General features: G+C 40.3%; 12 protein-coding genes and 1 long non-coding RNA gene across 23 annotated transcripts; 7 read left to right on the top strand and 6 right to left on the bottom strand.

The window, feature by feature from the left end:
• Positions 1-26,410: 26,410 nt before the first annotated feature.
• Positions 26,411-42,019, bottom strand: kiss1ra (KISS1 receptor a). Its single transcript, XM_058068746.2, has 5 exons — positions 41,463-42,019; positions 36,968-37,092; positions 29,260-29,395; positions 28,930-29,168; positions 26,411-27,388 (listed from the first exon to the last, which is right to left on the bottom strand). The coding sequence occupies exons 1-5, from the start codon at positions 41,749-41,751 to the stop codon at positions 27,002-27,004; spliced, it is 1,176 nt and encodes a 391-aa protein (XP_057924729.2). The 5' UTR covers positions 41,752-42,019; the 3' UTR covers positions 26,411-27,001.
• Positions 42,020-50,543: 8,524 nt separating this feature from the next.
• Positions 50,544-54,718, top strand: atp6v0b (ATPase H+ transporting V0 subunit b). Its single transcript, XM_058067203.2, has 8 exons — positions 50,544-50,822; positions 51,492-51,540; positions 51,831-51,914; positions 52,045-52,122; positions 52,191-52,260; positions 52,355-52,406; positions 52,869-53,059; positions 53,690-54,718. The coding sequence occupies exons 1-8, from the start codon at positions 50,738-50,740 to the stop codon at positions 53,714-53,716; spliced, it is 636 nt and encodes a 211-aa protein (XP_057923186.1). The 5' UTR covers positions 50,544-50,737; the 3' UTR covers positions 53,717-54,718.
• A 1,106-nt stretch (positions 54,719-55,824) lies between these two features.
• On the top strand, positions 55,825-153,867 carry b4galt2 (UDP-Gal:betaGlcNAc beta 1,4- galactosyltransferase, polypeptide 2). Its single transcript, XM_058066147.2, has 8 exons — positions 55,825-56,143; positions 77,084-77,852; positions 108,227-108,345; positions 110,027-110,143; positions 130,640-130,827; positions 131,784-131,906; positions 136,431-136,535; positions 149,422-153,867. The coding sequence occupies exons 2-8, from the start codon at positions 77,504-77,506 to the stop codon at positions 149,570-149,572; spliced, it is 1,152 nt and encodes a 383-aa protein (XP_057922130.2). The 5' UTR covers positions 55,825-56,143; positions 77,084-77,503; the 3' UTR covers positions 149,573-153,867.
• Positions 153,159-156,726, bottom strand: LOC131125035 (von Willebrand factor C domain-containing protein 2-like). Its single transcript, XM_058066152.2, has 3 exons — positions 156,250-156,726; positions 155,051-155,180; positions 153,159-154,970 (listed from the first exon to the last, which is right to left on the bottom strand). Exons 1-3 carry the CDS (start codon positions 156,577-156,579, stop codon positions 154,792-154,794), a joined length of 639 nt encoding a protein of 212 aa, XP_057922135.2. The 5' UTR covers positions 156,580-156,726; the 3' UTR covers positions 153,159-154,791.
• Positions 156,713-173,937, top strand: ccdc24 (coiled-coil domain containing 24). 2 transcript variants are annotated; one of them, XM_058066150.2, is made up of 9 exons: positions 156,713-157,055; positions 157,572-157,733; positions 162,347-162,531; positions 166,474-166,569; positions 166,664-166,768; positions 168,569-168,623; positions 169,852-169,915; positions 171,597-171,693; positions 172,268-173,937. In XM_058066150.2, exons 2-9 carry the CDS (start codon positions 157,584-157,586, stop codon positions 172,605-172,607), a joined length of 1,092 nt encoding a protein of 363 aa, XP_057922133.2. In that variant the 5' UTR covers positions 156,713-157,055; positions 157,572-157,583; the 3' UTR covers positions 172,608-173,937. The 2 variants fall into 2 exon arrangements, with proteins under 2 accessions (XP_057922133.2, XP_057922134.2); XM_058066151.2 differs by having other exon boundaries at positions 157,569-157,733.
• A 200-nt stretch (positions 173,938-174,137) lies between these two features.
• LOC131125036 (protein THEM6) lies at positions 174,138-176,922 on the top strand. 2 transcript variants are annotated; one of them, XM_058066154.2, is made up of 3 exons: positions 174,138-174,238; positions 174,929-175,431; positions 175,501-176,922. In XM_058066154.2, the coding sequence occupies exons 2-3, from the start codon at positions 174,931-174,933 to the stop codon at positions 175,606-175,608; spliced, it is 609 nt and encodes a 202-aa protein (XP_057922137.2). In that variant the 5' UTR covers positions 174,138-174,238; positions 174,929-174,930; the 3' UTR covers positions 175,609-176,922. The 2 variants fall into 2 exon arrangements, with proteins under 2 accessions (XP_057922137.2, XP_078647625.1); XM_078791499.1 differs by lacking the exon at positions 174,138-174,238 and having other exon boundaries at positions 174,914-175,431.
• Positions 176,923-177,636: 714 nt separating this feature from the next.
• Positions 177,637-183,886, top strand: LOC131125037 (protein THEM6-like). Of its 2 annotated transcripts, none has more exons than XM_058066156.2 (3): positions 177,637-177,897; positions 179,316-179,820; positions 183,586-183,886. In XM_058066156.2, exons 2-3 carry the CDS (start codon positions 179,320-179,322, stop codon positions 183,691-183,693), a joined length of 609 nt encoding a protein of 202 aa, XP_057922139.1. In that variant the 5' UTR covers positions 177,637-177,897; positions 179,316-179,319; the 3' UTR covers positions 183,694-183,886. The 2 variants fall into 2 exon arrangements, with proteins under 2 accessions (XP_057922139.1, XP_057922138.1); XM_058066155.2 differs by lacking the exon at positions 177,637-177,897 and adding an exon at positions 178,819-178,968.
• Positions 183,887-185,608: 1,722 nt separating this feature from the next.
• ftr67 (finTRIM family, member 67) lies at positions 185,609-191,277 on the top strand. Of its 2 annotated transcripts, XM_058066048.2 has the most exons (9): positions 185,609-186,001; positions 186,262-186,348; positions 186,436-186,856; positions 187,259-187,354; positions 187,428-187,661; positions 187,932-188,091; positions 189,362-189,460; positions 189,754-189,855; positions 191,169-191,277. In XM_058066048.2, exons 2-9 carry the CDS (start codon positions 186,263-186,265, stop codon positions 191,234-191,236), a joined length of 1,266 nt encoding a protein of 421 aa, XP_057922031.2. In that variant the 5' UTR covers positions 185,609-186,001; position 186,262; the 3' UTR covers positions 191,237-191,277. The 2 variants fall into 2 exon arrangements, with proteins under 2 accessions (XP_057922031.2, XP_057922030.2); XM_058066047.2 differs by having other exon boundaries at positions 186,262-186,856.
• Positions 188,170-192,372, bottom strand: LOC144898624 (uncharacterized). The gene is made up of 3 exons (XR_013627531.1): positions 191,912-192,372; positions 189,349-189,439; positions 188,170-189,256 (listed from the first exon to the last, which is right to left on the bottom strand). It is a non-coding gene; the product is annotated as an uncharacterized LOC144898624 (long non-coding RNA).
• Positions 191,929-195,801, top strand: LOC131124989 (tripartite motif-containing protein 16). 2 transcript variants are annotated; one of them, XM_058066043.2, is made up of 8 exons: positions 191,929-192,424; positions 193,150-193,308; positions 193,510-193,596; positions 194,166-194,402; positions 194,470-194,629; positions 194,710-194,760; positions 194,831-194,893; positions 194,961-195,801. In XM_058066043.2, the coding sequence occupies exons 1-8, from the start codon at positions 191,981-191,983 to the stop codon at positions 195,485-195,487; spliced, it is 1,728 nt and encodes a 575-aa protein (XP_057922026.2). In that variant the 5' UTR covers positions 191,929-191,980; the 3' UTR covers positions 195,488-195,801. The 2 variants fall into 2 exon arrangements, with proteins under 2 accessions (XP_057922026.2, XP_057922027.2); XM_058066044.2 differs by having other exon boundaries at positions 194,169-194,402; positions 194,961-195,800.
• On the bottom strand, positions 195,632-204,490 carry LOC131124991 (elongation factor 1-delta-like). 5 transcript variants are annotated; one of them, XM_058066049.2, is made up of 8 exons: positions 202,378-202,906; positions 201,732-201,855; positions 199,157-199,213; positions 196,958-197,039; positions 196,351-196,445; positions 196,075-196,284; positions 195,805-195,999; positions 195,632-195,720 (listed from the first exon to the last, which is right to left on the bottom strand). In XM_058066049.2, the coding sequence occupies exons 1-8, from the start codon at positions 202,884-202,886 to the stop codon at positions 195,682-195,684; spliced, it is 1,311 nt and encodes a 436-aa protein (XP_057922032.2). In that variant the 5' UTR covers positions 202,887-202,906; the 3' UTR covers positions 195,632-195,681. The 5 variants fall into 5 exon arrangements, with proteins under 5 accessions (XP_057922032.2, XP_078647618.1, XP_078647616.1 ...); XM_078791492.1 differs by lacking the exon at positions 202,378-202,906 and adding an exon at positions 204,334-204,490 and having other exon boundaries at positions 196,075-196,445; XM_078791490.1 differs by having other exon boundaries at positions 196,075-196,445; positions 202,378-202,912.
• A 142-nt stretch (positions 204,491-204,632) lies between these two features.
• On the bottom strand, positions 204,633-210,366 carry cfap300 (cilia and flagella associated protein 300). The gene is made up of 7 exons (XM_058066054.2): positions 210,178-210,366; positions 210,009-210,090; positions 209,027-209,090; positions 207,825-207,982; positions 207,569-207,741; positions 205,343-205,409; positions 204,633-205,247 (listed from the first exon to the last, which is right to left on the bottom strand). Exons 1-7 carry the CDS (start codon positions 210,285-210,287, stop codon positions 205,116-205,118), a joined length of 786 nt encoding a protein of 261 aa, XP_057922037.2. The 5' UTR covers positions 210,288-210,366; the 3' UTR covers positions 204,633-205,115.
• A 452-nt stretch (positions 210,367-210,818) lies between these two features.
• Positions 210,819-223,326, bottom strand: amph (amphiphysin). 2 transcript variants are annotated; one of them, XM_078791488.1, is made up of 21 exons: positions 223,193-223,326; positions 221,867-221,947; positions 221,610-221,664; positions 221,244-221,338; positions 221,062-221,157; positions 220,892-220,999; positions 219,503-219,588; positions 219,098-219,173; positions 218,930-219,012; positions 218,505-218,643; positions 216,082-216,201; positions 215,918-216,001; positions 215,648-215,674; positions 215,509-215,526; positions 215,019-215,246; positions 213,160-213,201; positions 212,950-213,063; positions 212,585-212,638; positions 211,900-212,088; positions 211,733-211,834; positions 210,819-211,658 (listed from the first exon to the last, which is right to left on the bottom strand). In XM_078791488.1, exons 1-21 carry the CDS (start codon positions 223,259-223,261, stop codon positions 211,554-211,556), a joined length of 1,971 nt encoding a protein of 656 aa, XP_078647614.1. In that variant the 5' UTR covers positions 223,262-223,326; the 3' UTR covers positions 210,819-211,553. The 2 variants fall into 2 exon arrangements, with proteins under 2 accessions (XP_078647614.1, XP_078647615.1); XM_078791489.1 differs by having other exon boundaries at positions 210,820-211,658; positions 216,082-216,192.
• Between the last annotated feature and the right edge of the window lie 358 nt (positions 223,327-223,684).

Raw genomic sequence — 223,684 nt, 5'->3', positions numbered from 1 at the left:
ACCAGGAAGTGCGGGAATCGGTGTGTGTGCTGTGCTCTGGTGGTGGAAGTGTGAAAAATAAAGTTGACTGGAAGCAGCCGTTCACCGTGTTCTTTTTTGGTATTGAAATCCTTGAGCAAAGATTGATTTAAGCTACTCAACATTGTTCTATACTATAGAACAATGTCGAGTGCATTATTGCCCACTTTAAATGCAGTGAGGCGCAGGATCGGATATATGGATAGTCTGGTTATATCGGTATTTTTTCCGACTCCCGAGAATATCGATATAACGAGACTTTACTGTATTTCCATTTTGTCATGAAATAACAGTCGAAGAAACAGATGCGTGGAAAACACTTATTTCTATAGTAGAAGTAGAGTTCATGACGCAAAGCAAAGCCATCAAACCATACAATTTTTTTTCCATACACTAACAAGCTGCTACAAGTGAACAAATAACTTTCATTATAGATATAAGCATCTTATCACTGGGTTAGTTTATCTGTAATCAGAAAAATAAAGATGAACGTCGCATCTCCATGTGTAGCACTGCAGAGGATCCAGAGCAGGGGTCTCAAACTCAATTTACTTGGGGGCCACTGGAGATCGGGTCTGGGTGAGACTGGGCCGCATCAGGTTTTCGAAAAAAACCGCATTAATTAAAAACAAAAAAATTTAAAAAACTTTGCTTTGGTTCCAATTTTCTACAAGAAAAGCTCTGATAAAACATTCTACTGTTCTCAAATATCTTACTTTTTATTTTTCTACACAAAATAGGATGAAAAATAAATAAAGAAAAATCAAGAATAAAGAAAATCAATCAATCAGTAATAAATAAATAAATATAATAATAATTATAATAAAACTGCAAATAATAAAAACTTAAGAAACCACATATAGTTGGTGGGTAGACAAATTATTTTTTTTTCAGATTAAAATGAACAAAGCATTATTAGAGCCCTGTTGACATGACAAAACACGACTATAGTCACATTTATACTCTTTTTATTTACAACATATTGCGCAACTGCAGGGTCTTGAGACACATGCTAACTCGCAAAGTAGAGAGCTAGCGACCTAAACGGTAGCCTTCAAGTTATTTCCTTTAAACTTAAATAGCCAAAAACTTACCACTTCCACACGGATAGGGAGGATAACTATTAACAGTTATTTAACCTTTAACATGAACATTAATCAAACGTAATAATTTTTTCTGGGTACATGATACCATACAGCATCCATATCAAACTTGCGCACAAACATTAAACTTTCATATCAAGGCGGGGGCCTCAAACTAGTGTCCGGCGGGCCACATTTGGCCCACGGGCCGCGTGTTTGAGACCCCTGATCCAGAGCAAATCAGAAGGGGAGCCTAATGTCATATGACATCTACAAAGGGATGTTTACACAATGGACCCAAATTACCTTGCCAATCTACCAGGTGCTCGTGATCGACATAATGGGCACCCCTGATCTGAAACATAAAGGGTGTACTGACTTTTATGAGTGTGTTTTTTTTTTTTTATGAAATGAGTGTCCAAATGTGAATAAGAAGTGCACTCCTGGAAACATAATAAAATATTTGATCCAATGTGAGTACACTACAAAGCTACATAAAGGTGCCGGACACACAATCACACTTGTATCTTCCCCCCTTCCAGGTCCAATCATTCATGAAAAAAATGAATAGCCACTGAAACCAGAAGCGGCTTTTGGATGGCGTCCAAGCTGACTGATGTTTGCCTATTAGTGTCTATTTAAGGACAAATATTATGTTGCTAGGTAACAAGTCTCTTTATCTGACTTATCAAGTTCACATTAACAACTTGGCAGGAATCATGTCCACCGAATCTCATTTGCTCGCACCAGGAAAAGATGTCTAGTCACTATCTCTAGGGATCTAAATAGACTGATAAAGCCTTTCGAGGTAAAGTGTTAACTCTCTTTCACACAACCACACACACACACAACATGAAATATGAGTCTAATGAGGTCTGGCATTGTGCAAATAAAGACTAGAATCCACACTGTAATGAACAGAATGCCACTCCCAATACAGCTGACAACCTATTTGGTCACCAGTCATTCAGGGACCTTGGAGTCCAATATTAGGGTAGACCAGAACCTCAAATGTCCAACAACCTTTACACAAACAAATAAGTGAACTTTAGGGTGTTTGCTAATTTTATCATGAGACTGTACTTGCAACAGACAAGAATACGATAAGAGAAGAAGATGGAAATTTTGAAGTGGTGAAGTCTGGTCAGCGGCATAACACCAAACAAGAATACATCATTCATTTCAACCATGGACAGTGCTCACTAGTTTGGCTGAAATTGTGCAAAAAAGGATACACCACTCAGGATTAAAACTTTTACTTTCACGGTTTACAGAGAGTACCCCGTTTATTATATGCTACACTGGACTTTTCACCTCGTTTTTTTATGCCAGATTCTACCAACCAATAAATGACGTCGATCTTATGCCAACATTGAAGCAGCAAACAAATGATACTTTATACTGTGAATATGGTGGCCAATTCAAATATCCAGCTAAGGTAATACTGTGTACGTTACCTAACGCTAGCTTTAGCCAGGAAGTTGACTGGACCTTGCCTTAAGTGTTACTCCATTCATCTTACTTGTTTACAGCGGTGAACTTTGGAGACTTTGTCTCCGTCGCTGTTAATTTCACATAGGTAGTTGGATGTATGGCTCCATAGCAACAATGGTAGCGCTGTTGCCATGTAGTTCCCCCTAAAATATTAGGGACCGTCAATAAATTATTATTGCCTTGAAGAGAGTTAGTTTTAAAAAAGCGATATATTCCATCAATACCTCCACGCAGGTTAGTCGGAACTCAGTAACATGGTAAAGTTACACTTTGTCTATTCTGCATCATAAGACGCTGTCCAGCACATAAAAAACAGGATATGTGCCATTGTTTTTTCATAAGATTTGCAAAAATAAAAATAATTTGTGAATGTGTACTCCTATATAAAGAGTCTTCCAAATATTTATGTTCATTACATCCAAGAACTTTGGTTAGCGCCCTCTTTTTAACCATGCAAAATTTTTATGACCCTACCTTTGATAAGAATACAAATTGAGCATCATTAGGACACGGAATTCAAACGACGAATCAGAATCAGAACCGGAATGGCTCAAATTCAAACAATGCCCAGCCCTAACTGTAAGCTACTGATTGAAATTTGAAAAAGTTAGCTACAAACTAAAATGTAGCACCTAACATTGGCTGTTATTTCATATATAGGCAATCGTAACAACAGCATGAACATTGTTAAGAATACTTTTATGTGTGTGTACGCGCCATGGACATGGCAGTGGAGGACATGCAGATATGCCATTTATTTAATTCAATTTACAACAATTTTATGCAGTTTAATTCATAATTGTCGAACGATGTAGACATTTTATTTTGTACAATCTGTTCTTTTAATCCATTGCTGTTTTTGCTTTCAAAAACTTTAATTTGGAATGAGTTGCATACAGTCGCAACAGTCACCAGCTTATTTTTACACTTTACAATTTGGCTTCCTTATTTGACACTTTTCCAATAAACATATTTTATAACCTATTTAATAACCTTCCCATGATGGCGACCGTGTCAGTGCCTCTGCATGCATTTGAGTGAGTCATCCCACAGTGGCCCCACCCTACGTGGGTGGTGAATTTGACGGGCCCTGGCCAGTATTTGGACTGTCCCGGAAAAGAAAGACTCAAATAACTGGCCCCTTTGTTCCAAATGTCACTCCTCTGCAGGAGTCATCTCATCGCTTTGCTTTCTTTCCTTACATCTTTCTCTGCCCAGTCCTTGAACTACTGGAGATACCTTCTATCCTTGCCGTTGAAAGCCTCAATAGAAACGCAATAATTCCACTGAAAGCCATCTATGTGAGAGTGGTTACTTAATTATGTGTTTGACGCAAAAAATATTTGTGTTCTAATAGCCTTACATAAAATCCAAATATAACCAAAGCAATTCAGACCTTCCACCGCACATAATTGTTAAAAGCATCATCTTGTTGGACTTCCGAGCATTTCATAACAACACCCATTGGCTTACAAAATAGCTACAATTTGGCTACTCTATGAATTTAACATGGTTACATGACTGCAGCGACGGTCCATTAAAGGACTGGGATTTTTCTCGCAGACCCGGCCTGCACTCAAACAAAACTAGCTTTGCGTCAAACGTGAATTGATACAGTTTCCCTTTCTCAACTGAGTGTAAACTGTTGATGTTTGCTAAATACAAGGATGAAGAGTCTTGAACCAGTCATGATGTGCTATACATATCACTATATTGACACTTACTATGGTACCCATTATGTCATTGTATGGTCATATCACCTCGTACTTCGGTACGAGGTGCATTATTAAAAAAAAAACAAAAAAACAAAAAAAAAACCTTGAACTGTATTATGGAAAGCAGGAAGTGAACAAATATAACAGTTACTGATTGTAAAAGTACCAGATGGAAGGGTAGGATTTAATAAGCTTTGCTTCTTCCTACTCCTTTTGGACATGTGGAACTGTGAACTGATTATGTGATGCATTCAATTGTAATCTGATGCATGTTCAAATGAAATAAAACCATTACCATTACCATAAATCGGTTTTATCACTGTGGTCATGTTTACTTTTAAAGTTTAACACGATAAATACTATTGTTACGATCTCTTCCTTTACTGTATACCCTATAGATAATTTCTAATTCAATGTATCACATATTATTATGGCAACAAGCTATTAAAATGGATAGCTGCTATTAAAAGGCCAGCAATTACTTGAAATTATACTTTGTTGTTAAAAATAATTTCTGTTGTTTATTTATGAGATTTTGCTAAGACAACACGTTAAAATTAGCTGGCTAGCTACCGTAAATTACGTAAATCTACAATTTCAAACTGTAAGATTGAGAATTATGTATGCAAAATGATCTTAAAACATTTTTTTACACTTTCTAATTTTGTCAAAGATAGTTCTATCTGTTTATGTGTTATTGTGTTACTGCCTTCACCTTGGAGATCCCGCCTCCTGCCCGATTGTGCTCAGGTGTCCCTCATCACCTGATTTCCTGGTCACTATTTAGTTTCTCTGGTTCCTCCTGTTAGCTGCAAGTTTGTTGTACGCTCATGTCTCGTTCTAGCGTTCCTTGTTATTACCGCGTGTCCCAATGACGTGCATTGTTAGCTATCTTGTATTAACTCGTTTTCTGGCGTTCTACTGCACAGAAAAGGGAAATAAATTTGTGTTCATGTTTCACATCAGGATTGTAAATGAAATTTCTCCCCCAAAAGTGCACTTTCCCTTTAAGCCATGAGGTTTGTACTTGTGCCTGTCATAAACCATAGCTAATTTACATCGTCTACGTTTTGAACTGATGTTTTTTTTTTTGTCTATGAGGTATTGTTAAAGCAACAAGCTACTTTTTGCTGGCTAAATACAAATGTTTAGTGCAAATGTGGAATCTTAAGCCACAAAATGTTGAAATATGTGCAACAAAAACGACTCTTAATCATATTAAACCTAACTATGGGTTTTTTTACGTATTACAAAGGTAACAAAGGCTGTAACATTTAGAGTTGTGCATCTAAAAGTGCATATGAACTGTTTATATTACATTATTATAATTATATTATTATATATTATTATATTGTTTTATACTGTTTATATTTTAAACCAACATATAATATAGCCCTGTTGTTTTTAAGGCAAAAAACATGGAACGCAAGGATTTTTCTACAGCTAGCCTTTTGTTTATTTGAATTTTAATGTCAATGCACAATGTCATGACATCGTCATGAGGTTTGTTCGATGCTCAAGTGACTGCATAAACACTGCCAGAAGTACAGCCATAAGCCAATAAATCACCCACGTCAGGCTTCTGCACACGCTGACATACAAGTGCTTCTAGCACGTGGAAAGAATGGAACCATTTTATTCAGCATGTGCCAGGGAGCATTAAGCCTTCAAAGTATTTAATGGCACATGAGTTAAGTCTGACTTTAAGGCAATCGGTCAATATGGAAACACTTAGGAAAAGAGTTGCTGCACAACTGCTCAGGGCGGACACCGTCGGTTCATTGATCTCTTTTTTGGGGGGGGCGGGGGAGGTTGGAAGGAAAATTAGCGTTGTCACCTGAAGCGGTTAAGTGTAATCAGCGCAGAGAAAATTTATCACATTAATGAACAGAACACAACTCAAAGGGTAATTTTGGTGTCATGTCATTGTCAAGAACAATCAATAATTCTGTGCGATTTTTAACTTTTTACCTAGATTACACAATGGTTCAAATTTAACATCAAGCATGTTTTATTATGTCCTGTTAGTAGCTCTTTGTTCATTATCAAGAGAACATACAGAAAACAAATACAAATATTGACTTCATGTTTTTTTCAGAACCGTTCCATGCAATAATTTCCTTTGTTAAACCTTCCTTCCTTATATGGGCGTGCGCTGTTGGCTGTGTTTCTCTGTTTACGAGTCAAGCTCAGGCAGAAGTTATTGTAGTTGGTGATTCCCAGCAAGAGTTTTAAAAATATGTAGTTGATGTTGTTGAACCTTTAAATCAGATTTTATCTGTTGGGAAAACCAAAATAACTTATTTTAAAGTGGATCTATTATACTCATTTTTCGACCCTTTGTATTGAGTTGTGGTCTCCTATAGAACAGCTACACACAATAACCAACACACAGAAAACTTTTTAGATTTTGCAGAATCTGCACCTATTCCATTTCCTTTGATTTGTGCTTCCTGCCAAAACAGTCTGTTTGAATTTATTCCACCCCACACTGGTCCAGAATCACGAAAAAGTCGATCAAAACTGATCTCTCCGATTTTCGAAAAAAGGGGTATTTTTCCTTTTTTTAGTTCATGAGGAACTGGGGTGTGCTTTTACTTTGGTCCCCGAGCCCCCTGATTAGGAGCAGTGCGCGTTCAAAAGTAAGGTTTTCAGTTTCCTCTTTGTACCGCTTCCCAGCAAGTGAAATGTTGGGCACTTGTGCTCACTCGTGAACGTGCGTGTTTCCAAGTTTTTGTGGTACCTCCAGTCACCCAAGGATGGCAACTGCCCGACCAGGTGGTCGTTTCTCCTTTTGAGCCAATACTGGGAGAATTCCCTTTGGTTTGAATCACATGTTGTCGAGCAGTCATTTAGTGTTTGTTCAATGGGTCATATAATACAGAAGAAGGGCCAAGCACAGACTCAAATCAACATCATGTGATACCTACGACATCACTCTTTACTTGGTTGGAAAAGGTTTTGCCACTTTTTGCAACTTTAGGAGTAAACTGGATTTTCCCGTTTCATATCCACTCCATGAGATGACGTCCCCCACCCGTCGGGGGCTTCTGGAGGCGATGCTGGGAGCCGGTTTCCTGATGTCGGACGCGGCATTGAAAGCTGGTGTCGAGTTCCTGTGTCTCTCGGTTCCTCCTGGACGTGTGCCTGACCGATCCGTCATCCGGGACGTCGTTCTTTATCAACGGAAGATGATACTTCAACGCTGGGATGCTCCAGGAATTCGACGGTCATTCGCGAAGATGCTCAACAAACATGAAGTCTGGCTTCGCGAATCTGTTCCAGTGGCGAGCCTGGAACCTCCAGCTCCCGAGCAGGACAACACGATGGATGGCCGCAGGGGCGGACGACCGTCGCAGATGCCGGCTGCCTTCTCCCTCGTCTCCTCCCCCACCCGGCGCCGCAGCGTGTCCCAGCTCCTCGACCAAGGATTTACCGGCGAGCAGCTGGCGTACGCGTCTCAGATGACTCTGAGGAAGGAGGGGAGGCACACCGAAGCCGACATCATCAAGAAAGTGATGGCAGCAGATGGCCCGGACCCTACAGTGGTGCAGGCATCGTACCGCGCACCCCCTCCATCGCTTCCGAAAATGCTGTCGGCCGACGAAGCTCTCGTGTTGCTCTTCAACACCAACATGACGCGAGCTGCGTACCAAGTGGTCCGTGAGACATCGAAGGACCACGTCGCCGACATCTTCCCGCCGTACAACTTCGTATTGGATGCCAAGAAACGATGCCATCCGGCTGGAGTTGCTGTCGACGACCGCGGCGCTTCTGTCCCCGTGCAGCAGTTGGTTGACCACACGGCGTCAAGGCTGTGCACGCTCCAGGCGTCGGTCATCCAATCGTCGGCAGCTCAAGGCTCCTTGATCCTGACCTCTAAGTACGGGTTTGACGGTGCTACCGGTCAACAAGTCTACCGCCATCGACAGTCAACGGACGTCGACGACTCTACCATGTTCCTGGCGAGTATGGTCCCTCTGCGGCTCCGGACCGAGGATGGCCGAGTGATCTGGGCAAACCCGAAGCCAAACTCCACTTTCTTCTGTCGTCCGATCAGCTTCATCTTCGAAAAGGAGTCCAGGGAGTTGACCACCTCCACCTACGTCCAACTCAAGCAGGAGGTGGAGTCACTCACGCCGTCAACATGGCCACGACATGGCATTAACCATGATTGACGGCAAGGTCCACAACGCCATCCAGGACATCCGGTCGCAACAGGTCTGCAGCATCTGCCTGGCCAAGCCTACCGAGATGAACGATATCGACGGAGTTCTGGCCCGGCCCACTGGAGACCGGACCCAGCACGGAATCTCCACCCTCCACTGCTGGATCCGGTCGATGGAGATGCTCCTTCACATCGCGTACAGACTCCCGTTCTGCGAGTGGCAGGCCCGTGGAGAGGAGAAGCAGCGGATTGTCAAGGAACAGAAGCAGCGGATCAAGACCGAGTTTCGTCAGCGTTTGGGGCTCCTAATCGACCAACCCCTTCCTGGCGGATCTGGAACAACCAACGATGGGAACTCTGCCCGCCGCTTCTTCTTGGAGCACGAAACGTCTGCGGACATTCTGGGCCTTGATTCCACCCTGATCCGCCGCTTCAGCCACCTCCTCCGCGCTGCGTCCTCCAACTTCAACCTCGACGAGGAGCGGTTCGGCGTGTACGCGGTTGAGACGGCCAGGATGTTGGTCAGCCTATATGGGTGGTTCAGGATGCCACAGTCGGTCCACAAGCTCCTGATCCATGCTCCCGCTGTCTCCGCCGGCATGCTCCTTCCCCTGGGGGCGATGTCAGAGGAAGCCCAAGAAGCAAGAAACAAGGACTTCAAGGCCATCCGGGAGCACCATTCGCGCCAGATGTCCCGGGTTCAGTCGAACACCGACCTGTTCCACCGTCTTCTTGAGAGTTCTGACCCCTTGATCAGCCCCCTCCGGATGCGGAAGCTGAAGACTCCGACGAACAAGGCCACGGACCAGTTTCCGCCAGAGGTCCTGGCCCTCCTTCGAGCTCCATCGGTAGAGCTGTAGACCCTGGGTGATGGTGGTGGTTGTCTTTCAGGTCGCGGGGGATAAACTTTTAGTGTGTGATATGATGTGAAGTGGAAGGCGTTAAGTTACCAACTTTCAGTGTGTTTTATGATGTGACTTATAAAGTTTTGGTACAAGTCAGTGTTTTTGTGAAAGTTGGCCAACTAAAGTCATTCGTTATTTTCGGTTTTTGAGGTAAAATGAAGAGATACGGTCATGTTTTTGCTTATAGATCATTTTCATGCTGATTTACAATGAATTCACTCAAAAATTAGTTTTGATCGACTTTTTCGTGAATCTGGACCAGTGTGCACCCACGTGATTGGTCACACGCCAAATTGCTTCCTAACTATGAACCATATAAGGAATTCCGCCTCTCTGTGACATCACAAAGGGTTCAGTTTTACCACGCCTTTAGAAACCAGACTTTTTGACTCATCCCAAACTTCTTCAGGGCTCACTTCCAAATGTGCAAACCTCATTATCTGAAACTTTGGCATCGTTTAACACGAGAATACAACATTTATAGGTCAGAAAAATGGAAAAAGCATAATAGGTCCCCTTTAAGAATTATTTAAGAATTATTTGCTCAATTTTAAGATTTTTGAGCTAAACTCGAAAAAATTTAATCCCTAATTCTTAAATTAAGGTTATACTACAAAGTCAATGAGTAAATAGAGTAAATTATCTAACATGTCGAGAAATATGATTTGAAATCTTGGCAAGTGGCAAATAATGTGACAGGTTTGTGCATTATCTTGTGAGTTCAGTGTACTTTATTATATTAATTCATTAAGCCAACAAGTCAAAGCGACTAAGCCAGACAAGTTCAAACAATGGTGACTCCCACGCTGTGAATTAGTGATAATTGACATTAGCCGCAGCCAAACACCTTCCACCGGTCCCTTTCAGCAGCACAGACAAGAATGCGGCTGACAACACTGAGTCATGACACAACCTGAGAAACATGACAAGTAGCGACGGCGTAGCGCTGCTACGGGTCAGCGACTCAAATCGGAGCCATGTTGTTTTAAAATAACCCCATTGTAACGCCTGTTAACCTGATAATGGATAAGGATTGGGTTACTGATGTCCAGGTGGCTAATTTTCTAAACGATACAAGTTTGAGAAGCAGCGAGGGTTTGAATTACAGGCCCTTTTATTGGCTAAGTCACTTTGTGCTTGAGAAAAGCTGTCAGCTGACGTGATCTGGATACCGTCACCTTCAATGAAGACAGACAAGGTCCACCCGTTGGACTTAAACAAAGCACACTGACGCTCATGATGCTACTATAATATAATTCCTTTGGATGAACATAGGGCGGCACGGCGGTCGAGTGGTTAGCGCGCAGACCTCACAGCTAGGAGACCAGGGTTCAATCTCGGCCATCTCTGTGTGGAGTTTGCATGTTCTCCCCGTGCATGCGTGGCTTTTCTCCGCGTACTCCGGTTTCCTCCCTCATTCCAAAAACATGCTAGGTTAATTGGCGACTCCAAATTGTCCATAGGTATGAATGTGAGTGTGAATGGTTGTTTGTCTATATGTGCCCTGTGATTGGCTGGCCACCAGTCCAGGGTGTACCCCGCCTCTCGCCCAAAGACGGTTGGGATAGGCTCCAGCACCCCCGCGACTCTTGTGAGGAAAAGCAGTAGAAAATGAATGATGGCCCAAAAAGGCCGTAGTACCATGTTCCCTGGTTATGTTGCATTGGTAATCCGCACTACACAGCTTCCTGCTCTGTTTGTCTTATGTATGTAGTATCTAGTATCTAGCATCTAGAATCTACCACTTCCTTGTATTATTGTTAAGACTTAGTGTGCTCTTGTTGTCTTTTTAAGGCAGAATATTCGATTCAGACCTGGATGTCATTAGATTCTGAGTTTGTATGTACGTTGTGTATAAAGTAGGCTGACTAGTATACCGTATCATGCCTTGTCAGGGTAAACATGGGATAAACAAAGAAAGCCATAAAGCCCCATTTTGTTGTCCTGTTTTGAGACATCTGTGAGAATAGTTAACACATTGAGGAGACTTTGACTCAAAGGCGGCACTGGAAAATTTCTCACGTCCCACCTGAATCCTGAGTGGAACTGCCAGGCACACACATGCCAACACACACACACACACAGAGCAGGTTCTGTTGCGTGAACCATGTGCTTGTGGATATCTTTTGGCATCTGGGTCTTATTTCCTTTTTCTCCTTGTCACAGGCGCAAACGTTTCAAGCATGAGTCACGGGCCTCCGGGGCATCCGAGACACAATACACCATCACTGGGAATGTCACAAAGCTTTTCGCCCAATCGCTCCAACACAAATGCATAAAAAAACCAACATTCTCACACCACTGATGGTTTATGTCTTTAGCAGATGTCATAAATCATCGCATTCAGTGGAACCCAAAAAAGTCGAGCACAATTCATTCAGAGTGTTGTGCAGTTAAAAAACAAATTCCATATCCATCCATAAGTGCTGCTTTAGGAGGATACAGTTTATGCCTGGGAGGCGAGTCTTTTTAGATTAACACTAAACATACCTGTATGTTACGGTACTTACTGCCGTGATAGTGTACTGAGCAGCCAGCTTATATACATGTTGCAAAACCCAAGACCTTAGTATCCATGCTAAGAGGGTGCGTACGGCCAAAAGTTGAAAAAGGCGTATGCCAAAAAATATTCCAACTTATAAAACCATGCGTAAGGACTATATGTACACTATATGCAATCTGACTCCACACAGAAGAAAAAGTTCTTGAGGGAGTCTAACTTGTGTGAATGAAGCAGGCAAAAAAAAGGTATGGTGTATTATACATGTTTTGGAAAAGGTGTATGTGGAACAAAATACTGTATAACAGGAAAAAAAACAACACGATAATTTAACAAACAGAAAAGTACAGCTGTTACTTAAGTTTCTGAGGTTTTTTTTTGAAAAAAAAGAAACCCAATAAAACTTTTCTAATAATAATATAATAACAATACTATATATAATAATATATAATAATATATAATTAATACTAATAATAATACAAACTCATTCACTGCAAGCCATTTTCAGAGAAGAGAGATCCACACTGCTGGGGTTTGGGGAATTTGGGGGGGAGTTTTTGCTGAATGTTCAAGACCCACTGAATTTTGAGTTTTGAAACTATGTAAAGAAACTTCTTGTTTCTTTAGAAAAAAAGAGTTTGTTTCTAGCCTTTTTGTGTCTTTATAAATCGGCTGTAGAACATAGGGTGGTTTCAGCAAAAACACCTGATTTTGACCAAAAACAGAGAAAATTAGCTTCTTTTTTTTTTTACCCCTCCACTTTCCAGTCCTACGGTTGTTATTGCATTTTTCCACTCCTCTTCTGTGGTGACATCGTAAACAACATAATCAATAATTAAAACATAAATTCAATATATATAACCGATATATGGTGACTGCAATATTAGTTGTGTTGGGGTATTTTTGTTCTTTATTGCAAACGTCTGCAAGTTGATCAATTTTGCAAATAAATGAAATTTAAAATGAAATTCAAAAAGCTAGGTCAGCATTGTGGGGCACTGTGAACTTGCTACTTTTTTATTTAGCGCCCCATATATGACCACAAACAAAGCACGCTGTAGACCAGATACAAATGGATCTTGAAAGGATGACACATGATCTTCTCTCAACATGTTGTATTGATTTATCCGCATGTTGCCTCCTGAAAATGCTGTTTACTCATATAAAAATGACACTGCTCTCATGCAGCTGCAACAAGGACATAGACGTTCCTTTGTGTGTTTTTCGGCTTCGCATGAACGCGGAAAAACATTGTCCTTTGCAGCCAGGGGTCATGCTTTGTTCTCTCCACAATTTGGTCTATCGGGGCCATTTCGAAGGCCGTCGGCCGTAACGATCCATTGAGCCGCTGACTCACCAGCGAGATACCACACTGGCAGAGGCATGCGAGGCATTCCGGGATGCATCCAAACTTGAGTCATGATGCTGGAGGTTGACGAATACAAATATATTATATAAATAAAGAAGCGAGGCGTTGTAGCCAGGCACAGCAAGACTACGAAGGATTTAAGGAGCTTGGCCGTCCTGGAGGATGTGGCTCATCTAGGACTACTTTGAGGAATTAAGGGTCCTATTCTCCCACATGTGCGCAGCTGTACAGATTCTGGCTGTGTGGGATTCTCCCCGTCTACGTAGGTCTGCCACTGTGCACTTTCATTCAAGGCACACACTTTGGGTGAAGCGACCGTAAAATGTGGGTGTTCTCTATTAAATCTGGCCTTGCACACGTTCTCCCATCGACTTAAGTTCTTTGCACCTGAGTGCTTCTCAGGCTGCAATAAGTCCAGCACCCCAGGAATGTGACAGATATTGCACTTGAAGTACCGACTCCAACCTCGTCGACTCTAGAATTTAGACGGTTGAGCCCAGGGGTGGGCAAACTACGGCCCGGGGGCCACATCCGGCCCGCCAAGTGTTTGAATACGGCCCGCCCAATCTTTCCAAAGTATTTCATTTAAACTCAACATACAACCTGGCATCATGGCCTGAGCCAACCTTTTGATGGTTTTATCAATTTCGTTTTTTGACATGGTCTGTTGTTTACAAAGTGCTCCTGAAAAAAGGGACACAAGCACATAATAATAATAATAATTATTATTATTATATAATTATTAGATTATTATAATATTATTAGAACTATTATGATTATTATAATTATTATATTAATGCTAATTATTATATGAATTATATATAATATTATCGTTATATTTGCATATTTTACATAATGATAATATAATAATTATTATTTTAATTTTATTGTAATTATAATATTTTATTATTTTTAAAATATTTAAATATAAATATAAAATAATAAATAATAGCAGATTGCATGACAATTTTACAGATACAATAATACCAGGTGGACTGTTACGTGTAAAATATATAGTGCCCCCCCCCCCCCGGAAATTTTGTCATATCAATGCGGGTCAAAAAGTTTGCCCACCCCTGGTCTAGCCTTCCTCATGTGTCCTGGTTGTGTCACATGTTCTTATGTTTACCCTCACGTCATGACAGAATGGTGATGATGTCATCTAGCATCACTAAGGGAGAGCCAAAAAATAACACGAATGAATGACAAATAACTGATTGTGACATTGTAGAAGTCAAGTTAGTATATTTTTTAAAGTAAATGTAAGTTTTACAGAAGGGAAATGAGAACTTGATATACAGTAGTAACGGTAGTAATATAAATAGCAAGTTGATTTATTATTTTCTGGCTCATTTGTACAACACACATTATTTTTTAAATGTGCTTGAGTTTTATAACTACATAACACACTGATAGGAGTAGTCCATCCTCCAGTCCAGTGGTGCACACTGACGTACCTCAGTCGACCCGAGGACGCTCTGGCTTTCATTTCAAAAACAAGGAAAGCACTCTGAGCAAGAAACATGAACTCCGCAGTGAGGTCACTTCTAAAAAAGTGACAAAACACTGTGGCACGCACATGGGCCACAAGGTAATGTAACAATGGCATCACAATGCTAGGATACTCATGATGTCATTTAACACAAATTGTCTTTTTTGCTGCTGCCATTTGTTGTTTGTACCCCTTTTTCACATCAACAATCATTCAGGATGATGGAGTTGAAAAGCTAGGGCCCACCAAACTCCACATTCACACATTTTATGACATTATTTCACTATTAAACAGCTATTACAAATGTGCTTTTAAAAAAAATATTTTGTAAACATAATTTAATATGTTCTTGTTATTAATAAATATTGCAATCCTATTTTCTGGAGTTTTAAATTCAGGAATTTAAATCTTTCACTTTTGCCCTTTTTTATTTAAGATGAAGCAGATTAAATAAAGAAAGAAAATAAAAAGTATGTTCTGTATTAGTTTACTTTTATAAAATGTCCCTTCATGCATATTTTCTGCTCAACCCATAATGTGTCATTTCTTTCAGCGTATCAACTAAAATGCATAATTTCTGTATTTTGTCTCAAGCTGCTGCAGTGGGACTTCAGGTAGGGCGCAGCAGCTTGAGAAAAACAAAGAAACATTTGAAAAACTCACTTTAAAACAACGAAACACTTGTGGCAAAGGGTGGATTTAAGACATTTAAATGTGTATTTCAGAAATCATTGGTGGATTCTACAGGATACAAGGATAATCTGTCCTTTGATATGTGTTTCATGGTGTTAAAACACATGGCTATTTTCCCTGCAAAGCAAATTATGTTGTGTCATTTCCTTTTTGACCGTTTATTTCTCGATAGTTTCTTCTAAAGGCTATCCTTGCTCTTAATTTTGTATTTGTTTCCATCTGCCTAGAAGGCAGAGCAGTTTGGCCGGCCGTGATGTTGTATAACGGACGTTAATGCCCTCAAATGAAAGATGAATTTGCACTGCCGCGAACCGTGTTTGCAGCCACTATCGCCTCATATTCCTGCGTCATTACTCACATTAATGAAAGGTTATGAAAGGGCCTTTTGCACTGCGCTGTTTGATCAGCTGAACCGTACGCTTTGTTCCCTTACCAACAAGAGGAACAACTGAAAATGCAATGATGCTGAAATCTTGTCTGGTGACATCGTGCGAGTGGCCGATAAAAAAAATGTAATAAAATGCTGGTTGATGAGAAAATCGTCCGTGTTTCTGTGCATGAAGCTGCGCTCGGTGCCTGTGGCAGAGCGAATTGGCAGTCGGCTGCTTTTCAACTGCAACCAGCTGCAAGAGCTTCCAAAACACCTCAACTACTGTTTCCTTCTTCCTTTTTGTTGCTCGACAACCCGGCTTGTTTACCCCTTTGAAGTTGATGGGTGGTAGCAGTAGGTTTTGGTGACATGGGTTCTATTGGGTCTCAGGTTTTGTCACGGAAATGTACTACAGAAGAAAAAAAAAATAGGCTACATTGAAACAACGCTAATAAACAACAACAATAGAAGAACCTTTTCTACTTCAATGTTGACTATAATAAGGAGGCAAATTTTGTCCAAGAGGAGAGAATGACGACAGTGGACATTGCGGGGTCAAACTGAATGCATCATTTGGAAGGGCACATGCTGACAAACAATGGAATAGAACAGTCTCCTGTATTTATTTCCTGTTGTCCTCGGGAAGAAAATCGATTTTATCCAAGAAGAGACTGAGGGCAGTTTTGGACGGTCAGTTTTCCATGTCAAAAACAGAATGCATCAATCAAAAGGAAACAATGAACTAGGGTTTCCTGTATTTAGTTCTCTGTTGGCCTTGGGAAGAAAATCGATTTTATCCAAGAAGAGACTGAGGGCAGTTTTGGACGGTCGGTTTTCCATGTCAAAAGCAGAATGCTGCCTGCGGAGCCTGCGGAGTATAATCCTGTAGCATCCAGAGCTAAGGCACTACAACAGGGAAAGTTGGTTTTAGCATATGTTTATTTTGGTACTGTAGAGCTGTGTATCCTCAAATGTCAACAAATCTCTTTGTCTAAAGACGAAATTACCGACTCAGTTTTGGGTGGTAGTACAGCAGCAACTTTAGGTATCCCCCCTTCTCTCACCTCTTTTGGAGGATCATAGCGGGACCACCCTCTACAGCATCGTTTTGTTTTTCCAAGCATGCTGCGCTGATTGCTCTCCAGTGCCCGCAAGCAAGCAGCCTTGTTGAAAACATTCTCATCCTACCACAAAACCTTTATCCACAATACCCCTCCCCCTTTGCAGCTCATTTACCTGTGAGTCATAGCTGAGGTTTGGACGGCGGATCAAGAAAGGGCAGACGGATGAAACAAAAATGGAAGTTAAAGCCCAGGGTTAAGGGGAGCAGGGATGAAAAAGTCCACAATGTCTTGATTTAATTATGTGCCAAATTTGCCGTTCTTTTTTTTCTTCTTCTTTTAGAGGAGAAAGTGAAAAACCGGTCTGAGTCCATCATAACAAAATCCCTGATCCGTCGTACACCCACCGCAGTTGAGGTTAGGCTGTAAAGAGACAAATTTAACTTGCTTCAGAAGAAGTGGAACAGATGTTCTTCCATTAAGATTATGCTAACTTCATAAAAACAAATAGGAGGGAGGTCCACAACCACCCACCTCACGGTCTATCTTCTGGGGGTTAACACAAGCCAGATCGCTATTAAATGCCTCTTCTCGTCAGCTTTCATTACCAGGCATCGGTGGAGAGACGTCGCAGAGACTCCAGTCTTATATTGGGAGCTCCTTGCCGTCTGGATGTGTTTGATGTGGGAGCACTGGTACCACCAGGGATATGCTGCTACAATGAACACACTACTACTACTTTTCTATATAAACCATCCATAGGGGTGGGTGTGGCCTCCTGGGTCATAGCTAATTACATACTTGTAGAGTGGAACCTCTGTTTTCATTATTAATCCATTGCAAAGTGTTCATCAACAGAACAGTATGAAAACTAAAACTATTTTCCCCATATGGTGTACAAGCATCCCTCACAATATTGCGATTTGAGTATTGCATTATATTACATTTTTCCAGAAATTTATTTTGTGGTAGACTATGGTATATTATTAGTCAAAAACATTATAATACAAATACAAAGTGATATATAGTATAACATTATAACGTTTAACAGGTTATAAACATATTTTCCAGGCACCCAAAAATGTTAAATTATGCTTTTTCCACTTTTCTGACCTGTAAATGTATTAGAATGTTGCATTCTCGTGTTAAACGATGCCAAAGTTTCAGATAATAAGGTATGCGCATTTGGAAGTGAGCCCTGAAAGAAGTTTGGGATGGCTCAAAACGCCTGGTTTTAAAAGGTGTGGTAAAACAATTCCTTTGTGATGTCACAGAGGACAGACTTCCTTATATGGTTCATAGGAAACACCTTGGGCGTGTGACCAATAACAGCGGGGTGGGCGTGCTCAGGGGCTGGCTGTGGGTGGAATAAATTAAAACAAACCGTTTTGGCGGGAAGCACAACTTCAAGAAAATATAACTGGAATAGGTGCAGATTTTGGAAGATCTAGAAAGTTTTCTGTGCGGGTTATTGTGTGTAGCTCTATAGGAGGTTATTGGGATGAATATAAATGATGAATAAAAGACATAAATGAACATTTAACTTTTACCTTGATTGAAGACTCTTGTTTACATTGACGGGTGGCATTGACTGGCGAGACAAGAGGGGAGGAGGGGACAACTCACACTGTGTAACATGACAAGACTGGCACCAACACAGATTTTATGTTTGGGCGCTCGAGTCCACGAAATATGTGGGGAAACATGGCTTTGCATACGTTTTATACATACCCTAACCACACTTTAGATACCCCTGTTCTAATCAGTGATGTTAAACTATATTTGAAAGCAGGAAGTGAACAAATGTAACAGTTACTGATTGTAAAAGTACCAGATGGAGGGGTAGGATTTAATAAGCTTTGCTTCTTCCTACTCCTTTTGGACATGTGGAACTGTGAACTGATTATGTGATGCATTCAATTGTAATCTGATGCATGTTCAAATGAAATAAAACCATTACCATTACCATGTGTGGTGAAGTTCATGACTGGTGGCCCACTGACTCCTTTGGAGTTATGTTAACTCATGTTAACTCAGCTTACTCATTTAGAGGACAAGAAAAAGAAGAAAATAATTCACTTTTGTTAAAGCATATTTTCAAATACTTCTTATTCCCATTTTTTGTTTTACATTTGTGTTCTTATTGTTTTTGTTTTGCGTTGACAAATGTATTTGGTTAGCATCTGTTTCAGTTAGAGTCGGACGTTCTGGAGCAATAATTATGCTAAGAAAGGTTTCAGTGTATATGATTGTATTATATGGTAGCTAATTCTAATGTTTAAAGTTCAGTGGGTTTGTCTGTAATTTCAATTTATGGTTGCATCTTAGATGCTATAAAGAATGTCTGTTCCACACCCACTTCGTAGAAAGTATTCCATCAGGTTATTAGTGGCAGCAAACCAAATGTTGCATCCTTTACAGTTTGTATTTTTGACTATTTTCTCCTTTTTGTTTCGTTCATGAAGCCAAAGTCGGTGGGAAGATTTTCTCTGAATCTAAATTTAAATATTGCAGGAACAAGATAAATCGTATTTGATGCTGAGACTCGTTATGTTTTTGTGTGTGTGAGCTCGAGAACCGGTTGAGTGACGACAAGGTGTGTGTCGGGGTGTGACCTGCCTGACTCAGCCGCCAGCGACGTTCTTCTCAAGGTGAATTAGTCACAGCTTCCCGTTGTTTCTCTCTCTCCAAATGAGACACAACAAAGTTTCAGGGGGGGCTTTTTTTTTTTTATTGAAGTGATGTATGTCGGCTTTAGAGTCAGGGGACTAATGGTTCAAATCTCTGCGTGGAATTTGCATGTTTGTGTATGTGTGCTTCCTTTTTCATAATAAAAACATGCATATTCAGTAACTGGAGACTATAAATTTTGTGCGAATGCTTATTTGCGTAGATGTGTCGTATGATTGGCTGGCGACCGGTCTACGGTGTTTCACCCTTCAACTGGGATAAGCTCCAGATCACCCACGACCCTGATGAGGTCAAGTAAAGAAAAAATGTCAGGCAAAGATGCACCATAAGCAGTCCCATTTAACTCCACATTGGAATATTCAGGAAGCACCCATGTCTGAATATTTCCTTTCTCTGTAGCATTAAACCTCCCACCAATCTCCTCCTGAATGCAATATACACTATGCGACTTTTCAATAACAGCTTCCAAATCAATAATAAGGAAATTAGCAACACCTGTTGCCATGGCGACCTGGGATCGCCTCCAATAGTACATTACTATTGATAGCATCAGTGCTAATGCTACTGTTTGTGTTTGTAGCTGGTTTTGATGCTTTTTTTGGTGTATTACATACTACAGTATAATGGACAAAATAATGTTTAAAAGATGATGTTAAGTAGCGAAGGTTCAACAATAGTTTATTGGTCTAAATCTAACTTTGATGCTGGAATTTAGACAGTTTAAATGTGCATTTCGTCAGCCCTACTGTGAACGTGCCATTATATGTGTCTGTATCTTAATGCTAATGAACTGCTTGTGTCCTCGGAGTAGTGTATGTCTCCACTTATAAACATGGTGTTACATTTGTAAAAAATAATGCTATTGTCATCTAAAGCAACCCTTTTTTGTATTGTTTATGTTGTGGCATCATTTTGGCAAAATATATATGGTTAAATTTGTGTCAAAGTGAAAGTTATGATTAAAGAACATTAAACAAACCTGTTTTTCTGATAAAAGATGAGCATCTAATCTATAAGAACACAATGTTCTTGAAAAATCAGTCAAAATCATCCAAAGTGACCGGTGCAGAGACGGATGTCTTTTGAAAAATTGCTATGATTGAATGAGTTAAGTTCCCTCTGATGCAAAGATAAAGTGGTAAAAAGACGTCAGAAGGTACACACAGAAATGCAACTTTCATCTTTATTATTCAGATTACGCATAAACTAACTCAGGTGAGTTCAAAGACTTTTGTCCACTACACAATCACTGAATACAAATCCATTCCCCAGAGAGTGTGCGTATTTTGCATTTCAGTGTTAACAGAGGACCTCCATTTCGAGCAGGATGCCTGTTTCAACACGTCAATCTGGCGTTAAAACTGGCCACTTGTTGAAAGCAGCACAATGCAGCAATGAGAAAGGACAGGAAGGGTGCAAACAGAAGCGACGAATGCAGTTGACCTGGCTGCCATTGTGGGGGGGCACCTTGTTTGACTGGAGGCCACGCCGGGGTTTAGTGTGATTGGTGGCAAGTTGACAGCCCGTCTTGGTCTCTAATGAGCCATAGCATGGGGGTGCTGGAGGATGACAATAGTGTACAGACTAACTCCTGATCTATACATGTATCATGTACTGCTGTCATTTTAGTATTTGTTATGTTTGAGTGCACGTTTTTATTACTCTTGTGTTGTCTATTCCTGACATTTATGCCTGACTGTAGTTTGTTGCAGCAACAAAATGACAGTTAAAAATAATAATGAGTGGAAATGGTCCAAGTGCTATAAGTGAGGAAGAGGTTCTTCCAATTAAATACACCTGACAGCCTGGGAATGTGAATGGTGGAGCAAAAATCACTTTCATATACGTACACTGTACACACACCATGATTTAAATGCATGGAATTTCTTCTTTCCATAATTTTGTAATTTTGCCGCACAGGCGAGCGAGAGTGGAGCTTCAACTATGTAAGTATCAAAGGTACATATATGATAACAGTCTAAAAGCTGCATAAACCCCTCGACATTGCAACCCAACCGCTGACCAGCAACAGATCCAAGAAGGCGACCTTGGACACATAACTCCTCCTTCGTTGCCTGGCAACACCTCGCCTTCCGCAGTGTGGAACGTGGCTTATTGCAGAAATAAAATGAGCAAAACCCCAGCAAAATTATTATTTTTAATGCACCTGCACTATGTTGTGTTGCAGTTTTATTAACATTTTTGTCATATTTTTTCATTAATTAAAAAAATTTATGTTTAAATATCGTCTTGTGGACCCAATCTCGTGCATTGTGTTGTCTCGTGACACCCTTAATAGTGGCTTATTTTCTCTGATTATATATACTATATTGGGTATTACAAGGGTAAAGGTGACTGTAGGGATGTTATTTCATGTCTCGAGGGCTCTAATCATATTACAAGAAACTTTTTTAAGGTGTGTACCCCGCTACTTGCCCCAAGAAAGCTGCGATAGGCTGCAGCATGCCCATAACCCTCCTGAAGATAAGCGATACATAAAATGGATGGATGAATAGATGAGAAATACAAGTGCAAAGGTAACTATAGGGATGTTATTTCATGTCTAGAGGGCTCTAATCATATTAAAAGAAACATTTTTGTATACTGGTAGAGTGGTTAGCGCGCAGACCTCACCGCTAGGAGACCAGGGTTCAATTCCACCCTCAGCCATCTCTGTGTGGAGTTTGCATGTTCTCCCCGTGCATGCGTGGGTTTTCTCCGGGTACTCCGGTTTCCTCCCACATTCCAAAAACATGCTAGGTTAATTGGCGACTCCAAATTGTCCATAGGTATGAATGTGAGTGTGAATGGTTGTTTGTCTATATGTGCCCTGTGATTGGCTGGCCACCAGTCCAGGGTGTACCCCGCCTCTTGCCCAAAGACAGCTGGGATAGGCTCCAACACCCCCCGCGACCCTCGTGAGGAAAAGCAGTACAAAATGAATGAATGAATTAATTAATTTTTGTATACCCTGTCTCTTAGCTTGGATAGGCTCCAGCACCCCCGCGACCCTTGTGAGGAAAAAGCGGTAGAAAATGAATGAATGAATACCCTGTCTCTTGCCCAAAGACAGCTGGGATAAGTTCCCACATACCCTGCGACCCTAGTGAGGATAAGCGGTATAGAAAATGGATGGATTTTTTTGAATGTTGTAAACAGGTTTTCTATGCTCTAAGAAAATATTGCATTACAAATAAGGACTCAACTTCACAGAAATGTACACGGTCGATAAATAATGGCTTACCATATACGATATATGAGGCAAATGGTGGTCACACTAGAGACTGCTTTTCGGAACTACCCATCAAAATTAAACTACACACTTGGAGAGGCTTTTTATTTTGGCCAGCTGAAAGCACACCTGTGCAATGATCATGCTGTCATCAGCATCTTGATATGCCTCACCTTGAGGTGGATGAATTACTATTTATGAATGCTCGCTAACACCTATTTAGACAGATGTGACAATATTTCAGAGAAGTGTGCATATAGGAATGAATAGAGTTCAGCTCATGACAAATTGGAACGTTATGTATATATTTTTCAGTATATTTATTATTTTATTTACTATTTATTTCAAAATATAACATATTTATTAATGCACAATTTAATTGATTTAATTTATTCATGTTTATTAATGTTGTTTTTTATAAAAACTATAATTGTTTTGTAATCAATCATGCTTTTTATACATGTTTACATGCAGTTTTTTCAGTCAAAATGCTTGCATGGTTGCATAGTACAATAAGATTTACCAAAAGCAGATTTTTCAAAATATTTCAAAACAACTTATAAATATGCGAAAAATTATGACATGCTTGTTTTAAAGGAAACACCTTTTGCTTTGCATGTTGGGGCGATGACTTTTACGTTCCTATGGTTTCATTCGTCTAATTGCAATTTTAAAAAGCCCAGACTGATGTAATTATGCTCCACAAAGTGCACACCTTTATATACACCTTTACACAAGGACAAAAATGCATTCCTATGCCTGACCTCAACACTAAATCCCAACCCATTTCTAACATAAAGCCTGTAAAAGACGTCGTAACCCTCAAATTGCCCTGCATATGTGTGTGCGTGTGTGATTTTGCCTTGACTTGTACCTGAGACATGGAGGCTGCGTTTTAAATGTCTCCTGGCACTCTCCATAATAAAAGATGCTCGGATCCAGGTGGCTTGGCATGCTTTGTTCACACACACATACACACACACCGAAAGGAATACTAAACATTGTCAGTAACTACTTATTAAAGCACTCATCACTGATAGCACGTCCCTTCTAGGCACACGCCATTGAGCCAAGTCACCTGATCATGCTCGTAACACTTGCCGTGCATCGCATGTGTGTGTTCATTGTCTGCATACATAAGCGGGTACGTGCGTGTGTGTGTGTGTGTAAGCATCATTTTTGAAAAGGTTTGAATTACATGATATACACCAATCATGTCACTGAAGACACACAACGCACACACGCAAAAACCTGACAGTTGGGGTTGCATGTAACATGAGCATTCAGCCGTGATGGTGCCACATACCACAAATATTCCACACATCAAGTTCAAACGGTAGCATAAGTTAGGTCATTTGTTATTTAATAAAAATAGCAGGGCTACTTCTTGGTTCAATTTAAAAAGAATAAAATCAGATAGACTGTGCTAGTTTAGCTACCCATGTTGTATCACGGTTTAAACAGAGAATCATGTCAATAAATTCCACAAAGGGAACCCTAACTAACAAACTGATGAAAATTATAACTTATACATTATAAGTCTCCAAGAGAAATGCAAAAAAAAAACAGGGGAGGACAAAAACATGACACTCACATTATTGGAAACAGCAAGTTAGGTTAACCTATTTGCTCAAACTTAAAGCTCCCACATGTGTAGCTAACTGATGGACAATTGGCAGATCTGCACTTTATTTTATTTTTTTTTTTTTTTTTTTTTTTTTTATTTTATTTTATTTTATTTTATTTTATTTTATTTTATTTTATTTTATTTTTAAAGCACTTCATACTTTACACTTTATACTTTATTTTAAAGTGGAACCTATTATGCAGCTTTTTGGCCCTTTGTATTGAGTCGTGGACTCCTACACACAATAATCCACACAGAAGGCGTGATAGATCTTCCAGAATCTGCACCTATTCCAGTTATATTTCCTTGAATTACCAAAATGTTCAGTTTCAATGTATTCCAAACATAGCCTGTCTCCGGGCACGCCCACTTTTGCTGTGATTGGTCTCACTCATCTTGTACGGTTTGTACACCAAGGATCGCTGTGAGCTCAGAGTCAGCTGGTGTTTGAAAAAACTCTCTGAAATCGAGCATTCAGAGCCATCCCAAACTTCTTTCAGGGCTCACCTCTAAATGCGCAAACCTCATTATCTGAAACTTTGGAATAGTTTAAAACAATAATATCACATTCTAACAACATTTAAGTAGAAAAAACATACTAGGTCTACTTTAAGATATGTAGGGAAGCCCAAGAGAGTGAAAGTTTTTTTTTTTTCAAAAGTGGAGCAAACAAGTGAGGGAGATGATAGCTTTTTCTCACGTTTTTGCACTTATAAACTCCAGGAACACTCATTACTGTTCGAACGCCATTAAAACACACAATAGGAGACCTTTTACGCATCCGTGAAAGCCCTTTGACCTTGTTCGGCATGCTTTACAGCAACCAGGGAACAACACTGAAAATGTTGTGTCTGTGTGGAGTAGCTGTGATGCTATAAGTTCCAATGTTCCTATGGCGAATGCATACACACACAGTTACACATTGAAAAAAAATTCCAGTAAAAGCTATAAAGGCATACTTTTTCCGTGATCAGCTCACAACTCACACACAGGAACCATTCAGTCTAGCACTCAATTACGTGTGCAGTGTCGAGTTTGTGTCGCCCCCATTCTTTTTGTATGCACCTCCATCATTTAGCAGTACGTCACATCATTTTTTGTGCGTTGAGTTTCCCCAAAAACCAAAGTCCTTTCCCTCTGCCTCCAGTCTCACCAGTGGTGGTGGTGGTGGTGGTGGTGGTAGCCCTGGTGTGGTTTCCTGCATGTGTCATGACGTCATGCGGTTCTGCTCCACGATAGAAAGGACTCTTTGTGTCTTAAATGTCTCCCCCTAATGTCCACCCCCTACCCCCGCCCCACCATCAGACTCCTCTGACAATGATTTTCCTCTCCATTCCTAAACAGAAAGATTTGTTCACCACCACCACATGTATCACCAATTTGGGGTGCTTTCCTTGTACTAAAAAATTCTATTAAAAAAAGATGTGTTGATTCTGGTGCAAATTTATGTTTTTGTGTATTGTTGCACCCCTAATATTTATAAAAAATATATATTTTTATTTAAATTGCCTCATAGGTAATAATGGAAATTAAGTGTATTTGTTGCAGTCTCAAACTGTGGTCATCATAAAGGCCTTTAATTTATGTCACATATTATCATTCTTAACTGTCATACAGGGCGGCACGGCGGTCTAGTGGTTAGCGCGCAGACCTCACAGCTAGGAGGACCAGGGTTCAATTCCACCCTCGGCCATCTCTGTGCGGAGTTTGCATGTTCTCCCCGTGCATGCGTGTTACTCCGATTTCCTCCCACATTCCAAAAACATCCTAGCTTAATTGGCGACTCCAAATTGTCCATAGGTATGAATGTGAGTGTGAATGGTTGTTTGTCTATATGTGCCCTTTGATTGGTTGGCGACCAGTCCAGGGTGGACAGCTGGGATAGGCTCCAGCACCTCTGTGACCCTTGTGAGGATAAGTGGTAGAAAATGAATGAATGAATGAACTGTCATACAAGAGTAAAAATAAGATAAACACACCAATGAAACACTCACATTTATTGATGTATGGGGAGGGCGTTATTAGTTAAAGCGCTCCTGAAATGCCAGATCAACTGTTGTACTACATAATCATGTGAAAATAAAGCAACAAAAACATGTTAGAATGCCTTTAAATTGGAGACAAAGTCAACATAAGTGTGGATACATGATAGACAAATAATCAGCTCCTTTTACGTTCACATAGGCTTGCTCACTGCAGAAACAACCCTTTAACCATGGTCCACGGTATCCATGGTCTAGTCCTACAACATCCAGATGCAAACCACATGAACACATAATCCATATTTGTGTGGCAACCTTGTGGAAAGACCCATCTGATCTGATGTAAGATCTCCTAATGTTCCTTATTGTTTGACAAACCAAGTATGTCCAACACTACAGAGTAGCCAAATCCCTCTCTGCTGCTTATTGAGTTGTAGATGTGCCAACAACAGCCTGCTTTGGCAGGGTCCCGTCGGCAAATGATCCCAGTGTCCTTTGTGCATGACGGCTTGTCTCATTTTTGGATTAAGAGGCTTTACTCCATGTTGAACAGCGTTATCTCTCATTTGGAAATCAGCCAGTTGTTCCATTATCGGGCTCCTTCAGTTGACTTGGTTGTCATTGTTGTTGTTACCGACCTCTGCCGCCACAAATTTGACCTCAGCGTTAGCCGTCCTCGATGCCATGCTGCTATCTCTCACTTTGTGCCTGTACAAGAATGGGAATGTTTTCCGGAAGGACTTCTGGAAGCTGGCACCCATGAAGCCGTACACGATGGGGTTTACTGAGGAGTTGACGTAGGACATGCAGTTGGCCCACGTCTTGATCTTGTAAGTGGCGTAGGTGGCTTGGAAGTTGGGGTAGAAGGACTGGAACAGGACAAAGATCTGGATGGGACCCCAGCAGAGGGCAAAGAGGAGGACGATCACCACCACCATCTTGGAGACTTTGCTCCTGATGTTGATGGTTCTCTCGGACAGGAGGTTGACCTGAGAATGTAAGCAAAGAAGTTCATGGAGTTCCTCCTGTTTGTTCATGGTGCTTTGAAGAAAAGTGGGAAGTCAGATTGATACCACTCGTAGATTGAGGATACTGCTCTTTGACATTTATTAAACACCTCAGTCGTAGTACGACTTTGTGTCTTACTTTGAGGTGTTGATGTTTATTTCTAATTTACAAAGTGTTCCTGTGCTCTTGCATGGGTTAGTGTACTGTAGGCTTTAATTGTGTTGCTTATTTTGAGTCGTTCTGTTTATTTTTGTTGTGCCAGATGACAATAATCATGAAGTAACGGTGTGCGATACCACTGAATTTTTTTCTGATTCAATACTGACTAAGGTAATGACTGATACTCGGCTGGTATCAGCAATACCGCTCCGATACCAATATTTACATACTACAAATTCACCTCATGTGTCTGGTAAATTTAAAAAAAGTGCCTTCATATTCTATAAATATAAAAAAAATCAGTAAAATAAAAAAAGCATTAATTACAAAAATAATGAAAACATTATTTAAAATTCACACAATAAGTAATTGTTTCAACAGACAATTTTTTCAGACAAACATTACCTCAAATGACTGATGTATAAAAAGTATTAATATTTGCACTTGTGGATCGATTTTAGAGCACAAAGTGGCGGTACCGGAAATGTCGATAGTTCAGTATTGATCCATACATCAATATCATTAATTAAAAGGTGGGAGGAGCAATTCCATTGATTATATATATGACTCATTATACATTATACATGTTATATTAATTAATATTATATATATATATATATATATTAGTATGAATAATATATATATATATTAATATTAATATATTAACTCACTAGCAAGATCTCAGTGTATAGACTGGTCATATATCTCATCTCGTTTCATATTATATACATACTGTATTGTATATAACTCTGGGAAATACTGTTGATTTTGTTAATACTTGGGTTGTTTATATTGTTTATTTTTCTATATTGTGTATTTTGTACTGCTTAACTGATTCTGTACTCTTGCTGCTGTGCAATGCAAATTTCCCCACTGAGGGACGAATAAAGGCATATCTTATCTTATCTTATCTCTTATACGCTATGCAGGACCACCTGTACTTTCCTTTATTTCTATTGCCATGATGACAGTTATCATTAATAACTGTCGGGAGGAGCACTTGCAGTCATGATACAATTAATCTATGTTGCACGTGTGCTCGTACAAGAGCGAGTGTATTGTGGTCTTTGACTTTGTGGATTATTATGAGTCATTTCAATTGTGCAAGGTGGTAGTTATCATGGTTAACTGCGGTGATGAGGAGAGGAGCAATCGCATTGACAACATACGCATCAACATTGTCGTGCACAAGGGCTTTGACTGCTATTACGTCATACGACTCTTCGACATTGCTCACGCACCAGTGAGTATACTGACGGTTTTGACTTTGTGGCTTTGTCGGAGTCATTCTGTTTACCGCTGATAACCGATAGACGGAGCCTTTGTTGCCACGGTGATGCATCCCAGAGCCATTGATCCATACCTGATAGTTATTGTCTCCCGGCTCCACGGTGGGTTGGCCCACCCTCTTCACCATCAGGCTGTAGCAGAAGGTGATGGTGAGGACGGGCAGCAGGTAGGCGGCGATGAACTGGTAGAGGATGAAGGCCCTCTCATGAGTCTTGGAAGGGAACCTCTCCATGCAGTACTGCCTTGGACCATACCAGTAGCCCTCCTCGATGCGCTGGTACATCAGGATTGGGGTGGACAGGATAAGGGAGCCTGATAAACCATAACAATGTTAAGTTCTAAAAGTTCTAAAAGTACATCTACAGTAATACCAGTAGAGATAATAAACACTGCACGGACGGACCGATCCAAATGCAGACGCTGACAATTACAGCGACCTTGGGCGTGCGGTGGCGGAGAGATTTCAGGGGGTAGATGGTGATGTAACAACGGTCACCGCTCATTGCCATCAGAGTGATACAGGTGGCTTGGACGGTCACCTAAAACACAAAAAATGTCCATTGCTTATTCCGTGTGGAAGTGGTAAAGGTTTGGCTCCTAAAGTTTGGAAAAAATTATTTTGAGTCTTGTTAGCTCGCTATTCTCGAGTCCTGGCTGCATATCAGTTGTGTAATGTAGTGAAAACAGTATTTTCAAAGTTATTAACAGGTTTTCTGACATTATTTAAGGCGTCCGGTCTGGAACCAATTAAACATATAAATGAAGGACGACTATATCTGTATCTGTATGTACATGTATGCTAGTAGCATATGTTTTCCAAAGTATTTTGACCACAACCCTACAAGGCGACACAAATGAAATAAAAAAATAGGACACCTCATATATTGTTTCTTGAATTTGCACAACGATGAGCCAATTCAAGAAACAATACAAGCAGTTGATGTTTGCTAAATACAAGGATGAAGAGTCTTGAACCAGTCATGATGTGCTATATATATCACTATATTGATACTTACTATGGTACCCATTATGTCATTGTATGGTCATATCACCTTGTACTTCGGTACGGGACAAAAATAAAATAAAATAAAAAAACTTAAACTACATTAGGAAAGCAGGAAGTGAACAAATGTAACAGTTACTGATTGTAAAAGTAGCAGATGGAGGGGTATAGGATTTAATAAGCTTTGCTTCTTCCTACTCCTTTTGGACATGTGGAACTGTGAACTGATTATGTGATGCATTCAATTGTAATCTGATGCATGTTCAAATGAAATAAAACCATTACCATTACCATATGACATCCCTCTTCTCTCTTATTAGCTGCAATAACGAATGGAGCAAAATGGTGCAAAATGATCTCAACTTGAACTGTCTGACAAATTTTCACCTTAAACTTTTCACAGGCTATTGCCTTGTGAAATAAACCATTTTGTGGAACAAACCAACCGAGCCATAATATGATGAAAAACTGACAAATGCTGCCCCCCTACTTACCTGCGGGAATGCTGAAATGCAATCAGCACTCTCCCCACTAAGGCAAATAACAAATCTTTGCTGCTGTTATAAGGTCGTTGAGCATTTCACTGTCGAGCTCCAGCACACAGATTTCATCCAAAGTTTGCAGGTGACTGATTTACAGTATTTACCTATCTGCTGGTGTCTTGTCTGTTCAGCGTTTTTTTTTTCCTTCGGAATGAGCTTTCCAAAGATACAAAGTAAGAGGAGGCAGAGAAGGAAAAAAAGGAAATGCATGAATGCATCATTCAGTACGTGTCGTCTGATATGATTTATTCTGCTGAAGTTTATGCAATGCCACATTTTTTTTTCTGTTTCAAAAAAATCTGAAAGCATTTACAGCAGAATGTTCCAACAGTCTCAAAGCCTGCAGTTAAAACCATCAACAGCTAATTTATGGTACTGTCATATGGTACCGGTAATGGTTTGATTTGTTTAGCACATGCATACAGTTTACATTGAATGCTTATGTTCCAATTCACAATACGAAAAGGAGTAGTCAATAGCTAATACATATGTTCCCTTCCTGTATTCAATATGCACTAATTCACACACCCATCCATCTAATATGCCAATTATCTTCATGAGTGTGGCGGGGTGCTGGAGCCTATCCCAGCTGTCATCGGGCACCCTCGACTGGTTGCCAGCCAATCCCAGGGCACATACGTATAGACAAAAACCATTCACACTCACATTCATACCTATGGACAATTTGGAGTCACCAATTAACCTAGCATGTTTTTTGGAATGTGGGAGGAAACCGGAATACCCGGAGAAAACCCATGCACACACGGGAAGAAGATGAAAACTCCACACAAACGTAGATTCTAACCCAGGTCTCCCTGACCTCCTGACTGTGTGGCCAACATGCTAACCACTCGGCCCATGAATTCACAATTTATATTATTCTTCAATACACTCAAAGAAGTAACAATTATTATTATTATAATAAGTTCTGCCTTTTTCCCTGTTCTTATCCGTCTTTTGTGCTGTATTGCCATTGAATGTAGATATCTGGGTTCCTAATTCCGGTCCTTTGTTGAGCAGGCCCTGCATGATTAATCAAATATTATTGAACATAATCCTTCTATTTGCATGGGTCTTCCTTTGTGGGTTGTATCCGCCATTTTCTTTGTTGTCATAGTAATATGATGTATAATATGTATGCAGATAATTGATATCTTTCACATCTTTAGCTTGATTTTGCTGTTGGTGCTCCGAGTGCTTTGTTTCTTTCTCTGCCTTTTCAGGTCTCGATGTTGCTACAGCGTTTTGTCAGATGCTCATTCGTGTAGACCTGGACTGGTCACCAGCCAATCACAGGGCACATATAGACAAACGACCATTCACACTCACATTCATACCTATGGACAATTGCATGTTTTTGGAATGTGGGAGAAAACTGGAGTATCCAGAGAAAACCTGCAAAGGGTGGAATTGAACCCTGGTCTCCTAGCTGTGAGGTCTGCAAGCTAACCACTCATCCGCCGTGCAGCCAGCTTCTTCCACTTTTTCAGCAATTCAGTTTTTAATTCCCTGTTGATGAACTTAACAATGATGACGGGTTTGGTGTTGTTGCCGCCATATAATGGGATGCAAGTATCGATAGTGTCGATATCTACATCCACCTTTTTTGATTGTCGGAAGTTGGCAATTTGTTGCTCTTTTGAAGGAACATCCATTCCATCTGGTTTTCCTCTGTTTTGGACTTTTGACCTGAATATATTTTGGAGGCCTGTCAGGATCACATTGTTCATTTGTACGTTCTGATCCAATCAATTATATTTTTCATTTGCTCATTGATGTTTTCCTTTGCTTTTTTCTCTTCCTCAAGAGTAGTGTGTGAGACAGCTTCCAATCGTGCCTTGATAGCATCCTGTAGAACCTTACTTGAATTTACTTACTAGCGGGGGTGCAAGACCCTGTGGTCTGCTGATGAGCCATCATCATCATCAGTAAAAGACCTTGGAACAGAAGCGACTACGAATCAAATGATCAGCACAGGAATTGTCGGAGTAACACCACTGGCAGGACACAAGCTGCAAAGCTTCATATGTGGCTGGAAGAAGATAACATCAGAGAAGGGTCTCAAGAGCAAGAAAAAGTGTCCGAGAGAGCTTAGCGAGGGGCCTCGCATTGTCGAGTCAGTCGAGTGAAGCCCAACGGCAGGATATTCACCACAGGCCACATGGTATCAAAACCCCAGACGAAGCTCAACCAAGCACAGATCCACCTTGGAGTCCAAAGCCCAACCAGCCGCATACAGCAGTCGAGTGGAGGAAGAATGAACTAAAGCCCCAAATCCTGTGGTCCTGCCAGAAAGAGGAGTGGGAAAACATCCTTCTTCTACGTAGAAGGACTGAAAGGCTGGACAAGATTGGAGAAATCATCTATAGCTATGGAGCACAGAGGTTCGGAGTGACAAGCGTGACCATCCGGACACAGAAGGAACCGCCACCCCATCTAAAGTCCAGGAGACAACAAGAGATTGGGAGGTATTTGTTATCAGTAGCCATGTTTACATGAGGAGTTTTTCTCTTTCCGAATGGAATCTTTCCATGACCTTTCCGAAAGCAATGGTATACATGGAAAGGAATATTTCAATCGCGTGTCTACATGCGGCGCTATAATCAACCAGAATAGTCAATGGGGCATGCGCAGTAAAGCGTAAACACCAACATCACGTGATACCGACTTCCTCCAGTTTTTCTTTCACTTGTTGGAATAACTCCGTATTGCCAGTTTTTCGTTCGTACAGTCTTGAAATTTAGTTTGAATCAAAAACAAACTTTCCGCAGCAGTCCAGTGCCGATTGCTCGCCTCCATTTTTTTAAATCGAAGAACATCTGGAGCTGCGTGTTACGTCATATCTCAGCATTCGCTGAAAGAACACACCCGGGAACAGGAAAAGATAAAGTTCAATCTTGCTAATATTTTATAATTAAGTTCGGCACATGTTTTATATAGATATGTATTTTCTTTTTTTAATAAAACTGGACTTGTGAATGGCGTATAGAAGGGTTTCGATTCTGTTCCACAGATGGCGATAATGCACACGATTAGTGGTTGGCTGCTTGCCAACCACTAATAAACAATAGAAGAAGAAAAACACCACGAAGAAGAACGCAGTCTGACAACTTTCCGATTGAGCGGGTACAAGATACCTCAATCGGATTGGGGAAAGGAATATTCCACCCCTGGGAATCCGATTATATATTCATTCGGATTGGCACTTTTCTTTCGGAATGAGGTGTATAGGTTACATTCTTTCCATTTGAGCAAATAACCCGAATGGAATTGGAATAATCGGGTCCATGTATACGTGGCTATTTATAGCCATATTCATTGGATATTGCTTTACATTCAATGTGAGCTTTCCCATTTTGAGAGTTCATAGTAATAATTAGTTTTACCATAATTATATAGAAGGTGATTTTTTTTTCCCCAATTTTTTGGCACACCTGGAGGCCACGCCAAGCTTAGCATCTGCCTACATTGCCTACTGGACCAGCTGCTTCTAATTTCAGCATTGCCTATACCGTTGATTTTACATTTTTATTATTCACTGAATTTACATGATTTCCTATGGAACTATAAGCCATATTTGATATATTTCATGCTGCCAAAGTCATACATGTGTTTTCAAAAACACCTTCAGCAGCAGCAGATGCGTGGAATCAGAGGTCAAAAGTTCTCCTTTCTCCAAATAAGCTCTAATGTCGTCCCTCTAATGTTTTTTTTCTCTGACAAGATAAAGCCAGCAGCCATTAGCCTCCAGTGGCTTGCCAGCACCAAATAAGTATTGGGAAAAAAAAATCATGAAAGGGGGGTCATGATGACAGTACAGTGATGAGACCTGCTGAGAAATGTGGGCACAGAACTCCTCTCCTTTCCTTTTCCTTTCCTTTCCTATCCTCACCTCTCCGCTCCATCCTTCCCACACCAACCCAGCATAACTACGCCATCTCTGTGTAATTTACTCGTCCATTTGAAAGAGAATTAATGATGTTTTTGATTTGTTTTATGTCTCACTGTATGAATGTGGGAAAACGCAGTATGGACTTAATAATTAAAAGGCCTTCATATTTAATTCACATTGATCCCACAGCCTTTGGCATCCAACCACTCACCTTTAGAAGTCATTCTGGTTCCGCTTACATGCAATCCAATGTAAGTCAATCTTACGCTCGTAATTGGACTATTTGTCAACTGTCTGTGCAGTTAAACTTTGCAACAATGTTTACTACATTTAGTACATTGCACCACACAGCAGCAACAGAACCAATGTTGTAACATAATAATAACATTCATACCTATGGATAATTTGGAGTCGCCAATTAACCTAGCATGTTTTTGGAATGTGGGAGGAAACCGGAGTACCCGGAGAAAACCCACACATGCACGGGGAGAACATGCAAACTCCACACAGAGATGACCAAGGGTGGAATTGAACTCCTGTCTCCTAGCTGTGTGACATGCGCGCTAACCACTCCAACACCGTGCAGCCTCACTGGAAATTGTTAACAAATTTCTCATTATTTTTGACCTCAGAGCATCTACTGCTCTTTGTCAAATCAAGTCCCAAAATACATCTTCTTCTCCTAATTACAGGTACTTTTTGTACAAAATCCAATTAAATTGAATAAAATATCTTGAAATCCAGCACAGAATAGTTTTAAAACTAATATGTCATTCTGTAACACTCATTGACAATGCATCGCCTACATCCACATGCCACCCATAATAACATAGAAGAATCCAATTAATTTTTGTGAAAGATATGCACTAAGAAGCCTGAATGGGAGAATAATATATTCTGCAAAAATAAGCCACAAATGTCCTTAAAAAAAGCTGATGCATGGTAATTGGTAAAATTGCAGAAGAAGGATATTTGTAGAATGAAGAATGTAGCGTGGTATCTTTCAGCATAGCACAGAGAGACGTCTCGACTGATGCTTTTTAGCAGACACTTATCAAGGCCGTGGCTTCAAGCGCTGCTTCAACTGCCTTAACAAACCGCCTGTTGATTTGTGGTCAGCCAGGTCAAAGTTGAGATGAAGCTGTGGGTTTTTACTGATCCACAAATTGTTATCTCCAGGCAAGCTTTCATCGCTTTCATACTTCTTATGTTGCCTGACACTGCAGGCAAGCTTATACATTCTTTTTCAACACTTCTGAGATTAATGTGAGGGCATATTCAACACATACATATTTATGAGCAGATAGAGTAGATAGTAATATCTTCACTCCTGCCCTCTGCGGGTTGTTGCTGATGTTACACACTCACATTCATACCTATGAACAATTTGGAGTGGCCAATTAACCTAGCATGTTTTTGGAATGTGGGAGGAAACCGGAGTACCCGAAGAAAACCCACGCATGCGCGGGGAGATCGCATACACAACGTTATTCTCGTGAATATATTACTTTTGGATTCATTTTTTTTTTCTCTTAAATTAACAACTTTATTCTCATAAATGTATTACTTTTGGATATTTTTTTTTCTCATAAATTAACAACTTTATTCTCGTAAATGTATTACTTTTGGATTAAATTTTTTTCTCATAAATTAACAACTTTATTCTCGTAAATGTATTACTTTTGGATTCACATTTTTTTCTCATAGATTAACAACTTTATTCTCGTAAATGTATTACTTTTGGATTAAATTTGTTTCTCATAGATTAACAACTTTATTCTCGTAAATGTATTACTTTTGGATTAAAATTTGTTTCTCATAAATTAACAACTTTATTCTCATAAATGTATTGCTTTTGGATTACATTTTTTTCTCATAAATTAACAACTTTATTCTCATAAATGTATTACTTTTGTATTAAAATTTGTTTCTCATAAATTAACAACTTTATTCTCATAAATGTATTACTTTTGGATTAAAATTTGTTCCTCATAAATTAACAATGTTATTCTCGTGAATGTATTACTTTTGGATTAAAAGTTGTTTCTCATAAACTAACAACTTTATTCTTGTAAATGTATTACTTTTGGATTAAAATTTTTTCTCATAGATTAACAACTTTATTCTCGTAAATGTATTACTTTTGGATTAATTCTGTATTTTTTTCTCTTTTCTTTCTAAGACTAGTGTCACCTGATTGGCTGGCTCCTACACACTTCAAGAGTTCAATAGAAAGAGTGGTCATTTCCTGGAAATGTACTACAGTATATGTCATTTTGCATCAGGAAATATCTTTGCACTGAATTGTGATTGAATGAATCCTTTTGTGTGTGCGTGGTACCAGCATCGCAGCGATGTTGCCTCTCCAGCTTGTCCAGCCTCCCCAGCAGGGAGTCGATCTTGGTATAAAAAAATAATGAGGATATTTTGTGCGTAATTGCAGGGTGGCAACATAACATGACATTCTGACCATCGTAGCACCTGCTGTAATTCATTACGCTTTGCTTTTAATTGAACACTCATGTAAGTAGAGTTGTTCCTGGTCGCAACAGGTCACGGTCTACACCTGCACGCCATCTGCGCTAATGGTGACCATGTTGGTGTGGTTTGGTGTTTATGCAGAATTGTAAGAATTATGCAGAATTGCACAGCACTTGTTGTTTTGAGTTGTTACCTGCTGCAGGAAGGCCACAAATTTGCACATAAAGTTACCAAAGATCCACCCAGGTAGCGGATAGAGGGTGGCCGTGAAGGGGACGCAGCAAACCAGGAAGATGATGTCAGTAGCAGCCAGGTTTGCTGCATAGGGAATAAACAGAACAACACTAAGAATGCCTGGTGTTCATTAATATTCACTAATTCTAAAGTCAGACAAGAATGACAAACATCACAGAAAGAGTACATATTGCCAGGTACAGACCTCTTGCCAAGGCTTTATGAAATTAATGAGCAAACGTGATTTTAATTACTAAACTTAACAGATTGTTTTGCTCATGTTAAATTTTAATACAATTTACAACCTGTCAAAGTGAACAGAAGTTTCTTTTGATCAAGTGTTTTTTTTCCTTGATACAAGCTGTTCTCAGCTGATTTTCTGCTTTGAACTATGAGCTTAAATTTGGGTACCAGCTGCTGGTTAACGTTAAGCATAGCCGAGGATAGCTACTAGGGGGCTTATGTCAATGTGACCATCGCTGAAGAGCTCGCAGCGCTAGCATTAGCAGTGCAAGTACATTATAGCAATGTAATTTATCTTAATTATTAAAAGTATGACAGGGACAACATCAAATTTAAAGCACAAAATCAATACAGACCGACAATCAATAAGGTAACCAATTCTTACCTTGATGCATTCCCATATAGTATCAGAAATGGGGACAATAGTATAGTATAGTATAGTATAGTATAGTATAGTATAGTATAGTATAGTATAGTATAGTATAGTATAGTATAGTATAGTATAGTATAGTATAGAAAAGTATAGTATAATATAGTATAGTATACTATAGTATAGTATAGTATAGTATAGATATTAGGGCTGTCAGTCGATTAAAATATTTGATCACAATTAATCACATTTTGACCACAGTTAACTCACAATTAATCGTATTTAATCTCAGCTGTAAATAATTTTTTTTTCTATAATAACTAGGGGAAATCTCTTTGTGGTAAAAGATTTGATCTACAACTACAATGATAACTACATCAAATTTTATGTAAAAAGATATCAATTTCGGAATGCGTCATCAACGCCTTAACTTTGACAGCCCTAATATATGTGTATATGTATTTTTTAATATGGAGTTTTATTAATTTTACAATGTTTATAATTAACAGAAATTAATAAAAATGGACGCTATGGATTCTTTGCTACATTTTTTAAAAATAATAATTGTTACATTTGCTTTTTTAAAAAGAAATACCAATTACTATTAAGAATTCCATTCTAATGCATTTTCACATTTTTTATTATGAATTTAAAACAGATTTTTTTTTAAATGAAATTACCCTTGAAAAATCTGACAATACACATGAATTCATGGAAAATTGAATTCATATTATTAATGGGCTTTTTTGTTCAAGTTTGACAGGACATTTAGCAAAAAAAACATGACAATATCATTTCTATGATTTTTGGGGAAAAAACTGTCTATGGCAACAACCAGGTTAAAATTTTTAAAGGGATAGTTCATATTTTTTTACATGAATTTGTATGACATACCAATGAGCAATGTACTACAGCATTAGTGACTTCCCCTCCTCATCACATGTCAAAAAATACGAACTATCCCTTTAAGTAGAACCCATACAAAGCATCACCAAGTTACTGTAAAAGTCAAGGAAGGTCACTTTCCTCTCCGATATTTCCTTTTATATGAAGCCATGATTCATTCTCTGTCTTTATTCTCCAATCACATGTCAGTTGTTTCCTCCTCTTCTCCTCTATTCTGCTCTGTTCATTCTCTTTTTGTTTGCCTGCTTGCTTCTTTGTATGCTCTTTTGTTCCATCCTCTGCTCTCATTATTCTTAATAAATAAGACATCCAGATATTTTTAAAAGCGGTCCATAGTGGACAAAAAAAGTGTTACCGGGTAATGAAATGTGATGGCAAACCACAGAAACAGCAACAAAAAAACAAGTTTTATTGAACACATGTATGCAATAGGTGGAAAAGAATGCCATACAGTGTTGTGATCTAATCAGAGTGTCGTCACAGAGGTGCAGCGCAGATGTTACACGGTTGCTACGATCCAGTGGTTCTCAATTATTCTCTGTCATGCCCCCACTGGAGGACAAAAATGTTGTCGCACCCCCCCCTGACTTGAAATAGAATAGCCAAACTGTGTTTTTCTTCTATTTATTTATCTGTACTGTACAGACTGAAGTTAAAACTGAAACCAGTGATGCATCAGAATTGACTAATGCACTAATATTAAAAGTCTTCCCTGCCCTTTCCAACGGTTCACAGTGTCCTCCCCCCACCCCCGAGGGAGACACACCCCACAATTTGAGAAGCACTGGTAGAATTCAATGATGTTGAATATTAAATTGCTGGCCTTGGGTATGTTATTCCAGATGTCATCCGCAATACTCACAACAACCTCCCTAAGGATGCCCTTCTTGCACACTTTACATGCAGTGTGGAGTGTCACTGCTTGTTACTATTCTGCTTCCATTCCTTTCTGGTGTGCAACAGTAACTGGGGTCAAAGGTGAGATGATGGAGAATGTCATGGCATCACCTTTAGCAGCCAATCAGATTGTAGTAGCTCTCACAGCCACTACAGTGCATATTTGCTTGGCGTCTGGAAATTAGCAATGATCGGCTGTCATGTAGTACACCTTTACCAGCTCTACTTTAGGGGCAGTGCCCCACCAGATCAGCAGATATTAATGTTTTTTCATATTCCAAAAGGTGAAATGCATGTTTGACATATATTATTGCCAGGCTTTCGTGGGCCACATAAAATGACCCATCTTAAGTACAGTGTTCACAAATCGGATACTTCTTAAAATAAGCAAAATAGTCTCCCATCAGCCATACAGTCAGAAGATTGGGAAGACCTAGGTTCGATTCTCTGCTCTGTGTCCTCTGTGTGCTCCTCTCTCCTCTTCAAACAACATGTTTGAAGCGTTTTTGCAAGTTATATTGTCTGTTGGTAGACTATTTTGCATATTTTATTGTAGTTTTTTTTTATACATAACTGTATTTGTTTGAAGGCGGCACGGCGGTCGAGTGGTTAGTGCGCAGACCTAACAGCTAGGAGACGAGGGTTCAATTCCACCCTCGGCGATCTCTGTGTGGAGTTTGCATGTTCTCCCCGTACATGCGTGGGTTTTCTCCGGGTACTCCGGTTTCCTCCCACATTCCAAAAACATGCTAGGTTAATTGGCGACTCCAAATTGTCCATAGGTATGAATGTGAGTGTGAATGGTTGTTTGTCTATATGTGCCCTGTGATTGGCTGGTGACCGGTCCAGGGTGTACCCCGCCTCTCGCCCGAAGACAGCTGGGATAGGCTCCAGCACCCCCCGCGATCGAAAGCGGTAGAAAATGAATGAATGAATGAATTAATGTATTTGTTTGAGCGTTCTGGACTTTGGAGCAGACACCTTGGGTTTGAATCTCCACTAGTAAGCACCAACGGTATTCATCAGGAAGGGCATCCGGCTCAAGCCAAAAATCAGTGGCGACCTCGTAATCAAGGAAAAAGCCGAAAGAAACAAACGAACAAGTCTTGTAAAATTACTGCTCGAGCCCGCCGTGGTCTAGTGGTTAGCATTCTGGACTTTGGTATTCGTCAGGAAGGGCATCCGGAATATAAAGGGCTCAAGCCAAAAATTAGTATGCGGTTCAAAAAGATCTGTGGCGACCCTGTAATCAGGGAAAAAGCCAAAAGAAACAAACAAACAACATAACTGTATTTGTTTGTGTAAGCTATCTCATGCAAACTCCACACAGATTGTGTTATTATGTTTTTGACATAATCACCACACGGTGGCGCTCTTATGAAACCCTGTTAGCTAAATTTCTCACACTGCTCAAGGCACAATACAAAACACGCACTGTAGCATTAGGGCGTTTAGCTGAATCACGGGGGAATTTGTTTACTTGTTTATTTACTTGTTTTTATATTCAGTATAGTTACTCCAGACTCCATTCTCTGTGCAGTATTAAGGCTCCAAATGCAATATATTAAGTTCTATGTGAAGTATTTCTATAATGCCTCATATTAACTCACTAGCAAGATCTCAGTGTATAGACTGGTCATATATTTCATCTAATTCCATATTATCTGCACACTGTATTGTATATAACTGAGTAAAACTGTTGATTTTGTTAATACTTGGGTTGTTTATATTGTTTATTTTTCTATATTGTGTATTTTGTACTGCTTAACTGATCCTGTACTCTTGTACGCTGCTGTGTAATGCAAATGTCCCGACTGAGGGACGAATAAAGGCATATCTTAATCTTAATCTTAATTTGGTACACACATTTAGGGGACTGACCAGAACTAGAGATGGTAATTTATGACCGAGTTGTTCAAAACTTGCAACTCTTTTACTGAACATTTTTTATAAATGTATTAACTCAGTGGAAATAGCAACAGACCTGTGTGATGAAGAAGCACATTAGATGCTGATCTTCCACCCAAACATTGCTCACCTATGTAAAAGTTGGTGGCTGTCCTCATCTGCCTGTGCTTGGAGACGACATATATGACCAGAGAGTTGCCCACCAGGCCCACCAGCATGATGAGGGAGAAAAAGAGAGGCACCAGCCAAGCATCTGTAAGGAAGGGGTGCTGATGCTGCCCTCCTCCATCCTCCTCGTGATACTGTTGCTGCTGATGCTCTTCATGGTCGTGTCTTCCATGCTGCGAGAAGTTTGCGTCTGTGGTGTTGATCCACAGATTAGACTCGGTGGAGTTGCTCTCGGAGGACGGGTACATCATCAGAACGTGAGAGGGGAGACGATAAGGAAGAAGAAGTCAACCCTCCAGGCTAATTGTAAAATATTCCATCAGAATTGTAGCTTCCTCGCATCTATACGAGCCCCATGGTGTCACTGTCCTCCTTAAAAAGTAATATGTGGTCAAACTATGGATGGAAACATGTAGAAAGGAGGGAAAAGGCAACATCCAGCTCGAGGCGGAACATCCTGGTCTGTACTGGAGAGCACAGCCAAGTCCATCCAGCTGCTGCCGCTGCTGCTGCCGAGTCTTTATAGTATGAGCAGACAGTGAGGGAGAGCAGGCATGCACACACTTCAACATACACTCTTTTATACACCTGCAGGGAGTCTCAATGCACATGCTGCAGGATTCCGGGAAAAATAGCCGATGACGGGGTCTCCTAGCAACCTCATCCCTCAATCAGTGAAACAATTCACGTGAAAGACACTTTATTTCTCTGATTTGCCGAAAGAAACCATCCTGACCCAGCAGCACTGCTGTATATGACATGGACAACATATTAGAAATGGCTCTCAGTCGTTAATTAATATACTGGTACATGAATTGTATGTTTTTTAATACCTCATCGACTCCATATGACAAAAAAGTTGAACACAACCGACTTTCCAGTTGTGGTCAAAACCATTTGTGTGGTAGGAAATAATGTAAAATGAAATTATTTGTTCTAGAGTCACACTACTGCCATCATAAAACCTTTATTAAGGCCACAGCAAAAGCTGGTGCAATTGTAATTTGTTTTGCTTTTCTTTTTTGCACTTCTCGCCACTTTTGACTTTTGAAGTCAAATTTTTGAAGTCAAATTGTAATTGCCATGCAAGTGTAAAATTAAATATTACTGTAGTATACAACTAAATCAAACTAAAATTAAGTAAAATTACTCCTGACTTAATTTTTTTAGTTAGTCCATGAGATGGCGGTAGAAAGTCCCCTACTGCCTCTCTGCTCTAAATGTCATATCCTGCTATAGTAGGTATGTGATTGATCAACATTGGCAGTATTACAGGGCCCCAAAATGTAATTTTGCTTAGGGACCCATGGCTTGGTGCCTGATATGTGCTCTGCGTAAGTCCAGAGTGTACCCAAAGCCAGCTAGGATAGGCTCCAGCTTACCCACGAGAATAAGTGCAATAGAAAATGAATGTCTAGTTTTAAAAAAAAGCATTTTGAGGTGCTTTTCTCTGCAAATTTATTTGAAAATTTCACCAAAACCATCATCCGAGTGCTAACAAAATACAGCCAAATGTGGACTATCCCACACAGTTGAATAGTGCATAACTATGAACTATGGCAGTGGTTCAAAACATACGGTACGTCAATTGCCATAGGGGGGTACATGAATAAGAATGAAAAACAATTAGTGCCTAACACTCAAAATTCAGAGTGCAACCTTATCATCCCACAGTGAGCAGCAGGAAGGAGACAGAGCGGCAAGTTGTTCCTCGCTCTGTGTGCATCATATCAACAAATAAGTTTGAATGATCACTTTGTGCATTAAGAGTGTTTCATCTTGAAGATTTAATCCATATTGGCGTTCCAATTAAAACCTGTCACTGTTGATTGGAGATTGGAAAATGAGGCATTATTGACAGTTGTATGTATTTTTGTATTTTCGATACTATTAAGTCATGTTTTTTTTTTAGAGTTGGGACACCATGGAATGATTCCAGTCAGATAATGGACACTTCATACTCAACAAGGAGGCTCAAAACTAGCAAACTGCTCTCAGTGCTGCTCGAGCTTTTTCTAAAATATTGCATTCAGGAACGCCTGGGACACAAGTTTCCGCTGCATTCAGGGACACTTGTAAATCACAGCAAACACACCCACACAAATGCAGCGTAAGGCAGGTGATATTTACAAAAACAACCCCCTGTTGCTCATACAACAATAAGACAATGTTATAAAATATTGTACTCATAACAGACATCAATGTTAAACAAACCTGCTTTATCATGATTGGTAAACTTTCCCCTTCAATTTGCTATGAAATGAATATGCAGACTTCTTAAAGTGTGCAGAAGGAGGGGGTACGTGGCTTCAGGTTCAACTGTCTGAAGGGGTACGTGACTGTAAAAAGTTTTGGGGCCACTGCTCTATGGCAAGTGCTTGAGTGGCCACAAGTGAAATCCACTCGAGAGAACAAGTTACAGGAGTAGGTCACGTTTGTCCTTTAAATACTTGTTACATAAGCTGATCTTTTGTACCACCATTCCAGCATGTACACTGAGGGAGGAACTGGGTTACAAGTGCAGATGTCAAAAGTCATTGTTTTTCACTTTGGGTGATACAACACTTCACTGGAAATAAAGAGTGTGACTGGAGTGGAAACCTTCTATTGTAGCTGACAATGAGACCAGATAATAGAGTGTGAAGTGCAGCCTCTTGTACTGCATCATGTGGGTGTTTCAAATACTGGCTGCTATTAAGAAGTTTTTTTTTTTACTTTGTAGTGTTTCCTCTTGATAAAATGAAGTTATGTCACCCTGGGCTGGTGTCGAATGGATCATGTAAAGCTCAGTCGCTTCTACAGGATTTTAATATTCATTAAATCACACATTAAATGGGACATATAGGCTGGAGCCTATCCCAGCTGTCTTTGGCAAACAAAGAAATAGTCATAACATGCACACTCACTGTGTTTTGTCTTTGTTATTATGTATTCATCAATTTTCTATGCTGCTTAGCCTCACTAGGGTCGCAGGGGTATGCTGGAGCCTATCCCAGTTGTCTTTGGGCAACAAAAAATAGTCATAACATGCACCCTCACTGTGTTTTGTCTTTGTTATTACCCATTCATCCATTTTCTATGCTGCTAATCCTCTCTAGGTTCGTAGGGGTATGCTGGAGTCTATCCCAGTTGTCTTTGGGCAACAAAAAAATAGTCAAAACATGCACCCTCACTGTGTTTTGTCTTTGTTATTATGTATCCATCTATTTTCTCTGCTGCTTGTCCTCACTAGGTTTGCAGGGGTATGCTGGAGCCTATCCCAGCTGTCTTTGGGCAACAAAAAAAAGTCAAAACATGCACCCTCACTGTGTTTTGTCTTTGTTATTATGCATCCATACATTTTCTATGCTGCTTATCCTCACTAGGGTCGCAGTGGTATTCTGGAGCCTATCCCAGCTGTCTATAGGCAACAAAAATATAGTCAAAACATGCACCCTCACTGTGTTTTGTCTTTGTTATTATGCATCCATACATTTTCTATGCTGCTTATCCTCACTAGGGCTGCAGGGGTATGCTGGAGTCTATCCCAGCTGTCTTTGGGCAACAAAAAAAATAGTCAAAACATGCACCCTCACTGTGTTTTGTCTTTGTTATTATCCATCCATCCATTTTCTATGCTGCTTATCCTCACTTGGGTCACAGGGGTATGCTGGTATACCCTGGACTGGTCACCTCTTGCCCAAAGACAGCTGGGATAGGCTCCAGCATACCCCCCACCCTAGAGATGATAAACAGCATAGAAAATGAATGAATGAATGAAATAAATACGAATGAACATATAAGGTTTGTCAAGCACTAATAAATATATTTAAATATGAACATGAAAAAAATGAATGCATTGTTATCAAATAAATAAATTAGTGTGTAGCTAGCGGCTACACAGAAAGTTCTGAAAACATCTTCATACAAGACTTTTTAATATTCCACATATCCTATTCCTTTTTACCCCACATGCATGTGCCGTGCATTTGAGATGAAGCTACCTTTGTGATTGGCTGCTATTCATTTAAAGCTTCAGTGATGATATACATTATTAATATACATGATCAAATACCCACTCAATGAAACAATGTCGCGTGGAGAATTTTAACAAGGTGCATTGAAGTGTTGCCCTTTAAAGGTGTCCTAAAGGGCTTCTTTTCCACATCTAAAATAAATGCAGTAGTTGTTGTATGCTTTCTCAAGCGGGAAGCATGAGCTCCTCTTTGACTGCATTATTCACTTTAGTTGACTACAAAAGCTGTATCATATATGGAAATATGCTGTTATGTGCCATTTATCCCGCCTGCAGAACTGTTTGAAAAATAATATTCAGTTGGCCCACCCGGCAGACCTGATCAAACAATTCCTTCAGTATAAACTACTTCACTGAAATTTTCATTTTAAAAATAGAAACAATATTCTCTATTGCACCAAATTAATAACCATTCTTGGTACGGGTGCCAGATTCAGATCAAAAGTCCAAATAATTGATTTGTACACGACTAAAACCGGCACGGCGGTCGAGTGGTTAGCCCGCAGACCTCACAGCTAGGAGACCAGAGTTCATTTCCACCGTCGGCCATCTCTGTGTGGAATTTACATGTTCTCCCCGTGCATGCGTGGGTTTTCTCCGGGTACTCCGGTTTCCTCCCACATTCCAAAAACATGCTAGGTTAATTGGCGACTCCAAATTGTCCATAGGTATGAATGTGAGTGTGAATGGTTGTTTGTCTATATGTGCCCTGTGATTGGCTGGCGACCAGTCCAGGGTGTACCCCGCTTCTCGCCCGAAGACAGCTGGGATAGGCTCCAGCACCCCTGCGAAAAGCTGTAGAAAATGAATGAATGAATGAATAAAACCGGCAGCACTTTTAGAGCACAATTATGCAACACCTTGAAAGGCACAAGACAGTCAAAAGTCATCATTTTTCCGAAAGCAAAGCATGCTGGGAAACACAGCATCTAGCCATTCCACAGCTGCAAAGTAAAAATATTGTTGCTTTTGCCTGGGCATTGTAAGAATGAGGAAGAAGTGGTCCATCAGAATCTATCTATCTATCTATCAATCTTAAATGCAGGATGACTGCGTTAGCAAGTATTTATTAATTATTATCAATTTAGGGTGAATGAGAAAAATGGCTGTTTTAAGTTTTTTTTTACCAAAAATAGCAACATTTGCAGTACTATAATTGCTAAATTGTCAATGTACGAGGATCCACTCAGGATCCACTCTACAGCCAATGAAAGCTTACCAGGAAGCGAACACTGACTAAAGAAGAGCCAGCTTTTGTGCTTGATGACTATTGTGTACATTTTATACTAAGCTAATGTAGCTAGCATGCCTGGTCTCTGTGCTACATTTTGTGGCATTGGACTGTGTTTAAAATGGTGTTCATGTGTTTCATCTAGTCAGCTTTTTTCAGTTAATTAAGTACCTTCCGAGATCCAATGTACTCATTTTTGTGCATTTAATGAGCGAGCGCCATCGCCATGCAGACCCGAACGGATCAATAACTGTGCCTGCTGATGTCAAGCACCAGCGCTCAGGTAGGTTATTTATCATATAGCGTGGAAACAGATCATTTCATGAGGATATTTCAATTCTTCACAGTGGTTTATTAAAGTTTAACACTTTTCTACCGATGCCTTTATGCTCTGTGGTGTAGAAACGATCAATAATAGCTCACCAATACAAGAAATTCTGCATTTTCTCTGACAATATTGTTTCCTCTCACAAGTAAAGGCTGAATATAATAATAAATAATAATATTGGCCTTTTTCGGTCAGGTAATGCTCCCAAAAAACAACACAAGCTTGTTATTTCTGTGAATAGTCAGCCTGCCAAAGTAACTCCATGTACTTTTTGAAAATGACATAATTCATGCAGCCCATCCGCAGACACAGTTATTGGCTGAGCACTAACTCATGCAATGCATTGTTACTGTCTACTAAACAAGTGCCTTTATGCGTGGCAAAAGCGCGGCAACCTTTGACATCGGCAGGCCTAATCTTCGTGGGATATGACATCATAACATTCGCGTGATCGATGGCGTTCTTTAATGGAGATTAATGCACTGAAACAGAACAAAAAAACATGCTCTTGCCTGTGTTGTTAACCCTAAGAAAGATCAAGCATATTTATTTAGGTTGCATACAACTTTGTGTGACAGAGCGAGGCATATATCCCACATGTTTTACAGTACATCATAAAATCACAGAAATCCTTTTTATTACACAATATCTTCTCAATACAAAACTATTATAAATTCTGGTATATAAGACACATCAGTGTTTAAGCCACACCCACTAAATTTTGAGAGAAAAACAATATTTTTTCATATAAATGTTATGTTTTTGGAATGTGGGAGGAAACCGGAGTACCCGGAGAAAACCCACGCATGCACGGGGAGAACATGCAAACTCCACACAGAGATGGCCGAGGGTGGAATTGACTCGGGTCTCCTCGCTGTGTGGCCTGTGACCACTAGACCACCATGCAGCCTAGATTAATATTAATTTTGGAAAAAACACACATTGTTTAGTAATTAATTAATTCATTCATTTATGTATATATATATATATTATGGATATACATATACAGATTTTATATAATTTTTTTAATGTCTTGACTACTCCTCTTCGTCTTATGGTCCCATGTGTTTACCCAAACAACACTATGCCTTCAAGCAACCAAGATTATGTTCTTTGTGTTGCATGGTGGTATCAGCATCCCATGTTCCCATGGAAATGTTTTTCATGCTCGTCTTTGCTTGAGGGTGTATACAAATGTGAATACCATGTGTATTTTACACAATACAACAAGCAAGTAAACACATTTTTAAAGACAGCAGCCTCTGGCTGTCTATGTAGCACTAGCTGGACAGTTGCCCACTTAATTACAAGAATATTAGAATTGAGTAGGACTGTTAGCATTGACTTCCATATTATAGCCACCATGATGGTGAGCGGAATCCAGAACAATTCAGCCATTAATTGCTCCTATAAACAGTCCAAAAAAATTGATTTGATTCCCCATGAACAAAGACAGTTGACACGTGTGTGTGTGTATGTGTTGCTGTAAATAAACAGGACAGTGGACAACACTCACAAAGTGCATATTGTGGGGGGATTAAAATGAAATTAAATTTTCTAGGTGATTACTTGAATTACTGAAATAAATGTGCCCTGCGATTGGCTGGCGACCAGTCCACGGTGTACCCCGCCTCTCGCCCAAAGACAGCTGGGATAGGCTCCAGCACCCCCGTGACCCTCGTGAGGAAAAAGCGGTAGAAAATGAATGAATGAATGAAATAAATGTTACAACATGTAAAAATGTCCAATTAATTATCAGTAGGATAGAAAAAAATATTTTATATGTTGATTATTAAGCCTTGGTAATGCTTTGAGGAAGGAAAAAGTCAAATAAAGCTACCAGCATGACCAGCATAGGTTGTGTTTTCATGCTGGTATGCTGGTAGGCTGGTAGCTGGCCTATTATGGTCTGGAGGACCAACACAACTATGCTGGTCAGACCAGCATACCAGCATGAAAACACAAAATATGCTGGTCATGCTGGTAGCTGGTCTATTATCCATTTCATGAAAGTGTATGCACAACTTATAATGATGACTATTGTGTACCATCCACATCTCTTGCTCAGTGTCCGCGGTTACTAGTGTCTCTAACATGTATTAATTAACTAAAAGAAAAGCCATCCATATTATATTTTATTATGCCAGTAGCTGAACAGTCAACAGGAGTATCATTACAAAGACCTTGTACTTGGCGTGACTGAATACTAATGACTAAATACTAATGAATGAACTGGGCTTGGGCTTGAATTGACGAGGGCTTTAATTTTGAGTCCCTATTCATGCATGCAGGCTAGGAATCTCTTGAGGATCAAATTCTGGCTACGAATGAATCATGTCATATATATTCATGATTCAAGCGAGAATGCTTTTCAAAACATGTGTGATGTAAGTTATCATGTCAGGCTAATTAACTTGCAGTATTTCAGATCATCTGTCTTTAGCACAAAAAAATATTTGTAACTATTTGGTGGAGAAGTATAAGGTATGTCACCGGTAGACATGCACAATTGATGAGCATGCCTTACTAATGAGTAATAATACTTTTTGAGAACAGCCGCTTGGTGAGTTTTTTGACAATTAAAAGATATTTTCAGGTAAAAAAAAAAGAACAGGTAAATATTAAATATACAAATTGTTTTCTTCTCGCTGCTCCTTTCCAATGATGAAGGTGCTGATCTGAAAATGTCTAGTGCAATTATGCAAGAATGATACTACCCACTTTCATGAAAGGAACAAAATAAATGAAATTAAATATAAAACCCAACAACAAAAACAAATTCAGTTTTCCTGAGACTGGAACAATAGAATTTTAGAAGACAGGGGCTTAAGTGGCTAATTTTATTTGGCTAAAATGCTGTAAATGTCAAAGCTCTTCAAAACAAGTTCATTGGATCATGGTATTGTTTTCTCAAAGGCCTTTTTGGCATCAATCTTTCTGCATACTATTGTATAACTAGGCTTAGACCTTCCATTTCCATTAACTCCTGGTTTTGCTTAATTTAAGTAATACATAACTAACCAACAGTGGACTACTCAAAAAGTTTCATCACTGCACTGCAATTAATTAGTAACTAGTACTATTGTTATCATTTTAACTTTAGGTCTTGAACTCGAACATGTAACTTTATGGCCAAAAATGTGGAAAATGTTTTTTTTATTTTATTTTATTTAGTTTCATGTGTACTTCCATGAACCATAAACTAAAGTAATAGCGACATCTAGTGTCCTCTACACGCACTGCAAAAACGGTCCAAAACCGTTTTGGAAGGTCGCCTTCCTTGCTATGCTCATTTTTAACACTTACAATGGTTCTAAAAGCACACAGTCCACCTTTAGTATCTTCTGGAGTGTTTTTTTTAAATAATTGTGATTGAAAAGCCATACGAATAAACTGGAAATAGAAAGTCAATAATTAGTGGGGAAAAAAGGACGCGGAAGGGAATCTAAATGGAACGCAGCCTTATGATTTCCTGGTCACATGCTATGCAGCTGGATCAGCTGATACTGGCTGGCTAGCTAGCTTCTCTTTGGCACTTCATTTTGTTTCTTTTGATATATTACTACTCACTTGGCTTAAATAATACATTTTCAAAATTCCCTGGAGTTTTTTTAGTATTGGACCAGGGGTTGTTTGCTTGTCTGCTAGCACACCGCCGAATCGATGCTGCTAGAGTGGATGATGAACGGACACGCCATTCTTTACACGGGGGTCACTTTGGCCTTCTGGAGCACCATACTCATCGTTGGTAAGAACATATTGAACTGGACATTAGATGGATATAAGTTACATTTCCCAGCAAACCAATCAGGAATAAAAATCGAATCACTTTAAGAATTAGATTATCTAATCGTCGTGTGTATGTAGCAAAACGGATCAGGCTAAATACAGGCACTGCGACAGGCTGCAGTAGTCGTGATAGCGATTGTTATTATAGAAGCGTGCAACATGGTTATAAAGTATACATCACTATAATTACTATTGGAGGGTATTATTGCAAAAACATGACATTGCTTTGTCTCAATTCAGTATGTTTTAAATGAATGGCGAGCGCAGTTAGCATCATATCACTAGCGATACGTTAAAGTTAATGGTTCGCTTGTTGCTAATTCTTGCTTAGCACCCAATGGGACATGCTGGTCGGTCATAAATAACAATATATGGTCATATATATTGCATAGAAAGAAGACATGACTTGTTTATAGTTAGCTGTAACGGATTTAAAGAAGCTGCTCAAAACCGGAAGTATAGCAATTCTCACGACAGAGTGAGCTATCACACTAAAGTAGGATATCTTGGCCTTGCTGGACTACATGAATGGACTTCCTTTTTTTCTTAATAGGACAACAACACCGTGGATGTTTTTAGCAAGTCATTTTCGCCTCATATACTAATTTTAACAAACAATTTCTTACAGGTATATGCTACACTATATTTGATCTAGGATTCCGTTTTGATGTGGCATGGTGAGTACCTCAGCAAACACCTGACATTGAATCATCGCAAATGGATGTTAAGGTTCTCTATAAAGTTTGGCCTACCATTTTTATCGGATCATGCTCAAGACTAGATAGGACAGCTGTAGTTTGAGGGGATGGTGCAAAAAATATAAAATAACTGATGTTATACTTCTTCCAACCTTTATCTGTTGGTTGTTTGGCGTGAAGTCCGTGAAATGGGCAGATGGCCACCACACACCAAGTAATGATTATCATAAATATTTCTTTGTGCATCACAGTTTTGTATTTTCCTGCAGGTTTCTCACAGAAACGTCGCCCTTCATGTGGGCCAATCTGGGCATCGGCCTGGCCATCTCACTGTCTGTTGTGGGAGCAGCTTGGTAAGCTGTGACACATTCTGGAAATGTTTTTCTTGTCATCGCTTCTCCTTTTTTTTGTTGCAGAAAATCCTCTACATAGCTCTTATATAGCCGTGGTAGACTTAGTAATGCTTTTTGTGTATTTTTGAAGGGGAATCTACATCACTGGTTCAAGCATCATTGGAGGCGGTGTCAAGGCTCCCCGAATTAAAACCAAAAATTTAGTCAGGTGGGCACATTAAATTACTATTTTTTGACTGTCTAGTGCAAAAAACAAAATTGATTTTTTTTTTCCAGCATCATTTTCTGTGAAGCGGTTGCTATTTATGGCATCATCATGGCTATTGTTATCAGCAACATGGCTGAGGTAAACCAAACACAAGCTTTTTTTTTCCTTAATTACCTCAAGTTATGGTTTCGTATTATTTTGTTGTATGATCACGGTCACTGTTATCTTTTAGAGTTTCAGTGGAACAACTCCTGAGACCATCGGGGCAAGGAACTACCAAGCAGGTAAGAACACGGGAAGGATACACTAAGTTACTGATGGTTTTGGAATAATGTGGGATAATGTTGCCTGGCGGCGCTGCACAGCGGAGGAGGGGTTAGTGCACAGACCACACAGCTAGGAGACCCGAGTTCAATTCCACCCTCAGCCATCTCTGTGTGGAGTTTGCATGTTCTCCCCGTACATGTGTAGGTTTTCTCTGGATACTCCAGTTTCTTCCCACATTCCAAAAACATGCTAGGTTAATTGGCGACTCCAAATTGTCCATAGGTATGAATGTGAGTGTGAATGGTTGTTTGTCTATATTTGCCCTGTGATTGGCTGGCGACCAGTCCTCTCACCCAAAGACAGCTGGGATAGGCTCCAGCACCCTCCGCGACCCTCGTGAGGATAAGCAGTAGAAAATGAATGAATGCATGGCCATTGTTCTAGTAATTAACTGTTGTTTGTCTTCCGTGTGTCCTCAGGCTACTCCATGTTTGGGGCAGGTCTGACCGTGGGCTTCTCCAACCTCTTCTGTGGCATCTGCGTGGGTATTGTGGGCAGCGGGGCGGCGCTGGCCGACGCTCAAAACGCCAGCCTCTTTGTCAAGATTCTCATTGTGGAAATCTTTGGGAGCGCCATCGGTCTGTTTGGAGTCATTGTAGCCATTTTGCAGGTGAATTAAACTGTTATTGTTGTGATTCCCTTTAAAGATCCCACATAGAATATTGGAAGTGTGTTGTCTAAAATGTAGCCTTGATGCTGCAATGTGGACATTTTGAGTAGTAAGTCTTACTGGAAACACACTGTTAGCTGTGTCTGTAGCTTTAATGCTAATAAGCTGTGTTGGTCCACTCCTCACATCCATTGTCCATGTTCACTATTGTGCTCTTCATCCACTTTTTACACATACATACACGCAAGCTAGCGAGCTATCCAGTTGGCCTCAAATTTATTTCTTCTAAACTTAAGAAGTCAAATAAATTGGATGCAAACTTATTTTTTGACTCAATCTTGTTGGACATGCCATGGCTGACTTCATGACTTTATACAGGGTTAAGGTAATGTAGCGTCTCATCAATGTTTTGTGTCGTTACTGCCCCCTGGTGACCAGAATACTACATACCACTTGTATTTCAGACTAATGATAGACCACAATCTATCACATAACAGCAATTAATTTATTTTGAAAAAAACTGATATCATGAGGGAGTGATAATGGGACTGTGATATTGCATGAGATGACTTTAAATCTAATATATTCCCGTTATATAACCACATCCGCTTTCTTTCTCCCCTTTTGAAGACATCAAAAGTAAAGATGGGCGACTAGAAGACGCATTGGCGAGACCAGAAGATGGACACTTCTGCTGGAACCAAGGTGGAATATTGTGTAAATACAACGTAAATTATTTAAATGTTCTATCTGCCCGGTATTGTTTTTAACCATCATTTTAAAGAAAGGAGGCACATAATGACAAAAGACAGAAGACAAACGGCCTGCCTCCCATTGTGTTCCCTCTAAGTGAATGATGGTTAAAAAAAATTACACTAGAGTATTTGAAGGTGTGTGTGTGTGTTTTCTTCCTGTGAAGCATGTTGTGTTTGTTACCGTTGCCTGGTCTGTCAATTTTATTTCCTGTTGAGCCTTCATCCATGTCTGCAGACCTTCTGCAGGGAACATGACTAAATTAGGGAAGCTTAAAGTAGCCAATGCGGAGTTGTTGTGATTGTTTACAGCTATGTCCAAATTTTCATTGCATAGCGACTGATGGGAGTTTAAATAGTTGACTAAAATAATGTAAACATTGATTTTTTTTTTTTTAACCTCTTTCTTTACAATTGTACATCATTGTATGAGGACTGTCATTGTTATCTATAATCATTCCTTGTGTACATTGGGCTTCATTCTACCTTCGTCATGCACATTATTTTCCAATATTGTCAAATGAACGGAATTGTTGCTGCTGGAATTATAACACTTTCCTCGTTTCATCATGATTTTCTTATAATTTGACAGACCAAGCTAGCTAACTAACGTATGAGTCTCCCCTTCACGTTATTGGGAAATACATTACATGAACAGCAGGGAAACTTGGAAATGTTCTCCAAAGTATGTTCCCAACCACCCAGCCTTTGATTGGTTTAATATTAAACTAACTGCTAAATAAAGTTGTGTACCGTACTAGTCGCTACTGTGCGTGTGCGTGTGTGTGTTTATTTTGACGTGATGGTGATGATGAGAAAGTAACTGTAAAAACCACAACAACAAAAACAATCTTCATTTTGTCTTTGTAGATGTCTGTGGATGTGAAATAAAAATGTCCAAACAAAATGTAATTTCTTGTTTTGTCTTCTGTAATTATCTGATTTGTAAATTAGGGCCGTGAATATGCAGTGTTCCCCAGCGTCCTCTAGAGGGCGACCACTACCACATACAATAGGGTGTCCATCACTACGTTGTTAAATTCATAAGATTAATGCGTATTAAAACATACATAAATACTATTATTTTTCGTATTTTAACATTGCGTTTTTTAAACCCATATTTATCATCTATGGTAATTTAATAATAGATTAATTAAATAGAAAATGAAAGCTTTAAATATACCAGCAGCTTAACTATTTTAAACAGCATGTGTACTATTTTAGCATATTAAAAATATTGGACAATCCAGCCTGCAATGTTTTGATAAATAACGTGCAATTAAAAAAATAGTTAAAAGTAATTATTCTAATATCTTTTTCTAAAATTATAAGAAATAAAAATACAATTGCTTTTCAAAAATAAGTTATCAAATAGTAACATTGTAATGTTCAAACCCATATGAGTTTAAATCATACGTCTTTAAACCAATCGAGTTTTATGTAAATAAAATCAAAATAAAACGTGTATTAAAATGTAAATCTATCTATTGGTAAACACGTCTAATTTGTAGCCATGTATAAACATGTAAATATATACAATCATTGTTTTTTTTTTTAGAAAATTATAATATATTCTAAGTTCTAATACATGTAGCGATATATAGACGTCTAATTTTGAAAGATGAAATGTTAAAGAGCGAAGCATTTTTCAAACCTACATGACTTTACAGTAAATCTTATGTAAACTCATACAACTTTTATTCCATAATAAATCGTATTTATTATTTATGTAAAGTTTTAAAATCATGTATTATGCTATCAAGCTACCAATGTCTACATACAGTATTTTACCATATACATTGGCACGGCATTGGAAAGTGTGTTTTAACATTGAATTAAAAATACCCAAAATAACCAAAACAATCATATAATATTTATCCGCAGGACAGTATAACAGATATTATATGCTATGTATGAGTTATTTTACGATAAATAATGCATAAAGCAGTCATTTGTGTCTCAAGCGGGCTTCCGTAGTCAGTGAAAGCCAAGAGGGACCTGCTGGCAGCTGGAGAGAGGAAGAAGAGGAGCATCCTTCTTTCGCTTCACATCAATATACAGGGAAATGGGAAAAGGGAAAAGAACGAAGAGGTGTCTTTTTTAAAAACTTACTTGAATGTTCTAACGTCGACAGGGCGGGGAAGCTAGCTAAACAACACTGCTACTTTTATTTGATTTTTTTTTCTACAGAATTGACATTTTACGAGCGAGTAGCTATAGGCTGTTTGGGATATCTTCCATACTGTCTTTCTTTTGTTGGGAAATATCTGCTCTGTTTTAAATGATAACTATGTGAGGCTCCTGCAAAGAAGATCAGTCTGACAGCTTCAAGGTAAGCAGCTCTTGTGTGTCTTCTCCACGCGTTCCCTTTGTCTCCACACCAGCCTCCATACGTGCCTTCTGCTTAGCTCCATTTTACAGTGTATGATTCAGTTTTATGTGGCTCCTGTCGTAATTCTGTTGTGCATTTTGTTCCCCAGCCGCCATGCTAGCCTCCCTCCCTGTTTCCCTGCAAAAACACCCATCACAGATTCCACCAAGTGGGGGTGAAGCTCATGAAAGTCACTCTGCAGCGACATTTGCATATGCATGCTTGCAATGTTGGGCTTTAAAGATGTGTGTGTAGGGGGACTGTATCATGCCCGGCGTGTACATGGGGACTGGTGGGAGTCCAGCCAGCTTCTGTCTCAGTTTTGGGAAGGGGAGGATGATGGTGATGATGATGATGACGGTGAGGAGGAGGGCTTCCTGATGATGAAGCTTAACCTAACCAGGCAGTCCACACAGGCAGGGTACCTTAGATGGTAATCCAATCTGACGTGTCTCTCATTTCAAACACAGTATCTCTTCAGGGCCAGGACCATGCAAAGCGTGACACCATAACTATGGTTATTATTGTCATCGGTGGCTCCAAAAAAAGGTGCAAAACACAAGCAGAAAATGGCCCACGAGTCCTTCAAATGCTTTAAAACCTTTTGAAATTTTAAGTTAAGTTGCGTTTGTGCAGCTTGAAAACTTGTACTTCGGTTATTTCGGAAGTGGACACATGTCGGAAGGTGAACGCATTTTTATGACATGTCTTCACATATCTTAATACTATAGGAAGTAAACTTGCTTATACAGTCACATGACCAACATTTTTGTGAGTGACACAAGTATTGGCTTTCACAAAGTTTGCTCAGTTGTTACTATCATATAGTGAGGTACTCTACTATCGTTATCATTATCATTTCATACCTGTTCAAGACCTTTATTGAAAGTTACACTAAGTTTATGGAAAGAGTCAATATTTCTCAGTGTTGACACATCTTTTCCAATTCACTTCTGGGCCACATCCTGACTTTGGGTAGCCCATGACTGCATTCTGGAATTGGGAGCAATTTGTCAGAATTTGCAGGTTTTTGTTATGTTGTGTACAAGTTCTCAAAAGTTGGGGAATTTCCTGACCCAAAATGAACCCAAAATGTTGATGTTTTGTTCTCCGAGCCAGTCAGCTATCACCTTTGACACATGACATGCTGGAAAAAGCACTATTCGCCACCAAACTGGTTGATTCTTGGTTGATTGGTAGAAGTTCCTTGCAGAGGATGCTTTGGTAGCACTCTTTATCCATGGCTGTGTTCTTTGGCAAAGTTACGAGCAAGCCTGCTCCCTTGGCTGAGAAGCAGCCCGACTCATGAATGATTTCAGGATGCTTTACTGTTGGCAGGACACACCTTCTCCTCTTTGGACACGTTTTTTCTGGATGTTCCAAACAAAGAAATGTGATTCATCAGAAAAAGCCCCGTCTTTAGAAGTCCAATAACCGTATCTTTTGCAGAATACCAGTCTTCCCCCTGATGTGGATTCTTTGCGCCCTTCTTGAGACCAGGTCATCTTCCAAAAGTCTGGAAGAACTGTGCATGCAAATGCCCTCACACCTGCCTGCTACCATTCCTGAGCAAGCACTGCAACAGTGGATTAAGCCGTAATCTTTCTCGCAGCACTATCCTTGCCTGTGAAGCCTTTTTTGTGCAAAGCAATGATGTCTGCACCTGCTTCCATGCAGGTCAACAGAAGAACAAACATTTGAAGCACCACCTCCTTTGAAGCCTCAAGTCTGTTATTCTCACTCAGTCAGAGTCTTTTTCCTTGTCAACACTCTCACTTATATTGGAGAATCACTCACATGATGTCAGCTGGTCCTTTTGTGGCAGGGCTGAAATGAAGTGGAAATTTTTATTTTTTTGCAATTAAGTTCATTTTCATGACACTTTTATCATTCTTCACAAGATTCTATGTGGATTGACATCGTAAAAACTAAAGCATCAGACTTTGTGAAAATGTAATATTTGTGTTGTTTTCCATTTTTTTGGCCATAACTGTACTTAAGAGTAGTCTGTGTATAGAACGTAAAGCTGATAAATGTATAGCTGACTATGCACTGAAAATTAGTCAACACACAGCCATATCTGGCAAAGCAAGTGAGTAGCTAGATAATTGTGTCCGGTGGTGGTTGTGCTGTCATGAGCTAGGGCTGCACGAGTGCTGCAGGCAGTGGCGAAGTTGTCCATTGAGGGAAAACATAAATCCCAACATGTACTGTGACATTTTGAATCAGAGCACCATCTCCTGCCTTGGGAAAGGGCATGGCAGTTTTAAACAGTATGTTGTAGGCGTGGAAATAGAATTCCAGTAAGAACATGCACAGCTTTCGTGAATTTCATGTCAAGGTAGTTCAAGATTTAAATATTCACACCAAGGACACAATTTGGACATGTTCACTGTGAGATGTACTCACTTGTGTTGTCAGCAATTTAGAGTCTAATGGCTGTGGTGATAGTAAACTTATACCGCTATAAAAGTTGCACACCGACTACTCTAAAGTACACCCTCTAAATTTGTCCCTTGAGAAGATATTATAAAATGATTGCTGCAATATGAGGGCTGTACTGTGATAGTGTACATAATATTTAGTTTTCTCACGTGGCAAGGCATTATCGGAACTGGTCTTCTGTGTTATCAGATAACAAGAGAGGTGCTTGTGGCACCCGGGTGTTTAATTACATGGAACCATGGAAGCAGAAAGGTCACAGATTCAGTTCTCTATGCGAAACCCTGATACCTGATAGACAAACTTGATTGTGGAGTCTCTCAGTGTCTGATAGGTGGAAATGAGACAATTAACTCAGAGAGCAATGAAAGATGGTTTTATACATCAGCAAAAAAAAATCTAAATGCACTACAGTCATTCCTTGTCACTTTGCAGGATGAATTTCTCAATTTCTCAATCAATTTCACAGTTTTAAAAAAGTATTTAAATGTTAAAAATTATACAGTTTTGTGTTTGAATATGGCCTCCAATTAGTCAAAACTATTCACCTTGAATGTATTCTGTAAGTATTTAGTGTATTTTTGCCAAAATGAAGCATTATCAAGCATAGCAATGAAATGAAATACTGTATAAGACATTCAGAAAACACATCCAAAGACACTGTGAATGATATGTAGTGTTGTACATTGGTCCATAGGTGTCAGTAATGTTACTGTAATGTTCAATGACACGCACAACACAAGAGGTGATTGCCAGAACAACAGGCTTTTATTGCAGGCAGGCACAATAATATGTAATAAAAATCTCTAATACAAACACTACTACTACTTTTGCGTCCCACATCACTTCCTGTACAACCACCACTAAGCTCCCCTAGGGGACACACTTATATAAATTCACATAAACATGAGTATTATTTATATCGTAAAAGGCGTATTTACTGTTATTTTGTCGACTATATTGGGTAATACAAGTATAAAGGTGAATATAGGGGTGTTATGTTATCGTTATGACTAGACCTCTAATGATGCTAAAAAATATTTAGAGGTCGTAAACAGATGCTCTAACTAACTAGGACCAATTAACCGAAGTAAATGAAAGATTGCTGTATTGCAAAATGTAACATACAATAACCACTACAAAATTTGGTTTTCTTATTGGTATTTACTGTGTCCGCTTTCCCAAAGAATAATGAAGCAATGACCAATGCCGATGGGTTTGCCCTTTTAGCTCCACTTGCATGTGGTGACTAGAGATGAATGTGTCTTTTTAAGTTTGGCTTTGTTGTTACCCTTTACCCTTTGCTGTAGCTTGTTTCTGATGCCCTCACTATAATAACGTCTCCATTTCAAGGACTATTCTAACTCATTCTCTTTTTATTGTTGTATTATTTTGTATTTTTTAAAACTTTGCATTTATTACAAGTTTATTTATTTTATGTAATAATGATTAGTGCATGACAAAGTGGTTTCAATCACAAGGTCATTTATCAGGGCTGTACAGTGCGAACATTTTACCCGTATATGTACCTAAATGTAAATCATGCGAGTATGAAAAATATAAAGGGAGCACCTGTGCACGTACGGCTTTCAACCCTTTCATTTTACATTTTGCTCATAAAATAAGCCCATACAAAGTGAATCAAACTAGAGTACAATCTGTTAACAACTTTTTTTTTCACATCGGCGGGCTCCAAAACATAAACTGTCGTTTTGATACAGGAAGATGTCATTCCAAATTGTCCATAGTTATGAATGTGAGTGTGAATGGTTGTTTGTCTATATGTGCCCTGTGATTGGCTGGTGACCAGTCCAGAGTGTACCCCGCAGCTGGAATTCAGTATTGAGTACAGTTGCTCTTTAAAGGTTAATTCGCCTTTCTTCCTGTGTAGTGTGGCCATTAGTAATGTACTGTAATTGTACATGATGGGATGTCAGTTATATTATGTGACTGTCTGCGCAGATTAGCACTGTAGTTCCCACGCTTTGTATTGTGGCATGGTTGCATTTTGATCAAGTTTGACATGATAAATAATCCTCCTACATATATTTTATTGCAGTCTGATGTTAGCATCCTTCTGTTTGAACGGCTTTTGTTCTGCTCTGGTTTAAGTATGCATATTCATTTAATACCAAATTAATGGGGGAATTTTAACAATCATGATAGAGCGGTATCCAATGTAAAGAAAATAACATACAACCAACAATAAAGCATCATTTCCGGGGGGAAATTCCGCTAACAGTGACAGGTTTTCACCATTGCGTGGAGGGTTTGGAACACCAATATAAATGAAATCTTCAAGATGTAACATGCTTAATGTATAAATTAATGATCAAACTTACTGATTTGGTGATATGATGCAGACAGAGAAATGAACAACTTCATGCTCTCTCCATCGTTGGACAAATGTATGAATTTTTTTTATGCAAAAGATATGTATGAAGCCTATGAATGTGAGTGTGAATGGTTGTTTGTCTATATGTGCCCTGTGATTGGCTGGCGACCAGTCCAGGGTGTACCCCGCCTCTCGCCCGAAGACAGCTGGGATAGGCTCCAGCACCCCCGCGACCCTCGTGAGGAAAAAGCGGTCGAAAATGAATTAATATGTATGAAGCCTTGAAACACACACATAAACACACTCGAGTTAAATTAAAAATGCTTCGAGTCAGAAATTTACCATGAATATTTTCACTAAAGCCAGGTGAAGTTTTCACCGTTCACAGGTCAAGCAGTCTTCCAGAAACACCGTTTACATGTTACATTTTCCATTCAGCATTTTTTTAAAAAACACACCTGAAAGGCCTTTTCACCCATCAGCTATTGAATGCATAGCGTAAAGGACAAAGGTTGATCAATTGGACATACACAGAGCGGATAATTGGACAGCAGTGGCCGCAAGCTTTCAAAAACAAACAACAACCCAGAAAGATCGCATTTGACCAAATCGTCATCTTCTCCTCCCCCTTTCGACCCACAATCCTGTTCTCAGTGTCTTCTTCCTCCTGCTGAAGCAATTAATTTGTTCCTTTGCTCCTCTGCCAAATGAGCAACTGGATCAGAAGCAGAGACGCCAGGCGGCGTTTCATCAGCGGACTTTGCATTTCTTGGCAAGTATATTGCACAACACTGCGCAACAAAAGAACCAATGTTGTAAAATTGATTATCTCTGACCTTGTCTATGCCACTGAAAGTCCTCCTAAGCTTTTAGGAGTGTGACCAGCCACAGCAGAGTGGACGTGCCTGGAGGCAAGCCGTGGGTGGAATGAATTAAAACAGACCGTTTCCGTGGGAAGTAAGAAATCCAAAGAAATACAGCTGGATTAGGTGCAGATTCTGGAAGTTTGAGAAAGCTTTCTGTGCTGGTTGTTGTGTGTAGCCGCTCTATAGGAGTCCTCAACTCAATACAAAGGGCCGAAAAATGAGGTCCCCTTTAAATAGGGGTGTCATGTTGTAATAGAACACATATAAAAATACTATAGTATAGCTATAGATAGCATCAGTATCTCAAAGGGGAACTGCACTGTTGCACAAATTTTGCCCATCATTCACTAGACTGGACAGGTGTACAGAGAGATAAATTGTAAGGTGAAGTAGAGGTGGCAAAGGCCAAACAAGAGGTCTATGATGACTTGTATGCCAGGTTGAACAGTAAGGAGGGAGAGATGGATCTCTACAGGTTGGCAAGGTAGGGAGACAGAGATGGAAGGACGTGCAGCAGGTTAGGGTGGTCAAGGATAGGAATGGACGTGTACTGACAGATGCCAGTAGTATTTTGGAAAGATGGATGGAAAGAGTATTTTAGAGTAGAGTAGAAGAAGTGTCTCCTGTGGACCAGGAAGTAGCAAAGATTGATGAAGGGAAAGTGAGAAGAGCATTGAAAAGGATGAAGACTGGGAAGGCAATTGGTCCTGATGGTATTCCTGTGGAGGTATGGAAGTGTCTAGGAGAGATAGCAGTAGAGTTCCCGACTGGGTTGTTCAATAGGATCTTAAGTGGTAAGAAGATACCTCAGGAATGGAGGAGAAGTGTGTTGGTGCCCATTTTTAAGAACAAGGGTGATGTGCAAAGCTGTGGCAACTACAGAGGTATAAAGCTAATCATCCATACATGGAAGGTATGGGAACGAGTAGTTGAAGCTAGACTAAGGGCAAAAGTCAGCATTTGTGAGCAGCAGTAAGGTTTCATGCCAAAAAGGAGTACTACAGATGCAGTATTTGCTTTAAGCAGTGTTGGGCACGTTACGTTAAAAAAGTAATTAGTTATAGTTACTAGTTACTTCTCCAAAATAGTAAATGAGTTACTGAGTTACTCCACTACAAAGTAACTACTCACCAGTAAAAGTAACTATTGCATTACTCGCCCTGGAAAGGAGAGGGATGAAGATTAGCCACAGCAACATGAATGAAAGGCGCCCAAGTGGAAGAGTGAGGTTACAGGGAGAAGAGATACAGAAGGTGGTGAATTCCAAGTACTTGCGGTCAACAATTCAGAACAATGGAGATTGTGAAAAGGAGGTGAAGAAGCGTGTGCAGGCAGGATGGAACGGGTGGAGAAAAATGTCAGGCATGATGTGTGATGGAAGAGTTTCAGCTAAAATGAAAGGAAAGGTATACAAAACTGTGGTGAGACCAGCCATGTTGTTTGGTCTAGAGACAGTGCCACTGAGGAAAAGACAGGAAGCAGAACTGGAGGTTTTCAGAGATGAGGATGCTGAGGCTCTCATTGGGAGTGACCAGGATGGATAGGATCAGAAACGAGTACATCAAAGGGACATTACATGTTAGAGATAAAGTCAGAGAGGCCAGACTGAGATGGTTCGGACAGGAGAGATAGTGAATATAATGGTAGAAGGATGCCGCCAGGTAGGAGGCGTAGAGGAAGACCAAAGAGGAGGTTTATGGATGTAGTGAAGGAGAACATGAGGGTAGTTGGTGTGAGAGAGACAGATGCAGAAGACAGGGTTGGATGGAGGAGATTGATTTGCTCTGGCGACCCCTGAAGGGAAAAGCCCAAAGAGAAAGAAGAAGAAGAAGAAGATATGGCGAGGGACTGGGGGCGAGACACGTCCCCAGTACTGATGTGTGCATGGCTGCAACGTGTTTGAGCATGTTAGCACATGTTGTTGTGATCTATATGGGCACTGCCAGATAGGAGTGCTGGAGTGGAGTCTGGAATAGACTTAATATTAGAGGTGTTAGATGCAGCCCGATAGAATACGATCCATTTTCTTGCTGATATTGGACTAATACCCAATATCAATATGAGATTGGGACACTCATGCAGCTATTGATTCAGGCTAAGTAGTTAGTGTGCTAGCGACATTACAACATTAGTTCTGTTACTACTGTTTGTGCAATATACTTGTTTCACTGCGTTTTCTCATGCACTCCAAATTATTATTAAAGTAAAAAGTTTTACGTATGAGTACGCTACATTGTGTCGCTCTGTTTTCGTTATTGTTGTTTGCGTAGGTTGAGCGCTGCTGACATTCGTCTGGTGCACATGAGGGATGCTGGGATGTGCTCGGTAAACCGCTGCTTTAATGAACACTGAAAGGTCAGGGCAGTGTGTCGAGTGGGGCTGAGTATCTGATTCATGTATCTTCACGACAGCGCGTCTTAAAGCTCGCTGGCTGGGAAGTAAAAAAAAAAAAATCATTGCTGTCATGTTGTGCTTCGAGTCACACTGGAGTGTCGGCGCTTACATAACTGATGGAATGCTTCCTGTTGGGCTTGATGGCATTAGCACATAAAAGCTGCTAACCAAATCAGAAGCGTGGAAAATGAAACTACATTTTCTTATTCCACTTGACTTCTATAAGAAATCATTGGTGTTCACATGGATTTTGAAAATGGAAATAATAATTACAGGGTCAAACTATTGCCATTGCAAAAAAATTGCATTATACATACAAGTGTAAAAAGAAGTGCTGTGTAGCAAAACATAAAAACACTGTGCACTCACCAAAATCTCTGATGATGAGGAGGATAACTGGGTTTGTGATGTCAAAGAGGCGGACTTCCTTATATGGTTCATAGTTAGGAAGCACTTTGGGCGTGTGACCAACCACAGCGGAGTGGGCATGCTCAGAAGCGGCCCGTAGGTGGAATAAATGAAAACAGACCATTTTCGCAGGAGGCACAACTCCAAGGAAATACAGCTGGAATAGGTGCAGATTCTGGAAAATCTAAGATGTTTTTTGTGATAGTTATTGTGTGTAGCTGCTCTAGAGGAGTCCACAACTCAATACAAAGGTCCGAAAATGAGCATAATAGGTCCTCTTTCAAGTTGTTGTGTGATGAGTTTAGTGATCCTTGAAAGATGACACTGTCTGTAAGACTATTATTATTATTGAATAATGACCTCCCAGGGCTGTACACTTTATTTTTTTTTATTTACTTAGCATTTTAACTAGGAGCACCTGTGCTCCTAAATAAAAATAAAACAGGAGCACATAAACAAATTATGAGAACAGAAAAACATATCGGAACAATGTGAAATGTTTTAATAATAAATAAACTCAAGCAATGTACATGCTAACCCACAGTGCCATCGTAAGGCCTACATCTCCCTGGTACTATGTATGACTATGTACAGTATAATATGAATATGCAATATCATACATAGCCTGGCACACTACATCCTGTGTACAAATATACTAAGCTACACATATAGTTACATAACATGACTGACATCACATCACATTAAATTACTAATGGGCGTTGTCCGTACGGCCAGCAAGTGTCTTTCACTGGTTTCACTGGCAAAATGTCAACTTTTTCACAGTCATACACTTTTTCTTCTTACTTTATGCATTATGTTTATTTTTCTCTTTGGTTATTACAATGTGCTATTCTGCAGGCTGCACTTTGGACATCCCTGGTTTACATATTTCACAGAGGGGGGGAGTGTTGAAACTTGTGAAGGCACGCTCCAGCCGAGACCCTCTAGTAAATGCATGACGAAAGAAACACTTAAAACCTAGCGTTTTTAATGCGTGCCGCGCGGGAATTCAGAGTGAAGTTACGGTGCACAAATTTTCAAAAAGTATTTTAGTGCATGAATGGGACAGCACTTATATCACAGAGCAGTGGTTCCCAGAGTGGGGTATGTCAATTGCTGTGGGGGGTAGGTGAATAAAAATGGAAAAACAATTAGCGCCTAACGCTCAAAATTGTGCGCCTGAACACCTCAAAGTGCGAGGAGACCGCAGCAAAAAGGAGACAGCGGCAAGTTGTTCCTTGCTCTGTGTACATCATATCAATAAATAAGTACGTTTGAATGATTCCTTTGTGCATTAAGAGTGTTTCGTCTTGAAGATTTCACTTATATTGGCGTTCCAATTAATCCCCGTACGGCGCAGCGATGAAAGCCTGTCACTGTGAGTGGAGATTAGAAAATGAGGCATTATTGATGTTTGTTAGTATTTTGGTATTTTAGATACGATTAAGAAGGAGGTAGTGGTTCTTTTAGAGTTGGGACACAATGGACAGATTCCAGTCAGATAATGGATACCGTATACTCAACAAGCAGGATCAAAACTAGCAAACTGCTCAAGCTCTTTCTAAAAGCTCTTTCACTTACATTTAACTTCTTGACCAATAAAAAGCTTCATTGCAGCAGAGTTGGAAGGCTAACACAAAGCCACATCTGACGTAGCTTAACGTCATGTATATTAGAGCCTTAACATACATACCATTGTGACTTTGATCCTGTGAGATATTAATGTTTTATGACCATCAAATGACCCCATTCTTTAGTGACATGACCCAGATCTTTCACAATGACAAAGTACAGCCGTTTTTTTTTTTTTTATCCTCCCCTTGGCTTCATTGTCACAATGTCAGCTGGTAATCCTCAGTGTACAGCTGTATAAAAGATGGGCCATTCAAAGACATTACTTTGCTGAGTTTTTTATCCTTCAATTGCATGCATAAACGTGATGTATCATAGGTGAGGTTTTTTTGTAATATAATGGCGGGATTGTGACACTTGAAGAGATCTTTGGGACGTGTTGTGCCATTCAGTTTTTTCTTTTCAAGTCATTCTGGCTGCATTAAATGAATAAAAGTGGAATTTTCCAGAATAGTCATTTTACGTAAAGTAGCACAGCTACTCCAAAAAGGTTGACCAAAAAGGTTCCATTGAAAACCACTGAAATTATTATCTGACCCCTCAACATGAATTAATGCAATCTTTCATATTAAGAAGAATACAGAAACATTTTTTGCAAGGGACCTTGCTACTGAATTAATAGCGGTGTGGAAATTGATGTTGGGTAATGGTGTATATGACAAAATAACCAAAAATTGAACAAATACTCCTGAAAGGCGTAACAAAAGCATGGCATTGCAAGCAAAAATTAGAACTATTATTTTCTAATCGATTTGCATTATAAAGTATCACATCGAGAAAACTTGCAAGCATTTTGGTATATTTCATGGCAGCAGGGCGCTGTTTACAGAAACTGTAGTATTTACTTATATTATTTTTATAAATGCAGCTCAGTAAAAAATGGACAATATACCATATTTCTGTTATTGTTTGAATTGTTGACTGAAAACCCAGAGCAATAACACACATGTTCATATTTTGCTTCAATGTTGACGTCAGCTCCTTTGCATATAGACATCCTCCATTCACTTTTAGTGACTACGCTGTTTACGTTTAACAAGGTGTAAACAAGGTGACAAACATTGCATGTCACAAAATGGCATGAGCAGGTCGTCTTTTATACACAACAGACAATGAAAGTATTTGACACTTTCTCCTGCTTATTAAATATGATTGGAGTTGATTTTGATATGGCTTCAAATCATTGTACAGTTGTCCCTCGTTAAGCGGTTAATTGGTTTCAGACCCGACTGTAATAAATGAAATAGATTTGCAATTAGAGCATAGAAAACCTGGTTATGACTTTGTAAATACAATTTTATAATGTTATTAAAGCCCTGTAGACATGAAATACCTTACCACTTCCACAAGGAATGAGAGGAAAACTTTCTTTTTCACTCTGTCAAGTCGGACAGGCCATGGCTGACCTCATGCAGTGTTACGTAGGGCCGACCGATATGGGATTTTTGGGGCCGATGCCGATATTGAGGGCTGAAAGAAGCCGATGGCCGATATATCGGCCGATAGCCGATACATTAGCCGACAACTAACACATCGGCCAATATACAGTATATAAAAAGAGCATTGATATACACAGGATATACATTCTACACAAAGATAAATTTTTACTCTACATAAAATATGATTGAACGCAAGAAGCAGAAGACTACCAAATGAATATAAGGAAGTTTATTTTGTAAGACTGTCAACATAAGGACATGCCTCTGTCATTCACTTTTAGCTGTTGCCCTGGAGCCCTGGCTACTACTGCACATGTGCACATTTTCAAATAAAAACAAGTGGCTGCATTGGGCTGAAAGTGATCATATGTAGGCAAATGTCAGGTGTTTTTCAATCAATGAGACTGTATGTATATAAAAGGCTTAGGGCGTAGAACATGGATGGATGGATAGATTCACATAAACATCTAATTTACTAAAGCTACAGAAAAATGTGCAAACAGCTGCCGAAAACAATTGCTACATAAAGCATACTACATAAAACAAATCATGCATAAAACATACTAATCATACATAAAAATAATTGGGTATAAAACTGCATTTTATGTTACAATGTCGCTGCTTTCGAAAACATGCATATATCAGTATAGCAGTATATGAAATGACAACTAAATACATGACTTGGAACATTTTCAAAATGATTTTAATGAAGACATTGTTGTTCCTATTTGATGTCATCTATTTATTCTCCACATTGTTATTATTATTATTTATTAGTATACTGGAGCCAGGCAACGACATTTCGTTGGCAATTTCACTGCTGTGTATTATGCAATGACAATAAAGGAAGTCTATCCATCCATCCATCCATCCATCCATCTATTGTGAATGTATGAGCCCCTGGATATCCTGCATGGAAGTACAGTATGAAATGAAGTAGTAGACTGTGTATACCTTCATATACCTTCACTTTACTTTACTTCATTTTAAAACGCTCTACAAGAGTCTTAGATAACAGTTGCATGTATTTTTAACTCACAGAGATGCACGTTATATGACATTAAACCTTCTCTTAAAGCTTCACCTTGGCAGCATGGCACTAAAGTGAAGTGTTATATTGTTTTACAAAGTCACAGCTTTCTATGGTGGAAAAAATTGAGTGAATGAGTTAGTGACAGCACAGACAGACACTAAGACAGAGTTGCGGCACAGTATAGAAAAAGCTATATATCGGAAAATATCAGTTATATTTTCACCGATATTGATTAATCTGCCATATGCCATAATCGGTATATACTGTATATTGGACCACCGATATCGTGTATAGCAGATATATATGTTAAGGTAAGGTAATATCTGTATGTTGTGTGTTGTTACCTCCGCCTAGTGACCACAGTACATTGTTACTACATACAGTACTTGTATTTCACTATGTTTGGACTAATAATAGACCATAATCTACCACAAAACAGTGATCATTAATTCATTCACTGCAATCTAGCAAGGGAGCGGTAATTAAAAAGATATTTTACCGGTGACCCTCATGAGAACAACTTCACAATAATATTCACAATAACTGCGCTAAATAATATACACATGGGTCATACACATGTTAACTATTAATGGATCCAACATTGTACATCGTCGTTATTATTAAGGGTCCCAAAACTGTATCATCCAACCTTGTTACAACCCTCAAAGATTCTAGTGTTCTTTGGATAATGTTTTTTTTTTACAGACCATACTTCTGATCCTTCTATATTGTCTGTCTGTCCCGCCATGCCGTGCTGTGCTTAGGGGAGTTGAACTTGCCTCCAGCAGGATGTGCTGCATTCATGAGAACTGAAAAAGCTCCAGACGATCAGGTGTAACATGGCCGATGCATTTTTGATGAAGAGCTGGAAGAGCTGGTGGGAGGTTAAGAGAAAGAGAGGAAGAACATCTGACTAAATGTTGTCTTTCTCCACAATCATTTTTTTCATGCGTCCTCCAGCATACTACTGGCCGCGGTCATGAGCCACAACTTGAAAACAATTTCACATTGTTGCCGCTCCAATGAGACAAAATGTCATCTTCCACATGAGCTGCTGGTGTACAATAAAGCCTGAGGGCTCTGCTGAGAACATCTGCAAAGTAAACATATAGGACACAACTTTAGGGACACACCTACACTACTCTCTAAGGAGATCCAATGCAAGCATTTTGTCTTTGCAAAGAATATAATACTACTTTTTTTACACTATGATCATGATTATAGTGGTCTATATCAGGGGTTCTTAACCTTTTTGATGTGAGGCCCGATTTTTTTCAGTGCAGATTTAATGGGGCCCATTAAATATTAACACCGTCTAGATTTAATTGATCACATTAATTTGTTTTCAATAATAAATCAAATCCACTCACAGTTGAACAAGCTAACAAGCTAAAACTAGATGTTGCTCTTCCTTCATTTACAAAGCCATACCTGATAAAGTTAGGATAAAATTCTAGTCTTTTGGCGGCGACTGGCACCACTTTTGTAGTTCAATGTCTTCTTCTGATCTTCTGTGAGCTTGTCAAACAATTGACTGACACATTACCGCCACCATCTGGTCTGAAGCTGCACTGTAACTGAGCGTCTAATGGACTAATGCTAATGCAGGCTAATTTTTTGCCCATTTTAAATGAAAACCCTCTACTTCCTTTGGGTCTCTTTTTTCCAGCATATGTTTGACCAAACTATGAATGCTGTACCCTCACAAATGAGCGGTCTAGCCACTGCAGCCCAATTAAAATTTCACGATACAGATGTTTGTCTAGCTGGGCATGTTGTCGACACTGTTGCTTATTGTTGCTCGCCGGTTATTGGCTCAAGAAGCATATGTGTAGTAAACAGACTTCACTTCTGTACTATATTTAGCACTTTTCTCCTTGTTAAGGTTGCAGTTTTACAATGTCGCCTCATTCCCCCAATAACATGGTAACTAATGATGTGTCATTTGATGCCATGGAAGGGTCAGCGTTGAGTCAGCATCAGCAGCAACGGTGGGTTCAGGATCTTGCTCAAGGATATGTCAATAGTGTGAGCAGTGTAGGGGCATGTATTATAGTATGCATTACACAATAGTAGGGTTATGTGATTTGTCAGCAAAAAATGCCTTATGAGATATAACATGGTCATATGGGATTCACTGTTTTTCACAGGACTGCAATGCATCTGTGGCATTGGGTTGCCAGGGCTGTGTGGGGGTTCTTGTCATCATGGTCTAATTTGTGTACAAAGCTAATGTACATTGTCATTGTACATCAAATACATGACTAAATTGATTGTCAAGCGTTGCTTGACTTAAATCCCAAACTATGCGGAGTGCGGACGCAGACTAGAGCCTCAGCAGGGTGCAGGGTTGGTCTGTGGCACATGTGTATGATTTGAGTTAACCCTTTAAGAAAATATTAAGTTTTTATATTACTATTTCACATTTTCACTTGTAACATCAAAATGGTTACATATACGTAAAGGCATACCTTAAATGACAAAAACATCAGTATGCCCCAAAGTTTGTGATAGTACATTCACTCATCTAATCTGCATATTATGGCATCACCAGGCTCAGACATCTCCACAATACCCACCAGGCTCATCAAACTGTCTGATCCATGGCAGAAAATAACTGAGAAGCACTGCTTTATGTGTTTGCGAGCGAGGGTGAACAAGCCAAATAATTTCTATGTCGCTTAATCCTCACTCGGGGTATCCTGGAGCCTATCCCAGATGAGGTGGAATGACTCCTTTGCGGCTTTGTTGTGGCAGCCGGAAGCATTCTGCAAGATTGAAGTCCCTGTTGTAGACTCACACCAGCTCTGTGTAGTGCCAGCTCCGGCTGCGTCTACCGAACAGCGGAAACAGCGGAAAAAATTAGTCTGGGGTCTAGCAACTGCTGTTGGATGACGCTGGAGCACTCTCATATCATATCATATCATCAGGAACAAACAACAATATGAAGAAATTACTCAAAAGACACCAAAAAAAACAACAGAAATCAACGACAATGCAGCTCTGCAGGCAAATTTGGCTACTTCCTGTATACAAGCCGAGTTATTGTGTAAACATTTGCTCTGTGAACATGGTTTCCGCAGCCGTAGCGTACCAGAGTCACTGTGAGGAGCACTTTGGGGTTACACATGATCCGGCTGAAACACTAAGTTTACAGTGGTTGTTTTTTTAGAGCTGTATGAGAATTTTCAAGTCAATCCGACTTGTGTGGTTTAATAACAGCCCCACCATGTGGTGTATTTATATGAGAAAATAACAGTGCAGGGGTGCTTGTTTTGACAAATGTCCACACTTGTGCGTGCAGCAATAACAATACAGTAGCTAATCTCTTAACGTCTTTACTGTAACTGTTAAAGTGTGAGGCATCTATTACGTTGATGTGACAAGAGGAGAAGTGATGAAAAGGACTACGTGAAACATTTCCTTCCGCCATGCCTTCTTAGACACTCCTTCAGCTTGAATTAAAATCTCCAATTTAAAGCTTTGACCCCAATGACTTGACTGCACTTGACTGATTTGATTCGTGCACACACGCACTCACATGCGCACACACACATTGCATGGCTAAAAATCCGGCCTGCCTGGCCTCCACATACGCGACATAACATTGCACTTAGGTTTGAAGAATAATACATGCTGGTAGTGTTTGTCGTATGCAGCACCAGATTCAAGCGACTGTAATAATGTCAATGCAAAAGTCATTGCAGAGCTCGGCACTGTTATTTAAATGTAAATTTCACAGCTGTACAAAAAGAGATAAAGTTAAATACTCGAGAGGCCATCTTTATTCTTATACTCCTTAGTGAATGTGAACGGAAAAAAAAGACACCTTTTCATCTCATTTTGGTTACTTGAGGTTGCTACATTTTCAGCTCAGCTCTGAGTGCAATTAAAATGACGCATTAAACGAAAAGGTCCATTTCCACAGAGATATCATATTACCTTTTTAGTTTTATTAAAAAGTTGCAAGTGCGAGAAGTGACCTTTTTATTCTGTGAAATGCACCTTTGGGATGATTTCACAGTCATTGTGTTGTTATTTTACCATTTAAGTCCAACCTTTTGTCCACTTCTGAGACAAGTTTTCTTTTGTTAAACATCAGTTTGACTTTAATACAACTCTTTGGTCACTTACTAGCAAAAATGCGGACAGCATTAATAGTTATCAAAGCTTATGATTCTTATGATGCTATTCATATACATCTTTAATAAATTTGATACAAATGTGATGGTAAAGATGCAGCCGATTTCATAAGCATGATACTAATATGACAAGTTTGGACTTGGAGCAAACAGAAAAGGTGACCCATTAGAAAACTAATGAACTAATGATAGGGCTGCACGGCGGGGGAGTGGTTAGCCCGCAGACCTCACAGCTAGGAGACCAGGATTCAATTCCACCCTCGGCTATCTCTGTGTGGAGTTTGCATGTTCTCCCCGTGCATGCGTGGGTTTTCTCCGGGTACTCCGGTTTCCTCCCACATTCCAAAAACATGCTAGGTTAATTGGTGACTCCAAATTGTCCATAGGTATGAATGTGAGTGTGAATGGTTGTTTGTCTATATGTGCCCTGTGATTGGCTGGCGACCAGTCCAGGGTGTACCCCGCCTCTCGCCCGAAGACAGCTGGGATAGGCTCCAGCAGCCCCCGCGACCCTCGTGAGGAAAAGCGGTCGAAAATGAATGAATGAATGAATGAATGAATGAACTAATGATGACTATTGACCATGGCTATGACCAACGTTGGTTGGTTGTTAAAATCAGGATGTAGGATATTTGATTTCAATTTTCATTTTTATTGTTTGCGTGCCTCAGTGAAACTCAAGACCTCAAGGAGCAGGAGCTGAGTCTTCAGGTGGTACACCCAAGGTGAACAGGTCTGAGGGTAGAGGCCTGACAAAGTGCAATCCACTTCTCCAGGTTGAAGGCTGGACACACAGCTAACAACTAATGCCATGAACACAACACTGTTAGGAAAATAAATATAGTGCTAGCACATGATGTGTGTGAATGTGTGCTCGCTTTACACTTCATGCCTTGAACCAACCCTGATAGAGATTAAAACTGAGAAATAAGTCCAATTAAACATAAATCCTTAAGACGCCGACTGACTTACATTTCTCCAACGAGTCTCTTTGTTTTCTTTCTATCTCTTTTTTTCCCTTTGGATGAGATTCATGGAGATAAGCCGATGAGAATACATATTTGGCTGTTTGTGGTTGGCTGAAACATGTTGGCATCATACTTTCGTCATACTTTGAGTTCCTATTATGCGTGACGTCTTTGACATCAGATGTGATGGGACAAAAATGTGCATGCTGCTTCAGACGCTTACATTAAATAGTGTTTGCTGTGATTGTTTATTGCATTGAAATGACACTCTGAAAAACCTCCCTGTGAGTTTTTGGTGACATGACTGCACTGTGAACAAATATGTGTTCATGTAAGGATTGAGAGTGAAGGGCAAAATTCCCAAAAAAGTGCAATTTTCTTTTAAAAGAATGGGGACCAAAGGCACAATTTTCCAGTATAAAATCAGCTCTAACCTTTAATACAGGGGTTGGGAACCTTTTTGGCGAAGAGAGCCATGAAGGCCAGATATTTTAAAAAGTGTATCTGTGAGAGCCATATACATTTTTTTAAACATTGAATACAATAAAATGTGTGCATTTTTATGTAAGACCAACAGTTTTAGATAATGGGCTCTAATTACGTAGACCAGGCACACTACCCCACGCCAATGGGGTGTGGCCAGCACACTTTTGTGAGCAGCGCAGTGTCTAATAATAAATCAAATACTTGTTGCCATTAATACAACTTCTGCTGCTGCATAGTTTTGCACCGTACTCCGTAGACGTATTTCATTCTTTTGGCCATCTTCGTCAGAAGGCTTGGTTCTGCAGCTTTAGCTAGGTGACTATTTGACTAAAGGAGAAAAGTTTACATTTACATGTTTTTTTGACATCTCAATGACCGAGGTAGACTACCGTATTACCCAGTAATAATCAAGTTTTGGTGTTTGACCTGGAAAATATCATCAGGAAAGATAGATATGGTTGGCCGTATTGCAGCAGAATATAGATGGACGAATTAAAATGCATAAGAAAGTTGTTGATTTTTAATATTATTTTTAACAGTCATTTCTGTGATGTTTACTTTAAAATGTTAGCAAAAATACATTTTTATTGTGGTAAGAAATGCTTGAGAGCCAGATACAGTCATCAAAAGAGCCCTACCTGGCTCCCGAGCCATAGGTTCCCTAGCTCTGCTTTAATATTTAGAGTAGAGAAGTGAATGAGGTATCAAATGAAAGGTAACAAAACATGTATACAAATCAAAATGCACCCGTTGGCTCCTGCACAATCAGTGTCACAGTAAATGTTTTCCCTAGGGAACCATAGTTAGGAGTCTAGTGCCTGTCACTTTGTGGCCAATGTAGAATACGCGGCCCATAGGCCACACTTTGGACATCCCTGGTTTATATTCACAGGGGGAGTGTTAACAAATGATTATGTCCATGCTGTGTTTTCATAGCACTATCACTAAATGACATCCGCTATAAGCAGAGGCTGGATGCAGGGTTCCATAGTGGTGCACACACACCAAGTTGAGGAGGTGAACTCCAGTGGCAAGCCTCTATGAGCGGCTTGATTCACTGTGTACAGACTTATTTCAGGAGTAAAATGCGAATGAAAGGGTTGACAATGTGATTGAGCAGCCCTGACAAACAGTGACAAGAAAAAGGTGGTCACTGTGTGTGACTGGCCAATCACAGAGCATAAAGAGTGAATACATAATGATGTTCCATCATCACGATTGAGCATAATGAAGAGCTGTACTCCCTCCATGCACATACTGGGCAAAAATGCATTATCTGTAACAAATACTTATCTACAACGAGCATCTGGCTCATCCCTAATTTCTATGCTTGAAAATGCTCAATTTAGGTCAAGAATAATTAATAAGTAATTGAATATGCTTGAATATGCATTTTTTATTCAGCCACAAAACAATCATTAACTGATTAGGAATTAATTAAATTGTTTTTTTTTACGCTATTAAGCCATAGAATATATTTAAAAATTCTTATAAAAATGTTGTCAATAATATTGATTATTTGTTGGACAATTATCATAATTATTGTTATAATTTGTTATCGTGACAGGCCTAAATGGCCTCATTCCTCTTGTCCACCAAGTTTGTTTTAATGAAGATCAGCCTGCAAGTTTCTGCTGAGACAAACAAGCTCAGCAGTGTGCAGCTTGGAAAAAAAACTAATTTTTACCTTTCACTGTTTCCAAGGCTCAAATAACAAGTAAGGGTTTCTACAGGGATGCTTTCATTCTTGTTTTGCCAAACAGAAGAACTATTTCCACTGACCTTTTGTTTATCTGTGAGCAACAAAGCATAAAAAATAATGAGTTTGCTGCACAGACATTTTGTGAGCCGCACTTCAGAGCAGGGGTCGGCAAAGTGTGGCCTGCGAGTCAAATACGGTCCATGTAGTTGTTTGGTCCTGCCGTAAACAGAGAAGGAGAGCTTGAAGGAGGTTGAGGGAAGCAGAGCATAGTGGAGGGCAGAGATCGGTTCTGGCCTACAGCGCACGCCCATATAAGGAAGCCAAGAACTCTGTGATGTCGCAGATTGCCAGTGTTAGAAAAATCTCCCTGAAACCAAATGTTCAGAGCCATCCCAAATTTCTTTCAGGGCTCACTTCCATATGTGCAAACCTCATTATTTAGAACTTTGGCATTGTTTAACATGAGAATACAACATTCTAGCTACATTTATAGGTCAGAAAAGTGGAAAAGCATAATAGGTCCCCTTAAAGAGTTAAAACCACGGATCAGATTGGGACATATACACATTAAAGCATATTGTACATATTTCCAGCCTAAATTAAGTGTAAATGTGACTATAGGGGTGTTAATTCATGTCTGATGTAAAAAAAAAACATATTTACAGTAGAAGGCCGTAAACATGTTTTCTATGCTATAACTATGAAATATTCATCTATAAATAAGAAATCCTACTTAGCGAAGTCCTACTTTTTGCATTTCTGATATTATCTATTCTAATGACTCCAGCATCACATCTTCATGTCTCTCCTCCGGGTTTGTTGTTTCTTACCTCATTGATTGTAACGCCGACCTCGCCAAAGCAACTTTTATTGTGGTTTATTTTTTCTTAAATACTTTCCAAGTTATTTGGATGTAAATATGGACAGCGGCGTGCTCTGTATTCTGCAGTGTTATACTCCATAGTCCCTATTTTGCTGCACATTACCCATAAATTGTGTTTCCTTACATGAAGTAAATACAGAATTGTTTGTTTATCTCAATTCTTTTGTTCAGGTGCTTGAGGAGACCCTCCAGGAGATTTGGATCGTTTGCAAGACCCAGGCAGCGTTGGGATGACTTGACAAGTCGATGGAACCCCACGAGGGCGTTGTTGTCCATCTGAATGGCGCAGTGGCGCATGGCCGCATGTCACGTTGCCTTACAGTTGAGATAACGCACCTTGTTCGCCAAGTGCACAGTTGGGCCTAAAGACCATCTGGGATCAATGCATATGGAATTGTTTTAGGTCCTTGGACATGCAGGGACGCATCAGGACCAAACTGGATCACCAACAGTGACCTCATGACCCCTGCAGAGGTCAGATAGCTGGTTAGCAGTGAACTCCATATTCAAATCAAAGTGGATATTGACCACAAGGCTGTCGGGATGAGCGCATGATTGTTGCCGGTCACCCGCCGCTCATTATCCTCGGCCATGACCCGGCTGATGTTGGGCCGAACTCTGGAGCGCATCTGCAAAGGCGTCCTGCTGCTCTGCTTGCTCCACTTCCTCATTATGATGATCCTCTACTTCGACGTTTACTCGCAGCGCTTCGACCTGTTCAGCCGCTTCAACAACGGACGTAACGGCTCCCGGAATAACGCCAGCGGAGCAATAGGGAGCGGACATCATTTTTACTACTACAACATATCCAGGCCCAACGCCACATCAGCTAGCTTCCTAGCTGCGGGCAAACAGGTGGGGCCGAGTGTCCAGCCACAGACCAATCAGGCACCTTCACCCAAGCCCTTGCCGCCATGTCCTGAGAACCCTCCTGGCCTGGGTGAGTCAGACGCTTAAAAATAGTCTACTTCATCTTCAGCATTTCATTACATGTTAGTAATTTTGGACACACATAGAGCAGGGCTTCTCAAATGGACCTCCCTGTAATCCTCATACTGATATATATATATTCCATTTCTTTAACAAATCTTAAAGTTTCCAGAAACCAAACAGTAAAGACTGGAACAGTCCAAATAAACCAACCTTCACGGACCCTAGTCAAGTGTTCGTTTGGGAATCCCTGCTCTAAATGATACATTTCTATAGTATTGTCCCTTGAAAAGATATGGTGCTGTATATACTAAAATACTTGTTGAACATTAAGCCACTTTGGTGTAATTTCTCTTAAAGTGAGTTAGTTGAAACAGGAGCATGGGCTTCAAAAGGAGGCGCTTACCTCGCCCAGACGTCCCTGCTGCTTGCCGTCTAACGGCAGCTGCTCTTTCTCTTCCTGCAACTCCCGCCGCGTTTCCTGACACATCTGCTGGTGGTGGAGTGAGTTATGAAATGTGGCCTGCTGTGTGGCTGTATTTGCCACTTTGAATGCTTTTACATTGAAGCTGTTACCAGGAAGTGTTTACATCGGCTTGTTATTGTGAAGTCACTGTTCACTTTGGGGTAGGATCAAGAGACGATTGGTGGGTTGTATTGAAAGCTCAGAGTTTATAATTTTATAAATTGATTAGTCAAACAATTCCAAAAAAAGCCGCGATAAATTGACATGTGCATGTGTGTTTGTTTTCCTCTAGCTCCGCTCTCTTTACATTGGTGAAGTTAGCTTCATGTTGGTCGTTTGATATTCGTCTCAGTCGCTGTTCATTTTCACGTTGGGATGTTAGGATATTCGGCTCTGTAGCGTTAGTGAGCGTTTGTTCTCCTTCACTATGCCTGGACTACTCTCTCATAGTGCGGAGAGGAGAGCGTGTGCAAATATTTCCCTAGCATACTGCTAATTCTCAACGGCATGTCCACACAAACACCAACCAGCCCTTTCTTGAACTACACATGTCAAGGCGGCAACCGGAAACATTGACTAAGTCAGCAAAAAAAACTTATACTCAGGGAATGTGAGCATGACCTCTCGTACAACAATAGCCAGTATAAGCTAAATGGGTTAGATGGGTTAGCTTGGTTTAGCGGAGCATGCTAATGCGCCTATGTCTGTGTGTGTGCCACTCAAGTTGTATGAGTTGGGTTTAGTGCTTGTTACTGTAGTCCAGTGTTTTAGCTTGGCTGCTGAATTGTCAAAACACATTTTCAACACACATCACACTTCCGGCCTTCAAAATAAGAACGGTGCACATCCTGTCTAATAGTGTAATAAAATAAGAGCTAAAATAGCTCATAAAATAGCTTGCATTAATATTACATACATATTACAATTTTATCTGCAGTTTTAGGTAAAGCTCTTGACATTCCAATTACAATTTTTAATACTATTGAGAAATTAAAGTTTATTGGTTTTGATACGATGTACTCACATTATGCCATAATTAATAAAAAATTATCTAAAAAAAACCGTCAGTAATCTTGATTATCGACAATAATTATCATCTTATTATCACTGATATTATATATCCTCTCCGGGCACAGAAGAGAGAGTCGGCTGCATCTGCGCCTCAGAAGGCAGCGGATGCGGTTGGAGGGACCCAGCAGAGGTGGATAAACCTGCTTTTCATTCAGGATTTCATTAAATAATGTCAGAAGATTCGAATTTAATGCACTGTGAACTAGAAATGATGAGTTGTGGACATAAGCATTTTGTTCATGTTCTGGTAAAACGAGCATATGGGCTTTGTTTGGCTTGAAATGAGCTATGAAAATAAATGTTACAAACATGAGTAGCTCTTGGCCATTTTTATTTTGTAAAAGTAGTTCTCACAAAAGAGAATATTTAGCGCAGCTATTAACATTACTACTCCAGAGAGATCTGGCCTTAAACCACACAAGGTCAACAATTTAGTGTTCCTTGCTCACAATCTGATGAATCTGAAGTGGCTACAGATTTGTGTATGGTCTGAGACTAGTCTGCACATTTTTGTTTAACCATTATTCTTTGTTTACCTATTACCTTTGTTGTGTGTTTTTATTGTAGCGTTTTTTGGTCCTTTATGATTGTGATTTTTATTTAAGTGAATAATTACACTTACACTTTGGTTTTTGTCTTTTTTTGTTTTATTTATTATCAAATGTTCTCAAAAAATATAGTCAATAATATTGACTATTGACAATAATTTGTTGGATAATTATCGTCCAGCAAAATTAGTTATCCTGACAGGCCTACATGCAGATTAGAGAGAACATTGGGGGTGACAAGTACAGGTCAATACAGTAGTTCCAATTGCACTCATTTTTTAAACAAAAAAAAATAATCCACTGATGTCAAGCAAAGGTCATGGAAGCATGGTTGTTGTTGTTATGTGCCCTGCAATTGGCTGGCGACCAGGGTGTACCCCGCCTCTCGCCCGAAGTCAGCTGGGATAGGCTCCAGCATGCCACCCTAAAGAGGACAAGCGGCATAGGATGGATGGGTTGATGGTTGGGGGGGGGGGTTGAAATGGATTTGGTGGGTGAGTGGGTCATTGAAGATTCACAGCAAATACTTTTGAATGATCCCTGAGGTATAGCTGTTGGTTACATGGAGTTGTATTATTCAGCTTTTTATAACTTCGTATGTAAAGCCAAATAGTGGTTTTGTTCGTGAGCTTTGTAACTCCCACCACAAGACAGATGAAGCTGTCAGGTCGGTTGGCCTGAAGCTGAAGGGGAGGTTCATGCAATTCACTGCCAGGAATCAGCTGCCAGGCAAGGATTGAGGATTTTGGTATTCATGGCAGGCCCAGGTGTGCTCTTATAGCTAATCTCAGCCTTTTTCACTGATGGAGATAGAGAGGCCGCTAGGACCACTCTGATGATGAGCAGAGAGCCAGTGGAGCGCTGAGAGGTAGGTAAGCTGTTTCTGAATGCACACAGAGAGGATGGTATGCATGGAGGCTGAGGAAGTCATAGAACGGGGCAGAAAAAGGAAGTAAGAGCAGGCAGGGTTTGACTGCACGCACACACATTTGCCTGCTGCACATACACACTGCATAATGGGTGGATGCAAGCCACTCACAGAGGCAGCACCTGTCAGCTGGAGTTCTCCTGCAGCCAAGTGTGCATGTGTGCGCACGCGCGTGTGTTTGTGTGTGTATGAGAGCCTGAGCCTGCACATCAGCTGCTAAAAAGTTTGGCACTAAAAGTTTTTAAAGTGGTTATCAGGATGCATACTGCATGTAAAGTGATCGGTATTGGTATCGGTATCGACCAATTTCATTCATGGATTGGGATTATTGGTATCGGCACCATTAAATCCTGATCGGAACATCCCTATCATTCATTCATTCATTTTCTACTGCTTTTCCTCACGAGGGTCGCAGGGGCTGCTGGAGCCTATCCCAGCTGTCTTGGGGCGAGAGGCGGGGTACACCCTGGACTGGTCGCCAGCCAATCACAGGGCACATATAGACAAACAACCATTCACACTCACATTCATACCTATGGACAATTTGGAGTCGCCAATTAACCTAGCATGTTTAAAACCGGAGGAAACCGGAGTACCCGGAGAAAACCCACGCATGCACGGGGAGAACATGCAAACTCCACACAGAGATGGCCGAGGGTGGAATTGAACCCTGGTCTCCTAGCTGTGAGGTCTGCGTGCTAACCACTCGACCGCCGTGCTGCCCACATCCCTATCAAATAATACATATTATTATTCATTCATTCATTCATTTTCTACCGCTTTTCCTCACGAGGGTTGCGGGGGGTGCTGGAGCCTATCCCAGCTGTCTTCAGGCGAGAGGCAGGGTACACCCTGCAGGGCACATATAGACAAACAACCATTCACACTCACATTCATACCTATGGACAATTTGGAGTGGCCAATTAACCTAGCATGTTTTTGGAATGTGGGAGGAAACCGGAGTACCAGCAGAAAACCCATGCATGCACAGGGAGAACATGCAAACTCCACACAGAGATGGCCGAGCGTGGAATTGAACCCTCGTCTCCTAGCTGTGAGGTCTGCGCGCTAACCACTCGTCCGCCGTGCCGCCCTACATATTATCATAACAAATGTAATACTAATCTAAAACAATGCAGTCATCCCTATTGTGTTATACAAAATGTAAATGAAATAATGCATAAAACACAATCATTAGCATTTTGTATCACAAAGTGTATACAAATCTTCTAAAGACTAAAGTTCATATCATCAAAATCAAACTTTTTACTGCAACAAAAGCTTCTAAAAGCTGCCATCATCACAATCCATAATTGGATGTAGCATAAAAACACGATGGTAGTTAAGCATCACAATATCTTCCCCCTTGCTGTGTGCATCCTGTAGCCTTTCCTTCCCAGCATGCATCTATGCAGCAGGCACCCCAAAGCTTTACAGCCGCAAGGCGACCTCCCCGCCCCCCTCCTGTCTTCCTGTATTATATCCTGCTGTCACCCAGCCAATTAACTTTTTAAATGAGTGCAAAAAACCCAGCCTGTAGCTACCTTTTCATTGTTAATAGTTGGTCATGTTGTCATGTTAGCTAGCGGCGCTTGCCTTGGACGGGAACAGCAACTGGAAGGTTTTAGTTTTATACAAACACCCCCGCACTCTGTTCTTGTTGCCTGTTAAATGAGAACGTCGACACAGGTTCAGCAAGTTGCCATTGTACCGAGCCATGCTTTGTGAGCTGCACAGATCCTACTAGGTGGCAGCGGGCAGGCAAAATAGTCTCTGGTTCACAACCTCTACTGACATTTAGTGATTTTTGATAGTTAAGAAATGTGAAATTTGATTGAAAGGTTGGTGAAAGCAAAAAATTGTGTGTGTGTTTTTTTTTTCTTTGCCTTATTTGTGACACTTATCGAACGCTAGCTCAGTGGTCTCCAGAGTTTTTTTTCTTGCAAGAGCTACTTTTACAAAATGAAAAGGGCCTAGAGCTATTCATTTTTGTAACATCGATTTCCATAGCTTACTTCAGGCCAAACAAACTGAATATGCTTGTTTTACCATTCATTCATCTTAAGTTCTTCCTTTTCCCACTCCCTTTCTAGCTTGTTTGTTTCCTGTTTATATCCATCCATCCATTTTCTATACAGCTTATCCTCATTAGGGTCACGGGTATGCTGGAGCCTATCCCAGCTGCCTTTGAGCAAAAGGCAGGGTACACCCTGGACTGGTCGTGACCCAATCACAGGGCACATATAGACAAACAACCATTCACACTCACATTCAAACCTATGGACAATTTGGAGTCGATGATGAATGTGATGTTTTGAGCCGAGTAGGAATGATTAACGAGGTGGAATTTAGTTTTGAATTATTTGGAATTCAATGTAAAAGATCAATGTAGGGCTTTGATGACGTTGTAAGTTTGCCTCGATTATGCTGCTTTACTTTGGCTTTTTTTTTTTTTTACTTTAGCTTTTTGTCGTCGGAAGCTAAGAAAAAAACTTATATTAGAACTGCGATGAAAATACAGTATTGTCTTATACAAACTCTGTTTTTCCTTAAGGATTCCTTATTTATAAATGCAATATTTTCATAGTGGAGCATGTCTGTGGCCTCCTAAATACAACTCGTTGACTGGTCGTTACCCAATCACAGGGCACATATAGACAAACAACCATTCACACTCACATTCATACCTATGGACAATTTGGAGTGCCCATAGTGGAGCATGTTTTTGGAATTTGGGAGGAAACCGGAGTACCCGGAGAAAACCCGCACACGCACAGAAAACTCCACACAGAGATGCCCAAGCGGACAATCAAAAGTTGGTCAAAACTTGCAGACCTTACTGCACTGCCTGTGCTATTCGTTTTCTCACAAACACACCATATGGTGGTACTGATATTACACTGATATTGTCAGTGTAAAATAAATAAAACCCCACAAGTCGAAATGACTTGAAATTCCCCACACAGCACAACACCTACTGACTTAAGGGTGTTTAGCAAGAAATGTCACAAAACTTGGTACAAATCCTTATTGCACCGACAAGCACTCATATGTGAAAATGTGAGTAGGATTGCTTGAAAAACATGTACACTATCCAGCAAAACATTTTTACCAGTACACAGGTAGTTAAGTTAAGTTATTGACCATTTGTCTAATGATTATAACATTTTGAGGACATCTATGTTACTTCTCTGCTGCCATGTCTTCCAAAGTATTCTAACCACAACCCATTGGGGGCGCCACAAAGTCCCATTTAACCCATGTTTGAAAACGATCCTATTTAAAGACAACGCTGGTGCACAATTACGTTGAGATAAACAATAATGGTCCATAAAGTGTATCTTTGGGCCCATAAGAAACAACATTAGCTTGTTTTTGGTCTCTCAATCAAGCCGCTTAACAAGGTTGTTAAAGCCTCAGGAACATATTGAGGATGTAACCATCACTTTTGGGAGGTAAAGGCCTTTTGACAACATAATGGCTACCATAACTTTGCTACAAAACGGCCTTTGCCTCCTTAGCACAACGCTCTTAATTTTCCACCTGAAAGTTCCAAGAGGGAGAATTTGCATAAAGTATTTTTTTTTCCTTTTTGGTTTTAGCTACAAAGTTCATTGAAAGGTTTACGCAGATCACTTTTAAAAATCTATGGTCCCTGCAGTTCCTGCAATATTGTTTTTTTAATGCTGTGCTAATTGTAGACCTCTGAGATTATTTGATTTTGCAACCCACTCACTGAGACTCAGCTGTTAATTGAATAGAGTCATATTTACGATAAATTGTTATGTTATGTTTTGGCAACAGGTCTATTTTTTTTAAGGACGTCTGAGCCAAGATAGCTGAGGTATCTAAAGCAGGGGTGTCCGAAGTGCGACCCAGGGACCATTTTGTGTGTTTCACTGTGTTTTGATTGTATAGTTTAACAATAAAACAGCAAAAACAGTAAGATCAGCAGTAATTGTAATGAATACATTCAAAATATTAAGAGCAAATTGAAGTTAAATATTAAAGAAAGACAGTGTTTTTTTAAGTCGCAATATTATGAAAAGCAACAATAATGTTATAATTTTTGGAAAACAGATTTAGTAGAATTTCCAAACAAAGTTTTTTTTAAAGCAAAGGGAAAAAAGTCTTTTGAATGATGAGGCCCCGGTAATGAACAAGTAGGAGCATTTGAACAGGATTTATTAGAGAAAAACACAGGAGCTAACTTACAAACGCTTAGTCTAGTTCAGATCAATGCGCCTCACTGACTTACCGTCATTAGTAGAGACAGACAATGAAATTGCTGAGTGGGCTCGGCCATTTGTCTTATTTAGCCGCCCCAGGAAGGTTAGCTTTTATTTCTAAGTGGGAGGACGGCGAGGGAATTGCTCTTGCTTTGAAACAAGCGCGCCGCTGCTATACGCTTTGCATACATTCATTAGCCACCAACTTGCTGCTGCTGCTGCTTCAGTTTTACGCTCAGCTGCTCACTGCTCCTTTAATTTTGTTTGGATAAACGGCATTGTTAAAGCAAGAATTGGTTTTAATTAACCAGCCTTCGATGATGAATGTGATGTTTTGAGCCGAGTAGGAATGATTAACGAGGTGGGATTTAGTTTTGAATTATTTGGAATTCAATGTAAAAGATCAATGTAGGGCTTTGATGACGTTGTGAGTTTGCCTCGATTATGCTGCTTTACTTTGGTTTTTTGTCGTCGGAAGCTAAGAATAAAACTTATGTTAGAACTGCGATGAAAATACAGTATTGCCTTATACAAACTCTGTTTTTCCTTACAGATTCCTTATTTATAAATGCAATATTTTCATAGTGGAGCATGTCTATGGCCTCCTAAATACAACTTGTTACATGATTAGAGCCCTCTAACCATTAAATAATACCCCTATATCCACCTTTACACATAATTCAGCATATTGCTATAAATGTGTTCACCTCGTGGACCTGAGTGAGGGATGGCCACAAAGTGATGTTGGGGATTCAGAGTCGAGTTCCCCCCCGTGGCTGTCATGACAGCAGTCTCCATTGCTGTCTGTTTGTTGGAGATACTCAGCAAAGGAACATGAAGCCTGCAAGAACATGACACAACAACATGAGGCAACCACAACAGCAGCAGGACACTCACTTCAGGCGTGTACTTGTGGCTGGGATGACATCATTCGGGGGTTTGAGGACCCTCCAATAAAGAGAGGGCGTTTGAGAAAGCAGACACAAGGAGAGCCTTATATTGACCGGCACCCTCGTCTATGAGGAGGATAATACAAGCACAGGAATGTTAGTGGAGGAACCCACCCAACCACCGAAACCCCCCAAGGAGGTACAATCAAAGGATGCAGCTATTGAAAAGCGTGAGTAGGAAACAGTCAACATTAGCCACGTTTACATGGATGCAAATATTCCAATTCCATTCGGGTTATTTGCTCAAACAGAAAGAATCTAACCTTTGTATACACCTCATTCCGAATAAATATATAATCGGATTCACAGGTGTGGAATATTCCTTTCCCCAATCCGATTGAGGTATCTTGTACCCGCTCAATCGGAAAGTTGTCAGACTGCGTTCTTCTTCGTGGTGTTTTTCTTCTTCTGTTGTTTATTGGCGGTTGGCAAGCAGCTTTCGTGTGCATTAGCGCCATCTGTGGAACAGAATCTAAACCCTTCTATACGCCATTCACAAGTCCAGTTTTATTAAAAAAAGAAAATACATATCTATATAAAGCATGTGCCGAACTTAATTATAAAATATTAGCAAGATTGAACTTTATCTTTTCCTGTTCCCGGGTGCGTTCTTTCAGCGAATGCTCAGATATGACGTAACACGCAGCTCGAGACGTTCTTTGATTTAAAAAAATGGAGGCAAGCAATCGGTACTGGACTGCTGCGGAAAGTTTGTTTTTGATTCAAACTAAATTTCAAGACTGGGCGAAGGAAAAACTGGCCATACGGAGTTATTCCAACAAGTGAAAGAAAAACTGGAGGAAGTCGGTATCACGTGATGTTGGTGTTTACGCTTTACTGCGCATGCCCCATTGACTATTCTGGTTGATTATAGCGGCGCATGTAGACACGCGATTGGAATATTCCTTTCCATGTATACCATTGCTTTCGGAAAGGTCATTCCAAAAGATTCCATTCGGAAAGAGAAAAACTCCTCTAATGATTTGACAGAATCTCGGAACAAAAATAGCAGAGAAAAAAAGAAGATGGGAGATATAATCTACCAATATGAAGAAGAACACAATGCCGTTCTGTTTACAGAACGGAAATGGACAGCACGCTACTCAGCCCTGACAATGACATCATGGGGCATGTCCTGCTGGGAAAAGGAGGATTTGGCATTGCAGTGAAAAAACAACTTTGAGCAAAGCTTCAGCTATACAAAGGAGGAAAATGATGGTAGAGGAGAAGGCTGTCTCTCTTGCCAAGCAGGGACAATGGGTGAGGTGGGAAGGTTTGGGAGAAGAAAGCTCACCTGGAGGCATCTCTGGGAAATGGAATCAAGCAGCTTCATCATGTGATGTTCTCCCATCCCCCAAAAAACCTTCATCAGTGTTATGGTGCTTTGTCACACCCATTCTGTTTTGGTCTACATTTTGCCTGTAATTTTGAGCTTATAACCTCCAGGTTGAAGATGCAACACTCCAATGTATGCTTTAATTATTTGTGTTTCTTTTCACACTTATTGCTGCTGTGTAATCAGGCTGCCCTCCTTCACGCTAATTATCTACGACAATGAAATCAGCTTTGTTGTGTAAGCATGTCAGCCCTCGAGCAAAACAAACCCTTAAGTTGTTGCCACCTGTGCTAATATTACAAATTATCAAAACAATGTAATTATTCACGCCGGAGCTCAGTTTGCGGTGTTTGGATTAGCATTGTGAGATTTGATATGGATTAGTTAAAGGGATTATGATCTATCGCTTGCTTTTTTTTTGGTTTGTTTGCTATTTCAGCTATTCGGCTTTTAACACCTGAAAACACTCCAAGGATGTCTTTTATTCCGCTTCCTCTTCAAACCTGCATCCTAATCTACATCGGCTGATATTAGCATCCATTCGAGGAACAAGTGAAGGCCTCGCATCATTTCAGGCGCAATGAGGAGAAGCGAGCCGCAGGATCAAATATCATCTTTTTAATGTGCTCTAAATATTCACTCCGGGGAAATTAGCGTGAGAGCGATTAGCTGATTGGTCTCTTATACGAGGGAATTTAATCTGTTTGGAATTAATTTTAGAAAATGCTAAACATTTGTAATGTTCAGGTTCATTCCTTGGCACATTTTCTTTGCTATTAGGAGTTCAAGTACCGATGCCCTTTGGCGGTCATTAGTCTCATTGTTAGGAACCACTTTGGCTGAAATGGCATCCAGTCATTACTGGAAAAGGTCCCGAGCTTTGCTTAACCTCCAATTTATTCATATTTAGAAACTATTATTCCCATAGAACAAGGCTTTTAAAAAAAACTAATTTCAATTGAGGGCCGCATGCAGAAAAATGGAAGAATGTGGGCTACAACTCTTCTATTATTTACCTTTTTGTTTATTAAACAAACAAAAATCAATACAAAGTAGTTTAAGAGTAAAATGTCATTAATACTTGTATTAGTATGATCACTTCTTCATCTGATTTCATGTTTCAACACTTCAATTTTTTTTCTCATCATGTCGTTTTTTTATATCTGTATTTTTTTGTGTTTCCCAAATATCTGATCCTATGTAATGCTTTTATGCATGCCTTGTTATGCGCTCTTGAATTCAACTTTATCATGGCTAATTGATTCCAGACCCGACTGGGAAATGTTAATTTTGAAGAGCTATTTAAGTATAGCCTTAATTTTAGAATGAGGGATTACTTTTTGTCTAGTTTTGTTCAGAAATGTTCAAATTAAACAAATGACTCCTAAAATGAGTTATTTTGGTTTAATCTTGTTTAAAGATTCTACAACATGCTAAGTGCTAAATGACAATGTTTAAACGTTCAGTTTATTTAACAGAAGTATTTTCATGGCAAATACCGACCAATGACTAAATGACAGCTTTTCTAAAGCGACTTGGTATGCAGAGCGGCTGTGGGTTTGATCCTCCTGTGATCATGTGGAAATACAGCATCTTTGGACAAGATAGCGCAGCCCCAGTTGGTCCTGATGCTGCGTCATAAGTAGGTAAATGTGTAACAGTGTCAAAGGCCTAGTGTCAGGATACACATTTATTCATTTAGTCATTCAGTCCCGGCTCTCTCCACTCTGTCACTGTGTATACCACTTTTTATCACTTGAAATCATAAAAATAATAATGTAAAAGAAAATAGTAAAGTTAATAGGGGTATATTTTAGACTAACATAAACAAATAAAGCAGTAAAAGTAGAAACATACTGCAGATATACAAAGAAACATAAAAGGATGCATACCTACACTAAAGGAGCACTGCATCTGCTTCATTTTTCTCAGGATTTTTATTAGTTTTGTTTCATTTGCACGCTGGTCTGATGTCATTTGTGGGCCAGAGTTTGCCCCCAGGCCTTCATAAAAATGAAATTAATCTTTTCCAAGCTCACTGTGGCCTTTATAAAACCTTGTATTTACTGTACAGACAATGTTTTAGTGGCATTTCAACATATCTAACTGCCATACTAGAGTAACAATAAGCTAACCACTGTTGCTTTATGGTATACATTTTTTTCTTCTATCATGTTAACTGAATACTGAACAACCTAAACACTAAAGCATCTCTGTGTGGAGTTTGCATGTTCTCCTCGTGCATGCGTGGGTTTTCTCCCACATTCCAAAAACATGCTAGGTTAATTGGCGACTCCAAATTGTCCATAGGTATGAATGTGAGTGTGAATGGTTGTTTGTCTATATGTGCCCTGTGATTGGCTGGCGACCAGTCCAGGGTGTACCCCGCCTCTCGCCTGAAGTCAGCTGTGATAGGCTCCAGCATACCCCCGCAACCCTCGTGAGGATGGGCAGTAGAAAATGGATGGATGAATGCTGCTTAGCTGCTGTTTGACTGACTATCACATTCAGTTCCAATGAAATCTCTTTGATTTCTCATGAATTACTTGTGAGATATTCATGATTGCCCCATAGAATGTAAGACAGTCTCCAGTCTCTCCTCCCCGCCACCCCCAACCCCCCACACAGACGCACACATACAGTACACAGTGAAAAATCAATAGAGTGAACAACCCAATGAGCTCCCCCGAGCTACTAGAGGCTGCCAGTTTGTCTTTTGGCTGATCATAAAAGTTAATTATTCATGCTCCCCGACATCTTGCCCGGACCTTAAAATAAAGTAATAACCTGCCAAAAGTAAGTTCAAGAGTACATTTTTTATTTTTATTGAGGATTAAATTATTATATAGTTAAAGCCAACCACTACAGTTTATAAAGTAAACACATTGGAGGAAATATTTTTTAAAGCTGGGTAATCTATCTATACTGTATTATAACTTCAAAAAGGTGATATAGTGCCCATTCTTTTATTAATTATTCTTATTTTTATTTTTTATCTTAAAGGGGACTTCACAGTGGTTAGCGCGTAGGCCACACAGCCAGGAGACTAGGAGTTCAGTTCCACCCTGGGCCATCTTTGGGCCATCTTTGTGTGGATGCGTGGGTTTTCTCCGGGGATTGCGGCTCCAAATAGTGAGGATAAGCGGCATAGAAAATCAATAGAAGCTGCTGTTTGACTGACAATCACATTGTGAGCCTTGAAAACTTACCATACTTTATATGCAGTATTTAACATGCTACATGTCAGATAGTTTCGTGGCATGTGTTGCCAGATAAGTTCTACACATTATTGTAGTACAGAAAAAATGTATAAAATAGAAAAAGTTAAACAATAATTTCTTCACATTTTTGTAATCATTACCGGTATATTTATATTCATAAAAGCTTTCTGCCGTTATTTTTATTAGTATTGCGTTTTTCACATGGTTCTACTGTCCTATGTGATGTCCAAATGTAGTTCCGTAAAATATATTTGTATAGAATTACCACAGCTTTAAGGTTCTAGAAGAGGTTGCATCCCAACTGCGTTCCCCTGCTGGTTGGATAAATTTCCCCTCCCGCTGTGACTTTTTCCTCCCTGTGGATGACGACTGACAGTCACCTCCCATGTTGTTTAATCTGAAATTAGCATGTGTGATTTGTGTAGCTGGTGATGGGTGGTGAGGTCAGAAAAGGCCGAGATAGTTGATTGGAATCCACAAAACGGAAATAGCTTCCTAAATACAGCCTTTGAGTGACAGCAACTTTAAGCTTCTGTCATTTTTAATATAAATATGCTAAGTGTGTGTTTTTGCAGCACGGTGATGGATGACACTGTTGGAGATCATCCTGAAACCAGATGATTTATATGTGTGTGTGTGTGTGTGTGTGTGTGTGTGTTTTGGTTTTTTTTAACTGGGAAGAAATCCTCTTCATCAATCTCCTGTCCATCTCCACGGACAACCCTGCCCTCTAATTCATACCAATGTACAGCCTTCACATATAGATGCATTTGCACAGCAACACTTTCATTATCTTTCCTGAGAGAACTACCAACACTGAACTGAAATATGTAAGACTGTATGCATCTCACATGGAGAATGTTTTAGAACCACTGCAATTGTAAAAAAAATATATATCATCTTATGCCAGTTTTGTCGCTATTAGTGATTTGTTCAGCCAGGATTCGAAACCAAAAAAACAAAAAAGCCAAAAAAAAAGAATATATTGGCAGAAGTCGTGCCTTTAACTGTGCCCACCAGCAACAGTATGGAGCTGTAAATCATCTCCTGGATGATGATGGCTATCTATTGGATCTATTAAAGGTCCAGAAGAACCTCCCGTGGATGAGACTCTGCACTCGATTAAGAAGTTTTAATGTTTGAGGGAGATAACAAATGGAGAACGGACAGTAATCCCTCGTTTATCGCGGTTAATTGGTTCCGAAATCGAACGGAAAAGTGGATTGCTGCACAGTAGGAGTCCTGATTTATGAATGGAATATTTTAGAAAAGCTGTTTACGACCTTCAAAATCCAGCATTTAACGTGATTAGAACCCAATAAGCGTGAACTAACACCCCCATAGTCACCTTTACATTCGTATTACCAAATATAGTAGACATTCATTCATTCATTTTTTACCGCTTATCCTCATGAGGGTCGCAGGGGTATGCTGGAGCCTATCCCAGCTGTCTTCAGGCGAGAGGCGGGGTACACCCTGGACTGGTCGCCAGCCAATCACAGGGCACATATAGACAAACAACCATTCACACTCACATTCATACCTATGGACAATTTGGAGTCGCCAATTAACCTAGCATGTTTTTAGAATGTTTGGAATTTGTTTTCAACGGTAGCATCCTCCTTGGTCGTTTTTTTTTTTTCTGGGGAAAAATACCTTTTCATATTCAGGTTAATGGGGCTATTTCTTCCAGACATCATAAACCTATACAGGTCACATTTTAAGTAGCATTTTAACAAATGTAATGTATAAATCTCTGTATATGACAATAAATTGTCTTAAAAATAATAAGACAACCCATCTTTTCCCAGAAGAAATTCATGAAAAAAATAGATAATGAAGTTTATTATTTTTTGAGTTATTAGGTTAGCCTTGTATCTCTCACACACACACACACACACACACACACACACATGGCAATACAATGAAGCCAGCAAAACTACAGAGTTCATTATTATTTATTGTGTGATTAATTAATTAACTTTGGAGGTTCCTCCGTCTTCTCCATACCTCTTCTAGAAAGTGGTTTCAGTGCCAAAAAGTGCAAAGAAGGGTAAATACGTCAACATTTCAGTACACATGTATCACAGAAGATATGCATTTCAATGTTATTTTTTTCTATGAAAATATTGTGGTTTACCTAACCTCAGGTTTTGGTGTCATGAGCACTTTAAGTGACTTGTCAGCTCGTCCTCCGGCTCCCATTGTGACAGAAGAATTAGCATTAGCGTCACACACCACTCAGCTGGTCAAGCAGCATGACAAGTGGCATGTTGCTTCTAGTTTTCTCCTCTAACCCTTCAGAAATGGTGCTGAAAAGGGTCCAACATTCATGTTTCTCAGGGTCTGTGATCCACTACGGTGATTTACCTGTATTTAGGTCAGGCTTTATCATCCCCCCCTTCTCTCCTCCACTCACTTGAGCTTCGAAAATGTGAGGCGTGCTTTCACATGGATCGGGTCCATGCCACAGGGGAGAAACTCCCTGGAAACCCGCCTTGGCAGTTGGTTGTAATGATTGGTAACAGCAGGAGACAAGAGTAGAAGTTTGAAGTGGATTGAGTGTGGATTGTAGTGCAGCGTCCTTTGACGTCTTCTTTGGTACCAGTCCAGCTTGGCTTTGTTGTTGTTTTTGGCTCGCAGTGATGACCAGCAAGGTGACAGGAATAGTTACACAACAGGAAGTACAACAATGTGAGTTTATTAATGATGCTCTGAATGTCTCAACCTCTGGGTTTTGGTACTCTGCCATTTTTGGACGGAAACCATCTGCTTTGGAATTGATCTGTGTGGTCTTGTGCTCTATTTAGGTGGGGATGCAGGATCTGCCTCCCAGCACTTTGGACTGGGACATGACCATCTGCGTATTGTTCCTGTGCCATGACTCCTTTGTCCCAGGCTGTTATGTTTCTCCCTCTGTTATCCTACATTACTTACTTGCTACAAAAATTGACTCTTTTAAACATTTATGAGCGTTAACATTGCAATTACCTTCTATGTACTTTCTGCTACACATCACTACAGACAATGGAGGAGGAGAAATACTACATGACATTAGCGGACTGTATTGAATCTGTATTCCTGGGGGGTTTTGTTGTTTACCAGTTCTGTGTCAATGTTAAATTCCTCAAGGGGCAAAGAGGCAAGCCATTAATCACAGCCACAGAAGGTTTATTTGAAATAATCACAGGCCCATATTTTCATTGTAGCAGCTTACAAAAACAATCTTAATACATTTGATACTGTAATTAAGTGTAATCAAAAGAGAAAGATGAAAAAATTAAAGCCAGGTGGTTTTTTGTTGCTGCTATGTTGAACACTAGAACACTAGAGACAGACATGGGGCTCTAATTTTCCGGCGCAGCGCAGGTGGCACAGAGTTGGGCGCACCCCACAAAGTGGTAATTTCATCCAGCGCACCACTGTGCGCAGCCAAGTTGGTAATTTGGTAGACTGTGCTGTGCCGAGATGGGCGCACTCGGGTGGGTGTCCACATTTTCAGCTTGGCGCAGTGAAAATTTTGTGACAAAACAGCGCTCAAAGATCTCCAGCGTCGACCTGTTGTGTTCTCTGTGCAGGCGAAGCGCACCCTGCGCAGTGCTAAATTGGCTGACAGGCGCAGAGTGCACAAACGTCACCAAAACCTCACAGGCAGGTTTTTCAGAGTGTCAGGCACATTTGAATGTAAAAAACAATCACACCAACCGCCACTGAAGCGCATTGTGGACTCTGATGCACAGTGCAGTGGCCACACCCCGTTGACGCTGCTTAGTCGTTGCACAAGGCACGCGCGCCTCACCTGTGCCTGGTCTACAAAAATAGAGCCCGTGGTCTCACAGTCAGATAGCATAGAAACACACAGTCAATGTTCCCACTGTACTACATCACTTACATCACTGACTGTAGCTTGATTAGTGTTAGCAACCAACTTCACCCAACTGGTCCAACTAGATTCTTATGAGTATATGTGTCCATCCATCAAGCCACTCATCGACATAAGAATCTTATCCATTGATCTACCAATAATGTATTTCATCAAACTCATATTCATTATCCATCTATCCAACCTGCCATAATGTAGCCATTCATCCGTCTACCTAATGCTTCATCCTACCATCATTCAGCCAGCCATTATCTGTCCACCCAACCTTAATCCAATCACCCGGCTATCCATCCATTCATTCATCCATCAACCTAGTTAACCTGTTACTATGCATCCATCTCAAAACAACTCATCTACCCAACCATTGATGATTGATCCAGTCTTTTTCCCATCATTGACCTACTCAGCCTGTTGTCGTGGCTCCATCAGCCCATTTATCTACCATCCGCCATCCACCATCATCAACCCAACTTTTCATCAATTCATTATTCAGACATCCATCATCCATTCATTCAAACGTTCGACCATCTGTTCACCCATCATCCAAATAATTAAGATACTATCATGACTCCATGAAGCCATCAACCCAGCTGCCAGTACTCCCTCCACCTACACAACCTTTCATCTATCCATCTATCTACGGAACCCTTAATTAATCCATTCACCTGACCTCAATTACCCAACCTTCTATCGTGCGTCTACCTAATCTTTAATCCATCCATTATTCAACCATCCATCGTGATATCCATCCATCCACCAAACCACCTGTCTTTCACCCATCCATCCATTTTTCTCACAGTCCATCCCTAACCTGCTTCCATCATCCGTCCATCTTGCATTCGATTGACTCTCCCGTACATCTTTTCCCCCCAAGGTAGTATTGTATAGCTATTCTATTTACACATTCACCTATCCATTCGACCTTGCAACCTTTTGTCCACCCATCTATTTTCTAGCTTCTATCTTGTTATATCAATCCATGCATCCATTCATCCGTCAACGACCTAACAATCTACACAACCTTACGTACACTCTTCTTTCTGTGCGTCTCTCCGTACATGGACACATCCATCTACCCAACTTCCTAGTTATCATTTCATCTTCCCAAACTTTTGCTATCCTATCTTTCATTCATCTCAGTCTATGCAAATGTTAGCTTTAGTTGTCTATTTGCATGGATCAGCAGCAAAACAACAGCTTCATGTACAATATCTCACAGGTTTGCTTTGTGTGCTCCACTTCCGCAGTTTATTTCTGGATCACTGCTTACATTTCTCACCCTGTATGCAAATATTTTACATCTGATTGTTGTTTGTGAAATGTCAAAGTCGTCTTCATCAATCTCCTTTCTTCCGACCGGTCGCACTACAACCTCCATACATGCTATTTTTATTATGACTTACTTTTGTCTGTGTGTCAATGTGCACGTCAGCCGCCTAAGTTGAAGTTCTTAAAAGAGGCTTCAGGACAAAACCAGAAATGTGTTGCACGTAGACAGTTTGATGTATTTCAGGGCTGGTGTTTCATTATCGACCATGTCATCAATCTTACATCATATTCAGATTTTCCTGCTGCCGTGTAGCCATGTATGGGCTTACATTTTTTTCTGTTATAATTAGGCATGTGTCGGTTTCATGGTAAAAAAAAAAAGGAAAAAGGTTTCAAAACCACTACATTTTTCATCATGTAACATGGAGTCTTAAAGGAAAACTGCACTTTTCCTTTAATTTTGGCGGTCGAGTGGTTAGCGCGCAGACCTCACAGCTAGGAGACAAGGGTTCAATTCCACCCTTGGCCATCTATCTCTGTGTGGAGTTTGCATGTTCTCCCCGTGCATACGTGGGTTTTCTCCAGGTACTCCGGTTTCCTCCCACATTCCAAAATTGGAATTGGAATTAGTTAATTGGCGACTCCAAATTGTCCATAGATATGAATGTGAGTGTAAATGGTTGTTTGTCTATATGTACCCTGTGATTGGCTGGTGACCAGTCCAGGGTGTACCCCGCCTGTCGACCGAAGACAGTTGGGATAGGCTCCAGCACCCCCGTGACCCTCATGGGGGAAAAAACGGTAGAAAATGAATTAATGAATGAGTTTGCATGAGGGAGCACATTATGAGACTCACCGATTTCGGCTATAAAGCCCTGTAAAAAAACAACACTTTATCGTTTTATATACAGACATGACAATGCAGTAACAGGTACATTAATGATAATTTACTACTGTTTACTACTTATCATTGCAGATTTTGTGAGATTTTGGACAAATGAGGATCCAGAAAAAAAACATAGTTTTTAGTTTGACGTATATGGAAGTGGACTAAATCGACTGATGTTTGACGTCTTTATCATTAAAAGTGCAAGAAGCACACATCCATATAAGTGAATATAATGTTTTATATCCTTCTATCAGTGCAATCGACTGATTACCTTTTAAATGGTGTTAGATTGATATACATTATGTTGTCAGGAATGGCAAACACCTATCGATGGAGTTGGATTTAGTTGGATTATAGGAATATAAATCGATACATCAATGTAGTAGATGAATTGTTACACCCCTACTGAGTTGACATTTCATCTGGAGTATCCACGTTCCTTGAGGCAAGGCTATCCTTTATGTATATATGCTTCATGTTGTTGGCTGCCTAATGCTGTATGCATTCAATAAGGAAACTGAAGTAGATTGGATTTAATAATCTATTACAATCCTTGGACAGGAAAAGTTCCAGATAAACAAGTCTTCATGCTTCAGCTTTTGTGCAAACAAGCATAGACCTTGAGGCTTTGGAATTGATAAGCAGGGTAACATAGCTAATGGTACAGATTCACCTGGAGTCCTCCCAAACATGTCTTTTTTTCCCCCCTGAGTTGTGCGAGGAACAAGTTGGAAGTTACCATTGTACCGGAATGCAGCATAAGACAGCAAGAGCATCAATTTGACTCAATAATAAATAATGAGCTTCTCCGTTCTTCTACTTCACCAATCACAAATTTTGTCTCTTGAGTCTTCCTTGATGTGCTCCATGGTCTATATATTTTTCTCAACCTTTCCACCTCCCCCTTTCCTTCCAGAGATTTTTTGAGTGCAGAGTTGAAATGGCCACAGTGTCATTGGTGTCAGAGAGACTCGGCTTGTCAGAAGCTTTCGACCCAGCGGGGAGGCAAAAGTGCAGTTTGTTACATTCGTTTAATCAGCTCCCAGTTGAGTCTGCCTTAGTGTGTGTATGTGTGTGCGTGCGTGTGTGTGTGTGTGTATGCTTTTACAAACCTAGCACCAAGTTCAATATTTTGTCGAGAACTTGACCATGCTGGTGTAATAGCACCGCAATTTGTCAGTGTTACTCAACAAATTGATACTCCTGAACTAATGCTGAGTTTCCCACTCTCCATTAAGAGGTACTTCATCTTGACTATAATAGTGTAAAAAAAAAATATGTCCACCATCAGCAGACGCTGTGTAATTACTCTTTGTCCACTCTCATGATCAGCAGTATCATAATTACTTCACAATAATTATTCCCCCAAAGACTTTGTCGTTTTTATTATGAAGGGAACCTGTTTATGTCCATTAGAGCTCACTCGTTATTTGTGTACTTGAAGCAGGTTTTATCATTTACTAGACGCCATGGCTTTTCTAGGAACAGTTTGGGAAGGTCCAGTGCACACAGCAAGGACCATAAAGCTTTGAACAAGTTTAGTGTGGAAAAAAACTCATCTAATAGTGACAGTGACCTCATTTCTCACAAATACTCTTTAGGATGGACTACCAACTCCAAATTGACTTCACTTGTCGCTTTCTTCAGCGGCCAACTGTCCCAATATTTCTGTCCACGAGCAAGCCTTTCCTTTGTATTCTCCTTATTTCATCACACCTGGCAACCGACCCTAAATGACATTTCCTGTTGTGAGTAGATGGAAACCATCCTTGTCTCGTTTAAAGCCATTAGCGTCTGTGGTTCTTCCCCACTATGAAGGTCACTTGGTGCTCGTTGTGTCATTTATGCAACACATGCTGTAATTACTTGCTCTCTCAAAGGCCCTTCAAGAGCTTTTGTGTAAATAGATTGTTTGGCCATTTGGATCCGGAATATTTAAATTAGTGACATGATGCAGGTGTACCTAATATTCTGGTCTGTGGACAGCTGAGTGTTTTCTTTTATTCTGACACGCTTTGATAGTGACAGGACATACGAAACCTGAGGGGAAGGGAAAGGAGGAAAAGGAGATTAAAGCAAAGTGAGATGAAGACAGGCGACACAGACCGTGCTCCTTGATGTGTGCGCACGTCTTTGTGTACGCTCCAGCAAGAAAAAAAAGAAAAAGGCGCCCCCTAGGGCAGCCTCCCGAGAGTTCAGATGTCAGAACCGCTCGAGCGAGGAATATGTGCTCGATGTGGATGGCTCTCAGAAAGAGTGCTTTCACTTTTTGCAAAACCAGCAAGGTCAGTCAGTCAGTCACATTTGTGTGTGTGTGTGTGTGTGTGTGTGTGTGTTGTTTGGTGATGATTTTTTTTCCTTTGTGCACTCAGCAGCCTTGCAACTACCTCAACTGAGGTTGTCAATGTTGGCATCATTTTTGCAGCTACACAGTCATATTAAAGATGCATTTATCAATCTTAAAAAGACCCAAACTGTCTTAAGACAGTTGAAAGTGGTGTACTGATACCAAGAACATTCAATATGAGCTAGTAGAACCACACAATTAGAGTTATGAAAAGCAATGATAATAATTCAAAAATACAATACAAAATGTACGGTGGATGAGTGGTTAGCGTGTTGGCCATATAGTCGGGAGATCTGTTTGAATCTCCACCTGTGTGGAGTTTGCATGTTTTCCTCCCACACTGCAAAAACATGCTAGTTTAATTGGCGACTCCAAATTATCTAAACTATCCCAGCTGTACACCCTGGACTGGTCTCCAGCCAATCACAGAGCACATATAGACAAACAACCATTCACACTCACATTCATACCTATGGACAATTTGGAGTCGCCAATTAACCTAGCATGTTTTTGGAATGGGGGAGGAAACCGGAGTACCCGGAGAAAACCCACGCACGCACAGGGAGAACATGCAAACTCCACACAGAGATGCCCGAGGGTGGAATTGAACTCGGGTCTCCTAGCTGTGAGGCCTCTGTGCTAACCATTCATTCACCGTGCAGCCGGAGCTCAACTCCACATTTTTTTTTTGCAATTTTGCACTTAAACTGTGATGATAAACATAGAACCAGAACATGAGCATGTTTTCGTTGTGGCTGTTCAGTACAATAGGGCTAAAGGCTAAAGCTACAGCAGGAATAAGAGGAACAATTTATCACCTAAAGTGGTCTTCATCCCCATCCAGTAATGCCTATCAATGTTGTTTAGCATCATTTGCATTTGAACAATTCAGATTCCACAATTCAGCTTCCCTTTGATTCTGGATTCCAATGCTTTTAAGAGGCAGGGGAATAAAAGTTTGGATGGTTTAAATGAGGGCTCTAGTTTTTTGGAATAAATTTCTGAACTTTTGAGTTGTTTCTTTTTTATCAAGTTTACTGTGAATTTCTCACAGGGCAACTTTCAAACAGTATATCAATACCAAAGCATTCAACTTGAATGTAAATGTTATGAAGTTACTTTTCACAGAACTACACTTTCACAAGAGATGTTTACTTTTGAAATGTTGGATACTTTGTTTGCTGCCTCAATGTTGCTGTAAGCCAGTGGTTCCCTCTCTTTTGGAGATGAAATACCCACGGCCGTGGGAGAATGTGCTGCAGGAAATACACACCTAGTAGTGTAGAAAGCAGCAGTGTTCAATATACCGCTATAAATGATGATGATGATGATGCGCGTGTTTGCGTGAGAGGTGAGGAAAAGTATGACAAATGGATCAGACATTTTAATAAGCTTGTTGGGAGTCATGGATCGTTTAGGAGCCTGGTGATGTCATAATATACTAATTATTTACTCCCATCACAAGCAGTATGCATTTACTATGTCTAACCATTTCTAAGCTACAACCTTTTGTGCCCCCTTCCTCCTGTTTGAAAACTACTGGTGTATGTTTATGGCGCAATTATTTTGTTTACACTTCTGGTCGGCGAAGTGGCCATCGAAACTATAGGAATCAAAATAACAATCACAGGAGAATTGCAGTGTTAGTTCCGCTTCCCATTAATGCCGGCGACTCAATGTCCGACTCTAGTGATGTAGTTTAGTGTGGACGTTTCACTGTGAGTATTCGCACATAATACCACTCTATTGATTTCCACCGCTTCTTGAGTCCTACGGAAAATATCAGGCTTTACAGCATTGTGACCTTGGCCGAGGCCTTTTCAGGATGCTGACTCCAATGAGACGTGTGTATGTGTGTTTTTTGTCTGAGAGTGAGAGAGCCAACCACCACATCACTGTGCCAGCTGGACGGGGGCAGTCGGACCTGTCGTGTGTCTGCCAAACACACTGGCATACGCTGGCATCCTAGCATGGTTTCATCTTTGTGGGGAAGGACCATGTTAGAAAGTCATGTCAAAAAAGAGGGGGGGAGCATCCGTCTAACGTGTGCCAGAATCAGCATCGAGGGAAACACAATATGTGCTGCTTGGCGAGGCCTGCTGTGCTTAAATTACTTGGAATGACTTCATTCCTGACTAATACATTGATTATGATCAAGAATTGCTTTTCACGTAGTCTTTTATTGAACAAAAGCTCTTCTCAAAACCAAAATGTCTGCTTTTTATGGTACAATGAGAACACTGTGGTAGATGCTTCATTAATATTAATAAACAGTAATATTAATAAACAGTGAAACAATAAATAGCAAGCAGGGTACGTATATGCTGTCAAAATGATTGACATACACACAGCATTTCAATTAATTTAGCAATCCTTGCATTGGGAATTGGTGTAGGGGTGACATTAAACGTTCACCTTTAACCTCATATTTTTTATTAATTTAATCTTTATTTGTGTTTTATTATTAGTTGATATAGTTGACGCTACAGGATTCCTATGTAGTAAAGTAAGACTCATAACAGGGATATTGCCATTGCCAGTGGTATCTCAGTTTTTGCTATTAATTACATGTTCCAACATGTAAAACTATATAAGAAATACATAAATACATTTTACACACCCAAAATCTGAACAATAAATATGTTTTATGGTATAATAATTGCAATTTTACATGCAGAAAATGCAAATAAATGCACAATAAAGGTGTTAGTCTCCTGCAAGGGGTACGAAAACCATGATGTAGTAAGCAAAATTTAACGTTTTTAAAGTATCACTAGGGCTGCACAGTGGAAAGTGGTTGGCGTGCAGGGCATACATCTAGGAGACCAGAGTTTGATTCCAGCTCGCCCAAAGACAGCTGGTATAGGCTCCAGCACCCCCACGACCCTCGTGAGGATAAATGGTAGAAAATGAATGAATGAAAGTATCACTTTAATACATATAAATAACAAATCAAAATTATGATCAAAAGACCGGTTGAAAGAATTTTGAAAATTTTGCTGAGGTGTATATATATTTCTATATGGATATACGTATGTTATGCTGCAATGCGATAATTGGTGTAGTTCTCAATTCAATTCATTTGGGAGGGCTTTTTCTTCAGCATTCAGATGTAATGTCAGCCTCTAGTATTCTAATAATACACTTCAATGGGAAAGTCCGTCACTTAACGGTGATGCATGTTTGAGTGCAGTGATGTGATCCACCTTCCACTCACACATCTGGTGTTGCTAAAGGGAATTAATGCACATTTTCCAGCACATTTAATGTGTGTCAACAAAGCAAATTAGAAAGCCAACAATTACTCACACCACCTTTTCTTCCACTTGTCTGAACGGTTGCCATGACGTCGAGTCTGTCTGTTTATCCTTCCTCTTCATTAGCGAGGGCTTGGCTCCTTTGCTGTCCTGTATCTCAAAGTACCACTCGTCCTCCTTCGTTCACGCCCTCCCCCGCTGGAACGCCATGTGTGGTGTTACACGCTTTTTCCATCTGTTTGGTGCCCCCCCCCCATCCCATGCGTTCACAGCCGCCGACTTGAGAGGAGGAATACATCAGCAAACATACTGTTCATGTGGCTTCTTCATGCCATTAGGAGCCTTTTAGACATACTTGTTTGTTTAACCATGCAACAACTGAAGCAGAGGTACTGGTGCTTGGTCAAGGGATGGTTTCACTATATTTTGTTCTTTTTTAAATGCTGGCTAGATGACTAAGAAAGAACACTTGTAGGTAAACGGCGGAAAAAGTTAATTTTTTAGTAGACAAGTGGACCTGATGGATTTTTACAGGAAGTGAAGCTCCACTGAGGTGGAATTGCTGGTATGCTTTCAGCCATCGTCCTACTACAGAACCCAAGTTAGGTTCAGCCTGAGTTCACAAACAGATGGACGGACTTTCTCCTTCAGGATTTTTGGGTAGACAGCAGAATTTGTGGTTTTGTGTATCACAGCAAGGCTTCTCTGTCCTAAAGCAGCAGAACACTCCCAGACCATCACACTACCACCACCATACTTTACTGTTGGTAACTCGAGAGTATTTTCCCAAAGGGCTTGGAGATTATCAAGATTTGTTCTGGTGAAATTTAGACAGGGCATATTTTTATTATTATTATTTCTGTTCGTTAGTGGTTTTCGTCTTGGAACCGTTTTTGCCCAGTGTCTTTGTTATGATATAATCATGAACATGAACCTTAACCCAGGAAAATGATGCCTGCAGTTCTTTAGATGTTGTTGTGGGGTCTTTTGTGACCGCTTGGATGAGTTTTCACTGTGACCTTGTGGGAGACCCACTGATTGTGGTGGAAAATGGCTATTAGCAACTCCATACTTGGTGAGCTTGTAATTTGCATCCCGCTCCCTGTATGCACACTCTATAATGCTACAGAGACAACCACAATTGTTTTATTACTTACACAAAATAAACACAGCTGCATAGTGGCCAAAACAGTCCACTGTGAAATGCTGTTGACAGATAATATTTTTGGTATGGAATCAGGAACTCCAACTACTTCTGCTACATTAGGAATCGTAAACAAATTCAGCTTTCCCTTAAACCCGAAGACACACTTCCTTGGAGACATTGCTAACACCGTAAACTCTGTGACATCACAGAGAGCCAGTGTTAGAAAAAACTCCCTGAAACAGACGGTTTTGAGCTACCTCAAACTTATTATTTGAAATTTTGGCATGGTTTAACACAAGAATATAACATTCTAACTACATTTATAGGTCAGAAAAGTGGGAAAAGCAAAATAGGTGCCCTTTAAAAATGCTAACTGAGTGCAAATAGAACCATAACAAAAGACTTATTTTTCAATGACTACCTCTTCTGGTCGTGTCACTCAAAACAGAACTTAATTATCTTTGCAAAAGCAACCTTTTTTCTATTTAATTAATTAGTCGTCATATCCCTACAGGATGGCCGTCAATGCTGCCGCATGTTATGCTTGTCCACACACTTTAACAATGTGTTGCCATCAGTTATGGAGTGTCTCCTTCTCTGTGCTTTTGTGAATGCACCATACTTAACCTTTTATCTTATCCAGGACACACACACACACACACACATACACATGGTGGCTTGTCGTGACTGAACGCACCGCCATCACACACACACAGATAACTGGAGGTCTCGCGTGTCAGGAACTGCATGTATCGAGGAGATTCTTAGATGCCGATAATCCTCACATCTAGTAAATTCACACACACACACAAACACACACACACACACACACACTAATGATTTTAAGAGGATAGAAGGCGGTGAGAACCAGTGGAGGACAATCAAAGCGCCAGAAGGACTTTAAAAAGAAAGGAAGACTTTCATGAATATACTGTAAATACTCCAGTTAATGCCTCCACTTAAATGCACCACAGTCTCATATAATGGCCCTGTGCATGGTCTAGAAAAGTAAACAGTGGGTCAACCTCCTGATGATAGGGAGCAGTACATACATTTGAAGTATCATTAGTACCGAATCAAGTGAGCGATGGGTGCATTCAGGTATCGTAGTTAACATAGGCGTGGATTCGAGTCACAATTTTGATGTTTTTTTTTTACTCAACTTGATAATAAGTTAAAAATTAAAAACAGATTGTTACATTGTTCGGCTGCATGGCCGTAGAGTGGTTAGTGCGCAGACCTCACAGCTAGGAGTTCAATCTCACCTTCTCGGCCATCTCTGTGTGGAGTTTGCATGTTCTCCTTGTGCATGTGTGGTTAATTGCATACATACATATTTAATACAGCTTTTAAAAAATAATCTAAATCGCAATTAAAACCAAAGTGTGTACACGCAACAAAACCTTCCCAATATATATATATATATATATATATATATATATATATATGGCATCTCCAAATTGTCCATAGGTATGAATGTGAGTGTGAATGGTTGTTTGTCTATATGTGCCCTGTGATTGGCTGGTGACCAGTCCAGGGTGTACCTCTAGCCCGAAGACAGCTGGGATAGGCTCCAGCACCCTGCGAGACCCTTGTGAGGATAAGTAGTAGAAAATGAATGTTACATTGTTGGTAAGGACAATTATTCGTAAGGACTAGAAAATATTAAGCCAATGACCTTAAACTTGAGTCGTCCCGTCTTGTCTTGACTAGAGATCAAAAAGGTTGAACTTACTTGAGACTTAGAATTCTGCCATCTTCCCTACCACCTCTGGTTGATAAGTTTAAGAGGATGATATTCATGAAGATGAAAGTCGCTATTCAGTCTGCAGCGCCGCCTCTAACCCCCCTCCCTCCCTCCCTCCCATGGCATTCATCCTCACCCTCATTCCGGCCTTCATCCGGAGGAGGCCAAAGATCCCAAACTCAATTGGAGACGATTCCCTGCAATCCCTGAGAGCCTGGCAGCACTTGGCTCGTCACTTTAGAGTTAGACGGAAGCACAGAGAGGCTGTGAGCACTGCTGATTAACAAGCAGCCTGTCGTGCGATATCTGTGGTCAGCTGGCGTGTGAGCAGCAGACGAGGACACGGAGGATCAACTCGTTTTGGTCGTGTTACACAAACAGCAGCCCAGGGAAATCTCACACATCCCGGTGTAAGATTTTGAGCTTTGTAACTTTTCTGCGGTGTTTGGAGAGATGAGTGATGACTTTTGATTGCAATCAAGCAACGCAGAGGTCGACATGTTACCTGTTTGTTTTTGAGATTATACTCAAGAAAGAAGCACAGCAGATTAGTCTACGGAATCTTAAAGTGACTTTTGATGAGATAACTCAGTGTACATTCATTCACCGTTTGTTTATTCAAAATTTGGTCACTAAGAGCAAACACATTTGACCTAGAGCTACAACATCAGAGATCCGTGACATCATCAGTGTTCATGGAACATCTCAACAACAATTTTGACCTCAGCTATTCTGAGCTATGCTGATTTCCTTTAAAATACTGAAGATGATTCAGTATGCACATCCATACTGTGCATACTGTTTATAATCTATATAATCTACAATAGCCATATTATAGTCATTTATATCCCTGTACTTATCCTCACTGTATTATAGTCATAGCCTGTTATAGTTTTTTTTTTTTAACATAGATCTGTCCATTTTTTTCTACATTTACTTACTACTTAGGTACTTATAAAATTGCACTTCTGGTTGGATGCTAACTGCATTTTGTTGCCCTGTACAAGTGACATGAGCAATAACAATAAAGTTGAATCAAATCTAATCTAATCTAATGATTGTTCTAATGTGGGTTTTGGGGGGGAATAAACAAAATCTTCAAGATGAAACATTCGCAATGCACAAAATAATCATCGAACGTATTCGCTCATATGACCTTACCAGGAACTTGCTCATACACACGGAGCAATGAACAACTTCGTACTCTGTCTTCTTTTTAGAATGTATGTATATTATATATATATGTATCTATGTGTACATGTGTGTATATGCACTGCATGTATGTGTATATATACCTGTATATACTGTGTATATGTATGTGTGTATATATACAGTGCATCCGGAAAGTATTCACAGCGCTTCACTTTTTCTACATTTTGTCATGTTACAGCCTCATTCCAAACTGAATTAATCTCTTACCTCAATATTCTACACAAAATACTCCATTATGACAATGTGAAAAAGGGTTTTTTTGACATGTTTTGAATTTATTAAAAATAGAAAACAAAAAAATCACATTTACATAAGTATTCACAGCCTTTGCTTAATACTTTGTTGATCCACCTTTGGCAGCAATTACAGCCTCAAGTCTTTTTGAATATGATCCCACAAGTTTAGCACACCTATCTTTAGGCAGTTTTGCCCATTCTTCTTTGCAATAAGTCTCAAGCTCCATCAGGTTGGATGGGAGACGTCTGTGCACAGCCATTTTCAGATCTCCCCAGAGATGTTCGATCGGATTCAAGTCTGGACTCTGGCTGGGCCACTCCAGAACATTCACAGAGTGGTTCTGAAGCCAATCTTTTGAGATCTTGGCTGTGTACTTCGGGTCGTTGTCCTGCTGAAAAATGAACCTTCGCCCCAGCCTGAGGTCAACAGCGCTCTGGAGCAGGTTTTCATCCAGGATATCTCTATATATTGCTGCATTCATTTTCCTTCTATCCTGACTAGTCTGCCAGTTCCTGCTGCTGAAAAACATCCCCACAGCATGATGCTGCCACCACCATGCTTCACTGTAGGGATGGTATTGGCCTGGTGATGAGCAGTGCCTGGTTTCCTCCAAACATGGCGCCTGGCATTCACACCAAAGAGTTCAATCTTTGTCTCATCAGACCAGAGAATTTTGTTTCTCATGGTCTCAGAGTCATTCAGGTGCTTTTTGGCAAATTCCAGACAGGCTGCCATGTTCCTTTTACTAAGGAGTGGCTTTCGTCTGACCACTCTACCATACAGGCCTGATTGGTGGATTGCTGCAGAGATGGTTGTCCTTCTGGAAGGCTCTCCTCTCTCCACAGAGGAACGCTGGAGCTCTGACAGAGTGACCATCGGGGCCTTGGTCACCTCCCTGACTAAGGCCCTTCTTCCCCGATCACTCAGTTTAGAAGGCCGGCCAGCTCTAGGAAGAGTCCTGGTGGTTCCAAACGTCTTCCATTTACGAATAATGGAGGCCACTGAGCTCATTGGGACCTTCAAAGCAGCAGAAATTTTTCTGTATCCTTCCCCAGATTTGTGCCTCAAGACAATCCTGTCTCGCAGGTCTACAGACAGTTCTTTTGACTTCATGCTTGGTGTTTGTGCTCTGACATGCACAGTCAACTGTGGGACCTTATATAGACAGTTATTATATTTCCAAATCATGTCCAATCAACTGAATTTACTGCAGGTGGACTCCAATTAAGCTGTAGAAACATCTCAAGGATGATCAGTGGAAAAAAGATGCACCTGAGCTCAATTTTGGTTAGTGCCTGCGCACTAACCACTATATATATATATATATATATATATATAAATAAATACATATATGTAGGGAATATATAGGGAAAGTAAAATGAACTTGCTGTGTGTACACACTTTGGTTTTAATTGATTTGGTTAGATGATTTTTTTAAAAGCTGTAGTATCATATTTAAAAGCATCTTTATGCAAAGTACAACCATTATTTCTACACAGGTGCTTTGGTAGATGTGGAGTGTTACTTTGAAGATAAAAACACTTAACAAACGTTGTCCCTCGCCGCCGCCACGGGTTCTCATTTATCCATCCTCTTTGTTGTTCTCATTATTTTGGTTCATTTCCTCCCCTCTCTTCTTCCTCTCAGTGGGCCGCTTGCTGATCGAGTTCAGCTCCCAGATGACGATGGAGCGAGTACAGAGAGAAAACCCCAACGTGACCGAGGGCGGCCGCTACACACCTCCTGACTGCCGGCCTCGATGGAAGGTGCGTTTGCCACTTTTTTGACATGTTTCTAGTTTCATGGACAGAAATGTCTAGAATCGCCGCAACATGAACTGACTCATTTTTGTCTGTGGATGACGTTGGAACAGAATGAACACCATCGTGATGAAAGTAATCTCTTTTAAGCTTAATTATTCTACCTGCCTTGATTTCCTTCTTTGTTTTTATACATGACTGAACAGTTTCACACAGAGCACAAATGAGTCTGTGAGGACCAGGCAGCTCTTTATTTGGCAGGAGTCAATTATGAGCTATGAAAAAAGCTTTTCAACCCAATGGAAATTGTAGGATGACATTACTCAGTATAACACATAGCAACTTAACACTCAAAAGGTAGACCTCAAAAATATACAAACATGTACAAATATGAGTTTATAATGAAAAAGAACATTTTAAAGTTATTATGCATTTGTTTAGCAAGGAGAACAAGCAGCACAGAAAATTGATGGATGGCACAGCAATGATGCATCTGTCCACCATAACTTTTTATTAAATACATTTGTATATTTTATATATGTATATACATATGTCTCAAATAGTAATTAAATTTCTAATGTGACTTCCAAACTTGCTCTCTCTCTTTTGTTGTCGCTCTTTGTGTCACTTTTGTCTCATTAGCCATTTAGCTTTAGCTAAAGCTCTTCATCACACAGTAGTGCAGTCTTTCGGAACCCGTTGGTGATAACGGATGGTTGGCTGTCCGAGTAGTCCAAATAGAAGCTGTAGTAATTTTACACATGATCAAACTTACTGAAGCTGTGTCAGATATCGCTGTATCAGACTTCAAAACATGACATTAGCATCCACTTAACTCATGCTCGTCACTACTTCCTGAAGCTGTACTCTAAATATATTGTAATATTATTTTGATATAAGTAATATAAATAATATTTCTACCATCATTTTTATTATTTAATTCAATTTTAATTGAGGCGGCACGGCGGTCGAGTGGTTAGCGCGCAGACCTCGGTTCAATTCCACCCTCGGCCATCTCTGTGTGGAGTTTGCATGTTCTCCCCGTGCATGTGTGGGTTTTCTCCGGGTACTCCGGTTTCCTCCCACATTCCAAAAACATGCTCGGTTAATTGGCGACTCCAAATTGTCCATAGGTATGAATGAATGTGAGTGTGAATGGTTGTTTGTCTATATGTGCCCTGTGATTGGCTGGCGACCAGTCCAGGGTGTACCCCGCCTCTCGCCCGAAGACAGCTGGGATAGGCTCCAGCACCCCCTGCGACCCTCGTGAGGAAAAGTGGTAGAAAATGAATGAATTTTAATTGATTATTATTGTACTTAAAAGGAGCTGCTGTTTTCATTAGAAATACAGTTCAGAATCAGAATCAGAAAAGGGTTTATTGCCAGGTATGATCAAACACATACTAGGAATTTGTTTTGGTGAAGTAGGTGCAGACACATCTATTAAAGAAGAATAAAGAAGAATTAAAGAAGAAAAAATACAAAATATACAGTATAAATATATGTAAACAGTCTGCTTTTTGTTTGTTATTCCGGAAGTGCAGTCTGATTGTTTTCCTAAGAGTCCAAACTGGGCGTTAATGTAACGCATATAGTGAAAGTATATAGTTCAATTATATTTTTAAACTATCCTAAAAGTTACAACATATATGTGCATATACTTACATGTATGTGTCCGTGCTTTAAGGTGGCCATCATCATTCCATTCCGTCACCGTGAAAATCACCTAAAGTACTGGCTCCACTACCTCCACCCCATCCTGAGACGGCAGAAGATCGACTACGGGATCTACATCATCAACCAGGTAGACCACTCTTAACATTTCACTTATAATATGTGGAATCTCCATTGTGTACGTTTTCAGCAACATTAATCTTATGCTTTAACTTTTAATTAACACTCATATGCATAATTACAGTGAAGAAAATAAGTATTTGAACACCCTGCTATTTTGCTATTTCTCCCACTTAGAAATCATGGAGGGGTCTGAAATTTTCATCGTAGGTGCATGTCCACTGTGAGAGAGATAAACTAAAAAGAAAAATCCAGAAATCACAATGCATGATTTTTTAACAATTTATTTGTGTGATACAGCTGCTAATAAGTATTTGAACACCTGAGAAAATGAATGTTAATATTTGGTACAGTAGCCTTTGTTTGCTATTACAGAGGTCAAACGTTTCCTGTAGTTTTTCACCAGGTTTGCACACACTGCAGGAGGGATCTTGGCCCACTCCTCCACACAGATCTTCTCTAGATCAGTCAGGTTTCTGGGCTGTCGCTGAGAAACACGGAGTTTGAGCTCCCTCCAAAGATTTTCGATTGGGTTCAGGTCTGGAGACTGGCTGGGCCATGCTAGAACCTTGATATGCTTCTTACGGAGCCACTCCTTGGTTTTCCTGGCTGTGTGCTTCGGGTCGTTGTCGTGTTGGAAGACCCAGCCACGACCCATCTTCAATGCTCTGACAGAGGGAAGGAGGTTGTTCCCCAAAATCTCACAATACACGGCCCCAGTCATCCTCTCTTTAATGCAGTGCACTCGTCCTGTCCCATGTGCAGAAAAACACCCCCAAAGCATGATGCTACCACCCCCATGCTTCACAGTAGGGATGGTGTTCTTTGGATTGTACTCTTCATTCTTCTTCCTCCAAACACGCTTATTGGAATTATGACCAAAAAGTTCTATTTTGGTCTCATCTGACCATAAAACTTTCTCCCATGACTCCTCTGTATCATCCAAATGGTCATATGCAAACTTAAGACGGGCCTTGACATGTGCTGGTTTAAGCAGGGGAACCTTTCGTGCCATGCATGATTTCACATCATGACGTCTTAGTGTATTACCTACAGTAACCTTGGAAACGGTGGTCCCAGCTCTTTTCAGGTCATTGACCAAGTCCTGTCGTGTAGTTCTGGGCTGATTCCTCACCTTTCTTAGAATCATTGAGACCCCACGAGGTGATATCTTGCATGGGGCTCCACTCCGATTGAGATTGACCGTCATGTTTAGCTTCTTCCATTTTCTAATGATAGCTCCAACAGTGGACCTTTTTTCACCAAGCTGCTTGGTAATTGCTCCGTAGCCCTTTCCAGCCTTGTGGAGGTGTACAATTTTGTCTCTGGTGTCTTTGGACAGCTCTTTGGTCTTCGCCATGTTACAAGTTAAAGTCTTACTGATTGTATGGGGTGGACAGGTGTCTTTATGCAGCTAACGACCTCAAACAGGTGCATCTGATTCAGGATGATACATGGAGTGCAGGTGGACTTCTAATGGGCAGACTAACAGGTCTTTCAGGGTCAGAATTCTAGATGATACACAGGTGTTCAAATACTTATTTGCAGCTGTATCACACAAATAAATTGTTAAAAAATCATGCATTGTGATTTCTGGATTTTTCTTTTTAGTTTATCTCTCTCACAGTGGACATGCACCTACGATGAAAATTTCAGACCCCTCCATGATTTCTAAGTGGGAGAAATAGCAAAATAGCAGGGTGTTCAAATACTTATTTTCTTCACTGTATATAATTATACATTCAGGCCCTTCTTTTCAATGTACTTGTAGCAGAAAGACATTAATAGTCAAAGTACAGAACTCCCCTAAAGGCTGACCTCTCCCTCTTTTTGGGTGTCGTCACAGCGAGGAAGGTGTGTTTTATTGCTTTATGTCTGCTGAGTAATGAGCTATTTTACAGTCTTGTTCTCTTCTCGGGACCCGCTCTCTTTATGCTGATGTTCTCTTTGTGTGTGTGTCGTACAAACACATACACACACTGGCTCATTGTCTCGGAGCATCTTTCTTATCTGGATGGTAAAACTGTTGAGGAGGCCAAAAGGTCTTTGCTACCCTGGCAGAGTTGATTGTTACCTCCACAAAGGTTGCACTCGTTATTATTGTTTGTTCTGCTCTTGTCAAGCATCAATCTGAACCGTATGTGAACTTGGCGATGAAGACTGAACTTTTTTGTAGCTCTCTATTGATTTTTCTATTTCGGGAATGTACCGCATCAACCTATAGTCACACACTGTAAACCATCCACTTTGTGTCACCCACCAAGAGGCTGGTGACTCCGCCTCCTTGCCGTCCTCTCATTTCCTTGCTGACACCAACGGATCACGAGCGGATTATGCTCCGGGTGTTTCTGTCTGTATTTGTTTTGGCTTTAACGGCCAAGGTCACGTAAAGGTCCGCCTTTGCGGTTCATTGGTTCATTGGTCAAACCGCAGCGTCTGTATAGGAAGTCACTGTTTGTTTGTTGGCTCACATGTCTGCACTTCACCTTGGAATTGGAATTCTGCCACATCCATTGCTTCAAATAACAGGAAATTAAACTAAGACTGTAAGACATGACATAATAATGTTAGGCTTGTCCTACATGCTTAATCGCCGTCTAGAAAATAACATAACAAAGAACCTTATGACCAATCGATTAATATAAAAAGGCTCTTGGATTTGGGTATCATTTTTATAGGTATATATCATGTTCTTTTTCTATGCCACTTATCCTCATTAGGGTGTCCAGGGTGAAGTCAGTTGGGGTAGGCTCCAGCATACCCCCACAACCCTTGTGAGGATAAACGGTGTAGAAGACGACTGGATGAATTGAATATTTAATGAGTTAATATTTTTAAATGTTTTTATACATGTTGTGTTGAATATAGTATATTGAATAAAACTAAATTTATCCTTAACCAAAAATCACTCCATATACTCTTTACTGCTCTCTGGGTTTACCATATCTAACTTATTGTGTGGAGATATGGGGTAATAACTAGAAAAAACATCTTTACTTGTTAAATGTCCTGCAAAAATGATCAGTTAGGATAATCCATATTGCCGCGTATAGAAAACATAGAAATGCTTTATTTCTAAAACCCCACATATTAAAATTTGCTGATTTAATGAACTTTCAAACAGATAAAATTATGCATAAAGCTAACAATAACCTGTTACCCAAAAATGTCATACAATATCATGTGTAAATATTAGGGGTGTCACAAGATTAAAACGTGACCCAATCTAGTGCATCGCCTTGTTTGGTGAGTTGGGTTTCTCATGACAACCAAATGAATACACTGTATTGTATAAGATGAATTAATATTTTTAATTAGGTTGTTATTTCATTATTTTACATGATTCAAGATCACCAAAAATGACACTGATATCACAAATAACACACATTGTAGCGGCGAGCTAGTCTGCATGAGAGATCTTTAATTTATACCGTAAGAAGAATGTAACTGGTGCTCCTCTTTATCTTCTCCATCGAGCTATTAGCATTTTTTTACATTAACATGCTAATGAAAGGAAAAGCCTATTTAATTCTAACAGTCATTATTTTCTTATCTACTTGAGATATCCGCATGTTAATGAAGGCTCCATTGTCGCCGACCACACATGCAAACTCACACACAATTTGTAATGAAATGTTTAACAAATGTTTAACAAAGAAAATTGCATCTACAGTATAAGCAGTTGAGCGTTGAATAGGATATTGATCTTCCTCCTGTATTTGCCGGAAGGAAATGTTGCACGCAAATGAAACCTAAGTTGAAGTATTGTTCAACACTGAAAACATATTTGAGCCATGTATAATTTATAACGCCTTCTCACAGAATATTATTAGAAAAAAATCATTCCGTTACTCAAAGGTCTTGGCAAGGCAACCGCAGCCAGCAGCCAAATGAAAAGTAACGTAAATTCCAGTACCTGAACATAATACCAAATTTAAAGAGAAAAAAAATGTAAATATATCAGCCCCATTTGTCCTCATTATTTGTACGAATAAACAATTTTTTTTTCATTAATTTTCTATCGCATTTCCTCACGAGGGTCGCAGGGGTGCTGGAGCCTATCCCGGCTGTCTTCGGGCGAGAGGCGTGGTACACCCTGTGCTGGTCGCCAGCCAATCACAGAGCACATATAGACAAACAACCATTCACACTCACATTCATACCTATGGACAATTTGGAGTCCCCAATTAACCTAGCATGTTTTTGGAATGTGGGAGGAAACCGGAGTACCCGGAGAAAACCCACGCATGCACGGGGAGAACATGCAAACTCCACACAGAAATGGCCAGGGTGGAATTGAACCCTGGTCTCCTAGCTGTGAGGTCTGCATGCTAACCACTTGACGGCCGTGCAGCCACGTACAAATAAACATTTGCAGCAATTTAACCCTGGAACAGATCATTTCCACTTCCTTTATTTCGTATGAAAATTTGAAATTCTTATGAAATTGCTTCTAAATATCAACAAAATGTCCTGTTTGACCATATAAGTGGTGAATTAAGAGCAACAGCATTGTGATCAAGGATGATATTTATTAATAATAACCCGGTGGACGCACCAACTGACCGTGTCTTTTGGTGTATTTATAACATCCACACCGTTGAGTCTGCTCTCAGTGATTTAAGCTGTCTAGGCGACACAAACTATGCTGATTTGAATGGAAACTGAGGGCAATCAATATTAATGTGAGGAGCGAGCGTGCTTAATGGCAACACACTGTGTGGATATGACGTGCGGAAAGATTGGAGGTCAAGGAAGCCCTTTCAATGAATAAGTGTGTTGCTGTCTAACACTCCATCTCTTGAGATGTTTTTTAATATTCTGCGGCATGCATCACTTTCACTGCATTTGTGAGGAATGTCAATCAGCCTCTTTGTTTCCTTCTCATTTAATCTTTCAGTTCATACCTGGAATAAAAAAAAGGATGTATTATGATAATGTCAGCGGTTAGGGGGGATAATTTTGTAAAACAGGGTGGGGGGGGCTTTAATCACTTGAGAAAATAGCAGCGAAAACGCCTCATATTTATAGCCATCCTCTTCTTTTTCTGACTGTGTCAAATCAAGACAATTGGAGATAAGTCATGTGACCTTCATGTGTGCCTTTTTTATAGAGCTTCATTCCACATAGTGAACTTCTGAGACTACATAGAGTGTGCAGTTTTTTTTTGTATCATTATTGCACAAAGACAAATGAAAGTGAAAGAGAAAGAGATAACCTTCAGTGTGTGACAAACTCCTCTCTTGGTGTCTCTTTCCGCTATTATTCACAGAAAGGACATTTCGGACTGTTCAGCAGAATATGAGATTGTTATTGTTATCGATACTTCTCTGCAGTCAATTTGGGAATTACAGCATCTCACAAGACTCACATTTTGGCATTTTTATCTCCAGCATGTACTTAAGAGTAGTCAGTGTACAGCTTGTAAGGCAGAATAGATTTACAGTTGACTGAAAATTGGCCGGTGGGAATGGCAAGCACAGGCACTATTTCCCGATATTAAATTTGCTTGAACTTTTTTAACACTTGGGTTAGAGAAGTGAATGAGTTAGGAAATTAAACTTCAAGTCATGTAGATCAAATCACTGACTTGATTTAATGCATCCTGTTCATTGATTGTTAGTTCAACCTGAATTGTTGTTTACTTGTTTGTTTTATATCCATAAATAATATATACCTGATTCATTGTAAAAATCAATGGGACTCTAGGTATCCAGGTATTTATTTACTTTTGGCTAAAAAGTTACTGAATCGTTTCATTGTATTGTTCTAAATGAATCGTATCAACAACCAGGAATCGTGATATGAATCAAATTGTTATTATCCATATTGTAAACAGATGGCCGGACATTTTCCTTCAGAATGTTTTTGGTAGACAGCAGAATTCATGATTCCATTTATCACAGCAAGTCTTACAAATCCTGAAGCTGGAAAAAAGCCACAGACCATCACACTACCACCACCATATTTAACTGTAGGTATGATGTTCCTTTTCTGAAATTGCAGCATTACTTTAATGTCAGATATAATGGGACAAACATCTTCCAAAAATATAAGCTTTTGTTTCATCAGACCACAGACTATTTTTCCAAAAGGTCTTGGGATCATCAAGATGTTTTCTGGCAAAATTGAGACAAGCCTTAGTGTTATTAGAAGCTGTTTCTCCTATACTGGAGTATATTTTTACATGGCTACGGCTTCAAATCACTCAAGTATCGATTTGGTACTTGTATCAGATAATATGTAAACGATATCCAACCCTACTGCCGGCATTCACTGAGGCGAAACATAAATTCCATCAATTACTCTGACATTGTGAAGCAGAGCATGATCTTCTCCTTTGGGAAACTGGGCCAGAATACAAGGAGCCCAAAAACACCTCCAAGATGACAGTGGCCAAGTACTGTATGTCTCCTTCACATCTGAACCCAGGGGAGCACCTTTAGGGCATCCTCAAGCGGAAGGATGGTGGAGGAGAGATGTTTAACCTAAGATGTCATCATGGAGGAGTGGAAGAGGATTCCAGTAGCAACATCTGCAGTTCTGGGCAACTGATTGTGAATCTAAATCACTATACAGATGGTACACTGACTACGCTAAAGTTTACTTTCTATTGTATTGCCCCTTATGTCTAACCCAGTGGTTAGTATCCATACAACTCACACACAACAGATACTACAATTCCCAGAATGCAATGTATCAGTCCCATTTTGTGATCATTGGTCATTCTATAAATGTGTAAAGTCTGAATTCAACAGTTATATTTAAATACAGTATACCAAGAGTTGAAACAAATACTCTTTGACCCTTGGTGAGCTACTCTAAATCATCTGATTTAGTATCAGCATCATCAGGCTGGACATACTAGTATGTTCATTAAACAACCACACACAAATAGTGTTTTGAGGGCAAGGCATCATTAATCATGAAAGTAAACTAGTTAAACTTCTTCTTCTTTTTCTTCTTTTTCTTAATTTATTTCACACATGCATACTATGTTACATTAATGTATCTCACATATACACCTACAATACAATACACTTACAATATCTATTTATATACTTACATATATATACACACACTTATATATATATATATATATATACATGCAGCATACATACATATATATATACACACATGCATACATACACACAACACCTCATTACTACACATGTCTGAAAAGGAGCAGGAAGAAGCAAAGCTTGTTAAATCCTATCCCTTCTCCACGCCAGAGCAGTTACCAATTCAATATGTGATTTTTTTTCCACACATATAATCACAGAATCTTACATAAGACAAAACAACAAAAGAAGAGCGGGAACATCAAACAAACTAATTTAAAAAGTAAAGGTGGTATCCACTTGTAGCTTTCTCATGGGACAAAAATGAGCTCCAAACTAACCACATTGCAAAATGTAACAAACAAAATATAACTGTGGTAAAAAGTCACATTTGGAGTCCGAAGAAGAGAAGCTAGGAGAACAACTCGGGTTGGCGAGCTAGCTAGCTGACGCCGCTAGGCAAAGACTACTCGGCAAAGTGTATAAACAAAGATGCAAGATAAGTCAAACGGCAGTATGTTTGAAAAGTGAGTGATCAAATTGGTGTGGATTGGTGTGGCCTGTGCTAAGCTGTCAAAATGAATCCATCAGGTTTTACAGACTAGTTTGGATTCTTACGGCTACACGGGACAAAAAGGGGTGTTGGCAAGCGTTCGTGACATAGCACACATGTAGTGTTTGCTGCTACTTTTTTTTTGTCAGCATTTTTTACAGAACTAGGCCAATACTCATCTACGGCCGATCGATCGAAGCATCCTTACCTTGAACCGAAGTTGTTTAATAATGCGTGCTACGAGCTACAACGCAATGTAACGCCTCTTGAGAAATCCAGCAGCAAAGAGACCTGTTATGCCCACGCAGCAGGTCTCATGAACTGTACACCATGCATGTTTGTTTCTGCTTATTTGCTTGTTTCTTCAATCTATAAGCTGTAATATCAAATGGAAATGAGGCCGCTGAAGAGAATTTGTATTGACTGGCAGAATTTTTAAATGGCTTTCGAGCAAAAATATCACTTTGCTCAGCACAGCGGGGGTCATGCAGGTCTTGTTTGTTGATTACCACAGAGGTACAATAAAATGAGGCTTAGTCTATAGGATCCAGACAAACATATGTAAATATGTATAGTAGTATTCTCCCTCTTCTTATGTGTCAACTTATTCACTATTGTTAGACTTTTGACCGAGAGTCACATTCTGATTTGTCACATTTAAATGTTTCAGCTCATCAAACAAATTAAAATATTAGTCAATGACAACACAACCAAACGCAACATTTGCCCCCTTAACCTAATAGCTGGTTGGCCCATTCTTAGTTGCAACAACTGCAATCAAGTGTTTGCAATAACGCTGAGTCTCTCACAGCGCTGTGGGGCAATTTTGGCCCATTCATCTTTGCAGAAATATATGTTGGAGGTTTTTTTAAGGTCATGTCACAGCATCTCAATAGGATTCAGATCAATACTTTGACAAGGCCACTCTGTAGGAGCCATTCAGAGGTGGACTTGCTGGTGTGTTTTGGATCATTGTCCTACCGCGGAACACAAGTTTGTTTATGCTTGAGGTCACAAACAGATGGCCGGACATTCTCCTTCAGGATTTTTTTGGTAGACAGCAGAATTCATGGTTCATGATTCCTTTTTTGTGGTGGAGTCATGCCTTAAAAATGCCTTTACAACCTTTTCCAGACTGACTTACTTAAGTAAAAACTTATTAGGCCAGCCGTGTTCCTTTAGTTTATTTGTTCACTTTAATGCCTGGTACAACTAAAGGTACATTTGTTTTTACAAATAAAATGATGAGAACAAAAATATTGTAATTTAAGACATATACCTAGACAAACATATATATTTCTAAACATGTAGGGAAGAAGGACAAAGAAGCCAAAAACTTACCACTTCCACACAGAATGAGAGGGGACCTTTTTCCCCCCACTCCTGACTGTGTGGCCAATATTTTAACCACTCACCACCAATACTACTACTAATAATAATAATAGTCATCTCTCGCTAAATTATGATTCAACTATCACTCCCTAACTATATTGTGGTTAAAAAAATAAAATAAATGTGTGGCATTTGTTCAGTTAAAAAATAAAAACATACGTTGTGTGTAGTATTCTGGTCACTGGGTATCAGTAATGTTTTTAGACATGATTTTAGATGACATGACATGACAGAGCCAAGTTGACATCCCATGCCATATATCGAGATTGGGTATGAATGTGAGTGTGAATGGTTGTTTGTCTATATGTGCCCTGTGATTGGCTGGCCACCAGTCCAGGGTGTACCCCGCCTCTCGCCCAAAGACAGCTGGGATAGGCTCCAGTATACCCATGACAATGGCATGGATGGATGTATGGATGGATGAATTAAGCCTCGCTGGTTTCAGTTTTGAGTTCAGTCTCAAAATACGTTCTTACGTGCAGGCACCAGCGTACGCTAAACTCTTTTGCATAGCGTGATAGTGTGACATGCACCTCCCCAAAAAAACAAAAAAAATCTAAAGTAGGTTAGAGTACTCATAAGATGTCTTGACGGTTTGGCAGGTCTGAATCGTGTTTTATTTATTGTATTGTCTCTTAAGACTTCTGCCTGTAGTCTTTTTAGTAGTTTTTTTACAGTAATATTTGTGGTGCGCTTTTGTACGTTTTGGTACGGTCAAAAAAAAGTTTTTGACCGTAGTTTTTCTTGTAGCCAATCCAGTTCAGCGAAGTGACCACATACAGTACTTTTGACATTATGTGCTTCATGGTAGCAAATAAAGCATTTATGGTCTGCATTCATGCAGACGTTGATAACGTCGTCAAGTCAAAAACACAAATGAAAAAATGTTCAACTCTCTGAAGCCATTAATAAAGCGGGACCAAGTGGTAGCAATTTAATCATCGTCATCATCATGACATCATGAGGGCTGTAGGACAAGCTCTAATCACAGTTGCTAGCCATCCAAGGAAAATTTCATAATTAGCCTGTTGGCGGGAAAGGGAAGGGACGCGCCAGGGAGAGTTGTCAAGGTTTTGGCGAACACGATAGCAGTGAAACGCGGCGTGAATCCCAAATCGGCGCTAATTAAAATTACATCCACAGGGCCCCTGCCGTTGTCCTGCTTTGTGCTGTGTGTTTATTTGCATGCACAACATGTGATTCCTTGCAGCGCCTCACGGCCATGTAACATAAATGAGCGGAGGACTTTAGGAGAGCAGCGATCAAATGGGACGGCTTCACGTTCTTCATGTAGAGCCGAGGTCAACAACATGGGAACGCTGGGAATGAGAGGTCTAAAAGCATCAACATTATCCTATAAACTTTTATTGCCTTGCGCTGAATACTTCATGAATTATGGGATATACATTAAACACTGCAGGAGGCAACAGCAGTTTAGCGTGGCGGTAAAGATAACTGAGCTCACTATGTCGGAATAAGTTTAGTCTTTTGTTGTGATTTCAAGTCATTTCAATATCATAACCAATTAGTAAACAAAGAAAGAAACATTGAATCATGTTATGAAATCAAATATGTAACTATGTTGTTCTAAGACCATAAGCAACTGGTAAAAACAATAATTCATAATCATACTAATAATACTAATAACTCACAAAATTTATTTCAATGTAAAATAATTTGAAAATGAAGTGTAATTGTTTTTAATTTAGTCAAATGTTGTTTGTTTCTACATTTAATGACCAAATAATACAAACATGTTAATTTAACATTATTCTAAGGCTATAAATATAAATATAAATGTTTAAAGGGGACTTACTATGCTCATTTTTCGGTCCTTTGTATTGAGTCGTGGACACCTATAGACCATGAAAATGGTCTGTTTTAATATATTCCACCCACGACCAGTCTCCAGACACGCCCACTCTGCTATGGTGTTGGTCTGTGTTGTGCTGATAGCTGCCCAACCCAACTTTATAGGGGTTGATAATAAACGGTATAGGAGTTGATAATACATAGCGATTTATCTTTTTAAAATGTCCGCTTTTAACCTACAGCCATATGTGTTGGATCCTCAAAGCAAACCAGAAGTAGAGACTGGACAGTCTGAAGTTTCTCAATGGTAACTAGCTTTAGCATTTTAGCGTTAGAATCGTTACACATTTTTTGCGGGACTACACAGTGTACACTGTGATTGTGGTGGGAAATGGCTGTTATCAACTCCAGACTCAGTGAGCTTGTAATTTGCACCCCGCTCCGTGTATGCACACTCTATAATGCTGCACAGACAACCACTATGTTCCATTACTTACACAAAATAAACACAGTTAGGACACTGACTGTTACCTACACTTTGCTCTTCTGACTCCTCCACACGACTAAGTAACGTTAGAAAGGCATCGGGCTTCGGCAAGTTTGTAGGCTAGTCCAGCTGCATACTGGCCCATGTTTACAAAACAGTCCAGTGTGAAATGCCATTGGCAGATTAAAATATTTTTCATGCTCTGGTAGGGACTCACCAACCACTTGTGCCTGATGGTGGCGTTGTTAGGCAGAGCTTCAGGTGGGGCAGAGAACATATCTGGAAGGAAGGCCACCAATCTGTGACATCACAAGTCACCAGTGTTGGAACGCCCTCCGTGTGTTTTGAGCCATCCCAAACTTCTTTCATGGCTCACTTCCAAATGCGCAAACCTTATCTGAAACTTTGGCATCGTTTAACATGAGAATGGAACATTCTAACTACATTTATAGGTCAAAAAAGTGGTTATCTTTAAAACTAATAAGTAAAAAAACAATGCAATAACAATATATATCTTGTTTTTTCAGTTAAGTGAATGTAATTTAATATAAAACGTTAATATTTTTTTTTCATATCATTAGAATTATTTGGAATTATTCTAATACTATTCTGATATCATAATCAATTCTTAAAGTATCGTCCTGCCTCTGTTGTGGCTGTGATACCACCTAAAAAGGCAGGAGATTGCCGGGTTGATTTCCCCCACCTAAATTATATCTATGCGTTTTATACACAAAGCAACACAGGGAGTAAAAAGGCGCTCAAATTGTAGGATTTGAATTGTGGAAAACTGTATAATATGGGACATATTATACAAGCGTACGTGCAACATAAACAAACCCCCTGCCAATATTATCAAATTGCACCTGTTATAGGTCAAAACTTTGTAATTTGTCAACAAAAACAACTTGCATTGGATCAAGTGCGCATACAATACTTCTCCAGCAATCTGCTATAATAATAAAGTGAAAATAGGAAAGTCATTACCGTGTGGCTATCGTATAGAGCCCGTGGTCAGCGTAGGGGTCTAAATGTCACCATCATTCAAAGATAATCAAGCCCGTGGATTGCTTAATGTCTCAGCTCTTCAACTTCAATCAGTCTTTGCACGACTGATGTATTTCTTACTCCCTTAGGATTCCCCCACCCAGTCTTTGTGATTAGTTTGAAGAGCTCCCTGCAACCAGAGCCGCCGCGAGGTTGTTGGCATTTCAACCCTGTGACGGACACGATGGAATTGTTCTGGCTGCATTTGGCTGCTGAACAACTCCTTCAGGGGTGGAGTGTTCAGTTGAGTTTGAACTCCAGCTGTTGCAAGTAGTTTGCCAACCACGGGGTGGGGATGAGGTGATGCTGGAGGTGTATAGCTCTTTGGCTGCAGGACCAGGCAGAACAGAACCGGAAAACGAGCCGCAAAACATCACATGAGGACATGAAGTTGGCCCATATGGGTGGAGGGTTTCTTTACAAAGTAACATCGCAACTACTGTCATGTACATTCCAGTACTCATAGATAATATAAAATATATATATGATATAAATGTAAAATATATATAAATATCAATTAATTAGAAATAAATTACTTGTAATTTAAAAAAATGTAAAAATATTTAAGTATTTAAAAATTTAATATTTTAAAATGAATGTGTTACTCAATGTATTCTTTTTATTTCAGCCAATTCATAATACTAACACAAGTTATCTCAAAATTGTCAAATAAATCTCTTTTTTTTAATTCATATACATTTAAATTTTAATGTTTGATTGATTTATTTATTTATTAATTTGTTTGCACCAATAGCTGACTTTACATTTACAATATTACAGTAAATGAATTGTATAACTTTCTAAATTGAAATATTTGCTGAATTTATTTAACGGCAATTTTTGAGTTATCCCAAACTATCAAAGTAAGCAATTGTCAGATTTTTTGTTTATTTTAATATGTTTTTATGTGTGCATTTATTTATTTGTAACATTCATTCATTCATTCATTTTCTACCGCTTTTCCTCACGAGGGTCGCGGGGGTGCTGGAGCCTATTCCAGCTGTCTTCGGGCGAGAGGCGGGGTACACCCTGGACTGGTCGCCAGCCAATCACAGGGCACATATAGACAAACAACCATTCACACTCACATTATTATTATTATCATTATTATTTATTATTATTATACATGTATATTATAGCGTCCAAGATGAAACATGGCCTATGCCAGAAGATGTGTTCAGCTGATTTTGATACACTGGCTGATTTCATACAATACCACCACCCACTCCTTCTGTCACACACACACCAACACACACACCAAGCTTAATGCAATAGCTCAAAGTGACGGGGAGATTGGAGAAGTCTTCCACCATTACGGTGTGAGGCAGATGGTGTCCCATATTGGTCCTGATGGGAAATGAGGAAGGATGAGTCACCTCGCTGTATCGAGCTGCAGGTTTGAGGGACACGCCGCGTGAAAGCCAGCCGTTGTATTGTGTTCATTCGTGTGTGTGTGTGTGTGTGTGTGTGTTACCTGACATAATGAGGAGATGGGAAACAGGAGGAAGAAAATTATCTTTACTGCAGGAGGAAAGAAAGTGGAAAGTTTAAGAACAGTTAACGAGTTTTGTTAGTTTTTTGTCAATGTGTGTTCAGTCATTAGCTATAAACGTAGGAAATACATCCTTTGTCCTTATTTGGTCATTGATGTTGAGCAGTCACCAATGTTCCCCTGAAAAAAAGTCAAATATGTATCTGAGCAACGCAGGCCACACAGTCAGGAGACCTGAGTTCGATTCCACCCTCAGCCATTTCTGTGTGGAGTTTGCATGTTCTCCCCGTGCATGCGTGGGTTTTCTCCGGGTACTCCGGTTTCCTCCCACATTCCAAAAATAGAAATGTTCAAAATTGTCCATAGGTATGAATGTGAGTGTGAATGGTTGTTTGTCTATATGTGCCCTGTGATTGGCTGGCGACCAGTTCAGGCTGTACTCCGCCTCTCGCCTGAAGACAGCTTGGATAGGCTCCAGCATGCCTGCAACCCTCGTGAGAATAAGCGGCATAGAAAACTGATGGGTAAACGGATGTTGTTTATTTTTACTTTAATTTACTTTTACTTTATTCTTTAAAGTTATTTTAAAAATTAGCAAATGAACTACTCCTTCCAGACCCTTCAACAACACAAACTCGGTGTAACACTTTCCATCAAAATAAAAGCATGGCAGAAAAACATGCCACACATTCGCTTCACATGTTTTACTCCCAACTGGATTGATTCCTGTTGCTTTTTTATTAGGGAATCATGTATAATTAATTCTGGATATAAACAAACAAGGAAACAACAATTAATGCCAAATGCATTCACATTTTATTTGAATAGAGCGCATCCAACACTTTCAGTTGAATTAATAGGTTGCCGCACGCTGGACGAGTGTTTCGCATGTAGGGCACACAGTCAGGATATCTGGAAGACCTGGGTTCAATTCTCTGTATGGAGTTTGCATGTTCTCCCTGTGTGTGCGTGGGGTTTTTTCGGGTACTCCGGTTTCCAAAACATGCATGAATGACTGGATGCTCTCATTTTCGCCATTCAATCCTGAGCTGTGTTTTGGCCTAGTCTCTGCCTAAACATGCTGGCGAGGCCTGAGGCGTCTGCAGAGCTGCCGTTACCCTACGCTGCTGCTTTAAGAGGTGCCTGGATGTGTTGTGTGAAATCCCATGGTGCCTGAGTAGGTGGTTAGGGAGATTTGTCGTGTTGTTGTGGTATTTTACTTGACAATTTACATATCCTGCAAACAACGAGCGCTTTATTTAGAACATCTCCCTCATTGGAAAAGCCAAAGTGTTTCCACACACTGGACCCCAGTGGTGGCTTCATTATTTGTTGTTTGTCGGCGCGTGGCGATGACATCATGCTTAAATCCAAATTTTTTTTCCCTGGTATTGATGCAATTGAGGGCTGCACCGCGGTCAAGTGGTTAGCGCACAGACCTCACAGCTGACCTGAGTTAAATCCCACTCTCAGCCATTTCTGTGTGGAATTTGCATGTTCTCCCCGTGCATGCGTGGGTTTTCTCCGGGTACTCCGGTTTCCTCCCACATTCCAAAAACATGCTAGGTTAATTTGCGACTCCAAATTGTCCATAGGTATGAATGTGAGTGTGAATGGTTGTTTGTCTATATGTGCCCTGTGATTGGCTGGCCACCAGTCCAGGTGGGACAGCTGGGATAGGCTCCAGCACCCCTGCGACCCTCATGAGGATAAGCGGTAGAAAATTAATGATGCAATTGATTGATTACCTTTTAAACGATCTTAAATGGTTATATGTCGACCGGATTGCCGAACACAGATGGATGTAGTTGGATCGTAGGAATATAAATCAATACATCGATGTACTAGATGACGGGATACACCCCTACTAAGATAGTAGGTCTGGTGAAGTTTTTTTAAGCAGTGTGAGCGATTTTTGGACTTTTTTTGCCAGCACAACAGTTATTTTAGTCGCAAGCCCATATGTTCAGGCAGGCTAGGTCATGCCACGGCAGATCCGAGCCCGGAGCCACACAACCATCTGCTTGTGTCTTTGTCGTCTTGCTGCCTTCTTCTTTTATGCCTCTTAAGTGGGACTGTCAGGTGGCAACTCCTTAAGTCCAGTATTCAGTATATGTGTTTCAGTCTGCTTTTTCTTCTGACTGACACATGGTGCCCGACCCCCCCGTGGGGCGCCGCTAACCTTTCCCGTCATGTCTTTTTCGGCAGCAACTCTTGTCATAACTCGTCATCTTGCTGTCCTCCCCCTTATTCCCTTCCATCAGGCTTTTGTTCGGCCCACTTCCCGTGTGTGATTTACGCTGTCATACCAGCAAGGACTATATGACTGGCAGGTCTGAGCTCTCGACTCGGGCTTAACGCTGCCACAGTGTGATTGGCTTCAATGTAGCCAATTACAAATAAGCATGCATTTTGTAAGAAAACAGAACAGAACTATGAGTTGGATCTAATGGCGGCTATGATGATTGTTTTGTGGTGAAATAGTGACATATTATATTTAGGCAGTTTAATACTGCAGTTAATACTCCAGAATTCCCGGGAGAATCCTGGGAGACATCAAATAACCTAAACCAACCAAAGAGCTTACATTACTTTGCTTACCTACTAAATATACTAAGAATATTTCCATTCTCCTCTGCTTATCCGGGTCCGGGTCTCGGGGGCAGCAGTCTCAGCAGGGAAGCCCAGACTTCACGGTCCCCAGCCATCTCCTCCAGTTCCACCGGGAGGATATCAAGTCGAGACATAATCCTTCCAGCGTGTCCTAGGTCTGCTCCGCGCCTTCTCTCGGCTGGGCATGCCCAGAACACCTCACCAGGGAGTTGAGGAATCTGGACTAGATGCCCGAGCCACCTCAACTGGCTCCTCTCCATGTGAAGGAGTTTCAAGTTATCGTTTTTTTTTTTTTACTGTGTTTTTATTGATTAATTAATTTAATTATGAATCAATTTGTGCCCAATCCTATCAGAAGTCATCTCAAAACTGTCAAAGAAACAAGCTATTTTTGAAAAGAAAGAAAAGTAAATTCTTATTTCAATATATACGTTTTTATTGAAGTTTTTATTGATTTTTTAGGCATATTCATTCATTCATTTTCTATCGCTTAGCCTCACAAGGGTCAAGGTGGGGTGCTGGAGCCTATCCCAGCTGTCTCCAGGCGAGAAGCGGGGTACACCCTGGACTAGTCGCCAGCCAATCACAGGGCACAGGAGTCCCCGGAGAAAACCCACGCGTGCACAGGGAGAACATGCTAACTCCACACAGAGATGGAATTGAACTCGGGTCTCCTAGCTGTGAGGCCTCCGTGCTAACCACTCAGCTAGCGTGCAGTTTGAGGCATATTCTTTAATAAAATGTCGGTTTGATTCAGTTTTTGCTCACTCTTGAAAAGAACCCTCCATCTAATAAGTGAGGACTAAAATACAACACAATGGACTTGATTCAGTTCTTATTTCCACATGGATGTTACATGGCGCCCTGCAATAACACAAAGGAAGCCATATATTAAATTAGAGGGCTTCCCGGTCCTTATTTACTTTGAAAAAAATGCTGGTCTCATTGTTTGGGTGCAGCATCTCAGCACAGCTTGTCAGGGTTTCGATGCTGCACTGATCTGTTGTGGTTCCTGATTTGCAGTAATTGAATTGCCCGCTACGGCTCGGCCTTTCATTGCGATTGTTGTGTTGTGTGTGTGTCTCTGTGTGTGCTGCTAGAAAGTCATTACAGCAAATTAGTTATTTTGGCCTCACACCAGCGCTGTCACACTCCTCCATCCTCGCTCTTGTTCCCAGTGCCAGCCTCTCATAAACCAGGAAGGATGTGTGATTGAAGAATGCCAGATTTGAATTCCATAGATATATAGAGCCATGCAAAAACAAAAACTTCTGTAATATCTTTGAAATTGTGAAACCATCATGTATTCTCGGTTCATTGTGCACGCAGTGAACTATTCAAAACCTTTTTTTTGTCTTAATGTAGATTTTTATGGCATACAGCTGAAGAAAATTACAGAACCCATGTGTCATAATATTAGAATATTCTGACAGTTACTCAGTTGTCTCAAAGTACTTAGTTTGCTAATTGCTCAGTTTGCTAATGAGTTGGTATATAGTGGTCTAAATATTGTCGATCATTTGAAAATCAAGGTTCTGGAGACTGAAGGAAGAGAGGCACAGGACAGAAGCTGCTGTTATACGTAGCTTTTGCAAATACAAACACCACACACACACACACACACATTGAACTCAGTCTCCATTAAAACTGATAAGGTGCTGAACCGGTGGTCCTTTGGTGCGCTGACTGACCAGCCAGACTATATATCACGATAGGGCCACTCTCTGCCTGTCTGGAAGACACTGATAAAGCCTGTCACTCACATGTTTTTGTGTGTGTGGCCTATTCTTGTCATGAAAAAGGCTGATTCTGATTGTAAGAATTAGCAGGAAGTTAAAAATCAATAAATTGCCAAATGCAATTGATAACAAATTCAAAAAAGAGCAGCTCAATTGCTCCAAATTGGGGGTGTCCATACTTTGTCCATCGAGTGCGGGGGCCATTTTGATATTTGTAATTTTTTTTAAACAGGCTAACATCATCGCATGTAGATATGCTAAGACATTATACTATTAAATACTTTAAATCCTTACTTTACTTTAAATACTTTAGTTTTTAGACGCATAAAGTTTCATTTTTTTCCTAATTTTTTAATGCCCTTTTGATCTTTTTTCAAATGTTGCTGTTGTTTTTATTACTTTTCTTTTAAATGTACTCCTAGAGTGCACCACTGGGCCAATAAAAGCCAATGTGCAGGGATCAAATGGTCCCCAGGCCACACTTTGACATCCTTGCTCTAAATGATGTTTTTCTTTATCTTCCTCCTGCCTGCTGCACGTACAAGTCAAAGAAATCCAAAAGGCAGCTTGAGAGAGACTGCCTAAAACGATCTTGTCAAAACCTTCATTCAATGAGTCCACCTGTTGTGTCATAACTGTTGTTTATTTTCATTTAAAATACACTAAGAAAACAAAAATGAGACGTGCCTCTTAAAATAATTAATCAATTTGGGGTAGGATTAAATCAGCAGGGTTTCAAAGACTGTAAGAACTCTAATTTTGCCTACAAAGACAAATGAAGTTAGCAGGTGTTTATATAATGTGCTTCCAACTTTGTTTTTTAACCTTTTGTTAACTAACTTTATTATTTTTGGGGCATTTTAACTTCCTTAAAGGCGTGCTTACAGCTTGCAATGACCTAAAGCAGGTCCAAAATCTTTCAGTCTTACAGAATTGACTCAATATTTGAGTTCTGATGGCGTTCTAATACTTTTGTCCATAGGGCGGCCTGGATCAGGTTGAACTTGCTGCTTTGCTGAGTGTGTAAAACATATTTGAGTGCAGCAGCAACAGCAGCAGGCAGCTTAGCAGAGGTCAATAGGCACACATACACCCACTTGGTGATAAATACAGACCAGCAGCGCACTAAATATTGATGCTCAGTGGTGCTGAACCTGTACGTTTCACCTTAATTGCTTGGCACTGAACTCTTGACTGTGGATCATTGCAACTTCGCAGCAGTGGAAAAACATCCATAGCATCCCTCAGAGTGTCATTATTTGTCATAGGCACATACTCTACATTGTCATTTATTCGGCACACCTATAGAATACAGTAAATCCTCCCTGAAGCAAATTTGTGTGAGCGAGAACGTTTTGGGTGTCCAAAGTCCGGTCCAGGAATATATTTGCAGTCTGCAGGGTGTTTTTTTGCAGTAGAAAATGAGGCGTCGGATTTGAAATAATTGTAAAATAATTAGATCCATTGTTGCAGATCATTAAGATTAATTGCGATGGTCATCATTAAATGAAAGGCCATTAAATACTTTTAAAATGCAATGAAAATAAGTTGAATAAATGCAGCCCCTTTCAGTACAGGCCGTTTTACACTATTGTGTTCCATGGCTACAGTATCTAAATATGGAACCTACCAAATGAAACATTAAACCCCTGTCTTTTAGTAATCAGCAGTAGAATATATATAAGTTTCAGGAAAATATCAGTTCCCCACTGAAACAGGGTGAAAGTGGATGGATGGACATTTGGAACTGAACTGTCCCTTCAATACGTAACCTTCTGCACGCTACTGGTCCACTTCCTCTTTGCTGTCAAGTGTGTTTTTACATGCAAATTATTTTGGCTCTCTCTTATCAAATGCACTACTGCCACCTTGTGGCCATTTTTATGGCTTAAAACTGCTCTAAAAGTGACATCCATAAGTGTGCAGTTGCATCATCACCTCTTTTTGCCTCTCGCGCAAAGAAATGTAAAAGACGTATAAATATGTCTTTTACATTTTGAATACATATAAATTTATACAATACACCTCATTCAGTTTTATAAAAACTTTAAATACACTTTTGGTATTGAATGAGTTACTGGACAATATATGTAAATCATTTTACATTTTAATGAAGCTGTTCATATTTTTACTGTATATTAAATTTTACCACAAAATGTATTTAAATTTTATTTTAATACATTTAAAATGTACTATTTTCTTTATTATTATTATTGTTATTATATTGTAAGTCCTGCTTCACAGCAAAACAAGGTGGATGGTAAGACAAACGGTTGATGGTTAACGGTTGATGGTTGTGTGTTTTTGCAGTTGGGTGACGACACTTTCAACCGTGCCAAACTTTTAAACGTGGGCTACACGGAGGCCCTGAAGGATGGCGACTACAACTGCTTCATCTTCAGCGACGTGGACCTGATCCCCATGGATGACCGCAACCTCTACCACTGCTACGAGCAGCCCAGGCACTTCGCCATTGCAATGGACAAGTTTGGCTTCAGGTGAGGCCCTGATGAATATGCTTTGCACTGCTTTTATGATATTACATTACAGCAATGATTCCTAACCATTGCCGCGGTACGTTAGGTTTGCCATGAGACATCATCTGCTATGCAGCTCGAAATTATTGAATTACACTTATTTGGTCCCAAAATATATATATAGTTCTGACAAATTATGTGTATTTGTTCTTCTATGTATATCAGCAACATAGTACAGTGGCATGCCTATTGATGTCATACTGTGTGATATCAGTCAGCTGATATTAAGCCCCACCTGTGATTTGCTGTTGCTCCTCCCACAGCAAAGATAAAGTGGTGATTACAGATAAACTCTGCAATAAGATGCCTATGCCTGTAACAAAAGTTATCCGTTCATTTGTAGCGGCTTGTTATGTCGAAAAAAAGTAAATAGTTTGATGGCTTTGCATCGCATATTGAACTCCAATATAAAAATCCAGGTTTTGTACATTTCCATCTGTTAAACAATTATTTCACAAATAATTGGAAAATGTGCCCATTGCAGAATAATTTTTAATAAGTTGCCTTGACTTCGGCTGCATTGTTTTTCCCATAATCAATTTCATTTATTGTTTATCTGTAATGCTTGTTAGCAAATGCTAGTATTTGCATTTAGCTAACTGGACATAATACATGAACTGTGTGTATAATGAGTACTGCGTAGTAATACTCGGGTTATGTACACAACTATATAAGACTCATGTGTAATAATCTTTATTGCCATAATGAATTGTGGTCAGTTCAATGATATCAACTACTTTGATTACATGTAAATGTTGAAACTGTGAATGTGAAATTCTAATGATTAGTATTTAGTAGGGGTGCTCCGATCCATCGGCCACAGATTTCTTCTCTCTTCTCTAATATTGTGCAGGTGTACCTAATGTTGTATGCAGTGAGTGTACATGAATATGTCGACTTGCTCATTTTCCACGCAGGCTGCCCTATGCGGGCTACTTTGGAGGAGTGTCAGGCCTCAGTAAAAAACAGTTCCTGAAGATCAATGGCTTCCCCAATGAGTACTGGGGCTGGGGAGGGGAGGACGATGACATCTACAACAGGTAAGTGGCCAAAAATGGTGCCTGATTCCTTCTAATTAATAGTCTCAGTCAATGTTTTTCACTACTGGCTCAAACTCAATATTGATAGCAGGACTGCAAGATGATTTAAAGCTGCTTTCAATGGCACGTATGGTCATAAGTTAAATTTACTGTCTTGGCAAATGGTTGTTGAGACTCTATATAAGCTGATAGATTGGTTGTCTGACTTCTAAATGAACATAAGACTTAATAGAATAAAGATTTGGTCAATTTGTGCATGTAGTGTTAAAAAAGAGAATACTATGTGTGGGACTTTGTATAGCATATTTTTTTAATCAGATGCCAGCTCCACTAGGCCAGTAGACGCTCCAGATTTCCCCAGAGATATTTTGCGGCGGATCTAATTCCACTTTTTTTTCCATGAGGTGACATGCAGGAATATGATTGAAATTGCTCAACTGCTCACATGCAGTCTTCTGCTTTTTAAATTAGCTTCAATTGGACTCACTAAAATATCACTTCCTGGTTAGTAATACTAATCTCAAAATATTACCTCTATTACCTGCACTTGTAGTAATTTAGCTTCAATACTGGAACTAATTCCCTGTAGTGTAGTATTGTATATTTTAAACCAAGTGTTTGGGTTTGTCCATCACTACTTCAGACCAGTAAAGTAGGTGGTCAAGGTTCGTCAATAATAATCGATTATAGCGTTCTGTCGAGTTTCTGGATTGTTGACGTGTCAGGCCTGTCCTGATAATCTTTACGTCAATTAACTGCTCAATAAATAAAACAAATTCGACTCACATTGGATGATAAGAGGGTTCACTTTGTGCATCTGTCTCAACATGTGGGCGTGTTGGTTTTATAACGGAATGAATGAACCCTCCTGTAATTTACAGGATTTCTTGTCGGTTTCTTGTCCCAGTGGGCAGGAGGCGGGGAGCTAGAGAGTGCACACACAGGGTGCTTCATGTGAACATTGTAAGGAGTAACTAGCAAGCCAATGCAAACGTCAATTTCTGACATGAAAAAGTTTGCGACAAAAAGTGAAAAACTGAATACAACACAGTGGAACTTATGTGTCAGCTGCCGTGTTCACCAAACACATATTACTATATCCAAAAATTTACTTGGACTACTACTTGCATGTTCTCCCCTTCCATGTGTGGTACTCCGGTTTCCTCCCTCATTCCAAAAACATGCTAGGTTAATCGGCGACTCCAAATTGTCCATAGGTATGAATGTGAGTGTGAATGGTTGTTTGCCTATATGTGCCCTATGATTGGCTGGCAACCAGTTCAGGGTGTACCCCGCCCCTCGCCCAAAGCCAGCTGGGATAGGCTCCAGCATACCCCTGCAACTCTAGCAAGGATAAAATGCCAACATATTGTAGCTTTACTGAAGCTGAATGAGTGCATTTTACACAAAAGTTGTTTCAGTGTCAGCTGGACTCATAAATGGCTCCATTTGTCGAATAAACTTGGCAAGCCAACAGCACATCATCATTGTAACTGTGCCTTTTATCTTCGTTTAACCCCTCAATGATACAGCAAACCAGGATGTGCTCATACTGTCCTTCTCTTTGTCCTATTGTGCAGAGTAAAGTTTGTCATTTGCATTGCGTGATATGACATTAAAAAAAAAAGCAATAAATCTAACTTGCTCTAAGCTGCAGTAACAGTGTGTGAAGGTTACGGGTGGGCTCACATTAAAAGCTCACACTCCACCACCAGCACTTTCCACTCTCGTCTGTCATGGCTGGCTGCTTTAAAAGCCTTTCAATGGGTAAGTGGTCGGGAATATGCCCTTCAAAGCTCATTTTGGACAAGCTGCAAGAGAACCACATTCTGACCCTTTTAATATAAAATCTTGTTTTGGGATTTTTTTTTTTCACATTAATCCGTGAAAGTGTTGGTTGGTCATGTGGTCGCTTTGGCTCTTTGGTGTTGACCATATTACCTCAGCATCTGCTGCATGGATAGATTTCCTGGAAATATGTATCACTGAGTATTATTAAATTGCTAAGCAGCTCTTAAATTGTGCAGGTGTCCATTGGCTGTATAGTCCAGGTCAGCATTCATCATAGCAGGATAGTAGCAAGAATTATTATTTTCCAATATTTTATGGGATTTCAAGGCCAGAAACTGGACATGTTCTCCAGCTGAGTGGATTAGCAGGCTGTCCTACACAGTAAGTCAGACTGTGTGGCACCCGTGAATGCGAGTTTGGTTATTTGTGCTTGTATGTTCTCTGTTAAATTCACAAAGCAAACAACAGGAAGTCTTTCCATCTTGCAGATTGTGGTTTTATGAAAGAACCACAGCTGGGTCATTTCCTTGGTAATGTCATTAGTCCTGCCGGTTTTATGCGCTATACGCGGGAGCTAACTGTTCCTACAGCTGCTGTCACATGACACTTGGCTAGTGACCCCCACAACCTTGTCAAAGCGTTCTGATTGAAGAGGTGGTTTAATAGGAATGCTTTCCGTTCCACAGCATCCCCTCTGTTGCAATTAAATCAAGGCCGCTGACTGTGAAAGAACAGGCAATGTTGCGTGTATTTTTGTGTGTGAACGGACACACATGTTTAAATAATACAGTGGAACTTCGGTTGGCATGCACCCCATTTGGCGTGGGTTAGAACTGCTACAGCGGCTCGTGTTTGTATTTGGGATTTTTATTCTTCTTTCTGTTTGGGCTTTTCCCTTCAGGGGTCACCACAGCAAATCAATCTCCTCCATCCAACCCTGTCTTCTGCATCTGTCTCTCTCACACCAACTACCCTCATGTCCTCCTTCACTACATCCATAAACCTCCTCTTTGGTCTTCCTCTACGCCTCCTACCTGGCAGCCTCCTTCTACCAATATATTCACTATCTCTACTCTGGACATGTCCCAACCATCTCAGTCTGGCCTCTCTGACTTTAACTCCAAGGCCTCTAACATGTAATGTCCCTCTGATGTACTCCTTCCTGATCCTATCCATCCTGGTCACTCCCAATGACAACCTCAGCATCCTCATCTCTGCTACCTCCAGTTCTGCTTCCTGTCTTTTCCTCAGTGGCACTGTCTCTAGACCAAACAACATGGCTGGTCTCACCACAGTTTTGTATACCTTTCCTTTCATTTTAGCTGAAACTCTTCCATCAAACATCGCACCCGACACTTTTCTCCACCCGTTCCATCCTGCCTGCACACGCTTCTCCACCTCCTTTTCACAATCTCCATTGTTCTGAACTGTTGACCGCAAGTACCTTTTGTGTGTAGTTATTGTGTTTGTTGTGAGATAATTCAACCCCACAATAAAAACCTGTTGATCCGCCGCTCAAGTCTGATGCTTGTGTGTCTCATCAAACATTACAGTAACAGTACTGACAGCTTTTGACCAGTCTAGAATACTACACATGTTCCCAGCATCTTTGAATGCGTCTTCTGAATGCCTTATATTTGTATTATAGTTTATTTAGCCATTGCTTAAAAATTAAAGCACAAAATGTCCTTCAATATCCTTTTTTTTAACTAATAATAGGCTATATTCAACAACAAAACAGTATGATTTATTAATGAATGTGAGTGTGAATGGTTGTTTGTCTATATGCGCCCTGTGATTGGCTGGCGACCAGTCCAGGGTGGACGATAAGCGGTAGAAAATGAATGAAAGAATGACACTAACCAAGGTTCCACTGTGTTCATGTGAAAGGCATATATATGTGCTATATTATACATGTGTGTATGTGAAGGGATAAACATGAGTAATATGTGCATGTCAATAACAGACAAGCCTACATTATGTGAGTATGTAAATGAGCAGACATCTTTACATCATGAGTGAACGTTAATAGACACTTTTATTTGATGTGGATATGTATTGTTCAAACAAAACATCTTCATATTTTGTGTGGGATTACATTTTTTGTCTGTGTTAACGAATTGACGCCTTCACTTGATCTATTTGTGTAATATTTTTTATTTTGTCGAAACAACTTGTTTCCAGAGGCACTGACATACCTCCATAAACAAATATTGTAATGCAGAGTGGGTTTGACAAGAAAACAGATGAATTCAAGTGGAACTGTCTGACTGACTCAAGTAGATAGAAAAGGCAATTCTATTCGGGTCAGTCCCCATTTTGGCAACAAAAAGACATTTTAAGTACAGCTAATCTTTAAGTGGACCCCTCAAAAGACACACTGTCGTCTTTTCAATCACAATTAATATGAGCAATTTAGCCCATTTGACAATCTTTGACTTGTGTGATGCAGGGTGCACTGCCGCATGCTAACCTCTGCGTGCATGTGTGTAAAAGCTGCTCAAATCTGCTCTCTAGCCTGCTATAATAAATCATCCAAAACTCAGTCTCAGTCTGCATGGGCACATTTGATTGGATTCATTGGGAATTCCTCCAGTTCTCCTCTCCACTTCCCACCACTGGAGTTAATTGCATTAAAGCAATGGAGTGAAGGAGAAAGCACAATCCAATGGTTTTTTTGTGCTTTTTTTAATTCCTTATAACGCCATATAATGCTGGGTTGTGTTTTTGCAGGATCACTCTGAATGGGATGAAGGTGTCCAGGCCAGACGTTCGCATCGGTCGCTACAGAATGATTAAGCACGAGCGGGACAAACACAACGAGCCCAACCCGCAAAGGTACCTCATCACTGTCCAGATGTATTTATTTTAGCTTTACACCGGCTTGCTATTACACCTCATGTAATCGACTCCTGTAGCACTTTTGTTTCTGTGGGTTTAACACGGACCTTCGGAGTTCTGAGTTCAGGTATATGGCTGTATATGTTCATTCATTCATTCATTCATTTTCTACTGCTTTTTCCTCACGAGGGTTGCAGGGGTGCTGGAGCCTATCCCAGCTGTCTTTGGGCGAGAGGCTGGTCGCCAGCCAATCGCAGGGCACATATAGACAAACAACCATTCACACTCACATTCATACCTATGGACAATTTGGAGTCGCCAATTAACCTAGCATGTTTTTGGAATGTGGGAGAAAACCGGAGTACCCGGAGAAAACCCACGCATGCACGGGGAGAACATGCAAACACCACACAGAGATAGCCGAGGGTGGAATTGAACCCTGGTTTCCTAGCTGTGAGGTCTGCGTGCTAATCACTCGACCGCTGTATACATATATATGTATCAGTGATAAATGAAGAGACCCACACTCACTAACTTTATGTACAATTTACTACTAAATTATTGTTAAGGTTGTATAACCGGAGCCCTCATCCTGAAGCATTTTAAAGTACCACACATCATGAGTCATACTCACAACACCCCAAAGACCTCACAAATATGCATCATTTAGTTTGTCCCATATCCACTCCCATAACACTTTAGATTATTCAGATCATGTTTACTTCATGATATCTATAAGTAATAATATATCCACTATGCATAGCTGAAATTTCTAGAAAGCCTCAAATTTCTCCAAAAAATCATAAACATGAAGTCAGAGCGCGGCTGTGGAACAAAAATGCTAAAGCTTAGTATTTTCAGACCGTCCTGCAGGGGGGCAGAGAAGCGTCTTTCCTATATGTGGCAGCGTGTTTCTGTCATGGCTGCGGTATGCTGAATGATTCATGGAGCGAGCCGCTGACATCCATGCAGGACGTGCTGAATAAATAATAGGCTGGGATAATGCACTTACATATTGTAGAATGTCATTGTAAAGTAAAGGGAATCATATGTTACCAATATGCATTGAGATCTTTCACATACTGTATAGCAAAGGTTCCTGAAGTGGCCTCCACGTACCCCCAGGGCTACACCAATTGTTACAGGGGGTATGTGGAGAAACGATGAAAAACAATTAGCGTCTAACACTCACATTTACGCCTGAACGCCTCACACATGTATGGTTGAGTTTGAGACTCCAGTCACAACTTTGTTGGTTTTGAACTGAAAATATCACCTAAACTCTGACATAGGACTGAAATTCATGACTAAGGACTTGACTTGGTCTTTAGTCTGATGACTTGAAAGTACTCGTCCCCATTCAAAAGTATTCAACTTATGTGTCTTTCTGTCATTTTCCGGCAAGACACTAAGCTTTCCCTCGGAATCTGCCTCATTGAATGTATTTAATAACATCCAATCAGGTGTAAGAACAAACAACAAGTGTGTGGCTTACACTTCGCTGAGCGCCAGACTGCTGGAGATTGGCGGTGATTAACACTGGGATGTGTCAATATGCTAATGAGGAGAATTTAATTTGCATTTGCACATTACAAAGACTTGTAAAGACTCCAAAAATTTAAGCTTATCATTTCAGACTTGATTCGACCCGTTTTGTCTTGACACAGACTTGCATGTCTTGAGACTTGAGACGAGCTAAACACTGACTTTCTTCCACCTCTGCTTTTTACGAGAGATGCTTCGATCAATTGGGCACTGATCAGTATCCGATTTGTGTGAGAAATCATGTGATTGGTATAAGCCTGATAAATGCTTTTCCATGACAATCATTGCAACCCGAAGCCAACCATGCATGCAGTGCAGTATCTTGCCCTAACTAACATCTTGGGAATCGTGCACAGTGCGCAGGCGTGCCAAAAGAAAAAATCGTGTCTGCCGCGTGGAACGTAACCAACACATGTCATGAAAACAGTATAGCACGTTAAAAAGCTTTAATTTAATATGGAGATTTGAAGAACACTTTACGGAGTATGGTGAGTTAATGAGGCTCACGGTGGGATCATCAACAACCAGAAGCTAACGCAGCCATGTGGACACTGGTCCAGCTAGAATGTGACGCTAATAACCCGAGACTGAATTAACTAACTGAATTAATCCGATTAGATGCCCGGCCTTTCTTAGTGCTCTCTTACTCACCTGGAAGTCCTGTTGGAGCTCCACTAATGTTCTCTCACATCAAAAGTCTCCTTGAAGAACGTGTGTTATATGTTCTACTGTATGTTTTTGTAGGCTGCACGGCGGACGAGTGGCTAGCGTGCAGGCCTCACAGCTAGGAGACCCAAGTTCAATGCCATCTCTGTGTGGAGTTTGCATGTTCCCCCCGTGCATGTGTGGGTTTTCTCCGGGTACTCCGGTTTCCTCCCACATTCCAAAAACATGCTAGGTTAATTGGTGACTCCAAATTGTCCATAGGTATGAATGTGAGTGTGAATGGTTGTTTGTCTATATGTGCCCTGTGATTGGCTGGCGACCAGTCCAGGGTGTACCCCGCCTCTGGCGCAAAGACAGCTGGGATAGGCTCCAGCACCCCCCACGACTATGTATGTTTTTGTATAAAGTAAGTAGATTTTATGGTTCCTTTTTTCATATCAAATGACCAGTATCATTTCCCAAAAATGTACAATTAATCTATGTGATTGGCATCAGTATCGGCCGTAGATCATCGGTATCGGAATTGACAGCACAAAACCCTGTTCAGAACCCTACTACCCGAGAAGTACTACCCGAAGAAGATGAAATGACATCATGTTGTGCTTCTTTAGCCAGCACGCAAGCTTGGAATAGCGCTTCTGCTGGTTGCAGCCAAGTAGCGCAATCCATTTTATTATGCTCATCAACACTGCAGATGTAGAAACATAGCTTGAGATTATAGATATTTTAAGGAAATAACCCTCTCTGTGTCCTTTAGTCCTGCTGTCATATTATAAAATGTAAAAGGCGCCCAGGAAAGGAAATTATTTGTAATAAAATAAAAAATGGCTTCATAGAGATAGTGCCCACCCAGGGGGTGTTTCAAGTTGCGCTTTTGGCAAGCACCGCTTATGAAGTGCTTTTACAGACAGAAGTATAAAAGCTCTTCCTGTATAAATGAGTTATTTGCTGGTGTGATGAATGAGGCCCAATATGGCGGGATGAGCCCTTGGAGACACATTAATCACCAGGAGTATAGCACCTCACATTAAGCTGCTTAAATGTGGATTATCACTGTTTATTCTCCTCTAAGAGCACCCCCCCCCCACACACACACACGTCCCATCAGCACTCAGACCCATGCCAGACAATCTTGAAGGCACCATGACCGACGTTGCCTCCTCTTCTCCGACAGCATCATTAGGGGCTCTAAAATAGGTATCTAGTGTGACTCCCCAAAATGTGTCTAAGAAGATTAAAACCGCCTCTTCCTGTTTTGCACACGTACTTTAACGTGCTTTCTATATGACACCTTATTGTGCATTGTCGGGAGCGCTATAGTTCCAAAAAATCACTTTATCTTCTCCCTTGTAGAAGAAAGAAGTTCTTTAAACCATGTTCTCACAAAGACTGACTGAGCTGTGCCGTCCAAAAGCTTGTAAAACGGAATATTGGAAGGCTTTATTGTGCTAACAAATACTGTCTCCACTTCATTTCCTGACATCATTGTTACATTATAACAGCCCAATAACACGAGCCTGGGGCTGCACGGCGGACGAGTGGTTAGCGCGCAGGCCACACAGCTAGGAGACCAGGATTAGATTCCCAGCTCGGGCATCTCTGTGTGGAATTTGCATTTTCTCCCCGTGCATGCGTGGATTTTCTGGTTTTGCTAGGTTAATTGGCGACTCCAAATTGTCCATAGGTATGAATGTGAGTGTGAATGGTTGTTTGTCTATATGTGCCCTGTGATTGGCTGGCGACCAGTCCAGGGTGTACCCCGCCTCTCGTCTGAAGACAGCTAGGATAGGCTCTAGTCTGTACAGTAAGCATAAATGAATAAATATTACCACTTTTTCTCGTATTTCAAATCGAGGTGGCACTACAAAATGTCTGTCCTATGGCATGACAGAAAATAACTGTGAAACACTGCTCAATAAAAATATATGTAATGTTGCACATATGTATCGGTATCGATTGATCGCGGAAATTGTGAGTTTGACAATATCAGCAAAAAAGCCAATACAGACATCCCTAATTATAACACAAGAATACACGTTAATTTGAGCTAGCTTACAATGCTGTCATTGGGATACACCTATTTCAACTATGAAGCCCTCGTTGCATCGTTTGATGCACATGCTGTGATCATGCATTAACACGTATTAGTTGCAATATCTTGCCGTATTTTGATGATTTAAAACACTACCGAAAGTTCTTTCCTAAGCACATTGATACACATACTTATGCTAGTTCCTTCAACAACAATAGCAGTGACAACACTTACGATGTCCGCTCTCCTTGGGATGGCTGTGTCTTCCAGCACAAGACGTGTGCTCCAGTACTCAAAAATGCTGATGGAAAACGAGCATCTTGCTGAGTCTTTGTCACGAAATTGAGAGCTAGGTATCCACTCTTCCGTCTGTGAATGACACTGAGATTGGTGATTAGCGGCGTTTCCGCGAGATAGAAATAGTTTTTCATGCTAGCTGTTACAATAATAATATTGCTATGTAAATGGAACACTGCTGTCTGTGTTTTTTTGTTGGTTTTTTGTGAGGGCTTTAGCGTCAAAATAAGTACTTTCCATGACTCTCGTTGCTAGCTAGATCATATAATTTTGTTGCGTCCATGTTTCACATAATATTGTGAATGATGGTCAAAATTCTCAAAAAAAAAAGTGCAGTTCCCCTTTAAACACTGTCAAGATGTCTCGCACGATGTCAAAAAAGCAAAATGAAAATTACAGAATTTATAAATGAATCCCGCAATGCTCAGTGAGTTGTTGTCTTGCTGGATTTGATGAAACGTTTTATCTTGCAAACAAACAATCTTAATGATGTGTAAAACAAGCATGTCATCCATCTTTGTTTTAAGTGTGTGTCCTCTGTAATTGCCTGTCAAAACAACACCTCTGGAAAATGGGAGCGTCTCGTCTTCTCGTCTTCATCCAAATCAATAAATGAGCCACTGACTGGCTGGCTGAACATGCTGGATTCCTCTCAGCACCACATGCTTCCTGCACATAGATGCACACCAACAGGGACGCCATTTATTTGGAGGTCCATACATTATTCATCGCCTAGTGAGGGACAGAAAATAGTGTCTTTTAATTGGAACAAACTTTTTTTTTTTGCTCCCTTCTGGAAGCTCATTAGAACGTCCTGGATATGTTTTAGCTTAGAGGATAGTTTTTCAGGAGAAGTGGGATTTGGACTTAAATAGGTTGTGGAAAGGAGAAGAAGACACCTCTTTGGCAGTCTTCACTTCACAAGCAATCACAATTAGTTTTTTTCTTAAATCCTAAAAGTGTCTTTCTCACTGTTTCTCCTTGGGAACCTTAAATCCTCAGTCTGTCAAGACATTTGGAATTAAAGAAAGCCATGCGGGGAAGTGAGGCATTATGATAAAGAGTTTCTTGGTAGCTGAGACAGTGTCAGCTCTTAAGTGAGGAGGGTATCTTAACTGGGGAAACATCGCAGTAATTACCCTTTTTTAGGCTTTAGGTACCGCATATACGTATGTAATCATAAAACCAATATATTTCAGTTCACAGGTCACACTATCATAATCTATTAAATCTAACTCCCTTTGCATAGGAGCAGATTTATATTCAATTGTCACATTCTTTAAATTTACATTTTATGAGGATTTGAAGCTGCACTTCTCCATAGCGCCATAAGAGAGAGCACTTCTGTTTTTCAATGGGAAAAAGTGAAACCTAAACCAAAAGGTCTAACTCTAACCAAAGCAACGACTTTCTGTTTTGTCATCAGTTATTTCATGAATTCAACTACTTTAAAAAGAGGGTAATCAAAGTCTGTCTAGATATTTTTTCAAATAATTTCTGAAGCTGTGGTTAAAAACCTGTTTTTAAAAAAAACCTTAATGATATTTGTATTCATCAGCCCCTTTCTGATGGTTACTTTACATCAGGTGTGTTCAAAGTGCGGCCCAGCAGCCATTTGCGGCCTGTGTTTCTTTTTATTGGCCCATTCTAAATATATAATTTGAAAACTTTATATATATATATATATATTTATATATATATATATATATATATAAAACTTTTAATGTATGTATAAATATGAATGTATAAAGTGTAAATATGAACAGAAAAAAAATTTAACTAATGAGAAAAAGTCATACTTTTATGAGAATAAACTAGTAATATCATGAAGAAAAAAAATTATTTTAGTAGCATGATATTGAAATGTTAAGGAAGTTTAAGTTGTAATATTACATAAAACAAAATAAAGCTGTAATTTGGGGGAAATTAGATTGGGGGAAAAGTTATCATATTATGGGAATAAAGTCAAAATATTATGTGAATAAAGTCCTAATATTCCAAAAATAATATTTACAAAAATTATTCATTTTAGTAGCATGATATTGAAATATTTAAGAAGTTTATTCCAAAAAGAATATTTACAAAGATTATTTAAGAAGAAATATGACATACTATGTATAAGATGTAAAATAATAACAGGAAAAAAATGTTTTTATAAAAAATGAGCAAAGACTGATTTTTATACGACTATGCTTTTTTCACCAATGTCACCAAAATGGTCGAGTGGTTAACGCGCAGGCCACACAGCTAGAAGACCCGGATTTGATTCCCCACTCTAGCATCTCTGTGTGGAGTTTGCATGTTGTTCCCGTGCATGTGTGGCTTATCTCCGGGAATTCCGGTTTCTTAAATGTTGATTTCGGGGGACATGCCATTTTGTTAGGGGGGCGTTGTCCCCCTAAAGGAGGATTTTCCTTGTAGTTTATTCTATTTGTCTTTACACATAAACATGTTTTATTAGATTACCCAGATAAACTCGTCACCTGTCTGTCTCCAGGCAGACTTTTTCACATGAATAAGGAGAGTTTATCCATGCTTGCTGTGCTTATGTCCAGCGTTGACACAGGGAAGTGTTGCCTTGACTCTTCAATAAGGGTGCCTTATCTCCTCTCTCTCTCTCGCTCTGCCTCTCTCACACACACACACACACACACACACTCGCGCACACACACACGCACACACATTCAAGTTAAACAGGAGTCCATTCTCAGTCCATGGGCCATGGCGAGGCATAGCGATGAGATGGCGGGCTGAGAAACAAGGCACATTCATCACACTGGCATGAATTACTCATACAGGCATGTTTGATGTTGCATTTATACGTTATCAGGCTTTTTTGTCCTTTTTTTTGGTGAAACTATTAATTAGAATAGAGAATTAGAATACACCCAATCTGATGAGAAGTACAGCCACAAGAATATATATATTGTTATTAATAATCAATTGTACTCAGAACTGGGGCGGCACGGTGGTCTAGTGGTTAGCGCGCAGACCTCACAGCTAGGAGACCAGGGTTCAATTCCGCCCTCGGCCATCTTTGTGTGGAGTTTGCATGTTCTCATCGTGCATGCGTGGGTACTCCGGTTTCCTCCCACATTCCAAAAACATGCTAGGTTATTTGGCGACTCCAAATTGTATGAATGTGAGTGTGAATGGTTGTTTGTCTATATGTGCCCTGTGATTGGCTGGCGACCAGTCCAAGGTGTACCCCGCCTCTCGCCCGAAGACAACTGGGATAGGCTCGGTAGAAAATGAATGAATGAACTCAGGACTGACTATTCATTGTCTTTATCTTGTATTGGAGCTCATTAGGTGTGCCTAATGAAGTGTCAGGTTAGTGAAGGTGTTCCTAATGAAATGTCCGGTGGATGTGTCTAAGATGCCTTATGAAGTGTGGAGCGGCTGTTTCTATGGTAGTGCATGCGGACCTTTTGATATCCACTCAGCCTCTCTGAGAGCGCAAGTGTTCCTAATGAAGTGTCTAGTGAGCGTGTCTATAATAGCGGACATGTTCCTAATGAAGTGTCTAGTGAGCGTGTCTATACAGGTCATGGAAGCACATCAAATAAAACTAAGCTTCTATAAGAATGACTTGATGGCATGCAAATTGAGTGCATCGAATATTGTCTATATGTACGCTGGGATTAGTCTATGGCTTTTTAATCTACGCTCCATGGCAGGCTTATCGGAAGATCCTCCACTTTTTTTTATATCAGCATATCTTCTTCGCTCCATCTGTCATTCTTTTTTTTTCTCAATTTTGTTCCTGGAATATAATTTTATCTGTGGGTTCGCCCATCCTCCATTTTTCTGTTCTGTCATTTACATTGTCCACTCCCTCTCCTCTTGTCCCCTCCTGTTTTTCTTCCCCTCCCTTTCCTGATGCAAGTGTCAATCCTTTCAAATAATTCTATTTTTATCTCAAATGTGTCACGACTGTTGAAGGAAAAAAATGGCTGACAGCGTGCTTTCTTTTCATAACCGGGCTCAGTGGTCCACACTGTCCCATGTTAAAAGCGAAAATCCTAGAGTCTCGTCTTCAACACCGAACGGAAATTAGTTTGGTAATTATGTGAAGGGATGAAGCCACCACCATCATCCCGGTCCAGAAGAAGCCGTCTCCCTCCTTCTACAATGATTACCGCCCGGTCGCACTCACTCCCATCATTATGAAGTGCTTTGAGCGACTCGTGATGCACCACATCAAATCTACCCTCCCCCCTGCACTGGACCCCTACTAGTTTACATATTGGTCCAACCGCTCGACCGAAGATGCGATCTCCACTGCCCTCGACTAAGCCCTCACTCACCTGAAGACCAAACACCCACATGTCAGATGGACTTTCTGACGGGGAGACCACAGGCAGTCCGGGTCGGTAGCAGCACTTCCAGTAGCATTATGCTGAACACAGGGGCCCCCCTAGGATGTGTGTTGAGCCCCCTCCTCTTTACGCTGCTGACCCGCGACTGCACATCCTCATCCAGCTCAAACCTCTTCATCAAGTTCGCAGACGATACAACTGTGGTGGGTCTCATCAACAACGACGACGAGACAATCTGCAGGGGTGAGGTGACGCCTGGCAACGTGATGTAGGGACAACAATCTCCACCTGAATGTGGAGAAGACAAAGGAGATTGTAGTGGACTTCAGGAGAGAGCATGGCCAGCATTCTCCACTAATCATCAACGGTGCTGCAGCGCCAAGTTCCTGGGTGTACACATCTCCCAAGACCTGTCCTGGAACATCAACACCACATAGTATCTGGCCAAGAAAGCACAACAGCGACTCTACTTCCTGTGGAAACAGAGTAGACTCCCATTATGTACTCTTATTATAGAGGCACCATCGAGAGCATCCTGACCACCTGCATCACCGTGTGGTATGGTGCCTGCACCATCTCCTGAGAAGCTGAGAAGATCATTGGTGTCTCTCTCCCACCCCTTACTGGACATTACTGGACCACGCCCCCCTCACCCGCAAAGCCACCAGGATTGCAGGTCACCCCACCCACCCATCCCACAGTCTCTTCAGCCTGCTGTCATCTGGGAGGTGACTCCAGAGTCTCTGGGCCAAAACCAGCAGGCTCAAAGACAGTTTCTCCCTCCCTGCTTTACCGTCAACCACCCCCCCCCCCCCCCCGCCTTCCCCCCGCCCACCATCGGCTCTGGGCCCCTGACTCTGCCCACGCACACACTTATCTCAGCACTGCACACCTCACTTTACCCTCGCTCATTTGCACCACTGTTACATACCTCATGTACATTACATTGTTAATTATTTAGTTTAGTTGTTGTAATTTTATTTATTACTTGCTGCACCGGGGGTCCGAAAGGACTGAAATTTCATGTATGCTGTACGTCGAGCATGTATAGCATATTTGACAATAAAGTTGACTTTGACTTTGATCATTATTAATCCCTGATAGCTAGCCAACAAAACATATGGAAACTGTTTTAGTGAAAAACTAACAACCAACAGAAAAATTGGCGACGAAAACAAGTAGTTTTTGCATCATTGTGGTAGCTAACAAAGATGATGGCAAAATTGAGGCCATCATTTTTGTATAATGCTGATACCCGTCAAACATAGCAATGAGAAAATCTGAATGGAAATTTGGTTACATAGTGTTAGCATCTATTGCCTAACCAAAATGGTGATGATAGCAAGTTTAGTGGAACATGGGATTTCAGTAATACCACTAACTAAATAAAACAAAATGAAGACAAAGTAACAATAAAAGGGACCTATTATGCTCATTTTTCGGCCTTTTCTATTGAGTTGCGGACTCCTATAGAGCAGCAACACACAATAACCAGTACACAAAGCTTTATAGTTCTTCCAGAATCTGCACCTATTCCAGCTGTATTTCTTTAGATTTTGTGCTTCCTGTGAAAACGGTCTGTTATAATGTATTCCACCCACGGCCCGCCTCCACGCAATTGCGGTTTGTGCTCCTAGCTAACATAATAAACTTCATAATACGTCAATTCATCTCTTTATTTATCTAAAATTTCCGCTTTTAATATAGCCATGTGTTGGATCCCGAATCCAATCCGGAAGTAGAGACTGTAAAGTGCAAAGTTTTTTCAAGAGAAGAGCTTACTTTAAGTTGTCTCTCAATGGTAAGTAGCTTTAGCATTTTAGCTTTAGCATTACAGCATCGGTAACCGAATGTGGCCGCTAACTGTGATGGGAAACGGCTATTACCAACGCCGCTCCCTGTATGCAAGCATTTTTACTCCATGACAAAATATGGTGATGAGAAAAGGTTTAGTGGAAGATTATATTGTTGTTTTTTATATTATCTATGTAATTTTTATTATAACAAACCACACTAAAAATAGCTAAAACAAGTCTTTTTAGTATTTATTCAAGCAAAAACCAGACAGGAAAAAAAAATCAAACATCGATGAAGTAGTTTTTTGCGTAATCCTGGAAAAAAAAACAAACAAACAAACCCAAAGACATTCTTCAAAATGCAATGGATTGTACTTTAGTTAATTCTCTAGCAGTCCACAAAATATGGGTGTATTTGTACCATTGTTAGTGACTCAACAATCGTATCATTTGTCTGCACAAGGGGATGCTGAATACACAAGAGATCATGTCCAAAATGTAATGGATTGTTCCCGGGGTGATTATCTCGCCGTCCCAAAAAAAAAAAAAAAAGCAAAAACCAGCACAGCGGCCTCATTTCTACTGCGACTGGATGAGGTTGCATCAGCTGCAGCAGCTGTGTGCAGCAGGCTGATGCATTGTACCGCTTATTCCCCTTCTTCAGTTTTATAATACAAGCCATTTCCCATGTTAGGAGGACATCTGATGCAACTGTTGAAGCATAGCCAGAAGACATCCAACATAAATTGACCAACTTGGGATGGACCTTTGCTGTCTGTCCACTGGGTTGTAATGCTTTATAGCCTTAGCGCCATCTCATGGTGGGGACTTATTATTGTTATTTGCATACGTATGTTTGCTGTAAATTGATTCATGATGGGGAAATGGGATCAATGATTTATTTGCTACTTAAAATGATTAACATTTGAGGCACTTTTAAGTTCCACTTTTTACCCTCAGGTCCCTCTCACAAATGTGTGATTAAAATGTTCATTCATTCATTCATTTTCTACCGCTTTTCCTCACGAGGGTCGCGGGGGGTGCTGGAGCCTATCCCAGCTGTCTTCGGGCGAGAGGCGGGGTACACCCTGGACTGGTCGCCAGCCAATCACAGGGCACATATAGACAAACAACCATTCACACTCACATTCATACCTATGGACAATTTGGAGTCGCCAATTAACCTAGCATGTTTTTGGAATGTGGGGAGAACATGCAAACTCCACACACAGATGGCCGAGGGTGGGATTAAAATGTTACATGTCAATATTTTTTCCCACTTTCACCTTTTCAACAACTTCAAACCACACCACAGATGATGTTTTAATGTGCTCAATAATATCTGATTTTAATGACTTGTTTTTTGTAAGAATCTGTGACTTTTTGTAAAATATTATAAAAATGTGGTTATATATATGGAGGAGTCAATGGGACCAAATCAGCCTTGAAAAAACAAAGATAGTAGGCATACGGTATATACTGTATATGCAAATTTACTTAAATACAAATACTAATCATAAGCAAAGTGTCATATAAAAAGCCGTAAAACTGAGTGATATTGAAAATCAGAATGTTTTGAGGGTTAATTGTTCGGGACCATCTCTCTTTGAATGTTCTGAACTCCTGTTTTCAGGATAGTGTTGTGCCATATCTGGTGTGTAGCTCCCATAGTTGCTGATGTGCTTCTATTGGCAGCAAGCTGGTTGAGACTGAATCAACAGAAAATAAGGGAATAAATAAATAGTAAAATAAAATAACGTACAAATAGCAAATACAGTAGCACAAAAATATCAAAAATATAATAGCAAAGCAAGAAAAATATAATGTAAAAACCTCCATCTCGTGCTGTTGTGCAAAGAGATGTTGTACAGCATATACATGTACATATTGATGTAGTACAGTGGCAGTTAGAAGTACTGAATCCAAATTGTTTGTTTTCTTTATTCCTGGGACTTGCAACTTTTTTTGGCCCCATGGTGGGTGATTTAGCAGTCCAACTCAACAAAAAATACATTGACAGTGATTCAGCAACATGTAGAGTGCTTTGTTTGGACACCTGATTGAGCAAAATAATACAAACATGAAGTGGAATATTGTGCCAAATCTGAGGCAAAATGTTGTGAACATTTTTGAATCATTTGAAAACTGCAACATATGGCAACAAAAGTTTGGCTTTATTGTTTATTTATTAACCTTTGACCTTTTTCTTCTTGTTTTGTCTCCAGGTTCAATAAAATCCAGAACACCAAGAACACCATGAAAAAGGACGGCATCAGTTCTCTCACCTATAGACTTGTCCAGACCAAGAGGTACCCGCTGTACACCAACATCTCAGTGGAGATCGGTAAACCACCCCCTAGGCCTTTCCGTGGATAGGAGCGCCGGATGAGCGGAGTTGGATGAAGGAAGTAAGGAATTCTCAAGCACACTATTGTCAGGACTACGGACAGGTCGCGTACCTTCTGAATTTGAAGACGTTAGGCCACAGTTGGAATCAAACCGGGCAATTTCAAACGGAAGATACCCACTGGTCCACAGGCATGGAGCTGAACCATGGGGATTCACTGAATGAGGACTGCAACAATTCCGGAATAAATAAAATGGCAGTAGGGGATCAAAAACCTCAAGTTCACGTGGATTTTTTTTGTTATATATCCAAAAACCATGAACATCATGGCGAGGGATCTCCCAGAAGACTTCATTGAAGCTGGGATGCTATTCAGTGAAATATGAAGAAGGCAGCCAATGGCGGCTAATGGAATCATTAGCATACAATAGCGATGGCGTGCATATCAGCTGACTCTTAATCCCACTCACATAAGTACATTTTCCTGCAGGAGTCACCTTTTTCGCTACCGAAATACTCCAAAATTGACGCCGTCGGCGTTAACGAACGAATGAATGTATGGTGCCTGCATCTCCCACACGAGCCCACACTGGTGACATAATGGAACTACTGGTTTTGCAACATGAATATATGAATATACACGTTGAAGCTGTGGGGAAAAACGGTGCTGTTTGTTTTGGAAGCGAATCATTTGAGATTAACTTTATTGATTCCACATTTGTTCTGATAATGTGAGTGGTAAAGGTGCAGTTACTGAGCTTGTATTATAATAATCTTATTATTTGACATGGTGTGAGGCACAACGGGGTCATAATACTTTATACTCCCGATATAATAGTCATACCATTTATTTTTAAAAGCCTGTTGTTGTTGCACAGAAGACGCTATCTTGTTTTTAATTACTTCATCATTCTGTTTTTTTTAAGCTAATCTTCTGTGGACTCATTGGGCTCATGTATTTAATATTATTTCATTTTATTTGAGGCACAAAGGGCTTAACAAAGTGGCTCCACAGACATATTAATACTCCTAAAAATTTATTTTAATGCATTTTACTTCTACAGACAAAATAAGATACACAAAATGACATTTTAACTTGATTTTTTTATTGATTTTATTTTGTGCTATACATCTATATCTGACTTAGTGGCACATTGCATTTTTGTTTTTATATAATTTTATGTTTTACTTCTACAGACAAAATAATACACCCGAATTCTATTACTTGTCTGGCTTCATGAAAAATATCAGCTTATAGGAAATGAAACAGTGATTCACGTTTTATTTTCATCAGCTGTCACTTTTAATATGGGAGTCTATTTCATCACAATATGAGAAACAATGAGCCTTATCAATCATACACTATTCTTTCTGACATATTTTTGTTTTGGTAGACATTTATTGTTCATTTTTTTGCAGAAACAAGGTACTTTTCATTATCATATATTTTATTTTATATTTTCTTATCATATATTTGAATCATTCAATCATTCATCTACCTTGTCCTTTGTTGCTGTTCTGGCACCGTTACTGTTGTCGCCTATATGCCGAGCCGATGCCTTCAGTAGTTTCAGTATTTCTATTAGTTCAATGAAAAAAACCAAAACTCACGTTTAAGATGTTTATTTCTTATTTGTGGGCTTTTATTTTCTGAAAAGTTGTGTATTGACAGCTTCCTCTGAGGGAAACTGTCTCCAGCTCATCGTCACTCTTATCTTGGCCTCTCTGAAGCGCACACACTCATTATGTCTTCCCTCTTTATTGTTATTTTTTGCATTTTATCACCTTTAATTGCCTTTTCAGAGTCCAATTGACCTTTCCTCCCTGCCTCTTGCCGTCGTCCCGCTGCAGGGTTTAGTGTCGCAATCAACTCCCGTCTCTAGTCGATATTTTAATTTGTTTATGAGGCGATATAAATGCTGTCAAGTAATAAAGCTTTTGAATTTATCCACAACAATGTGTGGTAACCCTTACGGCTGCCACATGTAAGCTTCGGATGACTCGAAGCTGAGCAAAATATGTAGCTATGCTAAAAGTGGTAGATGGACGCTGTCTGATGATAACCATGCCTGTCATATTTCTGTTTTACAGAAAAACGCAGTGTCAATATTTGACATTCAGATCAACATACGGTAATATGTTTTTTTGATAGCTGGTCAATGGAGATGTCAATTGGGTAAACACACGTCGTTGTTAAAACGTACGTACAGTTATCCCTCGCCACTTCGAATTTTGTGGTTTTACTTTATGATGGTTTTTCAAAAACATACTAATAAATCATATTGTTTTGTGTTTCAATATGGTTTATTATTAGTAAAAAATAATATGAATTCATTCATTCATTCATTTTCTACCGCTTATCCTCACGAGCTTCGCGGGGGGTACTGGAGCCGAATAATATGAATATTGAAGCAAATTTTAATGATTATTTTTTAAATTAATGTAAATGTAGGACTGTAAACCGCTACTTTTTTCACATGAAACATGCGGCTTAGACAATGATGTGGTTCATTTATGGCTAAAAGACCTACTGTTCCCATGATGCTTAGAGTGCTGATTCAGGAAGTAATGAATTGGACTAGCAAAGTTTTGACATTTTGCACAGGGATCAATATTTTGATCTGACAAATCTTAAGTGGGTTTGATCAAGTGTAGAATTACAACAGCATAAGAACTCTGAACTGTTGAACTCTGATGAAAAAAGTGGGATTACTGTACAGTGTACGGCGACCGAGTGGTTAGTGCGCAGACCACACAGCTAGGAGACCTGAGTTCAATTCCGCCCCCGGCCATCTCTGTGTGGAGTTTGCATGTTCTCCTCGTGCATGTGTGGGTTTTCTCCGGGTACTCCAGTTTCCTCCCACATTCCAAAAACATGCTAGGTTAATTGGCGACTCTAAATTGTCCATAGGTATGAATGTGAGTGTGAATGGTTGTTTGTCTATATGTGCCCTGTGATTGGCTGGTGACCAGTCCAGTGTGTACCCCGCCTCTCCCCCAAAGACAGCTGGGATAGGCTCCAGCACCCCCGCGACCCTCGTAAGGATAAGCGGTAGAAAATTAATGAATGAATGAATGTTATCATTGGTTGTTTAGCTAAATACTTTTACATGCATGAATATGAAAATGTTATCTTAAAAAGCCATCAAATCGTAAACTTGGATTGAAATGGTTTTCACCAGATGGCGTCAATTTGCAGGGGGAAAAATGCTTATTCTATGAATATTGTAAGGGTTTTTTTCTGTTAAAAAGTCATCAAATCATCTTGAACTGGACCTACTAAATTTTCCCAGGGGAAAAATGTAAATTAAGATGAGTGTCACCGATATTGATAATCACGAGAGTTTTTTTTGTAAGTATTTTTCTATTTTTGGAAGACAGTTCTGGAGGCCAATGGAGATACTTAAAAATGTTTCGTCGTTTGCTTTAGATGTTTTTAACAGCACAGACGGGAGAACACTGGACCCTTGTTATGTTAAATCACTCTTTAAATCATCATACATAAAGTGGACTTGCAAGGCTTTTGCAAAAAAGTTAATTGTGTTTTTTCATTATGTGACACATCCAAATCCAAAATCCTGTCCAGCGACGATGCCCTTAATGTCCAATACATTTTTTTTTGCCTTTTTATTCATTCAATGCTTCATCAATCAACATTGTCTCACAGGAATTTAGTGGGAAATTGTACAAAAGGGTATATTTTGTAAATTACTGACCCAAAACAACCAAAAACAAATGGATGTGTCAGACACATCTGCCATAAACTCACAACATGTTGGGTTATTAGGAGTACAGTTTCATTATTTCATGACTGTTCATGAAACAAAAATATTGTCCTGTCTACAAAATTGCCACACATTTTGTACAAAATCGTACTAAAGCCATCAAGCTTACCGCATATCACAGTCAGACCTAATTTCATCAAAAAGGTCTGACATGTTTAGAGTTTAGAATAGAAACATGGCCCCCGGTGTGTACTTTACACAGGAACTGTACTTATCTCCTTGAAGTGAGGAGACGCCGTGAACAGTGCTTGATGTCTCCTAATGGACTCCAAAATGGAGGGTGCTGTTGTTGAAGCCACGGTCGTCAAGCACACATCCGGTGTTTACTTCCTCCATACAGGATACACACTTCCTGCCCGTGCGCACAGTGGGCGGGCTTTCTTGCCTGTGTGGTCTTTGTTTATAAACAAAGAACATCAAAAAGAACATCAATATACTGTAAATCCAAGTTCTTTTGTACATTGAATGTTAAAAATTGTATCTTATATTGAATGCATTATGTCATATCAAAACTAATTTTTCTATACAATCAATAAATCTGCTGGTTAAAGATTGTTTTGATGAACTCTTTTTTTGTGCTTTATCCAGAATTGACCAAAACTATCAAGTTTGATTATTATGTGCATTAATTTATAGTGATTTTTGTGACTTTTAACATGTTTTTTTTTCATTTTCTAGTATTTTTTCTATTTTTTAAAATGTCTAGTATTTTTTCCCGCTTTTGTTAACATTATTTTTTTTAAGTTCCTTATTTTCTCAGTAAATTTATACTATTTTTCCCCCACTTTTGTTAACATCTTTAATTTTAGCATCATTTCTGAGGAAATGTCTTGACTCTCTGAAAAAAATTGTACACGGTGCACAAAACCCAAATTAGAAGCTACAAAGACATTTAGTTTAGATATTGTGTGCTTTCATAACAATATTTGACAACACATCCAGTATGACATATTACAAAAAAATTATCATTTTGCACACATTCTATGAAAGGAATCATTAATTTCTATGCTTTTATCAATTTGTTGCACAAACTTACTTCTACTCACTTCCGATCATGACTGAAACGAGTCCCGATTGAGTTTTTCATTGTACATGCAACACCTACAAAAAGCACAAAAACATGAATCGCCATAAAGATGGCTTTATTGCTTTGCTAAACAATTTGCTAATCTAAATTGCATCAGAGCTGTGCTGCATAAGCCTGGGACGGGTCAATTACATCTTATCTATAGTTTTTGGGCCTCCATGGGGTATCAAATCGTTGAAGTCAGTGGATGCTACATTGAGCAGTAGCAAAATAGCGACTTTGGCTCGTGTTCATGTTCTATCCCCCAAAATGTGGATAACACACGGATTCTGGTGCACTGAGCTTATTAGTGAAGATGGATGGTGTGGGGCGGATCCAACAGGAAGGACTGCGTCATGTAACAAACACCCCAGCTGCTCCTCTGCAGACACCACAATCAGTTTTGTGTTTCAGGAGTGCAGTTTTTCAGGCGGGTGCAGGTGGCCAGACGGTTTCCCTCCCAGTAGCCGGCATCCTGGCCGTCATGGCAACGACACTTGGTGCAGGAGTCTACCCAGACGGGCTCCCCGGCAGGAATCACCTGGCTGTGAGACGAGTCCACGTAGCAGTTTGGACCTTTAGGGCAAGAGGGCAAGAAGTGAGTGACGTTCCCTCACATGCTCCATCACCGTTGTATATGTTTTTATTCAACTCACCCTCTTTGCACTCAGGGCAGCACTTTCCTGGCTGGTACACAGGGTTGACACAGGAGGGAGGGGCACAGTCTGCAACCAAACACCGGGCGATGCCATCACTGTCACACGTGCACTGCTCACATTCAGTAGGCTAGGGAGAAAACTCATATGAATAAATTATGTCAGTGTCATATTTGACTTCTTCAAAGTAACAAATGTTGTTCACTGAATACCGAAACTTTTACCATACAAGCTGGCAAAACGACTTGCAAGTCATCAGACTCAATCCGTAACAACCTTGTCATGGTTTAAGTAGCTTTTGACCTGCAGCCATCCAGACAACTACTCCCCCATGATCACAAACCTGTAGCTTTGTAAAACCTTATTTTGTTATTTGATGTGGTCTGATGTTTAAAGTGTTCCTGAAGAAACCACTCGACCACCGTGCAGCCCGCAAAAATATTAGTCGCGTATTTTTTTTTATAAAAAGATCATTTTGATACAGTATGTTTAATGAGAGGCTGCACGGTGGTCGAGTGGTTAGCGCACAGACCTCACAGCTAGTAGACCTCGGTTCAATTCCACCCTCGGCCATCTCTGTGTGGAGTTTGCATGTTCTCCCCGTGCATGTGTGGGTTTTCTCCGGGTACTCCGGTTTCCTCCCACATTCCAAAAACATGCTAGGTTAATTGGCGACTCCAAATTGTCCATAGGTATGAATGTGAGTGTGAATGGTTGTTTGTCTATATGTGCCCTGTGATTGGCTGGCTGGCAACCAGTCCAGGGTGTACCCCGCCTCTTTGCCGAAGACAGCTAGGATAGGCTCCAGCACCCCTGCGACCATCGTGAGGATAAGCGGTAGAAAATGAATGAATGACTGAATGAATCTTTAATGAGGTGCAGGTGCAGGTGTACCTAATGAAGTGTCCCGTTAATGTCTATTCTTACCCACCACAAAGGGGCGCTACAACACGCCTAAATAATTGTTCACATGCATAAATACGGAAATGGAAAATACGTGACAAAAAGCTTGTAGGATACCAAAGGAGATGATTAGTGGTTGTCTTAGCAATATGCATTTCTTCTATATAAAAAAACATATTTTGAAGTGCAGGTGTACCTAATGAACTGTCTAGTGAGTGTGAGTAAAACTCTTTAAAGATAAACTATTATATATTTTGGAAAAAGTCGCTATTAATACTTGTTTCATTGCGTCTCACCCGAAAGTTCTCCCCCAGCTCGTAGACCACCCCCCGGTACTCGCAGCCGATCCTCTCGCAGCGGGGGCAGCAGTCGGTGGGGTAGTGGCTCACATGGATGCACGCCGCCGGCAGTGAGGTGCAGTCGGTGCGGGCACACGCTGAGCCCTCGGGGGTGCACTCGCATTGGGTGCACTGGTCCGAGTCCAGGAAGTACCACTCCCCCACGTAGTAGATGCTGCCGTTGGCCTCACAGGTGTTCTCCTGTTGCTGCTGCCCGGCCACCGAGAAGCCGAAGGCGGCCTCCTTAGTGCAAAGGATCAGCGATAAGAAGAGGAGCAACATCGCCATGCCGTTGGGGGTTTTGAATACAACTCAGTGAAGAGAAACTAGTGCAGAAAGTTGGCAGGGATATTTGTCACATTGTAGCTAAAAAATGTCTTGACTTTGCTCCAAGCTCTTGTGACTGTCTGGGACTTCAAACGCAAGGAAGGGGGTGGAGGCACTGGTACATAAATATATGTACAACTACGTCCCTCCCCCACTTTTAACATTTCTAAAGTAGCCAATTTCTGAGTTGCATACTTGACTAAATACGTTTGTGCACTCTCGTCTGTCACACTCTCATTCACATATTTTTATTTATTTTATTACGACATATTAAAGTGACGCGAGAAGGTGACGTGAGTCAAAAGTAGTCAAAAGTCCAAAAATATTCAAGTTAAATGACCTGAACTGTAAGCCACGCGAAGTCTCGCGATGGCTCTCCCCTTAGCAACTGAGATGTTAGCCGTGGATACCAGAGTCGTGCTAAGTGCAGACTGAAGGTGAGTTTCCCTTTCTCTTTTTCTTTAGTGTTCTATCAGAAATCCAAATTTTAATTCCAGTTATGTTATTAAATATGCCAATGAACACGTCACAAACGTCATATTTGGTTTTTGTTTGCCAGTGAGCTAACATTAGCTAGCTAACGTTATAATAACAATCTAAAAACAATATAACACTCTTTCAGTTACTTAGGACCAACAATGCTAATTAAATGAATGGACATTATTTAGCTAAATGTAAATTTCCAGAGCCAAGTTAAGGTGGTCACTAGGCCCCTGGAATGCACACACTGACTGCACTTCCCCACATAGGTGTTCCAACAGCTGCCAATTTGTTACACATATAGTTTTTCCATACATTTAAGCAATGTTATTTTTCACTGGCCTTTCAGGGGCCCATCAGCACACCTGAAGGCAAAGCTCACTTTTCCATAAAGTTTCATTTTTCAGTGAATAATATAATGAGTTGCTTCAATAAAAGTGATTATTAGTGTCTTTCTATGTCTTTACCAGCAGACTGCCACCCATATGCAGTCTACCTGCGGGAACCCGTTTGGGTGTCCGGGTCATTCTCTGTGGAGCCTGATTGTTGAGCATGTTCCACGCTCTGAGATGCCAAAAATTCACACCACCCTGGGCCACTCGCTGGTCGACACGTACACGGAGCTACACGCTGAGGTACGAAGGAATTTTGTTGGATTTTTTTTTTACATTTACCTTTAGTGGTACCTTATTTTGACTAGTTGAAAGACAGTATTTTTAAATAGTGTTAATTTACCCAACGGAAGAGAGTCTCAGGCATATATGAGTGGTAAGCCATATCTTAAGTAGGAGGTCTTTGTTTAATTTCTTTTATATAGCATTTTTTCAGATATTTTGGCCCACAAATATTATTTGATTACCATATATAGATGATTATTTTGGACGGGGGTCCTTATTTTTACCAATGCATCTATAAGTCGTATATATTATAATACAATAAAATATCCAAGGCTCCGGACTGAGACTAAATGGTTGCGTTTTTCGACTAAAATATGAGGCATCACAAGTCAATTCATGTGTGACTAGATAAAAGTAGGGATCAAACACACACTGAATGATATGTAGTATTATTCACTGGTCAATGCATTCGATACACTCCTCTATCATTTTTGTTCTGTCTTTCTGGCGGCAGGTAGGTAGCCATAGCTGTCTGACTAGCCTCACTTCAAATGTGACAGGAGGATTTTTTAAAGGGTTCTTTAACATTGCAATATAGGACCATTTTTGGCATTTGTGCATGTAACTCCAAAAAATAGTCAGAGCACTTGTAAACAAACTACAGGACAAGTTTCCAACAGGTTCTATACAAAATATCCAAGACCGATCCAAAAAATATTGGGCACCTCTGGTGCTTGGCGGAGTTCTGCGCTCTCAGAGTGCTTCCTTAGTTTACTTTTCCAGATGTTGACAACCCTACCAGTTTGTTATTATTATAATAATTATTATTTAAGATTTTTTTCTTGCTGACAAACGTCTGCTCCACACTTCAGCCCAGTAGACGGTAACATGCAACGTAACGTTTGTTTTTGCCTTTGCTATTTGAGGTGTAGCATTTATTTAATGATGAAAATGAGGCACCTACTGTTTCATTAGGACACCGCATCTCTTATCATGCTTTAATTGTATGTTGTTATAATGTGCAAGTATACCTAATGACGCGGCTTGTGTTTATTCTTTCACGTGTCCTTTTCAAAAGTGTGTCTGTTTCTAGTCAAATCCCTCCCCACCACCTACAAGAATTTCCTGTCATGCTCAGAGTGAATCGGATTTTTACCCAGCTCAGCAGTCCTGCCAGTAAAAAAATAACTTTTTCTTTTTTACAAGTAGCTTACATCTGAGCTGCATAAAGTCAGCAATTACAGCTCCCAGACGGCCTAATAAAAGCCAAAGTTGTCTAAAAAGAAAGAAGTGGCATCGCAGTGCCGTCCAAGTGTAAGCCAGCCAGCCAGACATCAATATTTACACAAGGCCCACTCTAGAGCCATCAGCTCTAGCATGTTGACCTCACTCAAGACACATCTGCAGTGCTGATGAGAAGTTTTGATATGTGGGAAAAAACAAAAAAAAGGATGGCCTCTTTATTTTTTTACTCACTGCTTGTGTTGTTTTGATGCTAAACTACTGACCGTGCTCACTTTCATGTATGCTGGAGGATTTTCAGAAGCCTTTGGACTGGTTTCCGGACTTCTTCATTACATTTCCGTTTTTTCACAGGGGTTACTCTCTGGGACCACCAGCAAATGGCAAAAAAAACAAGTAATTGATGCCTAGACAAATACGCAAACACCAGATTTTTTTCTGTGTCTTTTTTGTTTTTCAACCCTTGTACTGGCCCAAAAAAAACAACTCAGACCATACAGCTCTCATCTTATGTTGTAATTGTAATTGTAATTGCAATATCCAGAAGCCGCTTTTAATCCATGTGGAGGCATAATAGAATGTGCACACATACCCAAAGGGCTCAGACATATTGTCGTCAATTATGTAATGTAGTTTAATGTCCTTTTTTTCACATGCAAAAGGAAAAAATGATAAGTGGTGACAGTTAAAGGCCGTACAAAAGAAATCAAATTAGAAGATACAGTGCGATTCACTTCATATGTAAATCATAATCTCACATGCATACATCTCACAAATGAGGCCCACAAGAGGCATAACAGCGTTAAAGAAGCTAATCCTTGACTGCCGATAAGACTATTTGCTCGTACATTCTTTAACTTGTGTGGGGAGAAGTTGTGTGTGCAAGGACATTACTTGTTGTTGTTATTGGTTATTTCCATGCCTGTTTGCACGTGTGACTGTCAGTATTCCTGCCTGGTTCACCTACTGCGTGACAAGGTGCGTATGCGTGTTTGTGCGTGTGTATGTGTGTAAACTAGCCCACGCACTGAAAGAATGTGATAAGATGTTTTACGACGCACCCTCTAAGGTTGAATGTTTTATGTAAGTTATACAAATTAAAGTACAATAAAGTATAATCACAGTTAACAGTGGAATTAAAGTAACTATTGTATACTGTATTGTGTGCTGTCTAGCCTGGCGTCATGCTCGGTTGCGGTCCACTGTTTGGAATAAGTGTTGCAAAAAAGAGAAAGAAAAAGTTTGACACAATCTGCGCTATTGTCTCACATAACCGAATACAGAGGCATATTTTCTTCAGAATGCTTGACTTTTAGAGGCTTCTCTTTATTTAATTTGTGATTGCATTCTCTGGAGGGTGGATCAAGTCCTCATTTCCTCACTCCTCTCATTTTTTTTGTTTGGTCTATCCCTGACTGTTTCTTTTGTGGCTCTGTAATGACTTCCATTCATGCACCAATATGAAAGGTTTTAGGGTTCTCCTCCATTCCTCAACACCGCCACTCAACCCTCCATCAAGGCTGCATTGTCAATGGCAGCTAGGTTAGACGGCCACTTTTTAACTGAATAGAAATAAACTGTCAATATATTCACACTAATTTACTGTATAAGGAGGTAGCGGGGGGCTGTGAGCCATGAAGCCCTTTAAAGGGGATCTATTGTGCTCGTTTTTGGCCCTTTGTAGTGAGATGTGGACTTAAAGAGCAGCTAAATACGATCCGCCGCACAGAAAGTTTTTCTAGATCTTTCAGAATCTGTACCTATTCTGGCTGTATTTTCTTGGATTTCCAAAATGGTCGGTTTTAATTTATTCCACCCACGGCACGCCCACGTTGTTGTGATTACTCCTGACTACTTCCAGACTACTGCCAAACCCCACTTTCTAATTTTGTCAGTATAGGAGTTGATAATAAATGAATTAACCTTTTGGAGCGCTACCTGAAAAGTGGTTAGGAGCTACTGGTAGCTCATGAGATACTGTTTGGAACCCTTAGAATCCTTGAGCGCCGCTAGTGTGGTGATGCTCAGGGGAAGCCGGACACGAGGGCGCTACCTCCTTTTCGCCTGCCCAAGCAGGAGCACTCACTGTCGAATACACTTTGTCAGAAGCACCGCTGGTGCCGTGAAGCTTAGGAGAACCGGGACACGAGGGCACAAAGTGGAAATGTGGTCATTACATGTTTTTTGCGGGACTACCTGTGTTCCAGGCATTAATACTGGATGAGCAAATTGCTTCTTACCGCTGTCACACATTGGTTCTCTTACTGCTGTTTTGTGCAATATATTGTCAATAAATGATCATGTGGTCAAGGAGAACTATATTTGCCTTTCCACACTCCAAATTATTAATTGTAATTATTATTAAAATGAAAAAATCAATGTTAGATATGAGTTTTCACAATTCAGCCTCCTTCCAATTAACATCTGCTTCCATTCAACATCTGGTCCTCTGTGGTTTGCATGAATAAACAGAAAATGTTTTTCAAAAATTCTTCCAGCTCAAAGAACTACAGCTTGTCCTTTATAAAATGTAACCCCGGTGACTGTCTTCCAGTGTTGTGCAAGTTCATAGTTCTCATGAACTAGTTCAGTTAACATCGTATAAATATGAATAGTTCACATTCATAGTTCACAATATCAATTTTGAAGTCGTTCAAAGTTTAGTTCATTTAAATTTTTTGGTGAAAGTAAGAATGAAAGACTAACCTTGCTTTTAAAAGAAAACTAAAAGACATCCATCACCACCTAACACTGTTCACTGTTTCCATTTATGTATTGTCGTAGTGGAACTGTAGAACAATATTGAATATAAAGTGATTTTATGCGTGATTTATTATTTTTAGCGTATGCATGTTTATTTCTTCACACCCTGCAAACAAAAGCCACAACAAATTGTAGTGTTGTTTCATGCACTGAAAACAGTTAGTAAGCGCTACATATCCGGAGGTCCTCGGGAGGGCTATGGAGTAAATTAAACAGACCGTTGGGGTGGGAAGCAGAAATTCCATGGAATTACTACTGAAAAATTTGCAGAATCTGGAAGATCAAGAAAGCTTTCTGTGCGGATTATTGTGTGAAGCTGCTCTCTAGGAGTCCACAACTCAATACAAAGCGGCAAAAATCAGCCCTCTTTAAGAATTGCTTGATTGTTACACTAGTGTGCGCAATGCTTTGTGTGTAATGCAGTGTGAAGCAAGTCGAGCGCCACTAGTAAAATATGGGCAGTGACAATAATAGCTGTTGCAGCACAAGTGCAAATAGCTGACATAATCCGCACAAGTTCACATTCAAGTTCATTATTTACAATTACGTTGCGTTCAGTTCAACGCTCTTAGAAAACTCTTCATGCACAAAACTGCTGTCTTCACCGTGACTTCTTTCGTTTGCAGGCAGTCATGTGGTACAAGATATGGCAGGATAGAAAGCAGGGCGGACTCTTCGGCGACAAAGCAGGGGGCCCTCTCGCTCGTCCGAGGGGCCCCCTGGCCGACCCGCCAGTGATCAAGGAGCTGGTGAGGGCCGAGGTCAAGATGTTGTTGGAGAATCTCCAAGAGAAATTCCTTCGGGAGGGAAGGTTGGTGCATGTTGTCACACACAAGCTCCCTTTGCAACAAAACTCAATTTTATTAACTCAGCCAAATGGGTTTGTTTGTCTGCAACTTTGTAACTACACTTTTGATGTGGATTTTGTAATGGATAGGCACACCATATAATTGAAAAAATAATGTAGCTGTAGTTTGAATTAACATCATTATGTCACAACACTCCCAGACTGCAGCTTCCCATTTGACACGCTTAACAAGCTTATACTGCCACACATGATTTGCAATTTTTCTCGCATTAGTTGAACCTTAAGATGACTGTCAAATAGCAGTTGTTAGTCTGAAAGAAAATTGCATGGAAAGTGATGGATATCCATCATCTTTACTTTTGCTGTTTTTTGTTGTTTCTCCCAATAGATGGGAGAAACTGACAAAGGCATGCATAAAATGTTATATTGGGCTCTCTCGTCACTTACAAATAAGACAGAAAAGAAGGAACAGGAAGTAGGGTTGTTGCAATGTGCTCTGAGAACGAACAAGACATTTTTCCATTTTTCCGCAAGACATCTGTGCTCTATTTTAGAGGTGCAGTATTGTTGGATAGAATATATGTGGGTACGCTCACTGGCTGGCTAAATACACATCTTAAAACGGTAACCCGTTGTGATAAGTGAAGAAATATTGAGTATAGCTCTTGGAGCGCTTGCCACTCTGATCATTATTTAGTTTTTTTTTTATGAAAGAAAGTTATCAGGGTTGTAAAAATCCAAGCTGTTGTTATAAAACAGCCTAATTGCTGTTTGCTTTTAATTTTTTCCCTCTCATGTTAGGCCATTGATGGGCAACTGGTACTTTGCAATCAAATGGCTTTTATTGGAAAACAAAGAAGAGTTGTAAAGCGGCTAGCTATGTGTGTATATTAGAGTTTCTGTCTCCATATGAGCTTGTACTTCTCCGGGCAACTAAGTTGTTGCTGCCAGGAATTTTGCCCCTTGTAACCTACAAGAATAGCACCACATAATGTTCTCTGTTTTCTTTTCTTGTGACATTTTATTGCCTGGCAATTTGCTTGACTACTTCCCTATTGTTACTTTATTTTTTTTGTGCGTCCATTCATGCTGTGCTTTTCACACATGCTTTTGCTTTGCATATTTAAAAAGTGTCACAAACAGCAGCATTATCAAAACGACTGAAAACACTGCAAAGATGTACTAATACTACACATTATATACATACAGTAATCCCTTGTTTATCACAGTTAATTGTTTCCAGACCCAACTGTGATAAGTGAATTTATGCAAAGTAGGATTCCTTCTTTATAAATAGAATATTTTTATATTCAGACCATACAAAACCTACATCTAAATAGACGTGAACTAGCATCCCTATAGTCACTTTTACACTCATATTCCTGAATGTAGTCATCATAAAATAAAGTAAGCCATTTAAGACATAAATAAGACTTGTGCACAAGACTTGTGTGTTGCTACAAATGTATTCTAGGGTAGCTGAGTGGCCTACAGACAGGGAATGACATCGGGGGTTCAGAGTTGAGTTTTAGCTTGGTGTGGGTTACTGCAGCAACAGTGACCTTTATTTTTATTAGGGATTTTTATTAGTGATTATTGTTCCTGTTGTAATTCAAACCTGCAATAAAAGCATGTTGTTCTCACTTTCGTCTGTCTCTCTGACAGCAGCTAGTTGGAGTTATCCGCCTCACTCCTGGTCGGTGTGCGCACCTGCATTTTCGTCTTGTGCTCCTAAAGGCAAATGTTCCTAGTAAAAAACAAAACACGGGAAAAAATAACATTAAAATAATCATATTATGAGAAAAATGTCTTTTTTAAACCCTACTTCCATGTGACATCAATGCGTCTATTAAAACAATACAAAACAGAATTGCCATTATGTCTTGGGGTTTTTTTTGTTGTTACCGATAAGACTTAACCATCAATCCACCAAATTAGAATCAATAGCAACAGAACCAATGAAGAAAATGTTAACTGCATTAAATTTTACATTCCTGGAAAGATGTGGGAAGAAGGATAACTCACAAGTTACAAGTAACATTGAATTTCTCTTTGATTAATATTCAAGGATTATTCTTAGATGTGTGGAATTTTCACTGTCTTCTCAGTAAGCTTCCATTTGCCCTCCCAACAGATATACTTACATACACTGTCCTTGCTGCATTCCTAATAATGACATTCTAACCTTGGTGGCAAATCTCGTCGTAGCTGCTGTGAACTGTTTGACATCCTGCATCATGACTGCTGAATGACTGCTTTACCATTTAGTCTCACCATGTCTTCAACCTTACGGAGAGAAAAAAAACAAGCTTTGACCATCAAATAATTAGAAATATATTACTGTAATCCCTTTTTTATAGCCATTAAATGCAATAAAATAATTTCCACGATCTCTGATTCAATGTTAATAAATGGAATATTTTTGTAGTTAGAGCATAGAAAACCTGTTTATGACTTTATAAATACAGTTTTTAGTTGGGATGTTCAATATTGGCTTTTTTCAAATCTCAATTTCCGTTGCCGATATCAGCCGATACCAATGCCGATATGTGTAACATGACATATCACCTGTGGTGGGATGAACACATATGTGTTATACACAACATTTTATAGATTTTTTTAAATTTTATGTTCATTTTATATATACAACATCAGTTTTCATGATCGGGGAAAAATCAGATACCGATATCAACTGATATCACATTTCCGATAATTATCAGACATCCCTAGTTTTTAGCATTATTAGAGCACTGTCGATATGAAATAATATCCATATGGTCACGTTTACTCTCCTGTTATTATTTGTTTACATTCATTGCTCAACTCTTAGGGAGGGAGGGTTGTCTGGAGGGACTCCAGAGGGACTCCAGACAACTGCTAGCTAGTGAGCTAAAAAGCTAGCGAGCGAACAAGCCAATCAGCCTCAAATTTATTTATCTCACCACTTCCACACAGAATAGGAGGAGAACCTTTTTTTCAACCGATCATGCCTGACAGGCCATGGCTGACTTCGTGCAGTGTTAAGGTATCTAATCTAAGAAACACAAAGGAAAAAGAAAAAGCGGGCTTAGAAAAAGAGTGTCAATACGGAAATATCAGAGTGAGTCTATTTAGTCTCTCTTGAGAAATGCAAAGCATTAGGAGATTTAGTTTCAGTAACATTACAAACTGAAACCTTCTTTCACCACATAAAGTCCCATTGACTGGAGGGGAAATTTAAGTCTGTTGTTATTTACTGCCAGAACATTGCCATAATTTATTAGTGCCCCCACAGGCTGTGCCAGCACTGATCTTGTCTCTTCATTGATTTTTTTGTACAATTGTGTATGTGTGTGTGCATGTGTGTATAATTGCATAAAGTAAGTAATGTTCAGAAAACTGACCTACAACATAGTGTTTTCTGTTCGGTTGGTTGATAAAGCAATCTCTCACTTGTTCTTATTCTTGGTGTACTTTAAACCTAATTACCAACAATGCTTCTCAGTAGAACTCGGGGGTAAAGGTCAAATGGCACCAACAGTAGCAAGGGGCCTGAAGGGTGCTTTTTGTGATTTGAGCTGTGTGAGGGGGGTGCCTTGTAAAAGTGATTTAGCTTATTGGACTCTTCTTGTGTGGTCCTGATGCCACAGTTAGCCATCCATCCATCCATCCATCCATACACACACACACTCACTCCTGTATCATTATCTGTGTGAGTTCTCTGAGTGGAAAAGGCTTATTTTCCCAAATGCAAGGACAAATAAAACCAAGCTGGTGCACCTGCAACTCCCTAGTTCAGTTACTTGTTTCTCCTTCTTTAGGGAGTTTCAGAGTATGTGATGCAGCGACTTAAGCTTTCCATTGTAAGATTTTGTGTTTATAGGGCTCCTGATATATTGGTTTTACAATATTTGTTATATTGTGTTGAAACATCCATGGTACTTGAATGTTGTCTTGTCATTACAGGCACGACAAGGAGTTTTTAAGTCGCTACAACGCAAAGACTGTAAACTTTGCCCTGGGTCGCCTTGACATCAGCACCGAACCCAAAAATGAAATCAGGTATGGTCCATGCCACCATGCCAAAGCGCTCATAATGTGACTGTTTTCTCAGTTTTGTCCTCTTCCTCCTCCTCCTGTATCCTGTCTCCTGAAGACTGAGCTCTCGCTGTTCCATCCACTCCCATGTGGAAGAGGAGATAGAAGCTGTGAAGGACAAGCTGAATATCATTGACATCAACAAAGTGGTGGAGCATATCAAGTAAGTAGCACAAAGGACGTAGCTCCATACTTTCAGTCATCCACACTTTATGTGCTGTATGGACCTAATTGGCTGTAAATCACTGAGAATCAAGTTTCAACCCGTTTTCTCTTCTTAGTTCCCTGCAGCTGTCCTGAGTAGCTTTTTACTTTGCCTTCCGCCTCCTCCACTCCATCCTTCCTCTTTCCTCCTCCATCCCTCTCTCTTCATGGTCTGTGTAGCATTGCAGCCATTGGGGCTACCTTGGACGAGAGCCTGTTCCCCTCTCTCTGGTTCTGGCCTCACATCCACTTCCTGACTTGAGCCGCACAAAAGGGTCCATTGTGAGAGAGTGCATCCCAAGTCGCCAGAAGTTTTGATTGTGGTTATGTAACCGGAGAGGGACGAACAGGCTTCCTCGGGAAAATTACTTATTCGTCCTCGCTTTGTTGAGCCTTTGCAACTTTTTCATGCAGACACAGTTACTGTATGTTAGTGTACAACAACTGGGTTTACTGCATGACCGAGATTCTGGTTGTTCATGCCTTTGTCCATGAAGACACCTCTCTTTCACTTTTTCAACTAACTATAACTACATAACTACACCTACAGTATCTCACAGTACACGATAGAAAGTAAAGGTGGATATACAGTTGTGTGGAAAAGTGTTTGCCCCCTTCCTCATTGCTTATTTTTTTTAATGTTTGAGATCGTCAAACAAATGTAAATATTAGTCAGTGACAACACAGCTGAAAATGACATTTTTATTCCTTAATCATTAAAAAACTGCGTGCAGGCCACACAGCAAGGAGACCTGAGTTTGATTCCCCCCTCAGGCATCTCTGTGTGGAGTTTGCATGTTCTCCTATTGCGTGCGTGGGTTTTCTCCGGGTATTCCGGTTTCCCCCCACATTCCAAAAACATGCTATGTAAAGCTGGGATAGGCTCCAGCATTCCTGCGACCCTCATGAGGATAAGTGGTATAGAAAAGGGATGGATGGATGAATGGATAATTTAACAACTGCATTTTGTGTTCAGTTGTGTTGTCATTGTCTCATATTTAAACGTTTAAGTGTGACAAACGTAAAAAAAATAAGAAATCAGGAAGGGAACAAACACTTTTTCACAAGTCAGTGTACAGTGTACAAGTCGGTATGGAGCTCATCTTCAGTGAGAACATGTCAGAGTGAACATGTCCAAATTGTGTCCTTGGTGTGAGCAACATTGTTGTCCTCCACCGCCGTAATCCTCTTGGACATGGAGTTCACCAGAGCTGCACAGGGTGTAACTAGAATCCACCTCCACGCCTATATGATGATCAAGTCTTCTTAGGTTAGACACCTTGCTCTCCAACCTGTGGATGTTCCACAGGTTGGCTTTGATCTGAAGGAGACATATTTGGCCACTCCATTACCGTCAGCTTCCTCAGCGAGGCATTTGTCATTCTGGGCTGCTTATCATATTGGAAAACTGCCATGTACATTTTTTGAATTCATGTTTCCCCTCAATAAACCACAGCTCCCTTGTGTTAGCAGCACTCGTGGAGCCCCAGACAGATGCTTCCACCACCAGACACAATTATTTTGCTGCTCACTTGCCATTTGGAAAGTAATAGCTGTGGATTGCATCATTTTCAGTGGATAGTAAATCTATTCCTCTGTACAAGTACACTGACTACCATAGAGTACATCTAAGTTTACTTTCTATAGTATGGTCCCTTGAGGGGGGATAATATACTGTAACCAAAATGCTGAAATGTGAGGGGTGTACTCACTTGTGAGATACTGTGAGATCCTTACCTACTTGTCTTATCATTCACAGGTGCATCCTGATAGAAGAATGTGCAGTTTTAAAATCATACGTAAAGTATATACAGGTAAGGCATTGAATTCTGAATTAATCATTAATCCTGTTTGCTTTAATTCCTGAACCTTTATACTATGTGTGGGTCACCAGATACTTGCAATAATGTGGATTTCACAAACCATGTAATATTATTGCATAGTACGATAATTATTAGCGTCTATGTTACACGTGCAAGAATTGTGTATCTTCCTTCAATCCTTCATCCCACAACACTCATACGTGTTCCGATACTCGCTGGGTAAAAGCACCACAAGCATGTAACGTTGTCATATGTGTCATTATATAAGGTATTGAGTCCAGATGTGCCGCGGCATGGCGGTCTACTGGTTAGCGCGCAGACCTCACAGCTAGGAGACCAGGGTTCAATTCCAATTGCATGTTCTCCCCGTGCATGCGTGGGTTTTCTCCGGGTACTCCGGTTTCCTCCCACATTCCAAAAACATGCTAGGTTAATTGGCGACTCCAAATTGTCCATAGGTATGAATGTGAGTGTGAATGGTTGTTTGTCTATATGTCCCCTGTGATTGGCTGGCCACCAGTCCAGGGTGTACCCCTGGCCTGAAGGCAGCTGGGATAGGCTCCAGCACCCCCGCGACCCTCGTGAGGAAAAAGCGGTAGAAAATGAATGCATGAATGAATGAATGAATGAGTCCAGATGTCTGCTAGGATGTGTAGAAGTTATCAGCTGTGATAAGCAGCACTCTGAGTGGGTTAAGATATGCCTTAAGATTAAGATATGCCTTTATTCGTCCCTCAGTGGGGAAACTTGTAACTTGGTTGGACTGAAGACAGATGTTATTGTTGTTTTGGACAAAAAACCTCATACATGATTTGGCCCAGCGCTAGACCCACTGGGGAATAGGCCAAAAAAGATATTTTTTGATTAACTGGTTTGTTTGATGTGGCCTTTTCCATACTTAGACAAATAGCTAATACACATGAAAAAACAATATAACACACACAGTGGTTCTCATTCAATGTAGATATGAATTTTTGAGGCTAAATAATGATGGAACCCTTCTGCTTAAGCGCTTAGCGGTCACACAAATTCCTTTCCGTCTTTCTCGGGTTGTTATTTTTATCCAATGTGCTTCCTTGGCTCTTTCCAAAAAATACATTAACTTTGTACTTTTCCACTCGGGACAGTTTAGTGCTAGTTTAGTTGCCCCATAACACTGCCATATACACTGCATAACATCAGTCCCTTCTGGGGGCTGTGTGATTTGTATTTCTTGCAGGAAATGATCAAAAAGGATTGTAGGAGATATGGTGAAGATAAGGAACCAGAACCAACCCTTGCAGGTAAATGCTGTAAGAACTGGCGGCAAATGCTGCCATCTAGCGGCCATTCTTCCTCATTCCTGAACTTGAGTATCTTGACTGAGTGTATGAGTAGATGATTTTGTTGTATAAATATTATAAATAATTGAGAGTAGTGGTCTTATGTTTTGTCTTTTTATGGAGGGCTCACATTCTGGATATATAATTCTCCATCTTGGCAGTCAAATTCATTCATTCATTGAGCAGAGCTTAACACTATCTTGCATTTGACATGGCTGTTCTTCAGCTGTCAAAAAAAAAACCTATTACTCTCTATGGAAGGACAGCAGTGACACCTTCCAGCTCACGCCCTTCCAGCAAACAAGATGAAGCAAGTTCTGCAGGCACCTCCGTGTGTGTCGTTACACAGGCTGGTGAAAGCAATGGTCTATAACAACCATCACCAAATGGTGGACTTGGTCTGGATCCGGACCGTGTGATGGCCCTTCATGGACCCGTGACCAAAAATAATGCTCTGAAACAGTAGCGTTTGTCAAAAGTGCAAATGTGAAGCATCAACCTGACAAAACAGACATCATTCGAGGGGAAGTATCCACCCATGTCTGATGTGTAATCTACTCTAGCTAGCTGCTGCTACCAGAGTCATAGCACATTCATTTCTGTGCATCCAAATGCATGATTGTGTGGATTTTGGAGCAAAAGAAAACATCTTTCACTGACGGGATCATTGTGAAGGTGTGCTACAGCTGCAGTGATCTTACTCCAAGGTAAACAGAGAAATTGTGTGACAAATCAGGCAAATCCCAATGTCAACTACAACAATAACATGAATGTGATCCTGTTTTAAATGCAGTTTAGGGTTTTTAATTACATTTGATATTCATATAAGCTTATCTGTTGCAATTTAAGGCAAAATAAGGTTCAGTCCACCCTCGGCCATCTCTGTGTGGAGTTTGCATGCTCCCCCTGTGCATGCGTGTTCCAAAAACATGCTAGGTTAATTGGCGACTCCAAATTGTCCATAGGTATGAATGTGAGTGTGAATGGTTGTTTGTCTATATGTGCCCTGTGATTGGCTGGTGACCAGTCCAGGGTGTACTCTTGCCTCTCGCCCGAAGACAGCTGGGATAGGCTCCAGCACCCGCCGTGACCCTAGTAAGGATAAGCGGTAGAAAATGAATGAATGAATGAATGAATAATAGTTTATGTAACGTTACATTAAGCAGACTCTGTTTATTCTTGTGATTTAGATGAAGATCAGACTACATTCTATGACCAGTTTATGCAGAAAAGCAAGACATTCCAAAAGGTTCACATGCTTTTTACTCCCACTGTATTATTGGCACCGCACTGACAAACAGAAACTGGCAGGTACCATGATCCAACTCGGTGCAAACAGTGAGTCCACACAGATGGTTGGCAGGCCTTGCACACTAAGCCAAGAAGAGATGCCTGAAGAGCCTCATATTAGGTTTCTTCCCTGTGCTTTATCAGGAAATGTCCAAATTCAGTGATTTTTACTTTGATTAGATTTAAGGTTGAACAAGTTTGGAATCATGGATACACGTACAGTACATTTATAATATAGTTCAATGGAAGGTATAGACTCTGACTCCTCTGACTCACTACTCAATATGTCACTGCAAATAACCATTGAAGAGTAAAAGAAAAATAATTACATTTCATATGACTGTCTTTTTAGACTTGAAAGAGCTTCGAGGTGCTATTCAAAAAGACTATGAGCTCTATCCATCACCTCCCTCCAATATCCCAGATAAAGTAGTGAAAAGGTCATTCAGGTGAGTACAATTAATACAGAAGGTAAACAGTGATTGTATTTATTAAATTTAATGTAATGCTAAATAAAAAGGACTGCAACTCTGGAAATTAATTAATAGTTTTTAATTAATTATTTTTTAATTTTTTAAATTATTTACAAAAATTAATAGAAACAGTATGATTGTTAGTGGTAGTATTGCTGGTGTTATTAAATCATTAAATCATCGTTTTTTAGTTTTGTTTTTTTTTACATATGTTTAAATATGGGTCATTCTCCTGAAACGGGCACCAAAGTGTCACATGGCAAGCAATAATTAAAGTTATTTTCTAACCTATTTGCATATTGAAATCAACTATCACCGGTTTGGTTACATTTTATGAAGAAAAACTGGCAAGAAAATATCACATTTTGGTATATTTCATAGCAGCAGCACACTGTTTACTGAAGTCGGAACATTTACATAAAAATGCTCTTATTGATTTACATTTTTAAACATTCGAAAGCCTCGTTATGTTTGTCCACATGTCCCACAGTTGGCCGATACCTGCATAGATTTAGATATATGCTTTTTTCTTCCCATCCATCTCCTCCAGACTTCCATCGGAACAAACAAGTGCTGAAAAGACCTCACAAACTGCTTCGACCATCCGAAGACCACATCCTCCCTCCGCTCCACCCAGACTTTCTCACTTGAACTTTTGCGGCTCCCTCAAGCCAATAAATTCGTTGGACGCTATCTCGAGGACTTCTCTGCAGCACAAAAGTCAAGCTGACGTCTGTACTAGGACGTCCCGACACAGGAAAGTTTGCCTTAAAACTCCTGCGGGTGACCAGGTGCACTCTGAGGAAGATGAGTCCGACCTCCACTGGCGGTTTCTCACCTGCTCCAGTAGCTCACCCTTCATCCCCTCACAATATCTCCAGCCTGGGTAGGAAGACTGATTTGTGGACGAAAGACAGCAAGAACAAATTAAATCGTCGCTTCACTCTTTTCCTGCTCACCTTTTTCCTGCCAGAGGTGGAAGCTGGAAGAGATGGAAAAGGCTTTCCAATGGGCAGGAGGTGATCAAGTAGCAAAGCCTGAGGAAAAGAGGTGAAGTACTCAGTGGCAGGACACATGTAATCCAGGACAGGACAGGACTGGACTGTCCCAACAAATGTTTCCAACTGGTCACTTCAACAAGTCAGCTACTGAACTGATAAGATTTCTACTAAAACGTGGAAGTGATTGGATCAATACGTAAATATCATAGTATTTGACAGTGTGATCGATTTGCATATAGTTTGGTTTTCTATTTAAAGTATAAATGATGGACATTTTTTGTATTTGTAGTTTTAAATTTTTGAATTTTTTTAATTTCTGCTATGCACATACATTTCTGAAGCTCGGTTTGACAATGGTAATATTTTTAATTAACAATATGTATTTTGTAAACTGCTACAATTATGCATGAAGCAAAAAATGAAGCTGCTACGTAAAAATTTAGTACAATTACATGAAGATAGATGACATTCGGAAAAAAATTAAACTTCATTTATGCGCACAAACAATAGTAAACACCTTCAGTATATCGGTGTGTGGAGTCAAATGATGGAACAGATTGAGTAGAGAACTCAATGCATGAAAATGAGGCAGTTCACGGATCAGTACAAGCAGTTGATGCTTACAAAGGAAGCAGAATCCTGAACAGGGAAATAAATACCTGTACATACAGTATATGTCATATGACAACTGTGCTTACTCCTTATTCTTCATTTCTTGTAGGACTATCTCAAATATGACATTGTCTGTACTCACTGATCATCCAACAATGTATGTGTTGTCTTGGTTTATTATGATATATACTTTTTATATACAATTTATATATACAAAGTCATACAATTTATTTACAAACCTCAACATCATTGTAACACATTGTTGTATTGTTTTATCATTTACTTATGTTGCATTGGAACTGGCGAGGGGCACATGTATAGGAAATGAAATAGGAAGTGAATAGTGGGGGTAAGCGGCATAGAAAATAGATGGATAAATGTGTTAGCTATTGAAGTGTGAGGAAGACTAGGGTAGGCTTGAATAAGACCTGCTTCTTCCTGCTCCTTCTGTACATGTGGAATTGTCAATTGTAATATGTGATATATACCAGGGCAAAACGTATGTATGTCAAAATAAAATTAAACCCTTCAATGCTTGAACTTACTGTTTTACTGTGACAATTTTACGATGTCATTTATTTGTGTTTATATTGACTCGTGTCAATCATCGTCGTCCCTGTTGTTGCGTCACATCCGGTTTCGGGAATATCAAATACACATCTGTAAGTGTGATAAATATGTCTCCAACCGACAAATAAATACTTCAAGTGAACCATTTAAACACAAATCCCAAATTCTTTGATGGTTTATCATTCCGCTCTTTATTTGTATGGTGACCGGCGTAAACGCTTATTCTGTCCGGCATTAACCGGAAGTGGTCGTGTTAAATTTCCCCTGCAAAATGGCTTGCTTGGTTTAACCTTTGCGGTTTCTTTTGGTGGTTACAGCAACAAAAAAAGTGTGAGTGGGTGAGTTTCAGCGTTTCGTCATTCGTTAAAAAGGTTGTTCTTGACACTCGTTGTTGCGCAGACTGCTAGCCGCAAAGCTAGCGACTGAACTACCCGTTAAAATGTGTTTTCAAAGCGCCGCACAGCTATGCATTACCATTTACATTTTATAACGAACTACAGTGCAAGTCTCTAAAATTGTCGCAAAAGGTTCCATGTGCAAGTTTTCTAAACAGGTTGTTTAGCAGGTTACGGACGTCTGTCACACAGCCAATGAAGGTGTCATCATAAATCATAATAGTAACATCAGTGTACAGCATTTAAAATAATTCAGATACACGTATTGTCTGTGTTTGGCACATTGAGATGTGGTTATCTCACTGTCCTAACAATGCGTAATGGCCACACAGCTTGTTCATCTTGAAAGGCCTGTTTTTCTTTGGTCTAAGTCATCTCTCAAATATTCACTTACAACTGACTGATAAAAAAAAATTCTACTACTTGAGTGAGTTCAGATAAGTCAAAAGTTTGTCATGTGGCCAAAGGGTTTATTTTATTGGACACAGAGTTAAAAACTGATTAAGTTACAAGAGTGCTCCAAGAGTATTTAGGCTGTAATGGCATCCCTCATCCCCTTACTTTAGGTCACTCCATAATTTTCCCTATCCTTGAATGTTTTTCTGGTAAAGCCCTTGTGTCTGACCTCCCTAGAAATGTGGCTGCTGCTGCTGCTCGGCGCCTTGCTGGCTCTCTTCTGCACCCTGGATGTGTTTTACTTCCTGCGTGCGGCCACGGTGGTTCTACGGGCCTGGTTCCAGCCTCCCATACGGGACGTGACAGCAGAGCAGGTTCTTACGGGCCGGGTCGCCCCCCGCGACATCGACATGTGTCATATGAACAATGCTCGCTACCTACGCGAGTGTGACTTTGCCCGCTTCTCTCTGTATATTCGTAATGGTATCTTCATGGCATTACGGGCCCTGGAGGCTTCCATGGTGGTGGGGGCCACCACCATCCGTTATCGCAGGGCTCTGTGCATCAGTGAGGTCTACGAACTGAGGAGTCGGGTGGTCACTTGGGATGATAAAGCCTTTTTTCTGGAGCAGAGGTTTGTGTCCTGCAAAGACGGTCTGGTGTGTGCCGTCATGTTCTGCAAACAGAGTGTCATACGCAGCAGCCCTGACAAGATCATGCAGTATCTCTGTAAGCGTAAGGTAAGACCAAGAAAAACATTGCCAGGTCTGAGAAGACTTTAGCGTTTGTGTTTTTTCAAACCCTATCAGGTGGAATGTCCTGAGTTCCCAGAGGACCTTCAGCATTGGGTCAACTTCATCTCAGCCAGCAGTCAGACACTCAGAGCGGAGAGCGACCTTCAGGAGAAAGACAAATAAGCATGGACATTACAACCAAGTGCATCTTTGAAATAGAGATAATAACTTACAAGCCATTAGATTCAAGTTGTACTTTTGCTCTGCACTTCATTGCTGGGATTAACAATTTTCTTTGGCGATAACAATGGTTGATGCAAGTGCCGAAATAAGTTCATCACCAGATGAGGTAAAGCCATAGTTAAAAACAAAAAATGTCATTCTCAAGGCACCGGGTATGGCCATGCTGCCACTTTATTATTTGTTGCTCACTAACTGTATTTCCCTACATCGAAACTCATCAGTTTCAGATTGAATTGCAATTTCACTGCTTGCAATGAATAAGAGTATTTTTGCAAAATTTTTACTGTGTGCCAATACCGACTACTTTGCTGCTGTTAAACCTTAATGCACTCATTGCTGTATACACTTTTTAGCCAACTGGTCTTGGACTTTTGAGAATGTAATTTCTGTTTCAAGAAGTAAGCCAAACCAATGGAGAAAAGCTTTGTCATGTGATCTAGGTACGTAACTACTTTATATTAGCAGTATTAGTATCTTAGTATCATGCACACCTTTTGTCAACTTTTAATGTAATTTTATATGAATTTTTAAGATCACCATTACGATTTTCTTTGACATCTTTTCTTTCTAAGCAAACTGAAATGTGCCAAAATCCTTCAAAACCAAGCACGTGCACAGACATTTTGGGGGGCAGGTGCTCAAGCCAGAAAAGAAAGGCTAATTTCTTTAGTAACGTAATAATTTTATGATAAACATATAGTTATTAATAAAATATATGTACAAATCAATGTGTTAGTTAACTATAATACATTATTCTGCTAATTTGAAACATTTTTCTACTTCTGACAGTTGAAGGAGTATCACAGCATACTGTAGTAGTGTAATGCACACCTCTTTGTTCTGCAATTTAGGTTTTAGAGGATTTTATATGAATTTCTAACATAAAGAAAATCACATTATCTTCAATAGCTTCAAGGTCATGTGATCTGGGAACTGCAAACCACTTTATATTAGTAGTCCAATACTGGTAGTATCATGCACACTTCTTTGTGTCATAATTTAGTTTTTATCGGATTGTGTGAGAATGTTTAATATGAACAATTAGGAAATATCTTTCAAGTCATGTGCCTTACCACTTTATTAGTAGTCCCAGCCTACTAGTATTATGCACACCTTTTATATGAATTTTAAGGACTTTTAAAATTGCTGTTAAAACTGCTTCAATTGATGGATGAATTATTTGTAATGAAATTGAACCCATCAAATTTGCATACAAAGAAATAAAAATGATAAACTAAAAGAAAAAAGCAGCATCCCGGTCGCAGTTATTGCTAGCAATGATTGGCATTCAAAATCACAAAGTGTGTCAGCTTTTGTTGACATTTCTCATGTCCCTCACTGTCCCACCGTGTGTCGTCTCAAACTCTCTCCTGTCCCTCCCTGCTGTTTGTGTGCTTGTTTGTGCAACCCATCCCTCCCCCAATTTGCTGTGTTAATACACATATGACACATTTTGACAAATCATGTGCAGTTTCAACAGAAAACAGCAACTCATTTACTTCAACAGACAGCTCTTGTCATTCAAGTTAAAGAACCAGTTTGGTTGCAAGCAACACATTACTTGGAGGCAGAGAAGGAGCGGCTCTAACAGCCCTAAACTTTGACCTTTTTAAGGGCAGGACATGAGATCAGGAGGATGAAATGATCAGATCAGTAGCGGTTGCAGCAATGCAATATTCCAGATCACAGTTATTGTAATGGTGGGACATGTGATGCTTGTGGGCAAAGTAAAGAGTAGAGTAAATAGTTCCTACCTGAGGGCAGCAAGTGGACAGGTCTTGAGCACTTGTCTCAGGCAGTGGGTGTCCAAACCAAATAATTGTAAAAACTTCACAAGGGTCGTGGGGGTATGCTGGAGCTTATCTCATCTGACTTTGGGTGAGAGGAGGGCCACGCCTTGGACTGGTCGCCAGCCAATCACAGAGCAGTATCTAATATCTTGACTTCTGACACTCTCTCGAGAAGTACTTCGAGAGGAACTTCAAGAACTAGTTGAAGAACACATTGAAGTATTTGATCGCTGATAGCTTGACTCTCCCAACCTCTCTCAGCGATAAAGAGGAACTCAAGAGGTTAAAAAGATCTTAGGGACAGGATACTTTTTCTTTAGACCTTGGGCCGGATCACACCAATGTGGGAGGAACAAATACACCAAAGCTACGGAAATCTTTGTTCTGCCAAACCTTTTCTTCTCACATAGTGGGGCAGGTCCCCCTGGAGGAGGCTGCGGTGAGAGAATATTAGCGCAAACCTGCCAATATGTATTAATTTGTCATACTCAGCATACAATTTTGACGCTTGAATACGCTCTCCCATTTTGTTGCATTTTGCTGGTTTCAGGTGTGACTAGTACTACCAATATAAAGTGGTTTCCCAAATCCTTGATTTTTCATATTAATGAATAGGAAATCATATCAAATTTAAAGTTTGAAACAGAGATGTGCATGATATTACTGATAGCCTATGTCACATGACCTGGAAACCTACACAACACTTACTTTTTAATGTTAAAAATTCATGTAAAATGTAAAATTAGAAAAAGTAAGCGTCTAAAATACTTTTACTGTAGGAATTATTATTTGACATTGTTATAGGTCCTTTGGTGGTTAGATTTAGAATATATTACTTTTTTTTAACAAACTGTCTTCAACGCAATAATAGGTTATGGACGGTCCCTAGTGCAAACAACCAGTGGCTAGAGCGGCACTTTTTTGCGAGCTCCCCGCACCATGACAGAGTAGTCCGGGCAACGTGAGGAGGAACCATCGCAGTAGCTACGGAACCGAATATCCAACGTCCAACACGAAACTAACTTCACCTTAACAGCAACACACAAGGTGTTATATGAGGGAGAGCACTTGCTTGTTTAAAGTTATTGGGAGTATTAAGGCTAACTGGAGGCTGCCATGTTTGTTTTAATAACAGCAATAAACTATTTAAAGAGTAGTAACAGTGTAACACTAAGAAAAACTCAAAACATGTTTTGGTTATAAACCACACAATTGGATAAAATTCTAACCATGCGGCGTCATCACAAACCCGGAAGTGTCATTCTTACTACAATACAAACGTAACATGACGCTGAAAATCTCTTATCATGTCTTGTTTATGTATTATGTAAGTATGTATTAATGGGAATATGATATATATAACTGGAACAAAGTAGGGTTTTTTAACATTAAGCTTCTTACCTGATCACGTGTCGTCGCAAATGCGGAAGTCATGCTCGACGTTGAGCCAGTCTGCCGGCTTCTTCAGACCGCATCGCATCCAATGTTAGCTCTCCCTTTTGAAGGAACGGTAAGTTATGTTGCCAAAAGCCATGAAAAAAAAACATTGACTTACCGTTTATTATTATCGTCCTTTACGAATACGTCATGCGAACGTTGGTGCGTGTTTTGATGCCGTTCAAAAGGGACTGGGAAAAGTTAGCACAGAAGGCAGCTTTCTAGGCTGCTAGCTTGCTCGCCCTCTGAAGGTTGAAGAGAAGCTTCTATAGTGATGCTGTAAATTCTTATTTGAACTCGTATTAAGCGAACTCTGGCACGTTTGTCTAGCCTTTGTTATGCGGAGAAACTACCATTCAAAGAGAAAGTGAGTAGTAATATTGTATTATTGTAATATTGCAATATCGTTTCTTGTTCCAGAGATATGTTGCTCTTGGTGCTGGGAGCCCTCCTGCTGCTCTTCTGCATTGTGGATGTGTGGTACTTCCTGCGAGGGGCCCAGGTCTTCATCACAACCATCTTCCAACCACGACAAAAGCAAATCCTAGTGGAGCAAACCGTGCATGGAATAGTTCTTCCCCATGATGTAGACTACAAGGGCCACATGAACAACTCCCGCTACCTTAGGGAGTGTGACTTTGCCCGCCTCCAACACTATATGCGCACGGGTCTCTTCATGGCCTTGTTCAAAATGGGGGCCAAAATGGTGGTGGGGGCCTCGACCATCCGCTACCGGCGTTCCCTGGCATTTGGTGAGGCGTTCGAGATCCGGACCAGAGTGGTGGGATGGGACGACAAAGCATTTTACTTTGAGCAGCGATTTGTATCCAAGAAGGATGCGTTTGTGTCTGCGGTGTTGCTGTGCAAGCAGAGTGTGGTGAACAGCAGCCCTGAGCGTATTATAGAGTTTGTCTGCAAAGAGAAGGTGAGTGATGACAAACACGTTCACAGGGAATAATGCTGCCAAACATTTATTGTCTCACAGATGCACTGGATTTATATTTGTGTCCACCTGAAGTCATTTTATCATTTTGATCTGGAACATTTTGTGTTTTTATAACAGTACTTCTAACTCATAGGTGTTTTGGGCACTCAAGGACATTGTACAAAGTGGAAATAATGGGAGAAGCAGCAATAATGTGCCTTTTTGGGCACTAAAATACACCTTACAAAAGCAATGATACAACTGCTCTGAAACAAAAAAAAGTCATTTAAAAATATAAGCAATACTACTCCAATTTGTTGATCACGATCGACCAGTCAATATTTAGGACTTTGCAAATATTAGGAAAAATAAATGCCGTTCTCAAAGAGTGACCAATAGATCTGCCAACAGACACGCAGTTTGACCATCCACAACCCAGTACCCAAATCCCTGAGGTGTCTTGTGCACTGCAGTAAGCTGCATCGACTATCTCCAGCAGCAACAAAACTCTCGCTTGCCGGCGACCAAAAGCCATCAAGCATTTGGTTTGCTCACAGAGCTGATGTCTGTGAATATGTGGCAATTCCAAAATAAAAATCGATTAAAAAATATCTTAGGTTCATGACCAAAACCAGGGGTCTTGGGTTAAAAACAGTTGGCATGCCCGCCGTGCAAGTAAAACATCATATTAGAAAGCTGCATTTCTTTGTGAGACCACGGTGCATGCCCGGATCTCTAGTTCAGCAGTAGGGGGCGGGGACAGAGAAACACAGAGCAGTTTGTGTCACATGTTCATGTTTACAATGGTATTGTAATGGCGGCTGAATAACTACACTTCAGGATGGCTGTATTTAGTTGGCCATTTATTTGTAACAGCAACATACAGCACTTACTGTCTTGCACGCTGACTCTCGTCACGGCATAAACATTCCCCAACACTTGCTCTCTTATTCTACCCTTTTTCCTCCAAACACTTGCTCTAACCAGCATACTGAACCTGACTGCCCTCTATAGCTTACACATGAAACAGCAGCTTGGAACAACACCACATACAGTGCATCCGGAAAGTATTCACAGCGCTTCACTTTTTCTACATTTTGTCATGTTACAGCCTCATTCCAAACTGAATTAAATTAATCTCTTACCTCAAAATTCTACACAAAATACTCCATTATGACAATGTGAAAAAGTTTTTTTTTTACTTTTTTTGAATTTATTAAAAATAGAAAACTAAGAAATCACATTTACATAAGTATTCACAGCCTTTGCCATGAAGCTCAGAATTGAGCTCAGGTGCATCTTTTTTCTACTGGTCATCCTTGAGATCTTTCTACAGCTTAATTGGAGTCCACCTGCAGTAAATTCAGTTGATTGGACATGATTTGGAAATATAATAACTGTCTATATAAGGTCCCACAGTTGACTGTGCATGTCAGAGCACAAACACCAAGCATGAAGTCAAAAGAACTGTCTGTAGACCTGCGAGACAGGATTGTCTTGAGGCACAAATCTGGGGAAGGATACAGAAAAATTTCTGCTGCTTTGAAGGTCCCAATGAGCACAGTGGCCTCCATTATTTGTAAATGGAAGACGTTTGGAACCACCAGGACTCTTCCTAGAGCTGGCCGGCCTTCTAAACTGAGCGATCGGGGAAGAAGGGCCTTAGTCAGGGAGGTGACCAAGGCCCCGATGGTCACTCTGTCAGAGCTCCAGCGTTCCTCTGTGGAGAGAGGAGAGCCTTCCAGAAGGACAACCATCTCTGCAGCAATCCACCAATCAGGCCTGTATGGTAGAGTGGCCAGACGAAAGCCACTCCTTAGTAAAAGGAACATGGCAGCCCGTCTGGAATTTGCCAAAAAGCACCTGAATGACTCTGAGACCATGAGAAACAAAATTCTCTGGTCTGATGAGACAAAGATTGAACTCTTTGGTGTGAATGCCAGGCACCATGTTTGGAGGAAACCAGGCACTGCTCATCACCAGGCCAATACCATCCCTACAGTGAAGCATGGTGGTGGCAGCATCATGCTGTGGGGATGTTTTTCAGCAGCAGGAACTGGCAGACTAGTCAGGATAGAAGGAAAAATGAATGCAGCAATATATAGAGATATCCTGGATGAAAACCTGCTCCAGAGCGCTCTTGACCTCAGTAGACTGGTCATGTACCTTGACCATATAGACAGTAGACATTAGCACACAGCCAAGATCTTAAAAGATTGGCTTCAGAACCACTCCGTGAATGTCCTGGAGTGGCCCAGCCAGAGTCCAGACTTGAATCCGATCGAACATCTCTGGAGAGATCTGAAAATGGCTGTGCACAGACGTCTCCCATCCAACCTGATGGAGCTTGAGACTTATTGCAAAGAAGAATGGGCAAAACTGCCTAAAGATAGGTGTGCTAAACTTGTGGGATCATATTCAAAAAGACTTGAGGCTGTAATTGCTGCCAAAGGTGGATCAACAAAGTATTAAGCAAAGGCTGTGAATACTTATGTAAATGTGATTTTTTTGTTTTCTATTTTTAATAAATTCAAAACATGTCAAAAAACCTTTTTTCACATTGTCATAATGGAGTATTTTGTGTAGAATTTTGAGGTAAGAGATTAATTCAGTTTGGAATGAGGCTGTAACATGACAAAATGTAGAAAAAGTGAAGCGCTGTGAACACTTTCCAGATGCACTGTACCCAACGTTACAATAGTTTATTAGTTTTTAGTTCAGTCATTGGTGGGTTTATGAGAAAAAACATTATTCAATTTATTCTAAATAATTATTATTGCAATTTTTTTTCCCGGGCTTGGGGGGGTTGGGCTATTTTTTAAATGTTATTTCAATGCAAATACTTTTCCGACCTCAACAAATACAAATACACCCCTAGTATATATAGTACAGAATATAATTTATCACAGACTTTCTTGTTAAACTCTGCAGATATTTTTCGTGGGGAATTTTCCCTAATGATAATGACCTTTTATCAGAAATAGGCAGCCATGCCATTTAATTAATATTTTTTTGTACCGAGTAAGGGTGTTCTGAATCACTCTTGGTCTGTCCCGTCACCTCCCGTCATGTATCGGCGCAGCCTTGGCATTAATGTGATTGCTGTACTGAACCGTCGTGGTGAAAAGAGAGCTGAGCCGGACGGCAAAGCTCTCAATTTACCTGTCGATCTATGTTCCCACCCTCACCTATGGTCATGAGCTTTGGCTCATGACTGAAAGAATGAGATGGCGGATACAGACGGCTGAAATGAGTTTCTTCCATAGGGTAGCTGGACTCACCCTAAGAGATAGGGTGAGGAGCTCAGCCATCCGGGTGGGGCTCAGAGTAGAGCCGCTTCTCCTTCACATCGAGAGGAGTCAGTTGAGGTGGCTCGGGCATCTAGTCCAGATGCCTCCCGGACGCCTCCCTGGTGAGGTGTTTTGGGTATGCCCAGCCGGGGAAAGGCCCCGGTGCAGACCTAGGACACGCTGGAGGGATTATGTCTCACAGCTGGCCTGGGAGCGCCTTGGTGTCCTCCCGGGGGAGCTGGAGGAGGTGGCCGGGGACCGGGAAGTCTGGGCTTCCCTACTGAGTAAAATCATGTGAAATCATTCTATTGAAACTCCGCTGTAAATTATTATTGCTGTATATGGTGGTAGTAAAGGTAATTATCACAATAAAGTGGCACCATTTGTTTTACTTTTGACTTTTTTTTTTTGAAGATGATGATTTAAGGACAAATTAGCTTTAAAATGGTGATGCTCACTTTGTTTTCTTTGCTAGATTCAATGTCCTCCGCTTCCAGAGGACCTGAAGCACTGGATCAGCTTCATTTCAGCCAACAGTCAAGCCCTGAGGGCCGAGAGTGGACTGGAGCAGAAGAACAAATGAATGAAACAGCACTCTGACACCTTGTATCATTCACATTTCTCACACATTTACAGTACGACATAAACATACACACATGTAGTAATATATACAATAGTAGAGGGTTATTACTAGTCTAATGACACTGTTTCTGTGTATTTATTTGCTGTGAATGAAATACTAGATAGGCAATATGAAGTAATATAACAAAAAAGAATTTCATGTTAAAAAAAAACAAAAAACAGAGTATCATGGAAGTTGTTCTGACTCCAAAGTGACACGAACCTCACATCTTAGTTTAGTAGTTGACTTTAGGCATCTTAATTATCTTCAGACAAGCATGCAGTGCAGAAACTTGATCTTCTGTTGAGATCTGTGCATGGTTTGAATCGGGGGCTGGGGGGATGTTTGCGTCTGTTCTGCCTGATTAATTGTATATTTCAGTGAACAGAAGAAAAGTGAAATACTTGAACCAACCTTTTAAAATCTTCCTTTTCAGCGTTTTCTAAAGCGTTTCAAAGGGATCTTTTATTGTGCATCGTTTTTTGTTCATGTACTGTATTCAAAGGTTGGGCTGCTTTGATTGGAATTGCATGAAGAAAGGGAAGAAGCTTCTTAAAGCGTGCAATACATCATGAATATTAATTATAAATATTAATAATAGGGTGGACGATAAGCTTTAGGCTTTTAACACTTTGAAACATTTTCCCTCACGTTAATACATTACCAGTTTAGTTTGTGACCAAATCCATGTACTGTATTTGGGGGGCAAATGTTTAAAGTTGAAAGCTGCAAGTGGAAATTCAAATGTTCTTTATGGTATTGAATGCACCAATTGGGGGATGTGGGTGGGGGGTGAGTCTTGTTTGTTCCTAAGTTTAACAGTATGGCCTTTTTATGTTCTTTGTAAATTATTTCTGGACAGTCAGTACAACATGTTCATTGTATTTAAAAGACGTTTAGATTAAAAATGGACTTCAAAGCTGGAATATCTCACTCTTTATAACTTTGAACACTGGATATTTTATTTGTACATCAGCATTTGATGACGTATAAGTTACCACTTGGGTTACCTTCTACATTAAAGCTTGCTTTCAACTTGTAAAGTTTCATTTATTTGCTGGTAGTGGTAATAACACTCATTCAGAATAAAAGCACGTTCAGCTACGCTCTTTATTCACCATTCATTCATTATCTACCACTTATCCTCATGAGGGTCGCGGGGGTTGCTGTCGCGGGGTACACCCTGGACTGGTCGCACCATTCTAAAGTTACAATTGTAATTATTTGACCGTTTATATCTACAGTCTGAACACATTAAAGTCCATTTCCGCCAGTTAGAGAGGCCCTGTGTCACTTCCTATTAACAAAGGGTAAGGTTAGCCTTAAAAAAAATTAAATAATGTCATAAAAAGATAAAGACCAGTCTCAGAAGAGACTTAAGTATTTAGTCTATTTAAAACATTGAAGTGTTGAGACATTTTTCATAATGTTTATAGCAGGGGTCACCAACACAGTGCCGGCAGGCCTGCTTTTCATTCAGGTTTTCAGTTTTCAACACTATAAAGACATGCATGCTGAAATACAAACTGTGGCTTATGGATACAAACATTTTGAGAATGATTCCATAAAAATAAGCTAGGAAACTAAATATAACAAAAAAAGTAGCTCTTGGCCATTTTCACTTTGTAAAAGTAGCTCGAACAAGAAACAATGATGGAGACCACAAGGCTATACAGCCTAAACAAGGACATTGTCAGTACTGTCATCGTTCTCGCAACAACCAAAAAACAACCAATAATAAAATATAAATAAAATAAAATATTAGCAAGATTTAATTTTACATTTTCCTGTTTAAATGTATCCCGGGTTCGTTCTTTCAGCGCATGCTCAGATATGACGTAATACGCAGCTCGAGACGAGGTTCAGTTTTTAAAATGGAGGCGAGCAATCAGGCTGCTGTGGAAAGTTTGTTTTTGATCCAAACAATATTTCAAGACTGGGCGGACAAAAACTCACAATACGGAGTAATTCCAACAAGTGAAAGAAAAATTTGGGGAAGCCGGTATCACGTGATGTTGATGTTTACGTTTTACTGCGCATGCCCCATTGACTATTCTGTTTGATTATAGCGGCGCATGTAGACCAGAGATTGGCATTGTTTTCGGAAAAGTCAGTTCGGAAAGAACTCCTCATGTAAACGTGGCTTAGTGTAGGCGTTGCGTTATAGTGTTGTGAAATTCCCATTGTGAGGCTAATAAAAGCATACCATCATATCTTTTTCACTTTCGCCACCTGGCTGAACCCCTTGACACCACTGCCTGTTAAACGCGTAAGTTCTTTTTTCTATTTCTTCTGCATCCGATTCATGCTATGGGCTATGTGTTTATTTGTCATTGTTTAGCTTTAAGAGTATGTTAAACTCCATCAAAGAAGTATTGCGTTTTAAAGGGAAAAACATTTACTTCCGCCACTTGGCCACACCCCTTGACGCCACTTCCTGTAAACAAAGCATTTGTGTACTGGCAAGAAGGCAAGCTCCGTGTTATTCTTATTTCCACGTCCTTTCTTGTCCCCCCCCCCCCCACAAAGGATGGCCCATGCCGGGGTGGTCCTGGACAAGGACCAGTTGACCTGCTCGGTGTGTCTGGACGTCCTGGGGGAGCCGGTGACCATCCCGTGCGGCCATAGTTATTGCTCAGACTGCATCCGCAACTACTGGGACCAAGATGACCACCTGGGGGTCTTTATGTGCCCTCAATGCAGGCAGAGCTTCAACCCGAGGCCGGCGCTCGCTCGGAGCACCTTGCTGGCCGACGTGGTAGAAAGATTCAAGCGAAGCGGTTTCCAGGAAAATTTGGAAGCGGGCCAAAGCCTGGCGGAGGCGGACGACGTGGAGTGCGACGTGTGCCCCGTGAGGAAGAACAAGGCGGTCAGTTCGTGCCTGGTGTGCCTGGCCTCCTACTGCGACCTTCATGTCCGGCCGCACTACGAGTCGGCAGTGTTCAAAAAGCACAAGCTGGTCTCGGCCTCCAAAAGGCTCCAGGAGAGCGTCTGTGGTCGACACGACAAGTTGCTGGAGGTCTACTGCCGTACGGATAAGCAGTGCATCTGCTCCATGTGTCTGACAGACCAACACAAGGGCCATGACACAGTGCTGGCAGAGGTGGAAATACAACAACAACAGGTTTTGTTTATTTTATTTTTTTTACACACCAACCCCCATTGTAATCATGTTGGTAATCAAAACATTGTGCCTGTACAAATATGTTTTGACAATGTGTGTATTGTTGTGGTTGTAGTTTCCTGCATTGCAAAGAGTATTGTTCCTAACATTTGGTTACAAAAACAATATATGTAATATATTTTCCTACACGTAATGTTGTGAGTCCCTAATATTGAGACATTTTAAAGTGCATGTAGAGGTAGCTAAAGCTGCAGGGTGTTGACCACTCATGATACTTCAAAGGCTACAACTGCCATCATGTGGAATTCAGGAGGTTGCCTACAGCCCTAGCAAATCTCAGGGTATCGGTGGTGTCTAACTTCAGGCGACAGTGTCTTAATTTTTCTATGTCATCGTCTGTAGAGACAGCTTGGTGAGCTGAAGCTCATCTCTCAGCAGAACATCCAACAAAGAGAGAAGGAGGCTCAGGAGTTGAGACAAGCCATCTTCTCTATCAACGTAAGTCGAGGACTCTTCACACCATTTTTTGTTTCAGTCACACACGTCACAAAACGTCTGGCCTCTCCTGTAGCGATCAGCCCGGCTGGCGACGGAGACCAGCCACTGTGTCTTCACCGAGCTGATCCGCTCCATTGATCTGAAGCGTTTCGAAGTGCGCGAGCTGATCAAAGCCCAGGAGAAGCTGGTGGTCAATCAGGCCGAACAACTGCTGGAGAAGATCCAGAAGGAGATCACAGAACTGAAGAGGAGGGAAGCTGAGCTGGACAAGCTGGCGCTCACTGAGGACCACCTGTACTTTCTCCAGGTTCGGAGCCTTAATGTTGGAATGTAGATAGTTTAAAAGTGCTTTTAGTAACATGGTGTTTTGTGTGTCTGTAGCTTTAATGCTAATGAACCGTGTCCACGTCTGTCTTCAAAAGGAAGCACTACTGTGGTCTTATCTACTTTTTACACAGCATACACAGCAATGTAACATTAAGGAGTGGTAGGATGATACAAACATTAGCAACATTAGCTTAGCTTCAGTGCTAACATTACACTCAATCACATTAACATGATTCTTCTCTCATGACAGAGTTGTCAGTCCCTCCAAGCCATGCCTGCGTTGCCAGCTTTACCTACCATTGCCATCGACCACAACCTCACCTTTGACCCGGCCACAAAAGCAGTGTGTGACTACAAAGCGTTGCTGCAGGAAGTCGGCCAGGGAGGATTTGTCAGCATTTATGAGAAAGGTTTGTGTTTGTTTATGTATTCACTTATTTTGTCCTTCCAACATAACATCAGCCACCATGGAAGTCACAAATATTTTATTTATTTTATGACAAAAGCAACATACATACATAAGAACTTACAGTGGTTTGAAACAGTGTTTGCCTCCTTCCTGATTTCTGTCACACTTAAATGTTTAAGATCATCAAAAAAATTCAATATTAGTCAGTGACAACACAACAGAAAACAAAATGCAGTTTTTAAATGAAACTTAATATTATTGAAGGACAAAACAAATTTTACATGACCTTATGTGGAAAAGTGATTGCCCTAATAACTAATTGGCCAACCCTTAGCAGCAACAACATCAATGAGACTCTTACATGCAATTCTGGTCCACTAATCTTTGCTGAATTGTTGCAATTCAGCCACATTGGAGGCTTTTCAAACATGAACCCACTTTTCAGCTAAAGGTCACGAACAGATGGCCCACCATTCTACTAAAGGATGTTTTCATAGACAGTAGAATTCATGGTTCCTTTTATCACAGCAAGTCTTCCAGGTCCTGAAACAGTAAAACATCCCCAGGCCATCACACTACCACCACCATATTTTGCTGTTGGTATGGTATTTTTCTTCTGAAATGTGGCGTTACTTTTACATCACATGTAATGGGACACACCCCTTACAAAAAGTTCAACTTTTGTCTCGTCAGACCATAGTATTTTTCCAAAGGTCGTGGGGACCATCTTGGGGTCATTTTGGTTGTCCAGCCACTTCTGGGAAGTTTCACCACTGATCCATGTTTTTGCCATTTGTGGATGATGGCTCTCACTGTGGTTTGCTGGAGTCCCAAAGCTTTAGAAATGGCTTTATAACCTTTCCCAGACTGATAAATCTTAACACCATAAACACTTGCTGATTTTGTAAGGGTTACCCCTTTACATATGAATAAACATCGTTAAATGAAAACATAATATTTAATTTATCATATCTATAACACATGCCCTGTCATTGGCCGCTTTTACCCCACCACAGTTGGGATAGGCTCCAGCATACTAATTTGTGATCCTCATGAGGACAGGAGGTACTATATAAAATGGATAGATGGATACAGTACATAAGGAAGTGACTGTTCTGTCAACCAATTAATGCATTCCACTCTGATCAGCCCCGCCCCTTTACGTACTGTAACAAAAGAGTGCCAAAAATCGATATGTTTGAGTCATTTTTTTACTTACTGACACAAATTAAATTGTGATATTGATTGTGTGCATTACCGTTCCCATGTAGTGCGAGATGTGGTCATTATGGATTCTCCCGCCGTCCCTGCCCAGGCAGAAGTAACGCCAATGGGAAATGTCCATTCTCCTGCTCAAATGGAAGCAACAGGTGAGTCAACATTATAACCTCATCAACGGCAGCCTGACCATGCGTGTAAACAGCGGCCTTTAGTGGCCAAGGTGTGTATTGCACACCTATCAAAGCGAACCAAAAGGTTAAATTGCATGTTGTCATAAAATGTGTTCTGTCAATACATGAAATAGAATTTATATTATCTTATTTTTAATAACAACTACACCAGCTGCTTACTCAGCATGTTTGTTTATGCTTCAGCTTGCTGAGTCTGCACAAATGTACTGACGCCACACTCTTGATTCCTGTGTTGTGTGTGTGTGTGTCAGTATCTGCAGTGAACCCGTCACCAGACCTAGACCAAAGTCCTCTGAGCTCTTTCAACTCTGCTCCTCCACCTGCAGTGCCCACTTTTGTCTTCTCACCTTTTGGTAATAATGCACCGCCGTGTTGGTAAAATAATAAAAAAAATAATGGATTACATTAATCAAAATATTTAATAAATAATTTTAAATGTAGAACTTGTTTTTAATAACAAAAATTCAATGAAAATATAATAAATACTCAATGACTAATCTAAAAATAAAATAAATAAAATGGTTTGATAGATAGATATATATGATAAATATAATAAATGGAAATATAGCATAGTATAGTCCATTTGTGCATTGGTGAACAGTGGATGGTGTGTTCAAGAAGTGTCAAACAAAATAGGACAAATTAGGGGAATTTTGAAATAATAGTTCAAATCAAATGTTTACTGTAATATTATATTAATTTATGTATTTTAATGACTGGGTTTTAAACAAAAAATGAAATGACATTGAGTTTGCAATTTTGACTAAATGTTTTATGACTTGTTCAATTGCTCAAAGATAAAATGTGTTTTAGGGATTTTCATTTGTACATTTCATGAGGTGCCTTGTTTATATATTATATGTATTGTTAATATGTAATAATAATTGTTTCTGAATGTTTGTAAATTGGCTTTTCTACTCACAAACATTTAGAATTTAAAAGCAATAACCTAAACAAACAAATCTTACTTCGAGCGAATGCTGTAATCAAAAAAAGATGTTTGTGTCAATGTGAGAGGTCTTACTCGCTCATATTTTGTATTTGATGAACCTTTGTGGGCGAGTTTAAGAGCTAATATTCTAATAATAAAGAAAAATAGTGATAAAAAATGTGCTTCTGACTGTGTATTATTTTGTTAATAATAATGGCCCATATATCTGAAATTGATATCCCTTTATATAAAATGTAATGTAATTATCATTGAATTGTTTACCACTACTCATTCTAGATAACAAATGTATTTCTATCTGCGATTCCATGTTAACTATGGGCAAATGTGATTAATCCTGATTAAATGTTTTAATCGATTGACAGCCCTATTTGTGATACACCTGGTATACATTTTATAATGACTATTCTGCATGTTAAGAGCCCCTGTTAGGCTAGAAATTTATTTTTGTTTCATAACACTGTAGCAAAGAATCAAAGGAGCAGCTCAATATTCCTTAAGCAATGCATACGCATTTCACTCACTTTTCAAAGCATCAACACAGAAATAAAAGCATATGACTGACTTGTGAGTATGTATTTTTTGATCATCCATTTTTATGAATTGCTGTTTTTTGTCAGTTCTGTTGCAAAATGAAGAGACTACACAACGATAATAATATGTTCAGTCAAGCATATATCAGTAATCAACAATACTGTGTGCTGTTTGTCTCTACAGGCTCCAAACTGATGCCTTCAAGGTCCAGGCAGAGGAATCAGCGCCGCAGTCACCCCAGAAAGAAATAATATTTGAATGTGGACATTGATTATAATCATGTTACATACCACGTCTTCTCTTTCTCAACTTTACTTTTTATTACGCCACATCTGAACCACACAACAAGCCTGTGAGCCTGTTAGTGTTACACATACACACATCAGTTACTATTACTTTGGCAGTACTTTTGACATTGATATTCATTGCAGGACAGTGCAGCATTAGAAGCCAGACTCACCAGGGCTGTATATTTTATGAAAAATTTTAAAGGATTAATACACATGTATATATATTATTTGGGTTTGTATCATTAAAAAAATATGTACATAATGTTTTCATACATTTAAGATCATGTGTCATGTATACACACCCTTCACATACAGTTGACATTGTAAGTGTAATTTCCCTGTCTCCTGATTGGATGCCTCCAGCAGCTGTAACCTGATCACAGTGCTTCAAATTTGGTATCATTCCGCTACTAAGTAAATAAGACACTTTGCCAATACCGATAAGTTTTACTTGAAGAGTTTAATAATCAATCATGCTAGTTAAAACGCCTGATTTTAGGTAAACAATTTAATCATCTCATTAGTGAGTATACTGTATGTGAACACAAATTAAGAGCTATGAAAAATATCAATAGTATCATGCTAGCATAACACTGATACTGCCATTGGTATCGGTATTTGGATCGATCCACCAACCTTGTTTGTACACCTGTTGGGAACGCCCCCTTTCGTCCCTCAGCAGAGTCGCCGTGTCCCTGGTAGAAAATGGCAGCAACGACAATCTCTGTAGAACAGGATCAGTTCAGCTGTTCTGTGTGCCTGGAGGTCCTGAGAGACCCGGTGACGATCCCCTGCGGACACAGCTACTGCCTGAACTGCATTGAAGACTACTGGAACAGAACCAAGCAGAAGGGCCAGTACAGCTGCCCTCAATGCAGGCAGGTGTTCAGTCCGAAACCTCAGCTCAACAGGAACACTGTACTGGGCGAACTGGTGGAGAAGCTGGTGAAGAGTGGACTTCAAGAGCCACCGGGTCCTCCAGTTTCCACGGAAGAGGTGAAATGTGGAGTTTGTACTGGCAAGAAAAGCAAAGCCGTGACGTCATGCGTCACGTGCACGGAGTCTTACTGCGCGGCTCACCTGAGGGCTCACGACGAACGCTTCCGGGGGCGTGGCCACAGCCTGGTTCCAGCCGCTTTGGGACAAACGGTATGTTTACAGCACAGCCATTTATTGTTTTCAAACATATTCTTTTAATACTGAAAATACGAATGCCAGACCACAAGTGGGTGATTTTATGTTAAACACTGGACGTATATTCCACTGGGCATACGTCCAGTTATGGATTTTATTCACTGTATAGTACATTTTTGTCGGCGGTCGTGTGAGTTCATCAGGGAACTTTTGTCCGCCATTGTTGCGGTTGTTGTAGATGTATGAATTTAGATGTAGATTTGTGCGAGCAATTCATCACCAACAATATTACAGTAAAATAAAATTTCAATTATTTTTCATGTTATAAAATGTTTAAATTGACCAGCACGATATCTCTGGACAATCACGGCTGCCATATTTGTTTTTGGGTTGAAGTTGTGGTGCGCATGCGTACCATCTATTACGTCTTCTGGACACTTAAAACATAAACCCTTTTATCTTAACTTGAAATAAAGAATACATTTCACTGGTTAAATACTCTTAATGCACAAAATAATCAAACTTTATGCGCACAAATGATGTACACAGTTTGTCGCCTTGGACTGTGAGGCTTTCAGGCACACTCGTAATTGTGTTTACATTTTTATTCACCTACCCCACTTTGGGAACCTAGGACATTAATGTATGAGAACATTTGTTTTGGTTGTATATGAAGTCCTGCACATGTCCACACTTAACACTTAAGTGATGTTCTGGGTCTGTGATTGTGTTTTCCACAGACAACTAAACGTTCTGAAGAGAAGTTATGTCCTTATCACCATAAAGTAGTGAGGAGCTACTGCCGAGTGGACCATGAGGGCGCATGCTCACGGTGTGTGAAAAGTAAACACAAGGGTCATGAGGTTGTGCAACTGGTGGACGAGCGTACAGAACAACAGGTAAGTAATATAAAAGTATAAAATAACTGCAACAGTAACAAAAAACAAACTTAAATGCTGATTACTGCGAATCGTTGCAGTTCTGGAATACCATTTAAGTATGCCCACTCACTGTCCATAAGCTCACATTGTAGAAAAGATTTCATTGGTTGTTATCATTTGAGGGGGGACTAAATTAAGTTTGTTTGTGATCTTTTGTAGAGAAAACTCCAAGAAGCATCTTTGAAGTGCGAGCAGAACCTAAAGGACGTGGAGAAGGAGCTACGATATGTGGTCAGATACATTAAAGTGAGAACACTAACTTTTGAGGTTTAATAACATTTGTTATTATATGAAATAATTCTAGGGGGAAATAACTAACTTTTTTGGGGGGGTCACCTCCAATAATGTACTAAAGCAGTATGTGTGAGACAGCAAGATCACGTATGATTGTTGCTGTTAAAAAAAGATTACCATCAAGCCTAAAGTTACTGTATGTACTAAATATTAAAATATATATTTTTAGAATATTAGATATGTTTGTAGCTGAAATTATTCCAGGCTAAAAATTAGTTTTTTATGTCCCCACTCCCAATACACACACACACACACAAGTGACAAAGGGCGCCTTACACTTTCCTTGGACTGAAAACCTGGATAGTCAACATGAATCATTGAAAACCTAACAAGTATCAATCCATTGGTTGAACTAGAATGCTTGTTGCTAGGCGGAATTTGTGGGACACAATGGTTTGAACACACAAAAAAAAACTTACTCCAGTCATGCCCATTATGTTTCCTTAGCAACATGGGGCTGCCTTTTGTTATCGTGATCTTTTTTCTCAATACAAAAATTGCCAATGATTGTTGATCCCAAGCAGCACACCACTGAGGCAGCGGTGGAGGAAAGCGAGAGGATCTTCACCAAGCTTATCCGCGTCATTGAGAAACATAGGAGCGACGTGAAGGACATGATCCGAGGCCGAGAGCGTGTGGCCCTCAGTCAGACCAACCAGCTTCTGGAGAAGGTGGAGCGGGATACGACAGAGTTGAGGAGGGGCGGAGAGGAGCTGGAGAATCTCTCTCGCATGGACGACCATCTCCAATTCCTTCAGGTGAGGCAGAAGTGTTCAATAGAGCTACATTTTTTTTTAATTTAATGTGATTTGCTCATCTCTGCAGAAGTGCAGATCCCTTCATTTCCCATCCAAGAGGGTGCAGATTCCCAACACTGACACATTTCCATACTTGATGTACAAAAACATCAGAGGTGGCCTAGCAGAGCTGAGGAACAGTCTGGATGAAAGCCTCCAGACGGAGTACAACAGAATCTCAGATAAAGGCAAGTCTACAGCACATGATACTCTTTATGACAAGTTGTTTCGGGGATGAACACTTAGGTACATTTGTCTTCATTTTCAGTGTTTTCGCTAAAGGAAACCAGAAATCCAAATCCCTTGGAAAAGACCAAAGGTATATGCAAACAAGTTGGTTTTCCTTGATTTTGGTCATTAACTCATCTTTCTTCATATCATCCTTCTAGTAACTGTAGATTCTCACATACCGTATGACTCAGAACCAAGGACCAGAGAAGAATTTTTACACTGTGAGTATGATTTTTCATTTTTAAAGCCCATTGTCGTCCATTTTTTAAATGTAATTGGTATGCACAGACAACCAAGATTTAACACTGGACCTCAACACTGCCAACCCATACCTGAGCTTGTCCGAGGACCACAGAGCGGTGACCACGCGCTCCGAGCCCCAGCCGTACCCTCCGCACCCTGACCGCTTCACCAGCTGGGCTCAGGTACTGTGTCGGGCCGGTATGGCAGGCCGCTGCTACTGGGAGGTGGAGTGGACTGGTAAGGGCGGGGCTTCTGTGGGCATTTGCTACAGGAGCATGAGCAGGAGCGGTGGCGGCAGCGACAGCAAACTGGGCCACAACTCCAAATCCTGGAGCCTGGACTGCTCGCACGGCGGGTGCGTATTTCGGCACGATAAGCATGGCGTCAGCTTGGCCGCACCATGCGGCAACAGGATAGGAGTGTATCTCAACTTTAGGAGTGGGGTTTTGTCCTTCTACAACGTGTCTGATGGCATGGTTCACCTTCACAGTGTGCAGACTACGTTCAGCCAGCCTGTGTATCCAGGATTTTGGGTGGGATTAGGCTCGACTTTGAAGTTGTGCTCCCTGTAAAGACTTAGGCCACAGTTTTAGTGACACTTGCACAGTCACAAGATGCCTCGAGGTGCTTGTCTCCGACTTGGCCTCAGACTGTGCAGGTGTGCCTAATGTTGTGGCCAGTGCTAATATAAAGAGGCCAAATAAGGCACAAGTTGCTCAGGGATTTTTTACATTTTAATTTCATGTACCATCGAGCAGCATTTTGTTCAGATCTTATTGAAGGCAGCAACGTCGACACTTTGGACCTGTAAGAGTGAGCAAAACTAGATTTTTAACTAGATTTTACACTTCAAATAAAGATTTTTGCACTAAAAACCAAGTGTACTCACGTAGTCCTCAAACTTGGTAAGCTCCTCTTCCAAGATGTCTGTGCCCACTTTATCATCCTCTACCACACAGTTGATCTGCAGCTTTTTGATGCCGTAGCCCACTGGCACCAGCTTGGATGCCCCCCACAGGAGACCGTCCATCTGCACCGAGCGGACGCACTCCTCCAGCTTGGTCATGTCTGTCTCATCATCCCACTAAACAGGACAAAAAAAAGAGTTAAGTTGGCTCCTAAACATTAGCTACTAAAACAGGAGAGCAGTGTTGCTTACGGGCTTCACGTCCAATAAGATTGATGACTTGGCGATCAAGACGGGTTTATTGGCCTTCTTGGCGGCATACGCCTCCACGCGTTCCTGCTTGAGACGAGCCGCCTCCTCATCTTCGTCGTCGTCACTACCGAACAAGTCAACATCGTTGTCGCTGTCGTCATTCTCTTCCACCACAACCTTTCCGGCTGGGGCAACCTGGATGGGCGTGGCCTGGTTGAAAAACAGGATTAAAGAGGCGATAGACGTAAAAAAGACATGACTCTTGCCTTCTTCTACCTTGACTGCGGGTACGGCGGCTTGTGCAGGGTTCTTCTCCAGCTGAGCCACTCTGAACTCCAGTTTCTGCAGGGCGGCCCTCATGTCCCCCACCACTGGAACAAAAAAGCTGCAGTCATGCTAAAATCAGCTAAGTTTAAAGGAGACCTACAGTATTATACTTTTCTGACCTATAAATGTTAAAGTTGTATTTTCATGTTAAATGATGCCACAATTTCAGATGAGGTTTACAAATTTGAGTGAGAAGAGTGAGATGGCGCTGAATTCTCGGTTTCTAACACCGGCTCCCTGTGATGTCACAGTGAGACGGACTTCCTTATATGGGCATTCCCAAATACAAGCCGTAGACCTGCTCTGCTGCACTGTGAAGATTTCACCACGTTAGCGCAGAAGTGTGACCAATCACAGCGGAGTGGGCGTGCCCGGAGGTGGCCATCGGTTGAATAAATTAAAACAGCCAAGGAAATACACTGAAATAGGCGCAGATTCTGGAAGATCTCTGAAGCTTTCTGTGCACGTTATTGTGTGTACCTGCTCTATAGGAGTCCACAAGTCAATATAAAGGGCAGAAAAATATGCATAATAGGTCCCCTTTAATTGTGCTAACCTTTGTGCAAAGACTGGTTCTCCAATTCCAGACTCTTCATGCATGCAATCAGCTCCTGGTCTCCAGCTGAATGCGAGGAAGACTGTGGAAGGCGAGGCAAGGGAGAAGAACAGATAGACATTGAATGAAGATAAGTACAGAAAAGTAATTAAAGCCATGCTATGATTCACACCTTCACACTGTAGCAATTTCATGTTGGCAAGCATGTTACGATTTCATGATTGTAGCCTACTGGGAGAACCTTCATGTTACAGTATGATTATCCTTTGTATTACTTTTCTAATACATGCACACAACATCTTACAGGCTGTATTTGGATCCTATTGATTAGCGTCTTGATCTCAACCAGAGTGGTTGAGATGTGTTTGAGCACTTCATTTTTTTTGTGCATGTCACAGAGGAACCTACACAATGAGTTGTGTAGGTTCAGACTGCAGGTCAATTCAGATTTTTTTTCCCCACACACTTTTCAGTGGGAATGGTAGAATCCACAGTTTTTCCAAATGCAACCCAGGAGTCTTTCATATGCAGATATAAATTAGATATGTATGGTATGTACCCGATGCAACTGAGGGTCGGAACGTTTGGTTCACGTAAATCCAACAAATACATCGTCAAAAGACATGTGTGGGAGTTAGACACAGATGTCGACAAAAGTTCTTCTAGTCATCCAAAAGTTATTTCAAACATCTGTCAGTGACGTCTCATGCTAATGTTTTGCCGACTTTGTTCTTTATCTCCTACACAGAATAATTTGGGTAAGGAAACGTTGTCTCTGGTTGCACGAATCCTTGAAATTGACACCAATGCCCCAGGACCAAATTTTGGATGTTTACTTCTGTAAACACACTTGCGCGGATTCACATCCGCTTCCCCAATGCATTGTGTTCAGATTTTCACATTTTTTGTTAATTATTACATAAAAAATAACAGATTTTATGGAAAAACAATAATCTGAATTTGGTATCACCCTGTTGTGTGAACGTAAGCATAGTCTATATTCCCATGCAAAGGTTCCAAATTCATAGATATCCACACATACAGTTTCAAACAATTGCAGGATGCCTGGTTAGATACCGTACATTGTACATTCATTAACGATACAATACAGTAATTGAGAAATAGATGTAGCGCGGCTAACGTTTCTAATTGGATGTCAGCCTCTGCACACTTTGCTACAAAATCTTCTAGAAACTGTAACAACTGTGATCAAGGAAGATGTAGTTACACATGCAATTCCAACTGCATATGCAAGACATTTTTTATGGCAGGCTTCTTTTGTTTACATAGACATGAGGCAAATGCTGCTCTTATACTGAAGGACAGTCACAGTTCCTGTGTTGTCGTTCCTGCACGTCGTCATCAGGCATTGTAAAAACCTTCCTTACATCAAAGCTGTAAAATATAATGTGGTGAAAATTTACTCATCCAGCTCAAGTCCTGAACACACAGCTACACAAGCGTGCTAAACCAAGCTAACCACCGCTAACTTCCACTTATGATCCGTGTTTAGGTCTGCCTATTCTTTGTTTCTGCCACGATTGAGCTGTGTTGGGTAAATGCTCGCCTCCACGAATGTTCCTTCTCCTCACAACGACAACATTCGACATGCAAGAGGAGATTCTGACAGATTTAGCCGTTTTTGTCACCATTTCAACCCGTTTAGGTCAGGAGGGGGCTTTTAATTCAGACCTTTGCGGGGTAGATAAGATCAGTTTCAAATATAAGGCTCGTCAGATCCCCGATTCCTCTAAATGAATCAGCGCCATGCTTAGTAAAAACAAATACATGGTTGTAGAAAAGTGCAGTTGTTCTACCTGGTGGTGACATAATGTATTACATGTATTGATATTCTATTTTGTCCATATCATAGGAAAAGGAGCCACCTTTTTGACCCATGTTGAGGTGTCAAGTACAGTATCAAAACAAATGACATGTTTTGCACACAGGAAAGTAATGTAACCCAGTAGGATGCAATTAAGCCACAAATGGATGTACATAATTAAGCAGTAATTCAGAACAAATTAGCCCTTTTTGATTGAGATTCTGAGCATGATGATGTTACAAAGACAATGATGATGATGATCAAAAACAATGCCAAAACAATTAAGACACACTGCGTGCAATTAAGGATATACATCGTCCATCACGGCCATGCGTTGTTACGCGCACACACACGCTCCAACAGAGCGGACTTACATTTCTGTGCTGACGTTTTTGCGGGCGCCCTTTGGCCTGCTGCAGGGAGCTTTTCACCTGCAGCATTTAAAGCGCACGTGATGGGAGGACGAAGAGAAGGTTAAACAAAGAAAACAGACAAAGAAACATCGTTCATATCCCTACATTTAAGACCATATAGAAGCAGGTGGGTTGAAGCGAAGCTTCACTACAATTCAATATAGTCCATGCACCTTCTTGCCCTGGTTGATAATTATGATGGTCTTTATAAATTGATATGCATGTACAGTGAAGAAAATAAGTATTTGAACACCCTGCTATTTTGCTATTTCTCCCACTTAGAAATCATGGAGGGGTCTGAAATTTTCATCGTAGGTGCATGTCCACTGTGAGAGAGATAAACTAAAAAGAAAAATCCAGAAATCACAATGCATGATTTTTTAACAATTTATTTGTGTGATACAGCTGCAAATAAGTATTTGAACACCTGTGTATCATCTAGAATTCTGACCCTGAAAGACCTGTTAGTCTGCCCATTAGAAGTCCACCTGCACTCCATGTATCATCCTGAATCAGATGCACCTGTTTGAGGTCGTTAGCTGCATAAAGACACCTGTCCACCCCATACAATCAGTAAGACTTTAACTTGTAACATGGCGAAGACCAAAGAGCTGTCCAAAGACACCAGAGACAAAATTGTACACCTCCACAAGGCTGGAAAGGGCTACGGAGCAATTACCAAGCAGCTTGGTGAAAAAAGGTCCACTGTTGGAGCTATCATTAGAAAATGGAAGAAGCTAAACATGACGGTCAATCTCAATCGGAGTGGAGCCCCATGCAAGATATCACCTCGTGGGGTCTCAATGATTCTAAGAAAGGTGAGGAATCAGCCCAGAACTACACGACAGGACTTGGTCAATGACCTGAAAAGAGCTGGGACCACCGTTTCCAAGGTTACTGTAGGTAATACACTAAGACGTCATGATGTGAAATCATGCATGGCACGAAAGGTTCCCCTGCTTAAACCAGCACATGTCAAGGCCCGTCTTAAGTTTGCATATGACCATTTGGATGATACAGAGAAGTCATGGGAGAAAGTTTTATGGTCAGATGAGACCAAAATAGAACTTTTTGGTCATAATTCCAATAAGCGTGTTTGGAGGAAGAAGAATGAAGAGTACAATCCGAAGAACACCATCCCTACTGTGAAGCATGGGGGTGGTAGCATCATGCTTTGGGGGTGTTTTTCTGCACATGGGACAGGACGAGTGCACTGCATTAAAGAGAGGATGACTGGGGCCGTGTATTGTGAGATTTTGGGGAACAACCTCCTTCCCTCTGTCAGAGCATTGAAGATGGGTCGTGGCTGGGTCTTCCAACACGACAACGACCCGAAGCACACAGCCAGGAAAACCAAGGAGTGGCTCCGTAAGAAGCATATCAAGGTTCTAGCATGGCCCAGCCAGTCTCCAGACCTGAACCCAATCGAAAATCTTTGGAGGGAGCTCAAACTCCGTGTTTCTCAGCGACAGCCCAGAAACCTGACTGATCTAGAGAAGATCTGTGTGGAGGAGTGGGCCAAGATCCCTCCTGCAGTGTGTGCAAACCTGGTGAAAAACTACAGGAAACGTTTGACCTCTGTAATAGCAAACAAAGGCTACTGTACCAAATATTAACATTCATTTTCTCAGGTGTTCAAATACTTATTAGCAGCTGTATCACACAAATAAATTGTTAAAAAATCATGCATTGTGATTTCTGGATTTTTCTTTTTAGTTTATCTCTCTCACAGTGGACATGCACCTACGTTGAAAATTTCAGACCCCTCCATGATTTCTAAGTGGGAGAAATAGCAAAATAGCAGGGTGTTCAAATACTTATTTTCTTCACTGTATGTATGCGTGTTTGCTCGCCTCTGTGACATACAGGCTGGATGACAAGAGGGGTCACTCTGCATCTGTTTGTGCACATTGGTTCTATAAGTGGAATGAACAGGGAGAGTGGACGCTCATCTCATTCCGCCTCTTTGTGGAGGCTGGGCTACTAGCTACAGTAGCTGCTACCCAAGCTGCAGTTTGACTGTGAGCATGAATGACAACACAAAAGCTATTTTAAAGGTTAAACAGTTAAGGTTTTAAACAGAATGAACACTGCCGACCAACCTGGACAGCACATAAGCTTAAGACTTGTACATTTTTAGGGATTTTAGGGAGCAGCAGCAGGCTGACAGTCAGCACTTGGTCTTATCTAACCATGTCAAGCTGATACGGGGTGGCAGTAAAAGTACACAACAATGACCCAAATACCTCGCATGGGGGGTGCAGCTGACATGTTCTCACCATGGAAATGAAAACTAGCCGCCTTTGAAATAGTTGAAGTCAAGATATTATGGGCTTTATTTAGCTCCGTAGCAGTTGAGACAGTTGCCAAACCACCTGACCTCACTGGCTAAAAGGCTTCTAAATCGAGCGCACACATACAGTTGCTTCTGACCATGATGTAAAAGTGCTTTAAACCAACAGAGGCTAGCAAGACCTTTCAGGGGTTGCAGTGTACTGTACACATGTTCAACCAACAGCACAAGCAAGTCACCGACCTGTTGTTGCTTGGGGGCGGGTCCGTTCAAGCCCTCGTAGAATTTCTTCTCGGACTCATCGTAGCGGTGCTTGTCAAACCAGACATTCTCTGAGGCCAGGCACTGCAGCCCACTCATTTTGGTGCTGCGGAACAAACAGTGAGACATTAAGAGACCGACAGACATAACGTGAGATGCTCAGCTACGTTATGATGACATTACTACGCTGAGATCTACAGTTAGACACTTCATTAGGTACACCCACACAATCCAATACAAAACACACCAAAATATATTTTTACTTTCAGAACTGAGCTTTGTAAAGGCTACATTTTTGATACCGCACTTGTATATAATGAAGTGTCCAGTGTGCACCTAACACATAAAGAAAGAAAATAGTCCCATGCCACAATGCACCAAACGGCCTGCTTGTGTCCCCATCAACACATTCCCCTGGCAGCCATGTCTGGTCAGCAGGATTACCACACAAAAGGCCTTTAACTCCGAGATGAGCTCTTTTTGAACTACTAATTAAATCAGCCACATTTAGCAGTTTCACTTCCACCTCCATCTGTTCAGCTTTAAAATAAAAAAGTAAAAGACCAAACAATAATGCAAGACAGACAAAAGTAGTCGAACATCTGTGCCATTTCCTCGTGTGTCGTACTTCTCACTCCCAGAGATGCCCCTCTTCCTGGCCTTGGGCTCCCTGCTGCCCTTCTCGGTCTCAGACGAGGTGCGATTGCGGCCTCTGCTGTAGCGGCGGTGAGGGGTGCCGGACGACTTCACTATGGGGACCTGGGTGCCATCCTGCTGGTGGCGTGTAGTGTGGGCATTCCATGGGCCCCTGGTGTTGGGGCTCCTTGCATGCCCTCCATGCGTGCTCTGGAGGGCAGGGCTTCGGCCATATGAGCTGCCCATCTCCACAGAGGAGCTCAAGCACTCTTCAGGTCCAGAGCTCTGGTTCTCTGACTGGGACAAGCGTGCATGGCGCCGCATCTTTCCAAACTGGAGGCCGGCTCCGCTGATGATGTTCCCATCCTGAGGAGTTGCTCCCTGTTCTGAACCGTTTGCCCCAAACAGATCCATGGTTCTTTGAAAAACGTTCTTGACACTTTTGAGTTGCGTTATGAGAGAAGAGAAGCAACTGGTGGCACCTAGCTTTCTGGGACACATCACAGGAGAACATTCTCTTTCAGAGGTGATGATCAAAAATCATTTCAATTTCAGGAGGTTTCTCGTGTTTTATACCACAAAAGTGTTTTGATTCAAACCATCAGTTGGGTGCACAAGTCAGGCAATTAAAGCTAATGGATCAAGCTCACATTACACCTTTAAGTTATATTTTTGCAGCATTTCCTCTGCTCTCAATCACAAATTACAGTGGAACCTCCAATATTCAAATTGGTTGATTTTGGAATTTGCCAGAAGAAGAAGAGCAACTAAAAAAATTAAACTTTTACATTTCTATGTGATTAAAGTGTGTTTTGTTTTTTCTTTGGCTTTCTTGTTATGCCACATTGGAGGAGCGGTGGTAAATATGAAAGGTGGTGATAACCACATATCAGAAAACCAAACTTTCAAAGGGCAAAATTGTAATTTTCTAATTTAATTAATACACTACGCTTGTATGACAGTTAAGCATACTATAACACTGGGAATCAAGCAAAACGAGACTACCAGAGGTTCTACTGCAATTTCTTTTCAATGATTCCAATATTTCACAAGCACAAATAAATTAAACCATACCAGCGTTTAATGAAGAGAGCCAATGAAAAGCATTATTCCACAATTCAAACAAAAGCACAAAAAGATTATATGATCCAATTGTAATGATAATGATACAGTATGCTCCTGTAAATTAAAACACAAATCAAGTTAAAGCCCAATAAAACAAAAGCATACAATGGCAACAAAAAAAAACTTGCACAAGTCTCCCATAAATTATTTTTAAAATGCGCACAAGTCACTGTTAGTACAATCAAGCTTCCATTATAACAAATGCATGAAAATACTTGTGGAGTCACCCATTATCATACCAATTACACTTGCACGCACAATGACACAATTAGGAGTCTCAATGCTGTTGCAATAAACACTGATCATTTACATGCAAGATGTGCAAAATCAATTCGCAAACAATTTCTCTCAATTAATTCAACAAGAAGCATGTTTAAGAGCATATATTTTTAAAACACTCACCTCTGGTAACTGAAAAACATAGGAAGTAGAACTGAAGGTTTTGCATTTCCAGATGTATTTAATGTTATGGAATGTTAGGAAAGAAGTGGCAGTGACAAACTAGTAACGCTCATAGTTTAATAGTCAACCATATTCGACAAATGATAGACATAATTTCAGAAAATATGTAAATATACCTGTTGTCATAGTTTGATAGTCAACCATATTAGACAACTGATAGACATAATTTCAGAAAATATGTAAATATACATGTTGTCAGTGACTCGTGAGGCAAGTTCAAGCAAGTTTGTTTGACAGCTTCGCAAACTCGCACGGCCACTGAACACGTGGCGCGTAGCCACTGTAAAATTCATATATTCGCATTCAAGACTCAGACTATTTGTGAAAGTTTCAGGACAAACATGCTAAACTTTACACTTACTTTGTGTTTTATTCGACGTTTTAAGGCTCCGGAAAGCAGTCCCTTTTGCGTGCTGCCTCAGCTGTAATCCGACCGAAAGAGGGCTAGCGTGAAGCGGACGCCCTATATTCATCAACCGTACAAGGGGGTCACGTTTAATCTTTTTGTCCAAAATGTCGCGTTATACTGCACTTAAATGACTCTAATTGTGTTTTACGACACTTAACAAAACAACATCATGCTAATATTTACAACAAAAGGCGACAGTCATGTTTACTAGTATTACCGATAGACACTAAGTTTGGTATGATCCATGTGCAAGAAAGACTCAATTTCCCATGAGTCAACAAAAGCCGGAAATAAACGCAGCTGTTTTGACAGGCAGTTCTCAATTGTTTATGTCTGAATGTATATAATAGTAACACGTTTTTGTCTCATTTTAAAAAACATGTTATTTTGAGGGGAAAATATGTCGTCGCTATATATTTATATAAATATATAAATATTTATAGAAATATATATATGTACTACTATAAAATATAACTGCATTAACAACTAAGAACAATATCATATGTCAGGAGTTAGAATGCCTTCCCCTTTAAAAGAAAAGGGGAAGGTCTTATCCTTCTAAATCAGAATAAACTCCTTCCACTATTGTGAAGAAGGGCAAAAGAAAAAAGAAAAGGGAAAAATAGACCAAAAAATATTAATCCTTATGACCATTTCTGCGAGCACAGCATTTACCTTACATATTGTAAAATTTAAATGTGCAATTCATGAATTCAGAAGGCCTCTTAATGATCTTATAGGGACATGTTTCCAATACCAAAACAGTGGCAGAGTAGAGTTACATGGCGTTTGAAGGGGTCCACTACCATGTAGGCAAATGTCTGCTCTTCCTCTTGTGTCCCAGGGTAACGTCGGCCGGATTCATCCTGCATGATAAAACGCGCAGAGGACAATTATAAAACATCAAACAAAATTTTCATTCATAATGTGCATCTTGTCATTAAATGAACAGCAGACTTACAAAGACGTAGACTTTGAGCACCGTGGAGACAACACTGATCTTTTTACTTTCTGGATCCTTTTGAACACTGTAGACAGTTATATTGTTAGAAATATGACTTACAACACTGATTGTACAGTTAATGATACGGTCAATTATACGGTAATTGACTTCATTACAAATAGAGCTTTGTGCACATAAAATAATAATCAACTTGCCCTATATTAAGATTATAAAGATGGTGTGAAATGAAATTATAAATTTTATTGAATTAATATTAACATTGTTTTGTCTACATATATACAGTGCATCCGGAAAGTATTCACAGCGCTTCACTTTTTCTACATTTTGTCATGTTACAGCCTCATTCCAAACTGAATTAAATTAATCTCTTACCTCAATATTCTACACAAAATACTCCATTATGACAATGTGAAAAAAGTTTTTTTTTACATGTTTTGAATTTATTAAAAATAGAAAACAAAAAAATCACATTTACATAAGTATTCACAGCCTTTGCCATGAAGTTCAAAATTGAGCTCAGGTGCATCTTTTTTCCACTGATCATCCTTGAGATCTTTCTACAGCTTAATTGGAGTCCACCTGCAGTAAATTCAGTTGATTGGACATGATTTGGAAATATAATAACTGTCTATATAAGGTCCCACAGTTGACTGTGCATGTCAGAGCACAAACACCAAGCATGAAGTCAAAAGAACTGTCTGTAGACCTGCGAGACAGGATTGTCTTGAGGCACAAATCTGGGGAAGGATACAGAAAAATGTCTGCTGCTTTGAAGGTCCCAATGAGCACAGTGGCCTCCATTATTTGTAAATGGAAGACGTTTGGAACCACCAGGACTCTTCCTAGAGCTGGCCGGCCTTCTAAACTGAGCGATCAGGGAAGAAGGGCCTTAGTCAGGGAGGTGACCAAGGCCCCGATGGTCACTCTGTCAGAGCTCCAGTGTTCCTCTGTGGAGAGAGGAGAGCCTTCCAGAAGGACAACCATCTCTGCAGCAATCCACCAATCAGGCCTGTATGGTAGAGTGGCCAGACGAAAGCCACTCCTTAGTAAAAGGAACATGGCAGCCCATCTGGAATTTGCCAAAAAGCACCTGAATGACTCTCAGACCATGAGAAACAAAATTCTCTGGTCTGATGAGACAAAGATTGAACTCTTTGGTGTGAATGCCAGGCGCCATGTTTGGAGGAAACCAGGCACTGCTCATCACCAGGCCAATACCATCCCTACAGTGAAGCATTGTGGTGGCAGCATCATGCTGTGGGGATGTTTTTCAGCAGCAGGAACTGGCAGACTAGTCAGGATAGAAGGAAAAATGAATGCAGCAATATATAGAGATATCCTGGATGAAAACCTGCTCCAGAGCGCTCTTGACCTCAGTAGACTGGTCATGTACCTTGACCATATAGACAGTAGACATTAGCACACAGCCAAGATCTCAAAAGATTGGCTTCAGAACCACTCCGTGAATGTCCTGGAGTGGCCCGGCCAGAGTCCAGACTTGAATCTGATCGAACATCTCTGGAGAGATCTGAAAATGGCTGTGCACAGACGTCTCCCATCCAACCTGATGGAGCTTGAGACTTATTGCAAAGAAGAATGGGCAAAACTGCCTAAAGATAGGTGTGCTAAACTTGTGGGATCATATTCAAAAAGACTTGAGGCTGTAATTGCTGCCAAAGGTGGATCAACAAAGTATTAAGCAAAGGCTGTGAATACTTATGTAAATGTGATTTTTTTTTGTTTTCTATTTTTAATAAATTCAAAACATGTCAAAAAACCCTTTTTTCACATTGTCATAATGGAGTATTTTGTGTAGAATATTGAGGTAAGAGATTAATTTAATTCAGTTTGGAATGAGGCTGTAACATGACAAAATGTAGAAAAAGTGAAGCGCTGTGAATACTTTCCGGATGCACTGTATATATGTAGACAAAACAATGTTAATATTAATTCAATAAAATTTATAATTTCATTTCACACCATCTTTATAATCTTAATATAGGGCAAGTTGATTATTATTTTATGTGCACAAAGCTCTATTTGTAATGAAGTCAATTACCGTATAATTGACCGTATCATTAACTGTACAATCAGTGTTGTAAGTCATATTTCTAACAATATAACTGTGAAGCGCTGTGAATACTTTCCGGATGCACTGTATATTCATACACACGTGTATATACACCCCAATTTGAAAACCACTGAGACATAGAGTATGCCCACCTAATGAGATCTTTGTATATTTTCTTGGTGGTGCTGACATAAGGCTCAACGGTGTCTTCGTACTGATTCAGCTCTCCTCCGAGGCAGAGATGCTTGAAGAGGTGAAACAGAAACTCCCCTCGCTCGGCTCTTCCGACCACGTAGTAGTGCTCTGAGTCCTCATCCTGCAGCATCTACAGGCACAGAGAAAGGAAGGTGGTGAGAAGGGAGAGAACAAACAAACACCAAACTGTAAAATAAAAAAAAAAAGGTCCACCTCTCGCAGTTTGTCGTAGTCAGGGTAGACCTCATGGAAGCATACGGCGATGCGTCCTGAGGTCCCCACAATGCCACAAGTGTAGATGGGGTCAAATAGGTCCATTGAGATTTTTGTGCATGGTACCACCTCCACATCAACAGACACGACAGGTTTGTCTGTGAATAACAAAGAGTTAAATGTGTGTGTGTGGCTGGATAAGTAAATACAGGGCCAGTATTGCAGATAAGGATATTTGAAATTGTTGAAGATGCTGGACTCATTTTGTGCTTTGCTTTTAATTTGTTCACAACTGCTTTGGAAGTTGTGAGTAGTAGTAAAGAGTTATGTGATTTCAAACTGTCTGTGAACGTGACATGAGTCCTGACTGTGTGTGGGTGTGACAACATCAGGGTATAGTTACAATACAATGTTTATCCTTAATGATGGTTGCAACAGTCCAATGTATATGTCCAATATTTTTAATTACTTAATGTGAACGTGTACGTAACCATGAAACATTGTAACAGGACCACGTATTTTACCCTATTACCTTTGATTGTATACAATTGTTTGATCAAAATAATGTAAATCTTGCAAAATTCCTAAACAAGACAAAAAACTATGATTGGCTCTCATTTCCTCAGATTGCCTTTTGTATGTTCATTCATTCATTTTCTACCGATTATCCTCACAAAGGTCGCGGGTGTGCTGGAGCCTATCCCAGCTGTCTTCGGGCGAGAGGCGGGGTACACCCTGGACTGGTCGCTGGCCAATCACAGGGCACATATAGACAAACAACCATTCACACTCACATTCATACCTATGGACAATTTGGAGTCGCCAATTAACCTAGCATGTTTTTGGAATGTGGAAAGAAACCGGAGTACCCGGAGAAAACCTACGCATGCACGGGGAGAACATGCAAACTCCACACAGAGATGGCCGAGGGTGTCGGTTCTCCTAGCTGTGAGGTGTGCGCGCTAACCACTAGACCGCCGTGCAGCCCGCTTTTTGTATGTAAATAATATAATAAATACATAAAACAGCATGTAACATTATGAACAACACAACAACAAAACATATTGATAGAGCAAAATATCACTCTCTCCGTTCCTAATACAACCCTGGATATCGGCACTATTGACATATTAATTAATTTACCCAAACATAGTGTGAACCACCAGATGACATTAAAAGTATAAAAAGATGAAAGGACATACTAAGAGGCTCCCAGGCTGCCATCATTCTCAGACTGGATAACACCTTGGCATCTCTGAAGAAGCACTGCATGGAGAGCGATGGTAACAGAACACCACAAAAATCATCAACAACACAAAATATATTTCACTCAACTTAATGTGTTATCACAGTCTTTCATTGTCTATCAGTTTTGATCGATTTCTAAGTAAATACAGGGCCAGTATCGCCGATAGGTATACTGACATTATACTACCTATACTTGTGTAATATTTGTCAACAATTTAACAATATAAGACAACCAGTAGTGGATTGGCCATCGATGCTATTGGGTTGCTGTCGCTGTCACTGTCACTCCATGAGCGGCTGGACTAGTTATCAGCCTTCTTTGTCTGTCATATTATATGTCATATTACTTTAGACTTGTCTCAATCTGTGAGACATGACTTGGACTTGCATGTCTTGAGGTTAAATACTTAAAGGGGACCTATTATGCTCATTTTTGGACCTTTGTATTGAGTTGTAGACTCCTATAGAGGAGCTAAACACGATATCGTCAACAAACATCAGAGGAGGGGGAGGGCAAGCCGAAAAAGATTGTACCCAGGACGCCCATATGAGGAAGTCTGGCTCATTGTGACGTCACAGTGAAACACTGTGAAACAGAGCGTTTTCAGCCATCCCAAACTTCTGTCAGGGCTCACTTTAAAATGCGCAAACCTCATTATCTGAACATTTGGCATTGTTTAACACGGGAATACAACATTCTAACTACATTTATATGTCAGAGAAGTGGAAACAGCATAACAGGTCCTCTTTAAGACCTCTTTAAATAACTATATCTAGTTATCTTAAGTATTGGGAAATAATAAGCATACCATGCTGGTTCATTTATGTATTGATTTTTGTGACAAAAACATACATGAGAACTACATGAGTACTGTAAAATGTACATTTCATGACGACAGTATCGATATTATATTTTACAATAACACCATGGCTTACCAGTGCGAACCTCTCACCAGAGTACGGGGTGAACTTCTGGTCAAAGCTGAACGTTTGGGCTGAGAATCTCCCAAGCATGGACCTGGACGAAAAAATTACAAATAGTGTTGATTACCGCCCAGAAGATGGCGACACATCTGCTGTGTATGTAACTTTCTTTTAACCTCACCATTTCATCAACAGATCCACTGTCTCCTTTTCTTCCAGAAAAGAGAACTTCCTGGCGGGAAGATGACGAAAAGTGAAAGTTTGTTCAAACTCCTTTTTAACCCCTGACATGTTAGCTTTCTGTGCTAATAGCTTGATACCAAAAGCGGTCTGTGACAGTGTAGACGGCTCTATGGTGTGTAAAAGGCAAGTACACGATCGTGCTGATTGGTTTAAAATGACCAATCACAGCCTAGTTTGCTCACGCTCGACCAATACGCTTTTAATGTTGCCTTGGCACTTCTTTCACGATATTAAAACGAAGCGACTGCTGAAACGTTTTTCTTCCCCAAACACATACGTTGCCATGACAACGGACGCGCAGACATCGGGAATATTCTTTTTCTAGAAGATTCGACTGCCTTGGCCTGCTTAGTTTAACAAATTACTAACTTATATACACTACCTATAATCATGCATGCAACAAGTGGCAAGAATATTGGGATCGTAGAGGAAGACATTTGTTTTGATGTGTTGCACTGTAAAATATAAAATGTAAAATAAATTGCCAGTTTATACAACAATGAACTTTAAGAAGGCAGAGTATTATATTTGCAACACATAATAATCTTTAAATAAGAACAACAAACAAACAAACAAACATATAGTACCTGTGACTAATGAGACCTTATTGAAACATTTTTATTGTGACAGATAGGCGACAATGATATGACTTCAACATCTAGTCACAAACATAAATGTGAGTCAAACCAACTATATATATATACATATACTATATCCAACTACATACTGTATATTGCATATTGTCTTTGTTATTCTCTGAATTCTCTATTATTCCCTGAACTCATACATTTTTACTCCATTTAAAATAATCATCATAGTAATTCCCCATGTTGCAATTACACTAGGATTGTTGACATGTTTGATTACATTTTAAAAATAATAATTACTGGAAGAAAGTTCACGTTTTTGCCCCACTACAGTAACATTGTTCATTCACAGATACTTATCTCAGAAAAACATATGACCAAAGCCCCATACATTGTGAAAAGCCACATCATATCTATGGTAACAAAATCTTCAAGAAAAAAATAGATCAATTACATTAAAAGTACTTCAACACAGTGTTAACAGTTGGTGTACAATACAGCATATGGTACTTCTTGTATTCCTTCCGAAAATATTTTTTCGATGGAAACATGCAAAAACAAAACTAATGACAGCAAACAGTTATGTGTCTTGTTTTCTTTAAATGGAGGGGAATCACATCAACGTTAATGCTAGGGACAGTTCAGCAGTGTTTCAGTTAAAAGGCATTGGTACATGCTGACCAGATTGCTTCTTGCTTAGTTTCCCCCATCATCTTGAAGAACCTTCTCACTCCAAACGCTGTATGAAGTTTTCCGGGAAAAGTCCCTTCTGAGCTGCAGTTCCAAGCCTCGTCCAGTCGCTTTCTTTGAATCCTGTCAGCCAGCCAGCTTCCTGCAATGACAGCAGAAAAAAATCCATTACGTACTTGGAATCAAACAGCAAATATGTGATATGCAGCACCTCACCTGGTCTTCTACTGAGGCAGTGGGAACCACCAAGACCACGTCACCTTGCTTCAGGTCTAGCTCATCACAATTGGCAGCCTCAAAGTCGTGCATGGTCTCCACCTGCATTAAAACAACACATTAGCATTCCATTTATTTTGAAAAATAAGAAAAAATAAAAGTTTGACCTTGTACAGAAAGTCATCAGGGAGCTCTGCCATTCCCGCAGACGAACTTGTGGGCTTGATTGATGGTTTATCAGCTGCCACTCCATTGTCACTGATAGCCGAAGGTGAGATTATGTCAGCGTCACGGTCATCATCACCTTCATTGCTGGAGGCAGGCTCAATCACCACAGATGGGATGGGCATTGTTTCCTGTAAAGAGTGATGCATGCGTGGGTTTTTTCCCAGGGACTCCGACTTCCTCCGACATTCCAAAAACATGCTAGGTTAATTGGCGACTCCAAATTGTCCATAGGTATGAATGTGAGTGTGAATGGTTGTTTGTCTATATGTGCCCTGTGATTGGCTGGCCACCAGTCCAGGGTGTACCCCACCTCTCGCTCAAAGACAGCTGGGATAGGCTCCAGCACCCCCGTGACCCATGTGAGGATAAGCGGTAGAAAATTAATGAATGAATGTTCTCCCTGAGGTGCTTGCTCGGTTAATTGGACACTCTCCAAATTGTCCATAGGAATGAATGTGAGTGTGAATGGTTGTTTGTCTATATGTGCCCTGTGATTGGCTGGCAACCAGTCCAGGGTGTACCCCGCCTCTCGCCCCAAGTCAGCTGGGATATGAATGATGCGAGTGAGGACAATCAGGATGGATGGAAATGGATGGATCGTCCTACTGTGTTTGGAGATTTTACCGAAGTTTCATCCACAGGACTTTCTTTCTTTTCTTCCAAACTTGAAGCAGACTTCTAAAAACACGAAAAAATATTATATGAAAATATTTTAATTGTCGAATTGTGGATAAAGGGCAAAATTTTAATAACAATGCAATTTTAGTCAGTTCTCCTTGAACTACATTTTTAAAATAAAATTAAATGATGAATTTAAAATGAAATGTTTTCTTCATATAGTATGTGCCCTGTAATTGGCTGGCCACCAGTCCAGGGTGTACCCCGCCTCTCGCCCCAAGACAGCTGGGATAGGCTCCAGCATCCCCGCAACCCTCGTGAGGATAAGCGGTTGAAAATGAATGAATGAATGAATGTTTTCTTCAACTCACAGTCGGTTCCTCTTCCTCCAGAGGGGCAGGACATTCTACTGTATCTTCCTCAACTGCAGGGGGCGCTGGAGCTGATATCTCAGAACCTTCCGTTGACCCAACTTTGACTTCATTCTTGTTCAAAATGTGAGAGAAAGATGTAGATGAAACTCATATGTTTATACAATTTTACATTTAATGGTATGCAGCTCCTTCAAACTGACTACTCACCATTTGATCAAAAGCCGCAAAGAATGATGGACCAGTAGCCTCCTTCAGAGTGCATGTTTAAAATGAGATCAGAAGAATCTCAAATTTTCATAAAAACTAAGTAATGCATGTGCATGTCTGTCAAGGACCAGAGGAAATGCAATTGGGAAGACAGAGGGAAAGGAGGAACATGCTCAATAGATCACCTGTAAAAAAACAAACAAAAAAAACAAGAATCTATCAAATGCCAGTGAGCCAACCTAAATCAAATGCCAGAAACGGGAAGTCTTAACAGGAGAAGGTGATGGAGTAGCACTGTCAGAGAAAGGAAGCACAATAACGGATTGAAGTGGAATCAGGTTCGGAGTCATTGGGTGGGTCAAAGAGGTTTCTGACATCTACTCGCTGCCAATCTACCACACTGAAAACAGGACCAGTACCTCTTCCTTTTCTTTAGCTAGATCTTGGTACAACTTTCCAAGTCTCAGGTTTGCAGCCTCGTCTTCGGACATGTCGGAACTTTCTGGTTCCTTGCGAATTTTAGGAACATTTACATCTTGGAAGTCTGTGGTTGACGCTCGGTCTTTGATCGGAGGATCAAAGCTGCTGCTCTTGCTAACTTGCGTCCCGGATATGTCGGCATCAATCACAGATGCTGCAGGGAGACTGTTGGCGAAAGGATCCCACCCGCTTCCTCCATCTCCAGAACTGTCCTCTAACTTTGAACTACCTGCTTTGTCGCAAGTCTGGGTTTCGGCAAAAGGATCAGAATCAAACACTCCAACTGCCTTGGTTTCGGCAAAAGGATCAGAATCAAACGCCCCAACTCCCTTGGTTTCGGCAAAAGGATCAGAATCAAACGCCCCAACTCCCTTGGTTTCGGCAAAAGGATCAGAATCAAACACCCCAACTCCCTTGGTTTCGGCAAAAGGATCAGAATCAAACACCCCAACTCCCTTAGTTTCAGCAAAAGGATCAGAATCAAACGCCCCCCCTCCCTCTGTTTCAGCCAAAGGATCAGAATCAAACGCCCCCCTTCCTTCTGTTTCAGCCAAAGGATCAGAATCAAACACCTCCCCTCTCTGTGTTTCAGCAAAAGGATCAGAATCAAACGCCCCCACTCCCTGGGTTTCGGCAAAATGATCAGAATCAAACGCCCCCCCTCCCTCGGTTTCAGCCAAAGGAGTCAAATCAAACATCCCCCCTTCCTGTGTTTCAGCAAAAGGATCAGAATCAAACACGCCCACTCCATCCGTTTCAGCAAAAGGATCAGAATCAAACGCCCCCCCTCCATCCGCTTCAGCAAAAGGATCAGAATCAAACGCCCCCACTCCATCCGTTTCAGCAAAAGGATCAGAATCAAATGCCCCCACTCCATCCGTTTCAGCAAAAGGATCAGAATCAATCACCCCCCCTCCCTGACTTCCAACATCTCCTAACATGAAATCTGCTTGTTTTGGTTCATTTTCATCTGCAGGCTTCTGATGTGAACTTGTTTCACCACTGCTTCCACTTCCCATGGCATCATCATGCTCTGCTTCTGCATGTCCACCAGCAAGGTGGTCTTCCGGTGAAGGTTCATCATCTGCACTTGCCCAGTCCCCACCCTGAAGCCCATCTCCCCATTCTTCAGCGGTTTCATATTCAGATCCCGAGCCATCAGGAGACCTAGACCACTTTTCTCTTGTTTGTGTGGAACAGTCCTCAACTTGTTCACCATACTCATTCGTAAAAATGAGCCCAGGGGTGGACTTTCTGCGGTCTCCCCTACCTGATTTATTTCCCTTTGAATCTGTCTGCCCCGTTTCAGTTTCAGTTTCATCACCAGTACCAAAGAGACGTTTGGTGTTTGTTTGAGAAGGGCCATCCCAGCTGCTAACCTCATCCTGTGCTGCTGCACTGTCCTGTGGTGGAGAAATGGGAGGAGAAGATATGGTTCTATCTCCAGCCGGCTGTGGACCATCTTCTTGGGCCCAATGCGTATCTCCAGCTTGATCTCCACTCTCTGCCCCTTCAGGAACAGCAGTGTCCTCCACTCCTGGAGCAGCCTCTCCATTGGCTGGACCAAAGTCAGCTGACCAGTCCGCAACAAATCCGCTTTCTTCAGCCTGACAAGATGCACGGAACAAGGGGTTAACATTTGAAGAAGCCCAGAACGAAATTTAAAGTGTGGTGCTGGATAGTCTGGTTACATTTTAAATTGTGTTTGGAGTCTAGTCACTTAAATAAATTCTGTGTGAGAAACTTAAATTTGTACATTTCTTCAGTCTTTCACCTTTTCTGGAAATATTTGAACACCTTAAATTAGTCAAAAATGAATGTTGTGTGAGTACAACAAAAAAGTACACATTGAAAGAGATGTGTACTCACCGTCTTGGATGGCTGCGCCTTGGAAACAAAAAATAAGAGAGAATAGTAAGAAACAGTATATGTCATTGATATTTAATATTAACTTATTACATTTCCCTTGGCAGATAAACTTCAAATTCATAAATAAAAATGTACTCACCGACCACGTATCCCAAGGCACAGCGGTCTGAAGGTACACACAAGTCATGTTAACACATCAATATTGTTAAAATAAATAAATAAATAAAAATCAATATTGTTCACAAATCTTGTCTAAATCTAAATCAGCACTTCTCCTTATCCTTGATTTGAAAACACTGATATAACATCTTGAATGCACAGGAGCGCCTTAGGTTGGCAACAATAAAAGGCCACTCCAACGCCGACTCTCATCACATGCACAAAGCATTTTTAACAAAGTGTATGCAACCTGCGGTATTGGTGATACACTTTCATCTGGCTGGAAGGCGTCAAAGTCCAGATCAAGAAGAGATTCTCCAGGCCTCTCATTGGGCTGCGGACAAAACATGATAAACAGTTAACCAGCAGTTGTTCATTTGGATATAATCATAGTTTTTCTGGACAAAAAGAGACCTGTGATGGTGACGGTGCAGGTAAGAACTCTCCTCCAAACAGGTCAATGATCTGCTCCTCCACCACCTCCTTGGAAGGTGTGACTTTAGGGGGAGGAGGCACCGGGGGGCCCTTTTTCATCTGCCAATCAATAGGGACAAAATGTGATTTAAAGACATTTCTTCACATTTTCTGATGCATGTTATTAGTAGCCCGCGCTTTGGCTTAAGAATCTGACAGTAATGAAAAAAAATTCATTATTTCTATTCTATTGCCTTGAGTTGCTTCTAAGCACGAGCAGGCAATGAGGCTGTTCCAACAGATGCGCCTCCACGATGCCCGTCAGTTTGCTAGAGCCGCCTCTCTCTCCAGGTCCATCTTCACATTCTACAGCCAGGTTCTCCAATCAAACTGCACGACTACATCCTGGCTATTCTTGCACCCGATGCTTGTCTGTAATGGTTGCTATTTTCTTCAGACTGGAGTATACCACACTCACCTGTTGTGCAGCAGATCTGTTATAGCAAATAAACATACAACTAATACTGGCTGATTCAGCTTCCAAACAGGTTAACAGGTTAACAACCAATCAAGAGCTCTACTAGGAAGCGGGACTAAAGGTTGAGCAATGTAACAAAAAGGTTCGCTATCGTCGACACACACGAGTAGGATAAAAACAGGACAACAACACACATTTGTTCTACAACAATGGTTCCCAAACAACAAATGATTGAAGCACATCTGTAAAGCTGATTGAATAACCATAAACAATGAAAGCAGCTCATGTTTTATATGATACAGATGAAGCAACCATCCATTCTGTTATTACAATTTGAGACCTCTTGGGTTATATGCAGAGATTATTAACCCGAGCAAAGGATCCTTTGCCACTTTGACTTATCAAATAACAGCTTTTTAGGTTTTTAGGTCAACATGAAAAGAAGATGTGTGATTTGATAAACAAGACATCCGTTACTGCCGTTATTTATCTCGGTTGGGTTTATTACCGTCACTCATTTTATCTTGGTCAAACTAGTGAGTGGTGGATTGTTGAAATTTTGAAAAAAAAGATCGATTTGTGATTTAAACGGTATACGATGGAAAGAATGAGGGGATCCGACCTGGTGGCTGCGGGATTGGTTCTCTGCTTTTTGCAGAAGATGTGGTCCTGCTGGCTTCATCAGGCCGTGATCTTCAGCTCTAACTGGATCGCTTTTCAGCCTAGTGTGAAGTGGCTGGGATGAGAATGAGAATCAGCACTTGTTTACAAGTGAGGAAAGGATGGACCGTGAGGTTGACATCCGGTCCGGAAGCCTCCCGGATGCTTTCCTGGGGAGGTGTTCAGGGCACATATGACTGGTAGAAGGCCTCGGGCTAAACCCAGAACACGTTGGAGAGACTATGTCTCTCAACTGATCTGGGAACGCCTCAAGATATGCCAGGAGGAGCTGGACAAAGTAGCTAAGGAGAGGGAAGCCTGGCCTTCTCTGCTTAGGCTGTGGCCCCCACTACCCAACTTCAGATAAGAGGTGAAGGATATTTGGATTGGTGAAAGTAAATTGTACTTATTCTAGGTCTAAATTAAGCATTTTCAAGCATATTAATGGATTAATAAATAATGCGTGAGTCCATGTTATCTTATTTATATACTTTATTATATGGCTTATTGTCTCTGATCACTGTATATTTACTACATTGTGTAAGACGAATGTAAAGGTGACTACACGAGTGTTATTTCATGTCCTGAGGGCTCTAATAATGTTAAATACCATATTTAGAAGATCGTAAACAGGTTTTCTATGCAACTACTACAAAAATATTCAATTTAATAATATTTAATCCAATTATAAACTCACTTATCACACAATAAACAAAGGAGGACTGTATTAAAATGTATAAGCTAGAGAATATATTGTGCTTAAGGCTATGAAATGATTACCATTTTAATCAATCAGATAATCATAAATTAATTCATCATGATTAATCACCATTGGCAACTTATCTTTACTTTCTGCCTCTATAAGCTGCTGGCTAAGTGGCGGGGGGAAATGGGAACCAGAGTTCTAGAAGCAGCATATTGCCATACATATTTGTCCAAATGTTTTTGACAAACATGTTAATGACGCTGAAGACTCGCAGGCCTTCAAAGTTCATTGTACCAATCATTGTACAAACACAAACGGGATATTTTCACTCACCATCCAACAGATGAGTGTGCAGCAGAGAAGAAAGTTATACAAGTGAAACATTTAGAATCAGAGCCATGCTAGCATGCCAATAGTAGTTCAAAATGTGTTAGTCCTTAACCAACTCAACTTATGAGTTCTCATTACTTTCTCATGATTAAAGTCTTTATGAGCTCTCATTATTTTTCTATGCTTGGGATTGGAGCACATTTTGACTTTTTATGTGGACTCCCACGCAGATCCAGTTGATTGATTTACCTGTACTGGAGATCTGGGCCGTGGAGGTCCAGGAGAGACAGGTCGAAGCATATGATTGGAACTGGCTTCTGGACTCTCAGGAGGACTCTCTTCTTCTGGTGGCGAGGGTGTCCGAGCGAGTCGCAGTGGTCCAGAATCACTGGAAGACGTTCATTAAAACACATCCAACCTTAACAACAAGAGACTACCAAATAAACTCATTAGCACGTCACCTATAAAAAAGTTACCAGTGATATCATGTGATTATTTTTCTAAATTCTTACAGAATCAACAGTGATGATACAGATCCGTCCAGAACAGTTCTAGCGTCAATTCAGATCCAATCACAAGTAACATGAGGCATAATTAATTACGGTATTTACGGTATTATGGCACATCATTCATCTGTGTACAAAGTAAATTAAGATCTATGGGTTTGTTGTGACCTTGGTGCTCCTTGGATGGTGAACATTTTGTCAGCGTGTTGTTCACTAAGTTGCATCATCACTTCATACAGCTGCTTACACACCTGCAGATGAATGGTAGCGTCAGGATGATCACATGACCAGAGAAAACAACATGATGACATTTTGCTTCTACAGCTTCACCCTCACCAGGGAAATCTCACGATGAAATCTGGCCTCAAGGCTTGTCACGCTTTTGAACGTGCTGATGTAGAATCCAACTCGGCTAAACAGAAAAAAGATTGAAGTCACAATTTGAAAACAATCTCTAATTACATTTGATTGTGGCTACATGTTTGTTTTATTTAGGAAAATCATGGATATGTGAAATTAACACCACGGTCCATTCCCTTGAAAAGTCATCCGGATGTACGCAATAAATAAAAGTGGTTGTGCATATTTGTGCTAACTAAATGCTCAATATCCCATCCTGCTAAGTATGTATTTGTAATGTTGCAACTCATTGGCTTATTTTGCTTGTCATTATGATGATCATATCAGGATTTGTATTTTGCAATGTTGAGGTGATGTAGAAAAGCATTGGATGAGTCTGACCTGTCCCAAAGAGTTGGCAGTTCATCCTGCAGACCAACATTGAGCTCATCAAACACTCTCTGGGCCTTTCTCAGCTCCTCATCTGCCTGTAAAATTAAAATTAAAATTAAAATTAAAATTAAAATTAAAATTAAAATTAAAATTAAAATTAAAATTAAAATTAAAATTAAAATTTCAACAGCGGGGCGGCACGGCGGTCTAGTGGTTAGCACGCAGACCTCACAGCTAGGAGACCAGGGTTCGGTTCCCGCCCTCGGCCGTCTCTGTGTGGAGTTTGCATGTTCTCCCCGTGCATGCGTGGGTTTTCTCCGGATACTCCGGTTTCCTCCCACATTCCAAAAACATGCTAGGTTAATTGGCGACTCCAAATTGTCCATAGGTATGAATGTGAGTGTGAATGGTTGTTTGTCTATATGTGCCCTGTGATTGGCTGGCGACCAGTCCAGGGTGTACCCCGCCTCTCGCCCGAAGACAGCTGGGATAGGCTCCAGCACCCCCGCGACCCTCGTGAGGAAAAAGCGGTAGAAAATGAATGAATGAATGTCAACAGCATATCTAACATCCACTACTGACTACATCTTAGCCCCCTACACAGTTCTCTCTGAGGTTTCTTCCTCAAAGGGAGTTACCAAAGTGGTTACTCATGGTTACTCATTAATATACAGTACTCCTTCGCTCCCTCATGGTTCAAAAATTGCAGTTTTTCAAAAATGAATTCATTAATAAATGATCGCTGTTTCGTGGTTACCTATGATCTATTATTAGCCAAAAATGCATACATAAGGAAATGTTATATATTCTTGGCCCAAATTCAGCATTTTCAAGCGAAAAAATGTTTTAAATAAACTAAAATACAAACTCAGTTTAAGGCAATACAAGACATTGTATTGTACAAGATATTGTATTGTCTTGTACAAGACATTGATGAATTGTAGTCTCCACTTGGCTTATTTCCTCTGATTATATCTACTATATTAGGTAATATGAGTGTAAAAGTGACTGTAGGGGTGTTATTTCAAGTCTGGAGGGCTCTAATCATGGCAAAAATTGAAAGCGATAAAGTGATACTCTACAAAAATATTCAGTTTATTAATAGTGCGGAAATTTTCAAATTTTCTAATTGCGGTCAGGCCTGGAACCAATTAAACACTATAAAAGAGGGATTGCTGTATAAGGAACATGGTTCTAAGCCTGTTCCCTGTGTAAAGTGCCATGAGATAACTTAATTATATGGCCTGGCAGGAGCAGCATAACACTATAGGTGGCGTAGCATGATGACACAGCCACAAAGATGCTCCAAATCAACCTGCATAAAATCTATTTTATGATCAATAATGTTCGCCATTATTAATAAACCATACAGTTAAGAGAACACAAAAGTGCACAGACCTTCATCATCTTGCGGTCATTTTTCATTCCAGATGCCTGCAGCGTTTCAACATGATGCCGAGCACTGTCGAAGTCGATGAGCTTTCGACTTCTTTTAGCCACACGGGTCTGAATAACATTAAACTGTGAGTCTAATGTCAAAATACATTTGTGCGTCCAAAGTTGAGTACCTTCAGGTCAGGAAACTGTAGCAGGTATTCATCCAGATTCAGTAGTGTAGAGTCCACCAGCTTATTGTGGAAGTTTTCCCACAATGCATCACAATCCTACAGGAACACACATTTAGAATATACATTTTAACTATTCTGTCCAACAACATTAAGTATGTGGTCATTCGGAAATGCACATGTACCTTCCCAATGGTCATGACATCATCTTTCCCATGCCAATCTGGTTCATAGACCTCATGGAGAGACTGGGTCAGGTTGATGGAGGCCTGTTGCATCCCTGCACAACAACATCATCGGTCAGCACATACGTTCAACAGAGCACAACAATGTGTTCATGAAATTTCCTCCTTTAGCATTAAGCCTTTCTCCCTTAAATGTAACCTGTTAAACCATCTCCATTCATGTTAAGTCTTCATTAACCTTAACCCCTTCTTCTCATGAGCCTCAACTCTTCTTGTCATTGTAAAGCGTCATTAGCCTTTACATAGCGTTGATGACAAATAAACAGTACTGTACACTGGGAGCATAAATATATGTGAGCATTTCACCTTTGATGGCACACATGTAGGCCTTCATCTCTCGCTGCAGCCGCGAACCTTCACACTAACACACAAAAGACTTATTAATAATTCACACACATAAAGTCTAGTGTTTGTGTAACTCGGTGGCTAACAGAAAACACAAAGTGCAAGACGGTTCAAGCCTTCTCCCAACAAAAACGTGGCGTTGCAGCTATGGATGGTTTTGCTTCTAGTGCCCCATTCTAGAATGACTTTACAGGGCATGACTTTTAAGACTTCCTCACCTCCTGTCTCCTGAAGTTGATGACAACTTGTTCAAATTGTTCATCTTTGGTCTCGTCTGCTTTTCCCAGCTTCTGCAGAACCTGAAAAAAGGAAGAAGTGTTTTATGTTGTCATGTTGACAGACATCCAGCCAGAGGTATCAGAGTACATAGGATGAGATGTGTCTTGCATGCAGAGAAGATGCTAATAGCTCAAAAAAGTGTGTGTTGCATCTAGGGATGACTATGTTTCACATTTGAACCTACTGTATACAGTACCAATATCCTTTACCTGGAGATTGGTACCGACATTCAACATATTTTGTGTGTGTTTATGTGGTAATAAATGTTAATTTACTGTTTTAATTTGAGTTTTTTCAATTTAAAATATTTATTTCTCAATAGTGGTTAGCATGTTGGCCACACAGTCAGGATATCGGGAAGACCTGGATTCGATTCTCTGCGTGGAGTTTGCATGTTCTCAGTGGGTTTTCTCCGGGTACTCCGGTTTACCCCCACATTCCAAAAACATGCTAGGTTAATTGGCGACTCCAAATTGTCCATAGGTATGAATGTGAGTGTGAATGGTTGATTGTCTATATGTGCCCTGTGATTGGCTGGCGACCAGTCCAGGGTGTACCCCGCCTCTTGCCCGAAGACAGCTGGGATAGGCTCCAGCACGTGTTTCTGCACCTGATGCTTGTCGCACGATAAGCGGTAGAAAATTAATGAATGAATGAATGTGATGAATGCGTACATGGGACTTGAACCCAGGACCTTCTGGGGGGAACCAAGTACTTTTACCATCCAAACCATTTCACTCCTTCCGAATTAACTAAATGATTTCGCAATGGAAAATGTGAGATGACTGTTGACCGGCGATCGGTAATGTCAATACATCAATACATCTCTATTTATTAGTCATTATTTGTAGTATACTTCATTGACTCCCTTTTTGGATGCTTTAACATTGTTCATAGCTGCATGCAGATTATATTCAGTATTTTATATGTAAGTGGCTGCTCTAATGAATGACGTATGCTCTCCAGAAAACAGAAAAATGCGGTATGTTGCGTGACATCACAGGCACAGTTGACGTAATCTGCGTACCTGAGCAGCACATTAAACACATCATCCATAAATGATAGATATATCTTTTTTTGTGCCAGACGTGTCGTTTTTCGCCGAAAAATGACGTAATACAGATCAACGTCGGTGCCTGAAAAAACATCTGACGTTTGAAAGCTGCAGCGGCCTGCAAGGACGTCATCGTCATCGCCTCCTCATCAGATTCTCTTCTTCATCACCCCCTCCTCCTCCTTTATCACCTCCTACTCCTCCTCCTTACCTTTTCTTGCGCTCTGTTCAGTCTCTTCTGCACATTTTTAGCAAAGATTCCCGTTTTGATATCCGCCATGACGCCGCTCTGACAGACGCGGATTAACACCGACACGGCGACGAGAGGGGGGGAGGGTGCGCGTGTACGCCAGCGACAGAGCGAACGTGCGCATGTAAGGGGCGGAGCCTAATGCATATACTTTTGTTGTTTTTGCAGTTATTAAATGGAACTAGTCACATGCCACAAGGGTGGTAAGAATATAATAAGTATATAATAAGTAAGAATATAATGAAATAAGTTATCATTATAAACGAGCCACCACCGGTGTTTTATTACACGCCAGATCCCAGCGAAATAAACACATGGTTGTGAACAAAATGTTTGAAAATCTACATTTGAAACATTTCCATATAAACTGCTATGTGTACTGGATGGACGAACTATGATTCGATTTTTTTGTATCAGAAAATTTGCCTGCAATAACAAATACCCACATAATAA

Source organism: Doryrhamphus excisus, linkage group LG6, assembly GCF_037039965.1.
Source record: "Doryrhamphus excisus strain RoL-2023G ecotype Guam linkage group LG6, RoL_Dexc_Guam_v1.1, whole genome shotgun sequence".
Taxonomy (NCBI): Eukaryota; Metazoa; Chordata; class Actinopteri; order Syngnathiformes; family Syngnathidae; genus Doryrhamphus; species Doryrhamphus excisus.
The sequence above is the reverse complement of the archived record's forward strand: the minus strand, read 5'-3'. Positions and strand labels throughout refer to the sequence as shown.

Bases quoted from the DNA above. Each gene is read 5' to 3' on its own strand.
- cfap300 (XM_058066054.2), bottom strand. From the start codon at position 210,287: ATGTCAGGGGTTAAAAAGGAGTTTGAACAAACTTTCACTTTTCGTCAT. The intron at 210,091-210,177 runs GTGAGGTTAAAA...TTTTTCGTCCAG, and splicing joins GTGGATCTGTTGATGAAATG to GTCCATGCTTGGGAGATTCT. The intron at 209,091-210,008 runs GTAAGCCATGGT...CTCTCCATGCAG, and splicing joins CTGGTGAGAGGTTCGCACTG to TGCTTCTTCAGAGATGCCAA.
- LOC131124991 (XM_078791490.1), bottom strand. From the start codon at position 202,886: ATGTGTCCCAGAAAGCTAGGTGCCACCAGTTGCTTCTCTTCTCTCATA. The intron at 201,856-202,377 runs GTACGACACACG...TTTGTTCCGCAG, and splicing joins GGCATCTCTGGGAGTGAGAA to CACCAAAATGAGTGGGCTGC. The intron at 196,446-196,957 runs GTTAGCACAATT...TTTTTGTTCCAG, and splicing joins GAACCAGTCTTTGCACAAAG to TGGTGGGGGACATGAGGGCC.
- ftr67 (XM_058066047.2), top strand. From the start codon at position 186,263: ATGGCCCATGCCGGGGTGGTCCTGGACAAGGACCAGTTGACCTGCTCG. The intron at 186,857-187,258 runs GTTTTGTTTATT...CATCGTCTGTAG, and splicing joins TGGAAATACAACAACAACAG to AGACAGCTTGGTGAGCTGAA. The intron at 187,355-187,427 runs GTAAGTCGAGGA...CCTCTCCTGTAG, and splicing joins AAGCCATCTTCTCTATCAAC to CGATCAGCCCGGCTGGCGAC.
- atp6v0b (XM_058067203.2), top strand. From the start codon at position 50,738: ATGCTGCTAGAGTGGATGATGAACGGACACGCCATTCTTTACACGGGG. The intron at 50,823-51,491 runs GTAAGAACATAT...AATTTCTTACAG, and splicing joins GAGCACCATACTCATCGTTG to GTATATGCTACACTATATTT. The intron at 52,123-52,190 runs GTGGGCACATTA...TTTTTTTTCCAG, and splicing joins AAAACCAAAAATTTAGTCAG to CATCATTTTCTGTGAAGCGG.
- ccdc24 (XM_058066150.2), top strand. From the start codon at position 157,584: ATGCAGTCTACCTGCGGGAACCCGTTTGGGTGTCCGGGTCATTCTCTG. The intron at 166,769-168,568 runs GTAAGTAGCACA...TATCATTCACAG, and splicing joins AAAGTGGTGGAGCATATCAA to GTGCATCCTGATAGAAGAAT. The intron at 169,916-171,596 runs GTAAATGCTGTA...CTGTCTTTTTAG, and splicing joins ACCAGAACCAACCCTTGCAG to ACTTGAAAGAGCTTCGAGGT.
- LOC131125037 (XM_058066156.2), top strand. From the start codon at position 179,320: ATGTTGCTCTTGGTGCTGGGAGCCCTCCTGCTGCTCTTCTGCATTGTG. The intron at 179,821-183,585 runs GTGAGTGATGAC...TTTCTTTGCTAG, and splicing joins AGTTTGTCTGCAAAGAGAAG to ATTCAATGTCCTCCGCTTCC.
- kiss1ra (XM_058068746.2), bottom strand. From the start codon at position 41,751: ATGATGTACCCGTCCTCCGAGAGCAACTCCACCGAGTCTAATCTGTGG. The intron at 37,093-41,462 runs GTGAGCAATGTT...TTCCCTATGCAG, and splicing joins AGCCACCAACTTTTACATAG to CAAACCTGGCTGCTACTGAC. The intron at 27,389-28,929 runs GTATGGATCAAT...TTACATTCTCAG, and splicing joins CGGGAGACAATAACTATCAG to GTCAACCTCCTGTCCGAGAG.
- b4galt2 (XM_058066147.2), top strand. From the start codon at position 77,504: ATGACCCGGCTGATGTTGGGCCGAACTCTGGAGCGCATCTGCAAAGGC. The intron at 131,907-136,430 runs GTAAGTGGCCAA...GTGTTTTTGCAG, and splicing joins GACGATGACATCTACAACAG to GATCACTCTGAATGGGATGA. The intron at 136,536-149,421 runs GTACCTCATCAC...TTTTGTCTCCAG, and splicing joins AACGAGCCCAACCCGCAAAG to GTTCAATAAAATCCAGAACA.
- amph (XM_078791488.1), bottom strand. From the start codon at position 223,261: ATGGCGGATATCAAAACGGGAATCTTTGCTAAAAATGTGCAGAAGAGA. The intron at 216,002-216,081 runs GTCTCTTTTTGT...TTTTGTCCGCAG, and splicing joins CTGCACCGTCACCATCACAG to CCCAATGAGAGGCCTGGAGA. The intron at 211,835-211,899 runs GTCAAACTTTTA...GTTTTAATGCAG, and splicing joins CTGATGACTTTCTGTACAAG to GTGGAGACCATGCACGACTT.
- LOC131125035 (XM_058066152.2), bottom strand. From the start codon at position 156,579: ATGGCGATGTTGCTCCTCTTCTTATCGCTGATCCTTTGCACTAAGGAG. The intron at 155,181-156,249 runs GTGAGACGCAAT...TTTTCTCCCTAG, and splicing joins AGCTGGGGGAGAACTTTCGG to CCTACTGAATGTGAGCAGTG. The intron at 154,971-155,050 runs GTGAGTTGAATA...CTTGCCCTAAAG, and splicing joins CTGCCCTGAGTGCAAAGAGG to GTCCAAACTGCTACGTGGAC.
- LOC131125036 (XM_058066154.2), top strand. From the start codon at position 174,931: ATGTGGCTGCTGCTGCTGCTCGGCGCCTTGCTGGCTCTCTTCTGCACC. The intron at 175,432-175,500 runs GTAAGACCAAGA...AAACCCTATCAG, and splicing joins AGTATCTCTGTAAGCGTAAG to GTGGAATGTCCTGAGTTCCC.
- LOC131124989 (XM_058066043.2), top strand. From the start codon at position 191,981: ATGGCAGCAACGACAATCTCTGTAGAACAGGATCAGTTCAGCTGTTCT. The intron at 193,309-193,509 runs GTAAGTAATATA...GATCTTTTGTAG, and splicing joins ACGAGCGTACAGAACAACAG to AGAAAACTCCAAGAAGCATC. The intron at 194,403-194,469 runs GTGAGGCAGAAG...TCATCTCTGCAG, and splicing joins ACCATCTCCAATTCCTTCAG to AAGTGCAGATCCCTTCATTT.